The 222,806-nt window shown below is 47.4% G+C and overlaps 1 protein-coding gene across 1 annotated transcript; it reads left to right on the forward strand.

Moving 5' to 3' along the window:
- Nucleotides 1-22,234: 22,234 nt before the first annotated feature.
- LOC119954285 (parathyroid hormone/parathyroid hormone-related peptide receptor-like) lies at nucleotides 22,235-219,253 on the forward strand. Its single transcript, XM_038779379.1, has 14 exons — nucleotides 22,235-22,364; nucleotides 22,663-22,829; nucleotides 55,196-55,295; nucleotides 57,756-57,866; nucleotides 95,475-95,596; nucleotides 97,096-97,190; nucleotides 115,564-115,747; nucleotides 128,798-128,951; nucleotides 132,692-132,752; nucleotides 160,469-160,535; nucleotides 165,795-165,889; nucleotides 186,466-186,607; nucleotides 215,330-215,371; nucleotides 218,832-219,253. The coding sequence occupies exons 2-14, from the start codon at nucleotides 22,758-22,760 to the stop codon at nucleotides 219,192-219,194; spliced, it is 1,608 nt and encodes a 535-aa protein (XP_038635307.1). The 5' UTR covers nucleotides 22,235-22,364; nucleotides 22,663-22,757; the 3' UTR covers nucleotides 219,195-219,253.
- Nucleotides 219,254-222,806: the final 3,553 nt, after the last annotated feature.

Here is a 222,806-nt window from a genome sequence, read left to right on the forward strand (position 1 = left end):
CTCCCCCATTCTCTTTCCTCCCCCCATCCTCCCCCATTCTCTTTCCTCCCCCCATCCTCCCCCATTCTCTTTCCTCCCCCCATCCTCTTTCCTCCCCCCCATCCTCCCCCATTCTCTTTCCTTCCCCCATTCTCTTTCCGCCTCCCATCCTCCCCCATTCTCTTTCCTCCCCCCATCCTCCTTCCTCCCCCATCCTCCCCATTCTCTTTCCTCCACCCATTCTCTTTCCTCCCCCCATTCTCTTTCCACCCCCCATCCTCCCCATTCTCTTTCCACCCCCCATCCTCCCCATTCTCTTTCTTCCCCCCATCCTCTTTCCTCCCCCCCCCATCCTCCCCCTCCATCCTCTTTCCCCCTCTCCCACAACCCACTCCCCCTTTCCCCCGTTTCTGTCCCTGCTTACCACACTGCCTCCATTATCTGCCCCCCCCCCCAGGTGCCTTTCCCCTGGCTGGGTATGCGCCGTGGTTTCTTTCTTCCTCATGAATCCCGGTGCTAGCTACATTGCTAATGTGGTGGCCCCCGTCCCGAGGGTTACTGTACTTCTTCCCCTCACCCGGTCTCTGGACTCCTTACCCGCTCTTTCCCTCATTTTACCCTGTGATTGCCTGCACTCAGCTCATCTAGAACATAGAACACTACAGCGCAGTACGGGCCCTTCGGCCCTCGATGTTGCGCCGACCTGTGAAACCATCTGAAGCCTATCTGACCTACACTATTCCATTTTCATCCATATGTCTATCCAGTGACCACTTAGGGGCCTCACGGTAGCAGAGGGGCCTCACGGTAGCAGAGGGGCCTCACGGTAGCAAGGGGCCTCACGGTAGCATGGTGGTTAGCATCAATGCTTCACAGCTCCAGGGTCCCAGGTTCGATTCCCGGCTGGGTCACTGTCTGTGTGGAGTCTGCACGTCCTCCCCGTGTGTGCGTGGGTTTCCTCCGGGTGCTCCGGTTTCCTCCCACAGTCCAAAGATGTGCGGGTTAGGTGGATTGGCCATGCTAAATTGCCCGTAGTGTAAGGTTAATGGGGGGATTGTTGGGTTACGGGTATACGGGTTACGTGGGTTTAAGTGGGGTGATCATTGCTCGGCACAACATCGAGGGCCGAAGGGCCTGTTCTGTGCTGTACTGTTCTATGGTCTAAATGCCCTTAAAGTTGGCGAGTCTACTACTGTTGCAGGCAGGGCGTTCCACACCCCTACTACTCTCTGAGTAAAGAAACTGCCTCTGACATCTGTCCCATATCTATCACCCCTCAATTTAAAGCTATGTCCCCCTCGTGTTGGTCATCACCATCCGAGGAAAAAGACTCTCACTGTCCACCCTATCTAACCCTCTGACTATCTTATATGTCTCTATTAAGTCACCTCTCAGCCTCTCTAACGAAAACAACCTCAAGTCCCTGAGCCTTTCCTCGTAAGACCTTCCCTCCATACCAGGCAACATCCCAGTAAATCTCCTCTGAACCCTTTCCAAAGCTTCCACATCCTTCCTATAATGTGGTGACCAGAACTGCACGCAGTACTCCAGGTGCGGCCGCACCAGAGTTATGTACAGCTGCAGCATGACCTTGTGGTTCCGAAACTCAATCCCCCTGCTTATAAAGGCTAGCACACCATATGCCTTCTTAACAGCCCTATTAACCTGGGTGGCAACTTTCAGGGATTTATGTACCTGGATGCCGAGATCTCTCTGTTTATCTACACTACCAAGAATCTTGCCATTAGCCCAGTACTCTGCATTCCTGTTACTCCTTCCAAAGTGAACCACCTCACACTTTTCCGCATTAAACTCCATCTGCCACCTCTCAGCCCAGCTCTGCAGCTTATCTATGTCCCACTGTATCCTATAACATCCTTCAGCACTATCCACAACTCCACCGACCTTCGTGTCATCTGCAAATTTACTAACCCATCCTTCTACACCCTCTTCCAGGTCATTTATAAAAATGACAAACAGCAGTGGCCCCAAAACAGATCCTTGCGGTACACCACTAGTAACTGAACTCCAGGATGAACATTTGCCATCAACCACCACCCTCTGTCTTCTTTCAGCGAGCCAATTACTGATCCAAACCGCTAAATCACCTTCAATTCCATACTTCCTTATTTTCTGCAATAGCCTACCGTGGGGAACCTTATCAAACGCCTTACTGAAATCCATATACACCACATCAACAGCTTTACCCTGATCCACCTGTTTGGTCACCTTCTCAAAAAACTCAATAAGGTTTGTGAGGCATGACCTACCCTTCACAAAACCGTGTTGACTATCGCTAATCAACTTGTTCTTTTCAAGATGATTATAAACCCTATCTCTTATAACCTTTTCCAACATTTTACCCACAACCGAAGTAAGGCTCACAGGTCTATAATTACCAGGGTTGTCTCTATTCCCCTTCTTGAACAAGGGGACAACATTTGCTATCCTCCAGTCTTCCGGCACTATTCCTGTCGACAAAGACGACATAAAGATCAAGGACAAAGGCTCTGCAATCTCCTCCCTGGCTTCCCAGAGAATCCTAGGATAAATCCCATCTGGCCCAGGGGACTTATCTATTTTGACATTTTCCAAAATTGCTAACACCTCCTCCTTTTGAACCTCAATTCCATCTAGCCTGGTCGACTGAACCTGAGTGTTCTCCTCGACAACATTGTCTTTCTCCAGTGTAAACACTGACGAAAAATATCCATTTAACGCTTCCCCTATCTCCTCTGATTCCACACACAACTTTCCACTACTATCCTTGATTGGCATTAATCTTACTCTAGTCATTCTTTTGTTCCTGATATACCTATAGAAAGCCTTAGGGTTTTCCTTGATCCTATCCGCCAACGTCTTTTCGTGTCCTCTCCTCGCTCTTCTTAACTTTCCCTTTAGGTCCTTCCTGGCTAACTTGTCCCTAACTGTGCCCTAACTGAGCCTTCATGTCTCATCCTAACATAAGCCTTCTTCTTCCTCTTGACAAGTGCTTCAACTTCCTTAGTAAACCACGGTTCCCTTGCTCGACAACTTCCTCCCTGCCTGACGGGTACATACTTATCAAGGACACGCAGTAGCTGTTCCTTGAAAAAGATCCACATTTCGATTGTACCCATCCCCTGCAGTTTCCTTCCCCATCCTATACATCCTAAATCTTGCCGAATAGCATCATAATTGCCTTTCCCCCAGCTATAATTCTTGTCTTGCGGTATATACCTATCCCTGCCCATTGCTAAAGTAAACATAACCGAGTTGTGATCACTATCACCAAAGTGCTCACCTACATCTAAATCTAACACCTGGCCGGGTTCATTACCCAGTACCAAATCCAATGTGGCCTCGCCCCTTGTTGGCCTGTCTACATACTGTGTCAGAAAACCCTCCTGCACACACTGCACAAAAACTGACCCATCTACAGTACTCGAACTATAGTATTTCCAGTCAATATTTGGAAAGTTAAAGTCCCCTATAACAACTACCCTGTTACTCTCGCTCCTGTCGAGAATCATCTTTGCAATCCTTTCCTCTACATCTCTGGAACTATTCGGAGGTCTATAGACAACTCCCAACAGGGTGACCTCTCCTCTCCTGTTCCTAACCTCGGCCCATACTACCTCAGCAGACGAGTCCTCAAACGTCCTTTCTACCGCCGTAATAATTTCCTTGATTAACAATGCCACACCCCCCCCCTCTTTTACCATCTTCTCTGTTCTTACAGAAACATCTGACAGGGGATATGGCAGGGGATGGGAACTGATGCAGGAAGTCGGACGAAAGTAAGATGGGGAGAAACAAAGGGCAGTAAAGGGAAAAGTAGAAGGCACAGAAACCAAAGACAAAAATAAAAAGGGACCACATTATGTCATAATTCTAAAAGGGCAATAAATGTCAAGAAAACAAGCCTGAAGCTCGGGGTTTCAATGCAAGGAGAATTTGTAATAAGGTTGATGAATTAACTGTGCTGACAATCATGAACAGATATGATGTAATTGGGATCATGGAGATTTGGCTCCAGGCTGACCAAGGATGGGAACTCAACATCCAGGGGTAATCGATATTTAGGAAAGAGAGAAGGAAAGGAAAGGAGGTGGGGTATCATTGCTGGTTAAAGAGATTAACGTAATAGTAAGATAGGACAGAAGCCTGGATGATGTGGAATCTGTATGGGTGGAGCTGCGGAACGTCAAAGAGTAAAAAATATGTGAGTTACGTACAGACCGCCAAACAGTAGTTGTGAGGTTGGGGATGACATCAAACAGGAAATTAAAGCTGCGTGCAGTAAGGGTACAGCAGTTATAATGGGTGACTTCAATCTGCATATTGATTGCACTAATCAAACTGGTGGCAATGCGATGGAGGAGGATTTACTGGACTGCACAAGTGATGGTTTTCTGGACTAATATGTTGAGGAACCAACTGGAGAGCAAGCCATCCTAGTCTGGGTGTTGTGCAATGAGAGAGGATTAATTAGCAATGTTGTGGTGCAAGATCCTTTAGGGAAGAGTGAGCATAATATGGTAGAATTCTTCATGAAGATAGAGACTGACACAGTTAAGTCTGAGACTAGCGTCCTGAACTGAAAGAAAGCTAACTTTGATGGTGTGAGAAGTGTGTTAGCTAGGATAAGCTGGCAAAAGATGCTTATGGGATTGACGGTGGCTAGGCAATGGCAGACATTTAAAGAACACATGGATAAACTTTAACAATTATACATCCCTGTCTGGAGCAAGAGTAAGGCTCAACATGGCTAACAAGGGAAATCAGGGGTAGTGTTAAAGCCAAAGGGGAAGCATATAAATTGGCCAGAAAAATATAATAATAATCTTTACTGTCACAAGTAGGCTTGCATTTACACTGGAATGAAGTTACTACAAAAAGCCCCTCGTCGCCACATTCTGGCGCCTGTTCGGGTACGCAGACGGTGAATTCAGAATGTTCAAATTACCTAACAGCAGGTCATTTGGGACTGTGGGAGGAAAATGGAGCACCTGGAGGAACCCACGCAGACACGGGGAGAACGTGCAGCCTCCGCACAGACAGTGATCCAAGCCGGGAATCGAACCTGGGGCCCTGGCGCTATGAAGCAACAGTGCTATCCACTGTGCTACCATGGCGCCATGATATAAAAGCAGCAAGCCTGTGGACTGGGAGGCATTAAAAATTCAGCAAAGGAGGACAAAGAGTTTAATTAGGAAGAGGAAAATCGAATACGAGTGTAAGCTAACAGAAAATATAAAAACTCAGTGCAAACACTTCTATAGATATGTGAAGAGAAAAAGACTGGTGAAGACAAATGTAGATCCCTTACAATTAGAATCAGGTGAATTCATAATGGGCAACAAAGAGATGGCAGGCGAGTTGAACAAATACTTTGGATCTGTCTTCATTAAGGAGAACACAAATAACCTTCAGGGAATGCAAGGACACAGAGGGTTTAGCATGAAGGAGGAACTGAAGGAAATCCTTATTAGTCACGAAATTGTATTGGAGAAATTGATGGGATTAAACCCAATAAGTCCCCAGGGCCTGATGCTCTGCATCCCAGAGTACTTAAGGAAGTGGCCCTAGAAATAGTGGATACATTGGATAGTGGATCATTTTCCAGCATTATGTCAACTCTGAAAGAGTTCCAATGGACTGGAGGCTAGCTAATGTAACCTAGCTTTTTAAAAAAGGAGAGAAAACGGGGATGAATGACCAGTTAACCTGACATTGGTGGCGGGGAAAATGCTGGAGTCAATTATTAACGATGAGATAACTGTGCATGTTGACAGTGGGGATAGGATCAGTCCAAGAAAGCATGTCCAAGATTCACTAAAGGGAAATCATGCTTGACAAATCTTCTGAAATTTTATGAGGATGTGGCCAGTAGAGTGGACAAGGGTAGACTGTGGATGTTGTGTATCTGGACTTTCAAAAGGCTTTTGATAAGGTCCCACACAAGAGATTAGTGAGCAAAATTAAATTTCATGGTATTGGGGGTAATGTATTTACGTGGATAGAGAACTGGTTAGCAGACAGGAAGCAGAGAGTGGGAATAAACCGATCCTTTTCAGAGTGGCAGGCAGTGACTAGTGGGATACCGCAGGGTTCAGTGCTGGGACCCAAGCTGTTCACAATACCCATTAATGATCTGGACTAAGGAATTGCATAATTCCCAGGATGGTAGTGCTGACATATGAAGATAGATTGGATTGACTGGGCTTGTACTCACTGGAGATTAGAAGAACGAGAGGGAATCGCATAGAAACATATAAAACCCTGATGGGACTGGACAGGCTAGATGCGGGAAGAATCATCCCGGTGTTGGGGACGTCCAGAACTAGGGGTCACAGCCTAAGAACTGAGATGAGGAAGAACATCTTCTCTCAGAGAGTTGTGAACTTGTGGAATTCTCTATCACAGAAAGCTAATGGGGCCAGGTTCTTGGATATATTCAAGAGGGAGCTGGTCGGGGCCCTTATGGCTAAAGGGCTCAAGGGGAAAGCTGGAGTGGGATACTGAATTTGCATGATCAGCCATGAACATATTGAATGGTGGTGCAGGCTCGAAGGGACCGAATGGCCTACTCCTGTCCCTATTATCTATGTTTCTTTCTTTCTATCCCACCATGATTGCGAACAGTCTGGCTTACTCTGAAACAATAGCCAGGGAGAGGGTTGGAGTTAATGGCTCAGGAACAGAATTGTGGCAGCGATTTCTTTTAGAAATTCATTTACGGGATGTGGGCATTCCTGGTTAGGCCAGCATTTATTGCCCATCCCAAGTTGCCCTTCAGAAGGTAGTGGTGAGTTGCCTTATAGAACATAGAACACAGAAAATACAGCACAGAACTGGTCCTTCTGCCCACAATTTTGTGCTGAACTTTTGTCCCAGATTAGGAACAAATTAATCTACACCCCATAAGAACATAAGAACATAAGAACTAGGAGCAGGAGTAGGCCATCTGGCCCCTCGAGCCTGCTCCGCCATTCAATTAGATCATGGCTGATCTTTTGTGGACTCAGCTCCACTTTCCGGCCCGAACACCATAACCCTTAATCCCTTTATTCTTCAAAAAACTATCTATCTTTACCTTAAAAACATGTAATGAAGGAGCCTCAACTGCTTCACTGGGCAAGGAATTCCATAGATTCACAACCCTTTGGGTGAAGAAGTTCCTCCTAAACTCAGTCCTAAATCTACTTCCCCTTATTTTGAGGCTATGTCCCCTAGTTCTGCTTTCACCCGCCAGTGGAAACAACCTGCCCGCATCTATCCTATCTATTCCCTTCATAATTTTAAATGTTTCTATAAGATCCCCCCTCATCCTTCTAAATTCCAACGAGTACAGTCCCAGTCTACTCAACCTCTCCTCATAATCCAACCCCTTCAGCTCTGGGATTAACCTAGTGAATCTCCTCTGCACACCCTCCAGCGCCAGTACGTCCTTTCTCAAGTAAGGAGACCAAAACTGAACACAATACTCCAGGTGTGGCCGCACTAACACCTTATACAATTGCAACATAACCTCCCTAGTCTTAAACTCCATCCCTCTAGCAATGAAGGACAAAATTCCATTTGCCTTCTTAATCACCTGTTGCATTTGTAAACCAACCTTCTGTGACTCATGCACTTGCACACCCAAGTCTCTCTGAACAGCGGCATGCTTTAATATTTTATCGTTTAAATAATAATCCCGTTTGCTGTTATTCCTACCAAAATGGATAACCTCACATTTGTCAACATTGTATTCCATCTGCCAGACCCGAGCCCATTCACTTAACCTATCCAAATCCCTCTGCAGACTTCCAGTATCCTCTGCACTTTTCGCTTTACCACTCATCTTAGTGTCATCTGCAAACTTGGACACATTGCCCTTGGTCCCCAACTCCAAATCATCAATGTAAATTGTGAACAATTGTGGGCCCAACACGGATCCCTGAGGGACACCACTAGCTACTGATTGCCAACCAGAGAAACACCCATTTATCCCAACTCTTTGCTTTCTATTAATTAACCAATCCTCTATCCATGCTACTACTTTACCCTTAATGCCATGCATCTTTATCTTATGCAGCAACCTTTTGTGTGGCACCTTGTCAAAGGCTTTCTAGAAATCCAGATATACCACATCCATCGGCTCCCCGTTATCTACTGCACTGGTAATGTCCTCAAAAAATTCCACTAAATTAGTTAGGCATGACCTGCCTTTTACGAACCCATGCTGCATCTGCCCAATGGGACAATTTCTATCCAGATGCCTCGCAATTTCTTCCTTGATGATAGATTCCAGCATCTTCCCTATTACCGAAGTTAAACTCACTGGCCTATAATTTCCTGCTTTCTGCCTACCTCCTTTTTTAAACAGTGGCATCATTCTACCGTAATCCATGTACCTATCCAATAGCCACTTGAAGGTCCCTAATGTTTCCGACTCAACTACTTCCACAGGCAGTGCATTCCATGCCACCATTACTCTCTGGGTAAAGAACCTACCTCTGACATCCCCCCTATATCTTCCACATTCACCTTAAATTTATGTCCCCTTGTAATGGTTTCTTCTACCCAAGGAAAAAGTCTCTGGCTGTCTACTCTGTCTATTCCCCTGATCATCTTATAAACCTCTATCAAGTCTCCCCTCATCCTTCTCAGTTCTAATGAGAAAAGGCCGAGCACCTTCAAACTTTCCTCGTAAGACCTAGTCTCTATTCCAGGCAACATCCTGGTAAATCTCCTTTGCACCTTTTCCAAAGCTTCCACATCTTTCCTAAAATGAGGCGACCAGAACTACACACAGTACTCCAAATGTGGCCTTACCAAGGTTTTGTACAGCTGCATCATTTGAAGGGCAGCACGGTAGCATTGTGGATAGCAGAATCGCTTCACAGTTCCAGGGTCCCATGTTCGATTCCGGCTTGGGTCACTGTCTGTGCGGAGTCTGCACATCCTCCCCGTGTGTGCGTGGGTTTCCTCTGGGTGCTCCGGTTTCCTCCCACAGTCCAAAGATGTGCAGGTTAGGTGGATTGGCCATGATAAATTGCCCTTAGTGTCCCAAATTTGCCCTTAGTGTTGGGTGGGGTTACTGGGTTATGGGGATAGGGTGGAGGTGTTAACCTTGGGTAGGGTGCTCTTTCCAAGAGCCGGTGCAAACTCGATGGGCCGAATGGCCTCCTTCTGTACTGTAAATTCTATGTCTATGTCTATCACCTCACGGCTCTTAAATTCAATCCCTCTGCTAATGAACGCTAGCACACCATAGGCCTTCTTCACAGCTCTATCCACTTGAGTGGCAACTTTCAAAGATCTATGAACATAGACCCCAAGTTCTCTCTGCTCCTCCACATTGCCAAGAATCCTGCCGTTAACCCTGTATTCCGCATTCATATTTGTCCTTCCAAAATGGACAACCTCACACTTTTCAGGGTTAAACTTCACCTGCCACTTCTCAGCCCAGCTCTGCATCCTATCTATGTCTCTTTGCAGCCGACAACAGCCCTCCTCACTATCGTCTGAAAATTTACTTACCCACCCTTCAATTCCCTCATCCAAGTCATTAATGAAAATCACAAACAGCCTTCTGAACCACTGCAGTCCCTGCAGTGTAAATACACCCACAGTTTTGTTAGGGAGGGAGTTCCAGGATTTAACCCCAGCGACAATGAAGGAACGCCGTTTCATTTCCAAGTCAGGGTAGTGAGTGATTTGGAAGGTAACCTCCAGGTGATGGGGTTCCCAGCTGCTCTTGTTCTTCTAGATGGTAGTAGAACATAGAACAGTACAGCACAGAACAGGCCCTTCGGCCCTCGATGTTGTGCCGAGCAATGATCACCCTACTTAAACCCACGTAACCTGTATACCCGTAACCCAACAATCCCCCCATTAACCTTACACTACAGGAAATTTAGCATGGCCAATCCACCTAACCCGCACATCTTTGGACTGTGGGAGGAAGCAGGAGCACCCGGAGGAAACCCACGCACACACAGGGAGGACGTGCAGACTCCACACAGACAGTGACCCAGCCGGGAATCGAACCTGGGACCCTGGAGCTGTGAAGCATTGATGCTAACCACCATGCTACCGTGAGGCCCCCAGTGGTCATGAGTTTGGAAGATGCTATCTATGGAACCTTGGCGAGTTCCTACAGTGCATCTTGTAGATGGTACATACAGCTGCCACTCTGTCAGTAGTGGAGTGTTTGAATGTTTGTGGAAGGAGGAGCAATCAAGCGGGCTGTTTTGTCCTGTATGGAGTTGCACATGCCCAGGCAATGACCAGTATTCCATCACACTCCTGACTTGTGCCTTGTAGATGGTGGACAGGCTTTGGGAGGTCTGGAGGTGACTTACTCACCATTGGAGTCCTAGCCTTTATCATAGAACAGTACAGCACAGAACAGGCCCTTCGGCCCTCGATGTTGTGCCGAGCAATGATCACCCTACTCAAACCTACGTATCCACCCTATACCCGTAACCCAACAACCCCCCCCTTAACCTTACTTTTTAGGACACTACGGGCAATTTAGCATGGCCAATCCACCTAACCCGCACATCTTTGGACTGTGGGAGGAAACCGGAGCACCCGGAGGAAACCCACGCAAACACGGGGAGGACGTGCAGACTCGTGCAGACCCGTCATGGTAGCCACAGTATTAATATGGCTAGTTCAGTTCAGTTTCTTTTTGGGGGGCAATTTAGCATGGCCAATCCACCTTATCTGCACATCTTTGGACTGTGGGAGGAAACTGGTGCACCCAGAGGAAACCCATGCACAGGAAGAAAGTGCAAACTCCACACAGTCACCCGAGGCCAGAATTGAACCCAAGTCCCTGGAGCTGTTAAGCAACCGTGCTAACCATTGTGCCACCATGCCACTCTGAGTCCAGTTCAGTTTCTGATCATGGTAACCACAGGATGTTGATTGTGGGGATTTAACGATGGTCATACCATTGAGTGTCAAAGGAAGGTGTTAGATCCTCTCTTGTAGGGGATAATCATTGCCTGGCACTTGTGTGTTGTGAATGAAAACAATGGCTTTGGTATTCCCAGTATTGATTTGTAGACAATTCCACTGGAGTGTCGGACAGTGTCAGCCAAATCAAAGCCAGGAGTGGTGAGGTAGGGCTGGGTATCACCTGCAGACATTGTGATTTCAGATGAGGAGGCCAAGGATAGATCAGAGGTAACGGTGCAGAATGTGAAGAGAAGCCACTGGAAGTGATTTCCTAACTAGGATTTGATAGATAAGAATGGAAACAGACGAGCACAGCTCCACCTAATTGTTGACAGTGGGGAAGCATTGGTCTAGTAGCACAGGCACTGAATAACCATACCCGAGTTATCTGCAAGCTTCGATGGACACAGTGGGAACTTTCTCTTTGTCAGATGGGTCAAGGTGGGTTCTTGATGCACTATCAATTACCACAAAGACGAGAGTAGTGAATAATCGAGGCTTTATTGAGCAAAGATGTTGTGCCTCCTGTAGCTGTTAACCTCTTGTTAGAAAAAAGAGTCCGGCGGGGGAGGGGGAAAAAAAAATTAGAAGTTCAGTCTGTTGGGGGCCTTGACCCTCTCTGTGATCGCCTCAGTCCTGGTGGACGCCGACTTGGTCACCTGTGACTCCGGAAGCGTGTTGTCCTCGTCTTCGTCACCCTGAGTGGAACCAGTGGAAGGATGGATCCTCCTGGGGCGTGGGCTACGGTGAGGTTCGCTGGAGGGAGGGTGAGTGGCGCAGGGGTGAATGAGGCAACCGGAGTGGGGGGGGGGGGGTGTCAGGTCCGGCGTCATGGGTGGGGATCCAGCGGGTGCCAGGTCCTGGTGTATAACTGTGTCTTGGCACCTGTCGGGGTGTGCCACGTAGGCATAATGCAGGTTCGCGTGTAGGAGGTGGACCCTTTCGACCAAAGGGTCCGACTTATGGGTCCGCACATGCTTGTGAAGAAAGATGGGTCCAGGAAATGTCAGCCATGATGGGAGCGAGACCCCGGAGGTGGACTTCGTGGGGAAGGCAAACACGCGTTCGTGAGGGGTCTCATTAGTCGCGGTGCAGAGGAGCAATCGGATGGAGTGGAACGCATCGGGGAGGACCTCCTGCCAGCGGGAGACTGGGAGAGTTTTAGACCGCAGGGCCAGCAGGAATGCCTTCCAGACCGTCCCGTTCTCCCTCTCCATCTGTCCATTTCCCCGGGGGTTGTAGCTGGTTGTCCTGCTCGAGGCAATGTCCTTGCTGAGCAGGATCTGACGCAGCTCATCACTCATAAAAGAGGATCCCCGATTGCTATGGATGTAGGTGCGGAAACCGAACAGAGTGAAAATGCTGTGCAGAGCTTTAATAACCGTGGCAGAAGTCATATCGGGGCATGGGATAGCGAAAGGAAACTGGGAGTACTCATCAACCACATTCAGAAAGTACGTGTTGCGGCCGTTGGAGGGGAGGGGCCCTTTGAAGTCCATGCTGAGGTGCTCAAAGGGATGGGAGGCCTTCACCAGATGCGCTCGATCTGGCCGGTAGAAGTGCAGCTTGCACTCTGCGCAGACTTGGCAGTCTCTGGTGACGGTCCTGACCTTCTCAATGGAGTAGGGCAGATTGCGGGCATCTTGATGAAATGGAAGAACCGGGTGACCCCCGGGTGGCAGAGGTCATAGTGGAAAGCCCGGAGTCGGCCCACTTGTGCGCTGGCACATGTACCGCGGGATAGGGCGTCAGGGTGTTCGTTGAGTTTCCCCGGGCGATACAAAAACTCATGGAGAGGTGGAGAGCTCAATCCTCCATCTCAAGATGTTGTTAGTTTTGATCTTGCCCCGCTGTGTGTTATTGAACATGAAGGCAACCGACCGTTGGTCAGTGAGGAGAGTGAATCTCCTGCCGGCCAGGTAATGCCTCCAATGCCGCACAGCTTCCACAATGGCTTGGGCCTCCTTTTCGACAGAGGAGTGCTGAATTTCGGAGGCATGGAAGGTGCGGGAAAAGAAGGCCACGGGTCTGCCTGCCTGGTTGAGGGTGACGGCCAGAGCTACGTTCGATGCATCGCTCTTGACCTGAAAGGGGAGGGACATCGTGGCCTTGGCGTTGTCGCCTTGATTCAATTGAAGGCCTGGCGGGCCGCAGCCGTCAGGGGAAAAGCTCTGGACTGAATGAGTGGGCGGGCCTTGTCCGCATAATTAGGGACCCACTGGGCATAGTAGGAGAAAACCCCAGGCATTGTTCCAGGGCCTTGGGGCAGTGGGGGAGGGGGAGTTCCATGAGGGAGCGCATATGGTCAGGGTGGGGCCCTAGAACTCCATTTTCCACTCCGTAGCCAAGGATGGCTAAGCGGTTGGTGCGGAACACGCATTCTCCTTATTTACGTGAGGTTTAGGAGTTTGGCGGTCTGGAGGAATTTTTGGAGATTTGCTTCGTGGTCCTGCTGATCGTGGCTGCAGGTGGTGACGTTGTCTTGGTACGGGAAGGTGGCCCGCAGTCCGTGCCGGTCAACAATTCAGTCCATTTCTTGTTGGAAGACTGAGACCCCATTAGTGACGCCGAAGGGAACCCTAAAGAAGTGATAGAGGCAGCCATCTGCTTCGAACGCAGTGTATTGGCGGTCCTCCGGCAGATGGGGAGCTGGTAGGTAGGCAGACTTCAGATCCACTGTGGAAATGACCGATACTGCGCAATCTGATTGACCATGTCAGATATGCGTGAGAGGGAGTACTCGTTGAGCTGCGTGTACCAATTGATGGTCTGACTGGAGTTAATGACCATCCTTCTCCCCAGTCTTTACTACTACCACTTGAGCTCTCCGGGGGCTGTTGCTGGCCTTGATGATCCCTGCCCGCAGAAGCCATTGGACCTCCGACCTGATGAAGGTCCTGTCCTGGGAACTGTACCGTCTGCTCCTGGTGGCGGCAGGTTTGCAATCCGGACTGAGGTTCGCAAACAAGGAAGGTGGATCGACCTTAAGGGTCGTGAGGCCGTATACAGCGAGAGGGGTAGGGGTCCGCCGAATTTTAAGGTTAAGCTTTGGAGGTGGCACTGGAAGTCCAGGCCGAGTAACAAGGCAGCGCAGAGGTGGGTGAGGACGTAGAGCCAGAAGTTGGTAAACTCTAAGCCTTGGACGGTGAGGGTCGCGATGCAGTACCCCCGGATTTCCACAGAATGGGATCCAGAGGCCAGGGAGCTCTTCTGGGCAACGGGGTGTACCGCGAGGGAGCAGCACCTTACCGTCATGGGGTGGATGAAGCTCTTTGTGCTCCCGGGGTCAAAGAGGCAGGTCGCCCATGCCCATTGATCTTCACCGTTGTCATTGAAGTCGCGAGGTTGCGGGGCTGGGACTGATCCAGTGTGATCGAGGTGAGCTGCGGCAGATGCTAGGAGGTCCCGGGCTGGTCAGCGGTGGTGGAGGTAGTGTAGCCACCGAAGTTGGCCACTTCCCGACCCAAAATGACGATTTACAAAGGTTGCAGGGAAAAGTGGACAATTATAAAGAGACAAGCAGTTTGCAGAAGTTCATGTGTATTCTGGCTGCAAAGAAAGCAGACAGCACCAAAACCAGCAGTTTGCATATTAATGAAGAGATCCCCGGGAACAATGGATACAACGATTAGCTACAATTGGGACATTCTATGGCAGGTCAGACTTCCCGGCGCCAACGGGGTCTGAAACAAAAGGAAACAAACCAGTTAGGAAGAACCGCCCCGCGATCAAGGGACAGCCTCAGTATTGGGGGATTCGTACCAATTGATTGGGTTGAGACCCAATCGATTGACAGTAGGATCGGGGTCCGCCCAAAAGGGCGCGAAGCCCCTGGGACCTATAAAAGTCAGGTCCCAAGTCCAGCTTGCACTCTTAGCCAGCCCCACCAGCTTAACACCTTTGCAGCAGCTCTCTAAGAACTTGACCGTGAGAAGGAGAGGCCTGGCCAACAGCTGCACCAACAAGTAAGTGTCCAACCAACGCTCGCTACGAGAATAGACACTCCTGACCCCTTAGTCCGTATCAACTGGGAAGCCTGCAGTGTCAGGACAGAACAAGAGGCCATTGTTCCCTGATCCAGTGGGTTCCCTTTTCGAAGATAAGTATTGGCTTATAATGGTAGGAATAGTTTAGTCCACTAGTATTAGTTGCATGAGTATCGATTTACTCTGTAAATAATAAATGTGTTTGATTGAACCTTACTAATTGGTGTATTGAGTCATTGATCTGAACTTGAACTTGAACCTTGTGGTGGTATCATAAGGATACCTGGTGACTCTAGAGCTTAGGAATAAAACAGAGCCAATTGAGTGTAAAGCACACTCACCAGAATGAGCAACAGTAGCGGCATGCGATGAACAGCCAGATGAGCAGGGGTCCTGATGCGCCATCCAAAGTGGCGCCGAAGATGGCGGCGCCCACAGGGGGCACATGGCAGGTGGCATCATAGATGGTGGCGCCCACGGGCCATACGTGGCTTGCGAGGAAGAAAATGGCGGCGCACCTGGGTCGCACGTGGGGGGTGCAGGAACGCCGGGCCTGGAAACAACGGCGACTCACCAAGCCTGGCAAACCGAAACAAAGTATCCCTTCTTCCCACATCCATTGCAGATCGCGCTCTGCGCCGGGCAGCGCTGCCTGGGGTGTTTGTTCTGCCCGCAAAAATAGCACTTGGGCCCCCCAGGGTTGGCTGGCTGCTACGCGGTGCAGGCTTGCGGTGAGCTGGAGTCAGCAGCTGGTGGGACCCACAATGCCCATGAGGGTGCTGCGCGGTCGGGGGCGTACAACTGGACGTTACAGGAGGCCACTTCTAACGAGTTTGCGAGCTACCTAGTTCCCGCAAGATCAAGCGTCCTTCCAGTCGCCGCTGGCGGAAGTATGCAGACCTCATGCCCATAAAGCGATTTGAATTAAAGTTCTGTATGCTGGACTGCCGAAACTGCCTGGCAGTCACAGTTCCTACCCAGGATGTGCAGGGCATGCCAGAAATTGTGCAGAGACTCCCCGGGGAGTTGCTGTCTCGTGATTAGGAGGTGTGTGGCGTATAGTTGGTTGACTGGTCGAACGTAATGTCCCTTCAGGAGCTCCATCGCTTCAGAGTAAGTGGCCGCATTCCGGATGAGAGGAAAAATGTCAGGTCTCACCCGTGAATAAAGACTTGGAGCTTTTGCGAGTCCGAGGGTTCCTCAGTAGGATGCTCGGAGGTAGCTTTCGAAGCAGGTTAGCCAGTCCTCAAAGGCAGACGTAGCTTGAGGGCTCAGCTGCAGGCGATCAGGCTTGATGCGGAGATCCATCGTTTTTAAAAATCTTTGCTCAATAAATTGATGCACTATCAATTACCACAAAGACGAGAGTAGTGGAATAATCAAGGCTTTATTGAGCAAAGATGTTGTGCCTCCTGTAGCTGGAACCAGAATGGCTGCAGCACTGGCGAGCACACACATTTATACGCTGCCTACTGGGCGGAGCCAGCAGGCAGGGATTTACCCATGTACCTCTGTTATGAAATGAAATGAAAATGAAAATCGCTTATTGTCACGAGTAGGCTTCAATGAAGTTACTGTGAAAAGCCCCTAGTCGCCACATTCCGGCACCTGTTCAGGGAGGCTGTTACGGGAATCGAACCGTGCTGCTGGCCTGCTTTCAAAGCCAGCGATTTAGCCCTGTGCTAAACAGCCCCTATACATGCCTTACCGTAATACATGTAATACTGCTCATGTTGACTACCACAGTTCTGTATCCCATTGTGTGAGGGAGGACAGAGGTAGGGGCTGACGAAGTGTTCTGTAACTCCTGCATGAAGGCAGTGGAGGTAAGTGTATTGGGATGGCAATGGGAGTGATGGAGGGGTTGAAATGTGTGTGGGAATGAGGGAAAGGCTGGGGGTAAGGGTGAGGCAGGGACTGGGGTGAGTTTGCGAGTGAGGGAGCAACTGGGGTGGGAGTGAGGGAGGGGCTGGCATGGAGTGAGGGAGGGGCTAGGGTGAGAGAGGAACATGGGTATGGGTGTGGGAGGGGGGTCAAGGAGGGGGTGGGAATGAGGGAGCGGCGGACTGAAGGTGAGGGAGGGATTGGGATGTGAGTGAAGGAGGGAGTAGGGTGGGGTGAAGGAGGGGGTGGGGTTAGTGAGCAGCGGATGTTGAGAGTGGTTTAGGGTGAGATGGGGTGAGCGAGGAACTGGGGTGGGGTAAGGGTGCGGCCGGGGTGAGGAGGTGAGTGATGGTGGGGGTAAGACGAGGGAGGGCTGGGGTGAGGTTGTGAGTGAGGGAGGAACTGGGGCTTGGGTGAGGGAGGGGCTGGCATGGGGGGCAGGGAGGGGCTGGGGTGAAGTTGTGAGTGAGGGAGGAACTGGGGTGGGGTGTGAGAGGGACTGGAATGTGACTGAGGGAGGGGGTGGGGGTGATGGAGCGGCGAGGGGTGAGTGAGTGAGTGACGGTGGGGCTAGGGTAAGGAAGGGCAGGGGTGTGAGTAAGGGACAGGCTGGAGTGAGGGTGAGGGAGGGGGTAGGGTGCGGGAGGGCTGGGGTGAGGGTGTGAGTGAGGTAGGAACTGGGGCTTGGGTGAGGGAGGAGCTGGCATGGGGGAGGGAGGGGGTAGGGTGAGGGCTGGGGTGAGGGAAGGGGTAGGGTGAGGGAGGGGGTAGGGTAAGGGAGGGCTGGGGTGTTAGTGAGGGAGGGCTGGGGTGAGGGAAGGGGTAGGGTGAGGGAGGGGGTAGGGTAAGGAAGGGCTGGGATGTGCATGAGGAAGGGGCTGGAGTGAGGTTGTGAGTGTGGAAGGAACTGGAGTGGGGTGTGGGAGGGACTGGAATGTGAGTGAGGGAGGGGGTGGGCGTGAGGGTGGGCCGGGGGTGTGAGAAGTGAGTGATGGTGGGGGTAGGGTGAGGGACGGCAGGGGTGTGAGTAAGGGAGCAGCTGGAGTGAGGGTGAGGGGGGGTATGCTGAGGGAGGGCTGGAGTGTAAGTGAGGGAGGGGCTGGAGTGAGGATGTGAATCAGGGAGGGGTAGGGTGAGGGAGGGCTGTGGTGAGGGTGAGGGAGGGGCTGGGGTGAGGGAACGGCAGTGGTGAGGGTGAGGAAGGGGCTGGGGTGAGAGTGTGAGTGAGGGAGGAGGGTGGGGTTGGCCTCTATCATAATGTAGGAATATGGCCTCCAATTTGCACCCATTAGCTCCCACACAGAACAATGAAATAAATGGTTCGGTTATATTTTTGGATTGGATTTGTTTATTGTCACGTGACCGAGGTACAGTGCAAAGTATTTTTCTGCAAGCAGCTCAACAGATCATTGAGTACACGGGAAGAAAAGGGAATAAAAGAAAATACATAATAGGGCAACACAAGGTATACAATGTAACTGCATAAGCACCGGCACCGGTGTGTTGTTTAGGGGATAAATATTGGCGAGGCACGGGGGGAACACACCTATTCCTCTTACAATAGTGCTGTGGGATCTCCACATCATCTAAGGTTTCAGTTTAGTGTCTCATCTGACACGGTTGCACGGTAGCATTGTGGATAGCACAATCGCTTCACAGCTCCAGGGTCCCAGGTTCAATTCCGGCTTGGGTCACTGTCTGTGCGGAGTCTGCACATCCTCCCCGTGTGTGTGTCGGTTTCCTCCTGGTGCTCTGGTTTCCTCCCACAGTCCAAAGATGTGCAAGTCAGGTGGATTGGACATGATAAATTGCCCTTAGTGTCCAAAATTGCCCTTAGTGTTGGGTGGGGTTACTGGGTTATGGGGATAGGGTGGAGGTGTTAACCTTGGGTGGGGTGCTCTTTCTCGGAGCCAGTGCAGACTCGATGGGCTGAATGGCCTCCTTCTGCACTGTAAATTCTATGATCTGAATGACTAGTCAACTGGTTCACAAGGTCACAAGAGAAAAATTGATACTGAAGGCAATTTTACTCAGCCTCGCTCATCATACCGTTTCATCAACCTCATCGTAGACATACAATTGTTATTTAAATCAGCCAATGGATTTTGCCCCCATTACTGTCCCTGGAGGCTGTTCCATATAATTTGATTGTGCCTTATGCCAGGCAAAACTTTCTGATCAATCCCAAATTTTCAAGGCATTAATTAATTTGGGGCACAGCCATTACTCAATTGGTAATACTCTTGCCAATGAGTCAGACGGTCATGGGTATCAGAGACACAAAATCAAGGCTGAAATTCTCGCTGCAATAATGAGGTAGTGCTGCCCTGTCTATTGGCTGAAAAATAAACATTCAGTTGGATATCCGATTGCACCATTTCAAAGAGGAGCAGAGGAGTTGTCACTGGTGTCCCGGCCAATAACTTGCCCTCAACCAAAATCACTAAGACAGATTATTTGATCATTAATTTCATAGCTCTCAGTGTGAAGCTCTTGTGTACAAATTGGCTGATGGATTTTGGTATAAAAAAAGGCGACACGGTGGCACAATGGTTAGTACTGCCAGGGACATCACCAGGGACCCAGTTCTATTCTGACCTTGGGTGACTGCCTGTGTGGAGTCTGCACGTTCTCCTCGTGTCTGCGTGGGTTCATCCAGGTGCTCCGGTTTCCTCCCACAGTCCAAAGATGTGCAGGTTAGGTGGGTTGGCCATGCTAAATTGCCCTTAGGTGTCCAAAGGTTAAGTGAGGCTATGGGGATGGGAAGGATAGTGGGCCTGTGTAGGGGTGTTCTTTCAGAGGATTTTTGCAGACTTGATGGGCCGAATGGCCTCCTTCTGCACTGTAGGTACTTTATGATTAGAAGTACCTTCAAAGGGACTTCATTGACTGTAAAATGCCCTGTAATACCCAGACATGCCAAACCTTTCCATGAATCCTGTTCTTAGATTTAGATTGGTTTAACAGATTTACACTGTTTGCTATCTCATTTACCTATATGAGGTCCTCACTCAGTTGACTCTTTTCAAGCATCAATATCGCAGGATTTCATACCCCTTCCTCTGATCTCCAACCTCAGGTTTGGGATCAGCCTTTCCTTGGGAACTTGAATACCGGTGTGTAAAATAAAGGAAAATGACAAGATGCATAAAGGGCCAGAGGGTAACTAGGGAAGATGTAGGGCCCATTAAGGCTAAAATGGCAATCAGTGTGAGGAGCCGAAAGACATAAGTGAGGTATTAAATGAGTATTTTGCATCTGTGTTCACTATGGGGAAGGATAATGTAGGTATAGAAAGCAGGAAGGGGGACTGTTATATAACTGAACAGATTAGCATTGAGAGGGAGGTGGTGTTAGTGAGTTTAAAAGTGTATAAATCCCCAGGCCCAGATGAGATATTTCCTAGGTTGCTCGGTGAGGCAAGAGAGGAGATTACAGGGACTCAGACGTTAACTTTCAAATCCTCTCTGGCCGTAGGAGAGGGTCTAGAGGAATGGAGGACAGCTAATGTGGTTCCATTGTTCAAGAAGGGAAGTAGGGAAAAAGCAGATAATTACAGGCCAGTGAGTCTAACATCAGTGGAAGGAAAATTATTGGAAAACATTCTGAGGGACAGATTTAATCTCTACTTGGAGAGACAAGAATTAGTCAAGGATAGTCAGCATGACATTGTCTTGGGGAGATCAAGTCAAATGTAATTGAATTTTTTGAGGCGGTGTCTATGTGTGCAGATGAAGGTAATGCAGTTGATGTAATCTACATTGTCTTCAGTAAGGCTTTTGACAAGGTCCCGCATGGGAGACTGTTCAAGAATGTACGAGCCCATGGGACCCAGGGCAATTTGGATCCGTGATTAGCTTAGTGGCAGGAGGCAGGGGGTAAAGGTTGTTTTTGTGACTGGAAGCCTGTGTCCGGTGCTCTACAGCATTGATTGGTGCTGGGTCCCTTGCTGTTTGTAGTGTATATTAATGATCTAGATGTGAATGTGGGGGCTATGATCAGTAGGTTTGCAGGTGTTACAGAAATTGGTGGTGTGGTAAATAGCGATGAAGAAAGCCTTAGATTACAGGACGATATAGATGGTCTCTTCCGATGTGCAGCTCAATGGCAAATGGAATTTAACCCTGAAAAGTGTGAGGTGAAGCATTTTGGGAGAACTAACAAAGCAAGGGACTACACAATGAATAGGAGGACGCTGGGAAGTACAGAGGACCAGAGGGAGCTTGGGGTGCATCCAGAGGTGCCTGAAGGCAGCAGGACAGGTAGATAAGGTGGTTAAGATATTTGCCTTTGTTAGCTGAGGCATAGAATATAAGAGCAGGGAGGACATGATGGAGCTGTATAAAACAGACTACAGCTCGAGTATTGTGTGGCAGTTCTGGTCGCCACATTATTGGAAGGATGTGATTGCACTTGAGAGGGTGTGAAGGAGATTCACCAGAATGTTGTCTGGGCTGGAGAGTTTCAGCTATGAAGAGAGGCTGGTCAGGCTGGGGTTGTTTTCCATAAAGGAGAGAAGACTGAGGGGGGGGGGGGGGGGGGGGCTGATTGAGGTGTATAAAAGTGAGTAACATAGATTAGAAGAAACTTTCTCCTTAGTAGAGAAATCAATAAGCAAGAGGTTATCTAAGGTTCAGGTCTGTTGATTTAATGGAGATATGAGGAAAAATCTTTCCACCAGGGATGGTGGGAATCTGGACATTACTGCCTGAAGGGGTGGTAGAGGCGGGAACCTCTTGAGTGTTTAGATGAGCATTTGAAATGGTGCAGCATACAAGGTATGGAGAGCGGGAAAATAGGATTAGAACAAGTAGGTACTCGATGGCCGCAGACACGATGGCCTGAAGGGTCTCGAGCACACTCAACCCTGCACACCTTCCCAGCAGTGTCGCTCCTACTCCGGGGTTTTTCCTTGTCCAGTGAACCTCGAGCCAATAGTGCTCAGTGCCGAATAATCCTGTTTTGAAAAATTGAGGAACCGTGAAGATTGCAGAAGGATGTCGTTTCAAAAGGTGTCCCCGGGAAGTGGCCATGCTGACTTCATGTCCATTTGTAATGTGGGGCCGGGAAGGACCTGTCCAGACCAGGAAGTGTCTGGAACGGGGATCCCAGCCCATTGCTTCTGAATTTTAAAATTCTCACCCATACTCTCAAATCCCTCACTTTCACAACAATCTGCCAGGTTTCCGGCTATTTCTGGTTCCAGTCCACACCTGGTCACATTCACCGTTTGCCCTGTCCCTTTGCTCACTGACTATCAGAGCCTCTCTCTGTCTGTCTGTGACTCCGGCTCAGAGCCTCCCCTCCCCGAGCTGACACTCAGCTCTCAGTCCCGGGTCAGTGTCTCTCTGACATCCCCCTGGACTCCATCCTACAAACTCAGAGGCGACCCTACGGTGCTGCTGACCCTCCCGAACAGGGAGCCGGCAAGAGGCGAGGGGAGGGTCCCGGGCTGAGAGAGAGGGGGCAGGCAGGGAGGCAGCATCTCCAGGCTCCCGCCCCGGGGGGGGAGCAGCTATTTCCACATCATGTCCATTTGTGAACATTGTAAAGTCTGAGGAACTCACCGTGCTGGAGGTGCAGTGAAGACACTTTGGGTTTGATTTCTTGCTTCTCGTTAAGACGTTGTTTCAATTTGGTTTTATTTGCTTCATTGATTTTATTTCAGTTTAAATGTCCTTTTAATGTTAATTTGCTTAACCTCAGACATTGTGGTTTAATTTCGTTTTTCCTCGATGTAATGATAATTAAAATTCCATTTTTAATTCATTCATCGTCTTTAATAAATCATTGAAAATGCGCAGACCAGCCGGGATGTGAGATTCTGCATTTGGAACCATTGAAAGTTTCTGACCTGCTCCTCTCCACCCTGCAGCCATTGAGTGAATCTCCCCGGGTGGAGCGCCTGCTGTTGGGGTAGCAGCTGAGAGCTGGTGTCTGCAGCGGCTGCTGGGAGCCTGCGCCGCGGGAATGGGGGAGATTGGCCGCTGCTGGCTCGGGCTCCTACTCTACACATCTGTCCTGGACTCCGCCACTGCCCAGGTCAGTACCAAACAAAAAACCCAACCCAGATACCGCTGTACTGACCCCAAACTCATACCATGTGGACCTATTCCCCACTCCCAGGGGATGGAATTCTGTGGATGGCATCTTTAGTCTGACTTCGATGTTAGAAAGACGGATGGCATCCTGTAGAGCAGGGGTGGGCAAACTTTTCCGTGCAAGGGCCACATTCAGAAATTCACAATTTTAAAGGGCCGCATAGTATATTAAGTAAAATAATTAATATTTAAAATAGCCAAAATAAAAGGTTTTTAAAGAAAAAAAAGCAATTAATTTTTATTAATTAATATTTTAAAGTAGAAACTTCACATGAAACACATGTTGTGCCGAGCAATAATCACCCTACTCAAGTCAACGTAAAAAACATTTTTTTTTTAAATGACTTGATCTTGGCGGGCCGCATAAAGACCTTTGGCGGGCCGCATGCGGCCCGCGGGCCGAAGTTTGCCCACCCCTGCTATAGAGGGTATCTGCTTGGCACCATACTCAGTTCAAGTTGGAACATGCCTGTATGGAGCATGCCCACAAGGAGCATGTCCAGATGTTGTGTACCCAGATGGTGTGTACCCACATAGCTCTTACCCATATGGAGTGTGCTCAGGTAGCATGTGCCCACATGGAATCTGCCCAGATGGAGTGAGCCCACATGAAACATGTCCACATGGAGTGTGCCTGTATGCTTCACCCTCTGCCTGTGTCTGTGTATTTACATTGTGTATTTTATGTTTGCCCAATTATGTATTTCTTCTCATGTATGGAATGATCTGTCTGAGCGGCACGCAGAACAATACTTTTCACTGTACCCCAGTACAGGTGACAATAAACCAATCCAATCCAATCCAATCACATGCATCTTCTCCATTGCTTCGTTATCCTTTCCATAGTATTGAACTATGGACTCTACTCTAAGATGTGGTCTAATCACGATTCAATATGCATTTAACATTACCTCTTTGCTTATCAATACTATCTGAGGAAATGTACCCTCGCTTGCTTTAATCAAAGCATGACGCAGATGCTGGAAATGTGAAATAAAATCTGAAAGTGCTGGAAATACTCGGCAGGTCCAGCAGTCTCTGTGGAGAGAGAAAAGAGTTAATGTTTCATGTCCAATATAACTTCTTCAGTAAAAGAAGAGTCATACTGGACTCAAAAGGTTATCTCTGTGGAAGAACAGATACATACAGGCTTGTAACTTTAACCATAGGCATGGAGTACGTGGGTTATTAGTACTGAAACCTGGGGAGAGAGTGTGTATGAAACCAACAAAGATAAGGCACAACCATCAATTAAATTCCATAACCAAGATCATATAAAATTGAGACAGACCAGGATATGAGTAGCAGATACAACAGCACCTTTTTACCCTTGGAAAGAAAGCTATTAGATACTTGGGCTTCCTACTCAGATCCTTAAGAGAAAGAAGTCAGACAAAGCTCCACAGTCACCCAGGGGAAGGACACTCACCCCAACTGAGGGTAGAGGACATAATATCCTCGACCTCAGAAAGAGATCCGAACAAGACCATGCGGATTGATCAAAGCACCTCAGACATTAACCCTGTACCGTCTGAGAATTTGGGGGGGCGATATCGGAGGATGTAAATATTAATTGGGATAAAGACTTGGGGAAGTGCAAGGTAAAAGGTTAACATCAGAAACACCAGAAACACACAATGCTGGTGTAATGATGATGTAACATCACATGATTGAGTAACTGATATCTGGAGGAGACGAAGTTCTAACCTCAGTTCGTATGACTGTTCTTTCATTGAAGACTAGTAAATCTTCAATGATTGTGAGGATCTTGGACTGTTCAAAGTATTGCCATAGTACTGGATTACTGGGAATACAATCTGGCCATCCTTCCAGACAATATTCTCTTATCTTGAGAGATTTGTCATCTTGCTGCTCTGCTTGTTTAATTTCCTTTTTTTTGCTGTGTTGAGTAATCATTTGTCTCTACCTCCCCAATGAAATTTAAATCGTCTTGCTGGTTCACTCTGATGCTATCCATAACCAGATGTCTACTGTCATTTGATATTTCCCTTGAACATACTTGGTTATGGAGTCATATCTCATTAATCTTAATTTGAGTGGCTGGAATCTGGGTGAAATCTTCCCAATTTTTTTCATGTTCAGAAGAGTGACTCGTCGTTTGCGTCTGTTTCAATTTTGAACCACAATCCCATCACATAATCTGAGGTTTTTTGATACACGCACATTACTGACAATGTTTCTTTTTTGACTGTGGTGTATCTTTGTTTAGTTTCTGATAATAATGACATTCAGGCACAATGAAACTGGTCTACAATTGCTGTCTCTCAGCATTTAAAATAATATGCCCCCAGACATCTAGATGATCCATCTGCTGCTATTATTTCAGTGGAGATTAATATTTGCTTAATCTTTTCAAAAGTGTTTTCACCAATGTTGACCCTGCCTCAACAGCTGTCTCAAAGGCTTACTGCCTTCGGTTAAATATGGTGGGAACTTGCCGACTTGGTTGACAATCCTGGGGAATCTCTAAAGCTCAGTTTTGTTCCTGGGTTGTGAAAATTCTCTGATTAATGTTGATTTTTGTGGATCAACTGTAATTCCAGTGACTTGTACTCTGTGACCCAGAAACTTTATCATAGGTTTGGTGAACTCTCATTTTTCATTCAATGTTAGGCCTGCATCCTGGAAACCGCTCAGGCTGCTCTGATTCTGCAATCATATTCTTCTCTCACATATCCATTCACAAGTGGGTCGTCCATATGGAGCATTACTCCTTTCCTGTCTTCTGGAACATAAGACATTGTTCTCATGAAAATATCTGGAGCGCCCACAATTCCAAATAGTAATCCTCTGAAACTATAATGACCAAAGAGTGTTATAAATTTGGGCAGCAATCTGTGTTCATTGGTCAGACGCAACTGCCAAAATGTATCATTTGCTTCCAGTTTTATGAACAGAATACTCTTGGCTGGTTCAGCAAAATTCTCATCCACTGATGCCATCGGGTGGATCGCGCGTTCCACTGATTGGTGTAGTTAGTTGAGTTGAATCCACACAGATTCTGATTTAGCCATTTGGCTTTGGGGCTGTGGTTATTCCTGAACACCATTTTGTTGGCATGGTGACCAGTGAGATAACTCCTTGCTGTTGCACCTTGTCAATTTCATCCTTAGCTTTGGGACTTTCCTCGGTGTGAAGAGGTGAGTTGGTTTTGTATCAGCTGATAGGATGAGGTGGTGCTCAGTCGCTAGTTTCCCAAAGCTTGGAGATAATTTGAGAAATTTGTTTCTGAATGTCCTGTTGTAATTCTCATCAGCAACCGAGCTTCAATTTTAAGCATGCCTTTCTGTTTAATAGAGAGCTTCAAATATTTCTTGTTCTTTATATTTCAGGTTTGCCATGAGTTGGCCTTTGACTTTCAGTGTTGTCCCACTAGGACCTTGTAATGTAATAGATGAGGATTGCACTGTAATCTGTTTAAGCCATTTTACTTTGTCTGATAAGCTCCTTTGCCCAATTGTAAACATTGTGGATTGTCCATCCACTTCAAGTTTAACATTCCAGTATTTATTTGCAATACCAGGATGTTGCCTGGTCTGGAGGGTGTTAGCTATGTGGAGAGGCTGAATAGATTTTGACTGTTTTCAATAGAAGACGGAGGTTGAGGGGTGACCTGATAGAGGTCTACAAGATTATGAGGGGCATGGTTAGAGTGGATGGACAGGCACTTTTTCCAAGGGGGGAATGGTCAGTCACCAAGAGGCATAGGTTTAAGCTCCATGGGGCAAAGTTTAGAGGAGATGTGCGAGGCAGATTTTTTACACAGAGGGCGGAGGGTGCCTTGAACGCATTGCCATGGAGGTTGTGAAAGCAGATACATGAAATGAAAATCGCTTATTGTCGCGAGTAGGCTTCAACGAAGTTACTGTGAAAAGCCCCTAGTCGCCACATTCCGGCGCCTGTCCGGGGAGGCTGGTACGGGAATCGAACCGTGCTGCTGGCTTGCTTGGTCTGCTTTAAAAGCCAGCGATTTAGCCGAGTGAGCTAAACCAGCCCCTTTAACAGCTTTCAAAAGGCATCTTGACAAATACATGGATGGGTATAGAGGGATACTGCACAAGGAATTAGTGAGGATTTTGGCCAAGGGTGCTATCATAACCGGTACAGGCTTGGAGGGCCAAAGGGCCTGTTCCTGTGCTGTTTTGTTCTTTGTACCATTTACCTCCACTAGGAGGATTACTTCCTTTTTCTGTGGTTCCTCCACTCTTGTATGTGGCTTAGGTTTAAACTTTTCTCCCGCTTTTTGCAGGTTGTCAGTGTTGTTGAGTGACAGACAATTTTGAATTGTTACTATTTTCCCATTGTTGTGGCACTCTGTCCCTCCTGTTGGATGTTCTTCTTGCTTGCGCAGCTTGCTCCTGCCACAAATGACACTTCAAGATGGCGGTCGGCATGCTGTTCCGCGCTTTTGCAGGCTTAGATTTTGCCGCATTTTCTTTCTTATGGCCTGCAAACTGAATGGTCTCATTCAATCTTATCCACAGGACCTCACCTTCTCCATGAACAGACAGCCAATTATATTTCTGAAGCTTTCCAATTTTAATACCTTGACTAGTAATAGACCCACCCTTGTCTGTTGGAGATCAGATAATGCTTCATCTAGGCCCCCAACTATGATTCTGTAATAATTCAATTCATTCATTAGTATTCCATAATCGCAGTTCCCTGCCAGCATGCATTGATCGTTGATGAATGAATCCATGCTTTCGCCTGGCCTCTGTTTTCTCCTGTTAAACTTTGCCCTTTCTGTATCTAAATTTCTATGGATGTTGAAATATGAACCAAATACTTTCAGGACACCTATTTAAGAAGTTTAAGTCTCACCCTGTCTTGCTATTGCATCATCAACAATAGATCCAACTACATAAAGCAGTATACTGATCTGGTCATTTTGATCTTATATCCCAAAGATTATAGAGGGTCAGGAGGCTGAGTTGAGTATGGTTGCCATTACAAAAGAGATGGTGCTAAAAAGGCTAAAAGGTCTTAAAATTGACAAATCTCCTGGCCCCGATGGGCTACACCCTAGAGTTCTGAGGGAGGTGGCTGAAGAAATAGCGGAAGCGTTGGTTGAGATCTTTCAAAAATCACTGGAGTCAGGGAAAGTCCCGAACGATTGGAAGATCGCTGTTGTAACCCCCTTGTTCAAGAAAGGATCAAGACAAAAGATGGAAAATTATAGGCCAATTAGCCTAACCTCGGTTGTTGGTAAAATTCTAGAATCGATCGTTAAGGATGAGATTTCTAAATTCTTGGAAGAGCAGGGTCGGATTAGAACAAGTCAACATGGATTTAGTAAGGGGAGGTCGTGCCTGACGAACCTGTTAGAATTCTTTGAGGAGGTGACAAGTAGGTTACACCAGGGAAACCCAGTGGATGTGGTCTATCTGGATTTCCAAAAGGCCTTTGATAAGGTGCCACACAGGAGGCTGCTGAGTAAGGTGAGGGCCCATGGTGTTCGAGGTGAGCTACTGGCATGGGTTGAGGATTGGCTGTCTGACAGAAGGCAGAGAGTTGGGATAAAAGGTTCTTTTTCGGAATGGCAGCCGGTGACCAGCGGTGTCCCACAGGGTTCAGTGTTGGGGCCGCAGCTGTTCACCATATATATTAATGATCTGGATGAAGGGACTGGGGGCATTCTAGCGAAGTTTGCCGATGATACAAAGTTAGGTGGTCAGGCAGGTAGTGCTGAGGAAGTGGGGAGGCTGCAGAAGGATCTAGACAGTTTGGGAGAGTGGTGCAGGAAATGGCTGATGCAATTCAACGTGAGAAAATGTGAGGTCTTGCACTTTGGAAAAAAGAATCCAAGCATAGACTACTTTCTAAACGGTGAGAAAATTCATAATGCCAAAGTACAAAGGGATCTGGGAGTGCTAGTCGAGGATTCCCTAAAGGTAAACATGCAGGTTGAATCTGTGATTAAGAAAGCGAATGCAATGTTGTCATTTATCTCAAGAGGGTTGGAATATAAAAGCAGCGATGTGCTACTGAGCTTTTATAAGGCTCTGGTTAAGCCCCATTTGGAGTACTGTGTCCAGTTTTGGGCCCCACATCTCAGAAAGGACATACTGGCACTGGAGCGTGTCCAGCGGAGATTCACACGGATGATCCCTGGAATGGCGGGTCTAACATATGATGAACGGCTGAGGATCCTGGGATTGTATTCATTGGAGTTTAGAAGGTTAAGGGGAGATCTAATAGAAACTTACAAGATAATACATGGCTTAGAAAGGGTGGACGCAAAGAAACTGTTTCCGTTAGGCGAGGAGACGAGGACCCGTGGGCACAGCCTTAGAATTAGAGGGGGTAAATTCAGAACAGAAATGCGGAGACATTTCTTCAGCCAGAGAGTGGTGGGCCTGTGGAATTCATTGCCGCGGAGTGCAGTGGAGGCCGGGACGCTAAATGGCTTCAAGGCAGAGATAGATAAATTCTTGATGTCGCGAGGAATTAAGGGCTACGGGGAGAATGCTGGTAGGTGGAGTTGAAATGCCCATCAGCCATGATTGAATGGCGGAGTGGACTCGATGGGCCGCATGGCCTTACTTCCACTCCTATGTCTTATGGTCTTATGGTCTTATTTTGTGGAAGCCTCACACAGCTCTGAATCTCATGAAACTCGTTCTCTAGTTGTTATAATGCTGCGAGCCTTCAACAATCGGGAATGATTCTGGGACTCAGCATGGATTCCATGCTTCCACTGAGCTTCCTGGAATTGTTGCTGCTTCACTGGTGGCATTTGTTGCTTTTGGCTCCCTACCCAGTTGAGCCGGAATCTGCGTCTGTCTCAGCTTGCTGCATCCATGATTTTCTGACTCTTTGGTGAGCCTTGAATCTGTTCCTTTCATCCTTTGAAGGATTTCTTAACTTGCCAGGTCTTCGACTGCTTCTTAAAATATTCCTGGATCTTTCACTCACTGTCCACTGCCACCATGTTTCATTATCTGTTTGAAGTCTAGAAAAGGTCTAGGTCTTTGAGGTTTGTCTACTCTCCCAAAGTAAGCGGCTCGAGACTGTAGTTTGTTCAAACCATTTATTTTTATTGACAGCTACCATGTACACATTGGGAACTCTGTATGAGGTTAGAACATCTCCTCCCTCCAGATCTCTGTTACTCAATGTGACAACATCATTACATCAGCTTCATGACGCTTCTGATGTTAATCATTTACTCTACAATAAGTGCTCACAAGTTACTTTCCCTGGCTGGAGTATCTAGAACTGTGTGACACAGTCTCAGGATAAGGGGTCAACCAATTAGGTTTGAGAAAAGTCTTTACTCACAGAGCTGTAAATGCTCATCAATGAGTACATTCATGTCTGAAATTGAGAGATTTCTGGACACTAAGGGAATGAGGAAACATGGGAATAGGACACGGTGTGTGGGTTAATCTCATTGAATGGCAGAGTAGACCTAATGGGCCACAGGGACTCTTCCTGGTGCTATTTCTTTTTTTAAAATTAAATTTAGAGTACCCAATTATTTTTTTCCAATTAAGGGGCAATTCAGCGTGGCCAATCCGTCTATCTTGCACATCTTTGGGTTGTGGGGGTGAAACCCACGCAGACATGGGGAGAATGTGCAATCTCCACACAGACAGTGACCCAGGGCCGGGATTCGAACCTGGGTCCTCAGCGCTGTAGGCAGCATTGCTAACCACTGTGCCACCGTGCTGCCCCTGGTGCTATTTCTTAACACCCCCCTACATTCTCACTTCATGAAGACAGACAGTCTACCGGGAGATCTGACCTCTGACCATAGTTTACCTCTTTCAGTGGAATGATTGGAAGTTTTGGAGCCATGTGAGTAGATAAATAAGTGTTGCATTTATATAGTACCGTTCACGATCTTGGGTTGTCCCAAATTGCTGTATGGCCAATGAAGTACTTTTGAATTGAAGTCACTGTAGGAATGTTATAGAATCATTGAGTCATAGAATCATACAGCACAGAAAAGGCCCTTTGGCCCATTGTATCTGCGCCAGTCAGAAACAACCACCTAACAATTCTAATACAGTATAATTTTCCAGCACTTGGCTCACAGCCTTGTGAGCCCTGGGATTGCAAGGAGACATTCGGCTCCAAGAGTTGTTCAGTATATGTCATGATGTGGAGATGCCGGCGTTGGACTGGGGTGAGCACAGTAACAAGTCTTACAACACCAGGTTAAAGTCCAACAGGTTTGTTTCAAACACGAGCTTTCGGAGCGCAGCTCCTTCCTCAGGTGATTGGAGAGGTATGATCCAGAAACATTTATGTAGACAAAGTCAGCGATGCCGGACAATGCTTGGAATGCGAGAATTTGCAGGTAATCAAATCATTACAGATCCAGAGAGAGGGATAATCACAGGTTAAAGAGGTGTGAGTTGTCTCAAGCCAGAACAGTTGGTGGAATTTTGCAAGTCCAGGCCAGATGGTGGGGGGTGGATGTAATGCGACATGAATCCAAGATCCCGGTTGAGGCTGCACGCATGCGTGCAGCACTTAGCTATAAGTTTTTGCTCGGCAATTCTGCGTTGTCGCGCGTCCTGAAGGCTGCCTTGAAGAACGCTTACCCGGAGATCCGAGGTTGAATGCCCTTGACTGCTGAAGTGTTCCCCGACTGGAAGGGAACATTCCTGCCTGGTGATTGTCGCACGGTGCCTGTTCATTCGTTGTTGCAGTGTCTGTATGGTCTCGCCAATGTACCACGCTTCGGGACATCCTTTCCTGCAGCGTATGAGGTGGGCTACATTGGTCGAGTCGCACGAGTATGTGCCGCGTACCTGGTGGGTGGTATTACCACGTGTAATGGTGGTATCCAAGTCGATGATCTGGCCTGTCTTGCAGAGATTGCCCTGGCAGGGTTGTGTGGTGTTGTGGTCGCTGTTCTGAAGGCTGGGTAATTGGCTGCAAGCAATGGTTTGTTTGAGGTTGCGCGGTTGTTTGAAGGCCAGTAGTGGGGGTGTGGGGATGACCTTGGCAAGATATTCATCTTCATTGATGATGTGTTGAAGGTTGCGAAGAAGATGTCGTAGTTTCTCCGCCCCAGGAAAGTACTGGACGACGAAGGGTACTCTCAGTGGTGTCCTGTGTTTGTCTTCTGAGAAGGTCGGTGCGGTTTTTTGCTGTGGCGCATTGGGACTGTCGATCGATGATTCAAGCGCCATATCCCATTCGTACGAGGGCATCTTTCAGCATCTGTAGGTGTCTGTTACGCTCCTCCTCGTCTGAGCAGATCCTGTGTATACGGAGGGCTTGTCCATAGGGGATGGCTTGTTTAATGTGTTTTGGGTGAAAGCTGGAGAAGTGGAGAATCGTGAGGTTGTCTGTGGGCTTGCGGTAAAGCGAAGTGCTAAGGTGACCGTCCTTGATGGAGATGAGTGTGTCCAAGAATGCAACAGAATTTGGAGAATAGTCCATGGTGAGTTTGATAGTGGGATGGAATTTATTGATCTCATTGTGTAGTCGTTTAAGTGATTCTTCGCTGTGGGTCCAAAGGAAAATAATGTCATCGATGTATCTGGTGTATAACGTCGTTTGAAGGTCCTGTGTGGTGAGGAAGTCTTGTTCAAACTTGTGCATGAAGATGTTGGCATATTGAGGTGCACATTTGGGCCCCATGGCTGTTCCATGCATCTGGGTGAAGAATTTGTTGTCAAAGGTGAAGCCGTTGTGATCCAGAATGAAGCGGATGAGTTGCAGAATTGCGTCTGGAGATTGGCAGTTGTCAGTGTTGAGGACTGAGGCTGTTGCAGCAATGCCGTCGTCATGGGGGATGCTGGTGTAGAGTGCCGAGACATCCATTGTGACGAGGAATGTTCCTGGTTCAACTGGTCCATGGGTGCTGAGTTTCTGTAGGAAGTCTGTCGTGTCGCGACAGAAGCTGGGTGTACCTTGTACGATGGGTTTCAAGATGCCCTCGATGTGGCCAGAGAGGTTCTCACACAGGGTCCCATTGCCTGAAACGATAGAACGGCCTGGTGTGTTGGTCTTGTGTATTTTTGGGAGGCAGTAGAGATCTCCAATGCGGGGATTATAATCCAGGGCCAGGAAAATGGCCATTTAGCCCCAGTCAAATATCTAAAATAAATTTTAAGCTACGCAGCCCCCTGGGTTGGTTCTAACATTCTATTATGGTTCAGCTGTATCTCAATTAATGTTTTGCCTTTGATTCTTTGATGTCGTTACCGAATTAAAAATTGATTAATCGTAGTCATGAAATTTCTTCAGACTCTCCAGCCTTTTGTTGAAGGAAAGTTCTGGGTTTCCACTACCCTCAGTGGAAAAAGTACATCCTGATTTCCCCTAAATCCCTGGGGCCTCACGGTAGCATGGTGGTTAGCATCAATGCTTCACAGCTCCAGGGTCCCAGGTTCGATTCCCGGCTGGGTCACTGTCTGTGTGGAGTCTGCACGTCCTCCCCGTGTGTGCGTGGGTTTTCTCCGGGTGCTCCGGTTTCCTCCCACAGTCCAAAGATGTGCGGGTTAGGTGGATTGGCCATGCTAAATTGCCCGTAGTGTAAGGTTAATGGGGGGATTGTTGGGTTACGGGTATACGGGTTACGTGGGTTTAAGTAGGGTGATCATTGCTCGGCACAACATCGAGGGCCGAAGGGCCTGTTCTGTGCTGTACTGTTCTATGTTCTATGTTGTAAATCACCTCATTCTAATTTTAAGGTTCTGCCTCCTGTTCTGGACTTGCCCACCAGAGGAAGTAATCAATCAACTCACTCCTCAACTTTAAAAAAAAAATTCCAATTAAACGGCAATTTGGCGTGGCCAATGCACCCACTCTGCACATCTTTTGGGTTGGGTTGTGGAAACTGGCTTACAGTCATTGACTGCCATCTGTTTTTCTGATTTCAATGAACTCCATTGTTCATATTTACTAATAGAACATAGAACAGTACAGCACAGAACAGGCCCTTCGGCCCTCAATGTTGTGCCGAGCCATGATCACCCGACTCAAACCCACATATCCACCCTATACCCGTAACCCAACAACCCCCCCCCCCTTAACCTTACTTTTATTAGGACACTACGGACAATTTAGCATAGACAATCCACCTAACCCGCACATCTTTGGACTGTTGTCCACACTGTTGGAGACACATCTCCTAATGTTTATTATTATTATTACTGAGCCATTCTGAATGCTTGGCTGAGTATCAAAATATCCCCAGAACCATTTATCTTGAGCAGTGGATTGGATGCATATTTTGATTGACAGTTTTAGGATGTTATTCAAGGATTATCTCACCTTAATGTGCTTAGTGGAATAGATGTTTTTTTGTTTTAACATCAAATACATTTGAGAGGATTTTTATTTTTGAAAGAGTTTTTTGAAGGAAACTTTTTCAGGTTCAAGTTTGTTGGAGTGAGATCTCTATTCAGTTGTTCAAAGTTTATTTTTTCCATATCCACATTGCTTTTGAGGTATGCCCATATGCCGTAGTGAATTCTGGGTGAGTGGCTATAGAGGATATGGAAGGGCGGTGGGGGAGGGGGGGGGGGTTATACATGGAGGTGGCATAAGGAATATGAGGGAACATGGAGGAAGCATAGAGGTATGAGTGCCTAGAGGGGAATTTCAGATTTGAGGATGCATGAGTATGAAGGTGCATGGGAATGTTATGAGGCATTGTAGATGATGAGGGGCTGTAAGGAGTGAGAGCCCTACACTGCTAATACAACTGAACTGAAGTTCCAGAGAACCAAGATATGTTGCCTCCCGGGTGCCAGGGCCAGGGATGTCTCGGATCGAGCCTACAGGATTCTTAAGGGGGAGGGGGAGTAACCAGAAGTCATGGTGCACATAGGCACCAACAACATAGCTAAGAAAAGGGATGAGGATCTAAAAAATGATTTTAGGGACTTAGGTTGGAAGCTAAAGAGCAGGACAAGCAGAGTAATAATCTCAGGATTGCTACTGGTGCCACGAGCAAGTGAGTCAAGGAACAGAAAGCGAGTGCAGCTGAACACGTGGCTACAGGGCTGGTGCAGAAGGGAAGGCTTCAGATATGTGGATCATTGGGATATCTTCTGGGGAAGGTGGGACCTGTACATGAATGACGGATTGCACCTAAACTGGAGGGGCACCAATATCTTGGGTGGGAAGTCTCTTCAGGAGGGTTTAAACTAGTTTGGCAGGGGGATGGGAACCAGAGCGATGGATCAGAGGATAGGGTCGCTGTTGAACTGGCAGAAATAGTATGCAGCAAGTCTGTGAGGAAGGATAGACAGTTGATAGGGCAAAGTTGCACTCAGTGGAATGGGTTAAAGTGTGTCTGTTTGAATGCAAGGAGTGTCAGGAATAAGGGAGATGAACTTAGAGCATGGATCAGTACTTGGAACTACGATGCTGTGGCCATTACGAAGACATGGATTTCACAGAGGCAGGTATGGTTGTTTGATGTTCCGAGGTTTAGATATTTTCAGAAGAATAGGGAGGCAGGTAAAAAAGGAGGGGATGTGGCACTGTTAATTAAGGAGTGCAATCACAGCTGCAGAAAAGGAGGTAGTCGAAGAGGGTTTGTCCACTGAGTCAGTATGGGTGGAAGTCAGAAACAAGAAAAGAGCAGTCACTTTATTGGGAGTTTTCTATACACCCCCCAATAGCAGCAGAGAGATAGAGGAACAGATTGGGCGGCAAATCTTGGAAAGGTGCAGAAGTAACAGAGTTGTTGTCATGGATGAATTCTACTTCCTGAATATTGACTGGAACCCCCTGACTGCAAATGGTTTGGATGGAGCAGATTTTGTCAGCTGTGTACAGGAAGGTTTCCTGAGACAATGCATAGATAAGCTGACTAGGGGGGAGGCCATATTGGACTTGGTGCTTGGCAACGAACCAGGCCAGGTGTCAGATGTCCCGGTGTGAGAGCATTTCGGTGACAGTCACCACAACTCCTTGACCTTTACCATGATCATGGAGATGGATAGGAACACACAGTGTGGGAAGGTATTTAATTGGGGAGGGGAAATTATACTGCCGTTAGACAGGAGCGGAGGAGCATAAAGTGGGAACAATTGTTCTTGGGGAAATGTACAACAGTAATGTGGGGGTTATTTAAGGAGCACTTGCTGCGAGTGCTGAATACTTTTGTCCCTCTGAGATGAGGAAGGAATGGTAAGGTGAAGGAGCCTTGGATGACAAGAGAAATGAAGCTTCTATTCATGAGGAAGAAGGAAGCTTCCGCAAGGTTGAGGAAGCAAGGATCTGGCACGGCTCTAGAGGGTTACATTGCAGCCAGGAAGGAACTCAAAAATGGACTTGGGAGAGGTAGAAGGGGGCATGAAAAAGCCCTGGTGGGAAGGATTAGGAAAAACCCCAAAGCATTCTATACTTATGTGAGAAATAAGAGTATGATCAGAGTGAGAGTAGGGCCGATCAGGGATAGTGAAGGGAACTTGTGCCAAGAGTCTGAGGAGATGGGGGAGGCCCTAAATGAACGTTTTGCTTCAGTATTCACAAGAGAGAGAGATCTTGTTGCTCAAACAGGTTGATATTAAGAAAGAGGATGTGTTGGAAATTTTGAAAAGCACCAGGATAGATAAGTCCCCTGGGTCTGACGGGATATACCCAAGGTTTCTACGGGAAGCGAGGGAGGAGATTGCTGTACCGTTGGCGATGATCTTTGCGTCCTCACTCTCCAGTGGATTAGTATCGGATGATTGGAGGGAGGCGAATGTTGTTCCCCTGTTCAAGAAAGGGAAAAGGGAAATCCCTGGGATTTACAGACCCATCAGCCTTATGTCTGTGGTGAGCAAAATATTGGAAAGGATTCTGAGAGATAGGATTTATGATTATTTAGAAAAACATAGTTTGATTAAAGATAGTCGGCATGGTTTTGTGAGGGGCAGGTCATACCTCACAAGCCTCATTGAATTCTTTGAGGATGTGATGAGACGCATTGATGAAGGTCGAGAAGTGGATGTGATGTATATGGATTTCAGTAAGGCATTTAATAAGGTTCCCCATGGTAGGCTCATTCAGAAAGTTAGGGGGCATGGGATACAAGGAAATTTGGCTGGAGACAGAATTGGCTGGCTGAAAGAAGGCAGCGAGTGACAGTGGATGGAAAATATTCCGCCTGGAGGTCGGTGACCAGTGGTGTCCCGCAAGGATCTGTTCTGGAACGTCTGCTCTTTGTGGTTTTTATAAATGACTTGAATGAGGAAGTGGAAGGGTGGGTTAGTAAGTTTGCCAATGACACAAAGGTCGGGGAGTTGCAGATAGAGTTGAAAGTTGTTGCAGGTCACAACAGGACATTGACAGGATGCAGAGCTGTGTTGAGAAGCGGCAGATGAAGTTCAACCTAGATAAATGTGAAGTGATTCATTTTGGAAGGTCGAATTTGAATGCTGAATACAGGGTTCAAGGCAGGATTCTTGGAAGTGTGGAGGAATAGAGGGATCTTGGGTTACACATACATAGATTCCTCAAAGTAGCCACCCAAGTTGATAGGGTTATTAAGAAGGCGTGTTGGCTTTCATTACCAGGGGGATTGAGTTTAAGAGCCGCGAGACTTTGCTGCAGCTTTATAAAACCTTGGTTAGATCACACTTGGAATATGTAAAAGCGAAAAGTGCAGAGGATACTGGAAGTCTGCAGAGGGATTTGGATAGGTTAAGTGAATGGGCTCGGGTCTGGCAGATGGAATACAATGTTGACAAATGTGAGGTTATCCATTTTGGTAGGAATAACAGCAAACGGGATTATTATTTAAACAATAAAATATTAAAGCATGCCGCTGTTCAGAGAGACTTGGGTGTGCTAGTACATGAGTCACAGAAGGTTGGTTTACAAGTGCAACAGGTGATTAAGAAGGCAAATGGAATTTTGTCCTTCATTGCTAGAGGGATGGAGTTTAAGACTAGGGAGGTTATGTTGCAATTGTATAAGGTGTTAGTGCGGCCACACCTGGAGTATTGTGTTCAGTTTTGGTCTCCTTACTTGAGAAAGGACGTACTGGCGCTGGAGGGTGTGCAGAGGAGATTCACTAGGTTAATCCCAGAGCTGAAGGGATTGGATTATGAGGAGAGGTTGAGTAGACTGGGACTGTACTCGTTGGAATTTAGAAGGATGAGGGGGGAATCTTATAGAAACATTTAAAATTATGAAGGGAATAGATAGGATAGATGCAGGCAGGTTGTTTCCACTGGCGGGTGACAGCAGAACTAGGGGACATAGCCTCAAAATAAGGGGAAGTAGATTTAGGACTGAGTTTAGGAGGAACTTCTTCACCCAAAGGGTTGTGAATCTATGGAATTCCTTGCCCAGTGAAGCAGTTGAGGCTCCTTCATTACATGTTGTTAAGGTAAAGATAGATAGTTTTTTGAAGAATAAAGGGATTAAGGGTTATGGTGTTCGGGCCGGAAAGTGGAGCTGAGTCCACAAAAGATCAGCCATGATCTAATTGAATGGCGGAGCAGGCTCGAGGGGCCAGATGGCCTACTCTTGCTCCTAGTTCTTATGTTCTTATGTGTCCAGTTCTGGTCGCCTCATTAAAGGAAGGATATGGATGCTTTGGAGAGGGTACAGAGGAGATTTATCAGGCTGCTGCCTGGAATGGAGGGCATGTCTTTTGAAGAAAGATTGAGGGAGCTAGGGCTGGAGCGAAGGCCTGAGGAAGGAGCAGTGCTCTGAAAGCTAGTGTTTGAAACAAACATGTTGGACTTTAACCTGGTGTTGTAAGACTGCTTACTTACTCACCCCAGTCCAATGCCGGCATCTCCACATCATGGAGCGAAGAAGGCAGAGAGATGACTTGATAGAGGTGTACAACGTGATGAGAGGCATGGATAGAGTGGATAGCCAGAGACTTTTCCCCAGGGTGGAAATGGCTGTCATAAGGGGACATAATTTTAAGGTGATTGGAGGAAGGTATAGGGGAGATGTCAGAGGTAGGTTCCTCACACAGAGAGTGGTGGGTGTGTGGAATGCACTGCCAGCAGAGGTGATGGAGTCAGAGTCATTAGGGATATTTAAGCAACTCTTAGACAGGCACATGGACTGCAATTAAAGGTGTGTAGGTTAGGTTGACCTTAGATTAGGATAAATGTGAGGCACAACATCGTGGGCCGAAGGGCCTGTACCGTGCTGTACTGTTCTATGTTCTCTGTTCTAACTGGTCTGCTTCTTGGTCCACCTCTGAACAGCCTTCAGATGTGGGGGGCCCAGCTTCATCCCCCGGAATGAAAATATGGCAGGCCCTTTTCGGAACCCTTTAAAAGGATCCCGAATACCTCCACCAAAAACTGTGCAATTAGTTTTATGCAACTTGTCATCAGAGTTTAACCCTTTCGGGCCTGGGTGAATCTGGTGAATCTGTTCTGAAGGTTGGTTTATTCTCCCTGAGGTGTGGTCCCCAGATTTGAATCCAGCGACTCCAGATGGGGGTCAAACAAATGAAGCAAAACAAAGCTTCAGACCTTCCTTGAAGCAGGAATGCACTTCACCAGAGAGCACTGTGCTCCCAATCATTTCTGGATTTCTATTGCTAAACATTACTGCAAATTTAACAAGGAGTGTACAGCAGGAGGCATTCTCAATTTCAATCTCCTCCACTCTGTTTGGTTTTGATAGCTTTTGTGGTATCTTTGTTCACTGTTATGTGTGACTGCAACAGCATGATGTGTTTAGCTTGACAGTTGTGTGTTAAATATTTCACTGGCTCAGGCAAACTGCTTTCAACACACGGGAGGCCTTCTGTGTGCAGCGCTGACCACAGAACAACCACTTGTAAGATGAGTCAGACAGAAGCTGGGGAAACAGAAGGAGTCTGTGCATACCCTCTGTGTTTCTTTATCTTGGCTGCATATCAGTACCTTGACCTGCCAACACGCGGAGCTGAAGATGATTAGTTAGCAGGTTCTAAGATTGATCATTGCCACACTGACCTCATTGGCTTTACGGCAATCAGCAAATCCTCCAAGGTACACTTCCTGACATGTCCCTACAACGAACTTGGCACGCCGACAGCAGAAACCACTCTTGGTATTTCACACACTCTCTTTTTCTTGGCTACACAGCTACGGAAAACAATGCAATGCTGAAATGAGCAGAAATTGACATTCGGTAAATCAGTTTGAAGTACTTTACAATTTATACCAATGAATGGACCGAATGTCCGGTTACTAAAGTTACTAAACTTTCTAATGACGCAAAGATTAGTCGGAAAGTAAATTGTCAAGAGGAGCTAAAGAATTTACAGAGGGATATTGATAGGTTAAGTGAGTGGGCAAAATTTGGTAGATTAGTTATAATGAGTTATAATATAGGAAAATGCAAGATAAACACTTAAATGGAGAGAGATTGCAGAACTCTTGAGGTACAGAGGGACCTGGGCGTCCTGGTACATGGATCACAAACAGTTAGCCTGCAGGTACAACAAGAATTTTCTTCTCTCTAAGGGTCGTTGGTCTGTGGAATTCTCTTCCCCAGGGAGCTGTGGAGGGAGTGTTATTGAACATATTCAAGACTGAATTAGATTTGTTATCAAGAAGAGGTTCAAGGGTAATGGATGGGGGTTGGGGGGGGGGGGAGTGGGGGAGGGTGGTAAACAGGAGAGAGGGGTTGATTCCACAATTAGATCAGCCATGATCTTTACTGAATGGCGGAGCAGGCTCAAAGGGCTGAATGGCCTCCTCCTCCTCCTTGGGCGAAATTCTCCAACCCCCAGCAGGGTCGGAGAATCGCCGGGGGCCGCCGAAAATCCCGCCCCCGCCGTGGCAGAGATTCTCCCCCACCCGGGAAGTGGCAGCGGCAGGAATCTCGCCACTCCGATCGGAGAGGCCCCTGCGGTGATTCTCCGGCCCGGATGGGCCGAATTCCCGCCGCTGGGAGGCCTCTCCCGCCGCCGAGGTTTAAACCACCTCTGGAACGGCGGCATCAGCACGCAATCGGGCCTGGGGGGGGCGGGGGGCGATCGAATCAGCGCATGCGCCGACCGGCGAAAGCTTTTCGGCCAGCCCCGCTGCCGGGGGCGCCGGTTTTTTGCGCCAGTCTTCTGGTGCAAACCGCTCCGGCGCGGGGCTGGCCCCCAAAGATGGGGAGAATTCCCCACCTTTGGGGAGGCCCGACCCCTGAGTCGTTGGCGCTACTCCCCTACACCGGCACCCTCCGTCACGCCGAGTAGGGGAGAATGCCGCCCCTTATCTAGCACCCAGGATTAGATTAACCAAATTTGTTTTCCAATTTTGGTAAGACCAAACCCATTGTCTTCAGCTGCTGTCACAAACTCTGTTCCCCTGTCAATGATTCCATTGTTTTCATTGTTTGTTTGTCATAGTGGTGAGAAGCTTTTTTCAGGGTCAATAGGGCACGGTATCTGAACAATCGGGCTCAGCTTTAGGGCTAAAGAAAACAATGGAATCATTGACAGGGGAACAGAGTTTGTGACAGCAGCTGAAGACAATGGGTTTGGTCTTACCAAAATTGGAAAACAAATTTGGTTTATCTAATCCTGAATGCCAGATAAGAAGTGGGACAAATCATAGGAAGTGAGGGATCCAGAGAGGTGGTAGTAAAGTAGATCTGGATGTTGACAGTGTGCAGTGAAATCTGTTATACCCAGTTACTGTTCTATATCTCCATCACTTCATGTTGCTATCCTGTTTCTGCTTGATACGTGGACTGCATATGGATTCCACTCATGGTAGACAATCCAGTGTGAGTCTGGATCAAGCAAAAACCCAGGCATCATTGTGTACTTGATATATGTACCTTATATGTATTCACATCTTTTTGTGTACCTGATGTATAACACATCACACTGTGTACCTCCATGCAGGTAGGTCCTTGGTCTCGCTCAGTACTGCTACCTGTGCCTCTGAGCATGAAGGATGTGGATGGAAATCCCACGCCTGAGACTTGAGCATTATGTCTAAGCTCTCACGTCAGTCAGTGCAGTACTACGGAACTGTTGCATTGTCGGAGGGGCCATCTGAGACATTAAATTAAGGCACCATCTGCCTTTTAAAGTGGATGCAAGGGTAGCACGGTGGCACAGTGGGTTAGCCCTGCTGCCTCACGGCGCTGAGGTCCCAGGTTCGATCCCGGCTCTGGGTCACTGTCCGTGTGGAGTTTACACATTCTCCCCGTGTTTGCATGGGTTTCACCCCCACAACCCAAAAGATGTGCAGGTTACGTGGATTGGCCACGCTAAATTGCCCCTTAATTGGAAAAAATTAATTGGGTACTCTAAATTTATAATTAAAAAAAATAAGTATAAATAAAATAAAAAAATAAAGTGGATGTAAGACATTCTGTGACACTATTTCCAACAGTATCAGGCAAATTCTTCTCCATGTCTTGGTCACTATTAATCCCTCTGTCACGACGTCCTGGGTGAGAGCGGGTTCGAGACCCACTTGACCTGGGGTCGCAACATAAGTGCATTAACCAATAATTCTTATTCACTTATCGAGGTTTTGCCCCCAGACTGCTGCAATGAGATGCAGATACCAGATTTATCAGTTAAAAACGTTTAAAAAAAACTATTTATTGATAACAAGAGGAAAAGATAAATATACGTAGTAATAACAATGATTTGACAATCTACCTAATCCTACAACGCACACTCCACCCAGACCCACACAAGACAGACACACATGATGGGAATGAGGGTTAAACTGAGCAAGGGATTAATAGGATGAGATAGTTTTTTGCTGCCGATGTAGCTCTTTGTAGCTAGTGATCTCCTAATCATGTACTGAATCAGAAACTGTAGGTCTCTAAATCAACAGGCAGAGCAAGAGATCCTCATGCCTGGATCTCTTCACAGCACACACCCAAAAATAATATGGCCCTCTTCACAAGACCTGCCTTCCATCTGGAGCCTTCTGTCTGGCCCCATTGTCACAGGCCCCGGCAGGATATTGTACATTACCGATCGGCTGCTTGCCAATTCTATAAAATCATCATCACCAGTTCTACCACAGAAACTAAAGGGAATGTCTTGGCTTGGTCCATCACAACAGGAGTTCCAACTCTGTCTAAAATCTGTAGTTTAAACAGAAATCCCAGATGGTATAGCAACGTTGTAGCAGCTTAACCAGAAGACAGGCATCAGGACAGGGATAAAAGAGAACACAGGACAGACAAAAAGGGTTTTACAACAGTTGGCGGGATTCAGCAGGAATTGGCGGGGCAGGCAACTCCGGCGCAAAGGAGTGGCATGAACAACTCCGGCGTCAGGCCACCTCGAAGGGGCTAGGCCGGCGCCAGAGTGGTTTGCACTGCGCCGACGGGTTTGGCACCACGACAACCGGCGCCGGAGGGCCTCCACCGGCCGGCGTGAGTTGGCGCATGCACGGGAGCGCCAGCGTGTGCTGGCGTCATCCCAGCACATGCACAGTGGGGTTCATCACCGCGTCGGCCATCGCGGAGGATCACAGCAGCCAACACAGAGGAATAGAGTGCCCCCACGGCAGAGGCCCGCCTGCAGATCGGTGGGCCCCGATTGCGGGCCAAGCCACCGTGGGGGTCACCTCCCGGGGCCAGATCCCCCGTGGCCCCCCGAGGACCCCGGAGGCTGCCCGCGCAGCCAGGTCACGCTGGTAAGCACCTGTTATCATTTCCGCCAGCGGGACTGGCTGAAAACAGGCAGCCACTCGGCCCATTGTGGGCCGGAGAATCGCCGGGAGGGGCGCCGACAGGGGCCGCCGACTGGCGTGGCGCGATTCCCGCCTTCGCCAAAACCCTGGCGGCGGAGAATTCGGCAGCCGGCAGGGGCGGGATTCATGCCCCCCCCCCCGGTGGTTCTTCGACCCGGCGGGGGGTCGGGGAATCCCACCCACTATCTTTTTAAAAATAAATTTAGAGTACCCAATTATTATTTTTTTCAATTAACAAAGAACATAGAAAGGGACAATTTAGTGTGGCCAATCCACCTAACCTTTGGGTTGTGGGGGTGAAACCAACACTGACGTGGAAAGAATGTGCAAACTCCACATGGACAGTGACCCCGGACCGGGATTCGAACCCGGGTTCTCAACGCCGTGAGACAGCAGTGCTAACCACTGTGCCCGGTGACTCCCTTCACAACAGTATCGTAACACCTCAACCAGAATCTGATCAGTACCTCTTTTGCTGCATGTGGGATGTTGCTCTGTACAAATTGGTGGTGTGTTTTCTACGTCACAATAGTGATTATACCTTGGAGGTACTTTGTTGGGTTTAAAGCACTTTTGGAAATCCTGTTATTATGAGAAGTGCGATCGAAATATAATTTATTCCCTTGGTTCTCCCAGTTCTTTCTTCCGGGTATTTTACAATCACCAGAAAAGCCCTCAAACGGGATTAACTGTCTGAGGCAGCGTGTGTGATAGGATACAATGACTGTCACAGGATATGGAATGGGTGATAGGGTAGGTACCTTGATAGGGTAGAGTGCACACAACATTCAATGATGGGGTAGAATTTGCATTGGCTTTGGGAGGAGGTGAAACGAGTGAGTAGAGCAGAAATGTCTTTGTTCTAACCCAAACACTCATACTTCAGATGGGGAGGTTAAATATACTGCGAAATAGCTGAAATGCCTACACAGCTCACAATTAAGTCTTGTCTGGAGCTGGCTTCTTATCTGGCCATAAAGTAAATGTTGCAGACTGGAATGTGGTTGTGAAGAGCGGCCGCACTGGCAAGTTATTTGCTGTCCTTGTGTTCTGAATTGTGGCACGATTCTCCAGTTTGCGGTTTGTTCAGCTCTGCTTGTGGATTTCTCTCACTCCTATTACTTCTAGAGTTCTCTGTGCAGCTAGTGTAGGAAGTGTTGAGTGACAGTTCAGGGCCTAATGTGAAATGTTGGATATTTTAACAGATCACAGCCTGTGTGTGAGGGTGAGGGAGCTGAAACCTATTTGTTAGAGTCAAGGGTGTGTGTGTGTGTATTAACAGTGTGTGTATTAGCAGTGTGTGTATTTCTGTGTGTTAACAGTCTGTCTAGTGGAGTGTGTATATTAGTGTGTGAATACCAGTGTGTGTATCAATGCATGTATATCAGTGTGAACATCAGTGTGTCTGTATATTAGTGTGTGAACATCAGTGTGTATATCAGTCTGTCTAGCGGTGTATATTAGTGTGTATCAGTGTGTACATTGGTGTGTATGTCAGTATGTGTGCATTAGTGTGTATATTGGTGTGTGTGGATATTAATGTATGTATATCAGTGTGACGATTAGTATGTATATATTAGTGGGTGTATGTCATTGTGTGTGCATCAATGTGTATGTGCGTGTGTGTGAATGTGTGCATATATCAATGAGTATCAGCATGTACGTGCTTGTATGTGTGTGTATATTCATGTGTTTGTGTTGATATGTCGATGTGTATATAAATTTTTATGTGTGTATATCAATGTGTGCCTATATATGTGCATATAGCTGTGTATATCAGTGAGCGTGTGTATGTATGTCAAAATGTATGTGTGTGTGAATGAATATGTATCTGTGTGTGTAAATGCTAGTGAGTTCACATCTGTGCATGTCTGTGTAACAAAATAAGAAAGAGGACCAGAAGGAGGCCACTCGGCCTATCAAGCCTGCTCTGCCATTCAATGCGATCATGGTTGAGCTGAACTTGCCCTCCACTCTCCTTTCCTCCCCGTTCCCCACGACCCTTGACTCTCCTATAGTTCAAGAATCTGCCTCTCTCAGACTTCATCACGTTCAATGACCCAACCTCCATTGTTCACTGGGAGGGAATTACAAAGATTCAAAACTCTATTTTTGGGCAGCACGGTAGCGCAAGTGGATAGCACTATGGCTTCTCAGAGCCAGGATCCCAGGTTCGATTCCCCGCTGGGTCACAGTCTGAGCGGAGTCTGCATGTTCTCCCCATGTTCGGGGCAGCAGGGTAGCATGGTGGTTAGCATAAATGCTTCACAGCTCCAGGGTCCCAGGTTCGATTCCCGGCTGGGTCACTGTCTGTGTGGAGTCTGCACGTCCTCCCCCTGTGTGCGTGGGTTTCCTCCGGGTGCTCCGGTTTCCTCCCACAGTCCAAAGATGTGCGGGTTAGGTGGATTGGCCATGCTAAATTGCCCGTAGTGTGCTAATAAAAGTAAGGTTGGGGGGGTGGGTTGTTGAGTTACGGGTATAGGGTGGATACGTGGGTTTGAGTAGGGTGATCATGGCTCGGCACAACATTGAGGGCCGAAGGGCCTGTTCTGTGCTGTACTGTTCTATGTTCTATGTCTACATGGGTTTCCTCCGGGTGCTCCAGTTTCCTCCCACAGTCCAAAGACGTGCAGGTTAGGTGGATTGGCCATGATAAATTGCCCTTAGTGACCAAAAAGGTTAGGAGGGGTTATTGGTTTACGGGGATAAGGTGGAAGTGAGGGCTTAAGTGGGTTGAGGCAGACTCGATGGGCTGAATGGCCTCCTTCTGCACTGTATGTTCTATTTTTTTAACTCTTTTTATTCTCCCACAAATTCTGAGACTAGTGGTGTCTTGAGATCATTGATCTTTGCCAATGTGGATGCTTGAGGCTATACCTGCATAACCAAAAGGGGTTTGCTGAGAACAAGGAAAAGGATAACTATGCACAAGCACAGAGGTCACTGAAACAGGTCTGCACTCTACAACTCCCAGATCCACACTGCTCGAGCCCCTGCTCCCAGTGCCCCTTGCATTTTCCTCATTGGTCGGGGTTTGTACGCTCATGCACAATAGGCCCTGAGCTGGTCATGTGGACCGCAAGGGATCGCTGCTTAAAGGGGTCATGCTATCATAGGCACCATAGCCTCCTACATCATCATCGTGGGAATACTGCAAGGCAACATACATGCCCCTTCACCTGAGGAAGGAGCTGTGCTCTGAAAGATAGTGATTCAAAACAAACCTGTTGGACTTTAACCTGGTGTTGTAAGACTTCTTACCATCAATTAGATCATAGATCATAGAATTTACAGTGCAGAAGGAGGCCATTTGGCCCAGCGAGTCTACACCGGCCCTTGGGAAGAGCACCCCAATTAAGCCCACACCTCCACCGTATCTCCGCACTGCTGCCGCACAGCGCCAGGGTGCTGGGTTCAATCCAGCCTTGGGTGACTGCGTGGAGTTTGTACTTTCTCCCCGTGTCTGCGCAGGTTTCCTCCGGCTGCTCCGGTTTCCTCCCACAGTCCAAAGATGTGCAGGATAGGTGGATTGGCCAAGATCAATTGCCGCTTAGTATCCAAAGGTTAGGTGGTGTTACTGGGATAGGGCAGGGGAGTGGGTCTAGGTAGGATGTCTTTTGGAGGGTCGGTGCAGACTCGATGGGCCGAATAGCCTCCTTCTGCACTGTATAAATTCTACAGTTCTATTTTTAAGGCAGAGCTAAATAGATTTTTGATGATCAAGGGGGTGAAAGGTTATTGGAGGGGCGGGCAGAAATTTGGGTTTGAAGTTGCTTCATGGAGCAGGCTTGACAGGTCGAATGGGCTACTCCTGTTCCTAATTCGCATGTTTGTATGTTCTTTTTGTAATCACTAAAGTTTGTTTTTGTTTAAAAATGTGAATCTTGTGACGTAATTCAGTCAGTTAACATAGAACATAGAACAGTACAGCACAGCACAGAACAGGCCCTTCGGCCCTCAATGTTGTGCCGAGCCATGATCACCCCACTCAAACCCACGTATCCACCCTATACCCGTAACCCAACAACCCCCCCCTTAACCTTACTTTTATTAGGACACTACGGGCAATTTAGCATGGCCAATCCACCTAACCCGCACATCTTTGGACTGTGGGAGGAAACCGGAGCACCTGGAGGAAACCCACGCACACAGGGGGAGGACGTGCAGACTCCACACAGACAGTGACCCAGCCGGGAATCAAACCTGGGACCCTGGAGCTGTGAAGCATTTATGCTAACCACCATGCTACCCTCCTGCCCTTAGTGGGTTAATTAGTGGGTGTTTGGATTTCTTAAATTTTAACAGTCCTGAGCAGGATCATAACACGGTATTGAGTGCTGAGGCCCAGCTGCCTTCTCAGGTATTGTGGCGTACTGTGCAGATTTGATGTTCTTATCTAAGGAAGGATGTTCTTGCTATGGAGGGAGTGCAGGGAAGGTTTACCAGACTGATTCCTGGGATAGCAGGACTGTCGTAAGAGGAGAGACTAAGTCACACAATTAGGATTATATTAATTGGAGTTTGGAAGAGTGAGAGGGGATCTCCTAGAAGCTTATAAAATTCTAACAGAATTAGACTGGGTAAATTCAGAAAAAATGTTCCCAATGGGGGGGAAGAGTACAAAACCAAGGGGTCATAGTTTGAGGATAAGGAGTAAACGTTTTAGGATTGGGATGAGGAGAAATCTCTTCACCCAGAGAGAGGTGAAACTGTGGAATTCACTATCACAGGAAGTAGTTGAGACCAAGCAGTTGTGTAATTTCAGGAAGGAACTAGATATAGCTCCTGGGGGAATGTGGGATCAGGGTATTGAACTTGATGATCACCATGATCATAATGAATGGCGGAGCAGACTCGAAGAGCCGAATGGCCTCCTCCTGCTTTTATTTTCTTTGTATACATAGAACATAGAACTGTACAGCACGGGTACAGGCCCTTCGGCCCACAATGTCATGCCGAACTAGTCTGAAACTAAGATCAAATCAACCTACTCCCAATCGTTCTAGTGCACTCCATATGCCTATCCAATACCGCTTGAATGTTCCTAAAGTGTCCGACTCCACTATCATAGCTGGGAGTGCGTTCCATGCCCAACCACTCTCTGAGTAAAGAACCTACCTCTGACATCCCTCCTATATCTTCCACCATAAAGCTTATAGTTATGCCCCCTTGTCACAGCTACATCCACCCGAGGAAAAAGCCACTGAACGTCCACTCTATCTATCCCTCTCATCATCTTGTACAGCTCAATTAAGTCACCTCTCATCCTCCTTTGCTCCAATGAGAAAAGCCCTAGCTCCCTCAACCTTTCCTCATAAGACTCACCCACCAATCCAGGCAGCATCCTGGTAAATCTCCTTTACATCCTTTCCAATGCTTCCACATCCTTCCTATAATGAGGTGACCAGAACTGCACATAATATTCCAAATGTGGTCTAACCAAGGTCTTGTACAGTTGCAACATAACCTCACAGCTCTTAAATTCAATCCCCTGTTAATAATTGTTAACACACTATAGGCTTTCTTTACGGCTCTACCCATTTGGGAGGCAACTTTCAGAGATCTATGGACATGAACTCCGAGATTCCAGCATCTTCAGTAATAGGGAAGTTGCTGGAATCTATCATCAAGGAAGAAATAGCGAGGCATCTGGATGGAAATTGTCCCATTTGGCAGATGCAGCATGGGTTCATAAAGGGCAGATCGCGTCTAACTAATTTAGTGGAATTGTTTTAGGACATTACCAGTGCAGTAGATAATGGGGAGCCAATGGATGTGGTATATCTGGATTTCCAGAAAGCCTTTGACAAGGTGCCACACAAAAGGTTGCTGCATCAGATAAAGATGCATAGCATGAAGTGTAAAGTAGTAGCATGGATAGAGGATTGGTTAATTAATAGAAAGCAAAGAGTGGGGATTAATGGGTGTTTCTCTGGTTGGCAATCAGTAGCTTGTGGTGTCCCTCAGGGATCCGTGTTGGGCCCACAATTGTTCACAATTTACATAGATGATTTAGAGTTGGGGATCAAGGGCAATGAGTCCAAGTTTGCAGACAATGCTAAGATGAGTGGTAATGCAAAAAGTGCAGAGGATACCGGAAGTCTGTAGAGCAATTTGGATAGGTTAAGTTAATAGGCTAGGGTCTGGCAGATGGAATACAATGTTGACAAATGTGAGGTTATCCATTTTGGTAGGAATAACAGCAAAAGGGATTATTATTTAAATGACAATATATTAAAACATGCTGCTGTGCAGAGAGACCTGGGTGTGCTAGTGCATGAATCGCAAAAAGTTGGTTTACTGGTGCAACAGGTGATTAAGAAGGCAAATGGAATTTTGTCCTTCATTGCTAGAGGGTTGGAGTTTAAGACTAGGGAGGTTATGCTGCAATTGTATAAGGTGTTAGTGAGGCCACACCTGTATTATTGTGTTCAGTTTTGGTCTCCTTACCTGAGAAAGGACGTACTAGCTCTGTAGGGTGTGCAGAGGAGATTAATCCCAGATTATGAGGAGAGGTTGAGTAGACTGGGACTGTACTCATTGGAATTTAGGAGGATGAGGGGGGATCTTATAGAAACATATAAAATAATATGTCATATATAATAATCCGCATTTAAATTTGTCCTATCAAAATGAATCACCTCACTCTTATCAGGGTTAAATTCCATTTGCCACTTTTCAGCCCAGCTCTGCCTCCTATCAATGTCTCTTTGCAACCTACAACAGCCCTCCACATTATCCACTACTCCACCAATCTTGGTGTCATCAGCAAATTTACTAACTCAACTTTCAACTTCACGTCCTCCCCGTGTGTGCGTGGGTTTCCTCCGGGTGTTCCAGTTTCCTCCCACAGTCCAAAGATGTGCGGGTTAGGTAGATTGGCCATGCTAAATTGCCCGTAGTGTCCTTAAAAGTAAGGTTAAGGGGGGGGGGGGGGGGTTGTTGGGTTACGGGTATAGGGTGGATACGTGGGTTTGAGTAGGGTGATCATTGCTCGGCACAACATCGAGGGCCGAAGCTGTGCTGTACTGTTCTATGTTCTATGTTCTAACTCCATCATCCAAGTCATTGATAAAAATCACAAATAGCAGAGGACCCAGCACTGATCCCTGTGGTACACCGCTGGTGACTGGGCTCCAGGATGAAAATTTACCATCTACCACCACCCTCTGTCTTCTATGTGATAGCCAGTTATTGATCCAATCGGCCAAATTTCCCTCTATGTCATGCCTCCTTACTTTCTGCATGAGCCGACCATGGGGCACCTTATCAAACACCTTACTAAAATCCATGTATACAACATCAACTGCTCCACCTTCATCTATGTGCTTAGTTAGTTACCTCCTCAAAGAATACAATCAAACTTGTGAGGCAAGACTTATCCCTCACAAATCCGTGCTGACTATCCTGGATTAAGCTGTATCTCAGGACCCTTTCCAATAGTTTACTGATGACCGAAGTGAGACTAATCGGCCTATAATTCCCAGGGTGATACCTATTCCCTTTCTTGAACAAGGGGACAACATTCGCCTCTCTCCAGTCTTCTGGCATTATTCCTGTAGACAGTGAGGACATAAAGATCAAAGCCAAAGGCTCTGCAATCTCATCCCTCGCCTCCCAAAGAATCCTAGGATATATCCCATCAGCCCCAGGGGACTTATCTATCTTCAGGCTTCTCAAAATTTCTAACACATCTTCCTTCCGAATATCTACCTCCTCCATCCTACCAGCCTGTATTGCACTACCCTCCTCAACAACATGGCCCCTCTCCTTTGTGAACACTGAAGAAAAGTAATCATTTAGGGCCTCTCCTATACCTTCAGACTCCATGCACACGTTCCCACTACTGTCCTTGACCGGCCCTAACATCATCTTGGTCATTCTTTTATTTCTCACATAAGAATAAAAAGCCTTGGGGTTTTCCTTGAAATGAAAATTGAAATGAAAATTGCTTATTGTCACGAGTAGGCCTCAATGAAGTTACTGTGAAAAGCCCCTAGTCGCCACATTCCGGCACCTGTCCGGGGAGGCTGGTACGGGAATCGAACTGTGCTGCTGGCCTGCTTGGTCCTGCTTTAAAAGCCAGCGATTTAGCCTTGTGAGCTAAACCAGCCCCTGTGAGCTAAACCAGCCCCTATCGGACCCGCCAAGGACTTCTCCTAGCTCTCCTAAAACCTTTTTTTTTAGCTCATTCCTTGCTACCTTATAACCCTCAAGTGACCCAACTGAACCTTGTTTTCTCATCCTTACATAAGCCCCCTTCTTCCGCTTGACAAGATGTTCAACCTCTTTTGTGAATCATGGTTCCCTCACTCGGCCATTTCCTCCCTGCCTGACAGAGACATACATATCAAAGACACGTATGTTTCTATGTGGGTAAGTGTTAAAGACCACAGCACCACTGGAAGAATAGCAGGACAGTTTTTCTGTATCCATCAATCGACATCACTAAATCAAATGATCTGGTCAATATCGTATTATTGTTTGTGGGAGTTTGCTACGTCCAAACTGACTACCATGTTCCCTACAAGGGTGATGACACTTCAAAAGCACTTCCTCAGTTGCAAAGCCCTTTGGAATGCCCTGAGGTTGTGAAAGGTGCTATATAAATACAATTGTTTTTACTTGAGAAAGGACGTACTGGCACTGGAGGGTGTGCAGAGGAGATTCACTAGGTTAATCCCAGAGCTGAAGGGGTTGGATTATGAGGAGAGGTTGAGTAGACTGGGACTGTACTCGTTGGAATTTAGAAGGATGAGGGGGGATCTTATAGAAACATTTAAAATTATGAAGGGAATAGATAGGATAGATGCGGGCAGGTTGTTTCCACTGGCGGGTGACAGCAGAACTAGGGGGCATAGCCTCAAAATAAGGGGAAGTAGATTTAGGACTGAGTTTAGGAGGAACTTCTTCACCCAAAGGGTTGTGAATCTATGGAATTCCTTGCCCAGTGAAGCAGTTGAGGCTCCTTCATTACATGTTTTTAAGGTAAAGATAGATAGTTTTTTGAAGAATAAAGGGATTAAGGGTTATGGTGTTCGGGCCGGAAAGTGGAGCTGAGTCCACAAAAGATCAGCCATGATCTAATTGAATGGCGGAGCAGGCTCGAGGGGCCAGATGGCCTACTCCTGCTCCTAGTTCTTATGTTCTTATGTTCTTATGTTTCTTCCAATACATAGCACTTGATACAATGAGGGAAGGATTGGTATATGTGTTGTTGATGGTTGTGATGTTGGAAGAGAAAGGGCAACAGCTTTGAGGAAATATGTAACTAAACAACTCATTAAGAATATTTCACGGCCTGAATAACCATATTTTAATTATAGTTTTAATTTTAAGAAACAATTGTTGTCAATATTGAATAATTCACCAAAGATAGTTCAGATAAAACAACGCTGAGAGGGAAGTGAGCAGGGAGTCTGAGTTCACCTGGGTACAGTTATCACAGTTTGCTTTCCTCTCTGTGAAGCGGTCTATGCAGTGCACAGATTGTGAAGAGACCTTTGCTTGGTGACAAACTAGGTTGTAATTTCCAGGTTTCCCTCCAACATAGAGTAGGCAATTGTCTGATCTCTTACGGAATAACCCCATAGTCTACAAGAGGTTGGTCACCTTACGTGTTTGTGTTTAAACATGTACTCAGAATGAGGTTTAGTTCGCTTAAGCCTAACAACATAAAAGAAAAGCACGACCACGTGAAGATGAGTCATGAATAAACAGACATGAAACTTCAAGACTTTAATGCTGGTCAGAAGGTCATGGTGATAAACCACCAAGATGACAGGGAGAAATACGTGATTGTAATTGTAAAAGAACTGGGTGCATCCACATAGCTAGTGAAGATTCCGATAGACTCCATCAGTGTCATTTGTAAGAAGAAATCAGACAAAGGGAGAGCATGAGATACATCCTATAGTCCATGGGCAGGATTCTCTGACCCCCCCGGCCGGTTCGGAGAATTGCTGGGGGGGGGGGGAGGGGGGGCATGAATCCCGCCCCGCCGCTCCGACGCCATCTGCAGAATTCTCCGGCGCCAGTTTTTTGGCGGGGGCGGGGATCACGTGGCGCCGATCGGGTGCTGTTGACAGTGCCCCCCCCCCCCCCAGCGATTCTCCGGGCCCCATCAGCGTGAAACACAAGGTCGATACCGGTGGGACCTGGCTCTGAGGGCTGCCTGTGGTGTCCTCGGGGAGGGAGGGGGGGGGGGGGGGGGGGGGGGGGGGGGGGGGGAAGGGGGGATGCCTCCACGGTGGCCTGGTCCGCAATCTGGGAGCTGGCCTGTGCCGTGTGGGCACTCTTTCCTCTGTGCCGGCCTCTGTAAAACTCAGCCATGGCCGGCGCGGAGAAGAAATCCCCTGCGCATGTGCAGGGATCACACCAGCGGTTCTGCACATGCGCCAGAACACGCTGACGCTCCTGCGCATGCGCCAACTCACGCCGGCCGTCAGAGGCCCTTCGGCACCAGTTGCCGCAGCACCAACCACTTCAGCGTCGGCCTAATGCCTGGAAGTGCGGAGGATGCCACACCTTCCGGGCGGCCCGACGCTGGAGTGGTTCATGCCGCTCTTTGGCGCCTGTACGGCCTGCCCGCTGGTTGGGGGCGAATCCCGGCCCGTATTCCTCTGAGAGTGCAAAGTGAGAGCCAGAAAGAAAGTGAAAGAAGCTAGATAGGTTAAATGAAAATAGATAAGAAGGAAGAAGAGGAAATTGTTTTTTTCATTATTTCTTGTCAATGGTATTTTTATTAAAAACTTACTCGTGTTAAGGAGATATTTTAAAATGCAAACTGCTCTGGTGCTATCATTTATACATGTTTTATTTGCGATTATAATAAAAATAAATGGACAAACAAACATTTTATATTTCAGCTATTGTTAATATTGGTTAGTCATGTTGTTTTCTGGGAAATTATGTACAAGTGTTTAACATTTTGAAATTTTTTTTTCTTTATAAATTTAGAGTACCCAATTATTTTTTTTCCCAATTAAGGGGCAATTTAGTGTGGCCAAGCCACCTACCCTGCACATCTTTTAGGTTGTGGGGGTGAGACTCACGCAGACACGGGGAGAATGTGCAAACTCCACACGGACAGTGACCCGGGGCCGCGATCGAACTCAGCTCCTCAGCGCCGTGAGGCAGCAGTGCTAACCACTGTGCCACCATGCCGCCCCATCATTTTAACGTGCATGTTATTTTTTTTAAAGTGGGGCGGTGTGTTGTATATTGTAAGATCTGAGCATTTTTCCCTCTCTGTTGGGGAGGTGTAAATAAAGTTGTTCAATAATTGCATTTGCAGTTGAGCATATGTTAGTTTTACTCGGTGCAAAACACAACAAGAGCTAAAGGTTGAGATAAGTGGTGAGATTAAGGAATAAGAGTAAAAGATTTTTTTAAAAAGCTTTCTTTGGGATGTGGGTGTCACTGGCAAGACAAGTATTTCTTGCCCATTTCTAATAGCGATGGGGCAAATGGTGAGAGAATGGGGGCAAGGCAGTGTTTCAGAGGGCAGGAATGAGGGAAGGGAAAAAGATCAGGGCATGAGTAAATGCAAGGAAAAGAGGGGAAAGGATTCAAGGTCAGAGGTAGAACGTCAAAACATTACACCCAGAATTAGAGGGTAAAGAGTCAATGGGACTGTGTGAAATTTGCTTGGTTGATGGTGTTTCTGGTTTCTTGTTACTGATAGGTTGATGCTGATGATGTCATCACTAAAGAGGAACAGATTTATTTGTTGTTTGAGGCAAAGCAAAACTGTGAAAAGAACCTGAAGACAGCTCTGAATGCAGGTAAAACACAGATTAAAAACTCATCTTTAACAGTGCTCCAACCAGGAGAAACAGCCAAACAGGATAGAAACAGAACTAGATTCACCTGAAAGAAAGATCAGTGAATAAAATCATGGACACACTGTGGCAAATATGATGGAAACTCAGTCTATTCCACATGGAGAAAGGTAATGAAATTCATTCTGAGTTTAAGGAGTCAGAGCCAAAGAGGAGATTTTTAACAAATCTCTTTGGGTCTCTAAATCTCTAAGGGTAACACGGTGGCACAGTGGTTAGCACTGCTGCCTCTCAGCACTAGAGAACCAAATTCAATTCTGGCCTCAGTGGCTGTGTGGAGTTTGCACTTTCTCCCCGTGTCTATGTGGGTTTCTTCCGGGTGTTCAGGTTTCCTCCCACATTCCAAAGATATGCAGGCTCGGTGGATTGGCCGTGATAAATTGTCCCTTAATAATAATAATCACTTATTGTCACAAGTAGGCTTCAATGAAGTTACTGTGAAAAGCCCCTGGGCTTTTGTCCAGGGGTGTGCAGGTTAGGTGGGGTTATGGGGGTAGGACAGGGGAGTAGGTCTAGGTAGAGGATTGGTGCAGACTTGATGGGCTAAATGGCCTCCTTCTGCATGGTAGGAATTCTCTGGGTTCTCAGGGGAAACTTCCACTCTCGTTAATAAAAAAGAGCAGCAAAATATGGAAAATATAGAATGGGAAAAGAAGTTGATTAGAAGGTTAGAGGGGACATGATGAAAGATAAACAGGGAATAGATTTTGTAAACTACAAAAGTAAGACGCAAGGACAGACAAAGCTAATTAGAGATGCAAAAATAAATGGCTTGGAGCAATGAAGAGACTGTTTCAGTTATCGCAGGGGAGTGAGATTATGAGAATTGGTGGAAAAGGTCCAAGGTTTAGCTGCATCCTAGAATGTTGAGAATACATTTTGATGATTATCTTTAAAAGATGTGGAAGTTGAATGAGAGAACAGCCAGTGTAGATCTCTGTTCAACAAGAGATAAACCAGACAACTGTTGGTCAATCAACTAAACATGACTCGTGGCTAATCTTCAATCAGCCTAAATACAAAATAAAGTAATATTCCTGCAGCAGGATATGGATTGATAAGGGATAAAATAGATTTGTAAATGGCTCTGACAAATTAATCCAGCTGTTTAGAGAACAGAAGGAAATGTATTGCTGAAGGGAATCTGTGGGATGTTTTCTATAAGCAGAAGGTACATGATAAGATGCTGCCAATATAGTTAAGGAACATGGTATTAAAGGGTAGCATGGTGGCATCGATTGAAGAGGAAATCTAACTGTTAATTAGGAGTGATGGTTCCATCAACTAATTTATACAATTTTTTGCACTCTTGCCGTCAAACTGCTGCAGTCCCTTTGGTGTAGGCACACTCACAGTACTGATAGGTAGGGGATTCCAGGATTTCAACCCAGTGATAGTGAAAGAACGGCCGATATATTTCCAAGTCAGGATGGCGAGGGGAACCTGAAGTTGAGGTTTCCAACTAACATTTGCTGCCATCCTTGCCCTTCCAGATGATGGGAGTGACAAGTGTGTGAGCAGCATTGGCGAATACTGCAGTCCATCTTGTAGGTGAGGCACACAGCTGCCACTGTGCAGTGTGTGTGTGCTGGAAAGGATAAATGTTTAAATCAGTGGATGGATTGCTGATCAAATAGATTGCTTTTTTTAGAACTGTGTTGAACTTGGGGAGATGTTTCAGGAGGGAGGGTCTAGGTGAGGGAGAGTCTATGAACTGGGGAGATGGTTCACTCTGGAGAGCCTGAGAGTTGGGGTGTTGGAAGTGGAGATGGTAAGCTACAATACAGGAATGTGAACATAGAACATACATAGAATATACAGTGCAGAAGGAGGCCATTTGGCCCATTGAGTCTGCACCGACCCACTTAAGCCCTCATTTCCACCCTATCCCTGTAACCCCTCCTAACACTTTCTTGGTAACTAAGGGCAATTAATCATGGCCAATCCACCTAACCTGCACGTCTTTGGACTGTGGGAGGTAACCGGAGTACCCGGAGGAAACCCATGCAGACACGGGGAGAACGTGCAGACTCCACACAGACAGTAACCCAGCGGGGAATTGAGCACGGGACCCTGGCGCAGTGAAGCCACAGCACTAATCACTTGTGCTACCGTGCTGCCCCACTAACTGAGCTGGATATGGGCTGGATAACAATAGCTGCACAGATTCTTTTGAGCTCTTGTGCTATAAGACTGGTAAACCAGGAAGTGATCTCTCAAGAGCCAACTCTAGGATTTCTAATTGTCGCAGGCTCCAGTTACTGTGTACTCCCTCCACATCGAGCTGAGCTGTAACTGAGACTACCTCTACCCCTCTGGTTGATATCACTTTATGCTCAATCATTTACTAGTCTATGACTTGCTGATGTGTTTGTATAATGATTTGTGTTTGTGTTTGTGTAGGTGTCAATTGCAGGTCTGAGTGGGATGGTATGGTGTGCTGGCCGGCAGGGACCCCCAATCAAAGTGTCTCAGTCTCCTGTCCGCAATATGTGTATGATTTTAACCACAGAGGTAACTGCTCACACTGGCTGTAATAACACTCTGTCACACTGACTGTAATCACACTGGCTGTAATCTCACACTCTGTCACACTGACTCTAATCACACTCTGTCACACTGACTGTAATCACACTGACTGTAATCACACTCTGTCACACTGACAGTAATCACACTGTCACACTGATTGTAATCACACTCTGTCACACTGACTGTAATCACACTGACTGTAATCACACTCTGTCACACTGACTGTAATGAAATGAAATGAAATGAAAATCACTCATTGTCACAAGTAGGCTTCAAATGAAATTACTGTGAAAAAACCCTAGTCGCCACATTCCGGCGCCTGTTCGGGGAGGCTGGTACGGGAATTGAACCATGCTGCTGGCCTGCTTTGGTCTGCTTTCAAAGCCAGCGATTTAGCCCTGTGCTAAATCATCCCCTAATCACACTGGCTGTAATGACACTCTCTGTCACACTGACTGTAATCACACTCTGTCACACTGACTGTAATCACACTCTGTCACACTGACTGTAATCACACTGGCTGTAACCACTCTCTATCACACTGACTGTAATCACACTGGCTGTAATCACACTCTCTGTCACACTGACTGTAATCACACTTTGTCAGACTGAATGTAATCACACTCTATCACACTGACTGTAATCACACTGACTGTAATCGCACTCTGTCACACTGACTGTAATCACACTCTCTGTCACACTGATTGTAATCACACTCTGTCACTGATTGTAATCACACTCTGTCACTGACTGTAATCACTCTCAGTCACACAGACTGTAATCACACTCAGTCACACTGACTGTAATCACACTCTGTCACACTGACTGTAATCAGATTCAGTCACACTGACTGTAATCACAGTATGTCACACTGACTGTAATCAGACTCTCTGTCACACTGACTGCAATGACACTCTGTCACTGACTGCAATCACACTCTGTCACTGACTGTAATCACACTAACTGTAGTCACACTCTGTCACACTGACTGTAATCACACTGGCTGTAACCACTCTCTATCACACTGACTGTAATCACACTGGCTGTAATCACACTCTCTGTCACACTGACTGTAATCACACTTTGTCAGACTGAATGTAATCACACTCTATCACACTGACTGTAATCACACTGACTGTAATCGCACTCTGTCACACTGACTGTAATCACACTGGCTGTAATCACACTCTGTCACACTGACTGTAATCACACTCTCTGTCACACTGATTGTAATCACACTCTGTCACTGACTGATTACACTCAGTCACACTGACTGTAATCACACTCTGTCACACTGACTGTAATCAGATTCAGTCACACTGACTGTAATCACAGTATGTCACACTGACTGTAATCAGACTCTCTGTCACACTGATTGTAATCACACTCTGTCACTGACTGTATTCACACTCTGTCACTGACTGCAATCACACTCTCTGTCTCACTGACTGCAATCACACTCTGTCACTGACTGTAATCACACTCTGTCATACTGACTGCAATCACACTCTGTCATACTGACTGTAATTACACTCTGTCATACTGACTGCAATCACACTCTGTCTCACTGACTGTAATCACACTCTATCACTGACTGTAATCACACTCTGTTACTGACTGTAATCACACTCTGTCACTGACTGCAATCACACTCTCTGTCTCACTGACTGTAATCACACTCTGTCATACTGACTGCAATCACACTCTGTCACTGACTGCAATCACACTCTGTCACTGACTGTAATCACACTAACTGTAGTCACACTCTGTCACACTGACTGTAATCACACTGGCTGTAACCACTCTCTATCACACTGACTGTAATCACACTGGCTGCAATCACACTCTCTGTCACACTGACTGTAATCACACTTTGTCAGACTGAATGTAATCACACTCTATCACACTGACTGTAATCACACTGACTGTAACCGTACTCTGTCACACTGACTGTAATCACACTGGCTGTAATCACACTCTGTCACACTGACTGTAATCACACTCTCTGTCACACTGATTGTAATCACACTCTGTCACTGACTGTAATCACTCTCAGTCACACAGACTGTAATCACACTCAGTCACACTGACTGTGATCACACTCTGTCACACTGACTGTAATCAGATTCAGTCACACTGACTGTAATCACAGTATGTCACAGTGACTGTAATCAGACTCTCTGTCACACTGATTGTAATCACACTCTGTCACTGACTGCAATCACACTCTCTGTCTCACTGACTGCAATCACACAATGTCACTGACTGTAATCACACTCTGTCATACTGACTGCAATCACACTCTGTCATACTGACTGTAATCACACTCTGTCATACTGACTGCAATCACACTCTGTCTCACTGACTGTAATCACACTCTATCACTGACTGTAATCACACTCTGTTACTGACTGTAATCACACTCTGTCACTGACTGCAATCATACTCTCTGTCTCACTGACTGTAATCACACTCTGTCACACTGACTGCAATCACACTCTGTCACTGACTGCAATCACACTCTGTCACTGACTGTAATCACACTCTATCACTGACTGTAATCACACTCTGTTACTGACTGTAATCACACTCAGTCACACAGACTGTAATCACACTCTGTCTCACTGACTGTAATCACACTCTGTCACTGACTGTAATCACACTCTGTCACTGACTGTAATCACACTCTGTCACTGAGTGTAATCACACTCTCCGTCTCACTGACTGCAATCACACTCTGTCTCATTGACTGTAATCACACTCTGTCACTGACTGTAATCACACTCTGTCACTGACTGTAATCACACTCAGTCACACTGACTGTAATGAAATGAAATGAATGAAATGAAATGAAAATCACTTATTGTCACAAGTAGGCTTCAAATGAAATTACTGTGAAAAACCCCTAGTCGTCACATTCCGGCGCCTGTTCGAGGAGGCTGGTACGGGAATTGCACCGTGCTGCTGGCCTGCTTTGGTCTGCTTTCAAAGCCAGCAATTTAGCCCTGTGCTAAACCAGCCCCTAATCACACTGGCTGTAATCACACTCTGTCACACTGACTGTGATCACACTCTGTCACACTGACTGTTATCACACTGGCTGTAACCACTCTCTATCACACTGACTGTAATCACACTCTCTGTCACACTGACTGTAATCACACTCTGTCACACTGAATGTAATCACACTCTGTCACACTGACTGTAATCACACTGACTGTAATCACACTCTGTCACACTGACTGTAATCACACTGACTGTAATCACAGTCTGTCACACTGACCATAATCAGACTCTCTGTCACACTGATTGTAATCACACTCTGTCACTGACTGTATTCACACTCTCTGTCTCACTGACTGAAATCACACTCTCTGTCTCACTGACTGCAATCACACTCTGTCACTGACTGTAATCACATTCTGTCACTGACTGCAATCACACTCTGTCATACTGACTGCAATCTCACTCTCTGTCTCACTGACTGTAATCACACTCTGTCATACTGACTGCAATCACACTCTGTCACTGACTGCAATCACACTCTGTCATACTGACTGCAATCACACTCTCTGTCTCACTGACTGTAATCACACTCTGTCATACTGACTGCAATCACACTCTGTCACTGACTGCAATCATACTCTGTCACTGACTGTAATCACACTCTATCACTGACTGTAATCACACTCTGTCACTGAGTGTAATCACACTCTCCGTCTCACTGACTGCAATCACACTCTGTCACTGACTGTAATCACACTCTGTTACTGACTGTAATCACACTCTGTCACTGACTGCAATCACACTCTGTCACTGACTGTAATCACACTCTGTCACACAGACTGTAATCACACTCTGTCTCACTGACTGTAATCACACTCTGTCAAACTGACTGCAATCACACTCTGTCACTGACTGCAATCACATTCTGTCACTGACTGTAATCACACTCTGTCACTGACTGTAATCACACTCTGTCACTGACTGTAATCACACTCTATCACTGACTGTAATCACACTCTGTCACTGACTGTAATCACACTCTGTCACTGAGTGTAATCACACTCTCCGTCTCACTGACTGCAATCACACTCTCTGTCTCATTGACTGTAATCACACTATGTCACAGACTGTAATCACACTTTGTCACTGACTGTAATCACACTCAGTCACACTGACTGTAATGCAATGAAATGAAATGAAAATCACTTATTGTCACATGTAGGCTTCAAATGAAATTACTGTGAAAAACCCCTAGTCACCACATTCCGGCGCCTGTTCGGGGAGGCTGGTACAGGAATTGAACCGTGCTGCTGGCCTGCTTTGGTCTGCTTTCAAAGCCAGCGATTTAGCCCTGTGCTAAACCAGCCCCTAATCACACTGGCTGTAATCACAGTCTGTCACACTGACTGTAATCACACTCTGTCACACTGACTGTAATCACACTGGCTGTAATGACACTCTCTGTCACACTGACTGTAATCACACTCTGTCACACTGACTGTAATCACACTAACTGCAGTCACACTCTGTCACACTGACTGTAATCACACTGGCTGTAACCACTCTCTATCACACTGACTGTATTAACACTCTCTGTCACACTGACTGTAATCACACTCTGTCACACTGACTGTAATCACACTAACTGCAGTCACACTCTGTCACACTGACTGTAATCACACTGGCTGTAACTACTCTCTATCACACTGACTGTATTAACACTCTCTGTCACACTGACTGTAATCACACTCTGTCACACTGAATGTAATCACACTCTGTCACACTGACTGTAATCACACTGACTGTAATCACACTCTGTCACACTGACTGTAATCACACTGGCTGTAATCACACTCTGTCACACTGACTGTAATCACACTCTCTGTCACACTGATTGTAATCACACTCTATAACTGATTGTAATCACACTCTGTCACTGACTGTAATCACTCTCAGTCACACAGACTGTAATCACTCTCAGACACACTGATTGTAATCACACTCTGTCACACTGACTGTAATCAGATTCAGTCACACTGACTGTAATCACACTCTGTCACACTGACTGTAATCACACTGGCTGCAATCACACTCTCTGTCACACTGACTGTAATCACACTTTGTCAGACTGAATGTAATCACACTCTATCACACTGACTGTAATCACACTGACTGTAATCGTACTCTGTCACACTGACTGTAATCACACTGGCTGTAATCACACTCTGTCACACTGACTGTAATCACACTCTCTGTCACACTGATTGTAATCACACTCTGTCACTGACTGTAATCACACTCTGTCACTGACTGTAATCACACTCTATCACTGACTGTAATCACACTCTGTTACTGACTGTAATCACACTCAGTCACACAGACTGTAATCACACTCTGTCTCACTGACTGTAATCACACTCTGTCACTGACTGTAATCACACTCTGTCACTGACTGTAATCACACTCTGTCACTGAGTGTAATCACACTCTCCGTCTCACTGACTGCAATCACACTCTGTCTCATTGACTGCAATCACACTCTGTCACTGACTGTAATCACGCTCTGTCACTGACTGCAATCACACTCTCTGTCTCACTGACTGTAATGAAATGAAATGAATGAAATGAAATGAAAATCACTCATTGTCACAAGAAGGCTTCAAATGAAATTACTGTGAAAAACCCCTAGTCGTCACATTCCGGCGCCTGTTCGAGGAGGCTGGTACGGGAATTGAACCGTGCTGCTGGCCTGCTTTGGTCTGCTTTCAAAGCCAGCGATTTAGCCCTGTGCTAAACCAGCCCCTAATCACACTGGCTGTAATCACACTCTGTCACATTGACTGTAATCACACTGGCTGTAATGACACTCTCTGTCACACTGACTGTAATCACACTCTGTCACACTGACTATAATCACACTCTGTCACACTGACTGTAATCACACTAACTGTAATCACACTAACTGTAGTCACACTCTGTCACACTGACTGTAATCACACTGGCTATAACCACTCTCTATCACACTGACTGTAATCACACTGGCTGTAATCACACTCTCTGTCACACTGACTGTAATCACACTCTGTCACACTGACTGTAATCACACTGGCTGTAATCACACTCTGTCACACTGACTGTAATCACACTGTCACACTGATTGTAATCACACTCTGTCACTGATTGTAATCACACTCTGTCACTGACTGTAATCACTCTCAGTCACACAGACTGTAATCACACTCTGTCACACTGACTGTAATCACACTCTGTCACACTGACTGTAATCAGATTCAGTCAGACTGACTGTAATCACACTCTGTCACACTGACTGTAATCAGACTCCCTGTCACACTGATTGTAATCACACTCTGTCACTGACTGTATTCACACTCTGTCACTGACTGCAATCACACTCTCTGTCTCACTGACTGCAATCACACTCTGTCACTGACTGTAATCACACTCTGTCACTGACTGCAATCACACTCTGTCACTGACTGTAATCACGCTCTGTCATACTGACTGCAATCACACTCTCTGTCTCACTGACTGTAATGAAATGAAATGAATGAAATGAAATGAAAATCACTCATTGTCACAAGTAGGCTTCAAATGAAATTACTGTGAAAACCCCTAGTTGCCACATTCCGGCGCCTGTTCGGGGAGGCTGGTACGGGAATTGAACCGTGCTGCTGGCCTGCTCTGGTCTGCTTTCAAAGCCAGCGATTTAGCCCTGTGCTAAACCAGCCCCTAATCGCACTGGCTGTAATCACACTCTGTCACATTGACTGTAATCATACTGGCTGTAATGACACTCTCTGTCACACTGACTGTAATCACACTCTGTCACACTGACTGTAATCACACTGACTGTAATCACACTAACTGTAGTCACACTCTGTCACACTGACTGTAATCACACTGGCTATAACCACTCTCTATCACACTGACTGTAATCACACTGGCTGTAATCACACTCTGTCACACTGACTGTAATCACACTCTCTGTCACACTGATTGTAATCACACTCTGTCACTGATTGTAATCACACTCTGTCACTGACTGTAATCACTCTCAGTCACACAGACTGTAATCACACTCTGTCACACTGACTGTAATCACACTCTGTCACACTGACTGTAATCAGATTCAGTCAGACTGACTGTAATCACACTCTGTCACACTGACTGTAATCAGACTCTCTGTCACACTGATTGTAATCACACTCTGTCACTGACTGTATTCACACTCTGTCACTGACTGCAATCACACTCTCTGTCTCACTGACTGCAATCACACTCTGTCACTGACTGTAATCACACTCCATCACTGATTGTAATCACACTCTGTTACTGACTGCGATCACACTCTGGCACTGACTGTAATCACGCTCTGTCATACTGACTGCAATCACACTCTCTGTCTCACTGACTGTAATCACACTCTCATACAGACTGTAATCACACTCTGTCACTGACTGCGATCACACTCTGTCACTGACTGTAATCACACTCAGTCACACAGACTGTAATCACACTCTGTCTCACTGACTGTAATCACACTCTGTCTCACTGACTGCAATCACACTCAGTCACACTGACTGTAATCACACTCAGTCACACTGACTGTAATCACACTCTGTCACACTGACTGTAATCAGATTCAGTCACACTGACTGTAATCACAGTATGTCACACTGACTGTAATCAGACTCTCTGTCACACTGATTGTAATCACACTCTGTCACTGACTGTATTCACACTCTGTCACTGACTGCAATCACACTCTCTGTCTCACTGACTGCAATCACACACTGTCACTGACTGTAATCACACTCTGTCATACTGACTGCAATCACACTCTGTCATACTGACTGTAATCACACTCTGTCATACTGACTGCAATCACACTCTGTCTCACTGACTGTAATCACACTCTATCACTGACTGTAATCACACTCTGTTACTGACTGTAATCACACTCTGTCACTGACTGCAATCACACTCTCTGTCTCACTGACTGTAATCACACTCTGTCATACTGACTGCAATCACACTCTGTCACTGACTGAAATCACACTCTGTCACTGACTGTAATCACACTAACTGTAGTCACACTCTGTCACACTGACTGTAATCACACTGGCTGTAACCACTCTCTATCACACTGACTGTAATCACACTGGCTGTAATCACACTCTCTGTCACACTGACTGTAATCACACTTTGTCAGACTGAATGTAATCACACTCTATCACACTGACTGTAATCACACTGACTGTAATCGTACTCTGTCACACTGACTGTAATCACACTGGCTGTAATCACACTCTGTCACACTGACTGTAATCACACTCTCTGTCACACTGATTGTAATCACACTAACTGTAGTCACACTCTGTCACACTGACTGTAATCACACTGGCTATAACCACTCTCTATCACACTGACTGTAATCACACTGGCTGTAATCACACTCTCTGTCACACTGACTGTAATCACACTCTGTCACACTGACTGTAATCACACTGGCTGTAATCACACTCTGTCACACTGACTGTAATCACACTGTCACACTGATTGTAATCACACTCTGTCACTGATTGTAATCACACTCTGTCACTGACTGTAATCACTCTCAGTCACACAGACTGTAATCACACTCTGTCACACTGACTGTAATCACACTCTGTCACACTGACTGTAATCAGATTCAGTCAGACTGACTGTAATCACACTCTGTCACACTGACTGTAATCAGACTCCCTGTCACACTGATTGTAATCACACTCTGTCACTGACTGTATTCACACTCTGTCACTGACTGCAATCACACTCTCTGTCTCACTGACTGCAATCACACTCTGTCACTGACTGTAATCACACTCTGTCACTGACTGCAATCACACTCTGTCACTGACTGTAATCACGCTCTGTCATACTGACTGCAATCACACTCTCTGTCTCACTGACTGTAATGAAATGAAATGAATGAAATGAAATGAAAATCACTCATTGTCACAAGTAGGCTTCAAATGAAATTACTGTGAAAACCCCTAGTCGCCACATTCCGGCGCCTGTTCGGGGAGGCTGGTACGGGAATTGAACCGTGCTGCTGGCCTGCTCTGGTCTGCTTTCAAAGCCAGCGATTTAGCCCTGTGCTAAACCAGCCCCTAATCGCACTGGCTGTAATCACACTCTGTCACATTGACTGTAATCATACTGGCTGTAATGACACTCTCTGTCACACTGACTGTAATCACACTCTGTCACACTGACTGTAATCACACTGACTGTAATCACACTAACTGTAGTCACACTCTGTCACACTGACTGTAATCACACTGGCTATAACCACTCTCTATCACACTGACTGTAATCACACTGGCTGTAATCACACTCTGTCACACTGACTGTAATCACACTCTCTGTCACACTGATTGTAATCACACTCTGTCACTGATTGTAATCACACTCTGTCACTGACTGTAATCACTCTCAGTCACACAGACTGTAATCACACTCTGTCACACTGACTGTAATCACACTCTGTCACACTGACTGTAATCAGATTCAGTCAGACTGACTGTAATCACACTCTGTCACACTGACTGTAATCAGACTCTCTGTCACACTGATTGTAATCACACTCTGTCACTGACTGTATTCACACTCTGTCACTGACTGCAATCACACTCTCTGTCTCACTGACTGCAATCACACTCTGTCACTGACTGTAATCACACTCCATCACTGATTGTAATCACACTCTGTTACTGACTGCGATCACACTCTGGCACTGACTGTAATCACGCTCTGTCATACTGACTGCAATCACACTCTCTGTCTCACTGACTGTAATCACACTCTCATACAGACTGTAATCACACTCTGTCACTGACTGCGATCACACTCTGTCACTGACTGTAATCACACTCAGTCACACAGACTGTAATCACACTCTGTCTCACTGACTGTAATCACACTCTGTCTCACTGACTGCAATCACACTCAGTCACACTGACTGTAATCACACTCAGTCACACTGACTGTAATCACACTCTGTCACACTGACTGTAATCAGATTCAGTCACACTGACTGTAATCACAGTATGTCACACTGACTGTAATCAGACTCTGTCACACTGACTGTAATCACACTGGCTGTAATCACACTCTGTCACACTGACTGTAATCACACTGTCACACTGATTGTAATCACACTCTGTCACTGATTGTAATCACACTCTGTCACTGACTGTAATCACTCTCAGTCACACAGACTGTAATCACACTCTGTCACTGATTGTAATCACACTCTGTCACTGACTGTAATCACTCTCAGTCTCACTGACTGTAATCACACTCTCATACAGACTGTAATCACACTCTGTCACTGACTGCGATCACACTCTGTCACTGACTGTAATCACACTCAGTCACACAGACTGTAATCACACTCTGTCTCACTGACTGTAATCACACTCTGTCTCACTGACTGCAATCACACTCAGTCACACTGACTGTAATCACACTCAGTCACACTGACTGTAATCACACTCTGTCACACTGACTGTAATCACACTCTGTCACACTGACTGTAATCACACTGGCTGTAATCACACTCTGTCACACTGACTGTAATCACACTGTCACACTGATTGTAATCACACTCTGTCACTGATTGTAATCACACTCTGTCACTGACTGTAATCACTCTCAGTCACACAGACTGTAATCACACTCTGTCACACTGACTGTAATCACACTCTGTCACACTGACTGTAATCAGATTCAGTCAGACTGACTGTAATCACACTCTGTCACACTGACTGTAATCAGACTCCCTGTCACACTGATTGTAATCACACTCTGTCACTGACTGTATTCACACTCTGTCACTGACTGCAATCACACTCTCTGTCTCACTGACTGCAATCACACTCTGTCACTGACTGTAATCACACTCTGTCACTGACTGCAATCACACTCTGTCACTGACTGTAATCACGCTCTGTCATACTGACTGCAATCACACTCTCTGTCTCACTGACTGTAATGAAATGAAATGAAATGAAAATCACTCATTGTCACAAGTAGGCTTCAAATGAAATTACTGTGAAAACCCCTAGTCGCCACATTCCGGCGCCTGTTCGGGGAGGCTGGTACGGGAATTGAACCGTGCTGCTGGCCTGCTCTGGTCTGCTTTCAAAGCCAGCGATTTAGCCCTGTGCTAAACCAGCCCCTAATCGCACTGGCTGTAATCACACTCTGTCACATTGACTGTAATCATACTGGCTGTAATGACACTCTCTGTCACACTGACTGTAATCACACTCTGTCACACTGACTGTAATCACACTGACTGTAATCACACTAACTGTAGTCACACTCTGTCACACTGACTGTAATCACACTGGCTATAACCACTCTCTATCACACTGACTGTAATCACACTGGCTGTAATCACACTCTGTCACACTGACTGTAATCACACTCTCTGTCACACTGATTGTAATCACACTCTGTCACTGATTGTAATCACACTCTGTCACTGACTGTAATCACTCTCAGTCACACAGACTGTAATCACACTCTGTCACACTGACTGTAATCACACTCTGTCACACTGACTGTAATCAGATTCAGTCAGACTGACTGTAATCACACTCTGTCACACTGACTGTAATCAGACTCTCTGTCACACTGATTGTAATCACACTCTGTCACTGACTGTATTCACACTCTGTCACTGACTGCAATCACACTCTCTGTCTCACTGACTGCAATCACACTCTGTCACTGACTGTAATCACACTCCATCACTGATTGTAATCACACTCTGTTACTGACTGCGATCACACTCTGGCACTGACTGTAATCACGCTCTGTCATACTGACTGCAATCACACTCTCTGTCTCACTGACTGTAATCACACTCTCATACAGACTGTAATCACACTCTGTCACTGACTGCGATCACACTCTGTCACTGACTGTAATCACACTCAGTCACACAGACTGTAATCACACTCTGTCTCACTGACTGTAATCACACTCTGTCTCACTGACTGCAATCACACTCAGTCACACTGACTGTAATCACACTCAGTCACACTGACTGTAATCACACTCTGTCACACTGACTGTAATCAGATTCAGTCACACTGACTGTAATCACAGTATGTCACACTGACTGTAATCAGACTCTCTGTCACACTGATTGTAATCACACTCTGTCACTGACTGTATTCACACTCTGTCACTGACTGCAATCACACTCTCTGTCTCACTGACTGCAATCACACACTGTCACTGACTGTAATCACACTCTGTCATACTGACTGCAATCACACTCTGTCATACTGACTGTAATCACACTCTGTCATACTGACTGCAATCACACTCTGTCTCACTGACTGTAATCACACTCTATCACTGACTGTAATCACACTCTGTTACTGACTGTAATCACACTCTGTCACTGACTGCAATCACACTCTCTGTCTCACTGACTGTAATCACACTCTGTCATACTGACTGCAATCACACTCTGTCACTGACTGCAATCACACTCTGTCACTGACTGTAATCACACTAACTGTAGTCACACTCTGTCACACTGACTGTAATCACACTGGCTGTAACCACTCTCTATCACACTGACTGTAATCACACTGGCTGTAATCACACTCTCTGTCACACTGACTGTAATCACACTTTGTCAGACTGAATGTAATCACACTCTATCACACTGACTGTAATCACACTGACTGTAATCGTACTCTGTCACACTGACTGTAATCACACTGGCTGTAATCACACTCTGTCACACTGACTGTAATCACACTCTCTGTCACACTGATTGTAATCACACTAACTGTAGTCACACTCTGTCACACTGACTGTAATCACACTGGCTATAACCACTCTCTATCACACTGACTGTAATCACACTGGCTGTAATCACACTCTCTGTCACACTGACTGTAATCACACTCTGTCACACTGACTGTAATCACACTGGCTGTAATCACACTCTGTCACACTGACTGTAATCACACTGTCACACTGATTGTAATCACACTCTGTCACTGATTGTAATCACACTCTGTCACTGACTGTAATCACTCTCAGTCACACAGACTGTAATCACACTCTGTCACACTGACTGTAATCACACTCTGTCACACTGACTGTAATCAGATTCAGTCAGACTGACTGTAATCACACTCTGTCACACTGACTGTAATCAGACTCCCTGTCACACTGATTGTAATCACACTCTGTCACTGACTGTATTCACACTCTGTCACTGACTGCAATCACACTCTCTGTCTCACTGACTGCAATCACACTCTGTCACTGACTGTAATCACACTCTGTCACTGACTGCAATCACACTCTGTCACTGACTGTAATCACGCTCTGTCATACTGACTGCAATCACACTCTCTGTCTCACTGACTGTAATGAAATGAAATGAATGAAATGAAATGAAAATCCATCATTGTCACAAGTAGGCTTCAAATGAAATTACTGTGAAAACCCCTAGTCGCCACATTCCGGCGCCTGTTCGGGGAGGCTGGTACGGGAATTGAACCGTGCTGCTGGCCTGCTTTGGTCTGCTTTCAAAGCCAGCGATTTAGCCCTGTGCTAAACCAGCCCCTAATCGCACTGGCTGTAATCACACTCTGTCACATTGACTGTAATCATACTGGCTGTAATGACACTCTCTGTCACACTGACTGTAATCACACTCTGTCACACTGACTGTAATCACACTGACTGTAATCACACTAACTGTAGTCACACTCTGTCACACTGACTGTAATCACACTGGCTATAACCACTCTCTATCACACTGACTGTAATCACACTGGCTGTAATCACACTCTGTCACACTGACTGTAATCACACTCTCTGTCACACTGATTGTAATCACACTCTGTCACTGATTGTAATCACACTCTGTCACTGACTGTAATCACTCTCAGTCACACAGACTGTAATCACACTCTGTCACACTGACTGTAATCACACTCTGTCACACTGACTGTAATCAGATTCAGTCAGACTGACTGTAATCACACTCTGTCACACTGACTGTAATCAGACTCTCTGTCACACTGATTGTAATCACACTCTGTCACTGACTGTATTCACACTCTGTCACTGACTGCAATCACACTCTCTGTCTCACTGACTGCAATCACACTCTGTCACTGACTGTAATCACACTCCATCACTGATTGTAATCACACTCTGTTACTGACTGCGATCACACTCTGGCACTGACTGTAATCACGCTCTGTCATACTGACTGCAATCACACTCTCTGTCTCACTGACTGTAATCACACTCTCATACAGACTGTAATCACACTCTGTCACTGACTGCGATCACACTCTGTCACTGACTGTAATCACACTCAGTCACACAGACTGTAATCACACTCTGTCTCACTGACTGTAATCACACTCTGTCTCACTGACTGCAATCACACTCAGTCACACTGACTGTAATCACACTCAGTCACACTGACTGTAATCACACTCTGTCACACTGACTGTAATCAGATTCAGTCACACTGACTGTAATCACAGTATGTCACACTGACTGTAATCAGACTCTCTGTCACACTGATTGTAATCACACTCTGTCACTGACTGTATTCACACTCTGTCAATACTGCAATCACACTCTCTGTCTCACTGACTGCAATCACACACTGTCACTGACTGTAATCACACTCTGTCATACTGACTGCAATCACACTCTGTCATACTGACTGTAATCACACTCTGTCATACTGACTGCAATCACACTCTGTCTCACTGACTGTAATCACACTCTATCACTGACTGTAATCACACTCTGTTACTGACTGTAATCACACTCTGTCACTGACTGCAATCACACTCTCTGTCTCACTGACTGTAATCACACTCTGTCATACTGACTGCAATCACACTCTGTCACTGACTGCAATCACACTCTGTCACTGACTGTAATCACACTAACTGTAGTCACACTCTGTCACACTGACTGTAATCACACTGGCTGTAACCACTCTCTATCACACTGACTGTAATCACACTGGCTGTAATCACACTCTCTGTCACACTGACTGTAATCACACTTTGTCACACTGACTGTAATCAGACTCTCTGTCATACTGACTGCAATCACACTCTGTCTCACTGACTGTAATCACACTCTATCACTGACTGTAATCACACTCTGTTACTGACTGTAATCACACTCTGTCACTGACTGCAATCACACTCTCTGTCTCACTGACTGCAATCACACTCTGTCATACTGACTGCAATCACACTCTGTCACTGACTGCAATCACACTCTGTCACTGACTGTAATCACACTAACTGTAGTCACACTCTGTCACACTGACTGTAATCACACTGGCTGTAACCACTCTCTATCACACTGACTGTAATCACACTGGCTGCAATCACACTCTCTGTCACACTGACTGTAATCACACTTTGTCAGACTGAATGTAATCACACTCTATCACACTGACTGTAATCACACTGACTGTAATCGTACTCTGTCACACTGACTGTAATCACACTGGCTGTAATCACACTCTGTCACACTGACTGTAATCACACTCTCTGTCACACTGATTGTAATCACACTCTGTCACTGACTGTAATCACTCTCAGTCACACAGACTGTAATCACACTCAGTCACACTGACTGTGATCACACTCTGTCACACTGACTGTAATCAGACTCCCTGTCACACTGATTGTAATCACACTCTGTCACTGACTGTATTCACACTCTGTCACTGACTGCAATCACACTCTCTGTCTCACTGACTGCAATCACACTCTGTCACTGACTGTAATCACACTCTGTCACTGACTGCAATCACACTCTGTCACTGACTGTAATCACGCTCTGTCATACTGACTGCAATCACACTCTCTGTCTCACTGACTGTAATGAAATGAAATGAATGAAATGAAATGAAAATCACTCATTGTCACAAGTAGGCTTCAAATGAAATTACTGTGAAAACCCCTAGTCGCCACATTCCGGCGCCTGTTCGGGGAGGCTGGTACGGGAATTGAACCGTGCTGCTGGCCTGCTTTGGTCTGCTTTCAAAGCCAGCGATTTAGCCCTGTGCTAAACCAGCCCCTAATCACACTGGCTGTAATCACACTCTGTCACATTGACTGTAATCACACTGGCTGTAATGACACTCTCTGTCACACTGACTGTAATCACACTCTGTCACACTGACTATAATCACACTCTGTCACACTGACTGTAATCACACTAACTGTAATCACACTAACTGTAGTCACACTCTGTCACACTGACTGTAATCACACTGGCTATAACCACTCTCTATCACACTGACTGTAATCACACTGGCTGTAATCACACTCTCTGTCACACTGACTGTAATCACACTCTGTCACACTGACTGTAATCACACTGGCTGTAATCACACTCTCTGTCACACTGACTGTAATCACACTCTGTCACACTGACTGTAATCACACTGGCTGTAATCACACTCTGTCACACTGACTGTAATCACACTGTCACACTGATTGTAATCACACTCTGTCACTGATTGTAATCACACTCTGTCACTGACTGTAATCACTCTCAGTCACACAGACTGTAATCACACTCTGTCACACTGACTGTAATCACACTCTGTCACACTGACTGTAATCAGATTCAGTCAGACTGACTGTAATCACACTCTGTCACACTGACTGTAATCAGACTCTCTGTCACACTGATTGTAATCACACTCTGTCACTGACTGTATTCACACTCTGTCACTGACTGCAATCACACTCTCTGTCTCACTGACTGCAATCACACTCTATCACTGATTGTAATCACACTCTGTTACTGACTGCGATCACACTCTGTCACTGACTGTAATCACGCTCTGTCATACTGACTGCAATCACACTCTCTGTCTCACTGACTGTAATCACACTCTCATACAGACTGTAATCACACTCTGTCACTGACTGTGATCACACTCTGTCACTGACTGTAATCACACTCAGTCACACAGACTGTAATCACACTCTGTCTCACTGACTGTAATCACACTCTGTCTCACTGACTGCAATCACACTCTGTCATACTGACTGCAATCACACTCTGTCACTGACTGTAATCACACTCTGTTACTGACTGCAATCACACTCTGTCATACTGACTGCAATCACACTCTGTTACTGACTGCAATCACACTCTGTCACTGACTGTAATCACACTCTGTCTCACTGACTGTAATCACACTCTGTCACTGACTGTAATCACACTCAGTCACACTGAATGTAATCACACTCTGTCTCACTGACTGTAATCACACTCTGTGTCACTGACTGCAATCACACTCTCATACAGACTGAAATCACACTCAGTCAAACTGACTGTAATCACACTCTGTCACTGACTGTAATCACACTCTGTCACTGACTGTAATCACACACTGTCACTGATTGTAATCACACTCTGTCACTGACTGTAGTCACACTCAGTCACACAGACTGTAATCACACTCTGTCACTGACTGCAATCACACTCTGTCATACTGACTGCAATCACACTCTGTTACTGACTGCGATCACACTCTGTCACTGACTGTAATCACACTCTGTCTCACTGACTGTAATCACACTCTGTCACTGACTGTAATCACACTCAGTCACACTGAATGTAATCACACTCTGTCTCACTGACTGTAATCACACTCTGTCTCACTGACTGCAATCACACTCTCATACAGACTGAAATCACACTCAGTCAAACTGACTGCAATCACACTCTGTCACTGACTGTAATCACACTCTGTCACTGACTGTAATCACACACTGTCACTGATTGTAATCGCACTCTGTCACTGACTGTAGTCACACTCAGTCACACAGACTGTAATCACACTCTGTCACTGACTGTAATCACACTCAGTCACACAGACTGTAATCAGATTCAGTCACACTGACTGTAGTCACACTCTCTGTCACACTGATTGTAATCACACTCTGTCACTGACTGTAATCACACTCTGTCACTGACTGCAATCACATTCTCTGTCTCACTGATTGTAATCACACTCTGTCACTGACTGTAATCACACTCTGTCACTGACTGTAATCACACACTGTCACTGATTGTAATCACACTTTGTCACTGACTGTAGTCACACTCAGTCACACAGACTGTAATCACACTCTGTCACTGACTGTAATCACACTCAGTCACACAGACTGTAATCAGATTCAGTCACACTGACTGTAGTCACACTCTCTGTCACACTGATTGTAAACACACTCTGTCACTGACTGTAATCACACTCTGTCACTGACTGCAATCACACTCTCTGTCTCACTGACTGTAATCACACTCTGTCATACTGACTGCAATCACACTCTGTCACTGACTGCAATCACACTCAGTCACACTGACTGTAATCACACTCTGTCTCACTGACTGTAATCACACTCTGTCTCACTGACTGTAATCACACTCTGTCACTGACTGTAATCACACTCAGTCACACTGACTGTAATCACACTCTGTCTCACTGACTGTAATCACACTCTGTCTCACTGACTGCAATCACACTATCATACAGACTGAAATCACACTCAGTCAAACTGACTGCAATCACACTCTGTCACTGACTGTAATCACACTCTGTCACTGACTGTAATCACACTCTGTCACTGACTGTAATCACACACTGTCACTGATTGTAATCACACTCTGTCACTGAGTGTAATCACACTCTCCGTCTCACTGACTGCAATCACACTCTCTGTGTCATTGACTGTAATCACACTCTGTCGCTGACTGTAATCACACTCTGTCACTGACTGTAGTCACACTCAGTCACACAGACTGTAATCACACTCTGTCACTGACTGTAATCACACTCAGTCACACAGACTGTAATCAGATTCAGTCACACTGACTGTAATCACACTCTCTGTCACACTGATTGTAATGCCGCTCTGTCACTGACTGTAATCACACTCTGTCACTGACTGCAGTCACATTCTCTGTCTCACTGATTGTAATCACACTCTGTCACTGACTGTAATCACACTCTGTCACTGACTGTAATCGCACTCTGTCACTGACTGTAATCACACTCTGTCATACTGACTGCAATCACACTCTGTCACTGACTGCAATCACACTCTGTCACTGACTGTAATCACACTCTATCACTGACTGTAATCACACTCTGTCACTGACTGTAATCACACTCAGTCACACAGACTGTAATCACACTCTGTCTCACTGACTGTAATCACACTCTCTGTCTCACTGACTTCAATCACACTCTCTGTCTCACTGACTGTAATCACACTCTGTCACTGACTGTAATCACACTCTGTCACTGACTGTAATCACACTCTGTCACTGACTGTAATAACACTCTCTGTCTCACTGACTGCAATCACACTCTCTGTCTCACAGACTATAATCACACTCCCTGTCTTACTGACTGCAATTAGACTATCTGTCTCACTGACTGTAATCACACTCTGTCATACTGACTGCAGTCACACAATCTGTCTCACTGACTGTAATCACACTCTCTATCACACTGGCTGTAATCACACTGACTGTAATCACACTGGCTTTAATCACACTCTCTGTCGCATTGACTGTAATCACACTGACTGTAATTAAACTCTCTGTCACACTGACTGTAATCACACTCTGTCACACTGGCTGTAATCACACTCCCTGTCATACTGACTGTAATCACACTCTTTGTCTCACTGACTGTAATCACACTGTCTGTAATCACACTCTCTGTCACACTGACTGTAATCACACTCTGTCTCGCAGACTGTAATTACACTGGCTGTAATCACACTCTCTGTCGCATTGACTGTAATCACACTCTCTGTCTCACTGACTGTAATCACACTGTCTGTAATCACACTCTCTGTCACACTGACTGTAATCACACTCTGTCTCGCAGACTGTAATTACACTGGCTGTAATCACACTCTCTGTCGCATTGACTGTAATCACACTCTGTCTCACTGACTGTAATCACACTGTCTGTAATCACACTCTCTGTCACACTGACTGTAATCACACTCTGTCTCGCAGACTGTAATTACACTGGCTGTAATCACACTCTCTGTCGCATTGACTGTAATCACACTCTGTCTCACTGACTGTAATCACACTCTCTGTAATCACACTCTCTGTCACACTGACTGTAATCACACTCTGTCTCGCAGACTGTAATTACACTGGCTGCAATCACACTCTCTGTCACACTGACTGTAATCACACTCTGTCTCGCAGACTGTAATCACACTGTCTGTAATCACACTCTCTGTCACACTGACTGTAATCACACTCTGTCTCGCAGACTGTAATTACACTGGCTGCAATCACACTCTCTGTCGCATTGACTGTAATCAGACTTTCCGTCTCACAGACTGTAATCACACTCTCTGTCACACTGGCTGTAATTATGCTGACTGTAATCACACTCTCTGTCTCACAGACTGCAATCACACTCTCTGTCACACAGACTGTAATCACACTGGCTGTAATAAAACTCTCTGTCGCATTGACTGTAATCACACTCTCTGTCACACTGACTAATCACACTCTCTGTCACACAGACTGCAATCACACTGGCTGTAATCACACTCTCTGTCACACTGACTGTAATCACACTGGCTGTAATCACACTCTCTGTCGCATTGACTGTAATCACACTCTCTGTCACACTGGCTGTAACCATGCTGACTGTCATCACACTCTTTTTCTCACAGACTGTAATCACACTGTCTGTCACACTGGCTGTAACCATGCTGACTGTAATCACACTCTCTTTCTCACAAGACTAATAACAAGCTCTGTCTCACTGACTGTAATCACACTATCTGTCTCACTGACTGTAATCACACTCTCTGTTACTGACTGTAATCACACTCTCTGTCTCACTGACTGTAATCACACTATTTGTCTCACTGACTGTAATCACACTATCTGTCTCACTGACTGTAATCACACTCTCTGTTACTGACTGTAATCACACTATCTGTCTCACTGACTGTAATCACACTATTTGTCTCACTGACTGTAATCACACTCTGTTACTGACTGTAATCACACTCTCTGTCTCACAGACTATAATCACACACTCTGTCACACTGACTGTAATCACACAGACTGTAATCACACTCTCTGTCACCCTAAATGTAATCACACTCTGTCTCACAGACTGTAATCACACTCTCTGTCACACTGGCTGTAATCACACTAGCTGTCACACTGACTGTAATCACACTAGCTGTCACACTGACTGTAATCACATTCTCTGTCACACTGACTGTAATCACACTCTCTGTCACACTGGCTGTAATCACACTATCTGTCTCACTGACTGTAATCACACTAGCTGTCACACTGACTGTAATCACACTAGCTGTCACACTGACTGTAATCACACTAGCTGTCACACTGACTGTAATCACACTAGCTGTCACACTGACTGTAATCACGCTCTCCTTCGCACTGAAGGGGGGGGGATGAACAATTGAATAAGTGGATAGCTTTATGAGGTTTGCGGGGCTGGAGAAGATTAGAGTAATAGGGAGTGGCACAGATCCTGAAAGGATTTAAACATGTAGTGTAATTTGAAATTGAAATTGAGCACCGAGATCCAACGTTATGCTGCAGCTGCAGGATTGATGGATGAATGGGACTTGGTTCCGGGTAAGATATGGAAACAGTGTATTGTGGATGAGCTGAGGAGGGGGGGTGGGTCATTGGAAACTTTGATGGACATTCTAAAGCGAAATGTAGGAAGGGACAGTGATCTTTAATGTTCTGCCAGAGTCTGTGGCTGCAGGGCTCGATTTAGATGACAAGACTACAATGAATTGATTCCAAAGCCATAATTTTCTGTTGCTCGGGTAGACACATGGCCAACCCAGAAGTACATAAAAGCATGCGAGAAGACGTCGGTGTCAGGGGCATATACCTTTAAGAAATGGGTGTTTATCAAATAGCTGCAGTGATGTCAGTGTGTGGGTGGAGCTGGGTTGTCTGTTTGTCTTTTTACTTTTGTTTTGAGCTGAAAAGCTGCTTTGTGGCTCTGTTTTTGGTTTTGTTTTCAGTTGGAGAGCTGTATTCAAACAAGAAGCTGTATACCTCTCTCTAAAGAATGTCTCCAGATCACTTCAAAGTAATAATACTAATAATGTTATGGGCCAGGGTTTAGAGAACCCCAAAGTATATCATGGAGATCACCTGACCCACGACTTTTACTAGATTGTGGTATGGGGAATACAAGGCCCAGTCTACAGGTATGGTGCATCAGAAATTTAAAAGCATTTTTAAAAGCAAAAAAATGTTTATTCTATGAACTCAGTTAACCTTTTTAAAACATACAGTGAACATCTTAGCAACCATCAATTCAAATACAACCCCCAAATAAAACAATATTCTTTTAACATCCATAAGACACTTTGTACAGAAAGATATCAGGTTTAACTTCAATACTGAGAACAGTTACCACGTTGAAATCACCAAATGATCTAGAGATAGTCTTCAGATGGCAGATAGATGGAAATTACACCCAAGCTTTTCCTCAAAGTGAAACTAAAAAGCAGAGCCAAAGCTCAGCTCCACCCACAGTCTGACATCACTGCAGCCACTTGATCAGACAAACATTTCTCAAAGTAACATTCTCATGGCACCTCCCCCAAGAAAAAAAACCCATCAACTTCAAGATAGTTTCATTTTTCACCTTTTCACTATCCTTTAAGAAATGCAGACAGTAAATGTACTTTATCGTTTCAAAAAAATTAACACATGCAAACAGGTATAATAACACAGTCCATTTTAGTTCTTCTTCCTCCAACTGGAGTCCTTCTCGATTGACAGTCTCTTTGAACAAGAAGGTTTCTGCATGATCCATCCATTTCTCTACGCCTCGGCATTTCTCTTTAAAGTCTGATACTTTAGTTCAATCTGATCAAAGAGTCCCTTGTAATTCTCCAACACATGAGCATTAGTTATCACAGCTTTCAGGCATCACATGTCTGTTGAAAGTCCGCTGTCCACTGAAATTTTCGATGTTTCATCAGCAAGTCCATCAGTGGAGCAAATTTTGCACAAATGTTCGATCAAATCCACTCATGCCAAAAAATCGCATTATTTCCCTTCTTGTCCAGGGTATTGGAAACTCCTCAATAACTGTTGTTTTCACATCCCATGTGACCATTCGACCCTGTCCGATTATATGGCCAAGGAGAGTGACTTGGGCTTTTCCAAATTTACTTACTAATAATAATAATACTGTGAAAAGCCCCTAGTCGCCATAATTCCGGTGCCCGTTCGAGGAGGCTGGAATGGGAATTGAACCCACGCTTGCTGGTTTGTTTTGCATTACACGCCTTTGCCCACTGTGCTAAACCAGCCCCGCCTATGTTTACTACCAAACCCGCCTCCTGAAGTCGATCGAATAACTAGACCGTTGATGTACACAGCACAATTGGGTAATCCTGAAACAACTTTGTTGGTTAACCGTTGAAATGTGGCTGGGGTGTTTTTCATGCCAAATGGCATAACTTTGAATTGGTATATACCACCTGGAGTCACAAAAGCTGAAATCTCCTTCGCCCTGTCGGATAAAGGTGCCTACCAGTATCCTTTGAGTAAATCCAATTTGGAAATGAAAACTGATTGTCCCACCTTCTCAGTGCAATCCTCCAAATGTTCCCATGACAATAATAATAGTAATCACAAGTAGACTTCAATTAAGTTACTGTGAAAATGTCCTAGTCGCCACATTCTGGCGCCTGTTCAGGGAGGCTGGGACAGGAATTGAACCTGTGCTGCTGGTCGTCTTCTGCATTACAAACCAGCTGTTTAGCCCACTCTGCTAAACCAATACCTGTTTCTCTAGAGAATTTAAACCTGCTGTCTTTCTTGCAAAAGGGTTTAACTTATGGATGTTGCGAGGAAAGGTCTTAAGGGTTACCTATAGAGTAATGTATCTGTGGGGTTACACGTGCATTGGTGGTTGATAAGATGTTTACTGTATGATTATAAAATGTTAACTGGTGTTGCTCATTCTGGGTGAGTGTGCTTAACACTCAATTTGGCGCTGTTTCGTTCCTTAGCTTTGGAGTCGCCAGGTATCATTAAGATACCGCCACAAGTTTCAAGTTCAAGTTCAAACCAATAAATCCATACACCAGTTAGTAAGTTCAAACAAGACACGTTTATTATAATACAGTAATCTACTAATCATGCATATAAAACTATAAGACTAAGGGGACTGCTGGATCAGGGAACAACCTCCTCTAGCTTTGTCCTGGGTCCGCAGGCTTTCAGTAGTTATGGACTAAAGGGGGTCAGGAGTGTCTACTCTTGTGGCGTGCGTTGTATGACACTTACGCAATGGTGGCTGCTGTCCAGACCTCTCCTTCTCAAGGTTTTTCTGCTGCAACGGTGTTCTGCTGGGAGGGCTGGCTGGTCAAGGAGAGGCTGGCAGAGAGAGAGAGCTGGGGTTGGGGTCTCTGTCTTATATCTCTCTCAGGGTCTCGCGCACACCTGGGCGGACCCTCTATACACTCGAAATCGATTGGGTCTCTTCCCAATCGATTGATTTGAATTCCCCAATAACGGGGCAGTTCCTCGATCACTGGGCGGTTCTTGGGACTTATTGTTTTGGACTTCTCTTGGCGCCGAGAAGTCTGGCCTTCCATTTAATGTATCGATTTGAGTTAACTTGTTTCCATTGTACCTGGGAATCACCCGGTATCGCCTCATTAGTATGCTAACTTGTTTTCTTTCACAGTGCTGTCTGATTTTTGCAGCAGTCAGAACTGGTTTCTGCAGCAGTCAGAATACACAAGCGCTTTTGCAAGCTGCTTGCTTTTGCAACATGTCCATTTTCCCTGCATTCCTTGTAATCTTCCATTTTGTGTTGGGCAATGGCCACCCCAGGTGGCTACACTGGGTTCATAGAATAAACATTGTTTTGTTTTAAAAGTACTTAAGGTCTCTGTTGCATAACACCTGGAGAGTGGATCCTTGTGCTCCCCATAATAAAAATAATAATAATCGCTTACTGTCGTAAGAAAACTTCAATGGAGTTACTGGGAAAATTTCCTAGTCGTCACATTCTGCCGCCTGTTCGGGGAGGCTGGTCCAGGAATTGAACCCGTGCTGCTGGTCGTCTTCTGCATTACAAGCCTACTTTTCAGCCCACTGTTCTGAACCAAAATCAATAAACAGTTGAAGGTCAGGTGAACTCCATGATATACTTTGCAGTTTTCTGAACCCTGGCCCATAACAGTCGGGCACATGTCCCAACATCAGCACGCCCTTGCGCAATATTGCAATTGGCGGGTGCAGGCGTGAGTCGGAGGCACGCACGTCCACAAATCAATAAGCCAATTTTATTCAATTAAACAACAGCTGACTCTGAATTTACATTGTCCATCTTCCTTTACGGTTGGCGGGTGGGTGGATTGGCCAGGCAGCCTTTATGTTTTTGCTGCAACCTCGGCCCATGTTGAGTTGAAAGGTCAGGGTTCAAATAAAATTAAAAAATGTGTCTAGGGACTGAGGTCCGTGTTTTGATTCTGCTGCCTGGGCACTTGTACCATAGTTCTAACTTTACCGCTGATATTCATTTATTACCGGTCAACAGCTCCCTGGGAGCTCCCCCTGAGGGAGCAGATTGGCAGAGCCGACCCACACATTCCCTTTTCACAACCTCTTCAGGCCTCCCCGACAGCATTCAGCCTTTCACAGAGTGTGGTTCACGTTGAATGGTCGTTAGGTGGCCAGCCAACATAATATCGTATTAACATCGCGATCATAGTGGGTGCGAGTTTTACAACAGCCTGCGGTGCACCTGACTGTAAAATTCAAGGGGATGAGCTGGCAGTGAAAATTATTGAGAGAGGAAGATGAGGCAATTACAGTGTTGCTTATAAAGTTGCAATGACAGGAGACCTGAGGGACCCTTTGAGAACTTCGAAGAGGCTCAGAGGGAGCTTGTGGATCTGTTCTTTTTAAAAATAAATTTAGAGCACTCAATTATTTTTTCCAATTAAGGGGCAATTTAGCATCGCCAATCCACCTACCCTGCACATTTTTTGGGTTGTGGGGGTGAGATAAGTGGCAAATAGCATTTGCGCCGCACAAGTGCGAGGCAATGACCATATCCAACAAGAGAGAGTCTATCCAACCCCCCTTGACATTCAATGGCATTGCCATCACTGAATCCTCCACTACCAACATCCTGGGTGTTACCATTGACCAGAAACTGAAGGAGACTAGACATATAAATACTGTGGCTACAAGAGCAGGTCAGACACTAAGAATTCTGTGATGAGTAACTCACCTTCTGACTCCCCAAAGCTTGCTTGTCCACCATCTACAAGACATAAGTCAGGAGTGTGATGGAATATTCCCCACTTGCCTGGATGACATCAGCTCCAACAACACTCAAGAGGTTCAACACCACCCAGGACAAAGTAGACCACTGGATTGCACTCCTTCCACAAGCATTCACTCTCTCCACCACAGCCGCAGTGTTAGCCGTGTGTACCATGTACAAGATGCACTGCAAGAACTCACCAAAGATCCGTACACAACTCCTTACAAAACCATAACCACTACTATCCAAATCGATAAGAGCAGCAGATATTTGGGAACATCACCACCTGCAAGTGTCCCTCCAAATGTGGGCAGAACAGTAGCATGGCGGTTAGCACTATTGCTTCACAGCACCAGGGACCCAGGTTCGATTCCCGGCTCGGGTCACTGTCTGTGCGGTGTCTGCACGTTCTCCCTGTGCCTGCATGGATTTCCTCCAGGTGCTCAGATTTCCTCCCACAAGTCCCGAAAGACTTGCTTGTTAGATGAATTGGACATTCTGAATTCTCCCTCAGTGTACCTGAACAGGCGTGGAGTATGGAGTATGGTGTTAATGTAAGCCTATATGTGACGCTAATAAAGAGCGACTCCTTCATTGCCACTGGATCAAAATCCTGAAACTCCCTCCCTAACAGTAATGTGGGTTTACCAACACCACATGGACTGCAACGGTTCAAGAAGCGAGTTCCCCACCACCTTCTCAAGGGAAATTAGGTGAGAGGTTGAATGAAAATGAATGAAAATCGTTTATTGTCACAAGAAGGCTTCAAATGAAGTTACTGTGAAAAGCCCTTAGTCGCCACATTCCGGCGCCTGTTCGGGGAGGCTGGTACGGGAATTGAACCATGCTCTTGGCCTGCCTTGGTCTGGTTTCAAAGCCAGCGATTTAGCCCAGTGTGCTAAACCAGCCCCAGAAGAGATCGGGGAAAGGAGTAGGACGGATCAAAGTTCAGGGGAGGGTTGGGGAGTCGGGGGGAATTGGGAGGGTTGAAGGTCAGGGTCTGGGATGAGGTCGCGGGGAGGGGTTGGGAGCCTGGTGGTATGGGAATAGAAGGGGGATGAGGTGGTGGGGGTTCAGGGAGTCAGGGGCTGGGTTGTGGGGTTTGGAGGCGGGGGCCTGGGGAGTCGGCTGTCAGCTAATTTGGCTGCAATACAGATGGTCCCTTCATTCACATCATTAGTATAGATTTTAAATAGTTGATGTCAGCACTGATTCTTGTGTTAATCCACTTTTTGCAGTTACCATCATGAATATTTAACCTGACTCTCTGTTTCCTGTTAGTTAACCAATACTCAGGTCATCCCACCATAAACTAATTTCACAGAATGATAGAAAGGTTACGGCACAGAAGGAGGCCATTCGGCCCATCTTGTTCACACCAGCCCGAGATGCCCTTTCTAATCCCAGTTTCCAATACCCAGTCCATAGCTCTGTAGTTTACAACGCTTAAGGCGCAGATCCAAGTACTTTGAAAAAGAGTTTATTGTCTCTGCCTCCCCCACCAACTCGGGCAGCGAGTTTCAGACTCCCACTACCCTCTGTGTAAAAATATTTTTCCCCATGTCCCCTATCCCTCCTGTGTCCCAGAGTAATTCTATGGGCTTCCCTCTAATTTTCGCCGTGACCACCGGTCTTCCGGATGTGTCCCAGAGGGTGTCACAGACCCAAGTGGGGTGGCCCGAACACCGTCAGTCCGTTCCGTCCACATTGGTCTGTCCTGACTGCATCCCTATACTGTGGATTGGCTTTGCTTTGTTCCTGGTCAGAGTGCCTGTCTCCTGGCCTCTCTGAGATTTCTGCGGGCCGTTGCATTTCCTAGCAAAATGCCCTAACTGTCCGCAGTTGTAACATTCCTGCGATTTCTGTGGAGGGCTGTTCTTTCCTTCATTTACCCATGCGGGGTTTTGGTGCGCTCTCACTGCCTGTATATCTGCTGCAGCCTGAGCTTCTTCTGGGATCTTTACTTTAACCTCGCCTTGGACAGATTGCTCCCAAGCGCGGGACAATCTTTTCAATACCCATTTTTCATTATGGGCCTCTTCTGAGAGGTCATAACTGCTGCAGACATTCTGTTTGCATCTGTGGCGTGGGAGATGATGGTGCGGGTCCATTTAACCATATTATCGCGGGTTAAATGTACGCGGTCTAAATCACCAAAAACGGTAGTGAAATGAATCCACAGCCTTCCTGCGAATGCTGTGGGGTGCTCGGTCTTCTTTTGCCTACACTTATTTAGGCCTTCGACTGGGTCTCCTCTATTGTACCCTATCGCGTCTAAAATAGCTGTATGCATCTAGAACATAGAACAGTACAGCACAGAACAGGCCCTTCGGCCCTCGATGTTGTGCCGAGCAATGATCACCCTACTTAAACCCACGTAACCCGTATACCCGTAACCCAACAATCCCCCCATTAACCTTACACTACGGGCAATTTAGCATGGCCAATCCACCTAACCCGCACATCTTTGGACTGTGGGAGGAAACCGGAGCACCCGGAGGAAACCCACGCACACACGGGGAGGACGTGCAGACTCCACACAGACAGTGACCCAGCCGGGAATCGAACCTGGGACCCTGGACCCTGGGACCCTGGAGCATTGATGCTAACCACCATGCTACCATGCTTCCTACATTTAGTATGGTCCACTGTGCTTTGCCTTTGCTCAGTGGTGGCAGCATGGAGTGCCCTTAAAGCTGCCTTTAGGTCAGAGCATTGCCTTTTCAGTGCCTCTACCTGCTTCTCTGAATCTTCTCTTGTCAGATATCTCTTCGAGGGTGCCTCCTCCAACGTTCTGTGGGTCGGGGAGGGCTGCTACGACTGATGAGTCTAAACTCAAAACTGTGAGCTTCACTTGCTCTTGCTCATCCAGACCGTGCATAGTCGCCTGCTGTTTTACTCTTGCGAAAAATTGGTGGGGGTCTGCAGTGGGGAGGAACGGGGTGATTTTCTCACATGCGTCCCTTAGTTGTGTTATGGTTAAGGGGGTGGTGTATGTGATCTCGGGTGCGCCTTCTGCGGTTGCTTTTCTTTGGGTGGTGACTGGGTTCATTGGTGCTGGTGCTATCTGATCTGTGGGGGGTTGGGGCACTTTCCTTTTCTGTTGCGCTGCTGGCGCACATGTTCCCTGAACATAGCGCTGCATTGTTTCACTTAATTCCTGCCAATCTGGGGCATTTTCTTCATCTAACTGGGTCCCAAATGTCTCTTGGAACCCATTCTGCACAGAAAGCAGAGATTGCAGCTGCGCAATCTGCTTCCTACATTTAGTATGGTCCACTGTGCTTTGCCTTTGCTCAGTGGTGGCAGCATGGAGTGCCCTTAAAGCTGCCTTTAGGTCAGAGCATTGCCTTTTCAGTGCCTCTACCTGCTTCTCTGAATCTTCTCTTGTCAGAACTGCGCGCTACACATCCTGATAGGCTTTCTCATACTGGGCTTGGGAGCTGCTCAGATGGGCTAGACAGGACTGATGTGCCCTCTTGGCATCATCCACCTCTCTATCCTTCTCTGCCAGTCATTGCCTTAAACGTAGATTCTCCTTTTCGATGTCCCTGACATCCACTTTGCTCATTCTATTCCTCTCTTCTAATTCTTTGCGGAGCGTCCGAACGACCTCCTCTGTGCCTCGCAATTGTGCCAAGCAGGACACAATTGCCATCAGCTTGCGTGCTTTTCCTAAATTCTTTTTATGAATTTGAGATAGGTTTTCCCACCAAGTATGTCCTATACTCCAGGGACCTGTCTCCTCATTCACACAAAATTCACTCCAAAGGGGCCATCCTTTCCCTTTGAGGTACTTCCTGAGTTCCAGCTCCCACACGGGACACTGACCTACTCTGCTGCTGTTGGTCACTGCGACCACAAACTGCTCTGTGTTCATGAGGCGTTCCATTGCCTGCATGGCCATTTCCTTTTCTCTATGCTCTCTTTTAATTTGGAACGAGGGATAATAAGGCAATGCTTATAAATACGGGTACGGCTTTCGCTATGTTCCGACTTATAAAACTCCCGACAGTTTGTCGCAACAAAAATCTCTTGGTTTAACCTTACAACCCTGTTAGTTACGCATGCAAAAGCACACTTCCGAATTATGAGTATTGATTTGAACTCCTTGAACACGTGTGGTTTTTCCTTTTCCCAATTGGATTTCAAATTCAAATTTCTGGGTTCTCTCGGAGTGGGGGGGGGGGTCACTTCTAATCGAGTCCCGGCGGAGTCGCCACTAAATGTTGCTCGTTCTGGGTGAGTGTGCTTAACACTCGATTTGGCTCTGTTTCATTACTTAGCTCTGGAGACGCCAGGTATCGTTAAGATACTGCCACAAGTTTCAAGGTCAAGTTCAAAGCAATAAAACCATGCACCAATTAGTAAGTTCAAACAAATTAGCTTATTATAATACAATTATAATCTACTCATGCACACGCTAAGATGACTAAAATATTCCTACCACTCAATAAACCAATACTTATCTTAAAGGAACTGCCGGATCAGGGGACAAGGCCTCTTGCTCTGCAGTGGGTCCGCAGACTTCAGGTTGGTACGGGTTAAAAGGGGTCAGGAGTGTCTATCTCTGGTAGCGATCGTTGTGAGACACTTACTTGCTGGCGGCTGTTGTCACAAACCTCTCCTTTCTCTCGGTCAAGGTCTTCTTCGGTAAGAGGCTGGTCGAGAGGGCTGGTCAAGAGAGGAGGGCTGGTCAAGATGAACAAACTAAGTTTGGGACCTGTCTTTTATAGCTTTGCGCCCTTTTGGGCGGACCCTCTATCTGCTGGGGATCGATTGGGTCTCTACCCAATCGATTTGTTTGAATCCCCCAAATACTGAGGCTGTCCCTTGGCTACTGGGCGGACCTTCAGGTGCTTTGTCTTCGAACCCCACTGGTGCCGGGGTGTCTGGTATCCTATACAATGTTGCAATCACTTCCCTATTTGTGTCCATTGTCCCTGGGATCGTTCCATTACATGTTTAGGAGGAACTTCTTCACCCAAAGGGTTGTGAATCTATGGAATTCCTTGCCCAGTGAAGCAGTTGAGGCTGCTTCATTACATGTTTTTAAGGTAAAGATAGATAGTTTTTTGAAGAATAAAGGGATTAAGGGTTATGGTGTTCGGGCCGGAAAGTGGAGCTGAGTCCACAAAAGATCAGCCATGATCTAATTGAATGGCGGAGCAGGCTCGAGGGGCCAGATGGCCTACTCCTGCTCCTAGTTCTTATGTTCTTATGTTAACTGTCCCGAGATTGCCTCATTAGTATGCAGAATGTTTGTTTCAGTGCTGTCTGCTCTCTTAGCAGACAGAATACACATTGGCTTGGTGCAGCCTGCTTATGCTGCAAACTTTGTCCATTTTAACCTGCAATCTTTGCGTTCCTCCATTTTTTATTGAGGGAATAGCCAACTTCGATGGCTACACCCCTCTACACCTTCTGCCATTTATCTTGAATCTATGTCCCCTCGATCGAGAATTCTCCACCATGGGAAACAATTTATACTGTCTACTCTATTTCTTCCCCTCAATTAAGTCACCCCTCAGCCTTCTTTGTTCCAAGGAAAATAATCCTAACCTATCCAATCTCTACTCATAGCCATACTTTTCTAGCCCTGGCAACATTCTTGCAAACCTCCTCTGCACTCTCTCTAGAGCAATTCCATCCTTCCTGTAATGTGGTGACCAGAGCTGCACACAATACTCCGGTTATGGCCTCACCAGTGTTTTATACAATTTCAACATTATATCCATCCTTTTATATTCTATATCCCTGCCAATGAAGGAGAGTGTTCCATATGCTTTCTTTACAACCTTGTCTACTTGAACTGCTGCCTTCAGGGACCTGTGTCCCTGTACGTCAATATCTCTCACTTCATCTACCCCTCTTAGTATATTCCCATTTATTGTGTATTCCCTATAACTGTTTGACCTCCCTAAATGCTGACCTCACCTTTCTCTGCGTTAAATTCCATCTGCCACTTTATCAGCCAATGGTGAGGTCCTGCGGCCGGCCACCGCAAATTGGCCCCAAACCCTTCCCTTCCTTTCACCACAAATCGGCCCCAAACCCCCTCACCCCGCCCTCTCCCCGGCACCTCACAGCAATCCCACACTTGGATTGCCTAGATGCCCCCCCCACCAAGTATGGGGGTGACCCAAACCCCCCCTCCCAGGAAGCCCTGTAATAGGGAGACACCCCCAAAAGGGCCTCTTTAATAGAGACACACCTCACAGGGATGCCTGTAATAGGAAGACCTGCCACTGGGGCCCTGTAACACGGGGACCCCTGTTATAAGAGGACCCCCCCCCCCAGGTAACCCCTGCCTAAAGGGACCCCTCACACAGACTCTCCCCCCCCCCCTCCCCCCCCCCCCCCCACAGAAAAGAGACCGCTGTCTGGAAGCTAGACAGCAGTCTAGAAAGGGGCAGTGAGAGGAAATATAGCTGTAACACTTACCTTGAAGCTTCACATGTCCATTCCTCAAAGGAGAGCGGCTGTGACATGTGTCTGGTTCCCATAGATCCATTAGCTGCTGGCCATTCATAGTTTTCTAGTAGTGGTCTGTGATTGACAGCTTCTGCAAACTACCTGCAGCTTTGATCCATTCATCTGTCTTCACGGTTCAGTGGCCTAAGTGGTGAAACCTTAATGTCCATAAATATTGGCCATATTGACCATGATTTTCCTCCAACATCCCATAATCAGTCCCATTAGGGAATGCGATCCAGGCATCCTGGAATTGAGAATCAACCACGTTGATTCCATCTGATTATATTGTGATTTTCTAAATATCCTTCAAAATAGATTCCAGAACGACGGAAGTTGAGATGTGATCTGATAGAGGTCTACAATATTACGAGGGACATGGACAGAGTGGACAGGCGGGCACTCTTTCCCAAGGTGGAGGGATCAGTCACCAGGGGGCGTAGGTTTAAGGTCTGTGGGGCAAAGTTTAGAGGAGATGTGCGAGGCAGGTTTCTTTACGCAGAGGGTGGTGTGCCTGGAACGCGTTGCCAGGGGAGGTTCTGGAAGCAGATACAATAATGACGTTCAAAAGGCATCTTGACAAATATATGGAAAGGATAGCTATAGAGGGATACGACACAAGGGTTTTGCAGAGGGTTTTGGGCACGGGTGGTATCATGACCGGTACAGGCTTGGCGGGCCGAAGGGCCTGTTCCTGTGCTGTGTTCTTTGTTCTTTATTTTTTCATGGACCGATGTAAAGCTAACTGTTCTATACTTTCCTGCTTTCTGTCTCCCTCCTTACTTGAATAGAAATGCTGCGTTTAATATTTTCTAATCTCCTGGGGGCTTTCCAGAACCTCGGGAATTTTGGAAGACTACCCTAGAATACAGGCCATCAGGCCAAGGGGACGTGTCAATCTTTAATCCCATTAGTTTTCCTGGTATTTATTCTCCAGTGATTGTGATTGTTTTAAGTTTTTCCTTCCCTTTTATCTCTTGGTTTTCTGTTATTCTTGGGATGCCGTTTGTGTTTCCCACTGTGAAAGTAAATATAAAATACTTGTTTAAAGTCTCGGTCATGCCTGTGTGGAGTTTGAACATTCTCTCTGTGTTTGCGTGGGTTTCGTCCCCACAACCCAAAGATGTGCAGGGTGGATGGATTGTCCATGCTAAATTGCCCCTTAATTGGACAGAAATAATTGGGTACTCTAAATTTAATTTTTTTTGAAGTCTCTGTCATTTCCTTGTTTTCTATTATTTATTCCCAAGTCTCATCCATGAAGGGACCAATGCTCACTTTAGCTACTCTTTTACTTTTTGTATACTGATAGACACTTTACCTGTCTACTTTTATATTTCTTGTTAGTTTTCTCTCACACGCCGCTTCCCCCCTTTTTTATTTTTTAAATCATCCTTTGCTAGTTTCTCAAAACATCCCCAATCCTTTGGCCGAGCACCAATATTTGCAGTATTGTGTTTGCCCTCTTTCAACTTGATGCTGCAACCATGTTTCTTATTACTCCTCCCCCACTTAAGTGTCCCCTTTTCCCATGGTGCTGTGGTCAGTTTGCTTGCACATCCTGAAATTCCTGCTTTCATCCGCACAAGCTGCAAGAACGTCAAACCTGTTGGACAATTGCAGGGCCTGAGATTCCTCCAGTGCTACATCCTGGATCTCCATGTCTGCCTCACTTGCAATCATACCCTCCTGTCCCTGACCATGGACCATTCTCATTCCCGTTCTCTGATGCATTGTACGGTCTGAAGCTCAAACTCAAGCTCAAGCACTCAGTTGAACATAGAACATAGAACAGAGAACAGTACAGCACAGAACAGGCCCTTCGGCCCTCGATGTTGTGCCGAGCAATGATCACCCTACTTAAACCCACGTAACCTGTATACCCGTAACCCAACAATCCCCCCATTAACCTTACACTACGGGCAATTTAGCATGGCCAATCCACCTAACCCGCACATCTTTGGACTGTGGGAGGAAACCGGAGCACCCGGAGGAAACCCACGCACACACGGGGAGGACGTGCAGACTCCACACAGACAGTGACCCAGCCGGGAATCGAACCTGGGACCCTGGAGCTGTGAAGCATTGATGATAACCACCATGCTACCGTGAGGCCCCAGTAAAGTCGCCATAGTCCCAGATGACCATAGGCTGTTTTGCCCCTTGATGGGGAAGAGTTGACTGGTGGCGATTTAACCTGAGGATCACCACACCTCAGGCGAGGCTGAGAAGGCCTTCATGAGTAACCTCTGCCGGTGCAGGAATTGAACTCGCCTACCCTCTGCATCAAACCAGCTGTCCAGCCAACTGAGCTAAAGCAGCCCCCAGGCTGATGTTCCTTCATCTTCAGAATCTTACGGCAGATGTGATTGTTGAACACAATGGTGACCACAAGTGCTCATATACTACAGCTGCAACACCTCACCTATCCTGCCATCTTTTTTGTGTTTTCCTTAATTAATTAGATTCCAAGTTTAGAAATATCACTCAGCAATTATTTGTAGTTGTATTAGTTTAACTAGTTAAACTATAAATTTCATATAATATTTATATCTCCCCATATCTGATAAACTTACTGCTCCAGTAAATTAACGCCTCTAGACCTGCTCTGATCTTGTACTCTTATCCAAATTTGCAGATGACACGAAGTTGGGTGAGAGGATGAGATGTGAGGAGGATACAGAGATCCTTCAATGTGATTAGGGCAAGTTGAGTGAGTGGGCAAATGAATGGGAGATGCAGAGTAATTTGGATAAATGTAAGGTTATCCACTTTGGTGACAAAAACGGGAAGGCAGACTATTATCTGAATGGCCATATATTAGGAAAGGGGAATGTGCAATGAGACCTGGGTGTCCTTGTGCACCAGTCACTGAAGGTAAGCATGCAAGTACAGCAGGCAGTAAAAATGACAAATGGTATGCTGGCCTTCATGGCGAAAGGATTTGAGTACAGAAGCAGGGATGTCTTACTGTATTTGTACAGGGCCTTGGTGAGGCCGCACGTGAAATATTATATCATAGAATCATAGAATTTACAGTGCAGAAGGAGGCCATTCGGCCCATCAAGTCTGCACCGGCTCTTGGAAAGAGCACCCTACCCAAGGTCAACACCTCCCCCCATCCCAAAAACCCAGTAACCCACCCAACACTAAGGGCAATCTTGGACACTAAGGGCAATTTACCATGGCCAATCCACCTAACCTGCACATCTTTGGACTGTGGGAGGAAACCGGAGCACCCGGAGGAAACCCAAGCAGACACGGGGAGGATGTGCAGACTCCGCACAGACAGTGACCCAGCGGGGAATCGAACCTAGGATCCTGGAGCTGTGAAGCCATTGTGCTATCCACAATGCTACCGTGCTGCCCTTATGTGCAATTTTGGTCTCCTTATCTGAGGAAGGATGTTCTTGCTATGGGGGGAGTGCGGCAAAGTTTTACCAGACTGATTCCTGGGGTGGCAGGACTGATATGAGGAGAGATTGAGTTGGATGGATTTTATTTGCTGGAGTTCAGAAGAATGAGGAGGGATCTCAGAAGCCTATAAAATTCTAACAGGACTAGACAGAATAAATGCAGGAAGAATGTTTCCGATGGTGGGGATGTCGAGAACCATGGGTCACAGTCTAAGGATACGGGGTAGACCATTTAGGCGTGAGATGAAAAAAAAGGTCTTCACCCAGAGAATGGTCAACCTGTGGAATTCGCTACCAAGAGAAGTAGTTGAGGCCAAAACATTGCATGTTTTGAAGAAGCAGTTAGATATTACATTTAAGGCGAAGAGGATCAAAGGATATAAAGGGCGCGGGGGGGTGGGGGGGGGGGGGGGGAGCGACATTAGGCTATTGAGTTGGATGATCAGCCATGATCATAATGAATGGTGGAGCAGGCTCGAAGGGCCGAATGGCCTCCTCCTGCTCCTATTTTCTATGTTTCTATGTCTATCTATGTTTTGTACACTTCCTGTCACAGATAGCTGATTGAATTTTTTAGTTTTACAGTTTAGAGAGAAAAGTAGAAAAATACTCACCAATCAATCACTTACCTACGTCCCCCCGACGTCTAAGGTTCTCTTTGAACGTGTTCAGTGAGTTCTGAACCCACGCACTTGCTCTCACCCTCACTGCTCTTTTATCCCCCGTGTTGTTCTCACTCTGTTCATTGGCAACGGGAAGCTGGGACAGATGAAATAATGATGGTTTAAATGGAGACTGGGGAGGCTGAGAGGGAGAAATAAAAGGAGACCTGATTGGGTGTTTGAAAGGAGAGGAAGAAGGAGGGAAGATTCCATGGCGCGAGAAGAAGAGGATGAGGAAGAGGGAATGAATTAATGGGCGAGGGTTCAGAGTGACATCTAAAAAGTATGAGAATGCATACAAAGGGCAGGACAGGTGAGGTAACCTGGTTTTCAACAGAGGCGGAGATTAAGGGTCCATTGTTGAAGTCTGACGCCCTGAGGTGGGATGAAGTAAATGTGTGAACAGTACGTAGTCATTTTAGATCATCCACAAAGCACTGACCAAAACTGGAGCTAGTTGTGGGGGAGGAGTGGATCCAGGAGCTGTTGGAGGAGTAGATATCAATGGGCGGTGATGCAGGTTCACCAGCGGAATCCTACACAATAAATTGAAATGTTGCCTTCCTTCTGACAGGACACGCCTATCGTAAATGCAATGTGCACGGGGACTGGGAGTTGGTCCCCAGCATGAATAGGACCTGGGCAAACTACAGCGAGTGCACCAAGTTCCTGATGACTGACCACTGGCAACAAAAGGTAACCAAAACAATCAAGTTACTAATTAATCAAAAGTGGCTAATGAATCAAGAATTTACCAACTAAACAGCCTGTTAACTCAAGAAATGGCTAAAGGTCCGGATAAGGCAAAGATTATGGGCCCTGACAACAACCCACCTATAGCACAACAGACCTGTGCTCCAGAACTAGCCGCACACTTAGCCAAGTAGTTCCAGTACAGCCACAACACTGACAAGCTGGAAAACTGTCCGTGTATGTCCTGTCCACCAAAAGCAGGGCAATTTCTGTAAAGGGTTATTGATATCGCTATCAAGTGGCACTTATACACTAATAGCCTGCTCCCTGATGCTCAGTTTGGGTCCTGACAGGACCATGCTGCTCCTAACCAGGGCGGCATGGTATCACAGTGGTTAGCACAATTTCTTCACAGCACCAGGGTCCCAGGTTCGATTCCCAGCTTGGGTCACTGTCTGCGTGGGTTTCCTCCGAGTGCTCTGGTTCCTCACACAGTCCAAAGATGTGCAGGTTAGGAGGATTGGCCATGATAAATTGCCCTCAGTGTCCAAAAAAGGTAGGGTGGGGTTACTTTGTTACGGGGATGGGTAGCAGTGTGGGCTTAAATGGGTTCCTCTTTCAAAGGGCCGGTGCAGACCCAATGGGCCAAATGGCCTCCTTCTGCACTGTCAATTCTATGAACCGTATTACAGCTTTGATCCAAACATGGACAAAATAGCTGGATTCCGGAGGTGAAGTTAGAGCACTGTCCTTTCCATCAAGGTAACATTTGATCAAGAGCGGCATCAAGGGTCCCCATTAAAATTGTAATCAATGGCTGATGTAAAACCTGGCACAGCGGAAGATGGTTGTGGTTGTTGGAGGACAATCAGCTCGGCCCCAGGACATCACTGCAAGAGTTCCACTGATAAACAGTGGCGACCATGTATAACATCCACAAGATGCACTGCGGCAACTCACCAAGCTCCTTCAACAGCACCTTTCAAACCCATGACCATCTAGAAGGACAAGAGCAGCAGATACCTGGGAACACCACCACCTGGAAGTTCCCCTTCAAATCACTCAGCACCTGACTTGGAAATATATCACTGTCCCTTCATTGTCATTCGATCAAACTCCTGGAACCTCCGCCCTAATAGCACAATGGTGTCCCAACACCTCAGCGACTGCAGCGGTTCAGGAAAGTAGCACACCACTACCTTAAGGGCAATTAGGGTGTGCAATAAATTGTGGCAAGCCAGTGAAGCCCACTCTCCGTGAATGAAACAAATAACAAAGGTTACAAATTAAAGAAGGATTTTCTAACATAACCAAGAGTTACCAGCTAGACTGGATTATTAACTAATACAGGACTAACAAACCAATCCAAGGTGTATTTTCATTCATGGGCTGTAGCCATGTTTGGCACAGAGTTAGAGATTAATACTGAATTGGAAAGTTGAAAATGGACACTCTCAGACTGAGAGCACTGACTGCCTGTCTGTCTGATTATTTCTCCACAGGAAGTGTTTGATCGTCTCCACCTGATATACACTGTTGGGTACTCCATCTCGCTGATCTCTCTCCTAGGCGCTGTCTCGATACTCAGCTACTTCAAGTAGGAATATTAGCATTCTCTAATAACAAAAATAGCACTTCAGAAGTAATTGCTAGGTGTAGAAATTTGATGGGACTGTGTACATTGAATGGACAGCTGAATTTCTGATATGGGCGTGGGGAGGGGGGGGTGAACGTGGTCACTATGAGAGCAAATACATTGCCTGCCACAGGAGCAGGATCAAAGCAAAGAGGTATCAGTATCCGGAAACTGAAAATTGCTTTAGGTCCTGTGCAATAAGATGCAAAACAATTGTTTAGCACCATCCTGGAGAGTTGGGTTATTTAGAAAACCCAGCCAGAAGGTCAAGACCAAAAGAGGAATCTGTAAAATATTACTCTGGCTATCAAATCCAGCACCTCCCAGCTTTATATTAGAACCAGCGGCCACTGCCAACCAACTCTCAGCAAATCACCATGTCCACCTGCAAACCCCATCTCAGCCAACAGAACCAGCCACGACTGCCAATCAGCAGACAATAAACCCAGAACAAGGGTTTCAGCACATTCACAGACTCACAACATTCACAGTCTCAGTATGTTCACAGTCTCACTATGTTCACAGTCTCGCTACATTCACAGTCTCACTACATTAAATATCTCACTACATTCACATTCTCACTACATTGACAGTCTCACTACATTAAATATCTCACTACATTCACAGTCTCACTACATTCACAGTCTCACTGCATTCACAGTCTCACTGCATTCACAGTCTCACTGCATTCACAGTCTCGTTACCTTCACATTCCCAGCACATTCACAATTTCAGCACTTTCACAGTCTCACGACATTCACAGTCTAACTCCATTCACAGTCTTATTTCATTCACAGCTTCAACACATTCACAGTCTCAGTACATTCACAGTCTCACTACATTCACAGTCTCACTATATTCACAGTCTCACTACATTCACAGTCTCACTAAATTCACAGTCTTACTACATTCACAGTCTCAGAACTTCCACAGTCTCAGCACATTCACAGTCTCACGACATTTGAAGTTTCAGCACATTCACAGTTTCAGCTCATTCACAGTCTCACTACATCCACAGTCTCAGCACATCCACAGTCTCACTACATTCACAGTCTCACTACATTCACAGTCTCACTACATTCACAGTCTCACTACATTCACAGTCTCACTATATTCACAGTCTCACTACATTCACAGTCTCACTATATTCACAGTCTTACTTCATTCACAGCTTCAACACATTCACAGTCTCACTACATTCACAGTCTCACTATATTCACAGTCTCACTACATTCAGAGTCTCAGAACTTCCACAGTCTCAGCACATTCACAGTCTCACGACATTTGCAGTTTCAGCACATTCACAGTTTCAGCTCATTCACAGTCTCACTACATTCACAGTCTCACTATATTCACAGTCTCACTACATTCACAGTCTCACTATATTCACAGTCTCACTACATTCACAGTCTCACTATATTCACAGTCTTACTTCATTCACAGCTTCAACACATTCACAGTCTCACTACATTCACAGTCTCACTATATTCACAGTCTCACTACATTCAGAGTCTCAGAACTTCCACAGTCTCAGCACATTCACAGTCTCACGACATTTGCAGTTTCAGCACATTCACAGTTTCAGCTCATTCACAGCCTCACTACATTCACAGTCTCACTATATTCACAGTCTCACTACATTCACAGTCTCACTATATTCACAGTCTCACTACATTCACAGTCTCACTATATTCACAGTCTTACTTCATTCACAGCTTCAACACATTCACAGTCTCACTACATTCACAGTCTCACTATATTCACAGTCTCACTACATCCACAGTCTCAGCTCATTCATAGTCTCACTACATTCACAGTCTCACTATATTCACAGTATCACTACATTCACAGTCTCAGCACATCCACAGTCTCACTACATTCACAGTCTCACTACATTCACAGTCTCACTATGTTCACAGTCTCACTACATTTACAGTCTCACTACATTCACAGTCTCACTATGTTCACAGTCTCACTACATTCACAGTCTCACTACATTCACAGTCTCAGTACATTCACAGTCTCACTACATTCACAGTCTCACTATATTCACAGTCTCACTACATTCACAGTCTCACTATATTCACAGTCTTACTACATTCACAGTCTCAGAACTTCCACAGTCTCAGCACATTCACAGTCTCACGACATTTGAAGTTTCAGCACATTCACAGTTTCAGCTCATTCACAGTCTCACTACATCCACAGTCTCAGCACATCCACAGTCTCACTACATTCACAGTCTCACTACATTCACAGTCTCACTACATTCACAGTCTCACTACATTCACAGTCTCACTATATTCACAGTCTCACTACATTCACAGTCTCACTATATTCACAGTCTCACTACATTCACAGTCTCACTGCATTCACAGTCTCTTGTGGGCAGCACGGTAGCATGGTGGTTAGCATAAATGCTTCACAGCTCCAGGGTCCCAGGTTCGATTCCCGGCTGGGTCACTGTCTGTGAGGAGTCTGCACATCCTCCCCGTGTGTGCGTGGGTTTCCTCCGGGTGCTCCGGTTTCCTCCCACAATCCAAAGATGTGCGGGTTAGGTGGATTGGCCATGCTAAATTGCCCGTAGTGTCCTAAAAAAAAAGTAAGGTTAAGGGGGGTTGTTGGGTTACGGGTATAGGGTGGATACGTGGGTTTGAGTAGGGTGATCATTGCTCGGCACAACATCGAGGGCCGAAGGGCCTGTTCTGTGCTGTACTGTTCTATGTCGATGTCTATGTCAGCACATCCACAGTTTCACTACATTCACAGTCTCACTACATTAACAGTCTCAATGGTTTTTGGGGAGGTTTTAAACAAATTGGCAGGGGGATGGGAACCAGATTAGGAAGTTAGAGGTCAGTAAAGAGGCAGCAACTAAAGCCAGTAAGGTACGAGATAATAAACTCAATGTGGCTAAGGGGAAGAGTAGACAGGCAAGAAATGATGTATGCAAAGGGACAGGTGGTCTGAGGTGTATTTGTTTCAATGCGAGAAGTGCAGCAGGTAAGGCAGATGAATTTAGGGCTTGGATTAGTACCTGGGAATATGATGTTATTGGAATTACTGAGACTTGGTTGAGGGAAGGGCAAGATTGGCAACTAAATATCCCAGGGTATAGATGCTTCAGGAGGGATAGAGAGGGAGGTAAAAGGGGTGGAGGGGTCAGAGATGATATTACAGCTGTGATTAAGGTTGGCACCATGGAGGATTCGAGCAGTGAGGCGATATGGACAGAGCTCAGAAATAGGAAGGGTGCAGTAACATTGTTGGGACTTTAGTACAGGCGAGCGTGAAGTAGAGGTACAAATATGTAGATGGATTATAGAAAAATGTAGGAGCAATAGGGTGGTCGTGATAGGAGATTTTAACTGCCCCAACATTAAAAATTTAAAAATTTATTGGATAAGCATATGGATGATAAGGGCATAGTGTAGGTTAGATGGCCTTTAGTGTTTTTTTTTTCCATGTCGGTGCAACATCGAGGGCCGAAGGGCCTGTACTGCGCTGTATCGTTCTATGTTCTATGTTCTATGAATGGGACTCATGTAGTGTTGGAGGCGTAGATGGAGCAGAATTTGTAAAGAGCATCCAGAAGGGATTTAGAGCAGTAAGTAAACCGTCCAATTCGGGAAGGGGGTATACTGGACCTGCTATTCGGGAATGATACTGGCCAGGTGGTTGAAGTTTCAGTCGGTGATTACTTTGGGAATAGCAATCACAATTCCGTAAGTTTTAGAATATTCATGGACAAAGATGAGAGTGGCCCTAAAGGAAGAGTGCTAAACTGCGGAAGGCCAAGTATAACAAAATTCGGCAGGAGCTAGGGAATGTGGATTGGGAGCAGCTGTTAAAGGGTAAATCCACATTTGAAATGTGGGAATCTTTTAAGGAAAGGTTGATTAGAGTGCAGGACAAACATGTCCCTGTGAAAATGAGGGATATAAATGGTAAGATTAGGGAACCATAGATGACGGGTGGAATTGTGAGACTAGCTAAAATGAAAATGGAAGCATACAGAAGATCTAGCAACTTAAAACTTATGAAGCTTTGGAGGCATATCGGGAATGTAGGACAAATCTCAAACGCGCAATAAAGAGGGCTAAAAGGGGTCATGAAATATCTTTGGCGAACAGAGTTAAGGAAAATCACAAAGCCATTTCTTCATATATAAGGAGCATGAGGGTAACTAGAGAAAGGATTGGCCCACTCAGAGACAAAAGAGGGAATTCAAGCGTGGAGTCAGAGGAAATGGGTGAGATTCTTAATGAGCACTTTGCATCGGTATTCACCAAGGAGAGGGACATTACGGATGTTGAGGTTAGGGATAGATGTTTGATTACTCGAGGTCAAGTTGGCATAAGGAAGCGGGAAGTTTTGGGTATGCTAAAAGGAGTCAAGGTGGAAAAGTCCCCAGGTCCGGATGGGATCTATCCCAGGTTACTGAGGGAAGCGAGGGATGAAATAGCTGGGGCCATAACAAAGAACAAAGGAAATTACAGCACAGGAACTGACCCTTCGGCCCTCCCAACCTGCGCCGATCCAGATCCTTTATCTAAACCTGTCGCCTATTTTCCAAGGATCTACTTCCCTCTGTTCACCGCCCGTTTATATATCTGTCTAGATGCATCTTAAATGATGCTATCGTGCCCGCCTCTACCAACTCCGCTGGCAAAGCGTTCCAGGCACCCACCACCGTCTACGTAAAAAGCTTTGCATGCACATCTCCCTTAAACTTTCCCCCTCTCACCTTGAAATCGTGACCCCCTCTAATTCAGACCCCCACTCTCGGAAAAAGCTTGTTGCTATCCACCCTGTCCATACCTCTCACTACATTCACAGTCTCACTACATTCACAGTCTCACTACATTCACAGTCTCACTGCATTCACAGTCTCAGTACATTCATATTCTCAGCACTTTCAGTCTCACTACATTCACAGTCTCACTATATTCACAGTCACACTACATTCACAGTCTCACTATATTCACAGTCTCAGCACATTTACAGTCTCACTACATTTACAGTCTCACTACATTCACAGTCTCAGTACATTGACAGCCTCACTACATTCACAGCCTCACTACATTTACAGTCTCACTACATTCACAGTCTCTCTACATTCACAGTCTCACTGCATTCACAGTCTCACTACATTTACAGTCTCAGTACATTCACAGTCTCACTACATTCACAGTCTCAGTACTTTCACAGTCTCAGTACATTCAGAGTCTCACTACATTCACTGTCTCACTACATTCAGAGTCTCACTACATTCACAGTCTCACTACATTTACAGTCTCACTACATTCACAGTCACACTACATTCACAGTCTCACTACATTCACAGTCTCACTACATTCACAGTCTCACTACATTTACAGTCTCACTACATTTACAGTCTCTCTACATTCACTGTCTCACTACATTTACAGTCTCACTACATTCACTGTCTCACTACATTTACAGTCTCACTACATTCACTGTCTCACTACATTTACAGTCTCACTACATTCACTGTCTCACTACATTCACAGTCTCACTACATTCACAGTCTCACTACATTTACAGTCTCACTACATTTACAGTCTCTCTACATTCACTGTCTCACTACATTTACAGTCTCACTACATTCACTGTCTCACTACATTTACAGTCTCACTACATTCACTGTCTCACTACATTTACAGTCTCACTACATTCACAGTCTCACTACATTTACAGTCTCACTACATTCACAGTCTCACTACATTCACAGTCTCACTACATTTACAGTCTCACTACATTTACAGTCTCTCTACATTCACAGTCTCACTACATTTACAGTCTCACTACATTCACTGTCTCACTACATTCACAGTCTCACTACATTCACAGTCTCACTACATTCACTGTCTTACTACATTCACAGTCTCACTACATTCACAGTCTCACTACATTCACTGTCTTACTACATTCACAGTCTCACTACATTCACAGTCTCACTACATTTACAGTCTCACTACATTCACTATCTCACTACATTCACTGTCTCACTACATTTACAGTCTCACTGCATTCACTGTCTCACTACATTCACAGTCTCACTACATTCACAGTCTCACTACATTCACTGTCTCACTACATTTACAGTCTCACTACATTCACTGTCTCACTACATTCACAGTCTCACTACATTCACAGTCTCACTACATTCACTGTCTCACTACATTCACAGTCTCACTACATTCAGAGTCTCACTACATTCACAGTCTCACTACATTCACAGTCTCACTACATTTACAGTCTCACTACATTTACAGTCTCACTACATTCACAGTCTCGCTATATTCACAGTCTCGCTACATTCACAGTCTCACTACATTCACAGTCTCACTACATTTACAGTCTCACTACATTTACAGTCTCACTACATTCACAGTCTCACTGCATTCACAGTCTCACTACATTCACAGTCTCACTACATTTACAGTCTCACTACATTTACAGTCTCACTACATTCACAGTCTCACTGCATTCACAGTCTCACTACATTCACAGTCTCACTACATTCACAGTCTCACTACATTCACAGTCTCACTACATTCACAGTCTCAGTACATTCTCAATCTCAGCACTTTCACAGTCTCACTACATTCACAGTCTCAGCACATTTACAGTCTCAGCACATTCACAGTCTCACTACATTCACAGTCTCACTACATTCACAGTCTCACTACATTCACAGTCTCAGTACATTCAGAGTCTCACTACATTCACTGTCTCACTACATTTACAGTCTCACTACATTTACAGTCTCACTACATTCACTGTCTCACTACATTTACAGTCTCACTACATTCACTGTCTCACTACATTTACAGTCTCACTACATTCACTGTCTCACTACATTCACAGTCTCACTACATTCAGAGTCTCACTGCATTCACAGTCTCACTACATTTACAGTCTCACTACATTCACAGTCTCAGTACTTTCACAGTCTCAGTACATTCAGAGTCTCACTACATTCACAGTCTCACTACATTCACAGTCTCACTGCATTCACAGTCTCACTACATTCACAGTCTCACTACATTCACTGTCTTACTACATTCACAGTCTCACTACATTCACAGTCTCACTGCATTCACAGTCTCACTACATTCACAGTCTCACTACATTTACAGTCTCACTACATTCACAGTCTCACTACATTCACAGTCTCACTACATTCACTGTCTTACTACATTCACAGTCTCACTACATTCACAGTCTCACTGCATTCACAGTCTCACTACATTCACAGTCTCACTACATTTACAGTCTCACTACATTCACAGTCTCACTACATTCACAGTCTCTCTACATTCACTGTCTCACTACATTCACAGTCTCACTACATTCACAGTCTCACGGCATTCACAGTCTCACTACATTCACAGTCTCACTACATTCACAGTCTCAGTACATTCAGAGTCTCACTACATTCACTGTCTCACTACATTCACAGTCTCACTACATTCACAGTCTCACTGCATTCACAGTCTCACTACATTCACTGTCTCACTACATTCACAGTCTCACTACATTCACAGTCTCACTACATTCACAGTCTCACTACATTCACAGTCTCACTACATTCACAGTCTCACTACATTCACTGTCTCACTACATTCACAGTCTCACTACATTCACAGTCTCACTACACTTACAGTCTCACTACATTTACAGTCTCACTACATTCACAGTCTCAGTACATTCACAGTCTCAGCACATTCACTGTCTCACTACATTCACAGTCTCACTACATTCACAGTCTCACTACAATCACTGTGTGAACACATTGACAGTCTCACTACATTCACAGTCTCAGCACATTTACAGTCTCAGCACATTCTCAATCTCAGCACTTTCACAGTCTCACTACATTCACAGTCTCAGCACATTTACAGTCTCAGCACATTCACAGTGTCACTACATTCACAGTCTCAGTACATTCAGAGTCTCACTACATTCACAGTCTCACTACATTCACAGTCTCACTACATTCACAGTCTCACTACATTCACAGTCTCACTACACTTACAGTCTCACTACATTCACAGTCTCACTACATTCACAGTCTCAGCACATTTACAGTCTCAGCACATTCCCAATCTCAGCACTTTCACAGTCTCACTACATTCACAGTCTCACTACATTCACAGTTTCACTGCATTCACAGTCTCACTACATTCACAGTCTCACGACATTCACAGTCTCACAACATTCACAGTCTCACTACATTCACAGTCTCACTACATTCACAGTCTCACTACATTCACAGTCTCACTACATTCACAGTCTCACTACATTCACAGTCTCACTGCATTCACAGTTTCACTGCATTCACAGTCTCACTACATTCACAGTCTCACGACATTCACAGTCTCACAACATTCACAGTCTCACTGCATTCACAGTTTCACTGCATTCACAGTCTCACTACATTCACAGTCTCACGACGTTCACAGTCTCACAACATTCACAGTCTCACTCAATTCACAGTCTCAGTACATTCACAGTCTCACAACATTCACAGTCTCACTAAATTCACAGTCTCACTACATTCACAGTCTCTCTACATTCACAGTCTCACTACGTTCACAGTCTCACAACATTCACAGTCTCACTAAATTCACAGTCTCACTACATTCACAGTCTCACTACATTCACAGTCTCACTACATTCACAGTCTCTACATTCACAGTCTCTCTACATTCACAGTCTCACTACATTCAGTCTCACTACATTCACAGTCTCACTACATTCTCAGTCTTACTACATTCACAGTCTCACTACATTCACAGTCTCACTACATTCACAGTGTCGCTACCTTCACAGTCTCTCCACATTCACAGTCTCTCCACATTCACAGTCTCTCCACATTCACAGTCTCTCCACATTCACAGTCTCTCCACATTCACTGTCTCACTACATTCACAGTCTCACTATATTCACAGTCTCACTGCATTCACAGTCTCACTACATTCACAGTCTCTACATTCACAGTCTCTCTACATTCACAGTCTCTCTACATTCACAGTCTCACTACATTCACAGTCTCTACATTCACAGTCTCTCTACATTCACAGTCTCTCTACATTCACAGTCTCACTACATTCACAGTCTCTACATTCACAGTCTCTCTACATTCACAGTCTCACTACATTCACAGTCTCTACATTCACAGTCTCTCTACATTCACAGTCTCTCTACATTCACAGTCTCACTACATTCACAGTGTCGCTACCTTCACAGTCTCTCCACATTCACAGTTTCTCCACATTCACAGTCTCTCCACATTCACAGTCTCTCCACATTCACTGTCTCACTACATTCACGGTCTCTCCACATTCACAGTCTCTCCACATTCACAGTCTCTCCACATTCACAGTCTCTCCACATTCACAGTCTCTCCACATTCACAGTCTCTCCACATTCACAGTCTCTCCACATTCACAGTTTCTCCACATTCACAGTCTCTCCACATTCACAGTCTCACTGCATTCACAGTCTCACTACATTCACAGTCTCACTACATTCACAGTCTCACTACATTCACAGTCTCACTACATTCACAGTCTCACTACATTCACAGTCTCTCTACGTGCACAGTCTTACAAGATTCACAGTCTCACTACATTCACAGTCTCACTACATTCACAGTCTCTCTACATTCACTGTCTCACTACATTCACAGTCTCACTACATTCACAGTCTCACTACATTCCCAGTCTCACTATATTCACAGTCTCACTGCATTCACTACCTTCACAGTCTCAGCACAGTCAGTTTCATTACATTCACAATCTCACTACATTCACAGTCTCACTACATTCACAGTCTCACTACATTCACAGTCTCACTACATTCCCAGTCTCACTATATTCACAGTCTCACTGCATTCACTACCTTCACAGTCTCAGCACAGTCAGTTTCATTACATTCACAATCTCACTACATTCACAGTCTCACTACATTCACAGTCTCACTACATTCTCAGTCTCAGCACATTCACAGTCTCAGTCTCACTACATTCACAGTCTCACTACATTCACAGTCTCACTACATTCACAGTCTCAGCACATTCACAGTCTCAGCACATTCACAATCTCACTACATTCACAGTCTCACTACATTCACAGTCTCTCTACGTGCACAGTCTTACAAGATTCACAGTCTCACTACATTCACAGTCTCACTACATTCACAGTCTCTCTACATTCACAGTCTCACTACATTCACAGTCTCACTACATTCACAGTCTCACTACATTCACAGTCTCTCTACATTCACTGTCTCACTACATTCACAGTCTCACTACATTCACAGTCTCTCTACATTCACTGTCTCACTACATTCACAGTCTCACTATATTCACAGTCTCTCTACATTCACTGTCTCACTACATTCACAGTCTCACTACATTCACAGTCTTACTACATTCACAGTCTCAGCACATTCACAGTCTCACTACCTTCACAGTGTCGCTACCTACACAGTCTCTCCACATTCACAGTTTCTCCACATTCACAGTCCCTCCACATTCACAGTCTCTCCACATTCACAGTCTCTCCACATTCACAGTTTCTCCACATTCACAGTCTCTCCACATTCACAGTCTCTCCACATTCACTGTCTCACTACATTCACGGTCTCTCCACATTCACAGTCTCTCCACATTCACAGTTTCTCCACATTCACAGTCTCTCCACATTCACAGTCTCTCTACATTCACAGTCTCTCTACATTCACAGTCTCACTACATTCACAGTCTCTACATTCACAGTCTCTCTACATTCACAGTCTCTCTACATTCACAGTCTCACTACATTCACAGTCTCTACATTCACAGTCTCTCTACATTCACAGTCTCACTACATTCACAGTCTCTACATTCACAGTCTCTCTACATTCACAGTCTCTCTACATTCACAGTCTCACTACATTCACAGTGTCGCTACCTTCACAGTCTCTCCACATTCACAGTTTCTCCACATTCACAGTCTCTCCACATTCACAGTCTCTCCACATTCACTGTCTCACTACATTCACGGTCTCTCCACATTCACAGTCTCTCCACATTCACAGTCTCTCCACATTCACAGTCTCTCCACATTCACAGTCTCTCCACATTCACAGTCTCTCCACATTCACAGTCTCTCCACATTCACAGTTTCTCCACATTCACAGTCTCTCCACATTCACAGTCTCACTGCATTCACAGTCTCACTACATTCACAGTCTCACTACATTCACAGTCTCACTACATTCACAGTCTCACTACATTCTCAGTCTCAGCACATTCACAGTCTCAGTCTCACTACCTTCACAGTCTCAGCACAGTCAGTTTCATTACATTCACAATCTCACTACATTCACAGTCTCACTACATTCACAGTCTCACTACATTCACAGTCTCACTACATTCACAGTCTCTCTACGTGCACAGTCTTACAAGATTCACAGTCTCACTACATTCACAGTCTCACTACATTCACAGTCTCTCTACATTCACTGTCTCACTACATTCACAGTCTCACTACATTCACAGTCTCACTACATTCCCAGTCTCACTATATTCACAGTCTCACTGCATTCACTACCTTCACAGTCTCAGCACAGTCAGTTTCATTACATTCACAATCTCACTACATTCACAGTCTCACTACATTCTCAGTCTCAGCACATTCACAGTCTCAGTCTCACTACATTCACAGTCTCACTACATTCACAGTCTCACTACATTCACAGTCTCAGCACATTCACAGTCTCAGCACATTCACAATCTCACTACATTCACAGTCTCACTACATTCACAGTCTCTCTACGTGCACAGTCTTACAAGATTCACAGTCTCACTACATTCACAGTCTCACTACATTCACAGTCTCTCTACATTCACAGTCTCACTACATTCACAGTCTCACTACATTCACAGTCTCACTACATTCACAGTCTCTCTACATTCACTGTCTCACTACATTCACAGTCTCACTACATTCACAGTCTCTCTACATTCACTGTCTCACTACATTCACAGTCTCTCTACATTCACTGTCTCACTATATTCACAGTCTCACTGCATTCACTACCTTCACAGTCTCAGCACAGTCAGTTTCATTACATTCACAGTCTCACTACATTCACAGTCTCACTACATTCACAGTCTCACTACATTCACAGTCTCACTACATTCACAGTCTCTCTACATTCACTGTCTCACTACATTCACAGTCTCACTACATTCACAGTCTCTCTACATTCACTGTCTCACTACATTCACAGTCTCACTACATTCACAGTCTTACTACATTCACAGTCTCAGCACATTCACAGTCTCACTACCTTCACAGTGTCGCTACCTACACAGTCTCTCCACATTCACAGTTTCTCCACATTCACAGTCCCTCCACATTCACAGTCTCTCCACATTCACAGTCTCTCCACATTCACAGTTTCTCCACATTCACAGTCTCTCCACATTCACAGTCTCTCCACATTCACTGTCTCACTACATTCACGGTCTCTCCACATTCACAGTCTCTCCACATTCACAGTTTCTCCACATTCACAGTCTCTCCACATTCACAGTCTCACTACATTCACAGTCTCAGCACAGTCAGTTTCATTACATTCACAATCTCACTACATTCACAGTCTCACTACATTCACAGTCTCTCTACGTGCACAGTCTTACAAGATTCACAGTCTCACTACATTCACAGTCTCACTACATTCACAGTCTCTCTACATTCACAGTCTCACTACATTCACAGTCTCACTACATTCACAGTCTCACTACATTCACAGTCTCTCTACATTCACTGTCTCACTACATTCACAGTCTCACTACATTCACAGTCTCACTACATTCACAGTCTCACTACATTCCCAGTCTCACTATATTCACAGTCTCACTACATTCCCAGTCTCACTACATTCACTGTCTCACTACATTCACAGTCTCACTACATTCCCAGTCTCACTATATTCACAGTCTCACTACATTCACAGTCTCACTACATTCACAGTCTCACTACATTCCCAGTCTCACTACATTCACAGTCTCACTACATTCACAATCTCACTACATTCACAGTCTCACTACATTCTCAGTCTCAGCACATTCACAGTCTCAGTCTCACTACATTCACAATCTCACTACATTCACAGTCTCACTACATTCACAGCCTCTCTACGTGCACAGTCTTACAAGATTCACAGTCTCACTACATTCACAGTCTCACTACATTCACAGTCTCTCTACATTCACAGTCTCACTACATTCACAGTCTCACTACATTCACAGTCTCACTACATTCACAGTCTCTCTACATTCACTGTCTCACTACATTCACAGTCTCACTACATTCACCGTCTCACTACATTCTCAGTCTCAGCACATTCACAGTCTCAGTCTCACTACATTCACAGTCTCACTACATTCACAGTCTCAGCACATTCACAGTCTCAGCACATTCACAATCTCACTACATTCACAGTCTCACTACATTCACAGTCTCTCTACGTGCACAGTCTTACAAGATTCACAGTCTCACTACATTCACAGTCTCACTACATTCACAGTCTCTCTACATTCACAGTCTCACTACATTCACAGTCTCACTACATTCACAGTCTCACTACATTCACAGTCTCTCTACATTCACTGTCTCACTACATTCACAGTCTCACTACATTCACAGTCTCACTACATTCACAGTCTCTCTACATTCACTGTCTCACTACATTCACAGTCTCACTACATTCACAGTCTCACTACATTCACAGTCTCACTACATTCACAGTCTCTCTACATTCACTGTCTCACTACATTCACAGTCTCACTACATTCACAGTCTCTCTACATTCACTGTCTCACTACATTCACTGTCTCACTATATTCACAGTCTCACTGCATTCACTACCTTCACAGTCTCAGCACAGTCAGTTTCATTACATTCACAGTCTCACTACATTCACAGTCTCTCTACATTCACTGTCTCACTACATTCACAGTCTCACTACATTCACAGTCTCTCTACATTCACTGTCTCACTGCATTCACAGTCTCACTACATTCACAGTCTCTCTACATTCACAGTCTCACTACATTCACGGTTTCACTACATTCACAGTCTCTCTACATTCACTGTCTCACTACATTCACAGTCTCACTACATTCACAGTCTCTCTACATTCACAGTCTCTCTACATTCACTGTCTCACTACATTCACAGTCTCACTACATTCACTGTCTCACTACGTTCACAGTCTCTCTACATTCACTGTCTCACTATATTCACAGTCTCACTGCATTCACAGTCTCACTATATTCACAGTCTCACTGCATTCACAGTCTCACTGCATTCACAGTCTCACTACATTCACAGTCTCTCTACATTCACAGTCTCACTATATTCACAGTCTCACTGCATTCACTACCTTCACAGTCTCAGCACAGTCAGTTTCATTACATTCACTGTCTCACTACATTCACAGTCTCACTACATTCACAGTCTCACTACATTCACAGTCTCAGCACATTCACAATCTAACTACTTTCACAGTCTCACTATATTCACAGTTTCAACACATTCGCAGTTTCAGCACATTCGCTGTCTGACTATATTCGCAGTGTCAGTACTTTCACAATTTCAGCACTTCCACAGTCTGACTGCTCGGAATGATCCCGGTCAGAATTTTGTACAACTGCAACATGACCTCATGGCTCCGAAACTCAATTCCTCTACCAATAAAAGCTAACACACCGTATGCCTTCTTAACAACCCTCTCAACCTGGGTGGCAACTTTCAGGGATCTATGTACATGGACACCGAGATCTCTCTGCTCATCCACACATCAAGAATCTTACCATTAACCCAGTACTCTGCCTTTCTGTTATTCCTTTGAAAATGAATCACCTCACACTTTTCTGCATTAAACTCCATTTGCCACCTGTCAGCCCAGCTCTGCAGCTTATCTATGTCCCTTTGTAACATCCTTCTGCCCTGTTCACAACTCCACTGACTTTACTGTAATCTGCAAATTTACTCACCCATCCTTCTTCGCCCTCCTCCAGGCCATTTATAAAAATGACAAACAGCAGTGACCCCAAAACAGATCCTTGTGGTACACCACTAGTATCTGGACTCTAGTCTGAACATTTCCTATCAACCACAACCCTCTGTCTTCTTCCAGCTAGCCAATTTCTAATCCAAACTGCTAAATCACCCTGAATCCCATGCCTCTGTATTTTCTGCAATAGCCTACCATGGGGAACCTTATCAAACACTTTACTGAAATCCATATACACCACTTTACTCTCATCCACCTGTTTGGTCACCTTCTCAAAGAACTCAATAAGGTTTGTGAGGCACAACCTACCCTTCACAAAACCATGTTGACTATCTCTAATCAAATTATTCCTTTCTAGATGATTATAGATCCTATCTCTTAGAAACCTTTCCAATACTTTGTCCACAACAGAAGTAAGGCTCACTGGTCTTATTACCAGGGTTATCTCTACTCCCCTTCTTGAACAAGGGGACAACATTTGCTATCCTCCAGTCTTCTGGCACTATTCCTGTAGACAAAGATGACTTAAAGATCAAAGCCAAAGGCTCAGCAATCTCCTCCCTAGCTTCCCAGAGAATCCTAGGATAAATCCCATCCAGCCCAGGGGACTTATCTATTTTAACACTTTCCAGAATCGCTAACACCTTCTCCTTACCTCAAGCCCTTCTAGTCTAGTAGCCTGTATCTCAGTATTCTCCTCGACAGCATTGCCTTTTTCCTGTGTGAATACTGACGAAAAATATTCATTTAGCACCTCTCCTATCTCATCGGACTCCATGCACAACTTCCCACTACTGTCCTTGACTGGCCCTACTCTTACCCTAGTCATTCTTTTATTCCTGACATATCTATAGAAAGCTTTAGGGTTATCCTTGATCCTACCTGCCAAAGACTTCTCATGTCCCCTCCTCGCTCTTCTTAGCTCTCTCTTTAGATCCTTCCTAGCTAACTTGTAACTCTCGAGCGCCCTAACTGAACCTTCACGTCTCATCTTTACATAAACCTCCTTCTTCCTCTTGACAAGTGTTTCAACTGCTTTAGTAAACCACGGTTCCCTCGCTCGACCACTTCCTCCCTGCCTGACATGTACATACTTATCAAGGACACGCAGTAGCTGTTCCTTGAACATGCTCCACATTTCCATTGTGCCCATCCCCTGCAGTTTTCCTCTCCATCCGATGCATCCTAAGTCTTACCTCATCGCATCATAATTGACTTTCCCCCAGATATAACTCTTGCTCTGCAGTATATACCTATCCCTTTCCATCACTAAAGTAAACGTAATCGAATTGTGGTCACTATCACCAAAGTGCTCACCTACCTCCCAATCTAACACCTGTCCTGTTTCATTCCCCAGTACCAAATCCAATACGGCCTCACCTCTCGTTGGCCTATTTACATACTGCGTCAGGAAACCCTCCTGCACAGATTGGACAAAACGGACCCATCGAAAGTACTCGAACTATAGCGTTTCCAGTCAATATTTGGAAAGTTAAAGTCCGCCATAACAATGACCCTGTTACTTTCGCTCCGATTCAGAATCATCTTTGCAATCCTTTCCTCTCCATCTCTGGAACTTTTCGGAGGCCTATAGAAATCTCCCAACAGGGTGACCTCTCCTTTCCTGTTTCTAACCTCAGCCCATACTACCTCAGTAGCCGAGTCCTCAACAAACGTCCTTTCTTCCACCATAATACTGTCCTTGACTAACAATGCCACTCTCCCCCCCCCCCCCCCCCCCCCCCCCCCCCCCCCCCCCCCCCCCCCTCTTACCACCTTCCCTGAGCTTACTAAATATCTAAACCACGGCACCTGCAACAACGATTCCTCACCCTGCTGTATCCATGGCTGGCATTCTCCCCTACCCGGCAGGGCGGGGGGTCCTGGCGTAGCAGAGTGGCGCCAACCACTCCGGAGTCGGGCCTCCCCAAAGGTGCGGAATTCTCCGCACCTTTGGGGGCTAGGCCCGCGCCGGAGTAGTTGGCGCCACGCCGACTGCCGGAAAAACTGGCGCCAACAGCCTTTGACGCTCGCCGCCTGGCGTCCGGGCTGGCCGAAAGGCCTTCGCCGGTTCACGCATGTGCCGGTGCTGACGTCAGCTGCTGCTGACGTCACCACCGGCACATGCGCGGTAGGGGGGGTTCTCTTCCGCCTCCGCCACGGCCTCCACCATGGCGGAGGCAGAAGAAAAAGAGTGCCCCCACAGCTCTGGCCTGCCCGCCGATCGGTGTGCCCCTATCGCGGGCCTGGCCACCGTGGGGGCACCCCCCGGGGTCTGATCGCCCCGCGCCCCCCTCCCCCCCCCAGGACCACAGGGACCCGCTCGCGCCGCCAATCCCGCTGCCACCAGAGGTGTTTGAAACCACGGCAGTGGGAGTGGCCTCTCTGCGGCGGGATTTCAGCCCATCGCGGGCCGGAGAATCGCCGCAGAGGACTCGCCAATCGGCGCGGAGGGCACGCCGATCGGCTGGGCGTGATTCCTGCGTCCGCCAATTCCCGGGTGGCAGAGAATTCCGGCCACGGCGGGGCGGGATTTTCGCCGGTCTCAGATGATTCTCCGACCCTGCGGGGGTTCGTAGAATTTAGCCCCATGTCTCCGAAATGGCCACAACATCGAAGTCCCAGGTACCAACCCATGCCGCAAGTTCATCCACCTTATTCCGGATGCTCCTGGCATTGAAGTAGACGCACTTTAAACCACCTTCCTTCCTGCCGGTACACTCCTGCAACTTTGAAACCGTAGATGAACTTAGAAGTAAAGATAGCAGTTAAAGGTTAAGTGTCAGTGTATTGATGAACATTGTTTAAGGGGTAATTGTAAGCTATTTTCTTGTGTGATGTTAATGATATTTTAATACTGTGTTAGTAATAAAGTTTATTCTGATCTCTATTTTGTGTGAAATCATTCCTGGAGCGAGTTATCCTTCCTCACAGTCTTGCAAAATTAAAATTAAACACTGGGATGTCTGTCCTGTATCCAAGCAACTGTTGGGGGCTGGTCCAGAATCATAATTGGATGTTGGAGTTTTATTGTATTCCTTGTATTCCTTGATATGAATTATGTTTGATTGCGAGTGGTGGACATTTATTGAGAACTGCCCCTCTAACAGACAGAGATTGAAATTGTGGATGTTTGGGTTAGGAGCTGCATGCTTGTATTGTGTAACTAAATATTAAAGTATTTAAAGATTGGACTGAGTTTGATCATGTGGTGCTTCTATCCTCCATACAGGCGCCTGCATTGTACCAGGAATTACATTCATGTACATCTCTTCACTTCCTTTGTGTGCCGGGCTGTCAGTATCTTTGTTAAAGATGCTGTGGTCTATTCAGAATTTACACTGGACGAGCTGGAGTTCAGAGTTGAAGATTCAATGGGTGATGTAACCGCTCTCCCCAAGGACAAGCAGCAATTTGTAAGTGCAGCCACACACAGAGATCCTTCACGTTGGATGTAAGTCTTGTTCCATCAAGGAGTCATAGCATCCTCAGTCCATTAGGTTACAAACAACGATTAAGGGATTGAATTGTGAATCAATTAACACTGGGTATTGGGTGGCATGGTGGTGCAGTGGTTATCACTGCTGTCTCACAGTGCCAAGGACCTGGGTTCGATACTGGCCCCGGTCACTGTTCGTGTGGAGTTTGCACATTCTCCCCATGTCAGAACGGGTCTCACACCCACAACCTAAAGATGTGCCGGGTAGGTGGATTGGCCGTGCTAGATTGCCCCTTAATTGAAAAAAAAAATTGAATTGGGTACTCTAAAAGTTTTTAAAAATTAACACAGGGCATCACTGCAGACTAACATACTGAGAAAAATGGCATGGGATTAGAAAAACGAGTAAAGTGTGTTTGACTTGTACAGATATGGGCGGCCATTTCATGTGCCCATGCTGCTGATCTGAAAATCCAAATCTAGGAAGCAAACGTTGGCAAATTGGGAAAATCTTCAGTGGTTTTAATGATCAGAAGACCATGAGTTACTCAGGCCTAAATCTCTGACATGAGCTGTCCCCAAGTACAAACCTGACCACCTGCAGCAGGAAACCTTACATATTAATACACCTCACCTCAAATGGGTGACACTAATTGCTTTCAGGTAGTGCAGTGGTTTTCTTCTTTTCCACAAAATAATCGGAAGAATCTCAGGCACAGAATGATTGTTTATTGACCAACAGGTTGGGAGAGCACAACTTCAGAGAACGACCTTCCAGAGCTGAATCTGCCCAATGTATGAAATCAAGTACCATTTTTACAGTGCCGGTTACTAGGCATAGATATTGTTTACATTTGACCATTATCTGGTTCAAACTTTACATTAAACAAATTGTATATGTGCCCAGGCAGAGTGAGTGTTATCTACCTTTATCTACCCTTCATCTTGCTATGGATTCCTCCCTAACCTCCCTACTTGGTACCAGACCTGATAGATGTGTCAGGTCCTTAGGTAGAATTAGGAAAACACGTTGTTCAACTTTATCCTGACTATTTGTAGGTTGTATTTTAAGAACAAGCCATTAAGGTCACTGAAAACTGATTAACCGGAACACATTGCTTGCACCTAATGCTGACTGCTTCAGAAGGTGCCAGGTCAACCTTAGTTGATATCTTTGTAAACTTGACTTTTATTGCTTTAGCATACTATGTTGATTCAAAATCCCGAAGAATAATTATTAATTGCCCTAATAGATTGTTGTTAGTAAATCCTATTTGTCTCCCCACAACATGCAGCCATTGTTATTAGAGTCCTGGATGCTAATTCAGGAAACACTATTTGCTATTGGGGAATGTAGGAAGCAATTAAGAGCAGAAGTAGGCAATTCAGCTCCTCATGCCTGTTCCACCATTCAATCAGATCATTGCTGATCCCTTCCTAGTCTCGAATCCACCTCCCTACCTGTTCCCTATATCCCTTTTAATCTGTTCCTAAATCAGAAATATATTTATCACCTTGAAACCATTTAATGACTCAGAGTTCACCGCACCATGGGGCAGCGCATTCCACAAATTCACCACCCTCTGCGAGAAACAGTTCCTCCTCATCTCAGTTCCAAATCTACTGCCTCGCAACTTATATCTGTGGCCTAACTAAGGTCCTATACAGCTGCAACGTGACTTGCCAATTCTTATACTCAATGCCTCGGCCAATGAAGGCAAGCATGCCATATGCCTTCTTGGCAACCTTCTCCACCTGTGTTGCCCCTTTCAGTGCCCTGTGGACCTGTACACCTAGATCTCTCTGACTTTCAATACTCTTGAGGGTTCTACCATTCACTGTATATTCCCTACCTGCATTAGACATTCTAAAATGCATTACCTCACATTTGTCCGGATTAAACTCCATCTGCAATCTCTCCGCCCAAGTCACCAAATGATCCAAATCCTGCTGTATCCTCTGACAGTCCTCATCGCCATCCGCAATTCCACCAACCTGTGTGTCGTCTGCAAACTTACTAATCAGACCAGTTACATTTTCCTCCAAATCATTTATATATACTACGAACAGCAAAGGTCCCTTGTTATGCTCCTCATGCTCAATGTGGGAGTTCAGGGATGCGGCCGATGCCCCTGGCTCCTTCATGTGCGGGAAGTGTGGCCAGCTGCAGCTCTTGTTAGACCGCATGACGGCTCTGCAGCTGCAGATGGACTCACTTTGGAGCATCCGCGATGCTGAGGAGGTCGTGGATAGCACGTTCAGTAAGTTGGTCACACCGCAGATTAGGATTGCTGAGGGAGATAGGGAATGGGTGACCAAAAGGCAGACAAAGAGCAGGAAGGCAGTGCAGGTGTCCCCTGCAGTCATCTCCCTCCAAAATAGATGTACCATTTTGGATACTGTTGGGGGAGATGACTCACCAGGGGAAGGCAGTAGTAGCCAGGCTCATGGCACCGTGGCTGGCTCTGCTACACAGAAGGACGGGAAAAAGACTGGCAGGGCTATAGTCACAGGGGATTCATTCGTAAGAGGAGTAGGCAGGTGTTTCTGTGGTTGAAAACGAGACTCCCGAATGGTATGTTGCCTCCCGGGTGCACGGGTCAGGGATGTCTCAGATCGGCTGCAGGACATACTGAAGGGGAAGGTGAACAGCCAGTTGTCGTGGTGCATATAGGCACCAACGATATAGTTAAAAAACGGGATGAGGTCCTACAGTCAGAATTTAGGGAGTTAGGAGATAAGTTTAATAAGTAGGACTTCAAAGGTAGTCATCTCAGGATTGCTACCAGTGCCACGAAACAGAGTAGAAATTCAAGAATAGTCAGAATGAACACGTGGCTTGAGAGATAGTGCAGGACGGAGGGGTTCAGATTTTTTGGACATTGGAACCGGTTCTGGGGGCGGTGGGACCGTTATAAATTGGATGGTCACACCTGGGCAGGACTGGAACCAATGTCCTCGGGGGTGCTTTTGCCAGCACTGTTGGGGAGGTTTTAAACTAATGTGGCAGGGGGATGGAAATCAGATTAGGAAGTTAGAGGTCAGTAAAGAGGCAGCACTAAAGCCAGTAAGGTACTAGATAACAAACTCATTGTAAGTAAGGGGAAGAGTAGACAGGGAAGAGATTATGAACGCAAAGTGACAGGTGGTCTGAGGTGCATTTGTTTTAATGCCAGAAGTGTAGCAGGTAAGGCAGATGAATTTAGGGCTTGGATTAGTACCTGGGAATATGATGTTATTGGTATTATTGAGACTGGGTTGAGGGAATGGCAAGATTGGCAACTACATATCCCAGGGTATAGATGCTTCAGGAGGGATAGAGAGGGAGGTAAAAGGGGTGGAGGAGTTGCATTACTGGTCAGAGATGATATAACAGCTGTGATTAAGGGGGGCACGATGGAGGATTCGAGCACTGAGGCAATAGAGGTGGAGCTAAGAAATAGGAAAGGTGCAGTAACATTGTTGGGACTTTACTACAGGCCTCCCAAAAGTGAGCGTGAAGTAGAGTACAAATATATAGACAGATTATAGAAAAATGTAGGAGCAATAGGGTGGTTGTGATGGGAGATTTTAACTTCCCCAACATTGAATGGGATTTGTGTAGTGTTGGAGGTGTAGATGGAGCAGAATTTGTGAGGAGCATCCAGGATAGTTTTTTAGAGCATTATGTAAATAGTCCAACTCGGGAAGGGGCCATACTGGACCTGGTATTGGAGAATGATCCCGGCCAAGTGGTTGAAGTTTCAGTCGGTGATTACTTTGGGAATAGCGATCACAATTCCGTAAGTTTTAGAATACTCATGGACAAAGATGAGAGTGGTCCGAAAGGAAGAGTGCTAAATTGAGGAAAGGCAGAGTATAACAAAATTCGGCAGGAGCAATGGAATGTGGATTGGGAGCAGCTGTTTAAGGGTAAATCCACATTTGAAATGTAGGAGTCTTTTAAGGAAAGGTTGATTAGAGTGCAGGACAGACATGTCACTGTGAAAATGAGGGATAGAAATGGCAAGATTAGGGAACCATGGATGACGGGTGGAATTGTGAGCCTCACGGTAGCATGGTGGTTAGCATCAATGCTTCACAGCTCCAGTGGTCCCAGGTTCGATTCCCGGCTGGGTCACTGTCTGTGTGGAGTCTGCACGTCCTCCCCGTGTGTGCGTGGGTTTCCTCCGGGTGCTTCGGTTTCCTCCCACAGTCCAAAGATGTGCGGGTTAGGTGGATTGGCCATGCTAAATTGCCCGTAGTGTAAGGTTAATGGGGGGATTGTTGGGTTACGGGTATACGGGTTACGTGGGTTTAAGTAGGGTGATCATTGCTCGGCACAACATCGAGGGCTGAAGGGCCTGTTCTGTGCTGTACTGTTCTATGTTCTATGAAGCATACATAAGATCTAGGCCACTTAAAACTGATGAAGCTTTGGAGGAATATCGGGAAAGTAGAACAAATCTCAAACGCGCAATAAAGAGGGCTAAAAGGGGTCATGAAATATCTTTGGCTAACAGGGTTAAGGAAAATCCCAAAGCCTTTTATTCGTATATAAGGAGCAAGAGGGTAAATAGAGAAAGGATTGGCCCACTCAAAGACAAAAGAGGGAATTTATGCTTGGAGTCAGAGGAAATGGGTGACATTGGGTTATGGGGATAGGGTGGAAGTGAGGGGTTAAGTGGGTCGGTGCAGACTAGATGGGCCGAATGGCCTCCTTCTGCACTGTATGTTCTATGTTCTTTCTATGTTCTTAATGAGTACTTTGCATCGGTATTCACCAAGGACAGGGACATGACGGATGTTGAGGTTAGGGATGGATGTTTAAATACTCTAGGTCAAGGCAGCATACGGAAGGCGGAAGTTTTGGGTTATCTAAAAGGCATTAAGGTGGAAAAGTCTCCAGGTCCAGTTGGATCTGTCCCAGGCTTTTGAGGGAAGCGAGGGACGAAATAGCTGGGGCCTGAACAGATATCTTTGCAGCATCCTTGAGCATGCGTGGAGGTCCCGGAGGACTGGAGAATTGCTAATGTTGTCCCTTTGTTTAAGAAGGGTAGCAGGGAATTAGAGACCTGTGAGCTTGACGTCAGTGGTAGGCAAACTGTTGGAGAAGATACTGAGGGATAGGATCTATTCACATCTGGAAGAAAATAGACTTATCAGTGATAGGCAGCATGGTTTTGTGCAGGGAAGGTCATGTCTTTCAAACCTAAAAGAATTCTTTGAGGAAGTGACAAAGTTAATTGATGAGGGAAGGGCTGTAGATGTCATATACATGGATTTCAGTAAGGCGTTTGATGAAATTTCCCATGGCAGGTTGATGGAAAAAGTGAAGGTGCATGGTGTTCAGGGTGTACTAGCTAAATGGATAAAGAACTGGCTGGGCAACAGGAGACAGAGAGTAGTGATGGAAGGGAGTGTCTCAAAATGGAGAAAGGTGATTAGTGGTGTTCCACAGGGATCTGTGCTCGGACCACTGTTGTTTGTGATATACAGAAATGATCTGGACGAATGTATCAGTGTTCTGATTAGCAAGTTTACAGATGTGATTGGTCGAGTTTGCAGATTAGGGGCGAAATTCTCCGACCCCCAGCAGGGTCGGAGAATCGCCTGGGGTCGCCTAAAATCCCGCCCCCGCCGTGGCAGAGATTCTCCGCCACCCGGGAATTGGCGGTGGCGGGAATCTCGCCACTCCGATCGGAGAGGCCCCTGCGACGATTCTCCGGCCGGATGGGCCGAAGTCCCGCCGATGGGAGGCCTCTCCCGCCGCCGAGGTTTAAACCACCTCTGGAACGGCGGGCTCAGCGGCGCGAGCAGGCCCCCGGGGTCCTGGGGGGGCGGGGGGGGGCGATCGAACCCCCGGGGGTGCCCCCACGGTGGCCTGGCCCGCGATTGGGGCCCCCCGCTCAGAGTCCGGGCCAGTGCCCTGGCTGCACTCGTTTCTTCAGCGTCCGCCACGGACTCCGCCATGGCGGAAACGGAAGAGAACCCCGCATCGCGCATGCGCCGGCAGTGACGTCAGTGGCCAGCTGGCCGCTGACGTCACTGCCGGCGCATGCGCGGACCGGCGAAAGGCTTTCGGCCAGCCCCGCTGCCGGGGGCGCCGGTTTTTTGCACCGGTCTTCTGGTGGCAACCGCTCCGGCGCGGGGCTGGCCCCCAAAGGTGGGGAGAATTCCCCACCTTTGGGGAGGCGCGACCCCTGAGTGGTTGGCGCCACTCCCCTACTCCGGGACCCTCCATCACGCCGGGTAGGGGAGAATGCCGCCCAAGATTGGGGGAGTTGCAGATAGCGAGGGGGACTGTCAGAGAATACAGTCAGACTGTCAGAGAATACAGCAAATAATAGATAGATTGGAGAGAGAAATGGCAGATGGAGTTCAATCCAGGCAAATGCGACGTGATGCATTTTGGAAGATCCAATTCAATAGCGGACTATACGGTCAATGGAAGAGTCCTGGGGAAAATTGATGTACAGAGAGATATGGGAGTTCAGGTCCATTGTACCCTGAAGGTGGCAACGCAGGTCGATAGAGTGGTCAAAAGAAGACATACAGCATGCTTGCCTTCATCTGACGGGGTATTGAGTACAAGAGTCGGCAGGTCATGTTACAGTTGTATAGGACTTTGGTTAGGCCACATTTGGAATACTGCATGCAGCTCTGGTCGCCACATTACCAGAAGGATGTGGATGCTTTAGAGTGGGTGCAGAGGAGGTTCACCAGGATTCACCTAGCCTGGTATGGAGGGCGCTAGCTATGAAGAAAGGTTGAATAGATTAGGATTGTTTTCGTTGGAAAGACGGAGGTTGAGGGGGGACCTGATTGAGGTCTACAAACTCATGAGCGGTATGGACAGGGTGGATAGCAACAGGCTTTTCCCAAGAGTGGGGGTGTCAATTACAAGGGGTCATGATTTCAAGGTGAGAGGGGGAAATTTTAAGGGAGATATGCTTAGAAAGTTTTTTACGCAGAGGGTGGTGGGTGCCTGGAATATTTTGCCGGCGGAGGTGGTAGGGGCGGGCATAGAACATAGAATATAGAACATAGAACACTACAGCGCAGTACGGGCCCTTCGGCCCTCGATGTTGCGCCGACCTGTGAAACCATCTGAAGCCTATCTGACCTACACTATTCCATTTTCATCCATATGTCTATCCTGTGACCACTTAAATGCCCTTAAAGTTGGCGAGTCTACTACTGTTGCAGGCAGGGCGTTCCACACCCCTACTACTCTCTGAGTAAAGAAACTGCCTCTGACATCTGTCCTAAATCTATCACCCCTCAATTTAAAGCTATGTCCCCTCGTGTTGGTCATCACCATCCGTGGAAAAAGATTCTCACTGTCCACCCTATCTCACCCTCTGACTATCTTATATGTCTCTATTAAGTCACCTCTCAGCCTTCTCCTCTCTAACGAAAACAACCTCAAGTCCCTGAGCCTTTCCTCGTAAGACCTTCCCTCCATACCAGGCAACATCCTAGTAAATCTCCTCTGAACTCTTTCCAAAGCTTCCACATCCTTCCTATAATGTGATGACCAGAACTGCACGCAGTACTCCAGGTGCGGCCGCACCAGAGTTTTGTACAGCTGCAGCATGACCTTGTGGCTCCGAAACTCAATCCCCCTGCTGATAAAGGCTAGCACACCATATGCCTTCTTAACAGCCATATTAACCTGGGTGGCAACTTTCAGGGATTTATGTACCTGGATGCCGAGATCTCTCTGTTCATCTACACTACCAAGAATCTTGCCATTAGCCCAGTACTCTGCATTCCTGTTACTCCTTCCAATTACCAGGGTTGTCTCTACTCCCCTTCTTGAACAAGGGGACAACATTTGCTATCCTCCAGTCTTCCGGCACTATTCCTGTCGACAAAGACGACATAAAGATCAAGGACAAAGGCTCTGCAATCTCCTCCCTGGCTTCCCAGAGAATCCTAGGATAAATCCCATCTGGCCCAGGGGACTTATCTATTTTGACATTTTCCAAAATTGCTAACACCTCCTCCTTTTGAACCTCAATTCCATCTAGCCTGGTCGACTGAACCTGAGTGTTCTCCTCGACAACATTGTCTTTCTCCAGTGTAAACACTGACGGAAAATATCCATTTAATGCTTCCCCTATCTCCTCTGATTCCACACACAACTTTCCACTACTATCCGTGATTGGCCCTAATCTTACTCTAGTCATTCTTTTGTTCCTGATATACCTATGGAAAGCCTTAGGGTTTTCCTTGATCCTATCCGCCAATGACTTTTCGTGTCCTCTCCTCGCTCTTCTTAACTCTCCCTTTAGGTCCTTCCTGGCTAACTTGTAACTCTCAAGTGCCCTAACTGAGCCTTCATGTCTCATCCTAACATAAGCCTTCTTCTTCCTCTTGACAAGTGCTTCAGCTTCCTTAGTAAACCACGGTTCCCTTGCTCGACAACTTCCTCCCTGCCTGACAGGTACATACTTATCAAGGACACGCAGTAGCTGTTCCTTGAAAAAGATCCACATTTCGATTGTACCCATCCCCTGCAGTTTCCTTCCCCATCCTATACATCCTAAATCTTGTCGAATAGCATCATAATTGCCTTTCCCCCAGCTATAATTCTTGCCTTGCGGTATATACCTATCCCTGCCGATTGCTAAAGTAAACATAACCGAGTTGTGATCACTATCACCAAAGTGCTCACCTACATCTAAATCTAACACCTGGCCGGGTTCATTACCCAGTACCAAATCCAATGTGGCCTCGTCCCTTGTTGGCCTGTCTACATACTGTGTCAGAAAACCCTCCTGCACACACTGTACAAAAACTGACCCATCTATAGTACTCGAACTATAGTATTTCCAGTCAATATTTGGAAAGTTAAAGTCCCCCATAACAACTACCATGTTAGCATCATTTAAGATGCATCTAGGCAGATATATGAACGGGCGGGGAACAGAGGGAAGTAGATCCGTGGAAAATAGGCGACAGGTTTAGATAAAGGATCTGGATCGGCACAGGCTGGCAGGGCCGAAGGGCCTGTTCCTGTGCTGTAATTTTCTTTGTTCTTGTTCACTGATTCCTGCAGAACACCACTAGTCACAGCCGTCCAATCAGAAAAAGACCCTTCCATTGCTACTCTCTGCCTTCTATGACCAAACCAGTTCTGTATCTATCTGGCCAGCTCACTCCTGATCCCGTGTGACTTCACCTTTTGTACCGGTCTGCCATGAGGGACCTTGTCAAAGGCCTTACTAAAGTCCATATAGACAACATCCACTGCCCTACCTGCATCAATCATCTTTGTCACCTCTTCGAAAAGCTCTATCATGTTAATGAGACACGCCCTCCCCTTCACAAAACCATGCTGCCTCACGCTAATATGTCCATTTGCCTCCAAATGAGAGTAGATTCTATCTCGAAGAATTCTCTCCAGTAATTTCCCTACCACTGACGTAAGGCTTACCGGCCTGTAGTTCCCTGGATTATCCTTGCTACCCTTCTTAAACGAAGGAACAACATTGGCTATTCTCCAGTCCTCCGGGACATCACCTAAAGACAGTGAGGATGCAAAGATTTCTTTCAAGGCCTCAGCAATTTCCTCTCTAGCCTCCTTCAGTATTCTGGGATAGATCCCATTCGGCCCTGGGGAGTTATCTACCGTAATATTTTTCAAGACGCCCAACACCTGGTCTTTTTGGATCTCAATGTGACCCAGGCTATCTACACACCCTTCTCCAGACTCAACATCCATCAATTCCTTCTCTTTGGTGAATACTGATGCAAAGTATTCATTTAGTACCTCGCCCATTTCCTCTGGCTCCACACGTACATTCCCTTGCCTACCCTTCAGTGGGCCAACCCTTTCCCTGGCTACTCTCTTGCTTTTTATGTACGTCTAAAAAGCCTTGGGATTTTCCTTAACCCTATTTGCCAATGACTTTCCGTGACCCCTTCTCGCCCTCTTGACTCCTTGCTTAAGTTCCTTCCTACTTTCCTTATATTCCACACAATCTTCGTCTGTTCCCAGCCTTCTAGCCCTGAGAAATGCCTCCTTTTTCTTTTTGATGAGACCTACTCTCTCGTTATCCAAGGTTCTCAAAATTTGCCATATTTATCCTTCTTCCACACAGGAACATGCCGGTCCTGAATTCCTTTCAACTGACATTTGAAAGCCTCCCACATTTATCCTCAAACATCCGCCCCCAATCTAGGTTCTTCTATGAGTTCCCGCCTCATATTGTTTTAATTAGCCTTTCCCCAATTTAGCACATTCATCCTAGGACCACTCTTATCCTTGTCCAGCAGCACTTTAAAACTTACTGAATTGTGGCCACTGTTCCCGAATTGCTCCCCTACTGAAACTTCTACCACCTGGCCGGGCTCATTCCCCAATACCAGGTCCAGTACAGCCCCTTCCCTAGTTGGACTATCTACCTATTGTTTTAAGAACCCCTCCTGGATGCTCCTTACAAACTCTGCCCCGTCCAAACCCCTGGCATTAAGTGAGTCCCAGTCAATATTGGGGAAGTTTAAGTCTCCCATCACAACAACCCTGTTGCTTTTACTCCTTTCCAAAATCTGTCTACCTATCTGCTCCTCTATCTCCCGCTGGCTCTTGGGAGGCCTGTACTAAACCCCCAACATTGTGACTGCACCCTTCTTTTCCTGATATCTACCCACATAGCCTCGCTGCCCTCTGAGGTGTCCTCCCGTAGTACAGCTGTGATGTTCTGTTTTCCTTCACCTCGGTTGATGATTTAGACACAGGTGTATTGGGTTCAGCATCTCCCCCATCACATTCTGCTTTCTCAGATCTCAAATGGTCAATGTTCTGGCGAGGATAAAGAAAATGCTGCAAGACACTGTGAAACTCGCCTTGAAGCCCAGCGTCATTGACATTAATGACTGCTTGTTACCAATCCAGAATGGCAGCAGCTTGTGCATTGAGCTGCACCTTATTCAGTCACATTAGAACATAAGAACATAAGAACTAGGAGCAGGAGTAGGCCAACTGGCCCCTCGAGCCTGCACCGCCATTCAATGAGATCATGGCTGATCTTTTGTGGACTCAGCTCCACTTTCCGGTCCGAAAACCATAACCCTTAATTCCTTTATTCTTCAAATAACTATCTATCTTTAGCTTAAAAACATTTAATGAAGGAGCCTCAACTGCTTCACTGGGCAAGGAAGTCCATAGATTCACAACCCTTTGGGTGAAGAAGTTCCTCCTAAACTCAGTCCTAAATCTACTTCCCCTTATTTTGAGGCTATGTCCCCTAGTTCTGCTTTCACCCGCCAGTGGAAACAACCTGCCCGCATCTATTCTATCTATTCCCTTCATAATTTTAAATGTTTCTATAAGATCCCCTCTCATCCTTCTAAATTCCAATGAGTACAGTCCCAGTCTACTCAACCTCTCCTCGTAATCCAACCCCTTCAGCTCTGGGATTAACCTAGTGAATCTCCTCTGCACACCCTCCAGTGCCAGTACGTCCTTTCTCAAGTAAGGAGACCAAAACTGAACACAATATTCCAGGTGTGGCCTCACTAACACCTTATACAATTGCAACATAACCTTCCTAGTCTTAAACTCCATCCCTCCAGCCATGAAGGACAAAATTCCATTTGCCTTCTTACTCACCTGTTGCACCTGTAAACCAACTTTCTGTGACTCATGCACTAGCACACCCAGGTCTCTCTGCACAGCGGCATGCTTTAATATTTTATCGTTTAAATAATAATCCCGTTTGCTGTTATTCCAACCAAAATGGATAACCTCACATTTGTCAACATTGTATTCCATCTGCCAGACCCTAGCCCATTCACTTAACCTATCCAAATCCCTCTGCAGACTTCCAGTATCCTCTGCACTTTTCGCTTTACCACTCATCTTAGTGTCATCTGCAAACTTGGACACACTGCCCTTGGTCCCCAACTCCAAATCATCTATGTAAATTGTGAACAATTGTGGGCCCAACACGGATCCCTGAGGGACACCACTAGCTACTGATTGCCAACCAGAGAAACACCCATTAATCCCCACTCTTTGCTTTCTATTAATTAACCAATCCTCTATCCATGTATGAAGATCTGGGCTGGTTTAGGACAGTGGGCTCCTTCTGGACAGTAACAATTCTACAACCCAAATCCCGGGATAACAGTTTGAATCCTGATGGAGAGATCTGGTAAAAATTGGAAATAGTGACTGGGAAGCAGCTGGAATGCTGTAAGACTGGTTGACTAATATCCTCCAGGGAAGGGAACCTGCTGCTGTGACCCCAGGGCTCCAGGCCCACAATAATTTCCCTGTGAAGTGGGCAATCAAGTCTTTCAGATTCGCCCTCTCGGGACGGGCAGAAATGTCAAATTGCCGGAAAGTTCACATCCCAAGAATAATATTAATCTATTTTTGGATCGTAACTCCCACCCAGCGGCGGAAGGCCCTGGCCCACTGGAGTTTGAAACGCACTAACCTCCTCCGGAAATCTTGGTTCAAATCTCCGTTCACTGGAGCTGCAGTGAAAAAGTCTCCGCACGACCCAGCGCTATGTAACTCCAGTCAGTACGGAGAGGCCACACCCCATTTGTGTTTTTCTATTTAAAGATTTCTCAACATATTTTTTATTTATTCTGGGTATTACTGGCTTATTATTGCCCACCCCTCATTGCACGTGGACTGAGTGGCTTCCCCCTCTTTTTTTTAACCACACTGGCTGCAGTAAAGCAGGTAGATTTAAAGGGCCGAGTGAACCTGGCAGGCCAGGGGGAAGCGAAGTGTTCAGGTAAGTCAGTAAGGATTTGGTTGGTTAGAGGTGGGTGGGGAAGGGTCAAGTCTCTGGGGGAGGGGGCGAGTCCAGGTGTGTGGGGGAGGGGGCGTTGATACAATTCTTGCTGAAAATGCACACCCACTTTCTACCTGCCTGCCATACTGAGGGGTTAGTTGGCCAACTCGTGCCTGGAAAGTGTGCACTGTGTAACTGAATGTTTCAGCTAATGACACACACACAGCACATCAGTATTGCGTCCAGTGTCTTTCCAGTGTGGTAACTGAAATGTACATTTGCAGGCTGGTTGTAAAGTGGCAGTGACGATATTCCTGTACTTTCTCGCTACTAATTACTACTGGATCCTGGTGGAGGGCCTCTACCTGCACAGTCTGATCTTCATGGCTTTCAGATCGGACAAGAAATATCTCTGGGCATTAACTCTGATCGGCTGGGGTAAGAATGATGCACATCCTATCCTATGTAGTGGTTGCTTGGTCGAGTGTCTGCCTCTGATTGGTGTCTGTCTCTCAATGACTGCAATGAGGAGAGGTTCAATTAGCTATGAGGAGAGGTTAGATAAACTCAGTTTGTTTCACTGGAACAACGGCGGTTGAAGGCGACCTGCTAGATGTCAAAGAACAAAGAACAAATAAAAGTACAGCGCAGAAGCAGGCCCTTCGGCCCTCCAAGCCTGCACCGACCATGCTGCCCGTCTAAACTAAAATCTACATTTCCGGGGTCCGAAGGTCTACAAGATTTTGAGTGGCATGGACAGAGTAGATAGTCAGGTGCTCTTTTCTTGGGTAGGAGAGTCAAGTACTAGCGGACACAGGTTTAAAGTGTGTGGGGAAAAGTTTAGAACAGATTACATAGAATTTTTACATAGAATTTACAGTGCAGAAGGAGGCCATTCGGCCCATCGAGTCTTCACCGGCTCTTGGAAAGAGCACCCTACCCCCTATCCAAGGTCAACACCTCCACCCTATCCCCATCACCCAGTAACCCCACCCAACACTAAGGGAAATTTTGGACACTAAGGGCAATTTAGCATGGCCAATCCACCTAACCCGCACATCTTTGGACTGTGGGAGGAAACCGGAGCACCCGGAGGAAACCCACGCACACACGGGGAGGATGTGCAGACTCCGCACAGACAGTGACCCAAGCAAGAATCGAACCTGGGACCCTGGAGCTGTGAGGCGATTGTACTATCCACAAGGCTACCGTGCTGCCCGTGCAAGGCAAGTTTTTTTATACAGAGGGTGATAAATATATGGAACACGCCACCTGGGGAAGTGATGGGAGCAGGCATGATAGTGGCATTTAATGGGCATCTAGACAAATATATGAATAGGGTGGGAATGGAAGGATACGGACTCCGTAGGTGCTGACGGTTTTAGTTTAGGCAGGTAGCATGGTCAGCTCAGGCCTGGAGCCTGTTCCTGTGCTGTATTGTTCTTTGTTCTTGTTCTTGACGTCCTCATCCCTCGGCTCAATAACTCCACACAGTGACCCAAGGCCAGAATTGAGCTGTGAGGCAGCAGTGCTAACCATTGTGCCACCATGCCAGCCACTGCCACCCACAAACAAAACACCTTTGTCTCTCTTGTGGAATTTTAGACATTTACTTTCATCTATAATTACCAACACTCTCCATTTTAATAATGCGCCATAGTCCCAGAAAAATATTCCTGTATTCACTTTACAGAGCTGACTGGTGGTGACTTAACCTAAGGGTCACCACACCTAAGGTGAGGGGCAAGGTTGAAGGCGGGTCAGTGTGAATAACCTCAGCCGGTACAGGAATTGAACCTACATGATTAGGCACCGCGAACCAGCTGTCCAACCAACTGAGCTAACCGACTTGTGTCTTCTTATCTTATGTCATAAATCTTTATGTGGCACCTTCTCAAATTCCTTTTTGAAATCCAAACAAACCATATCTACTGGCTCCCCTTTATCCACCCTGCTTGTTACATCCTCAGAAAACACTAATAAATTTATCAAACACAATCTCCCTTTCACAAAACCATGTTGACTCTGCCTGGTTGTATTATGATTTTCTAAATATCTTGTTACTACCTCCCTAGTGGTAATTTCCCAATGACAGAGGTTAAACTAATTGGCCTGTAGTTTCCAGCTTCCTGTCTCCCTCCTTTCATGAGTTGAAGTGTTACATTTATGGTTTTTAAGTCTGTGGCCTTTATTTTATGATGTGGAGATGCTGGCGTTGGACTGGGGTGAGAACTGTAAGAAGTCTTACACCAGGTTAAAGTCCAACATGTTTGTTTCAAACACTAGCTTTCGGAGCACTGCTCCTTCCTCAGGTGAAAAACATTGGAATGCAGATAATTCTTCAGCAGATCAAAGAAGATTGCAAAGGGATGTTAATAAGGTCATGAAGGAGATCCAAAGCAGAGACATAATAATAATCGCTTATTGTCACAAGTAAGCTTCAATGAAGTTACTGTGAAAAGCCCCTAGTCGCCACTTTCCGGCGCCTGTTTGGGGAGGCCGGTAGGGGAATTCAGGATGGAATGTTACATTTTGGTTAAAAAGCTGCAGCAATAGCCAGAGTGTGGATGAGGGTAGACCGAGGGTTGGGGGAGATCAAAGGGATTGGGGGGCACAACATGAAAGAACATTAACGGCAGCACCTCAGGTTGATGAGATTCTAGGTTTTGTCACAGGAGGTTCAGAGCATATAATCCAAGAGATAATGATGAACTGATGTCAGCCCCTCTTCAGTGTTCAGTTAGAGCATTGAATGCAATATAGAGAGAACAGAGATGCTTTGGAGAGGATATTTCACACAGAGAGTCACGAGGCTGGGAATTTGCTTTTGGGCTGAGTGAGAGGGTTAAAAACTCTGGCCGGAATTCTCCGGCCGTTGCAACTCACTTTTCCCATCGGCAGAGCACCCCTGCCACGGGTTTCCTGATCGTGTTGGGGGTTTCAATGGGAAACCCCATTAACGAGCGGTGGGAATATAGAATCCCTGCATTTTATGTCACTTATGCTAAATATATGCAAGTGGAGGGCCTTAATTGAGTAATATATCAAAGTTTGCTGATGTTACAAAGTGAGGTGGAAGCCAAACTGTCGGGCAGACATAGGCTACAAAGTGATAAGGACAGGTTAAGTGACTGGGCAATAGGGTAGTAGAATGTGGGAGGAAACCAGAGCACCCGGAGGAAACCCACGCAAACACGGGGAGGATGTGCAGACTCCGCACAGACAGTGACCCACGCCGGAATCGAACCTGGGACCCTGGAGCTGTGAAGCAATTGTGCTATCCACAATGCTACCGTGCTGCCCCTAGAACTAGAGGCACAGTCTGAGGATAAGGAGCTGATCATTTCGGCGATTCTTTGGAATTCTCTAGAATAGAGAGTTGTGGATGCTCCATTGTTGAATAGATTTAAAGCTGTGGGATCGAGAGATTTCTGGTTTCAAGGAATTAAGGGGTATGCGGAGCAGGTGAGAAAGTGGAGTTGAAACCCAAGATCGGCCATGAACGTATTGAATGGCAGAACAGGCTCGATGGGCCGAATAGTCTACTCCTGCTCCTATTTTTTGTATATCCTGTGCTCTTAATTTGGATTTCACTTGAACACATACGAGGAAACATTTGCTGAAACTAGAGTGTGGTCGGATTTGGAGGAGAATGCTTGTGATGTTTCACACTGTAAATAAATGTTAGGCTGAGTAATGTTTGGCTCCAGTACCATCCTTCACTGGTAATTTTTTGGACTACAACAACTGGCACTATTTAAGCAATGCCTCGATTTTAAAAAAAATCCACCCTTGTTTACAAATCCTTCCAAGGCCTCACCCTCCCAATCTCTGCAATCTCTTCCACCTTTAAAATCCTCAGATTTATCTGCCCTACTTCAAGCCTGTCCTCTTGAACATTCCTGATTTTAATTGCACCACCATTGAGGGCCTGAGCTAACTGAGCCCTTCAACTCTGCAATTCCATCTTTAAACCTCCCTGTTCTCCTTTAAGACATTTGTTAAAACATACCACCAGTATTATTTCCTTATGGACCAGGTCATGTTCAGTAACACCCCTTGTCGTGTTTCACAACCATTAAAGTTGCTATATAAATACATTTTTGTTGTTGTTAGCTGCTGTGTGTACTGAATGGTGGATTTGAGATCTCTAACAGCTGTTTCTGAATTGTCCCCAGGTGTTCCAGCTGTGGTGGTGGCTGTATGGGGGAGTGCCAGGGCATCGCTTGCTGATACACAGTATGTACTCTCTTGATTCCAACAGCAGAGGTGTTATGTAGGCTTGCTGAATGCCTGGCACTGCCTAAACATTGGAGCAGTGTAAAGTCTTTGAAAGCTGGCTGGCCAACTCTGGTTCAGTCCAAAGCCTGATGTTGGTGGGGCATTTAGAGCACATAATCGCCAGGGTAGTACTGAAGGAGTGCTACACTGTTGGATGAGATGTTATCACAGAATCTTTACAGTGCACAAGGAGGCCATTTGGCCGATCAAGTCTGCACTGTCTCTCTGCAAAAGCATTCTACCCAGTCCCACTCCTCTGCCTTATCCCCATGATGTGGCGCATTCTCTATTTTCAGATAACAATCCAATTATGCTTTGAGCACCTCGTCGATCCAGACTCCAACCACCCTCTCAGGGAGTTCATTCCAGACTCCACCACCATCTCAGGGAGTTCATTCCAGACTCCACCACCCTCTCAGGGAGGTCATCCCAGCCTCCACCACTCTCTCAGGGAGTTCATTCCAGACTTCACCACCCTCTTGGGGAGTTCATTCCAGACTCCACCACCCTCTTGGGGAGTTCATTCCAGACTCCACCACCCTCTTGGGGAGTTCATTCCAGACTCCACCACCCTCTCAGGGAGTTCATTCCAGACTCCACCACCATCTCAGGGAGTTCATTCCAGACTCCATCACTCTCTCAGGGAGTTCATTCCAGTCTCCACCACCCTCTCAGGGAGTTCATCCCAGCCTCCACCACCCTCTCAGGGAGTTCATTCCAGACTCCACCACCATCTCAGGGAGTTCATTCCAGACTCCACCACCATCTCAGGGAGTTCATTCCAGACTCCACCACCATCTCAGGCAGTTCATTCCAGACTCCACCACCATCTCAGGGAGTTCATTCCAGACTCCACCACCATCTCAGGGAGTTCATTCCAGACTCCACCACTCTCTTGGGGAGTTCATTCCAGACTCCAACCACCCTCTGGATGAAAACATTTTTCTTCACATCACTTCCACTCCTTTTGCCAATTGTTTTGAATTATTTTGTCTCACGTCTAAGGATCTGAAGGATTCTATAGCGGTATTCAAAGATGACCAGGGGATTTCTCCCTGATGTCTTGGCCAATATTTATCCCTTAGCCTTCAATACAATTATCTGGTTAGTTATCACAGTGTTGTTTCTGGGAGCTCGCTAAGTGCAAATTGGCTCCTCCATTTCCAACATGACCACAACCATGTGGCAAAACACTCTTCAAAAGTATCTCATTGGCTGTAATTCACTTTGGAACATGCTGAAGCTTTGAAAGTCTCGGCAGAAGTGCAATTGTTTTCTTTATTAGGTGAATAGAGAGGAGACACCAGAAGCAAAAGGCTGTAATCTGTCTCTATTCTCTCTCTAGTTTTAATTACCCTGGAAGCAGAGATGAGATCTCTGTCACAGGAACACAGAAAAGGCCAGTTAATCCACCCCTCACTGGGCTTGTCTTTCTGTATTTAATCCAAGCATTTCACTTTTCTTCTTCTCCCCCTTTCCCTTCATGGTCCATTCAATCAGGAATGCATTCAAATCTTCTGTGTTCACTGATGACAGTTTGCTTGGTATCTTATCCACACCCCGTTCAGGCAGCTCTTCAGGGATTCTGGTTTTCTTCAAGGTGCCTCCTTACATTATTGAAAAAAATCTCCAGTCAGGGCCAGTTGCCATTTCTGTCTCCCCTTTTATTAGTTCTGTTATCATTTACAGGGAGTAAATTGTGCTGAGAAATGGACTTCAGGCACCTGTGTGGGGATTGGGAATGGAACAAATCTGGGGCTGCAGCCTTTTCTGTGAAGAAGAATGTGGTGAATGTAACATAATAATTCACACTATATCTTTGTAAGCGCAGTAGTGTTATCCGACCACTAGGGGGAGTAGCCCTGGGAATGCTCAGGAGCTTGTACAGGACTCCACCCTTGGCTCTGCCCACGACTCCTGCCCCTAGTGCTGCTGTATAAATACCCTTGTCCAGAGTCAGCCTGCAGTTCACTGAGAGTTCATCAACAGGTAACAGGCTGGCTCTGTAGTAAGTAGATTAAAGCCTATATTCATATCGGAAACACATGTCTGGTGAATTGATGGTTCCATCAATTTAATCGACTTAAGAACAGTCAAGATCGATCATGGAATCAGCCCTCAAGCCTGGACGCCTGGAACTCGACCCTTAGGATGCAGAGGCTAAAGAAATCTTCTCCCACTGGCTGCGGTGCTTCAAGGCCTACCTGGCAGAAGCGATCACAGCCAAAACGACAGAAGAACAGAAGTTAAGTCTACTGCATGCGAGGGTGAGCCACAGAATCTCTCCGGAACTAAACTCGGCCGGTTCATATACTGCAGAGCTAGCAGTACTCAATAAGATATATGTAAGGCCCATTAACAAAGATTACACAAGCCATGTGTTCACGACTCATCGCCAGCGTCCTACAGAATCATTCGCCGAATTTCTAAGGGAACTCAATAATTTGTCCAATGACTGTAATTATCAAGCGGTTACCGCGGCTGAACACAGAGAACTTGCTGTACGCGATGTTTTTGTAGCGGGCCTCAGGTCTAATTATGTGCGCCAACGACTGCTGGAAAAGGGGGCCCAAGACTTAAAAACTGCTGCCACGATGGAGGTCTCTTTCCGCAGCCTTAATTCGTTCCCCGTGGACCCCGCGACCCAATCATGGACCCCCGACCAGCGACTCCCCCAGGCCTGTGCTACACGGCCGCCCAGCTAACATGCTGCCCCAGCCAGCCACTATGCTGCTCCAGCCTGCCATTTCTGCGGCCAGAATCAGCACCCACGGCAGCACTGCCCGGCTCGCAATGCAACCTGCAGCAGCTGCGGGCGGATAGGCCATTACGCAAGAGTGTGCCTCGCTAAAAGGGCCCCAGCTTCCAACTCCCCAGCGGCACAAAGTAATCGCTCCCCACACCCGCAGGCCCGCGGGGCCCGAAACGCTGCGGCCTATGCCCCGACTCCACCCCCTCCCGCCACGTGCGATCCGTGGGGGCCGCCATCTTGGCAAACCTCCACCATGCGGCCGGCCACGAACGACTCTTGGGGGCCGCCATCTTGGACGCCATGTTCCTCGCCGCCCGCCGCGTGCAATCCACGGGCCCGACCTGCATCTCCACGTTCGGACAACTCATCGGAGGAATGCGACTATGAACTCAGAGGGCAGTCATAACGGGGCCACTCCAGCACAGCTGATCGAGCCGCCGACTACCCGCAACTCAGCGCAGTCATTCTGGACCAATCACGCCCGAAGCATCTGCAAAATTCGATGGTAGAGGTCCAAATCAACGGGTACAAAACGCCATGCCTCTTCGACTCCGGGAGCACTGAGAGCTTCATACACCCAGACCTGGTAAGACGCTGTTCGCTGCCCATTTTCCCCATGCAGCAAACTATCTCGCTCGCTTCAGGCTCCCACTCGGTCCAGATCTAGGGGCGCACCGCCGCGACACACAATCCGAGGCGCTAGCTACTCTAAATTCAAACTCTACGTTTTGCCTGACCTCTGCGCGCCACTCTTATTAGGCCTAGACTTTCAATGTAACCTCAAGAGCCTCACCCTCAGCTTCGGCGGACCCCTGCCCCACTCACTATCTGCAGCCTCGCTACGCTGCGAATCCCCCCCTCCTCCTCTCTTTGCCAATCTCACAAAGGACTGTAAACCCGTAGCCACTCGTAGCAGGCGGTATAGCCTGCAGGATAGGGTATTTGTCAGAGCAGAGGTCCGAAGGCTACTCAGTGAGGGGGTTATAGAGGCCAGCAATAGTCCCTGGAGAGCTCAGGTGGTGGTCGTTAAGACCGGGGGAAAATTCCACATGGTTGTCGACTATAGTCAGACCATAAATAGATTTATGCTCCTCGACGCGTATCCCTTCCCCAGGATTGCAGACATGGTAAACCAAATCGCCCAGTACCGGCTCTTTTCCACGGTGGATTTAAAGTCTGCATACCACCAGCTCCCAATCCGCCCGGAGGACCGCCACTACATAGCATTCGAGGCCGATGGCCGCCTCTTCCATTTCCTCTGGGTCCCTTTCGGCGTCACTAATGGGGTCTCGGTGTTCCAACGAGCAATGGACCGAATGGTGGACCAGTACGGGCTGCGGGCCATGTTTCCGTACTTGGACAATGTCACCATCTGTGGCTATGACCAGCAGGACCACGACACCAACCTCCACCGTTTTCTCCAGACGGCACAGAAACTGAATCTCACGTACAACAAGGAGAAATGCGTTTTCCGCACAACCAGACTAGCCATCCTCGGCTATGTCGTGGAAAACGGAGTCCTGGGCCCAGACCCGGACCGTATGCGCCCCCTCTTAGAACTCCCCCTCCCCCATTGCCCCAAGGCCCTCAAACGGTGCTTGGGTTTCTTTTCCTACTATGCCCAGTGGGTCCCTCAATATGCGGACAAAGCCCGCCCACTCTTTAGGGCCACACGATGTCCCCTGTCAGCTGAGGCACGCCAAGCCTTGGACGGCATCAAGGAGCACATCGCCAAAGCGGTCATGCGGGCGGTGGATGAATCCACTCCATTTCAGGTAGAGAGCGACGCCTCAGAGGTAGCTCTTGCAGCCACTTTAAATCAGGCAAGGAGACCAGTCGCATTTTTCTCCCGTACCCTCTCCGCTTCAGAACTCCGACACTCCTCAGTCGAGAAAGAAGCACAAGCCACTGTGGAGGCTATCGTTACTGGAGGCACTACCTCGCAGGTAGGAGGTTCACCCTCATCACCGACCAAAGATCGGTTGCCTTCATGCTCGACAACTCGCAAAGGGGCAAAATTAAAAACGACAAAATTCTGAGGTGCAAGATCGAACTCTCCACCTACAATTACAACATTAAGTATCGACCCGGGAAGCTCAACGAGCCTGCGGATGCCCTGTCCCGCGGGACATGCGCCAGCGCGCAGATTGACCGATTGAAAGTCATCCACAATGACCTCTGCCACCCGGGGGTCATCCGGCTCGCCCACTACATCAGGGCCCGAAATCTGCCTTTCTCCAACGAGGAGGTAAAAGCAGTCACCAGGAACTGCCCGATCTGTGCGGAGTGCAAACCGCACTTCTATAGACCAGACAGGGCCCACCTGGTCAAGGCTTCTAGGCCCTTTGAACGCCTCGCGATTGATTTCAAAGGGCCACTCCCCTCAACTAACAAGAATGTTTACTTTTTAAACATCGCAGACGAGTTCTCCCATTTCCCATTCGCTATCCCGTGCCCCGACATGACCTCCCACACAGTCATTAGGGCCCTGCATAGCATCTTCACCCTGTGTTGTTTCCCCAGCTACGTACACAGCGATCGGGGTTCGTCCTTCATGAGCGATGAGCTGCATCAGTACCTCCTCGACAAGGACATTGCCTCGAGCAGGACTACCAGCTACAACCCCAGGGGGAACGGGCAGGTGGAGAGGGAGAACACGACGGTCTGGAAGACCGTCCTACTGACCCTCCGGTCTAGAAAGCTCCAAGTCTCCCAGTGGCAGGAAGTCCTCCCAGACGCGCTTCACGCTATTAGGTCCCTCTTATGCACAGCGACCAATTGGACCCCTCACGGGAGGCTCTTCATTTTTTCCAGGGGCACTACCACGGGGTCTCACTTCCGGCATGGCTGAGGACACCGGGCCCCGTACATCTGAGGAAACACGTCAGGGCACACAAAACCAACCCCCTTGTTGAAAAGGTGCGCCTGCTCCCCTCTAACCCCCAGTACGCATTCGTTGAGTTCCCTGACGGCCGTCAGGACACTGTATCCCTCCGGGATCTGGCACCTGCCGGATCCAGTGCCCCCTCTATCCCCACAGAAGCAGCTCTCACCCTACACCCCATGCTGCCGCCCCCTCGCGCTCCCGAGCCCGCAAGCTCGCTCCACCAGTTCCGCGCACCCGCGCCGGCCAGCCCCCAGCTCCCCAGTCCCCGGTCGAACCAGGAGAGTATGAAGCTCGGATACAACCCTCACTGGAGTCCGCCATCATACCCCAGCACACAACACCCATCCAGCCACCGCAAGAGGCTGCAACCCCGGTGCTCCGCAGATCACAGCGGACAATTCGACCAGGGGACAGACTGACGCTGTAGGACACCACCCCCGCCGGACTTGATTTTTTTTGCAGGGGGTGAATGTGGTGAATGTAACATGATAATTCACACTATATCTTTGTAAGCGCAGTAGCGTTATCCGACCACTACGGGGAGTAGCTCTGGGAATGCTCAGGAGCTTGTACAGGGCTCCACCCTTGGCTCCGCCCATGACTCCTCCCCCTAGTGCCGCTGTATAAATACCCTTGTCCAGAGTCAGCCTGCAGTTCACTGAAAGTTCATCAACGGGTAACAGGCTGGCTCTGTAGTAAGTAGATTAAAGCCTATATTCATATCGGACACACGTGTCTGGTGAATTGATGGTTCCATCAAAGAATAAAAGAGTTCTCCCGGGTCTCCTGGTCAATATTTCTCCCTTTTGTTCCTGAGTCTGATTATGTGAATGTTGCCACATTCCTTTGTGGGATCTCATATGCCCCATAGAATCATAGAATCCCTACAGTACAGACGGAGGCCCATCGAGTCTACACCAATCATTTGAAAGACCACCAGGCCCAAAACATGCCCTATTCTTCCAGCCCCAGCCTAAGGGTCAATTTAGTAAGGCCAATCCACCACACTTGCACATTGTTGAACTGTGGGAGTGATGTGCCATCAATTAATCACAAGACGAGTAGTGAACGAAACTGATGCTTTAATAAGCTAAACAGAAAGCCGCCTGGCCTCTGATCCCGAACTGGGGCAGGGCCAAAGGTCAGTCACCTTTATACCGAGCCCGAGGGGAGGCAGAGCCATCAGCCAGCGGTTTACCACAATACATGTAGTACAGTAACAGTTTACCACAATACATATAATATACTAACAGTGGTTTACCACATTCACCCCCTGTTAAAAAAAAAGAGTCCAGCTGGGGTGAAATGGACTTAAAGGTCAAGTCTGTCGGTGGCCTTGACCTTCCACCATGATCGCCTCAGTCCTGGCTCTGGTGTGGGCACTGGTGTCAAGACTTGCGCATCCGGGATCGTGTTGTCCTCTTCTTCACCCAGTCGTTGAGTTGGTGGGGGGGGGGTTGGGGAGTAGGGGCGGGGGTGGTGGTGATGGTCGGCGGAGGGCCTGCGGGTGCCAAATCTTGAAGTAGCCCGGTAGTGGTGGAGGGAGATGGTGTAGGGTCGGTGGTGGTGGTGATGGTCGCTGGGGAACCAGCAGGTGCCAAATCCCAGAGGGAGACTGTGTCCTGCCGCCCGTCATGACATAGGCAAATTGTGGGTTGGCATGGAAGAGCAGGACATTCTCGATGAGGGGGATCCGATTTATGACTCCTTGCATGCTTCCGAAGGAAGATGGGCCTTGGGACCATCAGCCAGGATGGGAGCGAGACCCCGGAGGTGGATTTCCTAGGGAAGGCAAGCATATGTTCGTGAGAGGTCTCATTGGTGGCAGTGCACAGGAGCGACCGGGTGGAGTGGAGCGCATCGGGAAGGACCTCCTGCCAGCATGAGACTGGGAGACATCTAGACCGTAGGGCCAGAAGGACGGCCTTCCAGACCATCGTGTTCTCCCTCTCCACCTGCCCGTTTCCCCGGGGGTTGTAGCTGGTTGTCCTGCTTGAGGCGATGCCCTTGCTGAGCAGGAACTGACGCAACTCGTTAGATCGCTATCGATGTAGGTGGGGAAACCGAACAAGGTGAAGAGACTGTGCAGGGCCTTGATGACGGTGGCAGAGGTCATGTCAGGGCATGGGATGACAAAGGGGAATCGTGAGTACTCGTCAACAACATTGAGGAAGTACACATTATGGTCAGTGGAGGGGAGGGGACCTTTGAAGTCAATGCTGAGCCTTTACCAGGTGCGCTCTGTCTGGCTGATAGAAGTGCGGTTTGCACTCCGCGCAGACCTAGCAGTCCCTGGTCATGGTCCTGACCTCCTCGATGCGAAAGGCTGGTAGCGAGCCTTGATAAAATGAAAAGAACGGGTGACCCCTGGGTGACAGAGGTCATTGTGGATGGCCCAAAGTCGGTCTACTTGTGCGTTAGCACATGTACCACAGGATAGGGCATCTGGGGGCTCATTGAGCTTCCCAGGTCGGTACAAGATATCGTAGTTGTAGGTGGAGAGTTCGATCCTCCACCTCAGAATCTTGTTGTTCTTGATTTTGCCCCGCTGTGTATTGTTAATCATGAAGGCAACCGACCGTTGGTCAGTGAGGGGAGTGAATCGCATGCCGGCCAGGTAATGCCTCCAATGCCGCACAGCTTCTACAATGGCTTGGCTTCCTTTTCGACGGAGGAGTGTCGAATTTCAGAGGCATGGAGTTTACGGGAGAAGAAAGCCACGGGCCTGCCCGCCTGGTTGAGTGCAGCGGCCAGAGCAAAGTCCGACGCATCGCTCTCCACCTGGAACAGAATGGACTTGTCCACAGCGTGCATCGCGGCTTTGGCAATATCTGCCTTGCTGCGGTTGAAGGCCAGGCGGGCCTCAGCCATCAGGGGAAAAATGGTGGATTTAATGAGTGGACGGGCCTTGTCCGCATGATTAGGGACCCACTGGGCATAGTAAGAAAAGAACCCCAGGCATCTCTTCAGGGCCTTGGGGCAGTGGGGGAGGGGGAGTTCCAGGAGGGGGCACATGCGGTCGGGGTCAGGCCCGAGGACTCCGTTTTCCATAACGTAGCCAAGGATGGCAAGGTGTGTTGGGCGGAAAATGCATTTCTCCTTATTGTATGTGAGGTTAAGGAACTTAGCTGTGTGGAGGAAATGCCGGAGGCTTTCGTCATGGTCCTGCTGGTCATGGCCGCAGAAGGTGACATTATCTAGGTACGGGAACGTGGCCCATAGCCTGTACTGGTCAACCATTCGGTTCATTTCTCACTGGAAGACCGAAACCCCATTGGTGACGCCGAAGGGAACCCTGAGGAAGTGGTAGAGACAGCCATCTGCCTCAATTATCCCCTCTCGTAGGAGTTGCTGGACCTCCGACCTGATAAAGGCCCTGTCCCGGGCACTGTATCGTCTGCTCCTGGTGGCGATGGGCTTACAGTCCGGGGTGAGGTTAGCGAAGAGCGAGGGTGGGGCGCCCTTGAAGGTCACGAGGCTACAGACGGTGAGGGGGGCAGGGGTCCACCGAACTTTAAGGTAAGGCTTTGGAGGTGGCACCGGACGTCAAACCCCAGTAATAGGGCAGCGCAGAGATGGGGGAGGATGTAGAGCTTAAAATTAGTTTACTCTATGCATTGTACCAAAATGGTCGTGACACAGTACCCCCGGATGTCTACGGAATGTGATCTAGAAGCCAGGGAGATTTTCTGGGTCACGGGTAAAATTGGGAGGAAGCAGCGCCTTACCGTATCTGGGTGTATGAAGCTGTCTGTGCTCCCGGAGTTGAAAAGGCAGGCCGTCTCGTGCCCGTTGATCTGGACGGTCATCGTGGATTTCATAAGGTGATGAGGTCGAGACAGGTCGAGTGTGATGGAAGGTGAGCTACGGAAGGTGATGGGTGGGCCGGTTGGAGGTAGCGGTGGCCAGCGTACGACCAGGTGAGCAGGGGTCCTGGGAGACTATGGAGTGGTCCCAAGGTGGCGGCCCCCATGCGTCGCGCATGGCAGGTGAAATCAAAGATGGCGGCGAAGCTGGCAGCCCCCACGGGTTGCACATGGCGGGTGGCGCTGCAGCTGGGGGCGGCCCGAGGTCGGAGGTGTAGGCCTCCATGTTCTGGAAAGCCACTTCCAGTGAGTTTGAGAGCTGCACTGTCTCTGGGAGGCCGAGTGTGCCCCCTTCTGGCAAACGCTGGCGCATATAATTGGATTTAATGCCCGCGACATAGGCGTCCCTGATCAGCAGCTCTGTGTATTGGACAGCCGATACCGCCTGGCAAGCACAGCTCTGGCCGAGTACCCGCAAGGCATGCAGGAATTCGGCTTGTGATTCTCCGGGGCATTGTCGCCTCGTGGCAAGGAGGTGCCTGGTGTACACCTCGTTTAATGCCTTTACGTACTATCCCTTCAGCAGCATTATTGCCTGCGTATACGAGGCGGCATCACTAATAGAAGAGAAACTTGCGGGCTCATCTATGCGTTGTGTATTTGAAGCTTTTGGAGGTCAGTGACGTCGTCGGTGGAGGATCCGAGGTAAGCTTCGAAGCAGCTTAGCCAGTGTTTGAATGTTGCAGTGGCATCGGCTGCCTGTGGGTCCTGCTCCAGGCAATCAGGCTTGAGTGATGAATTCATCTTAAAAGTTTAGCTTATTAACTTAATATGCCATCAATTAATCACAAGACGAGTAGTGAACGAAACTGATGCTTTATTAAGCTAAACAGAAAGCCTCCTGGCCTCTGATCCCAAACTTGGGCAGGGCCGGAGGTCAGCCACCTTTATACCGAGCCTGAGGGGAGGCGGAGTCATCAGGCAGTGGTTTACCACAATACATATAGTACAGTAACAGTTTACCACAATACATATAATATACTAAAAGTGGTTTACCACAGGGAGGAAACCAGAGCACACAAAGGAAACCCACGCAGACACGTGGAGAACATACACACTCGACACAGTCAGTCACCCGAGGTCGGAATTGAGCCCGGGTTCCTGGTGCTCTGAGGCAGCAGAGCTATCCACTATGCCACCGTGCCACCCATGTAATAAAATTAAACATTGACAGTAATTCAAAACCATGCCAATGGTTGTCAAGTGCTTTGCTCATGAAAGACGTGATACAAGTGAAAGCCTTTCTGTCCCCTCCTACATACATAATAATAATAATATACATCGCTGTAAATTGAGAGAGGAGGCCATTCAGGATAATCAAGGGCGGTACCACTCTCATTTTATCGTCAGTTACTTTGGACTCGAGAACAGCTGGGTGACAAGAGGCTCAGGGACCTGGTACAAAATGACAAACGAACTCCAGATATGTTCTGTCAACACAGATGCGTCAGATGTCGGGAAACACAAACCATGATAAAGAGTAAGATGATGTTTTCAAGAAGCAGTTAGATATAGCAATTGGGGTGAAGGAGATTAAAGGAGATTAGGGCAGCACAGTAGCATAGTGGTTAGCACAGTTGATTCACAGCTCCAGGGTTCCAGGTTCGATTCCCGGCAGGGTCGCTGCCTGTGCGGAGTTTGCACGTTCTCCCCGTGCCTGCGTGGTTTTCCTCCGGGTGCTCCGGTTTCCTCCTGTTACTTTGAGTAACATAAGCCGCGACTTGGTGTAGGCGTTGCTGAAGGATACTCCAGACCTTGAGGTAAGTTGAACGTATTTATTGAGCGGTTAATAAAGCTCCTAAATGACTACACACTACTAAACTGACTCTAGTAACACAGTATACTCTACTAACTATATGAGCTTGCTCTAGACCATGTGCAATGGTGTGACGGTGCTGTTAACTACACACATCTTGCTCTCCAGGTTTCTGCCGCTGGAAGGGGCAGGTACTGCGTGCCTTGTCATTTTATAGTGGACGTGTGGTGCCCTCTTGTGGTGATGCCACTGCTGGGTGTACTGATTGCCCATTAGTTGTGTCCTGTTCTGATGACCCATTGGTTAAGTGTCTGCATATTATTACATCTCCCCATTTTTTTTTCTTTTTGTATGCCTGTCTAATGATAGCTATGGTTGACAGTATTCAAGAAAACAACCTGATCATAGAATTTACAGTGCAGAAGGAGGCCATTCGGCCCATCGAGTCTGCACCGGCTCTTGGAAAGAGCACCCTACCCAAGCCCACACCTCCACCCTATCCCCATAACCCAGTAACCCCACCCAACACTAAGGGCTATTTTGGACACTATGGGCAATTTATCATGGCCAATCCACCGAACCTGCACATCTTGAAATGAAATGAAATGAAAATCGCTTATTGTCACGAGTAGGCTTCAATTAAGTTACTGTGAAAAGCCCCTAGTCGCCACATTCTGGCACCTGTCCGGGGAGGCTGGTACGGGAATCGAACCATGCTGCTGGCCTGTTTGGTCTGCTTTAAAAGCCAGCGATTTAGCCTGGTGAGCTAAACCAGCCCCTTGGACTGGTTTGGACTGTGGGAGGAAACCGGAGCACCCGGAGGAAACCCATGCACACACGGGGAGGATGTGCAAACTCCGCACAGACAATGACCCAAGCCAGAATCAAACCTGTGACCCTGGAGCTGTGAAGCAATTGGGCTATCCACAATGCTACCCCGCTGCCCCAAACAACATACGATGTAAATGTCGCCAGAATGTCAGAGGATCAAAGGCTGCTCTCCCCTTTGACAGCTGACTGGTGGTGATTTAACCTGAGGGTCACCACGCCTCAGGTGAGGGGGCAAGGTTGAGAAGGCGGGGTATTCATGAATAACCTCAGCTGGTACAGGGATTGAACCTACGCTGCTGGTATCGCTCTGCATCACAAACCAGCTGATATGCATGACTTGTATATACGGAGGACATAAGAAGGCAAATGTTCATAAGTCCAGTCTCGGGGGTCCCCGTCTTATCCTTGATGACCTCTGGAGAGGTGGCGGAGGGGATGCCGGTGTCTTGGTAGGCGTGTGGGAGTCACGACTGGTGGAATCGTGGTTTGTGGTGTCTTGAGGTGGCGCTTCAACAGACGGAAGTGGAGGGGGAATTGGTTGTGGGCGTACGATTTTCCGAAGTGACCTTCGATTTCGGCGAATGATGGTGCCATCAGCCGTTTTTATCACTTAGGATCTGGGCGCGGCCTGCCGAATGATGACAGCTGGGGCAGACCACCCACCATCAGGTGTTTTGATCCTGACAGTGTCTGCTGGGGATAGCGCGTCCAGATCAGTGGCATGTGCGTCGTAGTCTGTTTATGACTGTTACTAAGCTGTTGCATCTTTTGTAGTACCAGTAGGTGATCTGGGTTGGGCAGGCGTAGGGCTGGAAGTGTTGTCCTCAGGTCCCTGTTCATCAGCAGTTGAGCGGGTGACATGCCAGTTGATAAGGGAGTGGCCCGGTACGCTAGTAGTGCAAGGTGTATGTCGGAGGCTTAGTCCGAGGCTTTGTGGATAAGTTGCTTGACGATGTACACCCCCTTTTCGACTTTGCCATTGGACAGCGGGTAGTGCGGACTGGTGATAACGTGCTCGAAGTTGTAGCTTTTAGCAAACGTGGTCCTTTCTTGAAACACGGGCCATTGTCGCTCATGACCGTATTTGGGATGCCATGCCACGAGAACGTCTCTTTGCACGCTTTGATGACGGTCTTTGAGGTGAGGTCGGACAGCTTCAGCTCCTCAGGATAGTTTGAGAAGTAATCAATGAGTAGGATATAGTTGTGACCATTCGCGTGGAACAGGTCAATGCCGGCCTTGGACCATGGAGAGGTTTCCAGGTCGTGCTGTTGGAGCATCTCCTTGCCCTGTGCTGGTTGGTACTTCTGACAGGTCTTGCAGTCCAGGACCATGTCTGTGATGTCCTGGTTGATGCCGGGCTTGTAGACGGCTTGTCGGGCCCTGCGTCTACATTTATCTATGCCCAGGTGTCCCTCGTGAATCTGCCGCAGTACCATGTGCTGGAGACACAGCGGGATCACTATTCTGTCCATCTTTAGCAGGATTCCGTTGATCAGCGTTAGGTCATCTTTGATGTTGTAGAATTGAGGGCATTGCCCTTTTGGCCACCCATTGTTGAGGTTGTAGATGACTTGCTGTAGCAGGTGGTCTTGGCTGTCTCTCTGATGAGAACGAGTTTTTCATAGGACATAGAACATACAGTGCAGAAGGAGGCCATTCAGCCCATTAAGTCTGCACCGACCCACATTAAGCCCTCACTTCCACCCTATCCCCGGAACCCAATAACCCCTCCTAACCTTTTTGGACACTAAGGGCAATTTATCATGGCCAATCCACCTAACCTGCACGTCTTTGGACAGTGGGAGAAAACCGGAGCACCCAGAGGAAATACACACAGACACGGGGAGAACGTGCAGACTCCGCACAGTGACCCAGCAGGGAATCAAACCTGGGACCCTGGCGCTGTGAAGCCACAGTGCTATGAGAACATAGAACATAGAACAGTACAGCACAGAACAGGCCCTTCGGCCCTCAATGGTGTGCCGAGCCTTGTCCGAAACCAAGATCAAGCTATCCCACTCCCTGTCATTCTGGTGTGCTCCATGTGCCTATCCAGTAACTGCTTGAAAGTTCCTAAAGTGTCCGACTCCACTATCACAGCAGGCAGTCCATTCCACACCCTAACACTCTGAGTAAATAACCTACCTCGGACATCCCTCCTATATCTCCCACCCTGAACCTTATAGTTATGCCCCCTTGTAACAGCTACATCCACCCGAGGAAATAGTCTCTGAACATCCACTCTATCTATCCCCCTCATCATCTTATGAACCTCTATTAAGTCGCCTCTCATCCTCCTCCGCTCCAAAGAGAAAAGCCCTAGCTCCCTCAACCTTTCCTCATAAGACGTAGCCTGCAAACCAGGCAACATCCTGGTAAATCTCCTTTGCACCCTTTTCAATGCTTCCACATCCTTCCTGTAAAAAGGTGACCAGAACTGCCCACAATATTCCAAATGTGGTCTCACCAGGGTCATGTATAGTTGCAGCATAACCCCACGGCTCTTAAACTCAAACCCCCTGTTAATAAACGCTAACACACTATGGGCCTTCTTCACAGCTCTGTCCACTTGAGTGGCAACCTTCAGAGATCTCTGGACATGGACCCCAAGATCTCTCTGTTCCTCCACATTCCTCAGAACCCTGCCGTTGACCCTGTAATCCGCATTCAAATTTTTCCGACCAAAATGAATCACCTCACACTTATCAGGGTTAAACTCCATCTGCCATTTTTCGGCCCAGCTCTGCATCCTATCAATGTCTCTTTGCAGCCTACAACAGCCCTCCACCTCATCCACTACTCCACTAATCTTGGTGTCATCAGCAAATTTACTGACCAATCCTTCAGCCCCCTCCTCCAAGTCATTGATAAAAATCACAAATAGCAGAGGACCCAGCACTGATCCCTGTGGTACACCGCTGGAAATTGGTCTCCAGTCTGAAAATTTTCCATCCACCACCACTCTGTCTTCCATGTGGTAGCCAGTTACTTATCCAATTGGCCAAATTTCCCTCTATCCCACACCTCCTTACTTTCTTCATGAGCCAAACATGGGGACCTTATCAAACGCCTTACTAAAATTCATGTATATGACAACTGCTCTACCTTCATCTACACACTCAGTTACCTCCTCAAAGAATTCAATCAAATTTGTGAGGCAAGACTTACCCTTCACGAATCCATGGTGACTATCACGGATTAAGCTGCATCTTTCCAAATGGTCATAAATCCTATCCTTCAGGACATTTTCCATTAACTTACCAACCATCGAAGTAAGACTAACTGGCCTATAATTACCAGGGTCATTCCTATTCCCTTTCTTGAACAGAGGAACAGCATTTGCCACTCTCCAGTCCTCTGGCACTATCCCCGTGGACAGTGAGGACCCAAAGATCAAAGCCAAAGGCTCTGAAATCTCATCCCTTGCCTCCCAAAGGATCCTAGGGTGTATCCCATCTGGCCCAGGGGACTTGTTGACCCTGAGGTTCTTCAAAATTGTGAATACATCCTTCCTCAGAACATCTACCTCCTCCAGCCTACCCGCCTGTATCACACTCTCATCCTCAAAAACATGGCCCCTCTCCTTGGTGAACACTGAAGAAAAGTATTCAACTCCTCCCCTACCTTTTCTGACTCCATGCACAAGTTCCCACTACTGTCCTTGACCGGCCCTAACCTCACCCTAGTCATTCTTTTATTTCTCACATAAGAGTAAAATGTCTTGGGGTTTTCCTTGATCCAACCCGCCAAGGACTTCTCATGCCCCCTCCTAACTCTCCTAAGCCCTTTTTTTTAGCTCATTCCTTGCTACCTTGTAACCCTCAAGCGACCCAACTGAACCTTGTTTTCTCATCCTTACCCATCATCCTCCCCGTGTGTGCGTGGGTTTCCTCCGGTTGCTCTGGTTTCCTCCCACAGTCCAAAGATGTGCAGGTTAGGTGGATTGGCCATGATAAATTGCCCTTAGTGTCCAAAATTGCCCTTAGTGTTGGGTGGGGTTACTGGGTTATGGGGATGGGGTGGAGGTGTTGACCTTGGGTAGGGCAAGAGCAGGTGCATACTTGATGGGCCGAATGGCCTCCTTCTGCACTGTAAAATCTATGAAATATGCTTCCATTTTCCTCTTGACAAGACATTCAACCTCTTTTGTGAACCATGGTTCCCTCACACGGCCATTTCCTCCCTGCCTGACAGGGACATACCTATCAAGGGCATGCAGTATTTGTTCATTGAACAAGCTCCACTTTTCATTTGTGCCTTTCCCTGACAGTTTCTGTTCCCATCTTATGCTCCCTAATTCTTGCCTAATCGCATCATAATTACCCCGCCCCCAATTATAAACCTTGCCCTGCCGTATGGTCCTGTCCCTCTCCATTGCAATCGTGAAAGACACCAAATTGTGGTCACTAGAACATAGAACAGTACAGCACAGAACAGGCCCTTCGGCCCTCGATGTTGTGCCGAGCCATGATCACCCTACTCAAATCAACGTATCCACCCTATACCCGTAACCCAACAACCCCCCACTTAACCTTACTTTTTTAGGACGCTACAGGCAATTTAGCATGGCCAATCCACCTAACCCGCACATCTTTGGACTGTGGGAGGAAACCGGAGCACCCGGAGGAAACCCACGCACACACGGGGAGGACGTGCAGACTCCGCACAGACAGTGACCCAGCCGGGAAACGAACCTGGGACCCCGGAGCTGTGAAGCATTTATGCTAACCACCATGCTACCGTGCTGCCCAAAAAGGGATTGTCTGTTGAACAAAGATAGGCACTTAAATGCATTTCCTGCTGTGCAACTGTGGTCTCTTGCTGTGTCACTGCTCTCTCGGCTGTGTAACTGTTCTCTCTGTTGGGAAATGTGTTCCCGGTTGTGGAAATATTATCGTCTGAAGCAGAACCTTTCTCCGCCACTACTGAGACGAAGTTCCAGATTTACCATATACTATCTCCAAAGTGATCTCCCACAGACAAATCTAACACTGGCCCGGTTCATTACCCAGTACCAAATCCAATGTGGCCCCCCTCTTGTCGACCTATCCACATATTGTGTCAGGAAATCCTCCTGCACACACTGTACAAAAACTGCCCCATCCAAACTGTTCAACCTATAGAGGTTCTAATCAATATTTGGAAAGTTAAAGTCACCCATGACAACTACCCTGAGACCTCCACACCTATCCATAATCTGCTTTGCAATTTCTTCCTCCACATCTCTATTACTATTTGGGGGCTTATAGAAAACTCCTAACAATGTGACCGCTCCTTTCCTATTTCTAACTTCAGCCCATATTACCTCAGTAGGTAGATCCCCCTCGAACTGCCTTTCTGCAGCCGTTAAACGATCCTTGATTAATAATACTACTCCTCCACCTCTTTTACCACCTTTCCTACTCTTACTGAAACATCCATACCCCGGAACTTCCAACAACCATTCCTGTCCCTGTTCTAACCATGTCTCCGTAACGGCCACAACATCGTAGTCCCAGGTACCAATCCACGCTCCAAGTTCACCTACCTTATGAAGAAAAGTAAATTACTGCGGATGCTGGAATCTGAAACAAAACCTTAGCCTGCTGCAATGTTCCAGTGAAGCGCAACGCAAATTGGAGGAACAACATCTCATCTTCCGGTAAGGCACGCTACAGCCTTCCGGCCTGAACATCGAATTCAACAACTTTAGATGATCAGCCCCACCTCGACCCATTTGTTTTCATTTCATTTTAACTGTCTTTTACCATTTCTTTCTTTCTTGCACCTTTCCTCTTTGCTTCCCCCTTCCCCTCCCCCCACACCTACAGTTCATCCTCTGATGTTAGTTTCCCTGCTGTTTGACCTTTCACATCTTTTGCCCTCTCTGGGGACTGCTCTTTCCCCTTAGTACAGTAGTCCCCCTTTATAACGCGGGTGTTGGGGTCCAAGACAGCCACCCGCGTTGCATCCGAGCCGCGGATATCCACGATGGGGGTTTTAAATTTATTTAAAAATCTATGCTAGCGCTTCCCATTGTGAGTCTACGGGGGGCGGGGGGAGAGGTCAGACCCCCGTAGACTCACAATGGGAAGCGCTAGCATAGATTTTTAAATAAATTTAAAACCCCCATCGTGGATCTAATTAAAACAAGCACTGCTGCATTTTTAACAACTTAAAAGTTGGATTGGAGGGAGAGAGCAGCCGGCAGTGTCAATTTCAGTGGCCGGCTGATTGTTTCAGTGAGAGCAGCTTCCCTCTCCGGATCAAAGTGAGCCGGCCGCTGAAATTGACACTGCCGGCTGCTCTCTCCCTCCAATCAGCCGGCAGTGTCAATTTCAGCGGCCGGCTTACTTTGATCCGGAGAGGGAAGCTGCTCTCTCACTGAAACAATCAGCCGGCCGCTGAAGTTGACACTGCCGGCTGCTCTCTCCCTCCAATCAGAAACATTAAAACTTAAAAGTTGGATTGGAGGGAGAGAGCAGCCGGCAGTGTCAATTTCAGCGGCCGGCTGATTGTTTCAGTGAGAGAGCAGCTTCCCTCTCCGGATCAAAGTGAGCCGGCCGCTGAAATTGACACTGCCGGCTGCTCTCTCCCTCCAATCAGCCGGCAGTGTCAATTTTAGCGGCCGGCTCACTTTGATCCGGAGAGGGAAGCTGACAGTTGGGGTCCATAAGCCCCCCCCCGCCGTATATCGCGAACCGCGGTATTGAGGAGCGCGGTATAACGGGGGACTACTGTATCTGTAGCCATTAGCACCCGGTTTCCTGCTCTTTCCCCTTAGTATCTGTAGCCATTAGCACCCGGTTTCCCTGGGTTTCTGTGGCAATGACTCATCTTTCATTCTCACTCCACAGTATAAATATTTCCCAATCTCTGTCTGTTAGCTTTGACAAAGAGTCATCAGATTCGAAACGTTAGCTCTTTTCTCTCCCTACAGATGCTGCCAGACTTGCTGAGATTTTCCAGCATTTTCCCTTTCATTTCACCTACCTTATTCCGGATGCTCCTTGCATTGAAGTAGACACACTTCAACCCACCTTTCTGTCTGCCGGTACACGTCTGCGACTTTGATACTCTCCTCAGTACCTCATTACTCTCAACACAGGCTTCTGGACTACAGCTCATTTTCCAATCCCCCTGACAAATCCCCCCCGAAGAGCCGTAGCAAATTTCCCTCCCAGGATGTTGGTGCCCCTCTGGTTCAGGTGCAAACTGTCCTGTCTACAAGTCCCACCTTCCCCAGAATGTACTCCAATTATCCACATAACTGAAACCCTCCCTCCTGCACCATCCCAGCACTTGTGCTACCGTGCTGCTCTTTTCGTCTCTTGCAGGGAAGTTGCTTGCAAACATTTGTACCTGCGATTCAATGTACTGGATGATCTCCAGTGGCTCACTCGGTGAGATGACGGAGCGGGACAACGCATCTGCAATGATGTGCTCTTTGCCAGGCGTGTACACCAGATTGAAATCGTACCTTCAGAGTTTGAACAGAATTCTCTGCAATCGAGGCGTCATGTCGTTCAGGTTCTTTTGGATGATGTGGACCAGAGGTCTGTGATCTGTTTCAACGGTAAATGTTGGCAGGTCGTAGATGTAGTCATGGAATTTGAGGATGCCGGTGAGAAGACCTAAACACTCCTTTTCAATCTGTGCGTACCTGGTCTCCGTCAGTGTCATTGCCCATAACGCGTATGCTACTGGGACCCATGATGATGTGTCATTTTTCTGTCACAGTACCGCTCCAATGCCATCCTGACTTGCATCGGTCGAGATCTTCGTTTCTCAATTTGGGTCAAAGAATGTGAGAACGGGTGCAGTGCTGAGTTTGGCCTCCAGCTCCAACCACTCTGTCTGGTCTTCCGTCTTCCAATCGAAGGCGGTTGATTTCTTGATCAGTTTTCTGAGGGACGGTGTGTGTGTGGCCAAATTCGGGATGAATTTGCCGAGTAAGTTTACCACACCAAGGAAGCGCAGCACTCCTTTCTTATCCTCGGGGACTTTCATTGCCTCAATGGCTTTTATTTTGTCCGCGTCCGGGCGGACACCGTATTTCAATATCTGATCACCCAGGAACTTCAACGTGGACGTCCCAAAGCAGCACTTGGATTTGTTTAGCTTGTTTAGGCCATGCTCATGTATGCATCAGAATACTCTCTTCAATCGCGACACATGTTCCTCCGGAGTTGAAGACCAGATTATGACATCGTCAATGTAGACACGAACCCCGTCTATTCCTTCCATCATATGTTTCATGATGCGGTGGAATATTTCTGATGCCGAGATGATGCCAAACGGCATTCGGTTGTAGCAGAATCTGCAAAAAGGCGTGTTGAAGGTGCAGAGCTTACTACTGGATTCTTCGAGTTGAATTTGCCAAAATCCTTGGGATGCGTCCAGTTTCGTGAAGAAGCGCGCGTGTGCTATTTCGCTCGTGATTTCTTCCCTTTTTGGGATTGGGCAATGTTCCCGCATAATGTTTTTGTTCAGATCCTTGGGGTTGATAGAGATTTGTCGGCCCCCCAAAGGCTTCTTGACGCACACCATTGAGCTGACCCAGTCGGTTGGTTCAGTGACCTTAGAGATGATGCCTTTCTTTCGTAGGCTTGAGAGTTCTGCTTTCAGTCGATCCCTCAGTGGAGCAGGGACCCTCCAACGTGGGTGGACCACTGGTTTTACGTCAGGCCGCAGTAGAATCTTGTATTCATATGGAAGTGTGCCCATTCCACTGAAAACATCTGGGTATTGGGTCAGTATGTCGTCGATGCTGGCCTGAAGATCCTGATGAGATGGCGTCATGATGTAGACCCTTTGGATGAAGTTCAGTTGCTTGCAGGCTTGCACACCTAGCAGGGATGCCCTGTCTGGTTGGACAACCTCGAATCTCAGGCTTGTCTCCATGTGTCGGTTGGACACTGTCTGATGGCATGACCCCAGTGCCGTAATTGCGTTGCCAATGTAGTCCTGGAGTTAGCAAGCAGCTGGAAGGATTTTGGGCGCCTTCTTGATTTTCATGAAGTACAGCTTTGAAATCAGGTTGATGGAGGCACCTGTGTCCAGTTTGAACTGGATGGGGCATCGGTTGACATCCATCACTGCGTTCCATTCATCTTCGTAATCAATGGCAAGAATTGATTGGACATGCGAGGTGGCATATTTGCACTTCGTGATGATGCGCATGTGCATGTCGCGCATGCACGGTGCAGTTATCGGCCGTTTGCACATGCGCAGTGTGATTCTCGGCCGATTCGTATTCCTGGTCGTACTGCGTATGCACCGGGCCCCGGGTGGAGCGCGTGAAATGGCTGCCATCGGAAATGTGGAGGCGCTGCACCTGGGAGATGGCCTGAACACTCTCCACCTCGTGGGAAGTTTGTTTTTCACTCTCATCATTTTTGTATTTGAGTAGCGATTTTTTTGAATGTTCATTTACAGTGCACGTTTCAATAGCGATCTTTAAGGTTATGTGTTTGATTTTTAGCAATTGCTCTCGCAGAGGATCAGAGTGGATTCCAAAAACGATTTGGTCTCTGAGTTATGTCACCGAAGTTGCAGGATTGCGCTAGCAGTCTAAGGTTACTGAGATAACTATTAGAACATAGAACATAGAACAGTACAGCACAGAACAGGCCCTTCGGCCCTCGATGTTGTGCCGAGCAATGATCACCCTACTTAAACCCACATACCCGTAACCCAACAATCCACCCCCCCGTTAGCCTTACTACGGGCAATTTAGCATGGCCAATCCACCTAACCCGCACATCTTTGGACTGTGGGAGGAAACCGGAGCACCCGGAGGAAACCCACGCACACAGGGGGAGGACGTGCAGACTCCACACAGACAGTGACCCAGCCGGGAATCGAACCTGGGACCCTGGAGCTGTGAAGCATTTATGCTAACCACCATGCTACCCTGCTGCCCCTATTGAAGGATTCATCTTTACCTTGCATCCTTTGTTTAAGATGCAGCGCTCAAAAATTTCGTTCAGGTCAACCTCGCAGTGGCTCTCGAATTTTTCCAGGATAGTTTGGTATTTTGTTTTGTCCTGTCCTTCTCTGTATTGAAACGAGTTGAAGATCTCTATCGCAGTGGTCAGTAGGAGAGCTATCTTACGAGCATTGGTCGCGCCATTCAAATTGGTTGCTTCTACATATAATTGGAATTTTTGTTTAAATGAACGCCAGTTAGCACTAAGATTACTGGTGGTCCTAAGTTGATGAGGATCCTGTATCTTGTCCATCGTGCCTGGATTCGGTAGCTGTTTGCGTTGGCTCCGTAAACAAAGAGCTGTCTGAGTTTGTCTCTGACCTTGCTGAGTTGAACTAGGTAGATTGAATAGCCACTCCTGTACCATGTGTTGTTATGTTACTTTATAAGCCGCTACTTGGTGTTGGCATTGCTGAAGGATACTCCAGACCTTGAGGTAAGTTGAACGTATTTATTGAGCAATTAACAAAGCTCCTAAATGAGTTCTACACTCTATGAATCTGACTCTAGTAACACAATATACTCTACTAACTATATGAGCTTGCTCTAGACCATGTGCTATGGTGTGACGGTGATGTTAACCACACATTTTTTGCTCTCTCGGTTTCTGCCAGTGGAAGAGGCAGGTACTGTGTGCTTTGTCCTTTTTATAGCGGTCATATGGTGCCCTGTTGTGGTGATGCCACCTCTGACTGTCCTGATTACCCATTGGTTGTATCCTGTTCTGATGACCCATTAGTTACGTGTCTGCATATCATTACACCTCCCACAGTCCAAAGATGTGCGGGTTAGGTGGATTGGACATGCAAAATTGCCCTTAGTGTCCAAGAAATGTTAAGTGGGGGTTACTGGGTTATGGGGATAGGGTAGATACATGGGCTTCAGTAGGGTGCTCTTTGTAAAGACCAGTGCAGACTCGATGGGCCAAGTGGCCTCCTTCTGCACTTTAGATTCTCTGATTGTATGATGGGGGGGGGGGGGGGGGGGGAGGCAAGGCGAGATCAGGCTATTGAATTGGATGATCAGCCATGATCATAATGAATGTCAGAGCAGGCTCAAAGGGCCAAATGGCCTCCTCCTGCTCCCATTTTCTTTGTTTCCATGAGCAGAATATCTCAGATCAAGTTAATTGACAAAGCTACATTTCCATTTTATTCTGGTGCTTTACATGATTGGTCAGAATGTCAATACCTTAGCGAGATTGACAGTCACAGGCAGTACTGGAACTTAAAGCTGAGCTTGGTTCGAGATTTCACACTGACCACTTGGTGTTTCAATCAGAAACTGTGACATTTATACAAATATACAGCAAGTGAAGAGTTAATGTTATGTTAAGCCTGACCACTAGAAGGAGCTAAGGGACAGTACTATAAATTGCACTAGCTCTTAAGCTAAGGGGAGGAGATTAGACAGGAGCTGATGAAGACAAGATTCATAGTGTATTGCAGAGTTAGTTAAGATATAATAGTTATAATTAGTAGATAGAGATAGTATTAATGAGTGTGGTTTAATTCTTACATGTATGTTTGCTATTCAGAATAAGTGTCAAACTCAAATTTAGTAGTGTTAATAAAATTAGTTTAGTTCTACAAAAGAGCTTTGTGTACCTTTGTGATCACTACACCTTCCATCCTGGAAACCCCTCACAAAGATTACCACATGGTACCAAGAGTGTATTCCAGAAAGCAAGCAGTAAGAAAAAAGAAAGAAATGTAATCAGCGCATCGCTACACATCTAAAAATTTGCAAAGAACAAAGAAAAATTGAGACCAACAATGGATGCTGTGCAAAAGCCAAATAACTTCAAGATGCCCGGTAAACTAAGTTTAAATTGGATAAGCGTCAAGCAGCAATTTAAAGTCTCTCTCTGCCTTTGCACTTGAATCAGCTCCTGACGAAGCAAATAGCTCCTGACTAGGAAAATAGCTCTCCTACTAAGGAGGCATTTGAACTCTTTAACTCATTTGATTTCTCAGAAAATGAAGTTAAAAATAAGTATGAAAATGTAATGGAAAAATTTGACTCTCATTGCAAAAAACTGGTATGAGATATGCATTTTTAACAAAAGGTGCCACTAAAAGGTGAATCTTTTGACTCTTTTCTAACTGATTTCAGGCTCTGAGTGCAATCCTGCAATTTTTCCTCAATTACTGAATCAATCCTGCATGACCAAGTTGTGTTCGGCATATTTGAAGAGCAAATGCGGGAACATTCACTAAGAAAACCAAACTTAACTTTAGAAGAAGCCATCAACTTCTGTAAAGCAAGTAAGCAAGCCACCAATGAATATGCTGAATTCAGATCCCATTAAAAAAGTGCGAACTTCAGCAGCGTGGTCAGCGCCATTGCCTCTGTGATGCAGTTTAAAACGAATCACGCTGCAGCAGGTAGCCATTTTGTGCAGGCGCAGGTAAGAAAAAAAATGCAAAATGGACATTCGACGTTCTGCCCATGTGCAGGATCCGTTCGCACATCGCATTTTGAAAAAGACACGAACCGGGAAGTTAACCGATTTGCGCATGCGCACATGAGGTTTATGCATGATGTCACCAATGTGATGACATGTACACGCTGTGGACACTCCCACTTAAAGCAACACTATCTTGCATTTGGGAAAAGATGTACAACATGTAACAAACTCAATCATTTTGCTACACAATGCAGATTTAACACAACAAAACAGCAGAATCAATTTTAAAAGGCATTTCAACAGCATAAAAAACTCAACACGATACAAAACAAGGAAGAAGAAGAAAAACATTTAAAATCAAAGATTGATCTCACTATGCCTACTTCACTGGACTACTTCATAATAGAAGCAATCACTAAAACAAATGGAAACAATACTGCTGATAAACCAATCAGGCAACTATCCGACAGAAATAAAGATTGGATAAAAACATTGATCATAAATGGATCAGCGGTACAATTTAAATTGGCGCACACACTAATTTGATAACAGAATCAGATTGTTCAAAGTAGCAACCCACCCAAAATATAAAAAGACACATTGTAGATTAACAGACTATAATGGAAATGAAATAGCAACAAAAGGTTCATGCTACCTCATAGTTCAGAGTGGTGACATTAAAATTCCACTTGATTTTGAAATGGTGGATGACACAAAATCCTCACTTATTGGAGTAGGTGCATGTATCCAGCTAAACCTGATGCAGAGAATTCACACTGCCAACTCTTTCCCTGATTCGAAAGATTTAGTACTTGTGGATACGTTATCCAAAGCCACAATGCACGAGGATAATAAAGCTGTCGACGTTGTACTCGGTATTGAAGCACAAGCCAACTTCATCACAGCAATACTACCTGTCACAGATACTAAACTACAAATAATCAAGGCAGAAACTCTAGGAGAGATGACACTTCAACAAGTGATACAGTATCTACATACTGACTGGCCTAAAAGTAAATGTGCAAAATTTTGCAACATCAAAGAAGACCTGACAACTTTCTATTGAAAGGGGATCACATTGTAATTCCAAATCCACGAAGAACATCAAGGCATTGAGAAATGTAGAAGAGCACAGCAATGGGTGCATTGGCTGGAAATCAACAAGGATATAGACAACTACATTCAACGGTGTTGGATATGACAAATGCACCAACCAACACAATGTAAGTAGGCCTTGGTGGAAAGCAAACCGTGGACAAAAGTCGCCAAAGACATATTTTACTTTCAGCACTGTGATTATTTGATAATCATTTAGTATTACTCAAAATTTTCCAGAGGTTATCAAATTATCTGACTCAACAACGCATTCAGTTGTCAGAGCAACAAAAAATGTATTTGCTAGTCATAGCATACCAGTTACTGTTGTCACAGACAATGGACCATGTTTTAGCAGCCTGGAATGGTTACAATTTGCCTATAATAACTATAACTTCACACATGTAACTTCTTGCCCACTATACCCGCAGGCAAATGGGAAAGCTGAGAAAGGGATGGGAATTCTAAAGTAGCTTCTCAAAAAAGCTATGGAGGACAGAAAGGCCTTTGATTTAGCACTGTCAGTACAACTATTGATGGGATAAAGAATACGTACAACCTTACCAACTCTAATAGTTCCAAACAAAGTTGTGCATAAAAAAATGCAACAACTGAAGATTAAGCAAAAGAAGTATTACGATAAAACTCTAAACCACTTTGTAGTAATCCACGGGAGGCAGGAGTTCCGTCACCACACCAATATTTATTTACAATAACGATATTACAGGAGCAGTTACAAACAGTGCTGCTAGCAGTCCAGTCAACTTAAGACTGGCTCACAAAGCCTACACAGGTGATTATATGGGCCCCCTCAATGAGCTATCATTGAGGGAGCTCATACTCCAATTGGCCAACCAATAAAGCCAACTGGAGTTCATTACACACATCTACACTCAAAGAACATATTGTACACATTCGTAATCCTGAAGGTGGATGGATGGACATTGCAAAAATACGCATTGGACTCACACCAAGATCATACGTGATCAGAAGAGAATCTGGAAAGATTTTTTCTAGAAATAGAAGAGATCTCTTGAAACTCAAGCAACCTGTTACATTCACAGAATCAGCTACCACGAATCAACAGCTCATATTTCCTAAAATAATTTTCCAAAAGCTATGTTGTCAAATGTACCAGATTATTCAAATAACACTATTGTAACAATAAGAAGGTTTACAAGATGTAGCAAATCTCCAAATAGATTGAATCTGTAAATCTAGCATTAGTTCTAGCATTGTTGACATGCTGTATAGTACTGTAAACAAGAAAATGTACAGCCAACATTTTTCTCAAAGAAAGGGGGAATGTGACATTATACAAATGTACAGCATGCGAAGAGTTAATGTTATGTTAAACCAAGCCACTAGAGGGAGCTAAGAGACATACTATAAATTGCACTAGCTCTTAAACTGAGGGGAGGAGATTAGACTGGAACTGAAGAAGATAAGGCTCATAGTGTATTGCAGAGTTAGTTAAGATATAATAGTTCTAATTAGAAGATAGAGATAGTGTTAGAGCAGGGGTGGGCAAACTTTTCCGTGCAAGGGCCACATTCAGAAATTCACAATTCACAAAGGGCCGCATAGTATATTAAGTAAAATAATTACTTCACCCGGTTATGATTCTGGGCGCCTCATATAGAACATAGAACAGTACAGCACAGAACAGGCCCTTCGGCCCTCGACGTTGTGCCGAGCAATGATCACCCTACTCAAGTCAACGTATCCACCCTATACCAGTAAGTAACCCAACAACCCCCCCCCCCATTAACCTTAAAAAAAAATTAAAAAAAAAAAAAAAAAAATTTGTTTTTAAAAATTTTTTATTTTTTTTTTAATGACTAGGTGGGCCGCAGAAATACCTTTGGCGGGCCGCATGCGGCCCGCGGGCCGTAGTTTGCCCACCCCTGTGTTAGAGGGTGTAGTTTAATTCTTACATGTATGTTTGCTACTCAGAATAAGTGTCAAACTCAAATTTAATAGTCTTAATAAAATTAATTTAGTTCTTCAAAAGAGCTTTGTGTATCTTTGTGATCACTACACCTTCCATCCTGGAAACCCCTCACAAAGATCACCACAGAAACTGCCTTCTTCTCTTTTTCAGCTGTTGGGACCTAAGTGCTGGAAGCTTGAAGTGGATTTTCCAGGTTCCCATTCTCACTGCCATTGTGGTAAGTGAGGGGTTGCTTTGCAATGCGAATCTGGTTCAGGAAGGGAAGCAGTAATGGTCAGCAAGTAAACACTTCAGCAATGGAGCAAAACCAATTGCCAATAACCTTAAACGTAGCAGGAAAATAAAAAAACTTTCTTTCAAACATTTCTGACTGCATCAGACCCTGTTTTTTTATCAGCTTCTCCACCTGCCTCCCCTCCTACCCAGACGGTGGGATAGTGACCGACAGGAACCAATTCCCGATGGGAAATGGATCCACAGGGTCTAATTCCTGATGGGATAAGGGTCCTCAGGGATTGATTCCCAACCGCACATGGATCTACAAAGACTAATTCCCGACAGCAGAGGGATCCATAGGGATTGATTCCCGACAGGACAAGAATCTACAGGGAATAATTTCTGGTGGAATAGAGATTCACAGGAAGTGATTCCTGATGGGATAGGAATGCATAGGGAGTAATTCCCGATTGATTAGGGATCCACAGGACCTGATTCTCAATGCAATAGGCATCCACAGGGACTGATTCCTAATGTGTTTGTGATCTAAAAATGCAGATTCATGTTAGGATAGGAAAGAGATTGGAACACAGGATTTCTAAGACAGTAATCTCAGGATTACTCCCAGTGCCACATGGCAATGAGTGCAGAAATAGGAGGATTGAGCAAATGAACAGGTGATGGGAGAGATAATGTGGGGGGGGATTCTAAATTTTGGGGGCACCCGAACCGGTTCTGGGACTATTAGGACCTGCACCAGGAACACGGCTTGCATCTTAGCAGGACTGGGACTAAAAGCCATGTACAATTGAGAGCGAATTCGGATAGCAGAAAAATAAAGCGAAGTAGAAAGTGATGAATGAAAATAGACAGCAGCAGAATTGGATGTCAGCATCAAATAGGGTCAAAATAATGTTTAAATGGTAGAATTAAAGGCATTGTATCTGAATGAACACAACATTTGCAACAACTTAGGGGAATTGATGGCACAAAGATATGTTAATGGCTAATTGCCATTGCAGAGACACAGCTACAGGGAGATCAAGGCTAAATTCAGGGGGTATTCAACATTTAAGACTGATGGACAAAAAGGAAAATGAGATGGGGTAGTGCTGTTAATAGAGGATGAGATCAGTACTTTAGTAAGATTGGTACATTTCTTAGATCAGAAAATCAAGAGGTAGAATCAGTTTAGGTGGAGCTATGAAACAGCAAAGTGCAGCAAACATTCATAGGTGTTGTTCATAGGCCAATGACCATCAGTGATAATGTAGGGCACGGTATAAATCAGGAAATTAGGGTGCACATAACAAGGATAATACAGTAATGTTCATGGACTTCAATCTACAGATGGACTGGATAAATCTAATTAGCACAAATGCTGTGGAGGATTATTGCCTGGAGTAGTATGTTTAGGAACAAAGAACAAAAGAACAAAGAACAATACAGCGCAGGAACAGGCCCTTTGGCCCTCCAAACCTACGCCAATCACGAGTCCCATCTAGACCAACCGCCTGTGTCCTTCTATACCCCGTCTGTTCATGTGCCTATCCAGATAAGTCTTAAAGGTCACTAACGTATCTGCCTCAACCACCTCACTTGGCAGTGCATTCCAGGCCACCACCACCCTCTGTGAAAAGAACATTACCCACACATCTCCTGAACTTGTGTCCCCTTGTAAATGTCATTTCCGCCCTGGGAAAAAAGCCTCCAACTATTCACCCTATACCCCTAATAATGTTATAAACTTCTATCAGGTCGCTCCTCAATCTCTGTCTCTCTAGGGAGAACAATCCCAGTTTATTTAATCTCTCCTCCTAGCTCGTACCAGGCAACATCCTGGTAAACCTTTTCTCCAAAGCCTCCACATCCTTCTGGTAGTGTGGTGACCAGAATTGGACACAGTATCCTAAATATGGCCTAACCAACGTTCGATATAACTGTAACATAATTTTCGAGCATGTATAATCAATGCCCCGTCCTATGAAGGCAAGCATGCTATATGCTTTCTTTACGCCATTTCCACCTGATCTGTGGACCTGCACGCCCAGATCTCTCTCTGTCTCTGTGCTCCTGATGGTTCTGCCATTTATTTTGTTGCTCCCACCTGAATTGGATCTACTAAAATGCATCACCTCACATTTGTCTGGGTTAAATTCCATCTGCCATTTCTCTGCCCAATTTTTCAGCCTATCTATATCCTGTTGTATTCACTATGCGCAACTCCTGCAATCTTAGTATCCTCCACAAACTCGCTAATCAGACCCGCTACGTTTTCTTCCAAGTCATTTATATATATTACAAAGAACAGAAGTCCCAGTACTGACTCCATTCAGAAAAATACCCTTCCACTGCTACTCTCTGTCTTCTATGGCCAAGCCAATTCTGAATCCATCCAGCTAGTTCACCCTTGACCCCCCAGTAATTTAATCTTTTGCACCAGCCTGCCAAGAGGAACCTTATGAATACTTTACTAAAGTCCATGTAGACAACATCCACAGCCCTTCCCTCATCAATCATTTTTGTCATCTTCTCAAAAGATTAAATTAAAGTAATGAGACATAGCCTCGCGTACAAAGCCACACTATCTGTTGCTAATAAGACCTTTCACTTCCAAATGTGCACAGATTCTATCTCTGAGAATCTTTTCTAACAATTTTACTATCACTGATATCAAACTCACTGGCCTATAATTACCCAGATTATCCTTGCAACCCTTCTTAAATAACGGTACAAAATTGGCTACCCTCCAATTCTCTGGGATCTCGCCTGTTTCCAACGAGGACACAAAGATTTTTGTCAGAGGCCCAGCGATTTCATCCCTTGTCTCCCTCAATAATCTGGGATTGATGCCACCTGGCCCTGGTCATTTGTCTACCTAATGCTTTTTAACACACCTATATTTCCTCCCTCGTAATAACGACTCTGCATCCCAACTAGAAAACACGCTATTCTAGATCTAGTATTGTGCAATGAGAAAGGACCAATCAATAATCTTGTAAAAGAATCTTTGGGGAAGAGTGACCATAATAAGGTGGAATTTTCCATCAAGTTTGAAAAAGATGTAGCTCTATCCAAAAAGAGGATCTTAAATCTAAATAAAAGAAGCTATGAAGGTATGAGGGAAAATTTGGCTCTGGTGGATTGAGAAATGACATTAAAAGGTATGATGGTAGGCAGGCAATGGTTAATATTCAAAGAATTAATACATGGTTTACAACAAACAAACATTCCTCAAGCCACAAAAACTCAAAAAAAAAGTAAATCAACCATGGTGAACAAAAGAAATTAAAGATTGTAGTAAATCAAATTAAAAGGATTGGGAAATTTTAGAATTCATCAAAGGAGGACTAAGAAATTGATAAAGAAAAGGAAAAGAGAATATGAGAATAAACTAGTGAGAAACTTAAAACTGGATTGGAAAAGCTTCTACAGGTGTGTAAAAAGGAAAAGGATTAGCATGAAGACAAACATGTGTCCATTATAGGCAGAGTCAGGGTGACACGGCAGCACAGTGGTTAGCACTGCTGTCTGACAGCACCAGGGATCCAGGTTCGATTCCGGCCTTGGGTCACTGTCTGTGTGGAGTTTGCACTTTCTCGCGGTGTCTGCGTGGATTTCCCCTGGGTGCTCTGTTTTCCTCTCACAGTCCAAAGATGTGCAGGTTAGATAGATTGACCATGCTAAATTGCCACTTAGTGTCCAAGGATGTGTAGGTAAGGTGGCGTGCAGGATAGGCCGGGGGAGTGGGCCTAGGTAGGGTGCTCTTTTGTCAGTGCAGACATGATGGGCTGAATAGCCTCTTTCTACACTGTAGGAATTCAATGATTCCATGATAAAGAAATAGCAGAGAAACTAAAATACTTTGTGTCTGTCTTCACAGAGAAAGGTCCAAAAAAATCTCTCAGAACCAAGGGACAAGTGAGAATGAGGAACTAAAAGAAATTAGTATGAGTCAGTTAGTACTGGAGAATGAAGTTGATACATCCCCTGCACCTGGTGATTTAAAGCATTGAAAGAAGCAGCTGCAGAGATAGTGCAGAGATAGTGGATGCAATCAAATTCTATCGATTCTGGAATTGTGCCATCAGATTGGAAGGTAGCAAATGTAAAAAGATGGGATAGAGAACATAGAGAACTACAGACCTGACATCAACGGTAGGGAAAAGGGTAGAATCTAAAACAAAGGATGTGTAACTAAACACTTTGAAAATAATGATCTGATTGGGCAGAGTCAAAATGAATTTATGAAAGGGAAATCATGTTTCACTAGCCAGTTGGAATTTATTGAGGATGTAACCAGCAGAATATATCCTTGTGTGTGTGGGGGGGGGGGGGGGGGGGGGGGGGGACTGTTGGATAATAATAATAATCTTTATTGTCACAAGTAAGCTTACATTAACACTGCAATGAAGTTACTGTGAAAAGCCCCTAGTCATCACATTCCGACGCCTGTTCGGGTACACTGAGGGAGAATTCAGAATGTCTAATTCATCTAACAGCACATCTTTCGGGACTTGTGGGAGGAAACCAGAGCACCCGGCGGATACCCACGCAGGCACAGGGAGAACGTGCAGACTCCGCACAGACAGTTACCCAAGCTGGAATCGAACCTGGGACCCTGGAGCTGTGAAGCAATAGTGCTAACCACTGTGCTTTGGATTTTCAGAAGACTTTCGATAAGAGGGTAGTAAACAAAGTTAAAGCACATGGGATTGGGGCTCATATACGACTATGGATTGAGAATTGGTTAACTAACAGAAAACAGAGTAGGAATAAATAGGTAATTCTCAGGTTGGCTAGTGTGGTACGTTAACAATCAGGGCTTGGACCCCAGCTATTCACAATTTATATCAGTGATTTGGGGACCAAATGTAATACTTCCAACTTTTCTGATGACACTACACTTGGTGGGATTGAATATGAGTTGTGAAGAAGGTGTGAATCTTTGGAATTTTCTACCTGAGAAGGCTGTAGAAACTCGATCATTGAATTTGTTCAGGACAGAGATCATTAGATTCCATCATCAAGGGAACAGACTCGAGGGGCTGAATGGCCTCTCCTGTTCCTATGTTCCACAGATGTTGACTCCCAGCGGTGTCGGGATTGACAGGTACTGATCCTGGTGGAATAGGGATCCACTACAACAGAGACATGGAACCATATTTTGAAGAAACAACAGGCTATTAATAGGAGAAAGGTTTCAGGACTTATCTTCAAATCAGAGATGTGAAGTGACTCATTTTATTATTTTTTCCAGCTGAATTTCTTCCTCTTCGTAAACATTGACCGGGTCTTAGCATCAAAACTGTGGGAGACAAACACTGGAAAACTGGACCCACGACAACAATACAGGTGAGACCCTGTCGATAGAGACCATCGACCAAGACCAATACATATCACAGGGGTCTAAAAGAGATAACTGCACAAATAGTGGACATTATGGTTTGATTTTCTAAAATTCCTTACATTCTAGTGCAATCCCAGTGTATGGGAAATTTGCAAATGTAACACCTTTATTCAGGAAAGGAGGGAGAGAGAAAACTGATACCTACAGGCCCGTTAGCAATCATCAGGGAAATACATAGGACATGCAGTGCAGAAGGAGGCTATTCGGCCCATCGAGTCTGTACCAACCCACTTAAACCCTCACTTTCACCCTATCCCCATAACCCAATAACCCCTCCGAACCTTTTTGGTCACAAAGGGCAATTTATCATGGCCAATCCACCTAACCTGCACGTCTTTGGACTGTGGGAGGAAACCGGAGCACCCGGAGGAAACCCACGCAGACATGGGGAGAACGTGCAGACTCCATCCAGACAGTGACCCAGAGGGGAATCGAACCTGGGACCCTGGCACTGTGAAGCTACAGTGCTATCCACTTGTGCTACCGTGCTGCCCTAATAGATTCTTCTATTATTAGGGGAGGCTAACAATGTATTTAGAAAATCATAGTCTGACCAGATAGATTCATCATGGTTTTATGAAAGAGAAATTGTGTTTGAAAAAGTAAAGAGTTCTTTGAAGCTATAGCAAGTAGAATAGATAAAGAGGAACCAATAAATGTAGCATACTTGGATTTCTGAAAAGCATCTAATGATGTGGCATGCAGTTTACACACAGGATAAGAGTTCAGAGTTGGGTGTAATATGATGGAAGTTTGGTGAATGAATAGGAAGGAGAGACAAAAGATAAACAGAGCATTCTCAAGTTGGCAGAGTATGACTAGAGGAGGACTGCGAGAATCAGTGCTGCGATTTCAACTATTTCCAATCTATATTAATGATTTAAGTGAAGAAATAGTGAGTAATGTAAGTTATGGGGAGGATACAAAGAGTCTAAAAAGAGAAATAAACAGGTTCAGTGAGTGGGAAACAAGGTAGTAGATCATGTGGGGAAGGGTGAGGTTATTCACTTTGGTAGAGGGAATAGAACAACAAAGGGCGGGATTCTCCGGAGGGCGACGGCGGAAAGGGGAAACACGACTCGGCGGGAAATTCAGTGTCGAGCGAAAATTGAGGCTGGCACAGGGGGGGTCAAACAGAATACTAAGTCTGGTCCCTCGACAGTGGCGTGAATGCATACTACACCGCACACCGGCATGGACATGTAAATTGTACAGCAAAGGCCATTGGCATATCATTGACAGGCCCTTCTGGGATATCGCCAAGAGGAATTACCGATGGCGAGGTCCACTTGTGGTATTTCAAATCAGGACACAGGTTGCTGAGGGTGCGGGTACAAACAGTGTCCAACATTGCTATAGTGTGCTGACAATTGTGCCAGTAGACGGGCAGCATATGCCAGGGCCAGGAGGTAGTAGGGGGGTGGGCGGCTAGGAGGTGGGCCGTGGGGTTGGGGTGGCCAGACACGGACCGCCATTGCCGCAGCCTGCAAGGCAGCCATGCGGCTGCACAAGTCATTGACTGCCCACTGGGAACTTAGCGTCACGCGTTGCATGGGTGACCCCCCAGGCCATACCCCTAAGTATCCTCTGGCCCCAGCCAACCAATGAGTGTGCTCAAGCACAACCAATGCCATCTTCTTGGGATGCATTGGAATTCCTCGAGTTCTATGCGGTGCTGGTGTTTGCCCAATAACGGGACCTGAATGCTCCGGGTCTGTTACCAATTTTGGCCATGAAGAACAGTCGGAATTCAGTCCTGGCATCAGCACTTAGTCTCTTAATTGGAGAATTCACCCCAAAATACTTGCTAAAAGACATGGGGCTGGATTTTCCGTCATCGGGATCCTCCGTTTCGCCGGTAGCGCACTCACCAGGGATTTCCGGAAGGGGTGGGCTGCCCACAATGGACACCTCATTGGCCGGCTGCCAGGACGGTGAATCCCGCTGCTGGCGGGGGCGCGGCGCACCAGAAAACGGGATTCTCCATTTCTGAGAATTTGAGACTAAGTGCCGACGCCGGTGTGGAAACTGGCATTTTACGACAGAAAAACGGCGCAACAGCTGCACCGATTCAGCCAATTTAAACGGGCCAGGACCATCTTCCTGTGGAACACAATCAATTCCAGTAAAACGGTGTTGGATTCACCGGGTCCGTGATTGGTGCACATGAAGCTCATATGCCGCATCCGCGCTTAAACGATCCATCCCCCCACACACACCGTCCCAGCCAACAAAATGGCTGGAAGGAGTGCAACGCCACAATAGAACAATAAAATAATAGAACATTACAGCGCAGTACAGGCCCTTTGGCCCTCGATGTTGCGCCGACCTGTGAAACCCCTCTAAAGCCCATCTACACTGTTCCCTTATCGTCCATATGTCTATCCAATGACCATTTAAATGCCCTTTATGTTGGCGAGTCCACTGCTGTTGCAGGCAGGGCATTCCATACTCTTACTACTCTCTGAGTAAAGAACCTATCTCTGACATCTGTCCTATATCTATCTCCCCTCAGTTTAAAGCTATGCCCCCTCATGCTAGCCATCACCATCCGAGGAAAACGGCTCTCATTGTCCACCCTATCTAATCCTCTGATCATGTATGCCTCTATTAAGTCACCTCTTAACCTTCTTCTCTCTAATGAAAACAGCCTCAAGTCCCTCAGCCTTTCCTCATAAGATCTTCCCTCTACACCAGGCAACATCCTGGTAAATCTCCTCTGCACCTTTTCCAATGCTTCCACATCCTTCCTATAATGCGGCGATCAGAACTGCACGCAATACTCCAAATGCGGCCGCACCAGAGTTTTGTACAGCTGCAACATGACCTCATGGCTCGGAAAACTCAATCCCTCTCCCAATAAAAGCTAACACACCGTACACCTTCTTAACAACCCTATCAACTTGGGTGGCAACTTTCAGGGATCTACGTGCATGGACACCAAGATCTCTCTACTCATCCACACTACCAAGAATCTTCCCATTAGCCCAGTACTCTGTCTTCCTGTTACTCCTTCCAAAATGAATCACCTCACACTTTTCTGCATTAAACTCCATTTGCCACTTCTCAGCCCAGCTCTGCAGCTTATCTATGTCCCTCTGTAACCTGCAACATCCTTCCGCACTGTCCACAACTCCACCGACTTTAGTGTCATCCGCAAATTTACTCACCCATCCTTCTATCCCCTCCTCCAGGTCATTTATAAAATAACAAACAGCAGTGGCCCCAAAACAGATCCTAAGTTGTGGTACACCACTAGTAACTGTACTCCAGACTGAACATTTCCCACCAACCACCACCCTCTGTCTTCTTACAGCTAGCCAATTTCTGATTGAAACCACTAAATCACCCTCAATCCCATGCCACTGTATTTTCTGCAATAGCCTACCATGGGGAACCTTATCAAACGCTTTACTGAAATCCATATACACCACATCAACTGCTTTACCCTTGTCCACCTGTTTGGTCACCTTCTCAAAGAACTCAATAAGGTTTGTGAGGCAGGACCTACCCTTCACAAAACCGTGTTGACTATCCGTAATCAAATTATTCCTTTCCAGATGATTATAAATCCCATCTCTTATCCTTTCCAAGACTTTGCCCACACCAGAAGTAAGGCCCATTGATCTATAGTTACCGGGGTTGTCTCTACTCCCCTTCTTCAACAGGGGACAACATTTGCTATCCTCCAGTCTTCTGGCACTATTCCTGTAGACAATGACAACATAAATATCAAAGCCAAAGGCTCAGCAATCTCTTCCCTGGCTTCCCAGAGAATCCTAGGATAAATCCCATCAGGCCCCGGGGACTTACCTATTTTCACCTTGTCCAGAATTGCCAACACTTCTTCCCTGCGCACCTCAATGCCATCTATTCTAATAGCCTGGGTCTCAGCATTCTCCTCCACAATATTATCTTTTTCCTGAGTGAATACTGACGAAAAGTATTCATTTAGTATCTCGCTTATCTCCTCAGCCTCCACACACAACTTCCCACCACTGTCCTTGACTGGCCCTACTCTTACCCTAGTCATTCTTTTATTCCTGACATACCTATAGAAAGCTTTTGGGTTTTCCTTGATCCTACCTGCCAAGGGTTTCTCATGTCCCCTCCTTGCTCGTCTTAGCTCTCTCTTTAGATCCTTCCTCGCTTCCTTGTAACTATCAAGTGCCCCAACTGAAACTTCACGCCTCATCTTCACATAGGCCTCCTTCTTCCTCTTAACAAGAGATTCCACTTATTTGGTAAACCACGGTTCCCTCGCTCGACCCCTTCCTCCCTGCCTGACTGGTACGTACTTATCAAGAACATGCAATAGCTGTTCCTTGAACAAGCTCCACATATCCAGTGTGCCCAAGCCTTGCAGCCTACTTCTCCAACCTACACATCCTAAGTCATGTCTAATGGCATCATAATTGCCCTTCCCCCAGCTATAACTCTTGCCCTGCGGGGTATACTTATCCCTTTCCATCACTAACGTAAAGGTCACCGAATTGTGGTCACTGTTTCCAAAGTGCTCACCTACCTCCAGATCTAACACCTGGCCTGGTTCATTACCCAAACCAAATCCAATGTGGCCTCGCCTCTTGTTGGCCTGTCAACATATTGTGTCAGGAAACCCTCCTGTACAAAGAACGACCCATCTAATGTACTCGAACTATATCTTTTCCAGTCAATATTTGGAAAGTTAAAGTCTCCCATAACAACTACCCTGTTACTTTCGCTCTTTTCCAGAATCATCTTCGCCATCCTTTCCTCTACATCCCTAGAACTATTAGGTGGCCTATAGAAAACTCCCAACAGGGTGACCTCTCCTTTCCTGTTTCTAACCTCAGCCCATATTACCTCGGAAGAAGAGTCCCCATCTAGCATCCTTTCCGCCACTGTAATACTGTCCTTGACAAGCAGCGCCACACCTCCCCCTCTTTTGCCCCCTTCTCTGACCTTACTAAAACACCTAAACCCCGGAATCTGCAACAACCATTCCTGTCCCTGCTCTATCCATGTCTCTGAAATGGCCACAACATCGAAGTCCCAGGTACCAACCCATGCTGCCAGTTTGCCTACCTTATTTCGTATACTCCTGGCATTGAAGTAGACACACTTCAAACCACCTACCTGAACACTGGCACTCTCCTGCGAAGTCAAATCTGTGCTCCTGACCTCTATACTCTCAATCTCCCGTACCCCAAAACTACAATCCAGGTTCCCATGCCCCTGCTGAATTAGTTTAAACCCCCCCAAAGAGCACTAACAAATCTCCCCCCCAGGATATTGGTGCCCCTCAGGTTCAGATGTAGACCATCCTGTCTATAGAGGTCCCACCTTCCCCAGAAAGAGCCCCAGTTATCCAGAAATCTGAATCCCTCCCGCCTGCACCATCCCTGTAGCCACGTGTTTAATTGCTCTCTCTCCCTATTCCTCATCTCACTATCACGTGGCACGGGCAACAACCCAGAGATAACAACTCTGTTTGTTCTCGCTCTGAGCTTCCATCCTAGCTCCCTAAAGGCCTGCCTGACAGCCTTGTCCCCTTTCCTACCTATGTCGTTAGTGCCAATGTGGACTACGACTTGGGGCTGCTCCCCCTCCCCCTAAAGGACCCGGAAAACACGATCCGAGACATCACGTACCCTTGCACCTGGGATGCAACGTACCAAACGTGAGTCTCTCTCGCTCCCACAAAATCTCCTATCTGTGCCCCTGACTATTGAGTCCCCAATTACTAATGTTCTACTCCTTTCCCCCCTTCCCTTCTGAGCAACAGGTACAGACTCCGTGCCAGAGGCCCGTACCCCATGGCTTACCCCTGGTAAGTCCCCCCCCCCACAAGTATCCAAAACGGTATACTTGTTACTCAGGGGAACGACCGCAGGGGGTCCCTGCACTGACTGCTTCTTCCCAGTCCCTCTTACAGTTACCCATCTATCTCCAGTCTTTGGTGTAACTACTTCCCTGAAGCTCCTACCTATGACCCCCTCTGCCTCCCGAATGATCTGAAGTTCATCCAGCTCAAGCTCCAGGTCCCTAACACGGTTTTTGAGGAGCTGGAGTTGGGTGCACTTCCCACAGATGAAATCAGCAGGGACACTGACGGCGTCCCTCACCTCAAACATTCTGCAGGAGGAGCATTGTACTGCCTTCCCTGACATCATCTCTAGATTTAAAAAAAAACAAGAAGAAGAAAAAGGAACAAAGAGCTTACCTGATATTCCCTCAAACCCTGCTCCCGGTGAAAGGTAAGCAAATTTAAAGGCACTCACTCACCTTCACGACAGGCCCCAAGCTGCCTCTAGGTCATCTCTAAGGTATAGGACGGCTGCCTGAGGTTAAATTGCGCTGTAAGAGTTAGTCAATTTCCCCTTAGCGCTGGGATTCTAGGGATATTGTTCTCTTCTTCAGTCTTTTGCTTTGCAGCAATGGGTGAGATGTTATGTCTCGAAAGTTGTGCCTCCCTCCTCTGCAACCCCCATGGAGAAGGATAAGAGCAGCAACGTCATGGAAATACTGTTATGACCCTTGTGGAAACAAACTACAAACAACCCAACTAAGACCAACATACAAGACTTCACTTTTATATTAGCAATCACACCAAAATCAACGTAAATTAAACATGAATTAACAGGAAAATTGCAATAATATGACCGATAAATTACACATAGCAGATACAAAGACATATCTCACACATTTCTCAGTCAGCCCATTCAGCACGTATCGCATTCATTTCAGCCACAATATCCTTCAAAACGTTGAACTTCTTCAAATCAAATTCCATCTTCATTTCTCTAAAGCTTTAGCACCAAGTCTCATCAAACACCGGCATTACTTCACCCAATTTCCACAAATATAATTTTCACAGTCGACACATTTCCAGATCCCTCCTTCTTCACAAAACCCTGGTCATGTGGGGCCTGTTTGTGCACTATGCCAGTGCATAAAGAGTCCCCAAATCCAGATATAAAGCTCTGTTCAAGATCCGAGCTCCAGCAGCTTGCAGTCAAGTAGAACATAGAACATAGACCAGTACAGCACAGAACAGGCCCTTCAGCCCTCGATGTTGTGCCGAGCAATGATCACCCTACTCAAACCCACGTATCCACCCTATACTCGTAACCCAACAACCCCCCCCCCCCCCTAACCTTCATTTTTAGGACACTACGGGCAATTTAGCATGGCCAATCCACCTAACCCGCACATCTTTGGACTGTGGGAGGAAACCGGAGCACCCGGAGGAAACCCACGCACACACGGGGAGGACGTGCAGACTCCGCACAGACAGTGACCCAGCCGGGAACCGAACCTGGGACCCTGGAGCTGTGAAGCATTTATGCTAACCACCATGATACCGTGCTGCCCCTGTCTCTGCGAATCTCCCATTTACAGGACACTGGGCTTTAAGTATAAAGGGTAAGAGGGCAAAAGTTAAGAGGCCATGATGAATCTTCATAAAATACTGGTTCTGTCCCAAATGGGTGCCCCTGGCCCAAATGTCAAATTCTGGGCACGACAGTTTAGTAAGTTGACAACTATAGAGAGGGTGCAGAGAAGAGTTTAAAAATGGATCAAAAGATAAAGATAAAGAATAAATAAAACTCACCCATGGTGGCATTGATTGCCGTCGATTCAGGAGAATTCGCGCCCTTTTTGTTCACACTCCAGCCGCCGAGTGCAAAGCCGCCTCTTCACCAGCGGCGACCGCGGTGCGCAGGCGCGCTCCGGCCGACCGTGGTGCGCAGGCGCGCTCCAGCCGACCGCGGTGCGCAGGCGCGCTCCGGCCGACCACAGTGCGCAGGCGCGCTCTGGCCGACCGCGGTGCGCAGGCGCGCTCTGGCCGACCGCGGTGCGCAGGCGCGCTCTGGCCGACCGCGGTGCGCGCTCCGTTCTCTTCACGCTGCTGCCCCCATCCAATCGATGCCCGGGGCCAGCACACCGTCGGCCCCCCCCTCTGCACGCCACTGCCCAGTACCAAATCCAATGTGGCCTCGCCTCTTGTTGGCCTATCTACATACTGTGTCAGGAAACCCTCCTGCACACATTGGACAAAAACTGACCCATCTAAAGTCCTCGGACTATAGCGTTTCCAGTCAATATTTGGAAAGTTTAAGTCCCCCATAACAACTACCCTGTTACTTTCGCTGCTATCCAGAATCATCTTTGCAATCCTTTCCTCTCCATCTCTGGAACTTTTCAGAGGCCGATAGAAATCTCCCAACAGGGTGACCTCCTTTCCTGTTTCTAACCTCAGCCCATACTACCTCAGTAGACAAGTCCTCATCAAATGTCCTTTCTGCCACCGTAATACTGTCCTTGACTAACAATGCCACCCCTCCCTCTCCTTTACCACCTTCCCTGAGCTTACTGAAACATCTAAACCCCGGAACCTGCAACAACCATTCCTGTCCCTGCTTGATCCATGTCTCCGAAATGGCCACAACATCAAAGTCCCAGGAGGTACCAACCCATGCTGCAAGTTCACCCACCTTATTCCGGATGCTCCTGGCGTTGAAATAGATACACTTCAAACCACCTTCCTGCCTGCCGGTACACTCCTGTGACCTTGAAACCTTACTCATGACCTCACTACTCTGAACCTCCTGTATGCTGGAGCTACAATTCAGGTTCCCATCCCCCTGCTGAATTAAACCCTCCCGAAGAGCATTAGCAAATTTCCCCCCTCAGGATATTGGTACCCCTCTGGTCCAGGTGTAGACCATCCCGTTTGTAGAGGTCCCACCTACCCCAGAATGAGCCCCAATTATCCAGGATTTTGAAACCCTCCCTCCTGCACCATCCCTGTAGCCACGTGTTCAACTGCTCTCTCTCCCTATTCCTCGACTCACTAGCAAATGGCACGGGTAACAACCCAGAGATAATAACTCTGTTTGTTCGATATCTAAGATTCCAGCCTAGCTACCTAGGTTCAGGGACATGTCAGCGCCAATCACACATGTCGACTTGTCTTACAGAGACTGCCAGAGATGGGGCCAGCCCATCCGGTGCCCCCCCCCCCCCCCCCCCCCCCCCCCGCCCCTAGCCAGTGCCAGAGCCTGTGCCCCCCGGACGGCAGAGCACCAATGGGGAGAGCAGCCAGGACACCAGCCCTCTGCCGAAGACCCAGGACTCCCCGGAGCTCGGATTGAAGAAGATCACTGACTTTCCGTCACTGCTGTCTCCTACACCCTCCACCATCCCAGAGACTATCACCTCGGTTGGGCATATTAGTGAAATGTCTCCACGGACACTATCTGTTGCCCACCACACGTCGCAACCGGTACAGCAGGTGGAGGTAGGAGCAGCTGAGGGGCTGGGCAGTCAGAGGGCAGGCTAGTCCCAGGAGCCAGCTGTCATCCAGACGGGCCCGGTGCTTTTGGAATATCCATCCACAGTGCAGATGCAGCCAAAGACCCAAGGACCACAAGAGGGGATGACGGCGGGCATCCAGCACCTGCAGACGCAGGTGGAGGAGTCCATCCACGTGCAGGAGCAATGTGTGGTGCTGGTCATGCCTGCCATCCAGCCTGACACTGTATGGGTGGCGTCTGCGGAAGCTTTGGGGGCGAAGGTTTTGGTTATGGATCAGCATGGGGCATTCTGTGCAGCCGGTGGCCGAGGCCCAAGACAGGGCTGCCCTCTCACAGGCAGCCATATGCCACAGGCACCTGAACATTGCAGCGGCGCCCATTAGCGTGGCCCAGTCACAGCAGGTCATGGGTGGGAACATCGGCGGCAATGCCCAGGCGGTGGCCGGTGTGGCACAGACACTGGGCAGAGTGACCCAGGCCCAGAGGGAGGTGGCCCAGACCCAGAGGGAAGTGGCCCAGTCCCAGAGGGAGATGGCCCAGTCACTGGCTGATGTGGCACAGACCCACAGGGTGGTGGTACAGTTGCAGCCTGATGTGGTACAGTCCCAAACGGCGATGGTCTACTCCCTATGCTCACTGGCTGCGAGCGTGCAGACCCTTATTGGGACCAGAGTACGCCTCCAAGACTGGCAATGCCAGGTGCCGGGGCAGCCTCAGGGGATGGCTCTGCTTGCACCTCCGCCCAATGGAGTAGCCTGGGGGCCATCGGCACCCCAAGAGAAGAAGAGGTGCTGGGTCCTGTGCCAGTGACTCCCACAGGGGAGGTGTCAGAACACCACAGCAGCTCTGACTCCCCCCTCCTGTCCCTGATGCATCTCGTCTGCAGTGGGCAGAACAGGACGGCACCACGCCCCACCCGGGACATCTGAGCAGCACCCTGGCCCATCCAGGAGACGCGTGCCCTTGTCACAGGGCAGGAGTCACAGCAAGCTGCCTCCACCCTTGCTGTACCATCTGGAAAACACCTAGGCGTAGTTTTAGGGCCTATAAGGCCAGAAAATTAGACACCAGTTAAGTTGGCACGAGTGCAGGGCACAGTACCGTTATGGCTGCTAGGGCAAACTCTGTAACTCTCCGAACTCTCTACCATTAACTGAGTCGGTCCTGCCCTGATTTGATCTACCAAAATGCATCACCTCACATTTATCCAAATTAAACTCCATCTGCCATTCATCATCCCACTTAGTCAAGATCCTGTTGCAATCCTAAAAAACCTTCACTATCCACTAATCTTGGTGTCACCAGCAAACTTACTAACCATGCCTCCTACATTCTCATCCAAATATGTAGGTCAAGGCGGTCAGCGCCTTGGGCAACACTATCCGGAATGGCCAGCTGTGCTGGACAAAACTGCACAACTTCCTCAGGGCGGCCAGGGTGAGCAGGCAGCAATGTGCACCTGGGCACCAACCCCCCACACACCCGTAACCCTACCCCCCCTCAAACCGGAGGGTGGCCGAACCCCCACACTGCACCACATGCCGGCACCCATACCAGGGAGTGCCCTGGTCACCAGCTACCCACCCCCTGGGCTGCATGTGTCAGACTGTCTGACACTCACGTTTTCTGTTTGCCCATTTGGTGCCCCCAGCCACTGCCACAGCCGGAGCTTCCCCGTGAGCCAAGTACTGACTCTGAATGCAGCTCGGACAGCAGCACTCTGCCCGAGACGTGGGACACCCCAGACCTCGAGTTTGAGGTTGACACAGATTTCCTGTCACAGCTATCTCCAACGCTCTCCACTATCCCAAAGACACTCACCTTGGTTGGGCACTTTGGTGAAGAGGTTCTTGGGACACTCTTTGGTGTCACACAGCTTCTCCGGTACAAACAGGTGGAGGTAGGAATACCCAAGGGGGTGGGCGGTCGGTCAGACCAACCCCAGGGTCTAGCTGCCATCCAGACGGGTTTCTGGCTTCTGGAACAGACAGTCCCATCGATTGTGGAAATCATAGAATCATAGAATTTACAGTGCAGAAGGAGGCCATTCAGCCCATCGAGTCTGCACTGGCCCTCGGAAAGAGCATCCCACTTAAGCCCACACCTCCGCCCCCCCCACTTAACCCAGCAGCCTCACCCAAACCTTTTGGACACTAAGGGCAATTTAGCATGGCCAATCCATCTAACATGCAAATCTTTGGACTGTGGGAGGGAACTGGAGCACCCGGAGGAAACCCACGCAGACACGGGGAGAATGTGCAGACTCCGCACAGACAGTGACCCAAGCTGGGAATTGAACATGGGACCCTGGAGCTGTGGAGCAACTGTGCTAACCACTGTGCTACCGTGCTGCGAAATGCAGCCACAGAGCTAGGGACTACAAGAGGGGTTGTCTGCGAGCATCCAGTACCTGTGGGTACAGTTGGAGGAGCCCAACCACGTGCAGGAGGTGGTGCCGAGCATGTGTGCCACAAGGCTGTCGTTCATGGTGGAGGCATTGGTGGCAACAGTTTTGGCTATGGATCATCACGTCCACGGCCTGGGGCATTCTGTGCAGGTGCTGGCCGAGGCCCAGAACAGGGTTGCCGCCGTACAGGACATTGCAGTGTTGCTCCTGAGCATGGCCCAGTCACACCAAGCCATGGCTGGAAACATTGGCGGCATTGTCCAGGCGCTGGCCGACATGATGAAGACACAGAGGGAGGTGGGACAGTCCCAGAGTGAGATGGCGCAGGCACTGACTGATAAGACACACACCCAGAAGGTAGTGGCACAGATAATGGGTGATGTGGCGCAGTCCCAAGTGGAGATGGTCCACTCCCTGTGCTCCATGGCCGCCAGCATGCAGACCCTGATGGAGACCAGAGCGGCTCTCCAGGATTGGCAGCGCCAGGTGGCAGAGGAGCCTCAGGGGCTAGCGCTGCTCGCACCCCTATCCCATGGAGTAGCACAGGGGCCATCAAGCACCCCGAGGGAGGAAGAGATGTTGGGGCCCATGCCGGTGACCCCCGCAAGGCAGATGCCGCAACACTGCAGCACCTCGTACCCCATCCCCACGCCCCGGTGCATCTGAAGGGCAGCGGGCAGAACAAGGTGGCACCATGCCACCCAGGATGCCTGAGCAGCACCCAGGCCCATGGACCCCAGGTGGCGACCACCAATGGGGACCCACAGCAGGCCACCTCCAAACCTGCTGTACCATCTGGGGAACCACCAAGACATAGCGTTAGGGCCCATAAGGCCAGAACGTTAGACACTAGTTAAGTTGGCATGGGTGCAGAGCACAGTTTCATTATAGGGGCTAGAGCACAAATCTTCATATACATTGTCACATTAAACACCTGTTCACCCGACTCGGTGCTCTGTCAGATGGATGTGAGGGGTGGGTTTGCCTGGGGTGGCCAGAGAGGGGGAGGGGAATGGGCGGACATTGAAGGGGGAATGGGCAAATGTTGTGGGTGGCCTGGGCTCCCCACCCTTCCCCCCACCGTCCCCCAACCATCCCCACTATCATCATCCCAGAGATCCGATGGGACCATGTGATGGAATGGCCAGCTTGCATGCAGGTAGACGGTGGGGGTGTCATCAGCCACGACCGCAGTGGATAACCCTTGTCGCCCATGAGCCAATCCCCCCAGCCGGGATGGCAGGATGAAGGCACACTGCCCGTGTATTGGGCGCAGGCGTCTACGATGCACAGCTGATGGTCACACAGGGAGAAAGGATATTGGCTATGAGGAGAGATTGAATAAACTGGGATTGTTCTCGCGCTCGTTCAGGGACTTTGTTCTCTTTTGGGGAGATCGTAATACACACACCCCTATTCACTCACACACACCCCAACTCATTCACACACACCCTTACACACTCACACACCTCAACTCATTCACCCACACCCCGACACACACACACACCCCAACTCATTCACCCACACCCCGACACACACACACACCTCAACTCATTCACCCACACCCTTACACACTCACACCCACCCCAGCTCATTCACCCACACCCTTACACACTCACACACACCCCAACTGATTCATCCACACCCTTACACACTCACACACACCCCAACTCATTCACCCACACCCTTACACACTCACACACCCCAACTCATTCACCCACACCCTTACACACTCACACACACCCCAACTCATTCACCCACATCCTTACACACTCACATACACCCCAACTCATTCACCCACACCCTTACACACTCACACACACCCCACCCACACCCTGACACACTCACACACCCCAACTCATTCACCCACACCCTTACACACTCACACACACCCCAACTCATTCACCCACATCCTTACACACTCACACACACCCCAACTCATTCACCCACACCCTTACACACACACACCCCAACTCATTCACCCACACCCCGACACACACACACACCCCAACTCATTCACCCACACCCTTACACACTCACATGCACCCAACTCATTCACCCACACCCTTACACACTCACACCCCAACTCATTCACCCACACCCCGACACACACACACCCCAACTCATTCACCCACACCCTTACACACTCACACACACCCCAACTGATTCATCCACACCCTTACACACTCACACACACCCCAACTCATTCACCCACACCCTTACACACTCACACACCCCAACTCATTCACCCACACCCTTACACACTCACACACACCCCAACTCATTCACCCACACCCTTACACACTCACACCCCAACTCATTCACCCACACCCCGACACACACACACACCCCAACTCATTCACCCACACCCTTACACACTCACATGCACCCCAACTCATTCACACACACCCCGACACACACACACACCCCAACTCATTCACCCACACCCTTACACACTCACACACACCCCACCTCATTCACCCACACCCTTACACACTCACACACACCCCAGCTCATTCACCCACACCCTTACACACTCACACACACCCCAACTCATTCACCCACACCCCGACACACACACACCCCAACTCATTCACCCACACCCTTACACACTCACACACATCCCAACTCATTCACCCACACCCTTACACATTCACACACCCCAACTCATTCACCTACACCCTTACACACTCACACACACCCCAACTCATTCACCCACATCCTTACACACTCACACACACCCCAACTCATTCACCCACACCCTTACACACTCACACCCCAACTCATTCACACACACCCCGACACACACACACACCCCAACTCATTCACCCACACCCTTACACACTCACACACACCCCACCCCATTCACCCACACCCTTACACACTCACACACACCCCAGCTCATTCACCCACACCCTTACACACTCACACACACCCCAACTCATTCACCCACACCCCGACACACACACACCCCAACTTATTCACCCACACCCTTACACACACACACACCCAACTCATTCACCCACACCCTTACACACTCACACACATCCCAACTCATTCACCCACACCCCGACACACACACACCCCAACTCATTCACCCACACCCTTACACACTCACACACACCCCAACTCATTCACACACACCCCGACACACACACACACCCCAACTCATTCACCCACACCTTACACACACACACCCCCAACTCATTCACCCACACCTTACACACACACACCCCAACTCATTCACCCACACCTTACACACACACACACACACCCCAACTCATTCACCCACACCTTTACACACTCACACACACCCCAACTCATTCACACACCCCAACTCATTCACACACACATTACACACACACACCCCAACTCATTCACCCACACCCTTACACACTCACACACACCCCAACACATTCACCCACACCTTACACACACACACACACCCCAATTCAGTCACCTGCACCCCGACACACACACACACCCCAACTCATTCACCCACACCCCGACACACAACACACCCCAACTCATTCACCCGCACCCCGACACACACACACACCCCAACTCATTCACCCACACCTTACACACACACATCCCAACTCATTCATCCACACCCTTACACACTCACACACACCCCAACTCATTCACGCACACCTTACACACACACACACCCCAACTCATTCACCCACACTGTACACAAACACACACCCCAACTCATTAACCCACACCCCGACACACACACACACCCCAACTCATTCACCCACACCCTTACACACACACACACACACCCCAACTCATTCACCCACACCCTTACACACTCACACACACCCCAACTCATTCACCCACACCCTTACACACTCACACACACCCCAACTCATTCACCCACACCCTTACACACTCATACATACCCCAACTCATTCACCCACACCCTTACACACTCACACCCCAACTCATTCACCCACACCCCTATACACTCACACACACCCCAACTCATTCACCCACACCCTTACACACTCACACACCTCACTCATTCACCCACACCCTTACACACTCACATCCCAACTCATTCACCCACACCTTACACACGCACACCCCAACTCATTCACCCACACCTTACACATGCACACCCCAACTCATTCATCCACACCCTTACACACACACACACACCCCTACTCATTCACCCACACCTTACACACACACACCCCAACTCATTCACCCACACTCTTACACACTCACACACACACCAACTCATTCACCCACACCTTACACACACACACCCCAACTCATTCACCCACACCTTACACACACACACCCCAACTCATTCACCCACACCCCGACACACACACACACCCCAACTCATTCACCCACACCTTACACACACACACCCCAACTCATTCACCCACACCTTACACACACACACACCCCGACACACACACCCCAACTCATTCACCCACACCTTACACACACACACCCCAACTCATTCAGCCACACCTTACACACACACCCCAACTCATTCACCCACACCTTACACACACACAACCCAACTCATTCATCCACACCCTTACACACTCACACACACCCCAACTCATTCACCCACACCTTACACACACACACCCCAACTCATTCACCCGCACCCCGACACACACACACCCCCCAACTCATTCACACACACCCGACACACACACACACCCCAACTCATTCACCCACACCCTTAAACACTCACACACCCCAACTCATTCACCCACACACCTTACACACACACACACACCCCAACTCATTCACCCACACCCTTACACACACACACCCCCCAACTCATTCACACACACCCCGACACACACACACCCCAACTCATTCACCCACACCCCTTACACACACACACACCCCAACTCATTCACCCACACCTTACACACACACACCCCAACTCATTAACCCACACCCCGACACACACACACACCCCAACTCATTCACCCACACCTTACACACACACACCCCAACTCATTCACCCACACCCCGACACACACACACACCCCAACTCATTCACCCACACCCTTACACACTCACACCCCAACTCATTCACCCACACCCCGACACACACACACACCCCAACTCATTCACCCACACCTTACACACACACACCCCAACTCATTCACCCACACCTTACACACACACACCCCAACTCATTCACCCACACCTTACACACACACACCCCAACTCATTCAGCCACACCTTACACACACACACCCCAACTCATTCACCCACACCTTACACACACACACCCCAACTCATTCATCCACACCCTTACACACTCACACACACCCCAACTCATTCACCCACACCTTACACACACACACCCCAACTCATTCACCCGCACCCCGACACACACACACCCCCCAACTCATTCACCCACACCCTTACACACTCACACACACCCCAACTCATTCACCCACACACCTTACACACACACACACACACCAACTCATTCACCCACACCCCTTACACACACACACACCCCAACTCATTCACCCACACCTTACACACACACACCCCAACTCATTCACCCACACCCCGACACACACACACACCCCAACTCATTCACCCACACCTTACACACACACCCCAACTCATTCACCCACACCTTACACACACACACACACCAACTTATTCACCCACACCCCGACACACACACACACACCAACTCATTCACCCACACCTTACACACACACACACCCCAACTCATTCACCCACACTCTTACACACTCACACACACCAACTCATTTACCCACACCTTACACACACCCCAACTCATTCACCCACACCTTACACACACACACACCTCAACTCATTCACCCACACCCTTACACACTCACACACACCCCAACTCATTCACCCACACCTTACACACACACACCCCGACACACACGCCCCAACTCATTCACCCACACCTTACACACACACGCCCCAACTCATTCACCCACACCTTACACACACACACCCCAACTCATTCACCCACACCTTACACACACACACACCCAACTCATTCACCCACACCTTACACACACACCCCAACTCATTCATCCACACCCTTACACACTCACACACACCCCAACTCATTCACCCACACCTTACACACACACACACCCCAACTCATTTACCCACACCCCTTACACACACACCCCCCAACTCATTCACACACACCCCGACACACACACACACCCCAACTCATTCACCCACACCCTTACACACACACACCCCAACTCATTCACACACACCCCGACACACACACACACCCCAACTCATTCACCCACACCCTTACACACACACACCCCAACTCATTCACCCACACCCAGACACACACACACACCCCAACTCATTCACCCACACCTTACACACACACACACCCCAACTCATTCACCCACACACCTTACACACACACACACCCGAACTCATTCACCCACACCCCTTACACACACACACCCCAACTCATTCATCCACACCCTTACACACTTACACACACCTTACACACCACACCCCAACTCATTCACACACACACCTACACACACAACACACAACAACTCATTCACACACACTTTACACACACCCCTACTCATGCACCACACCCCAACACATTTGCACGCACCTTACACACTCACACACACCCCAACTCATTCATACACAACTTACACACACACACACCCCAACTCTTTCACACACACCCCTACACACACCACACCCCAACTCATTCACACACACCTTACACACACGCACCCCAACTCATTCACACACACCTTACACACTCACACACCCCCCAACTCATTCACACACACCCCTACACACACACACCGACTCATTCACACACAATCCTAAACACTGACACACACACCAACTCATTCACACACCCCTAAACACATTCACACACATCCCAACTCATTCACATACAGCTCTACACATTCAGACACAACCCCACACACTCACACACACCCTGACCCATTCAGACACACCCCTACACACACACACACACCGTGACTCATTCAGAAACACCCCTACACACTCACACACACCCTTACACAAGTATGCACACCCTGACATATGCACACAAACCCATACTCAAGTCCACAATCCACAACCCATACACAAGTTCTGGGTTATGAACTCTGTGACTCACAGAACATAGAATCATAAGAACTAGGAGCAGGAGTAGGCCATCTGGCCCCTCGAGCCTGCTCCGCCATTCAATGAGATCATGGCTGATCTTTTGTGGACTCAGCTCCACTTTACGGCCCGAACACCATAACCCTTAATCCCTTTATTCTTCAAAAAACTATCTATCTTTACCTTAAAAACATGTAATGAAGGAGCCTCAACTGCTTCACTGGGCAAGGAATTCCATAGATTCACAACCCTTTGGGTGAAGAAGTTCCTCCTAAACTCAGTCCTAAATCTACTTCCCCTTATTTTGAGGCTATGTCCCCTAGTTCTGCTTTCACCCGCCAGTAGAAACAACCTGCCCGCATCTATCCTATCTATTCCTTTCATAATTTTAAATGTTTCTATAAGATCCCCCCTCATCCTTCTAAATTCCAACGAGTACAGTCCCAGTCTACTCAACTTCTCCTCATAATCCAACCCCTTCAGATCTGGGATTAACCTTGTGAATCTCCTCTGCACACCCTCCAGTGCCAGTACGTCCTTTCTCAAGTAAGGAGACCAAAACTGAACACAATACTCCAGGTGTGGCCTCACTAACACCTTATACAATTGCAACATAGCCTCCCTAGTCTTAAACTCCATCCTTCTAGCAATGTAGGACAAAATTCCATTTGCCTTCTTAATCACCTGTTGCACCTGTAAACCAACCTTCTGTGACTCATGCACTAGCACACCCAAGTCTCTCTGCACAGCGGCATGCTTTAATATTTTATCGTTTAAATAATAATCCTGTTTGCTGTTATTCCTACCAAAATGGATAACCTCACATTTGTCAACATTGTATTCCATCTGCCAGACCCGAGCCCATTCACTTAACCTATCCAAATCCCTCTGCAGACTTCCAGTATCCTCTGCACTTTTCGCTTTACCACTCATCTTAGTGTCATCTGCAAACTTGGACACATTGCCCTTGGTCCCCAACTCCAAATCATCTATGTAAATTGTGAACAATTGTGGGCCCAACACGGATCCCTGAGGTACACCACTAGCTACTGATTGCCAACCAGAGAAACACCCATTAATCCCCACTCTTTGCTTTCTATTAATTAACCAATCCTCTATCCATGCTAGTACTTTACCCTTAATGCCATGCATCTTTATCTTATGCAGCAACCTTTTGTGTGGCACCTTGTCAAAGGCTTTCTGGAAATCCAGATATACCACATCCCTACAATCGAGTGTGCACCAACCCTCTGAAAGAGGACCCCACCTAGGCCCACTCCCCCGTAACCCCACCTTAACCTTTTGAACATTAAGGGGAAAATTAGCATGGCAAACCATCGAACCTGCACATCATTGGTCTGTGGGAGGAAACCAGAGCACCCAGAGGAAACCCTCACTGACACGGGGAGAACATGCACTCTCCGCACATTCATCCAAGGCCTAGTCCCTGGTAGTGCTAACCACTGTGCCACCATGCTGCCTGTGCTCTGGGCTCTCTGCTCTGGCCTAGTCACTGGTAGTGCTAACCACTGTGCCACCATGCTGCCTGTGCTCTGGGCTCTCTGATCTGTCTGTGATGATAAAAGCTGCAACTTCCACTCAGTGTGCACCCTGCCATTTTGCTGTTCACGCTGTCTTTCAATTTGTTTTGTTTCTCTTCCAGAAAACTGCTGAAATCCACACTTGTACTCATACCGCTCTTTGGGGTCCATTATGTGATTTTCATAGCAATGCCATACTCTGCTATGTCAGGGATCCTTTGGCAGATCCAAATGCATTATGAAATGCTCTTCAACTCCTTTCAGGTAAGGCTCTGAATTTTGGATTTATGCCACTGATTATTAGCTCAAGGTCTGGGAGCTAAACTCTGGGTTCTGTGCACTGGGTTCTGGGTGCTGGGCTCTGGGATCTTGGTGATAGTGCCTTGGTGCTGGGCACTGGTTTCTGGGGACTGGACTCTGGGTGCTGGGCTCTGGACCCTGGGCAATGAGATGTGGGCGCTGGATTCTGGGCTCTGGGTGGTCGGGTCTGAGCACTGGTCTCTGAGCACTGGTCTCTGAGCACTGGGCTCTGAGCACTGGGCTCTGAGCACTGGGCTCTGCGCACTAGAGTCTAGGGTGTGGGCTCTGGGTGCTGGACTTTGGACTCTGTCTTTCGGCTCTGGGCGTTGAGCTCTGGACTCTGGTGCCAGCATCTGCCTGCTGGGCACTGGGCTCCGGAGATTCGACTCTGGACTCTGGGATGTGGGTCTGGCAGCTGGGCACTGAGCACTGGGCTCTGGGCACTGGGCACTGGACTCATGGCTCTGGGCTCATGGCTCTGGGCTCAGGGCTCTGAGCACTGGACTCTGGGCACTGGGCTCATGGCTGCTGGGCACTGGACTCATGGCTCTGGGCACTGGGCACTGGGTTCTGGGCTCATAGCTCCGGGCACTGGGCACTGGGCACTGGGCACTGGGCACTGGGCTCTGGGCTCATGGCTCTGGGCTCAGGGCTATGAGCAATGGACTCTGGGCACTGGGCTCATAGCTCTGAGCAATGGGGAAGGGCTCTGAGCACTGGGCTCTGGGCTCATAGCTCAGAGCACTGGGGAAGGGCTCTGAGCACTGGGCTCTGGGCTCATAGCTCAGAGCACTGGGGAAGGGCTCTGAGCACTGGGCTCTGGGCACCCTAGACTCTGGTCTCTAGACGCTGGGTGCTCGGCTCTGGGTCTGGACTCTGGAATCTGGACTCTGGCTGCTGGACTCTGGACTGTGATCTAGGCACTAATGTCTGGGCGTTGGACACTTGGGGCTGGACTCTGGGGTCTTTACGCTTGCCACTGGGTTCTGGCCTCTGGGGCTTGGAATCTGGACTCTGAGATCGGGACTCTGGCCTATGGGCCCTGGGATCTGGTTGCTGCACTCTACGCTCTGGTCTCTGGCCTCATGGTTATAGGATCTGGGATCTGGGATCTGGACTCTGGACTCTGGGATCTGGACTCTGCACTCTGGACTCTGGGATCTGGACTCTGGGATCTGGGCTCTGGGATCTGGACTCTGCACTCTGGGCTCTGGACACTGGGCTCTGGACTCTGGGATCTCGGTGTGTGTGAGTGTGTGTAGGGGTGTGGGTGATGGACGCTGGACGCTGGGCTCTGGGTGCTGCTCTCTGGGCTCTGCTGGTGTCTGAAAATATTAGACACTTAGACCAACTTACCTCAAACCCATTTACCCAGTGGCTCATTCTTATGAGACAAACACAGGACAAGAGTGGATTGGTTGTTCAACCTGATTTTATTACAGAATCTCATGATCCAAACTCTATTCACAAAACAAAATCTAAATCCTTAAATTAACTCATATTGTCTATTTGAGACTCAGATACTACCCGTACAGTTGAACTTGGTCAGGCTGCTCTGACGGGTACAATTCTTCACAGAGCTCTGCTGATTCTGATGACATCAGGGCCTTCTTTGCGAAGGTGGATTTTGCATGCCCTCACCATTTCTTTGCTTCACTGAGGTGGAGTCTTTACTGAGGTGGAATCTTCACTGGGGTGGAGTCAAAGAACAAAGAACAAAGAAAATTACTGCACAGGAACAGGCCCTTCGGCCCTCCCAGCCTGCGCCAATCCAGATCCTTTATCTAAACCTGTCGCCTATTTTCCAAGTATCTACTTCCCTCTGTTCCCCGCCCGTTCATATATCTGTCCAGATGCATCTTAAATGATGCTATCGTGCCCGCCTCTACCACCTCCGCTGGCAAAGCGTTCCAGGCACCCACCACCCTCTGCGAAAAAAACTTTCCACGCACATCTCCCTTAAACTTTCCCCCTCTCACCTTGAAATTGTGACCCCTTGTAATTGACACCCACTCTTGGAAAAAGCTTGTTGCTATCCACCCTGTCCATACCTCTCATAATTTTGTAGACCTCAATCGGGTCCCCCCTCAACCTCCGTCTTTCCAATGAAAACAATCCTAATCTACTCAACCTTTCTTCAAAGCTAGCACCCTCCATACCAGGCAACATCTCTAAAGCATCCACATCCTTCTGGTAATGTGGCGACCACAACTGCACGCAGTATTCCAAATGTGGCCTAACCAAAGTCCTATACAACTGTAACATGACCTGCCGACTCTTGTACTTAATACCACGTCCGATGAAGGCAAGCATGCTGTATGCCATCTTGACCACTCTATCGACCTGCGTTGCCACCTTCATGGTACAATGGACCTGAACTCCCAGACCTCTCTGTACATCAATTTTCCCCAGGACTCTTCCATTGACCATATAGTCTGCTTTTGAGTTAGATCTTCCAAAATGCATCACCTCGCATTTGCCTGGATTGAACTCCATCTGCCATTTCTCTGCCCAACTCTCAAATCTATCTATATTTTGCTGTATTCTCTGACAGTCCTCTTCGCTATCTACAACTCCACCAATCTTAGTATCATCTGCAAACTTGCTCATCAGACCACTTATACCTTCGTCCAGATCATTTATGTATATCACAAATAACAGTGGTCCGAGCACGGATCCCTGTGGTACACCACTAGTCACCTTTCTCCATTGTGAGACACTCCCTTCCACCACTACTCTCTGTCTCCTGTTGCCCAGCCAGTTCTTTATCCATCTAGCTAGTACACCCTGAACTCCATGCGACTTCACTTTTTCCATCAACCTGCCATGGGAAACTTTATCAAATGCTTTACTGAAGTCCATGTATATGACATCTACAGCCCTTCCCTCATCAATTAACTTTGTCACTTCCTCAAAGAATTCTATTAGGTTTGTAAGACATGACCTTCACTGCACAAAACCATGCTGCCTATCACTGATAAGTCTATTTTCTTCCAAATGTGAATAGATCCTATCCCTCAGTATCTTCTCCAACAGTTTGCCTACCACTGATGTCAAGCTCACAGGTCTATAATTCCCTTGATTATCCCTGCTACCCTTCTTAAACAAAGGGACAACATTAGCAATTTTCCAGTCCTCCGGGACCTCACCTGTGCTCAAGGATGCTGCAAAGATATCTGTTAAGGCCCCAGCTATTTCGTCCCTCGCTTCCCTCAATAACCTGGGATAGATCCCATCCGGTCCTGGGAACTTGTCCACCTTAATGCCTTTTAGAATACCCAAAACCTCCCCCTTCCTTATGCTGACATGACCTAGAGTATTTAAACATCCATCCCCAGCCTCAACATCCATCATGTCCCTCTCCTTGGTGAATACCGATGCAAAGTACTCATTAAAAATCTCACTCATTTCCTCTGACTCCACGCATAAATCAGGGAGTCTTCACTGAGGTGGAATCTTCACTGAGGTCGAGTCTTCGCTGGGGTGGAGTCTTTGCTGAGGTGGAATCTTCACTGGGGTGGAGTCTTCACTGAGGTGGAATCTACACTGAGGTGGAGTCTTCGCTGGGGTGGAGTCTTCGCCGAGGTGGAGTCTTCGCTGGGGTGGAGTCTTTGATGAGGTGGAATCTTCGCTGAGGTGGAGTCTTTGTTGGGTGGAGTCTTCGCTGGGGTGGAGTCTTTGCTGAGGTGGAATCTTCGCTGAGGTGGAGTCTTTGTTGGGTGGAGTCTTCGCTGGGGTGGAGTCTTCGCTGGAGATAGCTTTCAGGTGTCTCTTCTTCTACCCCCTCTCATCTCTTTTTCACGCCCTTCTGGAAAGTTCTCCGGCTCACAGCCGAGTTTCACCATAGCCCATCCATATCCCCTTTAGGTTAATGCTATTTTCGACCTCAAAGACCCTTAACCTGACTTTATTACTTGAGATTACCAGGATCTCTAATGCCATTCCTCGGGGTTTCTTCCTGGGTCTCTCTGCAGCTGTCATTAAACCAGATCTTGGTCAGTTGCCGTAAGTGGCAGTTTGATCTGTTTGGGTGTTTCTTCCCACAGAATTGGTGTGCTATTTGCTCCTTCCTGATCCAGCACCGGACTTTTCCTTGACTAACTTCTCAAGGTTCTCCCTCAACTGCTCTATCATCCACTGTCTGTAGACACTGCACAGATATTACACATGGTGTCTTCATTATGGTTAGCACTGCTGCCTCACAGCGCCACGGACCCAGGTTCAATTCCAGTCAACGGTGACTGCCTCTGTGAAGCTTGCACATTCTCCCCGTGTTTGTGTGGGTGTTGGAACCAACAATTCTACGGACACGTGCTTGTAGGATTAGAATAGCGGTTGTAATATACTTACAACAGAGTCAGCCTGTTAGCCGTTGGACTTTCGGTGAACTGGCCGGCTGACCCTGTGGCACTGATCTTTATACAGCAGCTCCCGGGGGAGGAGTCCTGGGCGGAGCTAAGGGAGAAGTCCCGTACAACTCTCGAGCATTCCCAGAGCTACTCCCCCTTGAGGTCAGGTAGTGCAACTGCACCTACAATATAGACATATGTATATACAGGTTATAATCCGGTGTGAATCACATTCACCACATTCACCCCCTGTGAAAAAAATCGAGTCCAGCAGGGGTGGTGGCTCACAGAGTTAGTCTGTCCGGTGGACGAATTGTTCTTTTCGATCTGCGGGGCACCGGGGTTGCTGCCTCTTGCGGTGGCTGGGTGGGTGTTGAGAGCTGGGGTACGATGGCAGACTCCGGGGCGGGTCTCGTCCGAACTTTATACACCTCTGACTCGACCGGAGACTGGGGGCGCTGGGGGCGGGCTGGTTCTGGCGCGTGGAACCGGTGGGATGAGCTTGCGGAATCGGGGGCGCGAGGGGGCGGCAGCATAGGGAACGGGGTAAGGGGTTCCTCAGTGGGGGTAGGGGGGGGCTGGATCCAGCGGGTGCCAGGTCCCGAAGGGATACTGTGTCCTGGTGACCGTCCGGGAACTCCACGAATGCGTACTGTGGGTTGGAATGGAGGAGGCGCACCTTTTCAACAAGGGGGTCAGTTTTGTGCCCCCTGACGTGCTTCCTCAGGAGGATCGAGCCTGGTGTCCTCAGCCACGCCGGAAGTGAGACTCCCGTGGTAGTGCCCCTAGAAAAAATGAAGAGTCGCTTGTGAGGGGTTTGATTTGTAGCAGTACAGAGGAGGGATCTAATAGCATGGAGCGTGTCTGGGAGGACTTCCTGCCACTGGGAGACTTGGAGCTTTCTAGACCGGAGGGTCAGTAGGGCGGTCTTCCAGACCGTCGTGTTCTCCCTCTCCACCTGTCTGTTCCCCCTGGGGTTGTAGCTGGTAGTCCTGCTCGAGGCGATGCCCTTGTCGAGCAGGTACTGACGCAGCTCGTCGCTCATAAAGGACGAACCCCGGTCGCTGTGAAAACCGAACAGGGTGAAGACACTATGCAGGGCCCTAATGACTGTGTGGGAGGTCATATCAGGGCATGGAATGGCAAAAGGGAATCGGGAGAACTCGTCGATTATGTTGAGGAAATAGATGTTCTTGTTAGTGGAGGAGAGTGGCCCTTTGAAATCGATCGCAAAGCGTTCAAAGGGCCTGGAAGCCTTGACCAGGTGGGCCCTGTCTGGTCTATAGAAGTGCGGTTTGCACTCCGCACAGATCGGGCAGTCCCTGGTGACCGCTTTTACCTCCTCGTTGGAGAAAGGCAGGTTTTGGGCTCTGATGTAGTGGGCGAGCCGGGTGACCCCTGGATGGCAGAGGTCCACGTGGATGGCTTTCAGACGGCTGATCTGCGCGCTGGCGCATGTCCCGCGGGATAGGGCATCCGAGGGCTCGTTGAGCTTCCCCGGTCAATATTTAATATCGTAACTATAGATGGAGAGTTCGATCCTCCACCAAAGGATTTTATCATTTTTTATTTTGCCCCTTTGCGAGTTGTTAAACATAAAGGGAACCGATCGTTGGTCGGTGATGAGGGTGAACCTCCTACCTGCGAGGTAGTGCCTCCAGTGACGAACAGCCTCCACGATAGCTTGCGCTTCCTTCTCGACAGAGGAGTGTCGGAGTTCTGAAGTGGATAGGGTACGGGAGAAAAATGCAACGGGCCTCCCTGCCTGATTTAAAGTGGCTGCTAGAGCTACCTCTGAGGCGTCGCTCTCAACCTGAAAGGGAGTGGATTCATCCACCGCCCGCATGGCTGCTTTGGCGATGTCGTCCCTGATGCAGCTGAAGGCCTGGCGCGCCTCAGCTGACAGGGGAAATCGTGTGGCCTTAAAGAGTGGGCGGGCTTTGTCCGCATATTGAGGGACCCACTGGGCGTAGTATGAAAAGAACCCCAAGCACCGTTTGAGTGCCTTGGGGCAATGAGGGAGGGGGAGTTCTAAGAGCGGGCGCATGCGGTCCGGGTCTGGGCCCAGGACTCCGTTCTCCACGACGTAGCCGAGGATGGACAGTCTGTTTGTGCGGAAAACGCATTTCTCCTTGTTATAAGTAAGATTTAATTTCTGTGCCGTTTGGAGAAAACGGTGGAGGTTGGCGTCGTGGTCCTGCTGGTCATGGCCGCAGATGGTAACATTGTCCAAATACGGAAACGTGGCCCGCAGCCCGTACTGGTCTACCATTCGGTCCATTGCTCGTTGGAACACCGAAACCCCGTTGGTGACGCCGAAGGGAACCCGGAGGAAGTGGAAGAGGCGGCCATCGGCCTCGAATGCCGTGTTGTGGCGGTCCTCCGTGCGGATTGGGAGCTGGTTGTATGCAGACTTCAGATCCACCGTGGAAAATAGCCGATATTGGGCGATCTGATTAACCATGTCTGCAATTCTGGGGAGGGGATACGCGTCTCGGAGCGTAAAGCGATTTATGGTCTGGCTATAGTCAACGACCATGCAAAATTTTTCCCCGGTCTTGACGACCACCACCTGAGCTCTCCAGGGACTATTACTGGCCTCTATGATCCCCTCACTGAGCAGCCGTCGGACCTCCGATCGGATAAAGACCCTATCCTGTAGGCTGTATCGCCTGCTGCGAGTAGCTACTGGCTTGCAATCTGGAGTGAGATTGGCGAAGAGAGGAGGGGGGGGAGATGCGCAGCGTGGCTAGGCTGCAGATAGTGAGTGGGGGCAGGGGCCCGCCGATGCTGAGGGTGAGGCTCTTGAGGTTACACTGGAAATCCAGGCCTAATAAGAGTGGCGCGCAGAAGTCGGGCAGGACATAAAGTTTAAATTTAGAATAACTAGCGAATTGTGAGCGTAGCGACGGTGCCTCCTTGGATTTGGACTGAGTGGGAGCCCGAAGTGAGGGCGATAGTTTGGCTCACCGGAAAAATAGAAAGCGAACAGCGTCTTACCAGTTCTGGATGTATAAAGCTCTCGGTGCTCCCGGAGTCAAAGAGGCATGGTGTGCTGTATCCGTTGATCTGGACCTCCGCCATCGAACTTCGTAGGTGCTTGGGGCGGGATTGATCCAGGGTGACCGCGTTGAGTTGCGGGCCGCGTGGTGAGTGCCCGGGGAAGTTGTATTCTTCAGATGAGCTTTTTGAGCATGCCGATGCAGATGGGGCCCGTGGATCGCACCTGGTGAGCGGCGAGGAAGATGGCTGCCCCCATGAGTCGCACGTGGCCGGCCGTATGGTGGGGGTTTGCCAAGATGGCGGCCCCCATGGATCACACGTGGCAGGAGGGGGCGGAGTCAGGGCTTGGGCCGCAGCTGGTGTTGGGAGCGATTTGTTCTCTCTGCAGGGAGTTAAAAACTGGAGCCCTTTTCGCGAGGCACACTCTGGCATAGTGGCCTTTCTTCCCGCAGCTGCTGCAGGTCGCGGATCGGGCTGGGCAGTGCTGCCACGGGTGCTGGCTTTGGCTACAGAAATTGCAGGCTTTGGCAGCGCGGTAGCTGGGGGGCCGTGCGGCACAGGCTTGGGGGGACTGTTGGTCGGGGGTCCACGATGAGGTCGCGGGGTCCGCGGGAAACGACGTGAGGCTGCGGAAGAAAACTTCCATAGTGGTAGCAGCCTCCACAGTAGTATCTAAGTCCTGGGCCCCCTTTTCTAGCAGTCTTTGGCGCACATAGTTAGACCTAAGGCTCGCTACGAAAACGTCCCGCACAGCTAGAAACGTGGGTTTCCTCCGGGTGCTCCGGTTTCCTCCCACAGTCCAAAGATGTGCGGGTTAGGTGGATTGGCCATGCTAAATTGCCCGTAGTGTCCTAATAAAAGTAAGGTTAAGGGGGTGGGGTTGTTGGGTTACGGGTATGGGGTGGATACGTGGGTTTGAGTAGGGTGATCATGGCTCGGCACAACATTGAGGGCCGAAGGGCCTGTTCTGTGCTGTACTGTTCTATGTTCTATGTTCTATGTTCAGCCGCGGTAACGGCTTGATAATTACAGTCATTGGAAAGATTGTTCAATTCCCTTACAAACTTAGCAAGTGTTTATGTAGGCCGCTGACAGCGAGTCGTAAATATGTGGCGTGCATAAACCTCGTTAATGGGCCTAACGTACATTTTGTCCAATATTGCCAGCTGCGGTGTAAGAACCGGCCGGATTCAGCTGTGTGGAGATTCTGTGGCTTACCCTCGCGTGCAGTAGGCTGAGTTTTTGTTCCTCCGTTGTTCCGGCAGTGCTGGCTTCTGCCAGGTAGGCTTTAAAACATCTCAGCCAGTGATTAAAAAAATTTCTTAGCCTCTGCATCCTGTGGGTCGAGTTCTAGGCGTCCGGGCTTGAGGGCTGCTTCCATGATTTCTTCGACTGTTTCCTAAGTATATTAAATTGTTGGAACCAACAATTCTACGGACACGTGCTTGTAGGATTAGAATAGCGGTTTTAATATACTTACAACAGAGCCAGCCTGTTAGCCATTGAACTTTCGGTGAACTGGCCGGCTGGCCCTGTGGCACTGATCTTTATACAGCAGCTCCCGGGTTGAGGAGTCCTGGGCAGAGCCAAGGGAGAAGTCCCGTACAACTCTCGAGCATTCCCAGAGCTACTCCCCTGGAGGTCAGGTAGTGCAACTGCACTTACAATATAGACAGGTTATAATCCGGTGTGAATCACATTCACCACAGTGGGTTTCTTCCAGGTGCTCCAGTTCCCTCCCACAACCCAAAGATATGCAGTTTCTGTGGATTGGCCACACTAAATTGCCTCTTAGTGTCCAATATGTGAAAGTTATGTTAAGGGGTTATTGGGATAAGGCAGGGGAGAGGACTTGAGTGGAGGGTCGGTGCAGATTTGATGGGCCAAATAGCCTCCTTCTGCCCTTTAGGGATGCTATGACTTGACAGGGTTCGGTTCCGTTGCCGGCTGATGTCATGTATCTTTTCTTGGGTGATCTGATTTATTGTCCTGACGTGCTCTTCTAGCATACTAACCATGTGGCTGCTGGCCTAGATTCCAGTTAATTTCTTCTGTCCAAGGTCTGTTTAACTTTTCAGGTTAAGATCCTGAGCTTATAGTCCAAATTTGCCAAATAGAGGCTATTAATTGTGGTTCCCCCATTGCCCCGAATGCGTTTGTCAGATCGTTAAACAGTTGTCACTTTCTGCAATACTTCTGTCTGGGTCTGGCTCTACCCTGATCACTCCCTGTTTCCCGTTCCAATAATCTACACCACTCTGGCAGTTGGATCCCAGTTGTGTCTATCACCACGGGCACCAATTTGTGGTGAATATTGTCGTCCAGGACTTTGCCTGTGTGTTTTAAAACCAACCCATTTCATGGTTCCAGGGTGGCTTCAGGTCAAGTGGGGAGGGGCGCACTTACTGTCTGTTTCAGCCCATTCCTTATTTCGTAGACTACGTATTCCTCCTCTGTAGGTTTCCCTGCTGGGCATCTTTGGCCTAATTCCAGCCCCCTTTCTCCACCTATGGCCAAACACCCAATTTTGGTGCACGGGATGATCCCCACCAATCATTTGTAAGTTCCCGAGTCAGATAACAATGTTCTGAGCTCCCGTTTACTTTTCTATTCACTACCCACTGATTGCTACACCCAAACTTCACACTTTTATTGGGGTGAACCCATAAGATTCCACCCTCTCATTCGCCCACATCTGGAGGGATGAATCACCAATATCCTGGGCAGCTCCGGGTGAGTTCTTGTCTGGTCGGTTCCTTTGAATAATACACACTTATCATCAGACACACGAGGACGACCACCACAAAGCCTCTCCTGTTTTTGATCACGAAAGGAAGACAATCAAGGTAACACCTATTATTATTCTTAATTAATATCTGTCTAACCCAAAATAGTCCTCCACCTGTGGAGCTGTTTGTCAAATCTTTCAGTTTTGGAATCAATTCTCCCAACTCTCTTTTCCTTTTTCCTTTTTCCACGTCGATTTTGTCAGGTATCAATTCCGACCTGACCAGAGGTTCTAAGGGTCTACCCCAACTTTTGGAGTTTGGAGCGAGTATGCCGTCAAGATGCATGTTTAAATTGGTGCTTCTTGGGAAAAAGTGGCAGCTTTTAAAGCAGCATAGTGGCACGATGGTTAGCACTGCTTCCTCACAGCATCAGGGACACAGGTTTAATTCCAGACTCGGGTGACTGTGTGGACTTTAGACCTTCTCCTGTGTCTGCGTGGGTTTCCTCCGGGTGCTCCAGTTTCCTCCCGTAGCCCAAAGATGTGCAGGTGAGGTGGATTGGCCATGCTAAGTTGTTTCTTAGTGTTGAGGGATGGAGAGGTTAAATTACAGGATTATGGGTAGAAATTGGAGTGAATCGGTGCAGATTTGATCGGCCGGATGGCCTCCTTCTGCACTGTAGGAATTCTATGAAATTCTATGAAATGAGCTAACGATACAAAGAGTATGGTAGCCATGGAGGTCATGTTAAAAGGTGGACATCCTCCTGCAGAGTATGTGGTGCTAGTGCGGAAGACCAAAACATGGTTGACAAGGAGGTGTGATGCTCCAGAACAGGAGCAAAATGTACTTTGAAGAGAGTGAAATCTCATGAGGGGAAGAATACGGGCACAGCAAAAAGAAGAAGCTGGAGGCCTTGAAGAATCGCTCCTGAGTTTCATTTTAGTGTTTTGGCAGAGCTGGTGGACAATGCTAGGGATGCAGCTGGACAATTACATGATGAGAAGACAATGTTTTGTTCACGGAGAATGAGGAGATGATAACCTGCGTTCTCCCTTCATGAATATTTTACGAAGAAGGGATTACCTGAGGTGATGTTTCTACTTCCAGCATGGAACCAGAGAGCTGACTCTAAGAAAATGTGCCATCGAAACTGAACTTGTCTCTGAGTCCAACAACAGGACCACAATTTGAAGGAGTAAAATGAGAGTGGCGCTCTTTCAGGAGAAGACATTTTCTTCGAACGACTCCACGAGGCGTAACTGCTTTGAAGAAGAGCATTGAAGAAGGCCAGAGGAGTAGTCTCTGGGTGTCAGGATGGGGACTATTCCCTCCTAATATCAACCATAGCTATGATGGGGGATGATGTGTTATCTGTGTTGGCCTAACATCGACTGCAACTGGATGCGGTAAAATGAGAAACAGGCTTCCGACACAGGAGATGGTCCAACACTGTTTTATTGAACCTGTTGATTGCTGTACATAATCTGCTGTGGGTTGACACTCTATTAATCTAACTGATAACCTCCTACTGGCTTGACCACGTTAGCTCTCTATCACATGGTGATGATGTTCATTGGCTTGTGCACTGCGACTATCTCCCTAGCCGTGTCCTGTGAGCGAGAGAGAGCCTTAATGCCCTGTGGGTTTTATAGTGGTGGTGTCCTGTCTGCTGATTGGTTGTTCCGTGTCGTGTGTGTTCATTGGTTATCCTGTGTGTCAATCACTGCCTGTATGCATCTCATGATACACGAGTGGATATTATGACAGGGGAGACGGCAAAAAAAGCTTTATTTGGAACTTTGTGAAGATTTGGTTTGCTTGTTTTTAAAACAAAACCACTGCCATTCCCATACATTTCCTGGGAGGAGTTAACTGTCTACGTAAGAGGGCTCTGACTACCGGGGACTGGTTCCTCCATGGCCTTCGCATTAGAGGGCCGAACCAGGCCTTGGTGCCAGGTGCACTCCTTACTCCGTGGGCGGATTACCACCAGTGTCCTTCTCTTTTTGATTATGTGTCCGGGTTTCGTTTTCTCATGCTGTGGGGTGGAGTGAACGCAAATTTGTACTGGCTCCGTTTACTTAGGGAATCAACCAAAACACATTGCTTATGTCCAACACGGTGAAATACCTGGCATGTGGGGCCTGTTCATCATGGCAGCGGGGCTGGTCGCAACTGTTGGTGCCATGATTGGGGCCATTTTGTTCAGCTGTTGGTCGTCGATTGTCAACCTCCAAGAGCCGTCTGGTATCCTGACTGGCCAAATCGGGGAATTCTGGGTGGAGGTCTCCCTGCTGCAGTAAGGCTGTTTATTACCTTGACTACCTCACCCTCGGCCTGTTTAGGGAAACAGTACTGTTTCTCGGGTTGCAGGTCAGGGCCTTCCAACACTACCTCCCCTGTTATCCAACCACAGTCATGCTTATGGCTTGCGAATGCTTGCACGTGCTTCGCTAGGATTCACTGTGCTCCCAGGTCATCAATCATTTCTATGGGCTTTATCTACAGTTCTCCCACAGTGCAAACCCTGCCTGTGTATCTCCCTGCGGAAACATCAATGGGGGTTTCATCTGCCTCGACCATCTGCCAAATGCAGCAGTTTGCTGGATCAAAGGATAGGTTTGCATTTATGCACAAAGCCTGAGCCCAGGATCTGCGCTGTTTCTCGGCTGGAGGTCGACGAGTATGGCTGGGTGGTGGCATACTAGATCCCTAACCTTAACTTTAATAGATAGGTCTCTGGTCCCTCCTGTAAATGTCCTGTGAATCCACTTAAAATGATCTTCCTTCTGGTGCTCCATGTTGTGTCGATGTCTCTGGATGTGTTTGGGTTAGTGCGGAAGCCCCCTGTGTACCACAGGAACTCGACAGGGTGGCCTCCTACCTCGCCTTCTACCAAGGGTTACCTTACAGTATCCCATTTTGTACCCATCTTGGTGAGGCCTGGCACTGTCACGCCCTGGGATCTGTGTCCACCTGGGGTAATATCGCAGAGGGACACTCCACCTCCCCCACTGGGGCATTCGCAGCTTGTCTCGCCGGCCCCCCTTGTCGTATGGCAAGTGTCTCTTTTCAGGTCCCTGTCCCTGCGATTGCTGATGGGGTGCTCCGTTCTCTCTGGCAAAGTGGCCTGCCCGGCCACAATTGTAACACTTCCCCAGTGGTTAATGTTTAAGGTGCCCCTGGGGCTGGTCTCTACCTCTCGCTGCGGGAGGAGTGTATGAGGGCAGGAGATCCCTATAATAACCCTCTCTACTTCTGTCTCCATCTTCATTGCACCATACTGGGACAGGGTTTGGGTCTGTGTTAACTGGATTTATTTTGCCATTTTTATTGGCCTTTGCCGTATCTATTTCCTGAACTTCCTTTTCCCAGGCTTGGCCATCCCGAGTACCCAGGCCTCCCTCCGTATGTATATCATCAGCAGGATCAAAATTCTCACATTGCCCTCCTACTCCCTCTGCTGGTGTGCAACACCAGAGTTTTGGTCCAATTTGACTGATTTTGCACAGCTAACTGGGTTCTACCCAGTTGCCCAAAAATTCCGATGAACTGAGACGATAGGCGGCAAGCGAATGTCGGTGAGTGTTCTCCCTTCCTTTGTCTGCACTTATTTAGCCCATCTACAGGATTCTCCTATTATAAACAACTGCGGTTAAAGTTCCCATTTTCATTTCCTCTAAGTTCCTTCCGCCCATGTTTTGGGGATTGGGCAAAGCAGAATGGACCTCTGGGTCAACATTAATTTTATCTCTTCTGTATCATCTAGCCCAGGTAAAACCCTTTGCTGTTGTGTACTATCAAAGAAGATATAGGGGTCTGTAGCTGGTTCAAAGACCTTTTTGCTATTTATGCCAGTTGTGCTCGTGTGAACGGTGTGGTGGAGGGGATATTGACGTATCGGCAGCTGGTGCTAAATGGATTCATTGGGGTGGGAGAGGCTCTGAGGGTGCCAAGGGTTGGGTTGCTCTGGGAAGTAAGATGGGGGTCCACATTCATCATCGCACTTTGCATATCTACGGGCATATCTATGTCTTCCCAATCTAACCCCTTAATTGGAAAAAATGAGTTGGGCACTCTAAATTTAAAAAAAATGAAAAATAACATTTTAAAAACATGCTTCTTTTATTTTCCCCATCTCTTCCCTTACACTCACCAATTCCTCCTTGAGTTTTAAATTCTCCACTTCTTTACCTCCTAACTGTTCTACACAACTGTTGCCTTAGTTAATTTGTGATCATGCTTACCTAATAGTTTATGCACCTTGTCTGAACACTTCTGTCCTCTGCGATGTCCTTCTGACCCTGACCCGATATTGGCTTAGCACAGTATTCAACCCACTTGGGCCATTTATTATTTAAATATTTCCTCAGGGTTTCCTCCCATTCTGGACAACTTGCCATTTTCCTCTTTTTAGAGTTCGTCCAAGGGGAAGGTAACCAGCGTAAAGGTCCAGCTTACACGAAATTACCGCCCAGTTCCTCCAACCCAATACACAAGAGGCAGCACAATGGCACAGTGCCTCGCAACACTAGAGACCTGGGTTCGATTCCGACCTCAGAATGTTTGCACATTCTTTCCATGTTTGCGTGGATTTCCTCGGGGTGCTCCAGTTCCCTCCCACAGTCCAAAGATGTGCAGGCTAGGTCGATTGACGCCTGTTCGGGACGGTGGTATGGGAATTGAACCAGTGCTGTTGGCCTGCCTTGGTCTGCTTTAAAAGCCAGCGATTTAGCCCAGTGTGCTAAATCTGCCCCTAATTTGATGTGGTATTGTCATTTTGCATCCCTGATGGCTTTCTGTACGTCATACCTGGATTTCTTATCTAGGTCGGGGTTGTCAAACTTGAACGCCTCTGTCCGGAACTTCAGCAGGGAGTGAACCCTTTGGTTGAGCCAGGGTTTCCGATTGGGGAATACCCGTATTGTCTTCACAGCGCCAGGGTCCCAGGTTCGATTCCCTGCTGGATCACTGTCTGTGCTGAGTCTGCACGTTCTCCCCGTGTCTGTGTGGGTTTCCTCTGGGTGCTCCGGCTTCCTCCCACAAGTCCAAAGATGTGCAGGTTTGGTGGATTGGCCATACTAAATTGCCCCTATGACCAAAAAGATTAAGAGGGGTTATTGGGTTACGGTGGACGTGAGGGCTTAAGTGGGTCAGTGCAGACTCGATGGGCTGAATGGCCTCCTTCTGCACTGTATATTCTATGTTCTAACACACTTATTGATGAAGTCTGTGACGGTGGTTGTGTACTCGTCCAGGTTAGCTACCGCGGCCTTGAATATGGACCAGTCCACGGTCTCCAAGCAGTCACGGAAGATGTCCTCAGATGCCTCGGACCACCACTGCATGGTTTTCTTGACTGGCTCAGTACGCTTGAGTTGCTGTTTGTAAGCTGGAAGTCGGAATACCGACTTGTGGTCGGATTTGCCAAAGTGTGGTTGGGGAATGGAGCGGTCGGCTCCTTTGATGCTCATGTAGCAGTGGTCCAGGGTGGTTGCACCTCTGGTGGGGCAGGAGATATGTTGATGGAGTTTGGGTAGAGGTTTCCTGAGGTTGACCAGGTTGACGTCTCTAGCCACCATTGTCAGGGCTTCGGGGTGATTTGTTTCTTGGTTGTTGATGGTGGAGTCAACTATAGGTATGTCAGGAATAAAAGAATGACTAGGGTAAGAGTAGGGCCAGTCAAGGACAGTGGTGGGAAGTTGTGTGTGGAGGCTGAGGAGATAAGCGAGATACTAAATGAATACTTTTCGTCAGTATTCACTCAAGAAAAAGATAATATTGTGGAGGAGAATGCTGAGACCCAGGCTATTAGAATAGATGGCATTGAGGTGTGTAGGGAAGAAGTGTTGGCAATTCTGGACAAGGTGAAAATAGATAAGTCCCCGGGGCCAGATGGGATTTATCCTAGGATTCTCTGGGAAGCCAGGGAAGAGATTGCTGAGCCTTTGGCTTTGATTTTTAGGTCATCATTGGCTACAGGAATAGTGCCAGAGGACTGGAGGATAGCAAATGTGGTCCCTTTGTTCAAGAAGGGGAGTAGAGATAACCCCGGTAACTATAGGCCGGTGAGCCTAACGTCTGTGGTGGGTAAAGTCTTGGAGAGGATTATAAAAGATACGATTTATAATCATCTAGATAGGAATAATATGATTAGGGATAGTCAGCATGGTTTTGTGAAGGGTAGGTCATGCCTCACAAACCTTATCGAGTTCTTTGAGAAGGTGACTGAACAGGTAGACGAGGGTAGAGCAGTTGATGTGGTGTATATGGATTTCAGTAAAGCGTTTGATAAGGTTCCCCACGGTCGGCTATTGCAGAAAATACGGAGGCTGGGGATTGAGGGTGAATTAGAGATGTGGATCAGAAATTGGCTAGTTGAAAGAAGAGAGAGAGTGGTAGTTGATGGGAAATGTTCAGAATGGAGTTCAGTTACGAGTGGCGTACCACAAGGATCTGTTCTGGGGCCGTTGCTGTTTGTCATTTTTATAAATGACCTCGAGGAGGGCGCAGAAGGATGGGTGAGTAAATTTGCAGACGACACTAAAGTCGGTGGAGTTGTAGACAGTGCGGAAGGATGTTGCAGGTTACAGAGGGACATAGATAAGCTGCAGAGCTGGGCTGAGAGGTGGCAAATGGAGTTTAATGTGGAGAAGTGTGAGGTGATTCACTTTGGAAAGAATAACAGGAATGCGGAATATTTGGCGAATGGTAAAATTCTTGGTAGTGTGGATGAGCAGAGGGATCTCGGTGTCCATGTACATAGATCCCTGAAAGTTGCCACCCAGGTTGATAGGGTTGTGAAGAAGGCCTATGGTGTGTTGGCCTTTATTGGTAGAGGAATTGAGTTCCGGAGCCATGAGGTCATGATGCAGCTGTACCAAACTCTGGTACGGCCGCATTTGGAGTATTGCGTACAGTTCTGGTCGCCTCATTATAGGAAGGACGTGGAAGCTTTGGAACGGGTGCAGAGGAGATTTACCAGGATGTTGCCTGGTATGGAGGGAAAATCTTATGAGGAAAGGCTGATGGACTTGAGGTTGTTTTCGTTAGAGAGAAGAAGGTTAAGAGGTGACTTAATAGAGGCATACAAAATGATCAGAGGGTTAGATAGGGTGGACAGCGAGAGCCTTCTCCCGCGGATGGAGGTGGCTAGCACGAGGGGACATAGCCTTAAATTGAGGGGTAATAGATATAGGACAGAGGTCAGAGGTGGGTTTTTTACGCAAAGAGTGGTGAGGCCGTGGAATGCCCTACCTGCAACAGTAGTGAACTCGCCAACATTGAGGGCATTTAAAAATTTATTGGATAAGCATATGGATGATAAGGGCATAGTGTAGGTTAGATGGCCTTTAGTTTTTTTTTTCCATGTCGGTGCAACATCGAGGGCCGAAGGGCCTGTACTGCGCTGTATCGTTCTATGTTCTATGAGTGTAGTTTGCCAAATGCTTTCTTCACTTCTGCCTGGGATGGGGTGTAGACTGCTGTGATGAGTACAAAGATGAATTCACGTGGGAGGTGGACACTTCATGGTCAGGTTTCTAGGTCTGGGGAGCAGTGGCACGCTAGGGACACCACATCTGAGCGCCAGGAGGTGCCGATGAGGAGGCACCACTGTCCTCTGAGTTGCCTAAGGCCATCATGCGGTCCATCCGGTGGATCGAGATGCCTTCGGGTTGGATGGCATAGTCTGGCCAGAGTGAGCCATGTCTTGGTGAAGCAGAACACACACTTCTCTCTTCCCTCTGGGAGGTAAATCTAGCGTTGAGGTCATCCAGCTTGTTCTCAATCGCTGGGAAGTTTGCTGTGGAGAGGAGTCTTGAAGCCTCGTAATTTAAGTTTCACCTTCAGGCCGGTGTGTTTTCCTCGCTTCCTGGGTCGGCGGCTGCTCTTGGATGGCAGGGCTGGCTTTGCGTAAAGTAATACTATGGTTTAACTGAGACTCAGAACTTGGTCAGGCTGCTCTGCCGGGTACGACTCTTCACTGAACTCTGCCCATTCCGATGACCTTGCTTCTGAACTCAGGGTCTTCTTCGCAAAGGTTGGTCTCGCACACCTTCTCTGGTCGACGCCGTGTCTTCTCTTCACTGGGGTGGAGTCTTCGCTCGGGGTGGACTCCAGGTGTCTCTTTCATGCTCTTCTGGAAAGTTTTCTGGCTTCTTGCCAATGAGGTTCCGGACGGGTGGGGGGCCCATTCTCAGGTGTACAGAGCGCTAGTAGCCCTTTTCATATGTGGTGTTGAGGCGCCATTGCGTCTGAGCGACACTGGACCTGAGGTGCCTGCGCGTCTTGCTGATACTAGTCAGTACACAAAGTACCGTCCTTATTGGTCAGGGTCGAGCACTTCCAGTTCCAAACTCCAGGGCAAGTTCAGACTTGCTCCTGTTTGCCTCTGATTAGTTGCTGTGTTTATTAAAGCTGTCCAAATTTTCATCAGGCCTGCTGTTTAATTTAGATTGTCCAATTCTGTACCTGACCTCGCTTTTCAGGCTGTTGACCATTTTGTCACAGTGGACTCTGGGCTCTGGCCACTGGGCTCTAAATGCTGGGCTATGGCCACTGGGCTCTGGCCACTGGGCTCAGGCCACTGGGCTCTGAATGCTGCGCTCTGACCACACGCGCTGGGCTTCTTTATGTTCTGAACGCTGGCCTCTGGGTTCTTGGCTCTGGACACTGGATGCTGGGCTCTGGGCACTGGACACTAGACACTAGACATAAGAACATAAGAACTAGGAGCAGTAGTAGGCCATCTGGCCCCTCGAGCCTGCTCCACCATTCAATGAGATCATGGCTGATCTTTTGTGGACTCAGCTCCACTTTCCGGCCCGAACACCATAACCCTTTAATCCCTTTATTCTTCAAAAAACGATCTATCTTTACCTTAAAAACATTTAATGAAGGAGCCTCAACTGCTTCACTGGGCAAGGAATTCCGTAGATTCACAGCCCTTTGGCTGAAGAAGTTCCTCCTAAACTCAGTCCTAAATCTACTTCCCCTTATTTTGAGGCTATGCCTCCTAGTTCTGCTTTCACCCGCCAGTGGAAACAACCTGCCCGCATCTATCCTATCTATTCCCTTCATAATTTTATACGTTTCTATAAGATCCCCCCGCATCCTTCTAAATTCCAACGAGTACAGTCCCAGTCTACTCAACTTCTCCTCGTAATCCAACCCCTTCAGCTCTGGGATTAACCTAGTGAATCTCCTCTGCACACCCTCCAGTGGCAGTATGTCCTTTCTCAGGTAAGGAGACCAATACTCACATTGAGGGGCTAGTCCCGCACCGGAATGGTTGACGCTGTGCCGGCTGGCGTGAACGGCCTTTGGCGCCAAGCCAGCCGGGGCCGAAAGGGCTTTGCCGGCCGACGTAAATCCGCGCATGCACTGGAGCGTCAGCGTCTCCGCCATGGTGAAGACGATTGGTGGGCCCCGATCGTGGGCCAGGCCACCGTGGGGGAACCCCCCGGGGTCAGACCGCCCAGGACCCCGGCGCCCGCCCGCCCCGTCAATCCCGCCGGTCAGGTAGGTGTTTTGATTCCCGCCGGTGGGAGAGGCTTGACAGCGGTGGGACTTTGGCCCATCGCGGGCCGGAGAATCGCCGCGGGGGGCCCGTCGACCAGCGCGGCGTGTTCCCCGCCCCCGCCAAATCTCTAGTGGCAGAGAATTCGGGACACGGCTGGGGCGGGAGTGACAGAGAAACCCGCCCTCCATCCTTCTAGCAATGAAGGACAAAATTCCATTTGCCTTTTAATCACCTGTTGCACCTGTAAACCAACTTTTTGCGACTCATGCATTAGCACACCCAGGTCTCTCTGCACAGCAGCATGCTTTAATATTTTATTGTTTAAATAATAATCCCGTTTGCTGTTATTCCTACCAAAATGGATAACCTCACATTTGTCAACACTGTATTCCATTTGTCAGACCCTAGCCCATTCACTTAACCTATCCAAATCCCTCTGCAGACTTCCAGTATCCTCTGCACTTTTCGCTTTACCACTCATCTTAGTATCATCTGCAAACTTGGACACATTGCCCTTGGTCCCCAACTCCAAATCATCTATGTAAATTGTGAACAATTGTGGTACCAACACGGATCACTGAGGGACACCACTAGCTACTGATTGCCAACCAGAGAAACACCCATTAATCCCCACTCTTTGCTTTCTATTAAGTAACCAATCCTCTATCCATGCTACTACTTTACTCTTAATGCCATGCATCTTTATCTTATGCAGCAACCTTTTGTGTAGCACCTTGTCAAAGGCTTTCTGGAAATCCAGATATACCACATCCATTGGCTCCCCGTTATCTACTGCACTGGTAATGTCCTCAAAAACTTCCACTAAATTAGTTAGGCACGACCTGCCCTTTATGACCCCATGCTGCGTCTGCCCAATGGGACAATTTCCATCCAGATGCCTCACTATTTCTTCCTTGATGATAGATTCCAGCATCTTCCCAACTACCGAAGTTAAACTAACTGACCTAAAATTACCCGCTTTCTGCCTACCTCCTTTTTTAAACAGTGGTGTCACGTTTGCTAATTTCCAATCCGCCGGGACCACCCCAGACTCTAGTGAATTTCGGTAAATTATCACTAGTGCAGTTGCAATTTCCCTAACCATCTCTTTTAGCACTCTGGGATGCAATCCATCAGGGCCAGGAGACTTGTCTACCTTTAGCCCCATTAGCTTGCCCATCACTACTTCCTTAGTGATAACAATCATCTCAAGGTCCTCACCTGTCATAGCCTCATTTCTTTCAGTCACTGGCTTGTTATTTGTGTCTTCCACTGTGAAGACCGACCCAAAAAACCTGTTCAGTTCCTAAGCCATTTCCTCATTTCCCATTATTAAATCTCCCTTCTCATCCTCTAATGGACCAATATTTACCTTAGCCACTCTTTTTTGTTTTCTATATTTGTAGAAACTTTTACTATCTGTTTTTATATTCATAGATTCATAGAATTTACAGTACAGAAGGAGGCCATTCAGCCCATCAAGTCTGCACCAGCTCTTGGAAAGAGCACCTTACCCAGGCCCACATCTCCACCCTATCACCATAACCCAGTAACCCCACCCAACACTAAGGGCAATTTTGGACACTGAGGGCAATTTAGCATGGCCAATCCACCTAACCTGCACATCTTTGGACCGTGGGAGGAAACCGGAGCACCCGGAGGAAACCCACGCACACACGGGGAGAACATGCAAACTCCACACAGACAGTGACCCAAGCCGGGAATCGAACCTGGGACCCTGGAGCTGTGAAGCATTTGTGCTAACCACTATGCTACCGTGCTGCCCCAGTTTCTGAGCAAGTTTACTCTCATAATCTATCTTACTCTTCTTTATAACTTTTTTAGTCGCTTTCTGTTGCCCCCTAAAGATTTTCCAGTCCTCTAGCCTCCCACTAATCTTTGCCACTTTGTATGCTTTTTCCTTCAATTTGATACTCTCCCTTATTGCCTTAGATATCCACGGTCGATTTTCCCTCGTTCTTAGCGTCCTTCCTTTTTGTTGGCATAAACCTTTGCTGAGCATTGTGAAAAATCGCTTGGAAGGTTCTCCATTGTTCCTCAACTGTTTCACCATAAAGTCTTTGCTCCCAGTCTACCTTAGCTACCTTAGCTCCTCCCATTGTAATCTCCTGGGCAGGGCTCTGTGCTCTGGACGCTGGATGTTGGGCTCTGGGTTCTCGGCTCTGGGTGCTAGGCTCTGGGTTCTGAGCACTGAATACTGGGCTCTGGGACCTGGGCTCTGGGAACTGGGCTCTTGGACCTGGGCTCTGGGAACTGGGCTCTGGGTGCTGGGCTATGGATGCTGGGCTCTTGGTGCTGGGTTCTGGGCTCTGGGTTCTGAGCACTGGGCTCTGAGCACTGAAATCTGAGCACTGGACTCTTGGCATTCGAGTCTGGACTTTGGGCTCTGGGCTCTAGACACTTGGCTCTGGACTCTGTGCTCTGGGTGCTGGGCTCTGAATGCTTTAAGCACTGGGCTCTGAGCTCTGGGCTCTGGACTTCAAACTCAGGCTCTGGAGTATTCATTCTGGGAATTCCGATCCAGTCTCTTAGCTGTAGACATCGGACTCGAGGCTTCTGGTTCTCACTCTGACTCTGGCCCCCTCTTCAATTTCAAGTTCAAATTCATGAGGGGTCTGGACAGATTAGCTGGAAAGAAACTGTTCCCATTGCTGGAAGGGTTGTGAACCAGAGAACACAGCCTTAAGGTAACTTTCAAAAGAAGCATTGGAGACAGGAGGAGTAACTTCACACAGCTAGTGATTTGGATCAGGAAGCCAGTGCGTAAGGATGTGGGGGAAGAAGGTGACATTCAAAGGGGAATGAGATCATTATCTGAAAAATGAAACGCTCAGTACTCACAGGGAGAAGACGAGAGAGTGGCAGTAGGTGCATTGCTCCTGCAGCGACCCTGCCGAGACACAACGATTCAATAGCTAACTGCCTGTAACCATTCTACCTCCTATAATTCTATTCTGCAAGTTACCCAAACGCATGCAACTTCTTCAACAGATGAGATATGCACGGTCTCTATGAATGTCTGTGTTTATAAAAAATATTCAGTCACAGGATGTGGATAGGCAGACATATACTGACCATCTCTAGCTGCCCTTCAGAAGGTGGTGTGAGCTGCCTTCTTGACCCGCTGCAGTCCATGAGGTGCAGGTACACCCACAGTGCTGTTTGGGGGGAAATTCCAGGATTCTGACCCAGCGGCAGTGAAGGAGCGGCGATATATTTCCAAGTCAGGATGGTGAGTGACATGGAGGGTAACCTCCATGTGGTGGGGTTCCGAGGTAAATTCTGCTCTTGTCCTTCTAGATGGTAGAGGTGGTGGGTTTGGAAGGTGCTGCCAAAGGAACCTTGACGAGTTACTGCAGTGCATCTTGTAGATGGTACACACGGCTGCTACTGTGCATCAGTGGTAGAGGATTTGAATGTTTATGGATGGCATGCCAAACAACCAGACAGATTTGTCCTGGATGGCTTTGCACTTCTTGAGTGTTGTTGGAGCTGCACTCTTCCAGTCAAGTGGAGAGTATTCCATTACAATCCTGACTTATGCCTTGTAGATGGTGGCCAGGCTTTGGGGAGTCAGGAGGTGAGTTACACTTTGTCGGATTCCTAGATTCTGATTTGATCTTGTAGCCACAGTATTTATATGACTAGTTCAGTTCACCCTCTGATCAATGGTACCCCCAGGATGATGATAGTAATAATAATGCCATTGAATGCCAAGTGAGGATGGTTGGATTCTCTCTTGTTGGAGATGGTCATTGCCTGGCACTTGTATGGCATGAATGGAACTTGCAACTTGTCAGCCCAAGCCTGGGTATTGTCCAGGTCTTCATGTATTTGGACTTGGACTGCTTCATTATCTGAGAACTCACAAATGGTGCTGAACATTGTGCAGTCATCCGCAAACATCCCCACTTCTGATCTTATAGAACATAGAAGATTACAGTGCAGTACAGGCCCTTCGGCCCTCGATGTTGCATCGACCTGCGAAACCATTCTAAAGTCCCTCTACACTATTCCCTTATCGTCCATATGCCTATCCAATGACCATTTGAATGCGTTTAGTGTTGGCGAGTCCACTACTGTTGCAGGCAGGGCATTCCACGCCATTACTACTCTCTGAGTAAAGAATCTACCTCTGACATCTGTCCTATATCTATCTCCCCTCAATTTAAAGCTATGTCCCCTCGGGCTGGACATCACCATCTGAGGAAAAAGGCTCTCAATGTCCACCCTATCTAATCCTCTGATCATCTTGTATGCCTCAATTAAGTCACCTCTTAACCTTCTTCTCTTTAACGAAAACAGCCTCAAGTCCCTCAGCCTTTCCTCGTAAGATCTTCCCTCCATACCAGGCAACATCCTTGTAAATCTCCTCTGTACCCTTTCCAATGCTTCCACATCCTTCCAATAATGCGGCGACCAGAATTGCACGCAATACTCCAAATGCGGCCGCACCAGAATTTTGTACAACTTCAACATGACCTCATGGCTCCGAAACTCAATTCCTCTACCAATAAAAGCTAACACACCGTACGCCTTCTTAACAACCCTCTCAACCTGGGTGGCAGCTTTCAGGGATCTATGGACATGGACACGAGATCTCTCTGCTCGTCCACACTACCAAGAATCTTACCATAATCCCTGTTATTCCTTCCAAAATGAATCACCTCACACTTTTCTGCATTAAATTCCATTTGCCACCTTTCAGCCCAGCTCTGCAGCTTATCTATGTCCCGCTGTAATTTGTAACATCCTTCTGCACTGTCCACAACTCCACCGACTTTAGTGTCATCTGCAAATTTACTCATCCATCCTTCTACGCCCTCCTCCAGGTCATTTATAAAAATGACAAACAGCAGTGGCCCCAAAACAGATCCTTGTGGTACACCACTAGTAACTGGACATCAGTCTGAGCATTTCCCATCAACCACCACCCTTTGTCTTCTATCAACTGATCCCGCCGGTATGGTTCACATGTGGTCCCACCTGGCGGGTCCTCGGCGTTCTGGCTGCGGGGGCCGTCCTGGAGGGGGAGGCGGGGGCATCCGACTCCGAGGGGGCCTCCACGGTGGCCAGTCCCGCGATCGGTGGCTACCGATCGGCGGGCGCGTTCATTCAGCGGGTGGGGCGGGGGCTTTGTTCCTCTGCGCCAGATTACTTTCTAGGAAAAAGTCCGGAGTGATTCTCACCCGTTTACCGACGGGCATGAGGACTTAGTCCGAGAAGGGAGAATCCCGCCCACTGTTTTGATTTTGGAGGATTCCTGGGGTATAGATAATTTGAGGGATTATGTTTACTCCTAGCTATGCAGGTTATAGAACATCTTTGTGGGCGTAGACTGGAGAATGTCTTATGCTTGGGATACAAATTATGTAATTAATGGGAGGAGCCATGCCTGTGTCATTTTGCAGTTTTGCCACAGGATTTCAAGTTGAAAAGAACTGTCTTGACAAGACAAGGGGCAGCAGGGTAGCATGGTGGTTAGCATAAATGCTTCACAGCTCCAGGGTCCCAGGTTCGATTCCCGGCTGGGTCACTGTCTGTGTGGAGTCTGCACGTCCTCCCCCTGTGTGCGTGGGTTTCCTCCGGGTGCTCCGGTTTCCTCCCACAGTCCAAAGATGTGCGGGTTAGGTGGATTGGCCATGCTAAATTTCCCGTAGTGTCCTAATAAAAGTAAGGTTAAGGGGGGGGGGGGGGGGGGGGGGTTGTTGGGTTACGGGTATAGGGTGGATACGTGGGTTGAGTAGGGTGATCATGGCTCGGCACAACATTGAGGGCCGAAGGGCCTGTTCTGTGCTGTACTGTTCTATGTTCTAACTAGCCAATTTCTGATCCAAACTGCTAAATCACCCTGAATCCCATGCCTCTATATTTTCTGCAATAGCCTACCGTGGGGAACCTTATCAAACGCTTTACTGAAATCCATATACAGCACATCAACTGCTTTACCCTCATCCACCTGTATGGTCACCTTCTCAAAGAACTCAATAAGGTTTGTGAGGCACGATCTACCCGTCACAAAACCATGTTGACTATCTCTAATCAAATTATTCCTTTCCAGATGATTATACATCCTATCTCTTATAAACCTTTCCAAGGCTTTTCCCACAACAGAGGTAAGGCTCACTGGTTTATAGTTACCGGGGTTATCTCTACTCCCCTTCTTGAACAAGGGGACAACATTTGCTATCCTCCAGTCTTCTGGCACTATTCCTGTAGACAAAGATGACTTAAAGATCAAAGCCAAAGGCTCAGCAATCTCCTGCCTAGCTTCCCAGAGAATCCTAGGATAAATCCCATCTGGCCCAGGGGACTTATCGATTTTCACACTTTCCAGAATCGCTAACACCTCCTCCTTATGAACCTCAAGCCATTCTAGTCTAGTAGCCTGTATCTCAGTATTCTCCTCAACAACATTGTCTTTTTCCTGTGTGAATACAGACGTAAAATACTCATTTAGCACCTCTCCTATCTCCTCGGACTCCACACACAACATTCCACTACTGTCCTTGACTGGCCCTACACTTATCTTAGTCATTCTTTTATTCCTGACATATCTATAGAAAGCTTTAGGGTTATCCTTGATCCTACCTGCCAAAGACTTCTCATGTCCTCGCCTGGCTCTTCTTAGCTCTCTCTTTAGAGCCTTCCTAGCTAACTTGTAACTTTCAAGCGCCCTAACTGAACCATCACGTCTCATCTTTACATAAGCCTCCTTCTTCCTCTTGACAAGTGTTTCAACTGCTTTAGTAAACCATTGTTTCCTCGCTCGACCACTTCCTCCCTGCCTAACAGGTACATACTTATCAAGGACACGCAGTAGCTGTTCCTTGAACATGCTCCACATTTCCATTGTGCCCATCCCCTGCAGTTTTCTTCTCCAGCCGATGCATCCTAAGTCTTGCCTCATCGCATCATAATTGCCTTTCCCCCAGCTATAACTCTTGCCTTGCGGTGTATACCTATCCCTTTCCATCGCTAAAGTAAACGTAATAGAATTGTGGTCACTATCACCAAAGTGCTCACCTACCTCCAAATCTGACACCTGTCCTGGTTCATTACCCAGTACCAAATCCAACACGGCCTCGCCTCTCATTGGCCTATCTACATACTGCGTCAGGAAACCCTCCTGCACACATTGGACAAAAACGGACCCATCTAAAATACTCCAACTATAGTGTTTCCAGTCAATATTTGGAAAGTTAAAGTCCCCCATAACAACTACCCTGTTACTTTCGCTCCTATCCAGAATCATCTTTGCAATCCTTTCCTCTACATCTCTGAACTTTTCGGAGGCCGATAGAAAACTCCTAACAGGGTGACCTCTCCTTTCCTGTTTCTTAACTCAGCCCATACTACCTCAGTATTCGAGTCCTCATCAAATGTCTTCTCAGCCACCGTAGTACTGTCCTTGACTAACAATGCCAGCCCTCCCCCTCTCTTACCACCTTCCCTGAGCTTACTAAATATCTAAATGCCCAGCACCTGCAACAACCATTCCTCGCCCTGCTCTATCCATGTCTCCGAAATGGCCACAACATCGAAGTCCCAGGTACCAACCCATGCCGCAATCTCACCCACCTTATTCCGGATGCTCCTGGCATTGAAGTAGACGCACTTTAAACTACCTTCCTTCCTGCCGGTACACTCCTACAACTTTGAAACCTTACTCATGACCTCGCTAGTCTCAATTTCTTGTGTACTGGAGCTACAATTCAGGTTCCCAATCCCCTGGTTTAAACATGGATGGACGGAAGTTCATTGGTAAAGCAGCTGAAGGTCTAGGATACTATGCTGAGGAACTCCTGCATTGATGATGTCCCAGGACTGATTCCAGTTTTGCTCGGGCTCATTGATGCCACACTCACTAAAATGCTGTCGTAATGTCAAGCGCAGTCACCCTCACCTCTCGAGTTCAGCTCTTTTGTCCATATGAAATGAAAAATGAAAAATATTTGAATGAAGGCTCCTGATTAGGAGCTGAGTGATCCTGGTGGAACCCAAATAGAGCATCAGTGAGCAGGTTATTATTTGGCAAGTGCCACCTGAAAGTAGTGCCAACCACATTCCATCATTTTGCTAATTATAGTGGGTCGACTGATGGGGCAGTAAGTGGTTGGGTTGATGTATCCTGCTTTTTGTGTCCAGGATATATGTGGGCATTTTTCCACTTTGCCAGGTAGAAGCCGGTGTTGCAGCTGTACTGGAACAGCTTGGCTAGGGCGCGCGGCAAGTTCTGGAGCACGTCTTCTGTACTATTGCTGGGCCATAGCCATCGCAGTATCCAGTGTCTTCAGCCGTTTCTTGATATCACGTGGAGTGAATCGTATTGGCTGAAGACTGACATCTGTAATGGTGGGGACCTCCAGAGGAGACCAAGATGGATCATCCACTCGGTACGTCTGGTTGAAGATATGCTGGTCTCCTCCATCATTGAGGATGGGGATATTTGTGGTGCTTCCTCCTCCAGTGAGTCGGTTAATTTTCCACCACCGGTCATGGCTGAATGTGGCAGGACTGCAGAGCTTAGATCTGATGCGTTGGTTGTGGAATCGCTTAGCTCTGTCTATTACTTGCTACTTATGCTGTTTGGCACACAAGTAATCCTGTGTTGTAGCGACACCAGGTTCACACCTCATTTTTCATTGTGCCTGATGTTGCTCCTGGCATTCTCTCCTGCACTCTTCATTGAACCAGGGTTGAAACCCAGACTTGGTGGTAATGGCAGAGCGGGGATATGAAGTTTTGGACAGGAGAGGTAGGCCTCAGACCGGGGTTGGGGGGGCGGGTGGGTCAGGCAGACAGGGGGAGGGGCATTGAGTCAGGGGATGGGAGGGTCAGACCCGGTTGGCCGGGGGGGGGGGGGGGGGGGGGGGGGGGGTTACGGGGGGGGGGGGGGGGGGGATGGGGGAATAGGGGACAGGTGGAGTAGTGGGGGGGGGGGGGGGTGACTGACTGGATTGGTCTTCGAAAGAGCTGCCACAGGTTCAATGGGCTGAATGTACCTTGTCTGCTATTCTATGGTGCTGTTTATAATTTTTTTCCTTTTTCCAAACAGGGTTTTGTTGTTGCTTTTATTTATTGTTTCTGCAATGGAGAGGTGAGTCACAAAGCTGCGCGTAAAAATCCCAAATCAGAAAATCCTGGAAAATACATCAGCGTCTCGACCTTTTAAAACACCCCTTAAAGCTTACCATTTTGACCAAAACATTTGGTTCACCTGCCAATTAAGTCCTTTTGTAACTTTGGGTCAAATACTGTCTTTCTGCAAAGTACCTGGTGGACTTTTCCCTGTGTTACAAACTCAATAGGCATATGAACATTTGAACAAGGAACAGGAGGAGGCCTCTCGGCCCTTTCAGCCTGGTCCACCTTCCAATAAGATCATGCCTGATCTGACTGTAACCTCCCGCCAACCCGCGATAACCTTTCACCCCATCATTTACCAAGAATCAATGTCCCTCTGCCTTAAAATTATTCAAAAACTCTGCTTCCACTCCCTTTTCCAGGAAGAGAGTTCCAGAGACTCACTGCCCTCTGAGTGGGAAACATTTCTCCTCATGTCTGTTATAAATGGGTGACCCCTTATTTTTAAACAGGGACCCCTGGTTCTAGATTCCTGCACAAGATGAAGCATCCTTTCCATATCCACCCTGTCAAGACTCCACTAGAACTTGTATGTTTCAATCAAGTTGCCTTCTAAAGTTCTCTTCTAAATTCCGGCGGATACAAGCCTATCCTGTCTAACGTTTCCTCAGAAGAACATAGAACATACAGTGCAGAAGGAGGCCATTCGGCCCATCGAGTCTGCACCGACCCATTTAAGCCCTCACTTCCACCCTATCCCCGTAACCCAATAACCCCTCCTAACGTTTTTTTCTTTGGTCACTAAGGGCAATTTATCATGGCCAATCCACCTAACCTGCACGTCTTTGGACTGTGGGAGGAAACCGGAGCACCCGGAGGAAACCCACCCATTGCAGGTATTAGTCCAGTAAGCCTTCTCTGAACTGCTTCCAAGGCATTTGATCCTTCCTTAAATAAGGAGACCAATACGGTACACAATATTCCAGATGTGGTCTCACAAATTCCCTGTACAACTGAAGCATAACCTCCCACTTTTATATTCAATTCCCCTCACAATAAACAGTAACAAGCCATTAGCTTTCCCAATTACTTGCTGTACATGTATACTAGCCTTTTTGTGGTTCATGCACTTCCCTCTGCATCTCTCAGCTCTGCAATCCCTCACCATTTACATAAGCACACTGGGCTAAATGGCTGGCTTTTAAAGCAGACCAAGGCAGGCCAGCAGCACTGTTCAATTCCCGTACCAGCCTCCCCGAACAGGCGCCGGAATGTGGCGACTAGGGGCTTTTCACAGTAACTTCATTGAAGCCTACTCGTGACAATAAGCGATTTTCATTTCATTAATATGATTCTTTTATAAACTTCCTGTCAAAGTGAACAGTTTCATATTTTCCCTCATTATACTCCATTTGCCTGATCTTTGCCAAATCACTTAATCTGTCTATGTTTCCCTGTAGCCTCCTTAAGTTATCCTCACCAAAATGCTAGTCTTTACATGTTAATATTTCACAGTCGGCCCTTTTGGTTAGTCCATTCCTGAAAAATTCCGTCCTCTCTACAAATCTTAATTGGCCTGACGTGTTTTTCCAGCGGTTTAATAACTGCAGTAATTCACACAGTGAGTGTGAGCTATCTGTTGTTTTGTGACAGGCAAGAATAGTTGACAACAGGTCCTGGTTGATCTGTCTGTACAAACCGTGGGTACATATCAATGAGAAATTACTGAGAGACCCTCAGGATTGCTCATCACGCTGGAATTTGTGATGTGTCTGGATGGCGTCTCTGGGATGGCATTTCTGGGACGGAGTGTCTGGAATGGCTTGTCTGGGACAGCCTGTCTGGAATGGCGTGTTTGGGATGGTGTGGCTGGAACGTCATATCTGAGATGGTCTGTCTGGGATGGCGTGTCTGGGACAGCCTGTTTGGAATGGCATGTTTGGGATGGTGTGGCTGGAACGACGTATCTGAGATGGCGTGTCTGGGTTAGGGCCTGGGACATCAGTATCTAGGACAGTTCTGGGGACAGTGTCTGGGGCAGTGTTCTAGGACAGTGTCTGGGGGCAGCATGACTGGGATGGCATGTCTGCGATGGAGTGTCTGGGACTATGTCTGGGATGACGTGTCTGGGACAGTGTCTGAGATGACGTGTCAGGCATGGCGTGCCTGGGACATCATTTCAGAGACAATGTGTCTGGGATAGGATATCTGGGATAGGGCTTGGGAGATCAGTGTCTAGGACAGTGTTGGGGGTAGTGCCTGGGCTAGCATGACTGGAATGGCATGTCTGGGATGGAGTGTCTGGGACTATGTCTGGGATGACGTGTCTGGGACAGTGTCTGAGATGACGTGTCAGGCATGGCGTGCCTGGGACAGCATTTCAGAGACAATGTGTCTGGGATAGGATATCTGGGATAGGGCTTGGGAGATCAGTGTCTAGGACAGTGTTGGGGGTAGTGCCTGGGCTAGCATGACTGGAATGGCATGTCTGGGATGGAGTGTCTGGGGCAGTGTCTGGAAAGGAATGACTGGCCGATGTGTCCGGCATGACGTGTCCAGCATGATGTCTGGGACTGCGTGTCTGGGATGGCGTGTCTGGGATGGCGTGTCTGGGATGGCGTGTCTGGGTTGGCGTGTCTGGGATGGCGTGTCTGGGATGGCATGTCTGGGATGGCGTGTCTGGGATGGCGTGTCTGGGTTAGCGTGTCTGGGTTAGCGTGCCTGGGATGGCGTGTCTGGGATGGCGTGTCTGGGTTAGCGTGCCTGGGATGGCGTGTCTGGGATGGCGTGTCTGGGACAGAATGTCTGGGATGGCGTATCTGGGATGGCGTGTCTGGGTTAGCGTGCCTGGGATGGTGTGTCTGTGATGGCATGTCTGGGATGGCGTGTCTGGGATGGCGTGTCTGGGATGGTGTGTCTGGGCGGGCTGTCTGGGATTGGATGTCTGGGAAGGTGTGTCTGGGGCAGTGTCTGGAACTCTGTATGGGACAGTGTCTGGGATGGTGTGCCTGGGGCAGTGTGTCTGTGATGGCATGTATGGTGTGGCATGTCTGGGGTGGTGTGTCTGGGATGGCTTGTCTGAGATGACATGCCTGGAGCGGTATGTCTGTGATGGCGTGTTTGATGTGGCATGTCTGTGGTATCATGCCTGGGGCAGCGTGTTTGGGCGGCGTATCTGGGCAGCGTGTTTGGGGCAGCATATCCGGAGCGGCGTGGCTTGGGGGTTTGTCTGGGATTGCGTGTCTGTGATGGGGTGTCTGGGGTATCAGAGTGGGACAGTGTCTGGGATAGTGTCTGGAAACGGGTTTGATCCCATGGCCTTTGAGTCAAGAGTGGCTATTACAAATAGAACAAAATTATCACTTTGTATTAACCGCCACTTAACAAGATCTTCATCTAAATTAACTCATTACAGTCACATCACACCCCCAAGAATTCATCTATAATTGTGTGTTTTATTCTGTGCTAACTAGGTCCAAGCGGAGATAAAGAAATTCTGGTTCAGGAGGAATCTAAGTCCGAATTTTAATCAGAAAATGCGAGCTGGTTGCATCTGCCAATATGGAGCAGTGACCTCTCACGCCACCAATAGCATCAGCACCAGTCTGGCCACCAGAGGAATGTCCACACTACACGCGAGCATCAAGCACTCTGTACTGCCGCTGCACTCCAACCTGCCTGCCGACATCACCAGTATCTCCCAGTCAGAAAACTCTCTGCCCTCGCCAAGCCTGGAGAGCATCAAGAGGAAGACGGAGAGCCAGGAGCACTGTGCAAATCAGGAGCAGCAGAAATCCAAATGTCCACTGCACAATCATTGGGAAACTGTGCTTTAAAACACAGATTGTATTACAGCTTGGAACTTTACTCAATAAACACCAACTTTGCATGTTGAGTGGGAGCGAGAAATGGTTAAATTAGCTTTGCAAAACATTCACAAGGATCCACATTCTGAGACTGTCTCAGAGACTCCACTCGCCCAGTTTTTGCTCAGTACACGTTGGATGTGTAGGTGGGACAGATAACAATTCACTGATAGACAAAATGCCATTTCGGGGGAAGAATAATGTAGTGTCTATTTGGAAATACCACACATGTTTACTGACCAGTTGTGGGCATGCCAGAGACAATAACAATCCTACATGCACGATACTATTCAACTTTTTATTTTAGTTAAACATTTTGATGCCAATTAGACATAGAACATAGAACACTACAGCGCAGTACGGGCCCTTCGGCCCTCGATGTTGCGCCGACCTGTGAAACCATCTGAAGCCTATCTGACCTATACTATTCCATTTTCATCCATATGTCTATCCAGTGACCACTTAAATGCCCTTAAAGTTGGCGAGTCTACTACTGTTGCAGGCAGGGCGTTCCACACCCCTACTACTCTCTGAGTAAAGAAACTGCCTCTGACATCTGTCCTATATCTATCACCCCTCAATTTAAAGCTATGTCCCCTCGTGTTGGTCATCACCATCCGAGGAAAAAGACTCTCACTGTCCACCCTAACTAACCCTCTGACTATCTTATATGTCTCTATTAAGTCACCTCTCAGCCTTCTCCTCTCTAACGAAAACAACCTCAATTCCCTGAGCCTTTCCTCGTAAGACCTTCCCTCCATACCAGGCAACATCCCAGTAAATCTCCTCTGAACCCTTTCCAAAGCTTCCACATCCTTCCTATAATGTGGTGACCAAAACTGCACGCAATACTCCAGGTGCGGCCGCACCAGAGTTATGTACAGCTGCAGCATGACCTTGTGGCTCCGAAACTCAATCCCCCTGCTGGTAAAGGCTAGCACACCATATGCCTTCTTAACAGCCCTATTAACCTGGGTGGCAACTTTCAGGGATTTATGTACCTGGATGCCGAGATCTCTCTGTTCATCTACACTACCAAGAATCTTGCCATTAGCCCAGTACTCTGCATTCCTGTTACTCCTTCCAAAGTGAACCACCTCACACTTTTCCACATTAAACTCCATCTGCCACCTCTCAGCCCAGCCCTGCAGCTTATCTATGTCCCTCTGTATCCTATAACATCCTTCAGCACTATCCACAACTCCACTGACCTTCGTGTCATCTGCAAATTTACTAACCCATCCTTCTACACCCTCTTCCAGGTCATTTATAAAAATGACAAACAGCAGTGGTCCCAAAACAGATCCTTGCGGTACACCACTAGTAACTAAACTCCAGGATGAACATTTGCCATCAACCACCACCCTCTGTCTTCTTTCAGCTAGCCAATTACTGATCCAAACCGCTAAATCACCTTCAATCCCATACTTCCTTATTTTCTGCAATAGCCTACCGTGGGGAACCTTATCAAATGCCTTACTGAAATCCATATACACCACATCAACCGCTTTACCCTCATCCACCTGTTTGGTCACCTTCTCAAAAAACTCAATAACGTTTGTGAGGCATGACCTATCCTTCACAAAACCATGTTGACTATTGCTAATCAACTTGTTCTTTTCAAGATGATTATAAATCCTATCTCTTATAACCTTTTCCAACATTTTACCCACAACCGAAGTAAGGCTCACAGGTCTATAATTACCAGGGTTGTCTCTACTCCCCTTCTTGAACAAGGGGACAACATTTGCTATCCTCCAGTCTTCCGGCACTATTCCTGTCGACAAAGACGACATAAAGATCAAGGACAAAGGCTCTGCAATCTCCTCCCTGGCTTCCCAGAGAATCCTAGGATAAATCCCATCTGGCCCAGGGGACTTATCTATTTTGACATTTTCCAAAATTGCTAACACCTCGTCCTTTTGAACCTCAATTCCATCTAGCCTGGTCGACTGAACCCGAGTGTTCTCCTCGACAACATTGTCTTTCTCCAGTGTAAACACTGACAAAAAATATACATTTAACGCTTCCCCTATCTCCTCTGATTCCACACACAACTTTCCACTACTATCCTTGATTGGCCCTAATCTTACTCTAGTCATTCTTTTGTCCTGCTATACCTATAGAAAGCCTTAGGGTTTTTCTTGATTTCAATTCTGACAGTCTGATTTCACAGGCAGGTACCAATCAGTGAGCGCTTTTCAAATGTGTATCTCTTCAACAGAGAGCACACATAGAAATGTTAAATAAACACCAGTGACCTGTATTCACATGAGCAAGTCATAATTCTGCTGCTGAAGAAACACATTCTTCATGCTGGTAATGTCACACACACAAACATTGCTGATCATTGGCAATCTGTCATCATGGTAGCACGGTAGCATAGACATTAGCAATATGGCTTCACAGCACCAGGGTCCCAGGTTCGATTCCTGCTTGGGTCACTGTCTGTGTGGAGTATGCATGTTCTCCCCATGTCTGCATGGGTTTCCTCCCATCCTCTGGTTTCCCCCCAAAGTCCAAAGATGTGCAGGTTAGGTGGATTGGCTACGCTAAATTGCCCTTAGGATAGATGGGGTTGCTGGGTTACGGGGATGGGGTGGAGGTGTGGACTTAAGTGTGGACTTTCCAAGAGCCGGTGCAGACTTGATGGGCCAAATGGCCTTCCGCACTGTAGATTCTATGATTCTATGATCCACTGCTGCTTGCCATGTCCACAGATGGCACCTCAACACCAAATATGGACTGTGTTCCTGTGGAAGCTTTGGGAACTATCTTTTATATTTTAATATAGACGCTCAAAAGATGGCTGCTAGAGGGTCAGATGATGATTGCAGCTTCAAGACAAATACATCTCAAACTTCCGAGGAAAATTCCTAATTTTGTCATCTTTGGTGGCGGGCTTCCCGACTTGCCAAGGGAGCTCCGATGGAATTCACACAAGCCAATATTTGAAATTGACTCCAACCACAGAATCAGTAGACCTTCAGACTTCATGGGCTGGTTTCTCTGATCACCGATGCCGGAAATGCGTTCGGTGATCTGCCGGAGAATCCCCATTTACGCCGGAATCTGGGACGGCACCATTTTTGCGATGCTCCGCTCCCTCAAAAACGGCATACTGCACATCGTATGGACAGCCTGAGGATGCCACCCGAGGCCCTCCCCCGATGCTCAATGGGCCGAGTCTCTGACGGCATGAGACACGTGTGCTCACACCGTTCGGGGATCTCGCCTGGCGGCTGTGGACTGAGTCCAGCGCCGCCACAGCTGGGGGGTAAGCCGTTCCGCTGGCAATGGGAGCTTTGGCCTGGGCTGGGGAGAACAGGTGTGAGCTGATCCAGGGGTGCGAGGCTGATTGCAGGAGGGCAGTTTTTGGCAGGCCAGGTCCGCATGTGGTATATCTGGATTTCCAGAAAGCCTTTGACAAGGTGCCACACAAAAGGTTGCTGCATAAGATAAAGATGCATGGCATTAAGGGTAAAGTAGTAGCATGGATAGAGGATTGGTTAATTAATAGAAAGCAAAGAGTTGGGATTAATGGGTGTTTCTCTGGTTGGCAATCAGTAGCTAGTGGTGTCC

This window comes from Scyliorhinus canicula, chromosome 19 (genome assembly GCF_902713615.1).
Source record: "Scyliorhinus canicula chromosome 19, sScyCan1.1, whole genome shotgun sequence".
NCBI classification, from domain to species: domain Eukaryota; kingdom Metazoa; phylum Chordata; class Chondrichthyes; order Carcharhiniformes; family Scyliorhinidae; genus Scyliorhinus; species Scyliorhinus canicula.

Bases quoted from the DNA above. Each gene is read 5' to 3' on its own strand.
- LOC119954285 (XM_038779379.1), top strand. From the start codon at position 22,758: ATGGGGGAGATTGGCCGCTGCTGGCTCGGGCTCCTACTCTACACATCT. The intron at 97,191-115,563 runs GTAGGAATATTA...TCCTCCATACAG, and splicing joins TCGATACTCAGCTACTTCAA to GCGCCTGCATTGTACCAGGA. The intron at 186,608-215,329 runs GTAAGGCTCTGA...TTTTCCAAACAG, and splicing joins TGCTCTTCAACTCCTTTCAG to GGTTTTGTTGTTGCTTTTAT.